At 41.3% G+C, this 242,851-nt stretch overlaps 1 protein-coding gene, 1 long non-coding RNA gene and 1 pseudogene across 4 annotated transcripts; 2 read left to right on the forward strand and 1 right to left on the reverse strand.

Moving 5' to 3' along the window:
* The first annotated feature begins 48,362 nt into the window (after positions 1-48,362).
* LOC140905673 (U2 spliceosomal RNA) lies at positions 48,363-48,409 on the forward strand (annotated as a pseudogene).
* A 16,830-nt stretch (positions 48,410-65,239) lies between these two features.
* On the reverse strand, positions 65,240-220,153 carry LOC140905009 (uncharacterized). 3 transcript variants are annotated; one of them, XR_012156710.1, is made up of 4 exons: positions 219,782-220,153; positions 72,404-72,495; positions 68,942-69,101; positions 65,240-65,379 (listed from the first exon to the last, which is right to left on the reverse strand). It is a non-coding gene; the product is annotated as an uncharacterized lncRNA (long non-coding RNA). The 3 variants fall into 3 exon arrangements; XR_012156709.1 differs by having other exon boundaries at positions 68,942-69,174; XR_012156708.1 differs by lacking the exon at positions 68,942-69,101.
* LOC140907205 (uncharacterized) lies at positions 118,338-143,098 on the forward strand. The gene is made up of 3 exons (XM_073332603.1): positions 118,338-118,920; positions 119,510-119,634; positions 142,823-143,098. The coding sequence occupies exons 1-3, from the start codon at positions 118,338-118,340 to the stop codon at positions 143,096-143,098; spliced, it is 984 nt and encodes a 327-aa protein (XP_073188704.1).
* Positions 220,154-242,851: the final 22,698 nt, after the last annotated feature.

A 242,851-nucleotide genomic window follows, 5' to 3' on the forward strand; every position in this document is an offset into this window, starting at 1 on the left:
GCAGAAATGCACTAATGTGTTTTCAGTCTTTATGTGCAATTATGTTTCTTTCACTTATTGTTCTGCATTAATGCTGAGTCTCCACCCCTGTCAACTAAGGAAAAATTAGATGCTTCTTTGCCTGAGTTAGCCATGTCTTTCTCAGTGATCCTACAAGGGATCTCCTGTTGGGCAGTTTCATTGGTCATATCAAAAGCAACAGTAAAGGTGATAACTTTCTAATCTAATTCATAATTTGGCAAACTCCATACAACTTGGAGAACAAATAAGAGGAACGTAGCTAAAGGGCTACGGAAAAATTAAGTTCTGGTTCTAGCAGGCCTGTGACGGGTTGGATTCCCCATCTGGGGTGCCACTTGATGTGCTGGGGTCCCACTGAGCCTGCCCAGTCCACCAGCCTGGGCTTCCTCACCCTGTCCTTGCTATGGCTGTGCTGTCCCTGAGCCTTCAAGCCTTCTCTGCAACCCATAGAGGTAAGGCCACACCTTGCTGCAGACACAGACTGAAATCAGCTCTGTGTGGGAGGATTCCGCTTGGGGATTTACCCAGCACTCACATGCACATCTCCTTTGGGGTGTAAACCCAAAATATTGTCTTGCGCTATATAGAGAGATCTGTACAGTGTAAGCTCATAAAAATCCCCCCCTCCCTCAATGTGGAAGGAGGTATGCACAGCTTTTTGCCCCTCCTTCCAGATCTGAATTGCACAAATGGGGTTTTGATATAAACAAAAAATAAGTTTATTAACTACAAAAAGGTAAATGTTCAGTGATTATAAGGGATAGCAAACAGAAAAAAGCAGATTACTGAGCAAACAAAACACGCAAACCAAGCTTAATACACTAAATAAACAGGTTACAAATAGTAATTTCTCACCCTCAATGTTGTTTTCGGCAGGTTGCAAAGTTACAAAAGCCTAGAGTTCCAGTTATTTCTCTTCACAGGCTAGACCCCTGTCTCAGCCTAGACTCAGCCCTTGCCTTTCCCCAGCTTAGTTCCTTTGTCTCTTTGGGTGCTTTCAGCAGTCTTCCTTCTTGGGCAGGGAGGCAATGGAGAAGAGCCCTGACTGACTCACTTCCCAGCCTTAAATAGGATTTACATAAGGCAGGAATCCTTTGTTTGCAGTGGAAAGATACCAGCAGTGTCCAAGGTGGTACTCCATACTGGGTGACATTATCACATGACCTTGCAGTGTTAAAGCCACCATGAAACAAGGTTTATTTGTAACATCCACAGGAAGGAACTCCAGGAAGATGAGAGATCAGCATCTTCAAAGACCCATTATATTGTTTTTCCTAATGGCCCATTCAGGCTGATTACCAATCTCTGGTGAGCGTTCCGCAAGTACACACACAGTTGTAATTGTTACATAGTCAATATTCCTAACTTCAGATACAGAACTGATACATGCTTCCTGCAGTTTCCATTGGCTGGGAATGGTGAACCATGGCCACTGGGAGCTGTGGAGAGCCGTGGCTACGGACGGTCAACGTAAACCAAATGTCTTGCAGCCCGCCAGCAGATTACCCTGATGGTCCACATGCCGAAGGTTCCTGACCCCTGGTCTAGCTCTTCAGTTCAAGCTATAGTAGCTCATACTTCTAATTCTGGAGGTCTCTGGTTCAGCCTCCTGTATATTGGCCAAAATGGTGATCACCACACATGCTCAGCATGTCTCCTTTCTTTTTTCCCCCCTCCATGCTTGCTTGTTTACTTTTTGGAAACAAGATACATCTACAAGATAGTGATATGTTATGTACCACTTCCTTCTATTCTGATGGTTTGATTGAAGTATTTACTATATTTTATTTATTGGGTTTGGTTTCTTGTCTACCAGGTGGGGTCAACAGCAACAATGGCTAGGTTCAATATCTAGGGTTTCATCTTGACATTGAAAAACAGAACTGGCTCAAGCCTCAACCCAGTAATCTGGGAAAACTAAACATCATTTCAGGCCTCTAAGAGGGAATAGTTTCCCATTCATAAGCACTGAGTCTGTGTATAACAAAACATTTTTTTTATTAAAAGGGAAAGGGAACTCAGCATTAATTTGAGAAAACACCACAAGAGTGATTCAAAAGCATGTGAACCATAAATAAACACCCAAACAGTACATTGGGCAGTGTCCTTTGCCTCAGTTTCCCACCTTGCAGTGGGAAAGTCCAGTGGATGAATGTCCCTTTAACACACCACTTCCCTTTCCCTCTGCTGCACCCTACTCACAGTTGGTTGTCTGAAGTCAGCAAAGTCCCATAATTAAGGGATGCATTCATGTGGGTTCACCTGAAAAGAGCGGGGAGGTCAAGCAATATCTCTGCCATTGTCTCTGTTGCCACTCACCGCATGCTACCACCTTTGCCACTGTCACTGCTTCTGCTGTTATCTCTGCTACTGCTTGCTGCTTGAACCCATGGAAAGGAACTAGGGGATACACCTGATGAGTCAGCAAGACATGTAGGGGCATGCCTATGGACAGAAGTCTAAGGCTTTTTCATGCCATGTGCTGTGAAGCTTGTGTTTGGGACACAGGAAGTACAAGCTATATGGTAAAAGCAATATAAAGGGCAGCTGCATCATCTCCATTTCATCTTCAACCCTGCTTCTTACCTCTGGAGTAACTTTTGTACAGACAAAGCTCCGCAGGACTGAATTACCCATGTGGATGTGTTCCAGAGGGACCATCCAAGCCAGCAAACTTACCAATACTGCTAAAAACCTGATATATGCACTCTGTATGTATCTGATTGCTTTATCATTTAACAACTCTCTTCTTGTTCTTTCTTTTTTCCTTATAATAAACCTTTAGTTTTAGGTGCTAAAGGATTGGCTGGCAGTGTGGTATTTTGGGTAAGATCCAAACTGATATTGGCCTGCTAACATGGCTGACCTTTGGGGGTCAGAAGAAGATTTTGTATAGTCAGAGTTTTCAAATAACTTCTCACTGTACTGGACCTAAGTGCTGACTTGGAGCCAGAGAATTGGAATGCAATAAAGGGGGCTGTGTCATTTCTTTTTTTGCTTCTTGATAACCAGTGTGAGGGATCGGGAGCACAGTCTGTGACTCATTGGTGAGTTTAACTTCAGTGTTAACTACCAGTCTTTGGGAGAATCTGCTATCCTATTTGCAGGCTGCCCTGACCTTGGCATTTTTAGCGAGTGCTACCCCAGACTTCCTGGGCCACACTGCTCATCAGTCATTTCAGCTCTAGTAATCACCAAACAGAATATAGGACTCTCACTGGAGTCCAATTGGCTCTGTGTTTATACATTAGAGAGCGGAGGGTTAAAGTTAGGGTGACCTCCTGAATCAGGACATGCTAAGTACATTTCTGCTGCCCTTTACTCATGCAACAGGGACAACAAATTTTCATTAACTCTACATAAAGTGAATATTAACCCAAAACAACCAAAATTGATCATTTTGGCAAAGCAAGTATGTTTGATGATCACCTAGGCAGAGTAGGTGTGTCTATGCAAATACAAGCTGCTCCTGAGGTATTTTACCCCAGTTCATCACTAGATTTCAGGGAAGAGCCCCTTCAAACCCTGCTAACATTGTTAATGGGGAACTGCCATCTAATGGTTGTATTTATAGTGGGGTCACACAGGGATTGGTTCTTGGTCCCTGGCTCTTTAACATTTTTATTAATGACCTAAAAGAAAACATAACATCATCACTGATAAAGTTAGCAGATGACACAAAAATTAAGGGAGTGGTAAATGATGTGTCACTGATACCAAGAGATCTGGATCACTTAATGTTAAGTGATTATAAGGGATAACAAACAGAAAAAAGCAGATTACTGAGCAAATAAAACAAAACACGCAAACCAAGCTTAATACACTAAATAAACAGGCTACAAATAGTAATTTCTCCAAAACAGCAATGTGCATTTTCATTGTTTTCATTATATCTTATGGTAAGTTTTATTTTTGTTTTTTCAGTATATCTTATTGTAAGTTCATAATTAATTTTCTGTATGTCTTCTTCATCATAACTGATTTCTTCATAAACCCATTCCATTGCATATCAGTGGCTTGGCCTGTATACATTCTTATTTATGCACTTTCATTTCAGATGAAGGAGTTCTTTTTCACATTCCCTCTTATAAACTCTTGTGGTGTCTTGTTAATGCAGAATGTCTGCCACATACCATACTTCTCCAGAAATGACTGTCTTTCACTGTGGGAGTGAATGATTCTGGTATATTGTAGATAGCATATACAGTGGTGCTTTAGGAACAATGGTGCTGTTTAAATGTATTAATATCTATTATTTACATAGCATGCTACATGCTTTAAAAAACATAGTACATACCAACCATTCAGTTTTGGAGTGTGGATGATTATATTACCTTGTTCAATTTTTCTAGTTTATTATTTAATGTTCAATGATTATTTGCTTTAAAAAAAACCTTTCCATAATACAGGTTTGGGGTGTGGTCTTATTGAAGTCAGCTGGAGTTCTGCAGTTAGACTCACTGGAGGCCAGGACTTATCACTATTTGTTTAAACTATTGAAAACAGGCCATACAAAAACCAGGTTTGATACTGGCGTGAGTAGGTAGGGTACACATACATCAGTGTGATCCTAACCAGCTACTGTTTGAATGATTGATTGGTGCAGAATTGCTTGGACCTGTTTGATATTTTTTTTAAACAAGACAACTTCTTTCTTTCTTTGTGGACCAACAGAGTCTTAATCTAAGGAATATAGAGAGCCATACGATTATGTCATTGCCTAGTCTAATTACAAATCCTTGATTCATTCTGTTATCTCTTCTGTTCACCAAGTGATATACAGATCACATGGCTATTCAGACTTGAAACTCTTTACCTTTCACTTCATGCCTTACCAATCCTTTTGCATTTTTCTGTAAAACAAATGTGCAATATGAAATTATTTTATTTTTATCTTATGAAAAGAAGATTAATAGTAAGAGAAAGATACAACCCCAATTATTTTTTCCTGTTTAAGTTTGTATGGACTGTTAGTTTAGAATGTGGGGGTAGACTCCTGGCCACAGTGAAGTCAATGGCAAAACTCCCACTGACTTCATAGGGCCAGGATCTCACCCTGTAATTATTATCCAATGACCAGCAGGCTTTGAAGCAATCTAGTACTTTCCCCTGTGGTGATGTGACACCATTTTGGAATACTTTGCAGTTTTATATTCAGTAATTCTGAATGAAATCTTCCTGTCTCAAGCAAAGGCTTCATAAAGGAGGTTAGAGAGGGCAACAGGATTCTCCTCCCTCCCCCCAATAGGGAAAGATCAGCAGCACAACCGCGTAGGAGCCACTGTTGGTGTTCATGGACAGGAATAGCATCCACACTAGCTATATGGAGGCTGTGGTCCAGAGAATCTGTATGAAGGGCATGGATGCAATAGTCATATGCATCACTCCCTGAATTCTGTGTTTCAACCGGATTGGATGACGTGTAAATCTGTACAGAACTTGGGGCTGCATTTGGTTTCATGCTAGATGAAACGTAATGCACAGACCAGTTTAAAATATTGCCGCATTGACCCATTTCATATTGACACCAAGACAGTAATGATTGCAATGTGTGGTACAGAATAATAGAGAATCTGATTAGAAAGTATGTGCTGCATCATCTACTCCATCTTCTTACATGGGTATTGGATTGTCTTCTCTGCTAAACTCACCACTTATATCTTAGGCGATGCCAAGGAAAACCAGTGGGATTGGTCAAGCTGTGTCAGAAAAGACAGAATTTAGTTCATATTTAATATAAAGGGGTGAGACACCCTGTGCTTCCCCTTTTGGTTGGGTGTGGCATTGCAGGTGAGCCCCATCTTCCCTTCCCCCAACTGGGTGTTAACCAATCTGCTTGCATAGATCAGGGCAATAAGAAGCCAAACAAACTAATCAAAAGAAGAACAGTTCCTTTAATGAAGCTACAGAGAAGAAGCACATGGAATAATAGATCAAAAGACCCTAGTTCAGTCTCCCAAACTAAAAGTCTGAAACAAAGTCTCTGTGTCTAGTCAGCCTAGCCTTCTGGGGAGAGAGAGAGCGAGAGAGCGCCATCCCTTGCAGGCTGTTCTGCTTCTAGTCTCCTTCCCCATGTTCAGGTTCCTCTTTCTGTTTAAATAGGTCACTAAGGGACAGTAAGGAGTCTTCTTAATTTCATCCAGGAGGTACAGTTTGTGAGATCAGGCTGACTCTACAAAGGGTAGTACACTCCTTCACCTCAAATTCATTTTTGATCACCTATATTGGTGGTAGTTCTCTGACCTGCCTTGGCAAATTATTTCATTATCTAACTGACCTCACTGTTAGCAAACAGTATCCAAAAGTTTAATCTAAGTTTTCCTATTTCTTATGTTCAGTTGTTGCTTTCTCATTCTTTGCCAATAACTCATCCTCCTTTTTGTGTTGTTACTTCTCAAATATTCCTTCCATTTACGTTACCTTTTCTCTGAGGTGTACTTCAGTTAATTAGCATAGCTTTAAAATATCATGAATATTTTACTAAATCTCCCATGATGCACCCCTTCCCCTCACCAGGAGGGAAGAAAGTGGAACATCATGGGAGCTGTAGTCGGGTCATAGAGTCCTGCTGTTAGAGGAGAATTGGGAGCATGAAGCATCTGAACTGAAACTTCCATGAAGCACTCTGATGGCAGTTTGAATCAATTTTTTTTTTCAGTTTCTGGCTGAAAATTGAAAAATTTTCATCCAAAATATTTCACCACCAAGTCAGAATTTTGTGCAGAAAAAATCTATTTTCTGACCAACTCTCCTTCTACTTCTAACTCAGATCAGCAATGTTGTATCTTTCTTTGAAGTTGGCTACTATGTGAAATTAGTTGAGCTCTCATTCCAGTTCAGCTGTCCATATCACAAAACTACCATCGCAGTTGGATCAGGGAAGGTTTTTGGATACTTCACTTTTCTCTAACTCTAGTTCCTCTGCAACATGGTGGAGGTGCAATAGTGAGGCAAATTACCCAGTAAGTTCTGCTTATGTTGTTAATTAAAGGACTTCAATCTCAAGAGAAGAGTTTAACAGCTTTCATGAGCATTACATTCATCTTAAAAAATAATGAAATAATTGTGTGAAGAAAAGTTAACTTATAAAATGTTTAATTTTATCTTATCCATTTTTATTTAAGGTGCAAAATTTGGATTTGGCTTTCAAACCCCTCTTTGTTCTGTATTCTGTAAAGCATCTCAATTCAGGTAAGTGCGACTAAAAACACTGGTTTATAATTAACAATATGCTTAAGTGCTTTCCTTAATCAGGTCCAACATTTGGGCATGTTCAGATCCAGGTTTTAGAGTAAGGGAATTTGAATTCAGATTCTAATCCCCTTTCCCATAGCAAGGGAGTGTTCAGATCGGGACTTTATTAGTGGTATGTATGTCTTATAGAATAATTTATTTTTCTACCTATGTCTCGTGACTGTTTCATCAGGTAATACGCGTTAGGTCTTTTAGGTACAGATCTGCACTGTTAAATGGCAACAAGTTGAAGATGACAAGGCTCATCATTCAGTGATGAGAGCATCAGAAACTAACATTATCGTAGACCTAAATGAAGTGTGCTTTCTGTCTGCAGTCCTATTTGCAGACAAACTGTCAGCACTCAAGTAACTAGGAAGTTCAAAAATACTAGTGAAAGTGATTTCCCTGTCAAAAAATCAGCAACAGTTTGTTTACTTAAAATAATGATTTTTTGTTTGTTTTTGTTTTATTTATTTAGCTATGTACCCTTATCATGATACACTTTAATATCAAACTAAATCCATACAAGCTCATGGATACCATCGAAGCTACTTTCCTCATACAATTGATTTCTGACATTCTGAAAATCCTGTATGTGTGATATCAGTCTCTCACATACCACAATGAAGGGTAGAATATATGAGCCTGAATAGAACAGAAATACTATTTGCACATTCAAAAGAAATATAACCAAAATTACGAATGATTAAGGATTACAGAAGTGATGCAAAGTAGGACCCAGAACCTTCCTGAAGTGTGTAAAGTTACAGAATCTTAAAAGAACACGTTAACATCAAGTGAATGGTACTATGGTGAGGGACAGATCAAAGATACAGCAGGAATGCTTTAAAGACAGAAAACACCATGCATGCAGGGGGGTTAACAGCACACTGCTGAGAGGAATAAAACTTCCATTAAGAGGAAAGAAGGAAAAAACAAACCCTAGAACTGCTTTTGTTAAACAAGCAAACATAGTCTCTCCCACAAACTACTGGCTGGTGAAATGATCTTGCAAACTTTGTGAGTCAGATGAGGAAATGTCACATAATATGGATTGGCATCTGCCTCTGTCAAGTTTCTGGATCTCACCCAAAGGAGAAAACTCACACTACCACGTAGGGAAACTTACCACTTGACAGAATAGAACATTTCCTGACCTGACCAACAGGGATGCAACCTAAATGAAAGCTCCCAGGAGTGGATGGTCTAAAACATTTGATTCATTAGTCTGTTTAATCTTTGTGGTTGCTAAGAGAGAGATCCTCCTTGATTTAAATTCTGACAGATTGTCATCTCAAGAGGTCCCTGATCTCCTACCCACAACCAAGCTAATAAAAAAAAGCTACTGCCCATGTTGAAGAGAATTAGCATGAGGTTCAAGTGCAGGCTGAAAATTTAAAAAAATAAAATTTTAAAAAGCATGAAGGGCTTGGATCTCCCCTACATCCTAGTTCCACCCAGTACAGGGACTCGAGGCCATTCGACAGCCAGTCACTACTCCCCAGTCTGGGAATTTGGTATGTACCTGACCTACCCTCTGTGGAAGGTGGAGGAACTTTGGGGACCCTACAAGAGTGGAAGATCAGCCTAGCATATCAGAGTTCCACCACATGCCTTCTGCCCTCCCTCTGTGCCCCCCTACTGATCCCCCACACTAGTAGGGGATGTCTGGTGCAGGAGCTGTCTCTGCTGGTTACATATAGTAGAGGAGAGTTTTCCTCCACCAGGGGAATGGAGGCCATTTGAGGCTAGAATCTGGCCCCTCTCTGTCCCCTGAGCAATGCAAAGAGTCCAGCTCATAGATGAGACTCTTCCCTGAAGTATTTATCTTGGATAAATGTGTGTGTGCACAAGTTCATTCTCTGTGCGATTTAATATTTGCATGTGACTCAGAGCAGCTCTAATAATACCACAGCGGTATTGCATGCAACACAGTATTAAGAAAAAACCAAAGGTGCAGAGCAAGTACATGAAGTTAAATTCACCCCAGAGTGGAAGGCTTATGTAAATCTCTCCACACCACTTACTCCCTATGGTAAGCCTGTTTCGGGATTCTCAGAAGCAAAGGTGGAAAAACTACACAAGTTCCTAATAAAATGGTGCACGGGGCAAATTGTAAGCAAGCGAGGGCAGGAGCCAATGTTATATTTTCATGGATCCAGTTGTCCGGTGCCCCCATGTAGGATTTGCTGGGGGAGCCTGGCTGTGGATTGATGCCCCTCCCCATGCTTAATTCCCTACCAAAAGCCCAGTTATTGTGAAACTTGGGTTTTGTGCAGGACTTGTACTCTAATGACTCCAGCTTTGAGTGGGTGAGAGTGACTTTCACCCGTAAAGCATACACCATCCCTCATGTACTCTTGTGAAAAAGTAAGTCCATATAGCTGATGATCATTTAAATCATCCTGCTCTTACATCTTGTTTGTCTCTGGTATTCATTTGTTAATATTGTTGATGCACAGTTTTGGTATTAGTGACATAAAAATCAATATTTTTCCCTATAGAAAGTCACCTAGGCACTAGTTCCCTGATGGGAATTCGTCCTTTGTTGGTACTGCTGGCCAGTTGGAGTCCGTGGCACAAAAATTCAGAAAAAAACCCAGCTATCTGAGACAGACATATGAGCCAGAAAGGGCGCAATGGGGCCCCTGGGGAAACTCCCCCAGCTTAGGAACAGTGTAGGGCTGGAGAGCAGCCTCTAGTATGGGGGAAGGGCCAGTGGTCTGAAGGGGGATATCAGGAGTAATAGAGGTAGTTGCTCTGTGTAAAGCTGCCACAAATTAGAGTAACCCTAAGGGCTTCTGTAATTTATGCTGGGAGCTGTTCTCTTCCCCAGGGCATCCCAGAATCTGGGAGATGCAAAGACCACATTATGTGTCCCCTCCTCCTGGGCTGCACCTCCTGGGTATCCTGCAGAGTTAAAAAAAAATCCTAACAAACCCTTTGGGAAAAAAGCCAAAAAACAAAGGATGTACACACACATAAAGACCAGACTCAATCACATTTTTGCATAACATTTCATGCACCTCTTTAAAAATGTAACCTATACAGTCTAAAAATGAGGGGATCTGGGTATTGCAGCGCTGATAAAAATCAAATAATGATAATCTGGACCTCAATGTTTCATTAACATTCATCATCTCCTGTTAAACCTTGGTATTTTATCTGCATTCATCCCTAACTGTATTTCTGACTCTAAGGTACTGTAGCCTACATTAACAGTCACTTTGGGTTTAACATGATAAAATGTACACTGTCAAGTCCCCACAAATCCCACATTTCCCTGGTCTCTCAGGCTTTAAAAACTCATTTAACACTGAGGGCTAATTAATTAACTGAATTTTCCTATATTTAATGGAGACTACCCTAAACCATAGAACCAAGCCCAGCTGAAATTTAGTTCACTGAAGTGGCCAATAATTACACCCATCTAGATCTAACAATTGCTCTAATTCTTATTTGTTGTTGTTAGTATTCTGGGTTTTATTGGAAATAATATTCGTAACAGTATATTATGGTTTAATTTTTTCCCTAATCTATGTCAGCAAAAAAGACTTTATAAAGCACTGAGTGCTATGGGTACTTGAACTGCTTTTCACTTTCACAACACACAAAGTTCAGGAAAAAAGACAGATTTATTATTTAACAAATTGGTAAACTTCAGGGAAAGATGTTCAACTTTTACACCAGCTGCATAAAAACTTTCATATGACTCCAGATGGTTGATTAACGTTTTGTATGTCAGCAAACTGCTTTTCTTTATTTGCATTGTTCTTGTTGGCTGTTGCAAAATTTATTTCTATTCATTGTCTTTTGTTTACAGGTGTTTGCAAAATAAATCTGTGACTTCAAGAAAGAAATCAAAGACTTGTGTAGCTGTTACTTGAAGTAGAGTACATTGGAGTAAAGAAGACTCTGTGTGAATTAACAATGAGACACAAATGAGCATGCATAAATGTGTGGTTATGAACATCTGTTTCAGGTACATCATTAGGTCACAAAAAGCCAGAATCTGCTCCTACTCAAGTCAATTTGAATTTTGCAATTGAGTTAAATAGAAGCAAATTTGAGTCCTTACAGAGGCATGTGAAAAAATGCTCATGACCAGAGAGTATTCCTTTTTGAAAAAAGAGAGTGTAATCTGAGAGTTGCTTGGACTAGAGATTTGGATATGCAACTATCTCTGACCCAATGGAATACAAATGTATTTAATGTTAAAAAAGCAACTATAGATCTGAGGCTAGGCTTATTTATCAGAAGACCTACTTTTTCAAATATAGTGTCCCCACATAGGCTAATGGTAATGGGCCTCATAAATGCTGCCTGCTGTCATAATTGTAACTTCCTTGGTGCTACATTAGCTCATATGTTTTGGGAGTGTCCCAGTATCAAGAATTTCTGATACAAGCTGGGTCAAAGGGCCAACTTGACGCTAAATTGGAGCCCTACCCCTTAAGTTTCACTCTTGGATATATTCCTGATGCCTCTAGGTTACCTGGTAACAAAGCAGTGTGGTTTCAATATACAGATTAACGAACAAATTAAACCTGCAAAAATGGAAAAGTCGATCCCCGCCAGACATTGATGACTGGCTCAGTGACATGGCAGAAAATGAATGACTGGCATTTTTCAGTAGGGGAATGCCTGAAAAATTCAAAACAATTTGGGCTGACTTTTTATGATTAAGGTAGAACTTGAAAACAGATATGTTGCTTCCCAGGTCCTCCCTTAATCCTAATCCTCTTTATTTATTTTGTGTATTATGATTAATTTGGTATAAGGGTGCATTTGTTATATTTGGAGAAAATAAAATACATATAAATAATAAGAGAGTGGCATTTTTGTGAGTTCAATAAAACATTTCTGGTCCCTGCTTTGCAATTACCCTGGAAAACTGTCTTTACTCTGTGAAAAGGTGATTTTACTGCAAAGGTGATTAATTTAAGTGTGGATTGGGGTCAAAGGGGCCTGGTTCTCAGTGGCTTGGTGAGCCAGAACATTTTTCACAATGGCATCATCTAAGTTTCCCTTCTAAAAATTAACTCTCCAGTATGTATGGTTGAGAAGATATGAATGAGAACTGAAGGTAATCAAAGCAATGATTTCTGCTGGAGTCTGCAGACAGTCTGAAACACTAGCTCTGAAAAGTATGAGTTGCCCCTGTTGATCTCTGTGGTGTGTTAACACTGAAAACTAGGATCATTTCAATGGCACTATGGTAATTATTTTACATCTGTTCAAAGTGTGCAACAGTGGAGAGGGATGATTTTTTTATGACGATCTGTGCATAATATCATGAGTAACACTGGAGTAAATCTTGTAGAGCTCCACCGAGCACAATGTGGTATGTGAGTCTTACCTAGGGTAAGCCAAGCCCAAAGCATATACATTTCACTGACTGACAGTAGATCCAGCACTGCACACATGATCATATTTTGAAAATTTGCACAGACTAATGTAAATAAATAGGAAGGGGATGTTGCAATAGGAAGTTAGCCCATACTCAGATTAAGCTAACAAGTAAGCAAAGTAATACAGAGCTGCCTGGGGGTGGGACTCCTAACACTCCCCTGTGGGACAAACAGAGCTATGGAAATGTTAATGGACTGTACTCAGCAGAGGAGAAGCCAGCGGGAAGGAAAACACTAGCTGACACCTGGCTGTGAGTTAATTGTGTCTTTACAAGTGTTGATCTGCTCCATGTCTAATAAATGCAGCTTGGGAGTCCAGAACTCAATTAAAACCACTATAAATACAACAGCAGAGTGCACAGAAAAGGAAGTAGTGTGATAAGTTCACACCACGGCGTTGTGACTGAGAAAATGTCATTGCCTAGATGCCGATAGGAGAGATTACTCTGGGTCTAAAGTAGTAATAAAGAATGTTTGGGCAGAAACCAACTGTATAGCTGAGAGAGTTTCTGATACAAGTAAAAATCTCAGATGATGAGCAGATGACTGAAGGAGGACCATAACCATTAGACGTCCCTCATGTCAAGGGACATCACCCATCTGAGTCCTAAAGTTCCCTATATTCCACATATATGTGGTGTTCCCCTCACATTTATTATTGAATATTATTTATCACAATCATGCAGAACTATGGAACTGAGTTTTCAGAAAGAATTATTTACCCTAAATGAATGGTTCCCTATCAGGAGCTGGTTGAGTGCGCTGGGCCAACTGCACCACCTAATGGTGACACGCTAGGATATAACACTTAACAGTGAGCCTTCAAGGGCTACTTTCTCTAGCAGCAATATCACAAGGTAGTGTCTCCCACCGGTGAGAGTGGGGAGGATAGGAAAACCCAGTCCCACCCTACTCCACCGCAGGGCCCTTTGAAACAGTGGACCCTGACACATGGTTCAGATCCTGATACCCCAAGAGCATTCGCTGCGTCACCTGCTACCCTTGTTCCTGTCCCTCCAGCGTCATCTCCGGAGTTGGACATGGGATCGTTCTAGTGTTCCCTCTGATTTGTCTCCAAAGTCTCCTTCACTGGCAACAGCGGGTCATCTCCATCGATTCCTGTGGTCAGCTGGCTTCCCAAAGTGTGGCTAGGAGGCTTACCCCTGGCAGCTTGGAACCCTGGCAGGAGGTAGCTGCACCCACCTGCTCTCCTCCTCAGTCAGCTCAGACTGAGTTGAGCTGCTTGCTTTTGAATGCTCCCTCCACTGGGAGCATGGCCTAGCAGGGGTGAGGACGTGTTGTCTCTTGGGACCAGAACAGTTCATTAACCCTCTCCTCTCCAGTGCAGGGTTGATATTCCCTATCACAATCCCACAGCATTTTAAATTTCCCTCAAGGGTGATTTTGTTGTTTATTTTGGGTTTTGTTACACATTGCATTCCACAGTGGGGCCTTGGCAGTTTGAGAGGTACGAAAAAGGCAGACACCTGCACTCTAGATTATAATTTTATGGCATCTTAAATCAATGTTAACGTCAAGATTTTTGTCTCTTTAGCCATTCTGTTACCCAGATCTCATAGTAGATATGATGTTATGTTGTTTGCATTTGATTTGTTATGATCTTTCTCAATTTTCTAGCAAATGTTTCTTTCTTTGAGATACTTTTGGACTTAGGCTGTTGCTGGGAATATCCCTATAGACTGTTTTTGAAGGCAAAAAAAGCTAGTTTCCAGCTTGATGAGAGGCAGAAGCAGAGACAGAGTTATCTCAGGCTAGACAACTCAGCCAAATGTGTGGGCAGAAAGATGCCTGTTCCAAAAGGTGTTGCCAAAATACTGTCTGTGATTTTTTTTTTAAAGTGCCTAATGAAAGACTGATAACTTCAAGTTTAGTGGAAGAAAGAGAGAACCTTTGAGTTACATAGGGTGACCAGATAGCAAGTGTGAAAAATCAGAATGGGGGTGGGAGGGTAATAGGACCCTATGTAAGAAAAAGCCCCAAATATTGGGACTGTCCCTATAAAATCGGGACATCTGGTCACCCTAGAGTTACACCTCATTTTGGGCTCTGAACTCCTGTCTACTATGGGAATTTTGATTGATGCAAATTGTGGGATTTGACAGAAAAGCAATTCTATCAATTCTTATATGAAAACATTTTTTTCAGTGTACTGCTGTATCAGGCAGGACAGTAGACAAATTGAACTACCAACCAATTGTGCCTCAGTACTCTTGGCAACCGGGTTATTTCTACTTTTGATTTTGATTGTTAATGCTATCACTGTTTTTAATCTCACAAGGAAGAACTGGTGAGTGTGTATTAATAAACACATGATAATGAGACGAATCTTGGGTTACTTTTACATAGACCCTCCTCTCACATGTACTTCTTTCCTTGTATTATCTATTTCTTTCCACAATCTATTACTCTGGTCTATCATAATATGAACCTCACTACTGAAAAACCTGGTGATTTGACATTGTTTAACTAACATGGGACAAATTCTGTTTGTATTTATATGACAGCTAGGGACCTCCAGAGATAAAACCATGTGTTTCTGTAGCTTGCGCTAAAGAACCAGGATCTCCAGATGGGAGTTGTAACAGACTCTTCAACAGGCACTGAGGGAGATAAGTAACACACACTGACCAATGGGTTACATTTACATTTGCAGTATGTACCTTACAACAGAAATTAGCCTTGTATCTCCTGCTGTGTTATGTGTGTCTCTGTCAACCTTGTTTTTCTCACATACTCCTTTGTTTTTTTATTAAACACAACACAGACAAAAAGCCCTTTATAATAAAAAGTACTGCAAGAAACAAAAAAAGGAAAATAATGAAATTGAGTGTGAAAAAAGATGGCCCTCCCTACAGTACATCTTTTAGGTTTGTTAAATGATTGTCTCTGGTTATGTGGCCAATACATGGGGCAGGAAACAAGCTATCTGGGTTCTCCTTTGGCTCTGAATAGATGTCGAGAAAGCTACTTTGGGCCAGATTTTCAAAATTGTCATCTAATTGTGGCTGCCTCAGGTTTTGAGTCCATGACTTTAGACAGATAGTGCCTGATTTTCAGAAGTGTTTATAGTTATTATTATTGTTGGTATTACTATTGTTATTACTGTTATTATTAATGTTGTTATTAATATTATTACCATTTGCACAGCAGTAGCATCTACGCCTTCTCTGGAAATAGCACCTTAACAGGTTTGTGTATCCCAATGACAAGGAGAGCTATGCCAGCAGGAATTTTAACCCCTGGAAGGACCACCCAAGCCAGAGAGGTCAGAGGGTAGGGACCAGTCAAAAAGCAGTCAGCTACTCCTCCACAGATGGTGGTGTTTTGTTTGTGCCCTAAGCTACATCTAACAGTGCAGGAAGGATTCAGATTCATCACAGTGGAGGCCCCAAACAGTGGTAGGCATTGTACTCATACATAATAATTAAGTACCCTGATGGTCCCTGCCCCAAAGAGCTGACAATCTCAGCAGAGCAACCATAGGTCCTATTGACCTCATCTGTAAAATGGGCCTAATAATACCTACCTAATAGCAGTGTTGTGAGACAGTCATTCATACTTTCCATTTTTAAATTAAAGTTTGAGATCCTTGGATGGAAAGCTCTATTAAAATGCATGAAAAATATTCATTATGACCTCTTCTTAGGGAAAATGCAGTTATTTCTTTTAAAATGGGTGTATCACAATCTGTAAAGCATCTTTGTAATGATGCTGCATAGCAATACTGATACATTACCACAGACCCTTGTATGTTTGTATTTTGAAATTTCATGGAATCACTTATTTGCCAAGTGGTCATTTTCTCACATTTATTATGACAACAGGATAAATGCCAGCATTTGTCAACCTCCTGTAAATGATGAGTCTTAATGAGTCAATCTAGCGTTTCACTCCTCTGAGGAATCTCATAATAGGATGAGCAAAATATCAGGTTAAAGAAATTGAGAGGGAATCCCAGAGGACAATCCTTTTCTATGTATAGTATATTCCTCAAGGTTTTGCTTGGAGTGGGTTCTAGGATGCAGGCCAATTTGGCCTAACCCCCTGTACAACATTTTAATTGTATTTTTATCAAATCCAGCAGAAATGCAGTCTGCATGCTGAATGTCAGAAAGCTGTTTTCTGCTCTTTAAAGCTATAAAAAACATCTTGACCTTTGGAGAACTTTTTACATAATACATGAACTTAAAGCTATTCACCCCTAACTTAAACAGTCTAACTAAAGTGTCTGCTTTTGACCAGTTCTAAACTCTTTTTTCTCATCAGTTTTGTAAGTTTTGCAGCCTTTCAGGTTAATTGCAAACCTGTTTCCAAAGGTTATCTGCCCAGTGCAAGGTGCATCCTTATTAGTCAAACATTTCTTGACTAAGGATCATGTCTAGAGTGTGTGTGTGTGGTTTTTTTTAATGGTCTACATTACAGCAGGAAAGGGGATTCTTGTATTGTCTGTGAACATGTTAATGTAATATACTGCTTGCTTTTAATGTATGGGATGTCCCACAAGTTGAGGTGATAGAAAAAAAATCACTAGAATAAATAGAATAAGTGAAAGTCCCCTACACTATTAACACTTATTAGAAAAGAAAAAAAGACTTATTTTTTCCGTAGTATTACTTCATTGTTCCAATATGTTCTACAAGATCATTAGAAGACATATTATTCTGACAATGAAATACGATATAAGTGTGAACCAAGTATGCTTTGAGGATTCAACATATCATTTGGCAAGTTTTCAGTCCATTGGAAATGTGTCTGGTTTTGTTTTGCTGGTGTCAAGGTTCCTTCCCCACTTTGAACTCTAGGGTACAGATGTGGGGACCTGCATGAAAACCTCCTAAGCTTACTTTTACCAGCTTAGGTTAAAACTTCCCCAAGGTACAAACTATTTTACCCTTGGGCTTCCACTGCCACCACCAAACTTTATCTGGGTTCCTGAAAAAACATAGTTTGGACACGTCTTCCCCCCAAAAATCCTCCCAACCCTTGCACCCCACTTCCTGGGGAAGGTTTGGTAAAAATCCTCACCAATGCATAGGTGACCACAGATCCAAGCTCTTGGATCTTAGAACAATGAAAAAGCATTCAGTTTTCTTACAAGAAGACTTCTAATAGAAGTAAAAAGAAATCACTTCTGTAAAAATCAGGATGGTAGATACCTTACAGGGTAATTGGATTCAAACATAGAGAATCCCTCTAGGCAAAACCTTAAGTTACAAAAAAGACACACAGACAGGAATATTCATTCTATTCAGCACAGCTATTTTCTCAGCCATTTAAAGAAATCATAATCTAACACATACCTAGCTAGATTATGTACTAAATTCTAAGACTCCATTCTTGTTCTGTCTCCGGCAAAATCATCACACAGACAGACACAGACCCTTTGTTTTTCTCCCTCCTCCCAGTTTTTGAAAGTATCTTGTCTCCTCATTGGTCATTTTGGTCAGGTGCCAGCGAGGTTACCTTTAGCTTCTTAACCCTTTACAGGTGAGAGGATTTTTCCTCTGGCCAGGAGGGATTTTAAAGGTGTTTACCCTTCCCTTTATATTTATGACAGTTGGTTTTGCAGATGGGCAGATGATTTTAAGGGAATTTTTTGTGTGTTTCTAAAAACAATCACAAGGATGTCTCAGGGTTTTTCCTGTTTGAGCCTATATTTAAAATATTGTATTTCCTCTAGAGATAGAACGGAATCCTTGGATCTGAACAGCCTTGAATTTTGGAGGTGTTCAAAATCTGTGCCAAGATCTGAATTTTGCAAGAGACCCCTGTCATTATTATGAGATAGACCAAGACCCCACCCCACAATGAGCATTCAAACTCTGGGTCTAAGATCATCACTTGACTGGAAATTAATGTTGCCAGGATAGTCTGAAGACAAAAAATACATATTTTTTTAAATGTTACCGTAAAGATGAAACAAGTTTAGGAAGACAATCAATAATAACGAAGAAAAATATATGTTAATGAAAGAAAGGGTATGCCGTCAGATACATACCACACTGGTCAAAAAGGTGCTATGGATGAAGTCCTGATGGTAATGGATAATTGGGTAGTGGGTAGGGCAGCAGTATTTGCTGTGCTACTTCAGGCTGTGGTCCTTCTCTGCCAAAGCAAGCCTCGGTTCCGACTAGATCTGGCCAGTACTATCTGATAAGGGCCCTTGCTCAGGGTTATGAGCAAAGGTGAATGATAGACAAAATGAAAAAGGAAAAATACTCCCCAAACGGTGGGGAAGGCAGATGAGTTAAAATCTCAGAACCATCTGATTCATGCAGAAAGGGTTCAGGAGAGGGGGTTGGTATCCACAAACAAAATCACCACACTACATCTCCCTGTCCTAAGGAGGTAGACTGAATCAAGGGGCATCCAGTAAAACATGATTCACACGTTAGGCCAAATTCCATAATGCCGATGGTGTCCATGACTGATCTGACAAACTCCACCAGATTTGCCACCTGGAATGTACTAATCCTAAATGCGGTTAGGTTTCATTAGTCCAAGAGTTGAAAAGATGCAACGTTGCAATTGCTGGGATAACCAAAAGACTAGTGAAAAATGATCAACATTCTGTGAAGGATGCAAGTCTACTGTACTCAAGGAAACAGCCACATAAATGGGGTAGCATTTGTCCTCTCTTCACCCTTTAATAAATCACTCTCAATGTGGCACCCGATTTCAACTGCTGTATGCCAGGTTGATGCATTGCCATGGAAAACTGTCCATCATTGTAGCCTATGCTCCCACCAAGAAAGCTACAGAGGGTAATAAAGATTGATTTTATCAGCAACATATGTAGACCTGAAGGCAGCCTTTGATTCTGTCTTTAGAGGTCCCCTGTGGAAGCCCTTATGAGGCATTGGTGTTCCTGACATCCTCGTGAGGTTAATTCAAGATATATATAATGATTCAGGGGCACAGGTGTGATAAAAGGTTTTACATTAGATCTGCGGTGAAGCTGGGATGTGTCCTGACTCCAGCCTCATTCTGCCATCCAGTGGATTGGCTTCTTGAACATATCTCCACAAATACTTGCATATCTGTTGGTTCAATTTCCTTTATCTACCTGGATTATGTGGATAAGACCATCCTCTTCAGCCAGGATACAAACAATTTTAAAGACACACTAGAGAGTTTCAAACACATGGCAGCTGCCCTTCTGCTAAGGGTGTCTTGGGCAAAACAAAAATGAGAGAGTGTCACCGCAAAAGTTGTGACACGAGAAATCTGTGCTGCCGGACAAACCAGGGAAGTAGTGAATGATTTCTTCTATCTAGGCAGTAAATTGTCATCAAATGGGTGCAGCAAGACAGAGGATCAGTTTAACACACTCAGCTATGATGGACCTGCATAGGGTCTGGAGTCAAAAGAAGGTGAAATTATATACAAAAGTATGGACTTATCAGACCTGTGTACTTCAAATCCTCTTACATGGATCTGAAATATGGACATTAGTTAAACAAGACATCAGTATGCCGAAGGTATTCATTATGTGTTGCCAGCAGTGACTACTGGGGATAAGATGGTTTGATTGTATCAGTAATAGGGATGTGCTATTGAGAACTGTCCTGGAGAGGATTGAAGTGATTATTGGTCACCACTGCCTCGCACTTTTTGGTCATATATCCCATCTTGGAGATAAAGTCACCACACATTGAACTCTGAAGATCAGCTTTGAGGTCAGGAGGGGACATTGCTTGGTCATTGGCTGAAAATGGCCACGCTGGTGTGTATGTTTAACTTGCCTGTGCCATATCAGTGATAACCCTGTGGACCTTTTAGACACTAGAATAAATCCATACAATGTGGCCATGGACATCTGACACTATGGACCCTCTCTGTGTCGGCATATTGTTGTCGTTGTTGTTGTTGATTATGGTAGTAGAAAGGACCCAATTCACACTCACTACTTATATGCAGTACAGTATATACAGTGCTGATATATCTTTGAAAGAAATAAATGGAGAATAAACTTTTACGAAAAGCTCAAGTGAAAAATAGAAATATTTGGATATCTTTTGGTGCAGATTTAATGAAGTTCTACCATAGTGGAGGTAATTTATTAAAAGGGAAGGAAATTTATCTGTTACTTTATTGTGATGCACAAACTCTGGGTGTATGCATGGGGAGATTCACATAAATACGGTAGTCATGTTCAGAAATTACTCTTTGCTTGCAGGCAATTTACAGACTGGCCCATGCAAAACTGAACATAAGTAGAGGAAGGAGGCAGAGATAGAATGGGTTCCTGAAGGATGGGAGAACAAGTAGGTTTTGTGTGGCATGGAAGGACTGAAGTAGAAGTGTATGCTGAAGTTTGTGAGAGGAGTTAATGGCAGGGACCTGTGGAAAGACGTAGTGATGGGGACCAGAGAGTTGGAGGTTGGGAGGTGTTTGCTTGGGAGTTGATAGAGATACAGGGAATCTGTGAGAGTGAGGCAAAGATGAGGGGCCTGAAATACGGAGGCAGAGAAGGGGAATCCAGGATGGGTTAGTTAGTCTCTAAGATGCCATAAAGACTCCTCGTTGTTTTTTCAGGATGGGAGAGACACTGAAAGGAGAGATTTTTACTGTGATTTTTGCATCGTTATATATGATCTCATTAATTGAAATATGTGTTCACTTAAAGACATAAACAGTGTAAGTAAACTTATGTGTAGACTTAATTTTCATAGATTGGTGCCTCATTTATGAATTTTGGGAGATGGCTTTTTTTACTGTGACAGCCATTCATCTGTACAAATTCTTGTGACTCACAGGATTGCCTTACAATTTTTGAGATCCAACTTGGAAAGTGCTCTAGCTATCGCACAATACATATCAGCCTGCACCCAGAATGAACTGATTGAACTATATGGTCAAAGAGTGAGAAATTATAGTTGTAGAGGCATCAAATGTGTCCTCAGGTTTTCCCTTTTAGCTGGTGAAATTGTAAAGATTGCCAGGGCAGAACAATGCCATCATAGGGAGTGATTTTTTGAAACAGTGACAAAGATTAAAGAGGGATTCTTGAATTTTCTCCTATTTTCAGAACTGAGTGCAAAAGCCAAAGCCAATAAGATCTCAACAGTTGTTTCAAAGTTTAGGCTTCACCTCTCCAAAATAATTGGTCAAGGATATACTGTAGCTGTTGCTCCTTATTAGCAGGAAAAGAACAGTTAGATAAAAATACCCTCAAAGCAATCTTTGAGACATTAAGGTATATTTGGTCGTTAATGACTTGAGCAGTGTGAGTGAAGTCTATATTATCAAATCTACCCAGCTGATTATCACATTTTTTTGCAAAAGTGAAAGGAGACTCATCCCATCTCACCCCAGCTGTGCATGTGTGATGGGAGAACTGCTAGAAAAAGAAATAAGAATATTCACTGTTTCACTGCAAATGTCACATCCATTTTTATGCAACTGCAAAATCTTGTCCATACAGGAAACAGGACGATTAGAGAGTTTGCATATCAAAATTTTTGTACAATATAACGATTGACTTGTCTTTTATCATAAACTTGGCTGTCTTTCCATAGTGTTTCACAAAGTGTAGGAGTCGGTGGCTGAAATACTACAGGCTATATAGTTAGATCTACTAGAAATGCAGGCTCACATTAGAAAACTAGTACTTCTGAGATCAGCTTCACAAAAAATGGATGGTGCTCAAAATCTAGGCATGGAAATCAGAGCTTCACAAATAGGTTCACAGCAGATAAATCAAACTAATCATCCAATTGAATTTACAGCAGTGAGTTACCACCACTGTCTGTATGAACCTCACTTGGACTTTCTGCTTGGGGTGTTGCAGAAAATGAGCCAGGATTCGGCTCGCTAAAGTCCCGAATGGTTCAGATGGAACTAAGTGACTTCTAAGAAACTGAAAAATATTCAGGCCACGTGAAGCAAAAGTGTTAGCACACTGTCCAATGAGGATTAAAAGAATTACTTTGTGGGTGGGAGAAGAAAGGAAAAGGAACTAACTTTGTGAATTACTAACCAAATCTCTTCACAGACTTTACAGCAGACTTTAATTAAGTAGGAATTATTAAAGGAACTCATCTAGGCCTGATCCAAAGCTCACTGAAGTCAATAGAAAGACTCGCATAGACTTCCAGGAGTTTTGGAGAAGGTCTAAATAAGCTCATGTGATAGCTGGTCAGAATTTGTTCAGTGGTACAGCTTTCCACCCCCCACACCCCTCTCTCTCCCCAGAATAAATAAATAAATAATGCTAACTCATTTAAATCAAAATATTTCATGGGAATATAGCAATTTTGTTTAAACCGCGGATGAAAAATTATCAAAGCATTTCATTTCAATAAGGTGCACACAGATTCTACTTTATCATTGTTTAATATAACATAATGAATGATAAAGTTGAAATGAAGTCCTTCAATAAGGCCTTTTCAATATATATTTTTAAATGGAAATTCAGAAATTTCATTTTGTGGTAAATTTGTAAAGTTCAACTTTTTGTTCTTGTACAGGATGAAAGGACATTTTGAAATATCAGTATTTTCCACAGAATGGAAATTCTGAGTTTTGATGAGTTCTAGTCCCCACTGTAGGTATGTAATATCCATTCATTAATTAATTTTAGTTTTCTTATTCTCTTCCCCCATCATGTTTTTTTTTTTTTCAGAAGACCTCCTTGCTCCCACAGAATGCACTCAGAACCTCACTGAACTGGGCTGGCAGTATTTGGGAAAAGGCAATAAAGTTGTATTTTCTGATTTGACCTTTTGCTGTTTAACTGCATATTGTATTTGTGGTTTGGATTGGATTGAATTGGTCATGGCCTTGCCTTGTCCTGGCAACAGAACTGATGTTGTAGTCTTTTCCTCCCAAGTGTTTGTAAAACTGTAAACTATAATGTTAATCAGAACAACTGTAACTGGCTCTGGTTTGTGTCTGTTTTGTTGCAATCAGCATTTAAATCTTAACATACAGTACATGAGAAACAAGCAGGACACTTGCATTACACTCATGCATTGCTAACAAACATCTACAACAGCACATGGTTTTCAAGCTGAAGGAATTAGCTGAAGAAATCTTGGCGCTACTGGTAATAATATTTACAAACTCATGGGTGACAGGAGAGGTCCCGGAAGACTGGAGAAGGGCTAACATAATGCCCGTCTTTAAAAGGGGAGGGGGAAAGAATAGCCAGGAAACTATAGACCAGTCAGCCTGACTTTGATACCTGGAAAACTACTAGAGCAATGTATAAAACATTCAATTTGTGAATACCTGGAAGATGAACGGGGTAATTACTAGCAGCCAGCATGGATTTACCAAAAACAAATGCCAAACCAGCTTGATTTCCTTCTTTGACAGGGTAACTGATTTGGTGGATGTGGGGAATGTGGTGGACATAATATACCTGGACTTCAGCAAATCCCATGTGACATTCTGATAAGTAGGCTGGAGACATAGGGGCTTAACAGGACTACCATTAGGTGGATACATAATTGGCTAAACAACTGCAATAGAGTGACCAGATGTCCTTATTTTTTAGGGACAGTCCCGATTTTGGGTCTATTACCCCCACCCCCTGTCCTGATTTTTCACACTTGCTGTCTAGTCACCCTAACCACAAACAAAGAGTAACTATTAATAGAATGATGTCAAAATGGATGGAGGTCTCAAATGGGGTTCCACAGGGACCTGTTCTGGTTCCAGTGTTGTTTGTTTACTAATTACCTAGATGTAGGAATAGAGAGCATACTGATCAAGTTTGCAGATGACACAAAGCTAAGTGGGGGGGGGGGTTGCTAACACTTTGGAGGATAGAGCTAAAATTCAGAGGGATCTTGAAAAATTGGAGAACTGGGCTATAGACAGCAAAATGAAATTTTTGCAATGACAAATGTAAGGTGCTACACTTAGCGAAGAAAAACAAAATGCACAAATATGGAATGGGGAAAACTGGCTTGGCAGCAGCACTGTTGAGAAGGATCTGGGAGCTGTGGCAGATCACAACCTCACCATGAGTCAGCAATGCGATGCTGTTGCAAAAAAAGCAAATGCAATTTTTGGTTGCATCACATGCAAGTCATGGGAGGTGATAATACCATTCTACTCGGTGCTGGTTAGGCATCAACTGGAATACTGTGTCTTATTTCGGTCAGCAATGTATAGAAAGGAGATTGTTTTCTATCCAATACAGAGAATGATAAGTGACTTTGGCCTGGTCTACACTGGGGGTGGGGATCGATCTAAGATACGCAACTTCAGCTACGAGAATAGCGTAGCTGAAGTCGACGTATCTTAGATCGACTTAGAATCACTCACTTCGCGTCCTCGCAGTGCGGGATCAACGGCAGCAGGTCCCCTGTCGACTCCGCTTCCTCCTCTTGCAGTGGTGGAGTTCCGGAGTCGACGGCAGAGCGATCGGGGATCAATTTATCACGTCTACACTAGACGAGATAAATCGATCCCCAATAGATCGATCACTACCAGCCGATCCGGCGGGTAGTGTAGACGTGGCCTTAGTGTGAGAGGGAAGTGAGGTAAATGGCTTGAGTACTGTGACCATGGAGAATCTGTTATTATTGTTTCTTTGTATTGTAACCCTTCTGCTCATCAGAGTTGGCAGCAACAAGGGCCGGGTTCAATATCTAGGGGTTCCATTCCAATAACACAATGCAAACCGGCTCGAGCCCCCACCCAGTGACCTGGGACAAATATATACCACCCCCGCTGGGCGCCTCCAAGAGGCAATACTTCCCCTCTCGCAAGCACATAGTCTGAGTGTAGCAAAAGTCTTTTAATAACAGAGAGAAACAATGTGGCATTATGTTGGGGAAACAACACCAACAGGATTCATAACACAACCCATGAGCAAAACAGCCCCACCCCAGGCAAATTGGGGCATGCCCTTTTCCCTTTGGTTCTTGAGTCCAGCAACCCCAAATCACCCAAAGTCCCAAAAGTCCAATGCCCCAAAAGTCTCTGTCCCTGGTCAGTGCAGCCCCAGAGTTCGAAAGTTTATCGGCGGAGCGTTACCTCCCAACCTGGGTGGAAATGGGACGGGGGTAAGAGGCACCTTACGTGATCTGAAGCTGACCGCCCCATAGCAGCGCTCCGCTCCGCCAGCCGCCCCACGAACTCCTTCGCTCAGCTGCGCTCCGCTCCGCCAGCCGCCCCACGAACTCCTTCGCTCAGCTCCACGGCCCACAAGCAGCTCCTGCCATCCACACACTGCTCCGCGTCGAACTGCTTCACCAGCCATCCCGCAAACTGCTCCACAATATATCTTCAGGCTCCCCCACTACTTAACACAACACTCAGTGATTTCAGCTCTTAGGTGAATTCAGCTTATAGTAGGGGAGCCCCAGTGCTGGTGCACTGTCAGCCCAACGTGAGCTCAGCAGCCTATAACTAGACTTCTAATGAAATCAAAATTAGCTCTGATATTCCACAGTGGAGAGAGGAGGAAGTGCAATCAGCATGTAAGGCCCTCACCAAGGGGCCCATGCCACCAAGTATTAATACTTGTCCCCAGCCTCTCTCCATTCACACAGTTTTGGAACCCATGACCCTTGCCTAGCGAGTGCTACTTAGTTGATGGTGAATCCCTCCATCATAACAAAAGGCCACGTACAGTTCCAAGCACAGTTCCCATAATCAGGGTAATAACAATTTATTCTTCCTGCCCCAATAACAGAGACACTGGGGATCCCACAGCAGCCAAAGTGACCATTTGGGCAGCTATGGTCTCATTCTAGGCGTGGTGGGTGTGCCTATGCAAATGAGATCGGCCCCTGAAGTTCTTTTCCACAACTTGCCACACCTCACCACCAGATGTCAGGGTGGAGCTCATCCTGACACTGCTTACAGTATTATTGTGAAAAATTGCCTTCTCCTTCTTAAAATGTTCTGTTCCCAAAGGCCAGGATAATTGTCATATACAAAATGAAACTTTTTACAGTCCAGAATGGCTCAGAGGATTTGTTTTGACTTATGAACAGTGCTGGTTAAAAAATGGCAAAAATATTTTGCAAAAGCTGTTGTAAAAATTTGTGCAATCTTTCATCAAATTTTGAAAATTATGATTTTTTTTATCCAGCTTCAGAGGCCAGATCCAGCTCACACTAAAGTCAAAGGGAAAAGCCCCAACTGACTTAAATGAATGTTGCATTGGATCCTAGTTTTGGAGCTCTTTATGAGTAGGTCAATAGCTCAAACTAAGCCCAGGTGATGGAAACCAACCACCAGCTGGCAGCTGTATAGTGATCAGTGTGAAATGTACAAGTGGTCTCAGTGTAGTTCCAAGTGGTCAGATATCAACATAGTAAAAGTCACCATCAGAATTGACATCACTCAAGTCTCCCTTGGTGTTGAAAGACTGCAGAGTGTCAAGAGTATGAAGGGCTGAACAAGTTATACTAGAAGTAGTTCCTCCTGAATAGAACTGAGACCCATTCCCAGAGTGCTGTGGGACAACTCATTTGTTACCACGCATGTTGTAAGTGTGGATAAAAGATTTGGCTCTCCTGTGCTATCATTCTGGATCCTATCATAATCACTATCTTTTCTTTATTAAAGGAAAATCAAACATTTCTCTACCAAATATGCAGCTGTGTGTTTGCCGCTCTTCCATCTGCAGTGCATTCTACATGCTATTTGCCTTATTTAGGTAGGATTAGAATGAAAAACTCTCAGAAAGAAAGTCCACAGAAAACAGCAGATTAAAAGCTCTTCCGACACCTATTTTTTAACCTCCTAAAGTTTCTAAGCTTTTTTTCTCTCTCTTTCTCATTAATCCGATTGCATCAGTGCTGGTTATGAATCAGCAATGCTGGAGGCAGTTCCAGGAAGTCACAGTCATGTAATTAATTCAAGTTCTGAACCAAATATTGATATATAAGTCATTGGCAGATCAGATAACAGGCAGTTACAGGTAATCTGAATGCTTATAGGTGGGAGCACTACTCAGTCTGTATTGAATTTCAACTACGTAGACAGCTAAAATTCAGTGAAACTTCTCAATCCAGAATGGCATTTTGCATTTCCATACTCAAAGGCAAATAATGTAGATGGGAGCTGCTCTAGTTATGTGTAGGAAGAGCCAGCCCAAAAATACCATTTAATTGGAAATGCTGTTCCAGATCCTCAGCTGGTTTAAATTGGAATACTTCCATTGACTTCAATGGAACTTCATTGACTCACACAAGCTAAGAATCTGTCTCAAACTCATTTTCTGCCAGTTCTTGTGCTCTTTCTGAGTCTTCTCCTTCCTTAGAATGCTTCGTCAGACATTTCCAAAGAGGGGCACTCTTATTTTAAGTGCATATGTAAAAAAACAACCCAGCACTTTAAGTGCTGCTTATGTTGTTATGTTATATTATTGTCACCAACCGTTTTTCACAAGCTGAATATAATTGACTAAGTGTTAGTAATAAATGTTTATTTCCTAGTTATAAGTGTTTATTTATAATATACACTACATTTGTATGCCAACACAGCCATAACAGAGACAGATACTTCTCACTGGCTGCCCCCTGCTAAAGCTTTGAACTTGAAAGAAGCACTGGTGGGAAACATGCTCCAATAACCTCTTCCAACCTCCCTCACAGTACCTTCTCCATGGCCATGTTCCAGCTGCTCCATTATAGCTAGCCACTGTCATGCAGACCACAAAAAACCTCTCTGAACAACTGCATCATTGCATCAGCACTCAAGGGGGCCTATCCACAGGACATCACAATAACTTTTTACATCCACATGACCTCTAGATGCACATACCTTATTTCCCAAAGTTTTGAATGCAGCATGACCTGGGTGCTTTGTACTGGGACTAGGTGACTGGATCCATTGCAAGGAGCTCAGAGCCAACCACCTGCATTTGCTTAATTTTTTTGTTTTATCTTAGTAGCAGCTATGTCAGCTATTCTGCTTCAGCTGGTTACCATTCCAGTTACACACTACAATTGGATGTGGAGGGCCAGTTTCTTAAATGGAGTCATGCCAATTTACACCAGCTAAAGATCTGGCCTGAGTATGAAATTCACACCAGTGCAGAGAGCCCATAAGCAATACTTACCACTCAAGTTCAGTCTTGAGGATTAATAAGAGACTTAAGCAATGTTTAGTGGCCTGTGTGAAATATATTTCCATGTGGGCAGATACCAACATAATAAAAAGCACCATCAGAATTGACTTCACTCAACATTCTGTCAGTGGCCTAAGTGCAGAAGGAAGGACCCAAGGAGTTGAGGTCTCATGCAGACCCGCTGGACAGGAAGAGAGGAAGGACAGTTCAGTTGCTGGGATGCTAGCCTGAGCCTTGGGAGCCAGGGTTCAATTTCCTACTCCATCGCCAACTTCCTGTGTAACCTGACCTGGGGCAAATTTTTTAATGTTTCTGTGCCTCTGTTTCCCAAACTGTAAAGTTCTTTTCTAGTTCATGGTGGTATCAGGAGAAAGATTGTGTGACACTCAGATACTATGGTAATGAGGGCCCTAGAAGTACCTTTATGAACAGCCCATAACATGAAAATGTTTGCCCTTGCCATTGTGTGAGCGCATACAAAATACAAATGCTATCACAGAAAGGGGGCTAAATTTGACAGATAATTTATTTATAAGAAATAATTTGAGCAGTGTCTGTCACTTACTCAAGAGTCTAAAATAACAGCAAGAACAAAGGCAACAAGTGCTAACGGATTCTACTTTTGTCTATTCCATACGATTAAGTGCTTTATGCTAATAAATTCTGCTATTAAAAATAAGTAAAAATGAAGATACGGTGGATGCAGTTAAGTCACTGCAAAAAGAGATGATTTTTTTTTCTCTGCATCAATAGAGAGGTCTTTCTGGGAAGGTGAGTCTTATCTTCAGTTAAGCTTGCTGGGAGGCTATAAAGCTCTGTAAGCTTACTGAGCTCATAAGAGTGAGCTTCCCTCCCCCATGAGCACACCATTTTAAAATGAGTATAGATAGAGACCCCCCTTAAACATAACTCCCACTAAAAAGTCAGACCTGGTTAATCCAAGCTTAGTTTAACCAAATGCCTGGGTGTTTGAAATATGTAAGTGGCAACTAGTCTCAAAGCATGAATGCACCTTTGATTTGTTAATCTGATTGTAGGGGTGGAAGTAATTTATCAGAAACGCAATTTGGAAACTGATTCAGATTAAGCCTTATATATTCTTAACAAAACAGATTTCTGCCACTGAATTCACCATCAGGAAGGGCTGGCACCATCCTGTCAGCTCATTTATAGATGTGTGCACTTGGCCTAGTGGTGTAATATTAAGAAGGAAGCATTTTCTAATAAAGATGTGTAAAGAATGGAAATGGACTGAACAGGCTTGTAATTATGTGGCTCCATTTAGAATAGTTTATGTCCTATTGAACAGACACTAAAAAATTACTAACTTACATGAATTTTCCACACAAGTATTAACAAATCTTTATCATAACCTTTATTAACATAAGAACATAAGAATGGCCATACTGGGTCAGACCAAAGGTCCATCCAGCCCAGTATCCTGTCTACTGACAGTGGTCAATGCCAGGTGCCCCAGAGGGAGTGAACCTAACAGGTAATGAACAAATGATCTCTCTCCTGCCATCCATCTCCACCCTCTGACAAACAGAGGCTAGGGACACCATTTCTTACCCATCCTGGCTAATAGCCATTAATGGACTTAAGCTCCATTAATTTATCCAGTTCTCTTTTAAACCCTGTTATAGTCCTAGCCTTCACAACCTCCTCAGGCAAGGAATTCCACAGATTGACTGCGCGCTGAGTGAAGAAGAACTTCCTTTTATTTGTTTAAACCTGATACCCATTAATTTAATTTGGTGGCCCCTAGTTCTTATATTATGGGAACAAGTAAATAACTTTTCCTTATTCACTTTCTCCACACCACTCATGATTTTATATACCTCTATCATATTCCCCCTTAGTCTCCTCTTTTTCAAGCTGAAAAGTCCTAGCCTCTTTAATCGCTCCTTATAGGACCCATTCCAAACCCCTAATCATTTTAGTTGCCCTTTTCTGAACCTTTTCTAATGCCAGTATATCTTTTTTGGCATGAAGGGACCACATCTGTATGCAGAATTCAAGATGTGGGTGTACCATGGATTTATATAAGGGCAATAAGATATTCTCCGTCTTATTCTCTATCACTTTTTTAATGATACCTAACATCCCGTTTGCTTTTTTGACTGCCGCTGCACACTACATGGACGTCTTCAGAGAACTATCCACAATGACTCCAAGATTTTTCTCCTGATTAGTTGTAGCTAAATTAGCCCCCATCATATTGTATGTATAATTGGGATTATTTTTCCCAATGTGCATTACTCTACATTTATCAACAATAAATTGCATTTGCCATTTTGTTGCCCAAATCACTTAGTTTTGTGAGATCTTTTTGAAGTTCTTCACAGTCTGCTTTGGTCTTAATTATCTTGAGCAGTTTAGTATTATCTGCAAACTTTGCCACCTGACTGTTTACCCCTTTCTCCAGATCATTTATGAATAAGTTGAATAGGACTGGTCCTAGGACTGACCCTTGGGGAACACCACTAGTTAGCTGTCTCCATTCTGAAAATTTACCATTTATTCCTACCCTTTGTTCCTTGTCTTTTAACCAGTTCTCAATCCATGAAACAATCTTCCCTCTTATCCCATGACCACTTAATTTATGTAAGAGCCTTTGCTGAGGGACCTTGTCAAAGGCTTTCTGAAAATCTAAGTACACTGTGTCCACTGGATCCCCCTTGTCCACATGTTTGTTGACCCCCTCAAAGAACTCTAATAGATTAGTAAGACATGCTCTCCTTTTACAAAAGCCATGCTGACTTTTGCACAACAATTGATGTTTTTCTATGTGTCTGACAGTTTCATTCTTTACTATTGTTTCAACTAATTTGCCCGGTACTGATGTTAGACTTACCAGTCTGTAGTTGCTAGGATCACCTCTAGAGCCCTTCTTAAATATTGGCGTTACATTAGCTATCTTCCAGTCATTGGGTACAGAAGCTGATTTAAAGGACAGGTTACAAACCATAGTTAATAGTTCTGCAATTTCACATTTGCCTTCTTGTCCTGTGTAATGTCTGTGTTGTTGATACATTCTGACTTCTGAGGAATCGCACAGTAGTTCTCTCTGTCTTTCTTTGTATCACTCCCATGCTCCCATTTATCAATTGAAATTAAATAGTCTCAAGAAAAAAGCAGCTCACATTATGAAGTACATGCTCATTAATTAGTGTTCCAAAAGTCCCTTCATGTCCTTCCCCTCCGAGTCCTTCCCCCCCCCCTCCAAATCTCCAGCCGCAACTGGAATGCTCCTTCCTCGTGGCCTTTCCCCTTCTTTTCTCAGGAAGACGGGGCACCATTCTAGGATCATCTTCTGTCTGAAGAAGAAAAAGAAAAAACTGCATGTGTTATGTGCAAACATCCCTTTTCAGGTACACTGGCCTCATCAGTAGCATCCCATGACTGGACACACAAATAAAGCCTCTCACTGCACCATTACTAGACAATTTGACCAAAACCACTTCTGTTTCTGATGGTAGAAAAAGAAAATCAATTTTTAGAGTTATCCTGCCCCCTAATTTTATTATATCTATATTTTTTCTAGTAGTGACATTTTAGGTAAGGCCAGACTCAGCTGGCCCTGAAAGGAACATTTGCAAACCTCAGCCTGCCTAGGACACCCCATACTAGGAAAGCAGAACTTCCACCACAGAAGTGGGGACCCAGACCTGGCGAGGAGCTCAATTCCCACTGAGCAGCCCCTGCTGCCTGTAAGGGCACCACTTGGAGCATAGATAAGAGAGAACTTCCCATTGCACCCTACGGGAAAGATGCCTTCTGGTTACACTCTGTCTGCAGGGGGAGGGTTACTCTGGTCCTGTTGGCTGAAGGCTCTGCAGACTCCAGTTAAACTGTCCCTTCTCCCTGAGCAGTTCACTGCGGATTTTAGTTTGAAAAATCAGTTCAGTTGGTTTGATTAAAGTTTGTGCCTTCATCCTTATTTCTGCCAGTGGCACTTATTTGCTAGGAGTGAATTTTCACCTTGCTACGCACAACAAGGGAATCTGTGCAAAGTGTGTGTGTGCATTGCAAACCCCTGGTGGGCTGCAGCCTCAGCTAGTGTAAACTGTCATGGCTCCCATGAAGTCAGTGGAGCTATGGACGATTTACACCAGCTGGAATCTGGACTCATTTATTCCAGTGTGTTACATCTGATTTACACCTGCTGGGGATCTGGCCCTGTTGAAGCGATGCTAATTTAAGCCAGGTGTGGCACTGTCTTGAAAATATTGTATAAACGGCCTATAAAAATTGGTACTAACTGGTTTTGGGTTCCTTCGGGGTCAGCAATGCCAAACAACGGGAATAAAAATGAACCCACAAATGGGAAAGGTCTGTTCACTCAAGATAAAATCCATGCAAGGCCTTGTCTGAACTAAGATATCAGAAAGAGATTCTGCTGTGTTTGTACAGCATCTAGTATAATACCATCCTGATGTATGACAGAGGCTTCTAAGTGCTGCATTTTTAGGCACCTACTTTTGAAAACTGGGCCCAAAAAATGCAGGCCAAACCTTCAGAATGGGGGACTGTACGCTGGAAAGCTGCGACTTTGAAAAGGATTTAGGGGTCATGACAGGCAAAGAATGTGATGCAGTGGCAAAGAGGGCTAAGGTGATCCTTGGACACATAAGCAGGGGAACAGGAGGAAGGAGGTGATTTTACCTCTGTACGTGACACTACTTCTGTGTTAGGTTCACTGCCTCTGGAGCACCTGGCATTGGCCACTGTTGGTAGACAGGATACTGGGCTGGATGGACCTTTGGTCTGACCAAGGATGGCCATTCTTATGTTCTTATGTGGCATTTGGAAGGACTCTTTAATCAAGTGGAGAAAGGCATAACCAGAACGAATAGCTGGACATTAAAGCCGGACAAATTAGAAACATGGTACATTTTTAACAGGGAGAATGATTAACCATTGGAGCAAACTACCAAGGGAAGGGGTGGGTTCTTCATTTCTTGATGTCTTCTAAAGAGACTGGAGGCCTTTCTGGCCACTATGCTTTAGCCAACACAAGTTATTGGGCATGGAGTGGGCATCTGGATGAAATTCTTTGGCCTGTGTTGTAGATTTTATACATCAGACTATACGATCTAATGGCCCCTGTGACAGTAGCCTGTAATATCTTGGAACAAACCTTAGTGCATTGGGTTAAACTTTATTGAACTGAGGTTAATACCTTTGGAGTCCGTTGTACTGAAAATGCAATTGTCTGTGTGTCTGAGGGATTATGTGTGTTTCCATGGGAAGGGTAAATAGGAGAACAGCAGGGGGTGATTAGGCAACTTCACTCAGGTGGTCACATCTCCAGAGAAACACCACCTGCTGGAGAGAGGGTCACCTAGACTAGTTGAAACTGGATTCTCCAGGCACCAAAAGACAAAAGATTTTTGGATAAATTGCCTGGCTTTAAATTGGCTCAGGCCCTCCCTTCTGATCCAGCCAACGGACAGGACCTCTGGTCCAAGATGGGCCCCGATCCTTAGGGGAGGGTTGGAAGGACTTTGGCTGACTGAGGCCCCATAAAATGGCTGCTAATTCTCAACTGAAGCTTATGACTACAGGGAATGGCCCTGTGTGGAAGCTGAAGGATTAATCACCAACCAGAGCTCCTGTTGAAGTGAGGGGGTGATCTCTGGTAAGTTTATTAGCATGTATGTAGGTTCTTTTAATGTTTTTTGTATGTTTTCTTTGTCATGCTTTTTAAATCTGCTTGCTTCGAAACAACTCTGCAGTAAGTTGTAACTGGCAGTCCTGCTGCATATCATCTCTGAGGGGAGATGCTTAGGCAGTCTGTCTTTTGCTGAGAAAATCACAGTATAGTCAGGGGACTGTGCAACCTGGAAATATCCCGGTCAGGAAGGATCGAGATGTGGGTCTCCACCCAAGAAAGGCAAAACCTGCAAATGGGGCCCCTTGCTGGATCACGGAGGAGAAACACAGGTGAAGTTGTCCCGGCAGTCACAATGCCATTACTCTTGAACAGCTGCTTCTTTAGCATTGAGGACAGTGTTTCTTTAACTAGATGGGTAAGCCGCTGCAGTGGTGGTTACAAGAGTGGGGAGGCATCAGTGAATAGTGAAAATCAGCTGCTGAAAGAGGAAGTGGTGGTAGAGTCCTTTGAAAGCCACATGGGTTGATGCAGGGATATTGAACACATTCTATAGAGAGGGAATTAATTCCCTTTGTAGATTTTTTGGAGTGTGCTATAAATTTAAGACTCTCTACTCCCATGGGTGGGTAAGGTTTTGTAGTCTGCAACATGCAGAAGGTCAGACTAGATGGTCATGATGGTCCCTTCTGACCGAAAGTGTATGAGCCTATGAGTCCTAAAAACCCACCATCATGCCAGCCTAGCTACTCCTGACTTCACAGATTGCACCTTCCCTCTCTTTGAGAGAATCCAAAGATGCAGTGAGATGATTGTTGTTTCCTCCTGTGTTTCAGCTACACTCTCCCAATCAGGGGACAGAAATAATGCTGTCACGTGACTAAGATGACCCATCAGATAGTAGTAATAATGACTACTCAGTGAGGAACTCAAGGAGTGAACACAATTCATAAGCTATCTGTAGGTTGAGATTTTCTTGAATTAATCATTTGTTGAATAATGAACAAACTAACAATCTGTGAACAAGTTACAAGCAGAAAAAAGGAGTGAGATTCAGCTAAAGAGAATACATTATTTGCGACAAAGAGTTTCCCCACCTATAATAAGCATGGTGGGGAGAGGTCCCCTACACGTTCAAACTGAAAGCAAATGCAAAGCTCTCTTTGTTTTAACAGTTTTGTTTTTTTTAATTTGTCTGCTGTTATTTCTAAACTTTTCTTTTTGCTCTGTAGTCCTCTGATACACTCCAGTATCATTTGATTGTATATGCAATACTAAAATTTGGGTCTACTATTTCATGACAAGAGAGTTGATTATTTATTGGAGTCAGCTGACGTCAGTGGTATGGTTTGTTTGTTTTTTTTCAGAATATGGTCAAATTGGCCAATAGGAATTATATATAATGAGGGCTTAGTAGGTTACCACTTCAACTACTGGACAACAAGCCATATATATGGGTTGTTGTCCAGGGGTTGAAGAGGTAACCTGCGAAGCCTTCATTATATCCCTATTGTATCAATTTCCGTTATGGTTTTTAGTGGCTAACCTAGTGCTTCATGTGCCAGGTTATATTTTTATTGTTTTCCCTAAAATGTTCTTCTATTATGCAGCCAGGAGGGTCTTCTCTACCTTCCCTTTCACATTTCCTACTTGCCTTGGTGAGAGGGAATTTGTTGACATTTGCTGCATGCCCTGTTGCTATTATAAATCAGAAGCTATATGTCAAGCTTCAGCAGACTCAAGGTTAAGTTGCACTGAAAAAAAAAGACAATGAAAAATATTAATGGAAGAAATTTAGTCTCGGAAAGGAAAAGGTTGTTTTTTTTTAAAAAAAAAATTCTTAAAAACTCTTAGTGCACATATCAAAGCAGTAACAGAGTTGGGAAGCATTATTTACTCGGCTAGCTAATACATGCTCACCCAAATTTTCAAAAATGAATTAGGCTTCTCAATTGATCTTTAGGCATCTGAACATGTGTCTAGTAGAGCCAGCTGGAATTTTCCAATGGAATATTTTTCTGGCAGAAAATATCAATTCATTGAAAGTGAAACATTTTGCAGAAACCTTAGATGAGAATTCATTTTGAAACAAAAAATTGAAAGAAAAAAAAAAGCATTTTGATAAGGTCAAAGCATTCCAATTTGACCTCTTTGGAATAGAATGTTTTGATTTCCTGTTTCAGAATGACTTTTAATTTCATTTGTAAAAAAAAAAATATAAAATATAATATAAATGTTTGAAAAGGTCAAAATCAGAAAGGAAAAAAATAATTTCAATTTTGTTGAAACATTTTGATCTACCAGAATGGAAGAAATTTCAAAATCACGAAACTCCTCACAAAATGAAAACAAATACAGTTTTTGCACAGATCTAGTGGCCAGGTTTTCCAAACTGCTAAGCCTCCTGCAGCTCTGGCTGACTTCAACATGACATACTGGCAGCCAACCACTTTGTAAAATTAGGCTATTTATTTAAGGTGCCTAAATATTGATTGTTAGAAACTTAATTTAAGGTGTCCATTTTTGCAGATCTTCTCCCCTGTTCAGTACCATGGCCCTTTGAAGACATAATACATTTTTATTAATAAAATAAAATAATAAAGAAGGCATATCATTTCAAAAATATTTTTCACATCCTATTATAACTCAGGCCACAATGAATGCTGATGTCATGTTTCTGAATTTTGTTTGTTTGTTTTTGTTTTTTGTTATTTTTTAAGTTAATGTGCAGCTGAAAAAGATGTTAAAACTGATTTGCGGAGGTATGAGAGGGGGGCTCTTGGTTCTTTTGTTTGTTTGTTTGTTTCTTTACCTATTAGGTTGTGTTTTCAAGTCTCATACTTGTAGAAAGCTGGATGGTTTAAAAGGAAGCTTGTAATTTTGCATCAGGCCTGGGTTTTACATACACTGTAGGTAGGCAGCAGATAGACAGATATTTAGATAGATTAGACAGAAAACACAGAGAGTGGCCTGTATGATGCAGAGTCAGATTAGATCATCATAACAGTCCCTTTTCAGGCTTTGGAATCTATAGATGAGTGAAGTTCCTGTAGAGAGAGAGAGAGAGAGAGTGTGTGTGTGTGTTTTCTCCCCTGAATGGTTGTTCAGCTGCCCTTAAGTTTAGTGAAGTTCCTGTATATTTTGTGTGTGTGTGTGTGTGTGTGTGTTCAGCTGCCCTTACCTTTAAGGCTATTTTCTGACTTATCCAAACATTTGATTTTTGTCATTATTGTTAGGACTTTTTTTTTTTTATCTTGCTCTACATGGGAAATAAAATTGTGATTTAGATATTTCGTCCCAGCGGCCCTGTCTCTGCTCGGCAAATGGTTCCATGTCACTCGCTGCATCACAATATCGAAGCCACGAAGCTCTGTGGCAGCTAATCCTCTGAGCCTGTTAATAAGCTTAGGAGCACGTTCATTGAAGACTGACGCGTTAGTCACAAACAGGGAGAAAATATCTACTGGGGGAAGCTGAATTGGTTTTAATCATCTGCTAATCACCAGTAATGAGACCTACTCTGGGGAAGAAAAGAAAAACAGATAGTCAGAGGGAGGTTTTGTTCTTCACAGCGGAGTAACAGGGAATGAGAGGGCAGCTGTTATTAGGAGAGAAAAGATGGAAAGAAAGGAGGGATTTGGCCAGACCAGATGAAGCTTCTTCTGTGGTGCACTGTTTTGTTAGCTGAGTGTTTCTTTCATTCAGCCTCCAAAACTTCAGATCTTTCAGCTTCTCTGAAAGCCTCAATCCACCTCTACACCACGGCTGCTGGAGAAAGGGACCCCTCCCCAACCACCCCCCTTTGGTTTTTCAAGTTTAAACATCTCACCACTGCACTTTTCAGAGGATTGGGGTTTATTTTGTTTTTTTTCCCCTGAGCTGGAGAGATGAAGCAAAGTACATTGCAAAGGGGAACACTGGATACAGGGCACTGGTGAGGAGAGTATGTACAGAAGGGCTCAGAAGAGCTAGGGGGCATAATCCGCCTGTGGTCTGGGCTTTAAGGGGACCCCACCAAAGAAAACAGAGGGCTTGGATGGACTGGAATGGGTTTGGAAAGGGAGAAGGGTGGATGGATGCCTGGGCTTAGGTGGAATATTTCAGCTCTGGGAGCTGTAACAGCCTACAGCTTTGCTGGCACCTTGAATGACGCCAGTCTCGGAAGTGCCTGCCCCCACAGGCTGTAGCTCAGGAAAGCTTATGCTCAAATAAATTTGTGAGTCTCTAAGGTGCCACAAGTCCTCCTGTTCTTTTTGCGGATACAGACTAACACGGCTGCTACTCTGAAACCTGCCCTCACACTGTTCTGCTGTTCAGAAGATCTGGCTTTAAACTTGTTATTTCAAACAAACAAACAGCCCAGGCATTTCAGGGATACACAGACACTGGGGTAGGGATGCATCAACCTTGCCTAGTTGAGGGGGCAAATTCCTTTCCCTGGGGAGTATCACTTCAATAGAAATGCTGTTTCAAAATCAGATGGAGTGCTTCGCAGGTGGATTTTGAGACTACCATTCTGAAGGAAAGCCAGACGATAATCACACTCAGCGCACTGTGCAAATCGATATCCCAAATCCTAACGTGTTGATATAAGGGCTATGGCAGTCTATGCATGTATGAGGTCATTCTGTAACCACTTCGCCCCTCCCTGTGCTACAGCATGTTTGCATATTTTAACTGTTGTTTAAAATTAGGTATTTAAATGTGCATCTGGTTGAGAGAGAGAGAGAGAGAGAGTCTTTGCTTTCCAGTCATCATATGGAAGCTGGAGTGAGCTTTTTAAGCGATTATAAAGTTGACTCAGTGTAAGTGTGTGTAAAGTGTGGTGATTTCAGAGTGAAGCTCATTTATGCTTGAGAGTTTTCAGGGGCAGCATGGGAAGCGGGGGGCTCACTGGGAGGGAAAGCTTTTTCTTTAAAATAATAAAATCAATCTGCACACCAACTGGTAGAAAGCTTGCGTGGAAAAACCAAGTCTCAAATGCCTTGCACTGGCTATAAATAAGAGAAACTGATTTATAACAAGCAAACGTTATTTAGAACAACTCCTTCCCCAGCAATTTATGGAAGTGAGTTAACATGAGTCCCTCATCAATCCAAGGAAAGGCTACGTCCCCCATAGCCTCAACTCTTTGTTTTAGCGCCCCTCGAGGCACGGCTTCAAAAGAGAAAACCACAAAATGCCCTTCTTCCCCTTTCATACCTAGAGTCATCCTAACTTATCTCTGCAGTTTCCACCATTTTTATCTCCAATTCTGAGCTGAGGATGAGGGGTGGGGAGAGCTGTGCTTAGTCCAGGGCAAGATTTTGACCTCTACTCTATCCTATGTATTAGGAGGGGGTTGTTTCAGAGTAGCAGCTGTGTTAGTCTGTATCCACAAAAAGAAAAGGAGGACTTGTGGCACCTTAGAGACTAACAAATTTATTTGAGCATAAGCTTTTGTGGGCTAAAACCCACTTCATCAGATGCATGCAGTGGAAAATACAGTAGGAAGATATACATATACACAGAGAACATGAAACAATGGGTGTTACCATACACACTGTAAGGAGAGTGATCAGGTAAGGTGAGCTATTACCAGCAAGAGAGGGAGAAAAAAAAAAAAAACCTTTTGTAGTGATAATCAAGATGGGCCATTTCTGGAAATGGTCCATCTTGATTATCACTACACAGGCTTTTTTGTTTGTTTGTTTTTTGTTTTGTTTTTTTCTCTCCTACTGGTAATAGCTCACCTTACCTGATCACTCTCCTTATAATGTATATAACACCCATTGTTTTATGTTCTTTGTGTATATATATATGTCTTCCTAATGCATTTTCCACTGCATGCATCTGATGAAGTGAGTTTTAGCCCATGAAAGCTTATGCTCAGATAAATGTTAGTCTCTAAGGTGCCACAAGTCCTCCTTTTCTTTTTGAGGGGGTTGTGGTTTTACATTAGGAATGTCAGATTCAGACACTTTTCTTCATCATGGGGGACTTTTTGGAGGTCTAGGGTGGGGTGGTATCATCACAGGAAGCTGAAACCTGATCTGTGGTTTTCCCAGGCCCGAAATATATGGGGGCAGATGTTGAGCTTTTCACGTGAGAGCTGAGAATGCTCCAGTTCAGGTTCCTACCTACAGTTATGTCACTGAGGCACTCCAGTCCCACTAAGAATCCTCCAGGTATCCAAGGGATGTCAGAATTTGATATATCGGAAGTATGGGAGGGTGGGGGAAAGGAACCAGAAATCTGAGGACCTCTTTAAATGTCCTAAATGAATAGAGTGACACCCCTTTTTGCCCCACCCCCCAGCTCATCTTTAAAGAATAATAGGCTGAGCTTTTCAAAAGTAACTAGTGATTGTTACCAAGGATCAGGTGTAGCCCTGTTAGTCTGTATCCATAAAAACAATGAGTCTGGTGGCACCTTAAAAACTAACAGATTGAATTGACATGAAAGGATGGGTGTTACCATACACACTGTAAGGAGAGTGATCAGGTAAGGTGAGCTATTCCCAGCAGGAGAGCCGGGGGGGTGGGGGTGGAACCTTTCGTAATGAGTGGATGGGTCATTACTCAAAGTAAAACTATTTCCCCATGTTTACCCCTTCTCCCCCCCCCCCCCACAGACGTTCTTGTCAACTGCTGGAAATGGCCCAGCTTGATTATCACTACAAAAGGTTTTTTTTTCTCTCCTGCTGGTAATAGCTCACCTTACCTGATCACTCTCCTTACAGTGTGTATGGTAACACCCATTGTTTCATATTCTCTGTGTATATAAATCTCCCCACTGTATTTTCCACCGAATGCATCCGATGAAGTGAGCTGTCGCTCACAAAAGCTTATGCTCAAATAAATTTGCTAGTCTCTAAGGTGCCACAAGTCCTCCTTTTCTTTTTGCAGATACAGACTAACACAGCTGCTACTCTGAAACCTAGCATCCCAAAGTAAATGCTGAACACCCTCTTTAAAAATGAGGCCTCTTGAAGGCGCCTCCAGTTGGGCAGTCAAAATCCCTAGTCGATTCTAAAATGTTTAGCCATAATCAATAACTTGTGCCTGCAGAATGGTCAGTAATCCCCAGCTGGGAAGTCAGCATTTCAGTATGTCAGACTAAAATTTAAGAGTGAAAATTAAAAAAAACATTCTCCTGATTCCAGGTAGAATCATCAAAGATCCCAGGCTCTGCCACAGTGACCTGATGTGTATACTCCTCCTGCTAGACTGAAAAACAACTCTGCTCTGGTAGCGAGCATGTCATCAAAGCCTAGAGGTAACAGTGAATTGCACTGTTTTTCATTTCTTTTTCCACAAGTATATTCAGTATTAAACTGAGGTCTTCTCAGCTAGTTCGTCTGTCTCTGCATTTTATCTCTCTGTCTGTCAAGCTCATTAGCATACTTTGACAGATTAGAAGGCTAAGGTCAAACAAACAAATCCCCAAAGAAATACTACAAATTATTGTCACATGTTTTTTAAATACTTTGCTTCTTCAAAGAATTTAATAAGGAACAAAATTGAACTCTGCAGCCCAAATGTTTCTTTTATGGTGGACCCACTTTCCATCCCACCTCCATGTTTTTTTAAAGCAATTAGCTTCTTACAAGTGTATCAATAGTGATAGGCTACCCATCAGACAAGTTGAATTCTATAAATGGGTACCGGAAATAGCTATCAAAGTCTAGAGATGCTGTACAGCATAGCTCAACAAAGAACGTACTTGGGATGAGATGATTCTTCCAGCTAACTTCATGTGGAAACATGAAAAGAAAACAAAAATGTAAACTTTCTCATCAGTAGCCTGATTTATTTGTTGTTGTTGTTGTTTTATTATTATTACTTCTATTATGGTAATGCTTAGAGGTCTATCTCAGCAATCCAGGCCTCATAGTGCAAGGCACTGTACACACTTTTAATAAAAAGAGAGTTCATACTCCAAAGAGCGCACAGACTATATATATATTTTGCAGTAGCACTTAAAGGCACATTGTGCTAGGTGCTGTATATACTTATACCTGCCCCAAGGAGCTTACAGTGTAAAAGGCAAGACATAAGAGGTAGGGGAGACAAGCAAGTGACCCACAGTCAGAGAGATGACCAGTTGCCTAGCTGTGGTCAGATTCCAGCCTTCCATGTGCATTATGGCAGTGGTGAGTTTTGAGGAGGGACCTGACTGGATGAGGATAAGGTGGTGACTTTATGGATTGATGAGACAACAGGTGGCTAAAATGAATAAACAGAATTGGGGAGCAGTCGGGGAAAAGTTAAACAATCCTGATTAATTTAATGAGTAGAAGTGTATTTGTATTTTTTTTCTTCACATTTCTATTAATTTCCAGACACTTTCATGCTTCAGGACAATATATCTATTTTTTAAGGAATTAATTGTCTGACAGGTATGCAAAGGTACTGTTGCCAAACATTGTTCATTGCAGGTAAATCATTACATGGCCTAAGACAGTGTTCATTAGCAGCATTGTCAATCAAGTAGGAGTCCTGCCAGAGAACTGCTGATGGTACGACAGGGTCACAGACGAAGATGTTCAGTCTCTATTCATCCATCAGATTTTTTTTTAAATCAATTTACAGCATGATAATTGAGTCAAGTTTATTGTGCAGCCCCTCAAACAATGCAGGATTTCGGTGATTATAAATTGCTTGATACTGAAGTGGCTCCACAACAGACAAAAAGAGAGAGAGAGAGATTGGAGGAGTGGGGGAAGGGGTGAACAACAAAAACTAGTTGTTAAGAGAAATATTTTAAAGGCAGAATGCCACTGGAGTAGGCCTGCTTCTGGGGAAGAATGGCTGGGAGATAGCCTTCAGTTAAAGAGGTTGTTCACTAGAGGTGAAGGGCTAAATTGCCAATTCAAGTGGCGGTATCATCTGAAACGATTCCATTGATAAAACTGATGATTCCTTCCTAGGGGAATAATACTGCCATCAAAAGTATTGTTTCTTCTTGCTGTTTTGAAAAACCAAACGATAACCTTTTTCTTTTCATACCTGTAACCATGTGTGGGGTGTGTGTCTACGTGCGGGTACTCATGCAGGGTGGGGGGTTGGGGTCCAGCCCTCTGTGGCATGGGGTTGAGAAGAATTCTTTTCATACTGAAATGAGAAATGAAAAGTCAATTTTGGGGGCAGCAGTACAGGAACCTCCTATGGAAAGAAAAGCCCTTTCCTATCACTCTGACTGTGCCTGGTTTTTCCAGACCAAACATTTTAACACGATATTTCCAGCCTACAAAACTATTTATTTATCACTAATTATTATTATTATTGTTGTTATTTTATGCTAGGAGACTCAGTCACAGTCCAAGATCCCCTTTTTCTAGGTGCTGTACAAATACAGAATTAAAAAAAAAAAAATTCACTGCCCGAAAGAATTAGGTTTATAGGTGGTGCTCCAATGGCATCATACCCATACTTAGGCTAAGGGGTTAAAATGATTCCCTTGCCTTATCTACAGGGTTTCTGTAAAGTAACATTATGCATAAACTTGTGGTTATTTATCTACTTTCCTGAGTTCTCTGTTTGGTTGATTTCAAATGCATGGTAAATAGACACATTTTAAATTTTTGGCATAATTACATTTAAATGTAATTTTGAGAGATTAAAAATGAATGAAATCGGAAGGTGTTTATATTGATGAAATTCACCTAAAAAATGAACCACTGAAAACATCTATATAGCAAATCCCAAGGTGTGTTCTTAAACTCACCCTCATATGGGCAATGGTGCGCTCTGGCTTTTCCCTCAGATTCTGACTCCTTTCTGGAACTCATCGGGATGATGCTGAACATATTTAAATCTTTCCCATAAAAGGTTTAGTCTAAGTTGCTTCTCCAGTACTTGTTTGAACATTAAATATGCAAATAATCATCATTACACTTCCAACAATTACACATGTTTGCGAGCACCATGTCAAGTACTGGCAGCAGTGCAATCATTTGTAAAGACAAATATTCCATTCCAAGAGATGTCATGCTGCTTAGAAGATTTCTTTTTGTATTAGTAGCCACACTGCTGCTTCATAAAGTGTGCAAATGAACGTGACAGTGCTGCCAATAGCTGCCAGTTCCTTCCTCTCGGCAGAGCAGATGTCAATCAACCATCCCAAACAGACAAGGCCTCGGTACTGCTGCAGACATTAAACATGTAGGATGTAGAGGGGAGGGCACAAACAAAACAGGCATCTCACAGACTCAGTGTACTCCCTCATTCCCCCCCCCACGAGGAGGCCTGAGGCCTTTAGAATATTTTAATTTCTGATTTCTGACTATATTATCATGTGTTTGTAACAGAGGAATTGTAATTTGTAGCTCTGAGGTGATATGAAAAGATGCCTGAAACCACATGCAGCTGCAGGAGTGTGTGGCAGGTTTCTCTGCTTTCCTCTCTTTCTCTTTTCTCTCTCTCCCTCCCTCTCCTCTTGCTCTTTATGTAGTTATGGATAATTGTCACCATTCACTTTTATCACATCCAAAGTAGCAGCTTAGAGAAGCTGCGACTTTAGTCAGGACTAATCTTTCCTCCTCCTGAAGTGGGAAAATCCCAAGTATTTCAGGGTCCTATTGATAACCCTTGTGCTCTTTTTCCATAAAAGACAGATGACTCTGGCAAGCTTGGGAGACTGCAGATAATGGGATTGACTTGGTACTTAAATCTCAGTGAACCAAGACAGCATAAGTAATTAGTGAATTGGATCCATACTGGGGTGCTAATGATGGCTAATACTGCCCCACACCATTCTAAAAACCACAAGATGCACATCCATCTCACTCAGATAAAACCAAAGGGACATTGCTTTGCAGGCATCATTTATTTCTTCCTCAGTACAGAATTTATGCCCCTTAAAAAAAAATCTAATTTTCCAGAAGTGACATGCAGAAAAACAAGTGACCATCCTGTCAGCAGAGTTCATTATGATCACATATACCTCTGGTGTTTTTAATTAAGAAAGGCTAATTAAGAGAAACTATGCATTTATCTTCTTATCTAGTTGTCAGGGGAAAAAGTCACAAACACTAACTATACATTGTTTGGAGGGGAGAGGAAGGTTTGTTCCTTTGGGGATTTTTTTTTGTTTGTTGGGGTTTTTTTTAGCTTTAAACAAACTAAACCCACTCAAAGAGGCAGGTAATCACCTGTTTTTGTAAAATAAAGTATTATTTTTTTTCCAGGACTGCTGTTTCTAACTTTGAAGAAAGCATAGTTTCACTTAATGCCTTGGTTTTCCCCCTCGACTCAAATAATTGCAGAGTTTTGGTGTACAAACTTGCCTTCTGACTCATTTTTCTTTCCCCACAGAGTGATAGCATTTTATCAGGATAATTTAGATAAATGCCTTTCCACAGAGTTTGCTTATCCTTCCAGGAGCTATGATCGACAAAAAGCCACATAAGATGAATGGCGTCGTGTTTTGGTCAAACGTATTCTCGTCTGAGAGTAGAAGGGGTTTGAAGGTGGGGAGAATGTCTGTTTTCCTAAGATTTGATCGTCAGAGAATACAACCTTCTATGCCCTCCAACTTGTTACAACGGGTGTGTTTGTACATATAGATAGATAGATAGATAGATAGATAGATAGATAGATAGATAGATAGATAGATAGATAGATAGATAGATAAGGTCTCGTTCATATTATATATAAAACCAGGGAGCTCTTATTGGAAGATGCATAGAACTAATCAGACCATGCTAGCAACATGATTGTATGGAGATAAGGAGAGAGAGGGAGAGAAAGAAATGTGTCATAATGAAGGAGACTGAGAACCCAGACACCCTTTAGTCTTTGTGCTGCCAGCTGAGCTTTAAAGACAGACAACTGACTCCTGCCTCTTTCGGTCAGTTTCTTATATGTAATTTTTCCTGGCATTATGGGATTTAGAAAAGGTGAGGCCCAGGGCATGCCTGAGGTTTGACATGCAAAGGGTTAAGATGCACTATCATTGGTGAGCAACAGCAAAGCAGCCTCCACCAGACCTTTTCTTTTCTTTATTACTATATGGCTGAAATCTCTCTTTTCCTGAGTATCAGAGGAATCTTTATTCTGCTCTGAGTTGTTTCTGTGAGTGTCTTGGAAGGTGCCTTTGACAATAGTAGAAGTGCCTTTTTAAAGAGACCTTTCTTCATATTTAAAATTTGAGGAGAAAAGCTATTTAATATGAGAGCCCTCAGTTTCCCCTTCTCAATCTGTAACTGATTAGGAGGCATTCAGAGGTAATGTAGGGTGAAAAGATGGGCACATGCTCAGCTGGGGAGGCGGAAGGGGGGCTGGTACGGGTAAAGATCTGAATTGGATTAGCACCAAAGAAAATTTAGAGTTTGGATGGGGAGCTAGACTATGAGCCTGGAGGCAGGCTGCCCTTCATCAGCACAAACACTATCACCTCAACAGCTCTGCTTTATTAAAAACCAGGAGAGTCTTCACGGAGATAGTGCGCTGAAAATTGTAATTTTAATGACATCCTTTATAGCAGCACTGGAGATGTTTTTTAAAGAGGTTTTCATTTATTTGTAAAAAGAAAATGTATGTTTTTAAAGTAAGACTGAAGTTTAATAAAACTCAAATCAAATCTGGTCCTTCTGGGCTCTAAGTGATGCTCTCTGAACAGTACCACGCTGCCCTTTTGCTCTCCCATCTCTTCCATGACCTTTAGGCCTTTGTATTGTCCTCACAAAAGTACTTCTTCATTGTATGTCTGCCATGAACACAGAACCCTGAAAGACATCAGTCATTACATGGGGAACCTAGATCCCAGTTTTCAATGCCTAGAGAGGGATATCATTGTTAAGTAGGGGTCCACCTTCTAACAAATGAGAATATCTATTGCTAAGGAAGGTGCTTCTTTCTAGGGTTCTTATTAGAACTGTTCCCCTTCCCTGACATTAGCTTTGGAAGATCTTATTTGCTGTTCTCCTTTAACGAGGTTACAGAACTGTCTGTCACTAGCATGGTGAGGCTGTTTGACTTTAAAGAGTTTTCTAGCAGAGAGAGGGATTGCTCCTTCCTTATACCTTTTTCCATCTATTTATTTGTTACTCCCACAGCTGCTTTTCCAACTAGAAATACTACAAAAATTTGCTGACATTGCTGGAAATAGTTGTAACACTAAACAAATTGCAGCAAAAATACTACAGTACATAATTTTACTTCTGAGATATTATTACCCATTTTGCCAAGAAAAAAAGGAGGCTTTACGAGAAATCAGAAGAAATTAAGCCAGAACAGACATCAAAGCTATCCAGTTCCACCTTAGACTTACACACACTCTTAGCAGAATTACAGCGCTTGTAGTACCCAGAAAAAGATCATCCTCGTCGACATCACGGTCCCTTTCGAGAACAGGACCCCGGCCTTCCGAGAAGCTCGAGCTCGGAAACTGGAAAAATACGCCCCCCCCGGCCGACACCCTGAGAGTGAAGGGCTACGAGGTGCAGCTGGACGCCCTGATCGTCGGAGCCCTGGGCGCTTGGGACCCCTGCAACGAGCGTGTGCTGCGGACCTGCGGGATCGGTAGACGCTACGCACGGCTCATGTGGCGCCTCATGGTCTCGGACACCATCCGATGGTCCAGGGACATCTATATCGAGCACATCACCGGCCACCGACAGTACCAGGAGGAGTGAGCCGGTACGACATTGTGCACACACTGTGGGAAAGAGACGGAGAGGCCTTCCCCATAGGACCGTATGAACTGGAACCATAAACCCACTGAACATTAAACCCCACCAAATGAGGGTAGACTCATCCCCACCCCCGTATTCACTCACTATACCCAGCATACTGAACATAGCCGTTGTGTGGATAACTTACCCCATATCTCGATGTCTGTACTCTGACCGGTTAAACTTTTCCCCAGGTCGGGGATATTGCAGATTATTATGTGATCCTTGCTCCACCAGCTCCTAAATCGGATTTTGCACCCCTTGATAATCTGTACCTTATCCCCTGACAACCAGAAACTTCTATGCTCGAACTCTGTACCGTTCCTTATTTCAACATTATCTTAATAAAATTATTAAATCTGTTCTTATCAGTTTAATATCTGATACGTCCTCTATCTGAGGACTATATATTAAATGGTATTCCATCTTTTACCGTTGGCTAAAATCAGGCCCATAGCTATCATGAAAAGGAAGAGGTCATTTTTAGGAAGATGTTGACTGTCCACTTAGCATTCTACCAAACATTCCTTTTCTTAAAGTTTGCGATTTCTAAATCCTTTCTAACAAGAATTGGAAAGTTACATTAAAAGAAAGGTATTGCACATGAGCTTGATGTTCTAAACCATAATGTTTGCGGGATAAAGTAGAATGGACTATACTGACTGACAGAGGTTCTTTTGGATATCCTGGGGAGAAATCAAGATAATTTCCCGCCCACCCATCAGAAACATATGAGGGAGGGGGGGAGTTTACAGGAGCAGTTATTTTAAAAGTATTTTCAACAAGGAAAATAGTGTATAAGGATGAATTCGGAATGACTCTGCTCTACTAGCAAATGACTATGGAATGACTGCTGTAGAAAAGTTTGTAGTGCACACAGATATGTAGAAAAGTTTATGTGAAAGAAAGTGGAAGCTAAAGCCAAAACAAACAAATGCTTCATTTGACATTATGATTTCCCCACTACTTGATTAGGCACACATGGCTGACAAAATATAGGACAAGAAGTAACTGCTTCTGTTTTAAAAAACAACTAGGAATACTGTACTCTGCTTTCTAAAATCAACATTCTAGGTAATGCTGATGAGGTACTATAATTAAAAACAATTCCCTAAATTTAGCAAATAATCCTGAAATCTGCCGGTTGCTGGCACATTTCCACTGGTGAAGTTTTGAAAGCAGGGTTTAAAAAATTTAGGAATAGTTTTTGTTTGTTTGTTCCTGACCACTGATAGCATGAGCTAGCAGCTGGTGTGAGAATAAAGGAAAATGTGTGTGTATTGGCAGCAGACAATTTATAACATGAAGCGATTATTCTCTCAGAGTCTTAAACATCAGAACTTGTGTCTTAAAAAATAATAATTTGCTTGGACAATTTTACAACCAACCATTTAGTTTTTTTCCCATTTTTCCTCCTTCAAAGATGTGTTGGAATTTGTAACCAACAAGATACATAATTTATCAATCTTTTTCTTTTTTTTTCTTTTTCTTTTTTTTTTTTGAAAATGGGATTTTTCAATCTTGTACCTTTTAAAGCTCTTTTATGGGGTGGCTTGGTAAACCTACATCTCCACCTAGTGGTTTCATGGAACAGTTGAGCAATTATTTTTGCTGCAATATTAGCACCAAGATAGTTTTTACATTGTAACACCAGTGTGAAGAAATTAGATCACTGATTTTCTTTTTAAAATAGAACTATTTTAGGAACATAGGTAAAAATTGAACGTTGGCTTTCCATTGTTCTATAAACCACAACAATGATTCTTTCTTTCTTCCTTAATGTTTGTTAACATTTTGATCTTTTGACAAAACGACCATTTTTTGGTAGAGCATGGGAGCACCCCACTCATCAGTTACAATGGCAGTTTTGAGGGGCATAATTCCCAACTGGCCTAGTCCCAAATGTTAGACACCTGTCTAACAGCCCAAAAAGGGGACACAAAATATTGTTCAAGGAAGTAACTGAAAATGCTGTGAAGATTCTTGTCCTTAGTGTAAATAATTCTCTCTATAACCTCACTTTCAGGATTATTTATTTCTGATGTACACAATTTTTAGAAATAGCAGTGAGGGGGACCAGGGTGGAATGTATGTGACTATGAGATGAAATGAGGGATGGCCCTCAAAATGAGGGGCATTTGAGGGGTATGATTTCGCTTGCGGATAAGGCTAGCTGTATCTTGTGCCAAAGCTCCTGAAGGCTTTTCTTCAGTTGACCAGAAAACAGTGATAGAAAGTACCACCAGATGCTCCTCCCCTGGGGTGTAAAGAATTGACTGTATCTGTGATAGTCCCATTCCCTGCAAACCTCGAAGTGGCTGTATATTGTTCCACCAATTCACCACCAGGTCAGCCCCTGTTTTAAGTACACTAATGTATCTGTTTATTACCTAAATATTCACTACACAATCAAAGCAATTGTGCTTCTTGAATACAAATAAAAACATTACATTTTAACAATAAAAAATAAGGTTAAGAGAGGCATGGTATCCTATTCCCCCCAACCCCCAAATATTTTATCCTTATCAGGTATCACTCTGGTTCCTCTTTCTTGCCTCAGGATTGCCAGTTGGCTACATATCAGTGAAGAGCTGGGTTTTGTTCAGATTATACACCTCTTTTTTGCTACAGAGTGAGTAGGAGATTACACACAGTGCATACAGTTAAGCACATGTATAAGTCCTGGCAGGATCGGAGCCTTATCTAAGATAGGAGATGTATTATAAATTAAATGCTACTTGTAATAAAATATATTAAACTGATTGAAGGTGTTGTAGCTGCTAATGGCCTAGAATGTACAATAATCCTTCACTGTAATGTAGAATCCACATGTCAGAAACATGTACTAACTCAGAGTTTAATTAATGCACATTAACATATATACGCAGAGGGAGAATATATGAAGAGCGTGCCCTGGGACACAGTTAAAATTTTCGCAACTTCAAACTTAGGGAAATTTGGAAACTCTCCAATTCAGCAATTTAAAATGATTAAATATTATCTATCATAAAATTGTCTTAAAATTGAGTAAATGGGAAAAAGATAGTAGAAATATGGCTTTGTTGTGCTAATGAGTTAATCCAACCTTAAATGTTATTTTCCACAAATAAAATAAATATTGTTTTCTTGCATGGCTTGGATTGTGAGATGACCCGCAAATAATCAAATCAAAACATCAGCCCCAAACTACCTAGCAACCACTGGATTCTTTATCTCAGGGATGATTGAGGCTACCGGGCCAAAGGTCAGTACTGGATTAAAACAGAGGGCTACCTGTATAGCGAAAGGAGGACACGTTTGGCAGGGTGGGGTTACATTGGGGTTTTGGTAGGTGGGAAGTGCTGTGATACGAGATCACTTTTTGGAAGCTGGAGGGAAGGTTGGGACAATTGTCAATGTAGAGTTGTTGGCTCTTCCCGCGTCCTCCTTATTGTGCTTTTGGTTGTCCACAGCTTTACCTACTGGGACCCCCAACTTCTCTGGCAACACACTCCCATCCCCACAACTAGAGTTGAATTTGAACAGCATTTGGGCTGAGTCCTCGTGGGTTGCTGAGTTCCTTTTGAATTGCCAAGTACTCTGGCTTACAAGTACTTCAGGGCAAGCCAAATCAAAGAGCATGTTAAGCTAAGTAAGAACTGAATGGGGAAGACCCAGACTCCTTTGCTGCATTCAATATAAAAGGGAATGGGGAAAGGGAACACTGTGCAAGCTCTTCCCTTACACAAATGCTGCAGAACCCAAAGTCACCTTTTAAGGTAAAAAATGGAGGGGAATAAATGTGAAAATGTGGTCATTCTTCCCCACCCCGTTCCCGTTTTTTTAGTTGAAATTTGCAATTTCAATGACATTTTTATCAACATTTCAGAGTTGGGGGAAAAAACTGCCATCTCTAAAGCTGGCTTGGAAAAAAGGAAACAAAATGAAAATGTCATTGAAATGATTTTTCCTGTTTATGACGGTGTTTGGAAAATAAAAATTTGGAGGCTATAGAGGGGAAGAACCATTCTGGGGTAAATATCCCAGAATTCCTGCATGTCACCCAATAGTGGTGGCAATCATCTGTCCTATTGTGTTAATCCCAGCGAACAGTCTGAATTCTTTAACTAACCCAAGCAGCTAAGAGAGCGTAGAGCAAATGACACTCTTCACTGACTGCTAAGAAAACAAAGGGTGTGTCTACATGGGGATAGAAGACCTGCAGCACTGCTGTGGCTAGTCCGGGTCAGCTGACTTGGGTTCACAGGGCTTGGGTTGCAGGGCTAAAAACTGCTGTGTATGCATTCAGGCTCAGGTTGGAGCTTATGATCTGGCACCCTCCACCCTCACAGGGCCATACCTGTTGATGATTGACTTATATAAGGGGTTGAAGTAACCAGAGCTACTCAACAGACATTTTTTTTTGTTTTTCCTGGTTGTAAAAAGCACAATCCTACACTAGAGGTAGCTCTAAAAAGAATCTAGAAAACTACTTACCTAGCTGGGAAAAATCCACACATAAAAAACCCCCCAAAACCCACGATGCTTTATGAAAACCTTGTGCCTGAAATTTTTCAGGTATAAATAGAGAATTTGTGTTCGTGAAAGGAGAGAAATTTCATGTCTGCATTCAAACAATTCCTTTACCTTTAAAAGAATTGCATGAAACATAAAAAGCAAGCAAAACTTACTGCTGAGCTGAAGCCCTTCAGCACATCTCTGAGGGTATCTCTGCTCAAAAAAGAGAGGATGGTGACTGGTCTGCATTAGCTACCTTCATCTGCTACATGCTAATACATTAGCTCACTAATTTAGCTACTCAGGACAATTACTGAAATCTTCCAGTAAGTTTGGAAGTTAATGTTTGTACCATGAAGCATTTAGTGAAAAATCTGTACAACAACGATCCAGATCATGAAACTCGGGTTCTCGTACCCAATACATTTGTTTCAATATGATGAAATTCAAAACAAACCCAGAAAAGTTAGGAGTCCTCTCTATACCTAAGACTATCCCATAGTACTTACCATACAGATGTAAACGCCACCGTCAATCTACAGGGACTGTCTGGTTCTCTGAATGGGTCTTGTCATTGTTCAGGGCCTGGTTTGCAGAAATGATGAACTCCAATTGAAGTCAATGAAGCTGTGGGTACTCAGAGATTATCTCACTGACCAAATGCTCTTGATTTCACAGGCATCTGTGATGAATTCAGGGTAGCAATTCCTTATTGAAGGGTATAAGTCAATTCCATTAGAAAATATATTTTGATCCCTTCCCTTCAAAAACTTTTCAGCACAATATTTCTCATTGGTTGTCTCTTCTTGACGTTTTTGTTTTCGTTTCTGAGTTGAGGCGTTGAAAATGTGGAGTTTGTTTTAAGCAATTGCTCTACATTTTGGTCTAACTCATGCTCAGCAGAGAGCATGTGTTACTGTGCTTCTCTTCCAATAGCACAATTTCCAACCCACCCTTTGCAAGGAGACATGTGGACATTAGACTCTTTGGCCAACTGCATGCTGGAGACAGAAAACTGCAGAATCTACATGGCCAGTCACCAGTATGGAGAAGTGACTCTACCTCCCCGCCCAGGGCCGTCCCTAGGGGAGGTGTGGGGCTTGGGACAAATCAGTGTGTTTGGGCCCCCCCCTTAACATTTTTTATACAGGTGAAATCTGGTGTGGGGAGGGGACAGCAGTGCTGGGCGAAGGGCAATGGAGATTCACAGGGTGGCACATGTGCTAGGGGCAAGGGGGGTCCCAGAAAAGGGAGGGGTCTGGGGCGGAAGGGCAATAGATGGGGTCAGCCTGGTCCTGGTATGTTCTGGTAGTGCTAGACACTGGCGGCCAGTGCGGTGGCAGGCAAGCAAGAAAAATAAATACAATGTGTGCTTCCCATCGGTAGGTGCGGGCCCGACCCCCACCTCTGGCATCAGGCCCCCTGCTAACTCCCCGGGCCGGCCTGGCCGCCCGAACCCCTATCCCCACCTTTCCAAAACAATTAACACATTTGGAAATAGAGCCCTCCCTACCCTCATCCTCCAGCAGCAGCTCCTGTCCCATGGGGCTGAGCCCACCTCCTTGCTCCAGGCATTGCAACCTGGCACATGGGTTGCAGTGCCAATCAGGTTTGGCCTGGCCGCCCATCTGTCATGACAGATGGGCGGCCAGGCCAAACTTGAGTGGTGCTGCAACCCCACACACCAGGTTGCAACACCATTCAAATTTTTTCCAGGCCAAACCTGAGTGGCATTGTGACTCCATGCACCAGGTCACAATGCCATTCAACTGGGGCCCCTCTCAAATGTGGGGCACAGGGAAAACTGCCCCTTTCCCCACCTGACCCACTTCCCCCAGGCAGCCCTGCCTGTGGCTGCTGCAGTCCCTCGGACCTGACAGGGTGAAACACATTATGGACTCAAAAAAAAGAACAGGTCCCCCCTCCCTCCCCCCACACACACAAATGGCACCTTCTGTGAGCACCATAACGAAATTACTGCTCTCCTTCTCCCTCCAAACTGGGGCACTTCTTAGGAGTGGAGGTGGATGGAAAGGTAACCGCTGTTTGCAGCAGCTCTTCAGCAGAACACAGCAGATGCAGTTAGGCTCCAGTTTCCTTTAAGGCCATTGGGGCCATGGTTGGACTTCATTGCTCTTGAGCCAGGCCTGCCATATCACTTAGAATTTGACAATAAAAAATTGGTCAAGAAATACTTAGAATCCATGTTCCTTTTCACTCTGAGATCATTATTTTTGTGTACTAGAATCCCAAAATATTAAATCTCTGTTTTTGCCCAACTGAAAACCCATTTATTTGAGCAATATTTCAAACAACCTCTAGAAATAGAATGCATTTCTGATTTTCATTAGAGTTTCTCAAAACCCAGTGAAGTACAGAATTTCTGTTTGCGAGGTAAGAGAAGAGGAATAGAGGTGTCAGATTTTGAGACAAAAAGAAGCGTGTCATCCATGTTTAACATCATATGTTTTAGTTGAGCAAGCTAAATCACAGAAATATGAAGCTAAAATTAATGGCTCCAAGGCCATACTGAATTGAAGAGGGCAACCTTAATGCATCCCTTGATTCAGATAAAATGGTTGAGATATAAACCTGTTTGTAATTATCAGAGCCAGAGTTAAGAAGCTTGAACCAGGATTCAAAGTTTGCACTGAAACTGTATTTAGACACTGCAGAGAAGAGAATGTCCTAATTCACTCTATCAAATGTTTCCCTCATGTTGAGTGGAATTATCGGCGAAGGATTTAAGGAGTCCTGACAAAAGGCTGTGCTAACCACCAGTTGACATCAGTTGCTGGCCCCATTTCTCACATATTAGGATCACTTTTACCAGAAAGAATAATTTCTAATCTAAATCTTTTACAGTACCTAGATTTTGCAACCCAAATTAGTTTGAAATCTAGGGCTGTAACTAGAACAGATTTCAGCAGGATCAAGGCCCTAATTCCCATTATAACTGTCTAAATTAAAGTGAATTCAATTAATGCTGGGTGGAATTTGTGTACCTTATATCCAATAGGTAGGCCCTGTCATGAGCTGGAAGAGCAAAAGAGAGAAGAAGTATTCCAAATTTGAGATAATTTTGTGAGTTTAGAATGGCATTTTATTTTTATTGCATACGAGATCAATGATTTTGCTTCTAAAGCAGACCTTTATAGCTTATCAATCCATATCTTCAGAAGGAGTTACTGAGATCTTGGTTGCCAAATATAAGTTAATTTAATTTCTATGCCTTGATCCAAATCCCACTGAAATCAATGGGAGCTTCGAAATCTACTGATGAAAAGCAGAATATAAATCCCAAATATTATTATATTGTGGTGGCTCCCACAACTATGGGGAAATGAAAACTGGGGCATGATCAGACATCTCAGTTGTCTTGACCTCAACATCAAATGTTGCATGAGAGATATATGGGATGTGTGATCAAGAAACATGAATAGGCTCTTCTTGTACCAATTACTAATCTCTATATGTCATCTAGTCCTACCTGTGTAAGTAAAGCATTTATAGCTATTCTGGAGGAACAGCCCCACCGGGTAAGTGTATCTGTTGAATGTCAAATAGTGTTGAATACTGTGTTGAAGTTGCCAACTAATATTATGCCGCTACTCTCCTTATCCATTAGTAGTACAATTAGTTTGTGAAAGATGTTAGAATCTTCTTTGTTTGAGACATTGACATTGTTCAGTGCCATAATGGGATCATTTATATCTCGCTAGGAATATATGACCCTCTTCATATTTTGCTGTGTCTAAAAGTTAAACTTTAAGGCTGAGATGTTTCAGAGCCACTTAAGGGATCTATCTAGACTTTGAAGAAAAGTTTTTTAATATTGCTATCACCACTTAGTCTTTTCTTTAATATCTTGAGACTTCAGATTCTAATTTTTTTATTTTATTTATTTATTTATTTATTTTTGGTTCAGGGTTGGTTTGTTTGTTTTCAAAGAGCCACTATTTTAAATTAAATGGGACTACTTAGCCCTTTTACATTCCAAGACAGCAATTTAAATTATTTATCCATGACTGGCAGAGGGATTAATACATCCTAAAGGACATTTCCCTGCAGGTTTATTAGGGGGAGACATGCGTGACAAAAGATAACAAACAGTCTGCCCTTTAAACCACTACTTAGAAACAGGGTGCATTTTTCAAAAGCATTCAAGCGATTTAGGAGTCTAACTCCTATTGATTTTCAGTAAGATTTGGTCTCCTAAGTCACTTTTGAAAATGTAATTTAGGCACTTTTGTAAATTTTTCCCAGATTCAACATCTAGATCCCAATTCATCCCAGAAAACAGAAAGCCTTGGTCATCTGCTCCATGTGGCTACAAGCTTTGAATCATTAATACCAACAAGCTGAAACAGAAATGAGAACTATTAGGCAAAGAGAAGAGAAAATACTTTGCTGGCTAACCGTGTAGCTCTGAACTATAATCTTGCAATAGCACAATCTGATTGGGGGAGGAGATTTTGTTCTATCTTGCTGTTAGCTTTTGCACAAGTCTGTAAAGACTTTGATCCCTGAAATGGCTTGAACATCCTTTTCATTGGGATGAGTACCTGTTTGCTCTGACACAGTGGTAGCCAGATCCCATCTGTCTATTTCACTTATTTTTGAAGGTCTCTCAGCAAGCTTTGGCTTTTAACTTTTACTCTGGTATTCTAGAAAAGTCACAGGCTGAGATGTCATCTTCCCAGAGGTCTACACACACAATTATTTAGACTAAAAGAAAGAATCACTCAGATCTGACAGCAACAAGAACTGCTCTGCTGAAGGTCACTCCCATACTTCTGTGATCCCTCCATTGGCTTCAGAGACCTTTGAGTCTTTTAAAATCCAGCTCTCAGCTGGAAAGCTAGAATCACCCTGAACAATATGCCAGCAGAGCATGTGAATACCACAAGCCTTGCTGGACTTTCTGCTGGAGCTTATAATATTAGTGATTCCTGAAATGTGTGGCTCCCAGCAGTTATAAATTTCACAGGTTATGTTAGCAAGGCTCTGTGAGACCTTACTCATTGTTCTGCTAACACAAGATATCAGCGTGCAATAATCTGGAGGACCACATCGGAGGTTTCAAAAGAGTTATAAACTCCTCCACCATCCTGTAGCATTTGTTATTCTTGTGATGACCATGTAATGGAAAATGTGTCAATAAAGTCACAAGCAAAATTTGCTCAGTCATTTAATTTCTGAGCTTCAAAATTTTATGTTTTTCAACTTTAAGGATACTTTAGGAATTTCTCAGACAAAAATATCATTATGATGGAGTTAAATACATTCACTTTCAAGATGCATTAATAAAATATTATAGTTTAAATAAAAAATAAACTAGCTGGAAATTCAGGTTAATGTTCTAATACCAACCTTAATTCTACCCCTTTATTCCAACCCACCCTTGATGTACAGATTCCAGAGACTAAAAGGAAGGACTATAATCTGTATGTTGGATCCTGTGTGCCATTTAACTATAATTTTACAATTCACTGACACACTTTTTATGGACAGACAGAATTGTACAGCAATTACCAATATGTAGCAATAGGCTGTAATTTATAACGTGACAGTATCACAAATACCACAATGCTGTTCCTGAATGTCCCAGGAGATGGTGAAGCTGGCAGCCATGATGGTGAAGCTCGCTCCTTCCCCGTCTCTCATCATTCACTCATTATTTTGTCCACCAATTAGGCCTAGTTTCTGACACACCAATTTTGATTCACTGATTTCCGGTTTCATACACTTCTTGTTTACTAGATATGACCTTAACACAGTCCTTCAGTTATATCAGTAGGCCTTTTCATTTGGACTAATTCAATCTTTCTGTCGCTTTTTTGCACCTTTTCCCATCAACATTTATTATTATAAGTCATTGTGACATTTTATGAACTTTCGCTCACTTTTTACAGTTCAGCTCACAATTAGGGTACATTTGTAGGCCCAGTTATCACAACGGTGCCTACTTAATGCTTGACTGATAGTATTTGCATTGTGGCCTCTCCAATAGCAAGTATAAAGATGTACAGCGGTAATGATTAAAAAATCAGTATTTACCAACAGCTACCACACCATGATGTCTAAGTTCCCTTTATTTAGACAACAAGACTGTTTTATGTACTGTGATCTGGTAACTCTTTAATAAGTGTTTCCCATAATGATTACCACCATATTTGGTACAGGTATTTCCACTATTTCCCAAGTGTTTCTCCCTCTGTAGTCACTATTGTGAACTAGTTCAAGTTTTTTTTTTTTGCCATGCAATCCTCCTTTTCCAAAAATGTTTGCCCCAGCATAAATGTACTATGCAAACGCCTATCTATGGGTGAAACACTTGGAGAGGAACTGAGATAAGGCACCTTTCTGCCATGCATGTCACAGGAGGATTTCTTTCTTGGTAAGGAAGCTTGTATAGTGCCTGTCCACACAATCTAGATCCCTCTTGTGTTATTTGCCCTGCCTTTGATGATCATTAGAAATAATCAAATGTTCAAGAGATGAGAAATTACATAGACTGTGATTATTGATGTGGAACTTAATTTTCATTTAGTGCTTGATATCTCTTTCACTCTTTCTGAAGGTGACGGTAGTTAGTAGAAGTTTAAAAAAAACAACAACAGAGTGACAGTAGTTATGCTTTAAGAGTCAGTGTACATTTATACTGTACATACCTGTCATTTTTAGGTACACCACTTAATGGAGAGATTGTAGTATTTTTTTAAAACCAAACTGGAGTCCTTTCAGTATAATTCAGCTTATTTTAATAATGAACACATGTTTACCATCTATCCGGCCTGTTCTTTTGCAGCTTTGGAAAGAAGGAAAGGAAGGAGAAGAAAGGAAGGCAACAGTCCTTTCCCTGATTCCCCAAATAAATTCCTTTGCTCCTTATTTCTCTAAGACAGAAGTTATTTCAGCCACAAATGGTGTGGAGTAGGGGAGGTTAGGTTAAGGCATTTGGGATGGGAGGTGTTAGGAAAAATACAGAAATTAATTGATGCAGTTCATTAGTTTTACAAATATTGCATGAGTTTATCACATGATTCTGGAAAGAGAATGCAAAAATAGTTTCTAGCTGCTAAAACAACTCAGGTTATAAATGTCTTATTATCTGTTTGTTGTCCATCTATAATTAGGATGTTGCTGGGATTTTTAAATTTCAAAATTGTTGTCATTCTGTATTAAATCTTGTTCTAAGAAAGTATCATAGATTATATGTTAAGAAGAAGGACAATCAGCTTGTCAAGCAGTTATGGCAATAGGCAAGAAAAGCTGGACTGCAGTCCTCGAGCTTTGCACCTGTCCTGCAGAAAGAGAATGCCTTCAGGAAAGGTGTAACTTGATAGTTTGGGGACTTTAGGTGCAGGTCTCTAATCAGCAGACTTCCAGAGCAGCGGTGAGTAGAGCTGGGTAAATCCAATTTGTTTTCAGGAAAACCCTTTCGGAGGCTTCTACTTCACCCCCCACATTGTATTTGAATTTGAAGGCTGTGCAATATCAACATCAAAGCTATAAGTGAATGTTTATGATAGTTTAGTGGAAGCTTAAACCATTAGTACATGTTTGCCTTTTTTTTTTTTAATTTTTTGCATTTTATATATGAGGAATGGCAGTCTTTTTTAAGTGAAACTGCCTTTCACTTTAGCAAATGTCCCACATTTATTTTGTCCCATCTAAAAAACTCTGATATACTGGTGGCAAATATGGTTCAGTCCATAAGAGAAGGCTTCCAAATTAAAAATCACGTACACACACAAGACCGATGTGAAATTTCATGCTATCTAAACTGTGACAGGGTCGGGCCAGATGGCTACCGGAGAGTAATAGAAGGCAGATATATTAGCCTCAGGTTAAGTAGGTCCCTTTTCCCTGGGTAAGGTAACAAGGAAGGTTCCAGAACAATCAGGAACCTTCTGGAGACAATTAAGACAAACAGGCTGATTAGAACACCTGTAGCCAATCAAGAAGCTGCTAGAATCAATTAAGGCAGGCTAATCAGGGTACCTGGGTTTAAAAAGGAGCTCACTTCAGTTTGTGGTGTGCGTGTGAGGAGCTGGGAGCAAGAGGCACTAGGAGTTGAGAGTGAGAACGCGTACAGTTGGAGGACTGAGGAGTACAAGCATTATCAGACACCAGGAGGAAGGTCCTATGGTGAGAATAAAGAAGGGGTTGAGAGGAGGCCATGGGGATGTAGCCCAGGGAGTTGTAGCTGTCACACAGCTGTTCCAGGAGGCACTCTAGACAGCTGCATTCCACAGGGCCCTGGGCTGGAACCCGGAGTAGAGGGCGGACCTGGGTTCCCCCCAAACCTCCCAACTCCAGGTCAGACACAGGCGGAGATGACCTGGACTGTGAGTTCACAAAAACAGCCAAACTGCGGGCTGCCGTGAAGCTCCAAGGCGAGCAAATCCACCAATAAGCGCAAGACCCACCAAGGTAGAGGAGGAACTTTGTCACAAAACATTCATGAATATTTCAGCTTTCACGAAGCCAAATTCCCAGAATGAAAAAAGGCAGCATTGCCCAACTCTTATTTTAGATTTAAATGAATTTTGTAACCTAGACCCTGCACCATTACTTCAGTGGAGCTCTGTCAGTGCATGGGTCTTCCTGGATGAATCATATTTCAGGATGAGGACTCTAGACCGTATATTTCCATATACACATGGATTTCTGTGCAGTACTGTAATATGGCTGTACAGTGGCAGCCTCACACTTCAGGACAAAGGTTTGTTTCTTAGGAAGGATGGCCGCATGGTTATGGTGTTAGCCCAAGACTCAAGAGCTAGCAGTTCAATTCCTTATTATGCTACAGACTTCCCATATGAGGTTGGGCAAGTCATGTCATCTTTCTGCTGTGCCATCTGTACCTCACAGCACTGTTGTGAGGAGAAATGTATATGACTGGGAGGTGCTCAGATACTACAGTCATGGAGGCTGTTTATTAATGTCTCAAATACCCAAATCTGCTGGGACTCCATATGAGCTCATTTTGAAGAAGTGGCTTGCTTTTCATTTGTTGCGTTGTGCAAAAATCAGTTGTATATTTTGCCCTGGGAAATGGGATCAATTTGTATTTACTTAGCCCTAAGACTCTTACACAGAAAGCATGTTTGTCAGATATCTGTCATGCCATTATCTAGATAATTCCTTTTGATAAGTAGTAACATTTTTCTGAAGCAGTGCTAAAGAGGACTTTGCCCTGGAGTGAACGAAGAGCAGCTGATATGGTTGGAAAAACTCTTTACTTTCTGCTGATATCAGGTACCTGCACTGTGTATGAGAAAGGAGCCATTTTCACATGGGTGAAAATGTCAAAATTACCTAACAAATGATTCTCCAGCTTTGCTGTTTCAAACACCATCTTTTTCTAAGTCTGTCCACTAAAAAGTGCGGGGAAAAAAGGCGTTCCCGTTAACGCACACCTCTGTACCCAGGGAACACCGAAGCATCCTCCTTTTTCAAAATAAAACTATGCAGAATACTAGTCTCTAAAACGGTGAGCTAGACCAGGGGTTCTCAGAAGCAATGGCTTTGGTGGCCTTAGAGTGCGGCCACCAACTCTTGCTCGTGGCCACTCTGACAATTTTTCCTCAAATACTTAATTACCTTTAGGAAAAATAAATAAATATGCACATACACACGTCTAAATCCTTGTAATTTATTTATGCCGGGTTTTTGCAGCCTCAATAATAAAAATAATGTACAGTGGTCTTTATTCTTTACTGAATAGAAACAAAATAAGATACTTTGCACATTCTTGTCTTTTTTTGTTGTTGTTTCTCTTGCTTTTTGGCTGCCCTTTTTTTTTATTTTTTAGACTTGCTGGCTAGTAAGGCTGCTGCTGTGAAAACTGATATTTGTATATTTGTATATATCACTTTTCATAGCAGACTTACTAGCTAGTTTGGAGGCAGTGAAAAGTGATATTAACAAACATACAAATATCGCTTTTCACAGCAGACTTACGCAGTCCCGGCAGGCCAGGGGACAAATTAAGCCATGGATGGAGAGGTGGATAGAGAGACTGTGGATCAGGGGTGATAGAGGGGGTGAGCCCGGGGCTAGAGCCCGAAGCACCCCAGCCAGGGAGGGTGACTGAAGCCCTGTGGCCAGACCCTGGCACCTGCTACCCCACGGCTAAAGCTGGAAGCCCAAGCCCCACCACCCCTGGGGAGGTGGGGAACTCACACCAGCTGCCTGTTCCTCTGGCATTTGTGGATGCAAAGGAGGGCAAGGCCTAGCCCCTGCTGGCAGCCCCAGGGGAGGAGCCACTGCTCTCCTCTCCTCCCCCCATCACTGCCCAGTAGGCTGTGGCCACAAGAAAAGCCTCTGGGCCATGGTGGCTGCATTTTAGAAACACCAGGCTAGACATTCGGACCTCGATCCTACAATTGATAGCACATGGACAGATTGCTATGCCCATGCAGAGCCCCAGTGACTTCAGCAAAGAGCACAGTAACTGCAGGACTGGGACCATACGTTTTTTTTCTCAAAAAAAGTTACAACAGCAAAATGATAAATATTACAAAACTAATCAACTCCTGCATGTTAACACTTATGTCGTGTGCTGAAACATTTTCCTGAATGATTCTTAATTATTTGCTTATTTGTATTGCAGTAGTGCCCAGAGGCAAAGAGTAGATCTAGATTACACAGTGCCTAGGCCTTATTCCCATCCATACTAGCCCTCCCGGTATGGTGTCCACCAGTGGAAATGTAACCATACTAGTGCAATGGTGGGGGGGTTTCTCCTAAAAAGCTCAGAGATGAGTTGGAGAAGAAGGGTACCAATGGAATTAAACTGATGCAGAGAGGGGATTTTATTGTTTACTCCTGACTTGTTTCCTTTCCTACCAGTAACTTTGAGGACTTCTGACATTACAAACCTTCCTTTTAACTTCTTCGCTGTTGGACTTAGGTTCCCATGGACTTTGCTGTTTCTTTAAATGAATTTTTCAGCTGAAATCAGAGTAATGACGGCTATTGAATGAAGGTTGCCATCTCTTGGGGTTTTATTACGAGTCTCAAGGCATTTTGAATGGCCCAGGTCATGGAGTCAAATGAATACATGAGAATCTTAGCTTTCAGGTGTTTAAATGTGTACACTTCTAGGCCTCACAGTTGCAGAGGAAAGCTTGAAATTGTGGCCTGACTGTACTCAAGAGTCTCAAAAAACAGAATGCAAAGAAAAAGAACCAAATATTTCCTATTATTTAAAAAATCTTTTCAGCAAGACTCATTATTTTTGAACATTTGGGGTTAGCAATAACCCATATTCAGCAGCACTGGGGGGGATGTGGGCGTGAGTCATTTGCTCAACCTACTGAATGTGGCATATTTTATGGTTACAAGGCTGTCAGCTGATTCACCCTTTTATTCCTGCTCCCATTTCCCTTCAAAAGCTTAGATTTTTTTTTCTTCCGTGTATGCTTCTCCCCCAACACTCACTTCAACTCCACGAAGAAAACAGATCCTTGGGTAGCTAATGTGCAGTACATGGGGGTAGAAGGCAGGCAAACTCTGAGAGGAACTGACAGGCCCGTTTTCATCTTTTTCAAACATCACCTTTTTTTTTCTCCCTGTGCCCATCCTCTCTGTGGTGACACTGACCTTTGGCAATCACATGAGTAACACTCACGTTGAAGTGTGCTAGCAAGCTGCATTTCTGGATCAGCCTCTTTTGCTTTGCTTCATTGGGTGACAGACATTTCAGTTTTGCTGGAAAAGCTATTTCCCATAATGAAAAATACATTTTGCAATCCATTTTTGCAGTAGTTGCAAAACACATGTGCATTTCCCTAAGCTTGCTGTAGGTGTGGTTTTGTGTGTTATTCATTGTCCTTCTGTTGGTCTAATAAGTATGATGGGAAAATGCCTCAAAAATATATTTTTTACACAATACATGTGATGTCCTTATTTGAAAGATTTCTCATGTGCTATGCTTATCAAAACAGGTACATGGGAAATTAAGTAATTAAAAACTGAGACAAGGTGGGTGAAGTAATATCTTTTATTGGACCAACTTCTGCTGGAAGAGGAGACAACCTTTGGAGCACTTCTTCAGGTCTGGGCTGATGGAACTCAAAATCTTGTCTCTTTCACAAACAGAAGTTGGTCCAATAAAAAATATTACCTCACCTTGTCTCTCTCCTATCCTGGGATCAACATAGGTAAAACAACCCTGCAAACACAAAATTAAAAACTAATCCAGAATAAAATTATGGCCATTCAGTACGCTACTACTGATCTTCACAGACCTCCCATGACCATCCTTGGGATTTCCGTATGCAGATCCTAAATAGCATGTGGATCTTTGGTGTAACTCCACTGAAGTAAATGGCAACTGGATTTATCCCCAGGATGAATTTGGTCAGATATTTAAAGTAAGACCAGAAAAGCAAATAAATTAAGAAGTAAGGCTGCAACTCTAGCTTGCTTGTTTCATATTTGTCCTGTTATCAAATCAGAGGGACCTCAGTACACTGATGTTACAGTATGAAATATGTGCTACGGTATTTGGTGTAAGTGTGTAGTGCTTTAAAGAAAGGTGTTTCAGCTTGAAATGGCTCTGTGTTTTGTCATTTTAATTCTGCTTTGATTTATTCTTTGGACATTTTAGAGCTAGATCCCATGCAGATGGAGTGAAAGAAAATGTTGTGGTGTTTATTAATCATTAGTGAGTCTCTGAGATTCAGTGATGGGGTAACGACACAAGGTATTTGAGTACACACTTTGAATGAACTTTAATTAAAAAATATAAGGGACTGATGGTACCCTCATTATACAAGCATTGCTTTTTGAACATCATCCTGAACTGCTAATGTTGCGGTAGCTCAGTAGGTAGGAACAGTCCTTGATCTCCTTAGGAAAGCTTAAAATGCAAGGAAAAGAGAGAAGGATTAATTAAGAGAAGGCTGTTTAAGTAAGTAAAAATTGTTTCCCACAAAAAAGACATAGCAAGGTGTCAGGTTAGATGAAACATACAGACAGCTAGATAATAATCCCCTTGACTGTGTGTTTAACGTTTCTCTCATTGATAGGTTTGCCCTAGTAGTATTAAAACATTTCATTAATCTGTTTAAAACACTGCCTTTCTGTGGCAAAAGAAAATGAATGCATAATGGTGTGCTACAGGCTTTAACAAAACACATTTCATTCACTCAAGGGTCTCTGATCATTTGCCCAAAATTAAAGATCAGTTATTGAATAATTGACATCTCATTTATAAACAAATCAATAGACCCACTTAAGTGTTTGTGTAATGATAGTAATATAACCTTTCCTCGTCTGAACAGCAAATGAACAGACCAAACAGTAAAGGCATATTCTCCACCTGAAATAATTATGAGAGCTACTTAAAAATCATTTGCCTCAGCAGAAATATAAAGTATTTTTTGTGCAGTACTTACCTCCAAAATGTGTGTGTTTGGTTTCCACTTTACAAAATGAAACCTGTGTCAGTGGATTTATTTCTCTAATATCCTTCAAATGAGAGAGTAGGGGTAGAGGTTGTGTTTATAAAAGCACTGCAAGGCACCCACAATCACAACGTCCAATAGCATACGACGTGTGGAGGAGGATATTAATCATCCCTTATGCAGTGCACTGTACGAGGGGGATCACACAACTCAAACTGATGGGATTGCTCAAGATGGTGCTAAGTGGAAAATGTAAAAGCCAGCTTGCTGTTGCTTTTTAATCTCTTTCTTTCCATTGTGCACTGCTTTCTCTCCCACCACCCCCATATCTCCCCAAGACCGTCAAACGTGGTCCAATAATTTGGGCTCTAAATCCAGAGGAAGAATTTTTAATATCATCATAATTTGTTGTCAGTGTGTGTTAGTGTGTGAACAAAACTGTTGCAAAACGCTGTGTGTGTGTACATATGAACCCATCATTGCATCCTAGAAAATACCCTGGAGTGCCAAATACAGCACTTGTGTCAATTAACTCTTTAAGGCAAATTTAAATGTAGACAAAATACATACAGTACGTGAGCTGATTGGTGAGTTAGACCAACGTACTAACTAAGTATTTATAACTATTATAAGTATTTTATTATTATAAGTATTATAAGTATTATAATATAAGTATTTTATAACTATTTGCACCATGAATTAATTTTTAAAATGTAATAGAATTCAATCAGAGCTCTCTAGATATATAACCATTACTAATCCTTCAGCTGATAAGACGATCAATGCTTGAAGCAGAATTAAATATCAATGGTAGAAAAAGATTATACCTATATATATATATTGAGTTTTTAGAAGGAGCTTTGTGAATTTAATAAATTCCACAATCAGAAATGTTTTGCACTAGTATTTTAATTAATATTATATTATTTATTTTAAAACTTTTTTTTTACAACAGTGAGGGAAAACAACTTGGTATGCTGCTTTATTTTAAAAAGCAATAGTTATATTAATAAATTAATCGCAACATCTACTCATTTTTGCTGGCAACAAATGTATCAGCTTTTCCTTCATGTTCCTATAAACTCGTGCTTAAACAGTTCTATTCTCGAACAGCACTCTGAATATTTCCCAAGAATACTGAGATATTCTCTGATTTATCTAGCCAGTTTTACTAAGCTAAATTACTTCTTTATAGTGTATTTGGTGGTTTTTAAGGGGGCGTAAGGAGGACTATAGGATTAAAGGCACATAGTTTCTTCCTATTCTAGTACAGTTTATATGCTCTGTGTCCTTTTCACCTCTCTCCCTTGTTTGCTCCACTGGAGTAAGTGTTTCCTTATATTCTCCTTCTGGTTTAGATCAGCCAACATGTAAAAATAGTTTATTTTAAAATATTTGCAAAACATTTATTTTATGTAATTTAAAAAAAGTCAATTTTAATAGGTCTTCACAAATCTTCCAACAACATGAATGTATCTCAGCCCTATGCCAGCATATTTGGAAACAACATATGAGGAAATGAGACCAATAGCAATATTCACTGATAGTTGATAACATTTATAGCTATGGGGTAAGCTTTGGGGGTTTGCTTGTTACAAGGACTTGTTTTTCCTAGGGTGACCTGCTGTTGTAGAGCTGATCTTTTCAATCAGTGACTACACATGATTCCTTTTTGTGCTGATTCCATGTGAGGAAAGTTCAGGCTCAAGAGAGCTGATATTTCAGTCATATGTTAATTGTGAAATACTAGCACTTAATAATGTGCACTTTTGCTTTGCATTATCTCTCTGTGTATGAAACGTTGTTAGCTGTGTGTGTGTGTGTGTGTGTGTGTGAAAGAGTTTACATTAAAAACACATAATCACAGAGAGAAGGAGAATGCATAATAGCTTAGTGTTAGCTATGGCATTTACTGTATGTTCACAAACATAAACCATCCCCTCACCAAATAAAGACCAGTGCTCTCAAAAACTAAACCATTATATGTGCACCTTTCAGACCTGTAACATAAGAAATTGAGAAAAGGAGGGCTGTCAGTCAACATGCTGATGATGTACAGCCTAGAAACAAATGGGGGATGCATCATCTGTTGAAACAAACCCATTTTTTCAGCATTTTGTGAACACAGCTACTTATGTCTGTATCTTATAGCTATGTTGGGAAAGTAAGAGCTTTTATTAGGGACAAATGATGAATTACTCTGGTTGAAAATATTTATAAAATGTATACCTATTTTAAAGTGGTAATGATGAAAGTAGTTAAGGCAATTTCTGTTTGTGAGTATACTCTGCCTCCATTTTTAAACTCCATTGCATTTGAATTAAAGGAATTACCATTTTTATTATGTGTACATTAAACATTTCATAGCTGTCAATAAGAAGTGATCTAATAACCACCAACTTTTACTCAGAACTACAATATTCAATATTTTCAATAAATAAATACGGCCACAGGAAATTTTGCTCGTTAGCAGGTTTAAAGTAACTGAACCATTATATGAAAATGTCCTTTTGCAGCCATATGTCTGGATCAGTTGGTAATTGTATTTCTTGTTCAGTCTGTAATAATAAATAAATAAAGGTTGGATTCCTCTTATTTCACTTTAATAGATGGTATGTTCTACAGTCTGTCTAATGACTACCAATGTAACAAAAGCATATGAAGCATACCCTTTCAAAACCCATTGTCTAGTTTTCTAATTTGAATATATACAAGTTATTTTTAGAGTTAAAGGGACATTATCCATTCTAATTTGACTCTCAATTTTTTAAAAGCTTTTTGTAATATCAAAGGCCAATATAAATGTTTCCATATTGTTGGATTTTTTTAAAATCCAATTGAAACAGTTATTTTTAAGAAATTCCCTTTTAATGTTGGCAATTCAAATGCAGCAGCACTGAGAACCCCAAACTGAAACTAATTACAAACAAAAGTAAAATGTACATCATTGTCCAAGCTGAGAGAAATGGGAAAGTAAACAAACACTAAGGCTTTTGAAAAATAAATTGGACTTACTTTAGTTCTAATTCCATAAGGTATTATTAGTAACATAGGTAAAAGGCATGTGATGGTTTACAATATCAGATTTTTAAGTTGACAGTGTTCCTTTAAATTTTCAAGTTTCAGATGTTGTTTTATTGCTTCCTCTTGACACTCCGAATTTTCTTTAGCAAGCCTGAAATGGATATGTTGCAATCTGACTGAGTTCTGGCTTTGAAACGTAACCTGTTTTTGATTGTCATCTGATACTGTACATTTTTGATGGGGTGGGGAAAAAAGAAACGGAATTAAAAGAAATTGGTTCCAGCATTTGTTGAATTTATATTCAGAACATACGCTTACCTGATATGAAGATTTTGAAACTTTTAAGGAACACACAACTATTTCCTATCAAATTTAATAATAAATTGTAGTCACACCCACATGACAAAGTTAACAACCAGTTTCAAGTTTAACTAGTAGAGGAAACTGGTAAGGCAAATTTTTTCAGGCTATTGTTACCAGCGCAGTATATTTATAGGAAACGCAACAAAGAATTAAATCAAAAGACTGATTAAAAATGCATAACATTAATGTCACAACAGTGTTTTTGTCATCTAATGATAACCTCAAAACACCTCTCTTAGTTTACAAGGATGACTGCAGCTAAAGGCAGTGCTAGACTTTTGTACATTTAAGAAACATTTTATCATAGCTTGGAAAATCATTATTTTTTGAAAGCAAAATTTATTTTGTTTACTCAAATCAGATAAATGTTACTGGTATTTTATTCATCATTTTTCTATTTATGTATATTGACATTTTTCACCAGATTCTTCCAGCGCTCCAAGTTGGGATGTCAAAAACTGTGCTTGCAGAAATGAAAGTATCCTCATTATGCAAATTTAGGTTCCACTGATAGGCATGTTCTGTTTTATAAATTACATCCTCTTGTCAGAAGTCAAATTGTATTTGAATAACTTCACGGAAATTGTCACCAAGATTTTAAATTGTGTGCCTTGTATGCCATTGTTGATTTAGTCAGTGAGTAAAAAACGGACATATGTTGATTTTTAAATGTGTGCATGATTGTTTTGTCATAAATGTTATTTAAATGAAGCCTAGATGCATATGTAATTTTTCATGTATATTTTTGTAAAGTTTTGCATTATATAAATATATTTTAATGTTTATATGTAATAAATTATGTTAACCTGTATTAGTTGCTGTATATTTTAGTCTTAACAAGTTTGTTTCCTACAAACATACTTGAAAAATTTCCTGTAGGGTAAAATAAATATACATGTTCTGATAAAAATATTAAAGTACAAAAGTTAAAATGAAAAGTGAACTTCAATTATGAAAATCATTTTTGTCTTCTATAAAAAGGCTGCCTTTCCTATTTGCATTTTGCATAAAATTTACCAAAAAACAAACACAACTGCACTTTTACTCATATTGTTGAGGGTATTTAGTTAATTCTCAAATATAAGTGGATTTCTTATTGTAAGCTAAACCAACTTAATTAAAAATACAATTTAAACTCATTACAAAGACAAAACTGATTTCAGAAAAGGATATATTTAAACAACTTACAGTACATTCTGACATGCTTATTTTAATTTAGAAAGTATGTACTCCCTTCCTTTCAAAGAAAAACCGGAAAGATGTGTTACCAGTAAAAATGTGTCCTTTATAGAAGCCCAGAGTTCTGTTGATTTTAGTTTTCAAAATGACCAATATTGCAGTTGGAGTAATCTTTGATGTTAAGAAAAGTGGAAAAATCAAAGTGAAGTGCTAAATCTGTTCATTTTTCAAACATATTAATCTTGTCAAGATAATACATAAAATCAGTCTCTGCATTTTTTTCCAGAGCCTTTTATTCTCTTTTATCCAAAATATGAAAGCACTTAGGAGGACACAGAAATGTGGGTGACTTTGGAAAAATGATCTGAAAATCTATTTTGTCTGTTTGTATTAAACAATGACACAAGTGATGGGAACAGTGTATGCCCAAAACATGAACTACTTGTTTAACTATTGGTATTCATCATATTTGTTCAGCTCATAATACGAATATACAGCAAATTTCTGGTACAGCTTTCTTAACAATTTGACTGAGTTTCAAACCCTTGACAGTAACAAATACAAATTGCACCAGCCCAAAAAAATTGTTGGGGCTAATTTTAATATTAATGAATTCTTTACAACCTCAGTTCAGCAGTTTCGATTAAGCTTTAATTAGTAGCCAGAGGGGAATCCAAAACAAAAATAAGGAGTTGAATTGCTAATTAAGTTAGTTTGATGAGGTGGAGTTTTAGTAAAAGACTGGTTGTTGTTGGCTTTGCAGGTTCTGACAAGCTAAAAATACTAAAGATTATCATTATTGTAACTAACATTCTACATTACCACCAGATTTCTGCAAGGAGCAGACAGTTCATTAGAGTACAACACTTTTGTCTGTCAGTATTAGAATTAAAGTCTTGTTAATAAGATAGCAGTGCATGGGAACCAGAGACCAAGGCAAGCAAACATGGTGTTAAATTTGACTGGTGATAAATTATCTAGTTATTTGATACCTTGTATACATCAGAATTTAATGTACATTTATCTGTTAGTAGCTACTTGTCACTCATTTAATTTCCCCAACAGAATTTTGTTTACTGGAAATTGATGGTTAGTGATCTTACCTTTGATATGCCCATCACAATTACATTTTTTTCTATTTGATTTTTTAAAATAGCTTATTTGATATGCTACTTACATTCTAATGTGGAATATTTAATACGATATATGTAGAAGCAAAGACTCATGGTATTAAATACACTACCCCCAAAAAAATCAACATAGTATATGAAGAGGTAATTTAAGAAACCAAAGCTATGGCATCACACTTAACTGCCAATCTACATGGTAAAATTATATTGCCATATCATATACCTGTTTTACTCTAACACCTTTGATAATAGGTCAGATTCTTGGCAGCTTTGCATTATTATCAAATGTATTTGTAAATCTGGAAATTAACTATTGCATTCAATTAAATACTTTTGACATAATAAGTGTGCTACAGTAACTCCCCAAAGATTACTAATTATAACCACTAAAGCTCTCCAGTGATAGCAATTTGACCAAACTACACATCAGAAATACGTGATGTATCTTTGTAAGGATTGTATGGCATGTAATTTGATTTCTCTATACTTTGATGTTTTCTATAATTTGTACTTTATCCTTTTGCTTAAGGTTTCAAAGCCTACAAACCCAATAACTAAGGGATAAGAGAAGACAGGAAAATAAATGATATTGTTTCTGGGGTATTAAATATAAGCCTGGCTATCAGAGCTACATAGCACTAGCGAATTGTAATCAGGTACTTTGACTTAACACTGTTTTGTTTTATAATAAGAGTGGTTGCCATATGTTGGAAGCCCTATCTGCCTGTGTCTTAGGGGTTTCATACCTCTGTAACAAATCCAAAAACTCATTTTATAATACCTTAAATCTACCCATTGTAATGTAGCTCCACTAGTGTAAATCCACATCAAACTTTCCTCATGAATGTTGCTAGAAGATTACGTATATTATCACTGAAAGCAAAAGGAGAAGCATTGAATTAGAATGCAGTAGATACAGCAAAATAACTGTCTCTAAATCTTCTTTTAATGCATAGTTTACAATTTTCTTTCACTCAGCATGAAACTGATTAAAAGCACATGGATGCCCCTCATAAAGAATGCTTTGTGCAAATAGATGCATTGTTTAATATATTTACATCCCTGAATACTTGAAAATCTGAACTGTAATACAGCAATGTGATGGCTGTTGAAAAGAAGCATACAGTATCCATAATATAGCTATCTAAATATACAGTAAATTCCTCTGTTGTTTTAGTACATTCTATCTGCAAACATATTGGTAGATCAAAGCCTGTTATAATAAGCATATTACATTTTGGCATAAGCTGTTGATGGCACTATTTTTGATGTAGTAGCTATGTGACACCATCCAGCAAGTAAACAAACAATATGGCCATTGTCGAGGTGTGGTATAGCCTACACTGTGGATACATGTGTATATATAATCTCCAATCACTATTTTTTAAAATATAAAACCAAATCTTTATTCAAATCTTTACTGCAGCCGTAATTATTCCGCATTATCTATTAAAGGCCTATCACAAGGTCAAGGCCAAAACAGAATGCCACTGCAATTTCTTAGTATCAGACTTTACTGTACAATTACCCTTTCCCAACGGTACCACAGAGGAAATGTTTTTTCAAGCACCAGGCTTACATTTTCCCACACATTTTACTCATAGCTGTCCATTTTATCTGAAACAGACAATTAATAAAATAACTATGAGTTTGATTTAAACAGGCATATAGGAAACTGAGTAAGCTCAGATCTCTGGTTCATGAAATAAAATACTAAATAATTAAAAATACAAAGAACATTTTCTAAATTACAAAACCTGAAAAGCAATGGCATTCTGTAAACCAATGCTACCTTTTAATGACTGTGCTCCTGATTCTCCTCTGACTCATGCTAGTTTTATAACAGTTTCACTCCCATGACTTCGATGGAATTACTCCTAATTATTGTTGATGACAGTGACAGGAAAATCAGACCTTTTGTATCATGTTAAGATTCTATGTTACATCTAAATACATCTAACAGAGTAAACAGCACACTAATAATGTTAATATTTGGCAGATGCTTTGAGGTAGCTACTTCTCCATGTATTGTTTTCCATTCTCTAAGTCTTGTTTCAACATCAGTGGAACCAGCTATAGAATATGCTAGACATCATAAAATTTATCTTGAGTGGTTTTTTTATATAACAAAAAATCAAAATCTTGATGATGACAGTGTATACACTCAATTTCATTAGTGGAAAGAGTATAGTCCTGGCCATCATTTTATGTTCTTAAATATACAGTAAGAAATAAATATTCAAAGAGTACAGTATTTGTTTTAACTGATGTACTTTTAGAATGAAATCTTGGCTAATTTTGAAATGGCACGAGGCTCAGTGAATGAGTTAAATCAAAATGAAAACTGCACTGAGGTTGTGTTTGCTGAGCTTCTAGTAAAACATGTCTTTTGATGCCTGTCTTTTGTGCCTCTTCACCCACCCTCCAAAATCATCATTTGGATAATGAACTCCTGACCCTGACCTGACTTGAGCGTGTGTATGTATGTGTTGGGGGGGGGGAGAGGGGGAAGGCTGAGCTGATAGTTGCGTGTATATTTTTAATAAATCTAGTTTTACTTTAAAATGTACTTTTTTTTCATTTTTAAAAAGGATGGGGAGAATTATTTAGGGTGACCTAATGGAGGAGAAATCAGATGACATTAGCAAAAGAAAATTAAGGCTGTATAGAAGGAAACAACTGTAATGGTGAGGTCCGTTCGACTGGAATAGTCTCCTATGGGAACTGGAGAAAGAACCATCACATGCGTCATTAAAAATTAGGCAGGATGAAAATATTCAAGAATATTTACTCGTGGGAATCTTGAAGTAGCATAGGGGTGGAAAATGATCATTCTATATTTTATGCCTATGAATATTTTGGGGGTTGATGCCTTATGTTGTAAGACATCACCCTAGCAAATATCTGCCACAGGGCTATATGTGGCATGAAAATGATGGGGCTAGTCAACTTAACATACAAGAAAAAATGAGTGCCTGAAAACTTTAGAAATAGACATTAAATAAGTTGATGATTCTCAGAAACAAACTACTTTAGAAAATTAACCACTGTCCAGGAAAAAATTAAGTAAAAAACAAATCGGTATCCAAGATTCCAATTTTAACCATAATGGGTAAATAAAATACCCCTGGAAGGAAAAGATACTTTATTTCATTTGTACACAGAAATGGGCAACTCATTCTGTTTCGGTATAACTGTCTATTTTAACTGGGGTAATCCTGTCACTTTTATTACATTTGTATATTTCTGTGGTATTTTACCAGACTAGGTAAAGCACAGAATTGCTATCTGTTCAACCTGTGTCATGCTTGATCAAGATTCAAATATCACAGTAACATAGCTCAGCACAGAAGGTAATTTAAAATTACGTTACTTAAAGGAAGACGTGTTGAGAAGCCAGCACTCTGAACACAATAGAGGAACCCAGAAGCACTAACATCTCCATCTATCATCACCTAACTCAGTGGAAACTTATACAGTATTTCTTTCTTACATTAAGCATTGCACACCTTTAACTAGTATTATATTCAGCAAATCTCTCTTTAAAAGAGATCTTCAATGAGTATCTTTTGTTTTCCACACAGTATTGTGTCTATTATTGCATTGCAAAGCAAACAAAAATCAGCTTTCATATAATTTAGATTCAATAAGGTTTGCCAGGCTTCCTTAACTAATCAACAGGATGATTTTGTTAAACTTGGAGCAAAATTCAGACAAACTTGCACGTAGGATTTGGCCTTGAAAGGTACACATTTCTGGTTAGAGTCAGTTCTCAATGGCTTGGAAAGGACATGCTAAGGCAGAGAAGCAATGTGTTGCAACAGTATCCACTGCAAAGTTTATGTCTCTTCCTATGTAGATAGAAAGATGGACAGGCTGGCAGACAGGACTATTCTGGTTTGGGGGAGCAGACAAAAATAATGTGATCATATTTCATCTCATTGTTCCTGGTTAATGAGTTCTGCCAGCACTTCCGAGCTAGGAGGGTAGTGTTTAGAAAAGACAAAGGAATTCTTCTTTTGTCTTTCTTCACGAACTATCAGACCCCATTACTGAAAATTAAGGTTCAATAAAATTCTTATTCAGAGATAATTAGCGGACAGCTTTGTGGTGCAGAGGATAATATGACCAAAGTGCTGGTTCACAGCAGTGTGTGCTGAAGTATGAAAGGGCCAGTTCTCGATCCCCGCTTCTGAGGTCATACCCCCTCATCCTGCATACAATGTGGCAGTCAAAATGCAGCATTCTTACCTGCTGTGATCAAAAAACAGCAAAGCAAATAAATTATTTCAACCCCCCTCTCACAGTTTCTTTTTTAAACAAAGCTAGATCATTAGTAATAAACTATGACTTCATTAGAATGTTCCACACAACAGGATTACAGAAGAATGTGTCAATAATTGGCAAAGGTTTGTCTTTCATTAATTAACACCTTTGTATGAATACAAACTTGTTATCCTCACATTTTATAGGTGAAATATTACCATTAAAATTAGACCTCCAGTTTAAAAAAAAAAGGTTGCTTGCGTTAATTTGTACAACTGAACATTTTCCAAATATTGTTTATATTTGGAAAGGAACCAGTATTGAAAGCAGCCAGCATTTTACACAAAACATTTTGTCTGAGTAAAAGGTGAAGGATGCATCGAGATCCATTACTAAAAATCCAGGAGCAATATTCAAGGCAATACCTGACTGAATATTTTTTTTAAGTGCACTAACTTTACATTTGCTTTTTCTTTTCTCACCTGTCACTGTGGAAACAACTCATAAACTTAAAGGCAAACTATACTATTGGGCTATTTATTTTCAACCACAGATGCTCTTGTTGATAGTGAACAAAGAGACACCCTTTGTCAGCACGTTCAGGCCTGTTGGAAAGTTATCATACGTTTTAATTAAAAAATCAATCAGTTACATTTGCACCATTTTATGTGTTTGTAAATGCTTGTTACTCTAAGGCCTGTAAACACTGTCAGCCAGACGGGGAAACTTTTGTGAGTAGTTCTGCTGACAGCAATGGGGCTACTCGTGACCAAAGGATTTGCAGAATGGAGCCTGTAAAGTGTGATCTCTGAGCCTGGTTTTTAGAAATGGTGAGCACTCAGAGCTCCCTTTGACTTCAGGAATAAGCTCTCATTCTTGAGGAAGATTGTGACAGGGAGAGCTTTGTTAATGGTTTGTCATGTCTGCCCTGTTGTCCGGCCATTCCAGAAGAAGGACAGGAGACACTGGATGGGTTTTAATTAGACTGCAACTTTGTTATTAACTGTCTGGGAGTACCTGGAAGATAAAAGTTTTCAGTACAGGTAAATCCATGATCATTTCAAAATCTACCTTGTGGGCTGGCTTCCATCCAGCCCACCCCCCTTTTCCATCCTGGTCCCCAGCCAACCCACTGCTGGGACACTCCCCCTAGAATGAACATTAAGGTGGGCTATAAAAGAGGGAGGGGAGTTGGCTGCCTGCCCTGCCAGTCATGGGAGTCCCAAATTCCTGCTCTCCCTCCTCCCGATTTCCACTTCTTTAACAAACACCTCCTTTAAATCCTTTAACAATCCATTTATCTGATCACTGTAATCCTTTCCTATGGATTACCAGCACTGGACATCCACGCCATGCTTACAGAAGTTGTGTCATCATAGCCTATCTCCCGTTCCATGCTTGCCTCAGCTACATCCCCTTGAACCCACTGTGAGGAAGGCACACACAAAAAAATGCCACTTTGCTTTGGCCAATCTGGCAGTGAAGGAAAAATTCCTTCCCAGCCTTCCAAGAAAGGAGCAGCTAGTGCAAGTACCCCCAGCAGATCCTGACCAAACCTGGTGTTTTGCCACGTCCAAGGGTGGGAGGTGGATGCTGTTCTGCTTGGGCTGAGTGAGAGAGGCTTTTTCCCACTTGGCTTGCTCCTATATATTCTCCCCTCCCTTCCGGTCAGGTCACCTGGGGGATGAGTCAGCTGACCTGCTCTGTGGCTGCACTAGTCATTGCTTCTCTACCTCTTAAAGAGGTATAGCTCTTCCCGCCGCCACAACAAGCCAGACAACAGCCCCCTTTCCCACACTTAAGGTGCGGTGTAGTCATTCTGGTCAACTGCAGCATGTAGCACTGTGTAAGGTATATAAATGGAAATAGCTTAAATATATTGTTAGGTTTGTTCTCTGAATTATATATGCCTGCAGATTAATACTGTGAGCTTCTTTGCATCGAACACAAGTTGCAGTTTAAGGTTTCAGTGTATTTAAATTTTAAATTGGTTTCAAACAATAGTCAATGTGCAACTGGTAAAAACAAGAGATATATATTTTTTCTTCTGTTTCCAGATTGCTTCTTTAAAAAGAAAGCCCTGATCTAATAAAGATGGAAAACATCCTTATAACATTTTTTTTGTATTTTTTTACAAAAAGTTAGAACGTCTAGATTTTTCAGATTGCTTGAAATATTTATAAACAAAACAGATCAATAAAGTGTATTGTTAGCTAGATGTGGGGTGAATCATGACATCATACAAGTCAGTGGCCAAACTCACATAGACTTCTGTGGGGCCAGGATTTCACCCATTATGCACAGTAGCACTTTTGCACACATTTTATGGTGTGTGGTAAACTATGTATGTGATTAGAAAGGGAAAACTGAGAATGCTGCAGAGGTGGAGGTGTGCAGGGAATGTACCAAGGACTAGTTTAGGAATCCAAAAGCAATTGCAATAGAGTGTATGCAAATCAGAAATATAGTGGTCTCCTGCAAGCCTCTTCTGCTGTCTATTTTAAACATTGATTATTTATGGATAGAATTAATGGGCCAATCCTGACTTCAATGGAAGTATTGTCTAGCCAAAAGCTGCTGGATTAGGCGTCTTCATTCTATGCATCTCTGTAATATAAAATAGGATTTGTAGCCTTCTTCTATAAATATTATCCATAATTTAAAATACAATATATTCCAACTTCTATTTGTTATCAGTTGTCCATGAATATGTTCCATTAATAAACACTTGCCAATTTTCAAAAGTAGAAAACATAATAAAGAGACCAATATTAGGGTTCAGTCAAACCCCATTGTAGTTGATAGGCATGTTTGCACTGACTTCAATGAGCCTGGGACCCAGCCCTGAGTTATTTAGAATGAAATTGTTTGTTTTTTTTTTGTTTTTGAAACAAAATGCTGCAAAATCATTTTGGTAAGTTTAATTTTAAAAAGACATGGGAGCGTTTCTTTAGGAAACTACTGCCCTGTGATTCTGAAGTGTAGCGAAGGGTGGTTTGTTTATATACAATACAGTTTATATACAATATATATACAGTACAGTATATAGGCCCAGAAAGCCTGAGTTGATGGTTCGTTGTGTGAAAGTTCTGGAGTTCAGCAGCTTTTGCTGCCACACTTTCATTACCCCATTGCCTGCCAAGTTGCTGATTCTGGGTGAGTTCATGACAGTCTGTGCCGTGTAAGGGCAGGGCAAAAATGCATTGTCCTTGGAGCAGCCTGGGAGAGAGATTGCGAGCCAGCATGTCACTGTGCTGCATCTGTACCTGGTGCCATGTACGCTCCCTGATGTACAGTGCAGCTATTCCACTAGGCATGTTACAGATGCAGAACCAAAACGATGCCTCTTCCTGCCTACCTGCACAAGGAAGGGTATAGCAGCTCTTGCCCCCACACACTGCTACCTATTATGTGAGTAGGTGGTATAAGGCCCTTTGTTCTATTACATTCCTGCAGCACTGCAGCACCCAAGCCAGGATTTGGCCCTGTACATCTAGGAACTGTGTATGTGTGTTTTCATCAGAGACAGCCTTCACATTAGAAAGGTTAAATTCTTTAGACCTATTCTGATCTCATTCACACCAGAGTAAATCTGAAGCCAGTCCATCAAAGTCACTAGTTACAAAGTAAGATCCACCACTACCACTGTACAGAGTTCCACTCAAGTCTGGGATTCTATATGGTCTAAGGCCACAGTCTTGCAACTTGTTCCACCCAGGAAGATCACTTTCCCTGTGTGGGGCCCCATTGACCGGCCTAAGGATTTGAACCACGAATCAAGGCCTGAGTGAGAACACAAACAGGCCATATGGGAGGGCCTGTAATTTAGAACCAGTCACTCATGCAAAAGGGAAAAATGTTAAATCCCCATAGATTACTTAGGAAAAATTTTAGTGAGCATTTTAAAAAAATAAAATGAGTTAAAATACTCTACAGAAAATGAATTAACGAATAGTACTTGTTAAAGAGTAGGGGACCTAATTTTTTTTTACTTACTTTTTTCCAAGTGAATTTGTACAATAATTCAAGCTGCAACGATTTTCTGATTCCAATTTTTGCTTTTCTTTCTTTCTTTCTTTCTTTCTTTCTTTCTTTCTTTCTTTCTTTCTTTCTTTCTTTCTTTCTTTCTTTCTTTTATGTTTAACACTAGGTTTGTCACTTTTTCAGTAATATGAGGAGTAACTTAAAAATAATGCCAAGTAATTAATAAATAATGTCTATCTTCTGCAGTTACAATGCACTTTTCACCATGTTGTTTAGATGCTAGCTATTTGAGGAAGTTTTCAGATGTGTCGCCCACCCGGGGATGTTTTAAGGCATCTCTTCTATGGAATGTAGGAGTTATTTCAGTCTTTGTGGAAAGTATCACTTTAGTAATAGCTTTGAAGCTGTAACGAAATTACCCTCTGAAATCTTTAAAAAGGTAGGAACAAAATAGTTGGGGAACTACATTTTTAAATTACTACGCATTAATGACTGATTAAGTATGGTTTGACCTCTCTCAAAATCTTTAATAGCATTCAAGTATTCAGTAATTCTGAGTGCTTTCATTGCCTTACACCTATTTCTTTTTCAAAACAAATGCAAAGGCAACCTGATTTGTAATCAAGATTGTATGAGCGATAATATAAAATAAATTCCCAATCAGATTTTCAGTTTACCTAGTTGAAACAGAAAGTTTCTTGGGAAATTTACTTGGGGTTAAACTATTCACTTTTAAAATAAATCAAATAATTGATTATATACCTCTAACAGGCTTATCTCCGCATCTGTGCGTCTTACTTTATATTGATAGTCAGTAAACATAAATATAGACAATGCAAAGAGCCCAGTTTTGTTCACCTTATGCTGGGAAACTCTGACAGACTTCATGCATGACTGGATTCCAAGAATCAGACCTTTCCCCTCAAAATTAGAGATATGGTACCTGTAGGTAAGAAGGGATTTGTGTTCCAGCATTTAAAAGTTTGCAAAGTATATATAAAACAAAATACAGTTTTCTCATTCTGATTATTATGTGAAATGCAGGGTTCCCAAATATTTGGATGAATCCCTGTTTAAAAAGCACTCTAAACAGTATGGTAGTGATCTGATGGTAATGAAATGGGAATCTGTTACCAGAAGGTTCAAGCTTTTCCTAGATTTTTTTTTTTCAGTCTCCAAAAGCAGACCCACAATATGATAGATTTAACGCATTCCTTTAGAGAAAACACAGTATATATTTTTAAACAAAGATGTTCAAAATTCTCTTTGTAATATATACATATTGTACAGTTGTAGGCATCTTTTTAGACAGCATTTGCTTTAAAAGAGAAAGAAGTAATACTCTATACTGTAATATTGTCTTCAACTGTTAGTTTAGAAGTTTTTGATACTGATGCTCAATTTATCAATTATTAACAAGACGAAAGCCAAAATTTGGTTGTCTAAAGTTAGGCATGGAACTCCATTTTCAGGTATCCAAATAAAAGTGGCCTAATTTTCCAGAGTGCGGAGCACCCACAGCTCACATTGACTTACCGGAGAGCAGCAGGTGCTCAGCAATTCTAAAAAACAGGCCATTTTTCTGTTGGTGTCTACATATGGATTTAAGTGCTAACTTTAGGATCTCGCCTTTGAAGGTTTTGGCCCAAGTCCATTAAAGTGTATAAATTGTTGCACGTACCATTAAGAATGGCTAATTGTCACCTTCATTAAATCTCCCCAAAACTTCCTTTATGTGGTTGCACCACTGCATAGGATGGTCAAAAGAATCTAACAGACCAGTGTTCCCTTTTTGTTACTCTATATAAAATAAATCTGATAAGGAGTTAAATAGTCTGGTGCACTACATTAGGCATACCTCTTCCTATGCCTAACAAATAGACCAAGTCTATAAAATACAGAGAAAGAAAATCAGTGGTGAAAAGTTACCCTCACATGCCCTTTTAGGGCTGAGGATGACTAATTTTTAGCATAAACATAACCACTATCTTTGATACTTAGTGATATTATGCCTTTACTTCATGGAATGTCATTCCAATTTAGAAATGAAAGACTTTCTTTTGCAATAGTTATTGAAAGTTTTAAATAATGGATTGCTGGATTGGGTTGCAGTGCACAAACAAGGCTATAAATTGCTTTGATCTCCGTTCCATAATATTGCATAGTAACTTACTTTTTGTGTAGGGAAACCTTTCTTTCAAGAGCTTTAACATGTCTCCTCTCTGAGATTTATCATGAGCCAATATCAATGGCTGTTCAATATAGTAAGTTCCATCAAACTCTTCAGGATTGATTTGTAGAGCTTAATATCTAGCTATGGCCACTTGGTTGCTGAGCTCTCTTGTAATCTCCTTAAGGCCTATATTTGTTTTTGTTGTTGTTGTTGTCTTTCTCTCTATGCTAATACATGAAGACTGGTACTGATACTCACAACTCTGCGGAACGTAGATGCTACTATTTTGAAACTGAGGCCTGGTGGATTTTCAAGGAGTAAAGTTAAAAACAGGGTACCCCCAATCTCTCCAAACACTTGAAAAGTTGCACAAAGGAAGTACAGCTAGTTAATAAGAAAGCTTTAACTAAACAAAAAAAAACATGACAGGTATCTGCAGAAACCTGAATTCATTCTTCTCTTTCAGAGTATATACATCCAGTTCTTTTGCCATTTACAAAAACTCTGTTCAAACTTAGTGGCTATTAAAAAAATCTCATCTAATTAAAACAGTTAACTAGTTAAGAAACATCTATGGGAGGAGCAGCAAATGAATTGGGTTTAGTCCTTTTTTGTAGTCTTTTCTTCAGTGGGCAAAACAGAGAATTTGCTGTTCCTACATAAAGGTCATTATTAGCCTGAAGGTCTATGCAAATCCTTAACACCAAACACTAATAATATTAGAATGGAGTAAGTAATAAAAGAAATAAAGAAATGGAGAGTACAAGATAGTCTATGGAAAAGGATTTAACAACCTGCCAATAGAATGCTTTCTTTGTAAATGCTTTATACGTGACGTTTGCTTTCACAGGCAAGTTCCCAGTTATCATTAGGACAAGCAAAATCCTTCAAGTTGATCAATAAAGAACTATCTTTATGTTTAGTTTGATTTTTACAATGTTCCCTTACTTATGTGTTCCTGTGTCATTCTTTTGTGAAGACATTGACCATATGATGATATTCAAATGGCCAAGCATTTACAATTTTCAGATCTGCCAAATAGCGAATCAACCTTTATAATTAAAGGTGACAAGCTGACAAGGAAAATGAATGTAAAATTGTATACGTATATGAATTTTTGTGTCAGATCGCCGTCTGTGCACTTGTTTTCTCTTTGTCAATAGCCGAAGGCTCATTTCTCTGCACTAGAAGCGCATTTTATATCGAGGCCTTCAGACAGCTCCCCTTCGCCCTAGTGAATTTGCTGATTAATTTTGGATGCTCCTCTTAATTAACACCCCAAAGGAAGTCTAGATTTTCTAGCCTATATTCCATGTAAAACAAGTGAATCTGAAGAACAATGACCTAAGGAGACAGGCGCACTGTGTCCGAATGACATTACAAGAACATTGAATATCTCACAAGTCAGGACCTGGTCAGGCAATGCCTAGGGAAAATGTAGGCCTTTAATCAGGGCAGAAATGAGATTCATATTAGTCCAGTTTCATTTTCTTTATTGCTGACAAAGAGAGGCTGGGATGGATGCCACCTGACAGTTGAAACATGGTGTCCCTATGCAGGAGCGGGTGCCACTGGCCTTGATTAATAATTGGTACCATTTTGACTTTGAGGCAGATAAGTAGATGATGGATGAGAGAAAAATGGTGAAGTGATTTATTAGAACATTAGGATAAAATAACGAACTGGCTAATTGCACATGAGCCTCAAAAACATAACTGTGGAGTCAGAAATACAGTGCCAGGTAGCAATAATTTCCACATCAGTTTTCATTATCAGCTATTTTTATAGAATTTTTATATTTAGAGTTTCTGAGTATAAAGCTTTAACAGTTCTTGTATGTCAAGCAAATGAAATATTGAGTTTTCAATTTACATACTACTTATCACTGCCCAAGAGAAGAAACCACTATAACTAAGCTGTGCACACTAAACCAACTGTTGCTTCCCTGTCAAAGCTAATAAAACCTCCCTATCCTTATATTTCCTAGCAGACATTAACAGGGTAAAATATTTTAAGGCATTCTGAGATGCATGTGTGTCTAGCCCAAAACCCAACATAAGGAAATATCTGTGACCTATATTAGATCCTATAAAAGTTTACAGTCCCTTTGGTAGACATCTCTTTTCTAATTCACTTTTGGGTGCTTTGAGCTTCCAGATCTGTGCTTTGATAGTTATTTTAGAGGCTGAGCCATCTACTGCTTGCTATTTTATACTGCATATGTTCAGCATAGTACAATTACAGATTAGAAAAGCATGTGGTGACCTATCTATTCCTTGTCTGGTAAAAACCTTCATCTTGTTGTTATGATTCCATTTTTATTTTCTTTTTTTTAATGGCAAAATGCTCAACCAATCTCACTTGGAAATTTTAAACTTCTAACCTGCACAATCTGTTTAATTATTTTACTACTCAACTGCCAACACAAAATGTGACTGAATTGTCGTGTAGTTCTGATTGTTAAACCAAATGAAATTAAATAAGACCAACAACTATATTGTCAGTATGTGATAGATCTCAAATTAACATTAAAAAAGGGACTAAGGAGCTAATATGTGACCCATGTGTAATCTATTATCATACTATTGGCAGTACAGAAATGCCACATTTCATAGTTACTCTAGATGAAGTTTAAAAGGCAGAAGATTCCATGCAGGTAAGCAAAGAGAATTTTCAAACAATGAAATGCAAGCAGTTTGTTATAGTACAGGGGTAAAATTATACTGCTCAGAAACACTAAAATCAGAAACAATTCAACTCTGTCTCCTCTCCCCTTTCTTCTTTAACAGGGATAAAAAAAGGGATCCACTGGATTAAAAGATATGTGACACCAATTTCTGATCCAGTTTTGAACTGCAAAATGCCAATAATGGTTTATTTTTGTTAAGAGAGTCAACTAAATTACATATTGATTTGTTAAGAATTTATCTGGATAAAATGTTAATAGAACAAAATGTGAAAAGTTTATTTTAAAGCAAAATTAGAAATGACCAAATACAATTTTGGACTGATTTGAAAATTTAAAAAATCCATTGTCAACTTTGTTGAAAATGGTGGGCTAAATTCGAGCCTGAGAACTGCTGTGCATGTCTGAGGGAAGTATAGGATCCCAGGCATCTGCAGAACAGACAGTGGTCTCTGTGCCTCAGAGTTCTACCTCATTCCAATTAACATGGATTTCATTCTGGTGGTCAGTATGAGTGTCTGTTAAAACTCCAAAGGGGCAGAGCATAATTTAGGGGGACAGGAGGGTGTTTTAAGCCAGATACTTTCAAGACTGTATTTGGTAGAGCAACTTACAAATGACATTGCAAAGCGTAGCTTGGGCTCCACAGCTCCACAGCGTACTCAAGGGGGAGCCACATGGCTATCTGTGAAAAGGACACCTTTCCCTCATCCACTTATAAGGATGGGTATGTGATGGGTTTTAACCCCAATGTAGGCCTTGCTAGAGTCCTAGGCATGATTAATAGTATGAACCAAAGTAAGCCTGGCCTTGGCAGAAGAGTAACACACCAGCTACTGGCTAACCAAGTAAGCACATTCCTGACCAGAGAGGAGGGTATAAGAACACACCAACCTCCCCAGTAACTATGTAAATAAATTCCTAAGAGATGGTGACAGAACACACAGACCCCTCGCAAGTTAAGAATGGAATGACAGGCTAATGGATGAGGAAGTTTTCTTTGACCTGCAGGTAATAATGAAAAGCATGTGGAAGGTACTATGTAACTCGTTTGCATCCATATATAAAAGGAGAGGCATCTTTGTACTGGCCTAGAGGACAGCATCATGTTATGTTGATTGAGCTGGTACTTTGTCACAGGCTTACCCTTGCTGGTGTACCTGTAGCTCCTATGAGGCACTAGTACCGTGCTTTGTCGACAATAAACCTGGACGAGCAATTTCGCCACTGATCCAAGCCTGTGGTTTTTCTGTATGAGTAACGAGGTCTGCTGAATCAACATGGTGCACTTTCTGCTGGTGCAGAATATACAGGAGCTCCAGACATAGGAGAGCAGCAGCAGAATAGCAGCCCTTAGCAAACTGAGAGAGGTTATAATGGAGAAAGAAGATAATGTTATTAGCTCTGAGAGGGGAGTGGGGTTCTCTGAGTTAGAGCAGAGGATCGGGAACCAGGACCTCTGGTTTTTAGCCTGGCTCAGGGAGGAGAGTGGGGGTTACTACCTTCTCTGGCAAAATCTGAATGTGTTCCCCCAGCATCTGTTGCTTTTGTCTGTATGCCAAATGGATTGCAGGAGTGCCCTTCCCTGCTGCAGTTAACTGTTTCTGGGCAACTCCATGCATTAATGCATCAATTTTAGGTGTTAAACCACTCTCTCGTGGTTTAGTATTTCTATACGGTCATTCATCCAGTTCTCGCAAACAAATCACAGCCTCTGTCTCTTAAGGTGCTCTGTTAACCGTATTGTTTCCCCATCCATCTTATCTACCTATCCAGTCAAATCATTTGATAATTCTTCTCCCTCTGCACTTACTTCTCCCATTCTAGGTTTTGGTTTCAGTTTTGCCAGAACCTGGTTCTCATCACCTGGTGGTGGTTGCAGTGCAATGGCTCCTGCCCAGGGTCTGCCTGGTGACTACTGGTCTGGGTCATTCCACGTGTTCCCATTCCAACACCCATTCCAAACATCCCATGTTCTGTCTTTTAGTTTTGCTAGGGCCACCTTTTTCCATTTCTGTCCCAATCCTTCAGGCACTGTATAAGTCCCCGAAGCTTGTTGTTGCTCACCAAGGTTTATAACAGGGGACAGCACTTCTCTTCTTTGCAGTCTCTACAGTGGTCTCCAATTTTCTACTCTGTTCTTGTGCTTGCTGTGACATATCCTGTGTCTGGACTGCTTTCTGCCCTGCTAGCAGACCTTGCACTTTCTATGCTCTGTTGCTTCTGTTGATTCTTCTAACTCTTTTTTGTTTGTTTGTTTCTGCTACCTGCCTCGCCCATTTTGTGGTGTGTTATCGTAGCCCTCTAACAGCCCCAGCCTTAGTTTGTAATATTCTACATTTCTTACTCTTATTATTTTTGGTCAAGGCTAGTCTCTGCCATTGCCTTACAAATTCTAGTCTCTGTTTACCAACTTTTTTTTTTACCTCATATTGACTGCACTTTACTTGTTTGCCAGCATATCCATACCCTATCAAACTCTGTGGGGATTTGTAAGGGGGGCGGGGGGGATGAGGGGATTCCCTAGCTCCACATATTTTGTGCCAGTATAGGTTGAAAACCCTAGAGCAAGCAGAGAAAGTACCTAATTAGTTATGCTGTACACCTGAGAGGTGATTGATTAATTGCCTCCTGGCCAGAGGAGGGAGAGCTAGGTTATATAAGTAGCTAAGGAAAAGCCAGAGCCTGCCTCTAGGAGAGAGGAGATGAGAAGAGTTCCCTTTCCCTGGGAAGGGCATGGAGGAAGGTCCAGTAGTTTGGGATTGGCTGTGACTAAGAAGCAGAGCTTCAGGGGCAGGGTTAGCTCCTCTGGTTGGGCTCTAGAGTGGAGAGGAACCCCAAGCTAGAGTCTGGAGGACCAAGAAATGCGAGAGAAGACCATGAGGGGAAAAAAGTGAGTTTAATCAGGACTTAGACTCCCAGCAGGAAAAAGCCTAGGTGGGGAGCAGCAGTGACCTATCAAGGGGGAAGAATTGAAGTCAAGCACCAGGAGTGGCAGAGGACTTATTGTTCAGAGTTGAGCCCAGGAAAGGACCCAATTGTAATTGACTTGGCCCAAGAATTGAGCCACAGAGGACCCTCATGAGGCAAGTCAGACAAGGGACCAGCCAGGAATGATCCTTGAGGCTGAGAAAGTAGCCATTAGAGGGTGCATGAGAGACAAAGTCTGCTTGCAATGCTGCATCCGGGCATGAGGGGGCATCGTAAATGTAAGGATGTACACCTGCAGGGTGTGCTTTGGTAAAGGGCATGTGAATGGTGCTATGACTTGGGTTATTTTGATGTCCAAGCATGAGTGGCTCTCCTGAGTCTGGTAAAGCCGGTGGGCAGTCACTACAGATAGCTGGCAGTGCAAGGGGAGGCCATGCTCTGCGGGGCTTGGGAAAAGCTGAAAGGAATCAGATGGCTCTTCCCTGCCTGGTCCACAGTGAGGCTGTGTTTTGTCTTGTCCCCTACCCCTCCCCACCGCCCCGGAGGCCTGAGCGCAGAGAATAGGAAATGGGAGGAGAGACTGCACTGTGGGTTCCTCAGGCCCACAGCACAGTGCAAATGAGATGGCTGGCTTCCACCAGGCACATCAGCACTAAAGAGTGGTGCACTATTGCTAGACCAGAGCGCAGCGAGGCAGCGTGAGCTGCTCTTTGCTTCAGCCAACTGGCCTTAAAGAATCCAACTGACAGCTCTTCATTATGCTCCAGATCTGGGGAACACTGAGTGAAGCGAAGCGTATACTACAGCACCAAGGAACAATCAAGAGTTTTGGTTAACTAGGCTTCCATCAGCTGGCTTTGTACTTTTACTGGCTTTGTACATTTGTCACTTCTCAGACTCAGGTTTCCGTATCTTTCCTGCATTCACTTGCAGAACAGGTTCCTAGTCTTCAGAACACATCCCAAAATCAGAACTCAATAGAACAACTGCATATTACGACAGGGTGCACCTTTCTCTGGTACATAACCATGACTTGAATATAGCTAGTAGAAGGGAGACAAGTTTTATATGACTGTCTTAAAGAGCAGTGACTGGATACAATGACAGAATTATTACATCATGCCACAATGGAGCAGTTTAGGCAGCATGTTATAAGCAAAAAGCTGGTGTATGATATGGCTCTCTCACTTCACAAATACATGTGTGCCAGAGTGTGACTGCACCACTACTGTCCTTCAGATATCCAATATGCTGTGCAATGACTGGTCGAAAAGCCCTGTAACTGGGATTACCATGGCCATGTTATTAACCAGTGCACATCTGGTAACCTCGCTCAGTTACAAAACCATTACTGTGTCATTGACTGGGTAGAATGCAGGTGATCCACACAGTTTACTAAACCACGAGATTTACCACGATTGTGTATTTTAGGCAAACTTGACGGGACAGGGAGTGTGGTTCAATGAACTGAGCACAACTCCAGAAACCAAAACCTGCTAAATTCAAATCCCAGGTTAACAATTAATTTGCTGGGTGGTTTTAGGCAAGTCACTTAGCCTCTCTGGGCCTCAGATTCCCTACCTTTAAAATGTGGGTGGGGGATTGGGGAGGGGAGGAGAATAAGCAATTATTGCAATACTGCTTCAAATAGGAACTCTCTGGCCCTATGTCTCGCCTGCTCTCTCTCCCTCAGCTCCTTTCTTTTCCCTAGTCGCTGCTTTTGGATTCTGAGAACAGCGTTTTACCTTTCCTCCCAACTGACTGCTGAGAAGAAGAAAAGGAATGAGCTCTCTCTCTTCTCTCTCTCTCTCATATTACTTCCCCTCACCATTTAGATATTGAGTAAAAGGAAGAGGAGGAACTGTTAGTCTTCTGCCCTACATTCTACCAACAAAATAAAAACATGTGGGAAATCTCTGGTATTACACTCTTTTCAATAAAAAGAAAAGGAGGACTTGTGGCACCTTAGAGACTAACAAATTTATTTGAGCATAAGCTTTTGTGAGCTACAGCTCACTTCATCAGATGCATTCAGTGGAAAATACAGTGGGGAGATTTATATACACAGAGAACATGAAACAATGGGTGTTACCATACACACTGTAACGAGAGTGATCACTTAAGATGAGCTAATACCAGCAGGAGAGGGGGAGAGGAGGGGGGGAAACTTTTGTAGTGATAATCAAGGTGGGCCATTTCTAGCAGTTGACAAGAACGTTTGAGGAACAGTGGGGAGCAGGGGGGGGATAAACAGGGGGAAATAGTTTTACTTTGTGTAATGACCCATCCACTCCCAGTCTCTATTCAAGCCTAAGTTAATTGTATCCAGTTTGCAAATTAATTCCAATTCAGCAGTCTCTCGTTGGAGTCTGTTTTTGAAGTTTTTTTGTTGAAGTATTGCCACTTTTCAATGCAAGTACAGTGTCACCTCATTTTACAAGGAGTATTAATCAAAATAGTGATTAATCATGTTCAATAAAACACAGAATTACTGTGTCAGCTGTTTGTTGGTCTCTTTTCTCATTTTTCCCCTCAATTTTCCTCATTTTTTCCCTAAAACCTTTCTGTACATTCGCAGTTCATTGCTATCAAACTCCAGCCTTCTCATTGTTTTTTCTTCTTCATTGTCCTGGTGTGTTTTCCTTTGAATTATTTTTTTTTTAAATTTCTCCCCATTGGCTCTTTCCATCGCACAGGATTTACTTTCTCTTTTTAACTTGCATCCCTTTTCTTTAATGCTGACTTTTATTACTTTACCCTCTTTCCACTAGTCTCTCTTCCCCTTCACTAATCCAAAGGAGAGACTAGTTAGGGCCCATACTTCACTAATTTTCTCTCTCCATTAGTTCTTCTGGTGCTCTGTGCTCCTCATATGGTGTTTCCTTCCCCAAATCTCTCCTTGCCTTGTACCAAAATTTTCCCCAACGCATCTCCTGGAGTGTCCTCTCTGTGCCTCCTATCTCTTCACCAAGCTCCCCCTACAGGATTCCATCTTTATCCTTAATGCTGCCATCCACCCAATTTCCTATCTCCAGTCCTTCCTTTCTCCCCAGTCCTCTTACTCCAAGCATTACGTCCCATCCTGTTCCTTCTATTTCTAGCTCAGCTACTGGCCAGGTGGGTGACTTTGGGCAAGTCATTTCACCTTTTTGTGCTGCAGTTTTCCCACCTGTAAAATGGAGATTATAAACGTAATATAATTGTGACTGCGAGGAGAGATGGTACTTCAGACAATTTCTCTATTAAAATGATCTGCTATGGTATAGTCTCATAATCATCCCCTACCATAGAATTGCTTCAGTGTGTGCTGTGGGAAGAAGAAGTGTTGTGGGAATCTCATAAGAATCACCTGTCAGAAATTTCCCCGGATCTTCCCGGAGAGGATTTAAGGTCTGGTTCTGAAATGCATGTTTGGAGCTGATGACCTTCCATTTTGGTGTACTGTTAATAACTTCCTGACCCTCTGCTAATGTAGTTATTGTGGGTGACAGAATAGTTTTTCTATTTTTCTAGCATAGTGGCTCCAGCATTGGTTTTCCTTTGTTTTGTTAACCATTGCTAAGGTGGATCTAAAGGCCACCCCTACCACAGCAACAACTGGAATGAAGATTTAGCCTTCTAAATCCTTAATCATCCTAGTACACCCTCAGTTCAGAGGGTTTATTTCTCTCTTTTATTCTGAGCTACCTTTTCCTCTTTATAATCCTTCTAGCATCACAGAACTGGGCAGATTCCCATAAGTAGCTGCTAGTAGGTGCTGCTGAAGTATGCTACATAGTGGCCCTTCCTAAATATGTGAGGCTGTGTCTACACTATGAGCTCATGTACACATGCTCGCATACACTGCAAGCGTACATACGTATGCTAACCCTAGCTCTCATCGAGCTAGTGTTACTATACATAGCAGTGGCGATATCACTGAGCCATGGAGGTTTGGCTGAGCCGTGCTAAATACAAACCCACCTGAAACCGCTGGGTATGTACCCCTCACAACTCAGTTATGCCTTCACTGCTTCTTCCCATGCTACTGTGGCTACACTATACTCATGCTGGCTCAAAGAGAGTAGTGTGGGCATGCGCATGAGAAAGGGAATCATACCCATAGATCGTAGTCTAGAAAGCCTGAGAGTGTCACAGCTGCAGTGCTCCCCGCCATTGCTTTCATAATGCTTCTGTTACCATCCTTCTGAAGTTGCCATGGAACTGGAGTCTCCTGCATGATACTGCACATGACTATCTTCTAGGCCTTCAGATCAACCTAAGATTCATTTTACTGCATCGTAACAAAAGAACCTTTTACAACTTCAGGCCTGACTCTCTCTCATTCTCTCTCTCAGAAAACTATAACATGGGCTGTCCTCGGTCTTGGCAGGAGCATTTGAACCGTGTTTTGTGTCAATGTGGTATAAAGAAACAAGAGACCCGCATGTAATTTGGATTTTTCCAGGTATCTTATTTCAATCTAATGTACTGTTGTGTAATTAAGCCAGTAAATCTATATGACCAGTCCATTCAGGGACTTGTTCTGCTATCTTTATTCAGTGACAAATTCTGGTTTCCATTGCTTGTTCGGAGATGATAACAGTGCGATTTACAGGTATAAGTAACAAATGAGATCAATTAAAAAGTCTAAGAGTGGCACCTGTCTAAGTGTAGGGTTGCACTAAATGATTCCCACATCTTTGCTTCCTGTAGAGCCTACCATTTGTAAACCCCCACAAGTAAAGTAAACAATGGGAGAGTTGTTTCTTAATGGTCATGAACCCAGAAAGCAGGCCTTATCCTGTGGCCCAGGTATAGGATTATTATCGCTGAGTGAAAACAGGCGTATTTTTTCAGCTCCATTTGCACAAATGATCCTTGTGTTTCCTACAGTTCTGGACTACAGCATCTTGGATTGCCCAATTTGTTACAAATTTGTGCTGTCAGCTGCCTTTGTAGTTCAATTGAATTTACGATCAAATCTGTGTTCCCCTTCATTTGTGTACAATGCTACGTATTTTTGATTGTTAAAGACATATTTGAAAAAATTAAGAAAATGTTAAGTTCCCATGAAAAGTTTAGTCAGTGAGAACATTAAAAAAGTGGCAGGGAAAGAATAAAAAATTATAACTATCTGAACCCATTTTGTGTTATTTCCATTACTTCTAGCTCTGTTATTGTCTAATGAAACTTAACCATCGTTTTATGACAAGTCATATTAATACAGAAACATTAAACATTTTGTGCTTAACATGAATTATGAATAGTTTTTTTTTATTATAGGTAAGTGATTATGAAATTATGAAATGTACATCAGCGCTTTATTACAGCATATACCCGGCACACCGGGACCATAATCCAATTGGCTGACAAGCTGTCCATTTGTGAATTTAAAATAAAATCATTCAGGAACACTGCCTCTGCACCTGTGACCTCCCAAAAGCAAACCATGGATGGCCCACAAGAAAGCAGGCTTTTCATGGCCTCCCTGGGAAAGAGCATCAGAGCTACTCAGGAATGGACCACTGGCATCCTTCCAAAAAGATCAGTCTACCCAAAGTCCCTAGTGGATCTCTGGCACATGGCTCCCTGGGGCTTCTTGGAGAGAAGGTCTTACTGTGTCACCATTGCACCATAGTGTCAGTCGTGTCACTGCATGTTGGGGGTCCATAATTAAAAGAAAAGATAGGTCATGGTGAGTTAACCCTCGAGTCTGGTTACTTGGAGAGAAGATATAGCATAGAGAGATTATGGCTTTCAGCACAGCCCTGAGCAAGCACCTCCTCAAAAGTAGTCCCAGGAGGCAATGTGGATTACAATTCCCTCCAAGGCATAATTCCATTCCCACTTGCGCCAATAGGGTAGTAATTTGCAGCTGCCTATACCAGCAGCAAATCAGAACACATTGTAAGGGAGCTGTTCTTCCTCCTTTTCACGGATGTATAGCCCAAGTCACAATCTAGCCTTTAATGAGCATTCAGTTCAGATTGAGTCTGCTCTAGTTCGCTTAGGACATGCTCAGAAGTTTAACACTGCTATTAGCATAACCACTCCCATTCTTGTTCCTGAAAATTATTACCATCTAATGGCAGTTCAGATGCCTGTGTTAATTGAACTGGTGGTCTCAGTCTAGTTTCCATTGAACCAAGTATCCAGGTCATGTCCCTACTAAGCAACACCCTCAAAAACCCAAAGGTTGTTATCCTGATTGAATGGGTCAATGGAAAACCTGGGACTCAGTGGAGTGAATTACCGGTTTTCACTCTGAGTGCTGGTCCCCCAGTTTGTTGGCAGGGAAGCCTGGAGTGCAACTGCTCAAGCTGTACCTATTTCTTGAATAAACAGAGAACTTCAGTCTCCAGTTCTGTGTGCTAGTAACTTACCCATGTCATTATTTTTTTTTTCAAATCACTGATTCATTATCTAACTTTGCATTAGTGTGGTCTGTTGAAATCACATGCTTGCTGCACTCTGTGAATTCATCTGTAGAATACATGTTCCCAAAGCTTTGGTTTTCCCTATACAGCCATAAAACAGCTTTGCCTGCCTTAGCCATGTAAACCACTACAAATATGTGATCAGAAGCAACCAATTAAATGTAATCATCAGGACCCTTCCTAGAATGTGGTCAGCTGTAGGTGTCTGCTATTCTCTTGAAGTTCTTTCATGAGCTCAATGGCAGACACTGCACATATTTTTCCCTGATAGATGCTTGAAATACAAAGGCAGTAAAGTCGAATGGCAGGATTCCTACATAAACATGTCACCAGGAATATGACATACGATTATGGTGAACTGTCTTGTCCATGACCAAATCAGTTCCACTGATGGTATATTTACACTAACAATTTTTGAACCAAAGCATAAAATGCATCAAGTGTGTGAAAGGGAAAACTAACGTCCCCATGTCTGCTAAGCACAGCCATTCGTGTGCCTTCTTCAAAAAGCCGATTTTTAACAAAAGAATACAAAGACAACAGCTGAGCTCCACAGAACAACCAGCTGATGCTCCTCTAGCTCTGTCTGACCTTAGGAAATCAGAGATTATAGAGCACATATCTATATTGCCTATCCTACCCCGCTCTACTGTGCCAGACCTGCTGTCTTTAGTGCTCCTTGTCCTCTGGGTCAGAAGGAAGGGGACAAAACTGCCTCCAACTCCCCCTCCTTCTTTCGGCATGAAGGGAAAAAGAATCCTTGGCTAAGCCCATTCTCTTTTGGGAGCAGGCAGAGCTGTCCTTGAAGCCTGTCACGGTTCCTCCCCCACTCTGAACTCTAGGGTACAGATGTGGGGACCTGCATGAAAAACCCCCTAAGCTTATCTTTACCAGCTTAGGTCAAAACTTCCCCAAGGTACAAAATATTACACCTTGGACTGGCCGCTACCACCACCAAACTAATACTGGTTACTGGGGAAGAGCTGTTTGGACGCGTCCTTCCCCCCAAAATACTTCCCAAAACCTTGCACCCCACTTCCTGGACAAGGTTTGGTAAAAAGCCTCACCAATTTGCCTAGGTGACTACAGATCCAGACCCTTGGATCTTACGAACCATGAACAATCCTCCCAACACTTGCACCCCCCCTTTCCTGGGAAATGTTGGATAAAAAGCCTCACCAATTTGCATAGGTGACCACAGACCCAAACCCTTGGATCTGAGAACAATGAAAAAGCATTCAGTGTTTTACAAGAAGACTTTTAATAAAAAATAGAAGTAAATAGAAATAAAGAAATCCCCCCTGTAAAATCAGGATGGTAGATATCTTACAGGGTAATTAGATTCAAAAACATAGAGAACCCCTCTAGGCAAAACCTTAAGTTACAAAAAAGATACACAGACAGAAATAGTTATTCTATTCAGCACAATTCTTTTCTCAGCCATTTAAAGAAATCATAATCTAACACATACCTAGCTAGATTACTTACTAAAAGTTCTAAGACTCCATTCCTGGTCTATCCCCGGCCAAGACGACTACAGACAGACACAGACCCTTTGTTTCTCTCCCTCCTCCCAGCTTTTGAAAGTATCTTGTCTCCTCATTGGTCATTTTGGTCAGGTGCCAGCGAGGTTACCTTTAGCTTCTTAACCCTTTACAGGTGAGAGGAGCTTTCCCCTGGCCAGGAGGGATTTCAAAGGGGTTTACCCTTCCCTTTATATTTATGACACGCCCCCCAAATCTCAGCTAGGGTGAAACACTGGCTGGGATTTCTTCCTGGAGCTCTAGGAAAACAGAGTTAATAAGACACATGCATCTCTAAATATACTACCAAGTACATAAAGACTAACAATATTTTCCACATCTCAAGGACGATTTTCACCAGTTGATTCTGGGAAACTTTCACGGGAGAGTGCATCAGCCACTTTGTTAGAAGCTCCTGAGATGTGTTGGATGTCGAAATCAAAATCTTGGAGAGCTAAACTCCACCGAAGAAGTTTTTTGTTAGTTTCTTTGACGGTGTGAAGCCACTTTAGTGCAGCATGGTCGGTTTGCAGGTGGAAACGCCGTCCCCAAACATATGGGCGTAGCTTTTCCAGAGCGTAGACAATGGCATAACATTCTTTTTCAGTGACTGACCAGTTGCTTTCCCTCTCAGACAGTTTTTTGCTGAGAAACACTACAGGGTGGAATTCTTGATCAGGTCTTTTCTGCATTAAAACTGCTCCCACACCACGCTCGGATGCATCTGTGGTTACTAGGAACGGTTTGTCAAAGTCTGGGGCCCTTAGTACAGGGTCAGACATGAGTGTCGCTTTAAGCTTGTTAAAGGCCTTCTGACACTTTCCGGTCCACTGAACAGCATTTGGCTGTTTCTTTTTGGTTAGGTCTGTCAGTGGGGCAGCGATTTGGCTGTAGTGCGGTACAAATCGTCTGTAATAACCGGCCAAGCCTAAGAAGGATTGAACCTGTTTCTTTGACTTTGGGACAGGCCACTTTTGGATAGCATCCACTTTGGCCTGTAGGGGGCTGATAGTTCCTTGACCCACCTGGTGTCCAAGGTAAGTCACTCTGTTTAGGCCTATTTGACACTTCTTAGCCTTAACAGTTAGTCCTGCCTCCCTTATGCGCTCAAGGACTTTTTGTAGATGTTCCAGGTGGTCTGCCCAGGAATCCGAAAATATGGCCACATCGTCAAGGTAGGCGACTGCATATTCTCCTAATCCCGCTAGGAGACCATCTACAAGTCTTTGGAAAGTGGCGGGTGCATTTCGCAGCCCGAAAGGGAGTACATTAAATTCATACAGCCCGAGATGTGTGATGAAGGCTGACCTTTCCTTGGCAGATTCATCTAGCGGTACCTGCCAGTACCCCTTGGTTAAGTCCAAGGTAGAGATGAACTGGGCCCGTCCCAGTTTCTCTAATAGTTCATCAGTGCGTGGCATTGGATAGTTGTCTGGGCGAGTTACAGCATTTAGCTTACGGTAGTCCACGCAAAAACGTATTTCCCCATCTGGTTTGGGAACTAGAACCACTGGAGATGCCCATGCACTTTCAGAGGGGCGGATTACACCCATCTGTAACATATCCTGGATCTCCCGTTCTATAGCAGTTTTAGCTTGAGGAGACACCCGGTAAGGGTGGACCCTAATTGGGTGAGCATTACCTGTGTCAATGGAGTGGTATGCCCGTTCAGTCAGTCCTGGGGTGGCTGAGAACGTTGGCGCGTAGCTAGTGCACAGCTCCTGGATCTGCTGTCGCTGCATACGCCCAAGGGTCATGGAGAGGTTCACCTCTTCCACACCACCAGCACATTTCCCTTCGTAATAGACACCTTCAGGCCACTCAGCGTCGTCTCCTCCCTGGGCTGTAAACTGACAAACCTTTAATTCTCTGGAATAAAAGGGCTTTAGAGAATTAATATGATACACCTTAGGCTTTCGGTTGGAGGTGGGGAATGCTATGAGATAATTAACAGCTCCCAGGCGCTCCTGGACCACGAATGGCCCTTCCCACGATGCTTCCATTTTATGGGCCTGGAGCGCCTTTAAGACCATGACCTGGTCTCCTACTTTGAAGGAACGCTCTCTGGCATGTTTATCATACCAGGCTTTTTGCTCTTTTTGAGCATCCTGTAAGTTTTCTCTAGCAAGGGCTAAAGAGGTTCGGAGGGTGTTTTGTAGGTTGGTTACAAAGTCCAGAATGTTAGTTCCTGGAGAAGGTGTAAATCCCTCCCATTGCTGCTTCACCAACTGCAATGGCCCCTTAACCTCACGGCCATATACAAGTTCAACTGGGGAAAACCCTAAACTGGGATGTGGTACAGCTCTGTAGGCAAAGAGCAACTGCTGCAATACTAGGTCCCAATCATTGGAGTGCTCATTTACGAATTTACATATCATGGCCCCCAAAGTTCCATTAAACTTCTCCACCATGCCATTTGTTTGATGATGGTAAGGAGTGGCAACCAAGTGATTTACCCCATGAGCTTCCCAAAGGTTTTTCATAGTTCCTGCCAGGAAATTAGTCCCTGCATCTGTGAGGATGTCGGAGGGCCAACCTACCCTGGCAAAAATGTCTGCTAGTGCCTGGCACACACTTTTAGCCCTGGTGTTGCTTAGAGCTACTGCTTCCGGCCATCGGGTGGCAAAATCCATGAAAGTCAGTATGTACTGCTTTCCTCTGGGTGTCTTTTTCGGAAAAGGACCCAGAATATCCACAGCTACTCGCTGAAATGGAACTTCAATGATGGGGAGTGGCTGGAGAGGAGCTTTGACCTGGTCTTGGGGTTTTCCCACTCTTTGGCACACCTCACAAGACTGGACATAGGTAGAAACATCCTTGCCCATTCCCTCCCAGTGGAATGACCCCCCCAAACGGTCTTTGGTCCTGTTCACCCCAGCATGGCCACTAGGGTGATCATGGGCTAAGCTCAAGAGCTTGGCCCAGTATTTAGTTGGAACTACCAACTGTCTCTGAGGATGCCAGTCTTCCTGGTGTCCCCCAGAAAGAGTTTCCTTGTATAAAAGTCCTCTTTCTACAACAAACCTGGATCGATTAGAAGAGCTGAGAGGCGGTGGGTTGCTCCGTGCCGCCGTCCACGCTCTCTGGAGGCTTTCATCTGCTTCCTGTTCGGTCTGGAACTGTTCCCTTGATGCTGGAGACATCAGTTCCTCATTGGATTGGGGACATAGGCTTGGTCCCTCTGGAAGCGATATAGGGGATGGAGCTGTTTCTGTTGACTGTGAACCGCTCTCCGCTGGTGCACTATGTTGGGATTCAGGCTCCGGCTGAGCCTCTTGTGTAGGGTTATCGGCTGCTGCCAGTTCAGGTTCGGTGGGGCCCTCTGGTGTTGAGGTTGCAAGTACTGGATTCAGTGCTGGCACGGGGTCTGGTGTTGGTTGTTTGGCTGGTTCCGGTTCTGGGACTGGTTCCGTCTGGGTCTCTGGGACTGGATCCACTACTGCTGTTGCAGACATTGGCCTGGGGTCCGGGTCCATCACCTCTGACCGGGTCCTGATAGAAGTTTCCGGAACAGAGCTAGGCCCCACGGATTGTTTAGCCTGGCTGTGGGTGACCGTTCCCACCCTCTTGGCCTGCTTCACGTGATTGGCCAAGTCTTCCCCCAACAGCATGGGGATGGGATAATCATCATAGACTGCAAAAGTCCACATTCCTGACCAGCCCTTGTACTGGACAGGCAACTTGGCTGTAGGCAAATTAAAAGAGTTGGACTTGAAGGGTTGAATCGTCACTTGGATCTCTGGGTTGATTAAATTGGGGTCCACTAAGGAAGCATGGATAGCTGACACTTGTGCTCCGGTGTCCCTCCACGCGGTGACCTTCTTCCCGCCCACACTCACAGTTTCCCTCCGCTCCAAGGGTATCTGGGAGGTATCTGGGCCTGTGGACCTCTGGTGTGATTCCGGTGCAATGAACTGTAATCTGTTGGGGTTCTTGGGGCAGTTGGCCTTTACATGCCCCAGCTCGTTACATTTAAAACATCGTCCAGCTGACGGGTCACCGGGGCGAGGTGGGTTGCTGGAGAACGGGGTGGTGGGACGATAAGGGGTCTGGAGGGTTCTTTGGGAGGTAGGTGGGGCTTTGGGCGGCCCCCGGTAATAGGGTGTGGTCTGGGGTGGTCCCTTCTGGTCTCCGCTCCAACTGCGACCAGTTTTCTTCTTCTCTGCCACCTCCACCCATCTGGCTCCAATCTCTCCTGCCTCAATTACAGTTTTGGGTTTCCCATCTAGGATGTATCTTTCTATTTCCTCAGGAACACCCTCTAAGAATTGTTCCATTTGCATTAGGAAGGGCAAATTTACTGGAGATTCAACACTTGCTCCTGATATCCAGGCATCCCAATGTTTCACAATGTGGTAGGCATGTCGGGTAAATGACATGTCTGGTTTCCACCTTAGGGCTCTGAACCTCCGACGAGACTGCTCGGGTGTTATCCCCATTCTGACTCTCGCCTTGGATTTAAACAGTTCATACTTGTTCATATGTTCTTTAGGCATTTCAGCTGCCACCTCAGCTAAGGGTCCACTGAGCTGCGGCCTCAGCTCTACCATGTATTGGTCAGTAGAGATGTTGTACCCAAGGCAGGCCCTTTCGAAGTTTTCTAAGAAGGCCTCAGTATCATCACCTGCCTTGTAGGTGGGGAACTTTCTGGGATGGGAAGTGGTACCTGGAGAAGGATTGCTAGGGTTTGTTGGTATATTCTGCTGGGCCTTTATCCTCTCCATCTCCTCCACATGCTTCCTTGCCTCCATTTCCCTCTTGTGGGCAGCCTCCTGTACCTCCTTCTCCAGCCGCATGAGTTCTATCTGTCTTTCATGTTCCCTTTGTTTTTCCTCAGCCTGAAATTTGGCTAATTCCAGCTGTAGTCGAGCCGAGGATTTGGCCATTCTAACCTCTCTGTTTTTAACTAACTTTACACCCAAGGTTTAGAACTAAACAAACAAAACTTGGCTGTAAAATTTTGCTGTGCTGGAATAGAATACCTATTCTCTGATAGTGATTGTCAGCCTACAGAAAAAGACAATTCCCTTGTCTCTGCTCTGGGCCCAAATTAAAGCAAAAAACCTCCAACTACTTGGAAACCTGCTTACCCAGCCCAAAGAAAAAAAAAATTCTTTTCAAACCTGTGCTCCTTGTAAAACAAAAAAAAAATCAAAATCCTAAAAAAAACCCTGCCACTTTTGTCTCCAGGCAAATGGGTAGAGCACACACCCCCTATTTACTTTTAGGAAGAAAAGAAAAAAAAAACCTCTGGGTTGGAAGACTGTGAATTTCCCTGCAGGAGTTAAGTACCCTGCCTCCAGGCAAAGAAAACCTGCAATTCACAAGATAATCCCCTTTTGTCTCTGCTTGGCCACAAAGCAGAGAGAAACCAAGCTGCTTTCAGTTTCAAAGCTGCTTCCTGGACTTCCTAAAAATTCCTTTTTAAAATCTGTATTTCTAGTTCAAAAAATCTCAACTGGATCTCAAAATGATTTCAGGTTAATCCCACCACTGTGCCACCATGTCACGGTTCCTCCCCCACTCTGAACTCTAGGGTACAGATGTGGGGACCTGCATGAAAAACCCCCTAAGCTTATCTTTACCAGCTTAGGTCAAAACTTCCCCAAGGTACAAAATATTACACCTTGGACTGGCCGCTACCACCACCAAACTAATACTGGTTACTGGGGAAGAGCTGTTTGGACGCGTCCTTCCCCCCAAAATACTTCCCAAAACCTTGCACCCCACTTCCTGGACAAGGTTTGGTAAAAAGCCTCACCAATTTGCCTAGGTGACTACAGATCCAGACCCTTGGATCTTACGAACCATGAACAATCCTCCCAACACTTGCACCCCTCCTTTCCTGGGAAATGTTGGATAAAAAGCCTCACCAATTTGCATAGGTGACCACAGACCCAAACCCTTGGATCTGAGAACAATGAAAAAGCATTCAGTGTTTTACAAGAAGACTTTTAATAAAAAATAGAAGTAAATAGAAATAAAGAAATCCCCCCTGTAAAATCAGGATGGTAGATATCTTACAGGGTAATTAGATTCAAAAACAGAGAACCCCTCTAGGCAAAACCTTAAGTTACAAAAAAGATACACAGACAGAAATAGTTATTCTATTCAGCACAATTCTTTTCTCAGCCATTTAAAGAAATCATAATCTAACACATACCTAGCTAGATTACTTACTAAAAGTTCTAAGACTCCATTCCTGGTCTATCCCCGGCCAAGACGACTACAGACAGACACAGACCCTTTGTTTCTCTCCCTCCTCCCAGCTTTTGAAAGTATCTTGTCTCCTCATTGGTCATTTTGGTCAGGTGCCAGCGAGGTTACCTTTAGCTTCTTAACCCTTTACAGGTGAGAGGAGCTTTCCCCTGGCCAGGAGGGATTTCAAAGGGGTTTACCCTTCCCTTTATATTTATGACAAAGCCTTTCTCCTGGAATAGAGGCCAGCTACTCCACTAAGTTGCCTTACCCTCATTTCCAGAAGTGGATACTCTAGAAGAAGGTTAATTCATTCTTCCTGCCCATTCAATCTTCTGAGGCCTCCAAAAGGACACCAGTAGTGGTGGTGAGGTTTTGTTCATGTGGACACATGTTCATTGGGAAATGGACAGAGAAATTAACAACCCATTTTGTACAGGCCATCCAACTTCCAGCAGGTGGTGGTAACCTTCTATTACCCCAACCTGGGTTGGATTTTAACCAGCAGCCTAGGGACGAATGACACCACGATCCATTCATGCTTCCCTGCTCCATCCAGGGCCCTAGGATTCAAACTTGGATAAGTGGGAACATTTTGAAATACCAATTCTGACCACTCTGTAAAACTCCTACATTCACATGTTCTCTTTTTAAATAATGAAGTGAGTCATCAGCAGATGTTCCTTTAAAGGAAATGCAGTTGAAAATTAAAAATGTACAAAATAAATAGAATGACTGACTGTGGCCCTGGTGTATGATTACATGTAGCTAGGCTTTCATGGAATTGCTATATGCTAGTGAGAGTCAGGAATTCTGCTATCATTCAGGATAAGTGAAGACTGCATTATTTAAAGCTGTCTTGAGGCAGACTTAAATTACTCTATTTATTTTTTAAATGGAAGCTATTTATTGTACCTTGCTCTTTCCTGCAGCTTTTCCACTTTTCAGTGTTGCACCACTTGCCTTCTGAAAAAGGCACCCCCTCACCACCCATCACTGAGCAACTTTTTTTAAACATTCCCCATATTTTAGAGCCTATTTACTAATGTTGCGTACTGTAAATGCAAGAAGCACACAAGATGATTTTTAAACAAGTTTGAATAGTGTAATGAACGAAGATAGGATGAGTTTTAATAGGGGGCAAAATGTGACCCTTTAAAATAAAAAGTGAGGAAAGATACACGTTATTTATTATTATTTTCCAACATGGTAGGGCTCAGGGACCCATTATCAGGGATCACTGTATGATTCTCCAGGCAAACAAACAAAACAGAGGCAGTCCATGCCCCAGAAAGCCCACAATCTAAGATGATGAAAAATAGTACAGGCATCAAAATACAACATTTCCTAAACCTGTTCTTAATTCAAATTATAGGAATGAGCACACAGTCTTAATGTTTGTTTGCTTGTTTGTTTGTTTGTTTGTTTATTGCAGGGATTGCAATTAGGATTTCACACAAGTTAATGCTGATTATGAAGGGATGGTAAATAGTGGTATAACACGTGAGCCCTGCACTTTGGCCACTTGCTGTGTGAGTTAAAGCAAACCGGGGCAGGCCAACAACTTCCCCTTGTGATTCTGTTTGAATTCAGTTGATTAATGTTGTGTGTGCACTTCTATTCAGGCACTGCATTTAAAAGGATTGTTTACCATAGCCTTGTAATCAACCTGCCTTTGGCAGCACCCTATTACCCATGATAACAGGGCTGCTGCAATTTGGGCCTGAAAGAAAACTGCCTCAGATGGGCTCTCCGATGCTTTAGTGCTTGTGTGCTGCCCTGTTATCTTCATTTGTAATTTGTTTTCAAGAACAGTGATTTACATTTCAGTTGGATGACACCTTTTAATGTATCACAAACATAAAGTGGCTGCAGTAAAAACTCACATCTCTGCTAGATTTCAAATGATGCATTTGAGGCTTCAGTGGAGAGGATTACAATTACAATTAAAATCAAAAGCTTGCTCATTCTTTTAATGATGTGTGCTAACCCTTTGTATACTAAAAAAGCATATCATGCTGCAATACAATCATAATTTTTTAGTGATATGAAATGGCTGCATGCCTTTCACCTTATCTGTTACATGCAAATGTTATACTGCCATAAAAGAACAAATTCTACGTAGAGTTCACAGGGACAAATTACCTTGAAAAATTATTAAAGATAGTGTTAAAGATGTCCAGAAAGCTACACCGATATCTTATATATGTAGCATATTTTAAGAGCAGACTTTATCTTCCTAAAGTCGATGTGGTTGTTTCCAAGGTTACTCCCATATATAGTTGTGGAGACTTCTCTTTGGAGTATAGTGTTACTAGTGGGTAAAATGCAAAAATTAATCAGTCTGGTATCACTGTTCCACAGAACATTCCATGGGCAAAAGAAGCTTGTGGTTTTGTTTTGGGGTTTTCTCGTTTATTAGTTGTTGTTTTTTGTTTTAAATGCAACAATGTTTTCACAAAGGTAAATTTTCACAATATTGTACTTAATATTTTTTAACTGCTTCCAAGAAGCTCCCATCAAAGGATTCTGATACTGTAAAAGGGTTTATAAGAAACCAGAGACTTAATTAATTACCTTTCTTTTACTGAATTATCACTGGTCTACAAATCAATTGAAAACCTCATGAGGGCAGTCCTTCTCATGAGAGAGGTGGAACTTCCTGATATCATCCAAGACACACATGTCCAGAGAACAGCCTTTACTGTGACACTCCAGAACCTTTGCTGCTGGCCAGATTAAAGCAATCCAGGACTCCAGGGACAACCTCCTGTGGGCCCACTGGCACACTCCATTGGCAGGATAGGCTTCCACCATCCTCAGATCAAGACTTTCAGAGGAAAACGGGCTCAGCTTCTACCCAAATGAGCAGAGGACTCTGTATCAGGGCTCCTGCTGGCACCACCACAGAGGAGCCATCAGGAGATGGTGGCAGTGTGGACCCCAGTTGTGTTGGTTTTGGTGAGGCTCCAAAGCAGGACGTTTCAAAGTTAAGAACCCAGTGAGAAGAATAGGGAACGTCACATCTCTGGTGTTTGTTTTTCAGGATGTCTGCAGGCTCATACAGATGTCACTGAATTGCTTACACTCAGGTCACCTTTTGTACATTCTGACACACAGGTTTCCTATTTCCGTTGACTAATTATTATTAAACATTGTAATATATAACTATCAGTTTTCATCTGTCATTCTGAAACAATTTACAAAGACAGATGAATCAATTAGCTCTAAGCAATCTGAAAAACTGACAAGTGATTTAGGAGATTCTGACAATGATTTCTTGATTCAGCAAAGCTTCCAGGTATTGTTAATTATTTTTACACCTGAAGAAATAATATGAATCTAGCTAAGCATTTTTCCAAAGATTTTCTAGAGCTCTGAATTTTTCATTATTAGTTTAAGCTACACCTCCAAAAGCTCTTTCTCCACAAAGTGTAATATCCATTACTGACATTGAGTTATTTTGCTAACGTAGAGAAGGCTTTTAAATAACAAAAAGACATAGGATTTGCCATATCAGGTTTCCTAGAGATCCAACACAACCCCTAGCTTGCAAACATTTGAAGGTGAGCACACATGTTCAAATAAATGATATTTTCTGGTTGTATCCTCATCCTACAAGAATCTTATTTTGATTGAACTTCAACCATCCTGCTCTCAGTCATGGCACAAGCTTCCAAGCACACTGGGCCAGGCATTCAACGGCACTAGCCAGGGAGGCTCAGACTATAGAATTCAGCGCATCATCATACCCCTATGAGGTAGCATGACAGCATTTTCGAATTATTTTGTTCTGGGTTTTTGCTGGCATTTTTGCTTTTTGACCAGAACTCAAACACTTTTCGGTTTTCATGGGGTTTGTTTTGTTTTGTGCTATTTTAGTTTGTGTTTGTCAAAAAAAAAAAAAGTAATACCATAAAAAAAACACATGAAAACTCTTTCCATAGATAATTTTAAATCAAAAGAACCAATTTTCAATCAAAAACAGTTTTAACAGTATTTTTGATCAGCCCTTTGATTAACCTTCACAGTGCCTCATGTACAAAATGTTAAACATGCTGGAGCCCTGTGGAACCCCACATGATATCTCCAAAGGAGAAGCAACCTCCCCACACAATCCCTGGGAATGCTCCTAAAGGAAAGAATGGAGCCTCCCAAGGCTAAGCCCATCCACTCTTACTGTAGTCTGTTGTTGAATCAACAGCACCTCATGTATTGAAGGAAGCTGACAGATCTAACAATGTCAACCTAGACACTTTAACTTAATTCATTTACATATGATCCATCAATGCTACCAGTTCAGTTTCTGTCCCATAACCAGTATATGTATCCAGATTGAAATGTCAAGGAGATCTGAGGCATCTAGGTATCTTACGTCACATAAATGGGAATGTCCACGCAGTTCAGTAGGTCGGGGGACAAAATGTTGTGCAAATAGAAAGTAGTTCTGATATCTTAGATTCAAAATTAATCATTTCAGTAAGCAATTTGCTTGTGGTTTAAAGGTAATTGGTGTATCTGGTTTATATTGCATATTAGAAAATGCAATAATGCTACTGTTTTCCTCTAATGTACAGGATAAATAAGATAGTTATGTGCTAAAGTAAAGTATGGAGCCATGAGATGAATTGCACTTATCATGCAGCTTTGACCTCACCATCTGCCCTTTGCACATAAATCCCTCTCCTCTAGGAAGTATTCCAAGTTTCTAAGCCTTTGAGCAGTTTAAGGGAAGAGGAAGCCTGCCAGAGAAATGTTCTCACCAGATCTCCTCACACTCAAATGTGGAATTTCTATCCCAAAATCACACTGCTCTGAGTTGCAGGTCAAGCAAAATTCAGCCCCATCTCTTGGGAGATTCGAGGTCTGATATCTGGCAACGCCGACACATGTACTTTGGACAGGAGAGATTCCTGGCTTTGCATTGAGATGGGGCACTTGCATCTAGCACTTAAAGAAAAGGAAATGTAGATCTTTTATTGAGGTTTCCAAAATTGTACATAACTCAGAGAAAATAAATTAAGTACTGTTTTGCTCTAGCATACTTCTGAATGGGTTTTTGTCCATGTAAACAAGAAAATACCCTTTTTAAACAAGGTTGCAGCCAAAACATGATATAATTATACTTTTTATAGGGTAGATAGAGCCTATGCTATGAAAATTAGTGAGTTGCACCTAATTAAGAGAACTTTGAGGCTACTGTAGCTAATGCAGTTGGCTTTAAAGTAGAGGTATCTGAAAAGTACTACAATTTTTTAAAAAAATATTGAAAACATTTGTAAAATAACTTTTCAGGAGACATGTGGTATATGCTGGGTGTGTGCTGGTGCCCTGTGACAATGGTACATGGCAAAGAATCACAAAGAGGGAAAGCATCACTGTCTTCTAACACTGAACAAGGAACTTCATTAGAGTAAGGAATATGGCATTATCCCAAAAGCCATTCTGTGTCTCTGCTTCAATGGCGAGTCTATTTCTAGGGCCTTCTCCTTCCTGGCTTTCTGCTATAGATTTAAAGAAACAACACACACCTTTGCAGTGAGGTTTAAAGATTTCTTTCTCACCCATTTGAGCTGACCTACGTAACTCATTCAAGTTTCTCAAGTAGTGAGTAATACAGCCACCTAAATTCATGCCAATAAATTTTTTGTCACACCACCATCACACCAGCTTGTATTCTCTATACAGTCATCTATTTGATATATATCTATTTGACAAATATAATAGAATATACGGCTGACACCACCCAGCCAGTGGGGAAGGATATGTGTCAAGACAAGGCATGCCTCCTCAGTCTGACATTCTGCCCTCACAGACTTGGTCTATATTAATACAATTACTACTGTGGATTGACTGCATATTTTGTTTAATTTTAAGGTCACTAATGTATTTTGACTTTCTTTTTTTCTAAAGCATAACTTGTTAAAACTTTCCATCAGTTACAACCTAAAAAGTTTCAGAGTAGCAGCTGTGTTAGTCTGTATTCGCAAAAAGAAAAGGAGTACTGGTGGCACCTTAGAGACTAACCAATTTATTTGAGCATAAGCTGCAAATGCATCTGATGAAGTGAGCTGTAGCTCACGAAAGCTTATGCTCAAATAAAATCATTAGTCTCTAAGGTGCCATTAGTACTCCTTTTCTTTTAACCTAAAAAGTGTGTCTCAGGAAGGAATGGACAAAAATAATAAAAAGCAAACACACGGCGATTCAGTTCAGCACTGGTTTGAGTATCTATATGGAAGTTTTGCCATTGACTGCAGAGGATCCAAGATTGCCCTTTCAACTGGTGAAATTGTGCTGGTTAGAGTTTTCTTTTCCAAAGTAAAAAGCTCCAAAGGAGAAAATGTCTATGAATCCCTTTGCACAGTTCTTCCCCAATTGTTCTTTTTGGGCTGTGAGGCAGAATTTTCTCCCCCTCTCTCAAAATTTGAAGGGGCTACCTCAAACCCTGCAGAATCCAAGTGATCAATAGTATGTTAAGGGCATCCACACAGGACCTTGTGCTTCTGAAGCAGCTCCAGTCTCCATTCCAGTTCCTCACAGTGTGGCTCTATTTGGAGCCCCCTGGCCACAGCTTTCTCCACAACCTTCAGGGCAGGGGCAGTCCTAAGGGCAGCTGTATCCAGGGAATATTATGGAAAGGATAATATAGCCCCAGCTGCTACTTATAACAGGGAATCTCCATGGACCACCTGGTCCACTCACTCTTGTCCTTACTCATGTACTCTCTAGTAGAGCTGGGAAGGAAATGGTTGGGTTTTTTTTTCCTATTCTATAAAAATGTTTCTGATATTGAAAAAAAATTCCTATCCTGAATCAGGACAAAAACTCAGAATCCAGACAATTTTCTTGAACCAAAAATCCCCCTAAAAACTGATCAACTGAAATATTTCATTTCAATAATTTCAAAACATTTCATTTTGATTTCAACCTTTTTTCTTATTTAAACTTTTTCTTAATCTGAATTTACTAAAATTTCTAAGCAGAAAGTCATTTATACTCAAAAACCCATTTTTTCCCAATGTCAAACTGTGACTAATTGACAACTTTAAAAAAAATTCCACTAACTTTTTGACTTGGGAAATTGATCAAAAGTCGTCCTGTTTTGCAAAGAGTTTCCATTTCAACAAATTGGCAGTTTCAGTGAAAAAAAACAGATCTCTGAAAAATTCCTGACCAGCTTTAATCTCTATCCCTTTCCCCTCCATGCAGCCTTTGGATGCAGAGCACCCTTTGTGGTGCTTGAAGGGTAGGGGATGCCAAAGAGTCACCTCTTCTTCCTTCCTTTGCATAGTTTCGTCTCCACTGATGCATCTGGCATGGACTATGTCAGATGAAATGAAGGATAATTAGCATTTCTCCCTCTTTTCATTTCTGGAGTATGTTTTTTGTGCCTCTGCTTTGAGATGTTGCCTTGTTTTATGCAGGCAATGATACTCGCATAGCTCCAAGTAAAATAGGTTGAGATCCTCATGGTGCTGAATAAAAATTCGGTATGGCTTTCCTCTTACCGGTATTTATTGCACTGTGACTCATTGTCACATTCAACAGTGAATGTACCCTTCTTACACATGACATCGTTAGTTATAGTTCTACAGCAAGAGCACTAATACACTGTATATTGTGACATAGTTCTTTCTCAAATCCACCTAATTTTTGAAGCTAGACAGAACTGGGCTCCTTCCTCTCCTAAAATATCTATCATCTTTTTATTTATATGGGCTCTTCTCTTTCCTTTAAGCTAAGGCTGCAGAGCTGATGAATATTTCATAGCTAGAATCACATCTAGAGTACAAGATTTTACCTGACAAATCTTTGGGGAAAGGGAGAGGGTGGGAGGAGAGTGCTAGAAAGAGAGGTCTTTTAAGAAGTCTCTGGAAAAAGTGGGTCTATTTCAGTTTCCACTTCAGTACATCCCCATTCACCTCTTAATGCCTTCTTCCTTCTCATTTTGTAACAGTGCTCTGTCAATTTTGTACTTTTTCTTTGTATTAAAGAGTGTCTCCTGCACAGGCTAAACTATTTCAAAACTGAAAATATAAATAGGAAATTCTGAACTCGGAAAAAGATAGCTGAATATAGGGGCTGTTAATTTATGTCAGCCAATTACACAGGAACAAGAATCAAATGTTCATTTAAAAAGATTCTCTCCCTCTGTGCCATAGGAATGGAACATATTCTTGGATTTTTCATACTGTACTGAACCTCGGGGAAGTGGGGGGCAGGGATGAGAGAAAGCCCCTTACTTTACCGGACAATTAGCACTCTGGCCATTTAAGAAGCGTTTAAATAGGCTCCCACAACACTGACACCACCTTCTGCCCAACTAACCCTACCATCACCAATACCAATGAAAAGAGGAAATTAATTTTTAAAAAATCAAAAAGATAAACCTTACCCCCACCAGAATTTTTACCCTGCTTAGAGAGGAGAAGCAGGGTCCCCACAAAGTCCACTAGGAATTTGTTTCTGCTTTTGATTTTACATGGAAGACGCTGAAGCTACTCTGGTGATGGCGGACAGTATAAAATCTTAAGATAGATAAATAGATGGATCTAAAGAAAGTTCCACACAATGTTCTTTAGCCATGTGCTTTGTAGTAGTGAGCCCCCAAAATTGTCTGTTGTTGTAGTGATAGTTTCTAAAAAAATGTTTTAAACTATTTGTAGTGCAGAATACCTCCTACATATGCTGCATTTATACCCCAATTCAGAAAATCATTTAAATGGTTGCTTAAGTCCCACTGAAGTCAAACTATAATTAAGCAGTTACTTATATGCTTTGTTAAATATGCACCTAGGTTGATGGATATGTGACCCCTATAAACACAGGCTCAAATCCTTAGCTCCTTATTCAGTTCTTGCCCCAGAATCTTCTGACCAGTCATATAATTGAAAACTGATACCTAATGCCCATGTACAAGAAGTCAGAGCTACGATTGCTCTGGCATCTATCTCCTGATTTGTGTGCTTAGATGTGCAGCCTTAATGAATGAATATTGTTTTTTTGCATTCAATATTTGATTATTTTATTTTTTTACAACTTGTATAGTTGAGGTCCATAGATTTTAAAGGCCAGAAAAGTGACCATTGTGATCAACCAGTCTGCCCTGCTTAACACAAGCCATAGCATTTCACTAAGGGCATGACTACACAAACACTTACTGCACAGCAAGCTGGGGTATAAATCGACTGCGCTCCACAATGCTACACACTAATTGTCTGTGTTGACCCTGCTGAAGTTCACTAGACATTCCTGAATGCACACTAATATACAGTACACCAGGTACATCAGTGTGCATTAGAGAACTTCCATTGAGCTGCAGCAGGGTCCACAAGGACAGTTAGCGAGTGGCACGCAGGAGCGCTGTAGATTTACAGCCCAACTTGCTGAGCAGTAAGAGTTCATGTAGTCATGCCTTCAGTGGTTCCTGCACCAAGCCCATAATATCTGTTTGAGCTAGAGCACATCTTTTACAAAGACCTCAAACCTTGATTTAAAAACTTCAACTGATGGAGAATCCACCATACCCCTAGGTAAGGTGTCCCTATGATTCATTTATTTGCTTACTTTTGAGTGTTTGAGATTTCCACCTTCCTATCACATTATATTTCTGTATTCAGTTATACTTGATCAGTTCATCTCCCTTCCTGTGTTCATCTGGGTGCAGTCTACAGGCTGGGTACAGTAATATTTGGTTATGCATTAGGGTAAACCTGTTTAAGGCCAGAGACAGGTGTTTATCTCTACTTTTGTTGTTGCTGTTCTGTGCCAGCACCTGTGTCTATACTTTCCCATCTAATGTCTACCTGTTCTTCTGAGCTTGTTGGTGGTTTGTTTGATGATTAGTAAATACCATCCATGGCATCCTCAGTGCTGCCCCCTGCACTAGCAATATCCTCTGAAGTAATCTATAAGACCATTGCCCTGTCCTCCTTCCAGTCCATCCTCAAAGCCCACTTTGTCTACAAGAAATCAGCCAGTTAGCAATGGCTAGGGTAAGTGGCATTCAGAGATAATTTATTTAAGCTTTCAAATGGTTTGGAACATCAAGCTGAACAGCTCCAATGCAACTCACCCCTGAGAATAGCTCCAGCCCAAGGCCGATACACTACTTACGGCCTATTTAGAAGATTTAAGCCCTAGTCAGAGGACTTAAGTGAGAAGTAAATGAAGAATAGGCTTTGTTCTGGCCCTCCACACAGGGTGAATTTCCCCCAGTGTGACCTTACACAACCATGTGATCCTAAATTATTACCATTATCTCATTCTCCCTCTCTTTTTCCCCCCATTGTTTATTACTCACTTGCTGTTTCTTCTTTTAAATTAGGCCTCAGTCTTACAAAATATTTTCCCATAAGAGCATAAGAACAGCCATACTGGGTCAGAACAAAGGTCCATCTAGCCCAGTATCCTCTCTGACGATAGTGGCCAATGCCAGGTGCCCCAGAGGGAATGAACAGAACAGGTAACCATCAAGTGATCCATCTCCTGTCCCATTCCCAGCTTCTGGCAAACAGAGGCTAGGCACACCATCCCTGCCCATCCTGGCTAAGAGGCATTGATGGAACTTATCTAGTCCTTTCTGAGCCCTATGTTTCCCCTGCTTCGTCTTCCATACAGAAGTAGTACCACTAGCTTCACTGGGATCATTCACAAGTGAATCTTGAGCACACGCTTACAATTTTTGGAGGATTGAGGCTAGCCTTAGACTGAAAGCTCTTTAGGTCAGACATTGCATCTTCCTTTGTGCTGGTACACTGTCTAACGGGATGGAGCCCTGATCCTGATTGTGATATTTAGGTATTAATACAATATCAATGATAGTCAGTCATAATAAATGATGATCCTTTTGTTTTTCATGCTAACCCTAAATTCCTTCATGTCCATTCCATAGCCCTCTCTCTTCATTCCAAGATGGCAAAAATCCTGACAATTGATTTACTTTCAGAGAAACTTGACAGCCACTCAGTTAACCCCCTGCTTTGGGATTCAGTGGATTGTTTTCTTGGATTACTGTACTTAAAAGAGACTGACCAGATGCCAAAGGTCTGGGGCCTCAATGAATACTGATAAATGCATAGCTGCAAACTAGTCTAGCTTACCTATTTAGTATAGTCGGAAAAATATTAGTATTATAAGGCTGTGTTTAGAGTTTAGATTTTATGGAATGCTTGTAGGATGCTGCATGTAATGATCTCACTTACAACCTGTGTAGCCCATGGCAATAAGTTATACTGAGTGTGTGCATTGTAAACCTCTGTAACAGTGTAACTTGCCAAACAGGAAAAGAAGCATTTATTCAGGTAAAGTGCTTGTACAGCACACAAGATGGCGCATTGAAGGCAAATCAGGCATTGTGTGTCAACGAAGGACAGACACCTAGTTGACAGCATTCCTCAATCCCTCCAGGAAGGAGAGGCCTGCACATGAATTTATCCCATCCACCTGGATTCTGGGGTGAGGAAGGGAAAAAAATCCCTGACAAGGAGAAACTGGGTCTCTTTATGCTGTCTGGACACTGATGGGGCAAGGATTCCTAAATGTAAGCAAGAGATCCCTATGCTGCTTGCCCTAAAGGACACACAGAGCTGCTTGTTATAGAAGCTTATGTTACCTTTTTAAATCTAAGACTACCTTATTTGTGTGTGTGTTTCCTGTTTTTACTTTGTAAATAACTCTCATTTTTTTTCTTAGTTACTAAATCTTTAGTTAGTTTATTACAGGATTGTCTACAAGCGTTGTCTTTGGTTTGAGATCTGAGTACAAATGACCTTGGGTAAGTGACTGATTCTTTGGGATTGGGGGTGACCTGAATATTGTAGTGATTTTTTATGTAAAGTGACCATCTATCACATATAGGGTGACCATATGTCCCGATTTTATAGGGACAGTCCTGATATTTGGAGCTTTTTCTTATATAGGTTCCTATTACCCTCCACCCCATCCTGATTTTTCACACTTGCTATCTGGTCACCCTAATCACATAGTTTATCTTGCCTAAGTGTCAAGATAGACTGGAATGCCCAAGTGAACTGGCTGTGACTCTGTGGTAAGACTGTTTTATGCTTTAGGACTTCACACTTGTTACTGGGTTGGTGAAATCTTAATTATAGAACATACCACACGTTTGGAGTCTCTGCTCTGCTTTTTGACAGTCTACCCTGCGACTGGCACTCATGGTCGTTGAGCCACTCCAGACAGCGTGACAATACGTTTGAAGAAGAACAACAAGATTGTTCCCTAGATGTTAGTCTATTACATGTGGAGGTGTGAGATCAAAATTAGATTAGATCAAAAGTGAAGTGAGTCTGTTGGTCTCGTTCTCTTCCTCAATAGACATTTTTATACATATCACAAAACAACTGGACAGCCTAAAAATCACTTCAGCATATTTAAGTATTGAGAACCAATACAGACATCTTAACTGTAATAAGAGGTTAATTTGCAGCTTAGGCCTGAGATAATCATGAACACCTGGCCACACAGTTGTTGGTTCTCTCCAGAGCTGCCAATTTCACAAACACTTAAAATGCTGCTTTGGTCATACAAATGATTATCTAGAAAATCGAAATGTCATTCTCTTACTCATCAGAGAATGTCATTTCCCTGGGTGTTGTACTCTACCAACCACACCAGGTTTTTAGTGCTTTTTGGATTGCAGACATCATACAACTGAGAATGAAACAGCTGGATTATTTCTGCTTAACGCATCAGCAAAATTTGAAAGCTAAATTCTGATTACAGAGTATTACTGAAAATGATGTAAGAAGCAGAAAAGCTTGAATTTCAGATCCCAGGTGGTGCTTGTAGAAGTTAGCGAAAGTACCTTTTGAGCAATAAACTGAGCAAACTAAATATCACTTATTTGAGGGGTCATTAATATGCCATCTCTACAGTCACTCTTCTGACAACAAAAGCCACTTGAAAAATGCCCCAAAAGTCTAAAAGTACAAAGAAATGATTTTCTATAGTTATGTTTTTAAAATCTACAATATTTTCATCTGTTTTCTTTGCTCTTTTTAAATATAGCTACATTTCAGGTTTTATTCACCTATTCATTTTAATTGTTTACACTTTATTTCTATTCTTTTAGCCCATGAGCACACTGTTGCAATTTATATAGGAATGTAGTTAATAAACATAAAAGATTTTATTTTGAACACTAGCTTTTGAAATATTAATTATTAACCTGCTGGCTAATTCTGTTCCTTTTTATATTGTATAATTTTAAAAGTTTTGTTTCTCATAATTAATATGTATCTCAAATTATTTATTAATAATATTTCATCTCCAGCTTGCCATTTCTTTACTTCCTAGTGAAGAATATTTTTTTCATTTTTTGTTTCTTTTACTTTACCTAATATTTTGTTCTAATTCTTGAAAAAGTTTTGGGCCTAGTTTTGCTATTCTCTCTCAAGGTCTGTCAGAGTCCCCAGTTCGTAGCCATTTCAGCACTAAAGAAGATGCATTTTGAATAGCTGAAGTGAGGACCTCAGTTTGATATTTCATAAGAAGATGCTACTTACTGCAGCACTGTCAATCTTCATTCCATGTTTCAACATTATCAACACTTCCACAGAGAGAAAAATGCCGCCAAGTGAATCACTAATGCCATTTATTTCAATATCAAAGTAGTTCTATGGTCCAATAACTGATCCAGATTTAAGAAGTTCAGTCGATTCAGATTGTCAAGAGAAGAGACATGATCATAATCTATAGGTGCTTATTTGGGGACAAGGTATCTGGTGCTAGAAGGTTCTTTGATTAAAAACATGTGCCTTATTTCCAGTTTGAATTTGCCTGGTTTCCACTTCCAGTGATTGGATCTAACATACAAAGGCATAGCAAGATAGCAAGATCCAATCACTGGAAGTGGACACCAGGCAAATTCAAACTGGAAATAAGACACATGTTTTTAATAATAAGGACAATTAACCACTGGAACAATTTACCACGGTATCTGATGGCTTCTCCATCACTCAAAGTCTTTCATTCAAGACTGAGATCTTCCTAAAAGTTATGCTCTGATTCAACCACAAGTTATATGACTCAGTGCAAGAACTACTGGGTGAAATTCTATGGCCTGTGTTACGTCAGAGGTCAAACTAGATACACACAATATCCTTTTTGGACTTAAAATCTATGAATTCTATGTCCTGTGGCCACAGAAGTTTAGTAACAAGTGTTTTAGCATCCCAATAACTACAGCTGCTGTAAGCCAGCACCACTATTATAATCAATACAGAACAGATGTTATAGTGAGATTGGGTTTCTCTGTTTTTATAAGAACAAGTGGTAATATTCCTCTTGCAAGTCTCACTGTGATGGCCATAAACATTCCAACACTGAGAAGCTCTCACTTCCATCAATGATTCATGAATAGTGTTGCATCTATCACTATTCATTACAAATCTTTTTTAAACTCTTCCAGTCCAGAATGTCTTAATGATGTATCGGTGACCACATCAGCCCCATCACTGAGGTACGTTTGTTGGCCTCCTTAGTTTAGATTGATGCCAGATCCATACAGAACCCATATCTGCAGAATATCTTATACCTTTTTCACCTTCCCAAGACATGTCATGGGGACAGAAAGTTCTGATCAAAATACCTCAAAATTTCCAACAAACCATTCTAAATGCAATTACAGCAAAGTTAACCATTGATTGTCATCTTGCCTAACATTTTGACCTTTATTTCACATTTTGATTCAAACCGTCCAGCTAACTGAACAGTTAATTCTCCCTGCCACATCCTTTTCTAGATGTCCATTTCACAGCACAATACCTGAGCAGAAACTTATGAATAATTTCCCTAAGGACCATTTACAGGTATCTGATGCTATGAATATGCCACCTATCCTTAACTGACCTCCCTTCAAGTATTCCCTTCCAGTTAGATTTACAATAAAGCCAAACCAGGGGATTCAGATGAAACACTCTCTTTTTGCTCAGATGTTTGACCTTCTGAGATATAAACATCTCAGATGGGAAGAAACAAATAATAACATAGCATAATGACCAATTCATTATCATTAACAAAAATATTATCGTGGAATTCTCTTGTTCCTAAAGGAAATACAATGTTTATAAGTATGTCCTTTGTCAAAAATATATATTCTTTTAAGAAAGAAATTGGTCTCAAAGTCTGTAGAAAAGCTCAGAAAAATAGCGCTTTTCTAGGTCTTTAGGCAATTAGCTCAATACCAACCACCAGTATTCAACTGTAAAGTTCCTCAGTTAGGAAATCAGTTTTAAAAGAAGCCTCATAAATGATTTGTGGCCATCTAAATTTTGTTTGTTTGTTTACTGGTTTTCTGGAATTTGGGGGAAGGGCACTATTGCTTACCATAAGTGATGTAGAGATTAATATTATATTCAGTTTGAATGAAACTAAGTATAGAAACATTTAAAATATGCAAGATTATTTGTGCATATTAAATTAATGCAAAGAGCTAAACATCAGCAGTAAAATGGCAACAGTTGCATAACATTGTCAGAGTAATGAGAACTGTGCTAAATATTAATAAATATGTGACCTTTTATCTTATTTAAAAATCATGTTATTTTAAAAATGAATAAACACACATTGGTTCCATCTTTACATAAAGCTGTAGTGTCACTTGAAAGAATACACTGAATGATTTTTATATTGATAAAGAAGACTACAACTTTGCCAGGCCATTGTAAAAAATATCAAGTGCTATACCAATTTGTTTTGTCATTATTTTAGAATACTACAGATCATGACAATGGTCTTTTAAACAAGAGCCTACAGTGAAACAAGGATTTGTAAGTGTATTCCTTTATATATAAAGACATTTTAAATTCCTAAAAGGCAAATATAATTAAAATGAAAAAAGCCCTACAAGTAAAAGATTGCATTTAAGATTGTTATACACTGTAATGAGACACAATTCCATATTTAAAGTTGTAAAGATTTGATTAATGTTTTATTATCCCTATCATTAATAACTCTAACTGCAACTTCACAGGAAAAATTTAAAAAAATACCAGGCACTACTTGAAATAGCTGGAATAAAAATGCCATCTACAACTTCATCTTTCAATTTCTGTTCTATTAATTATTTATTGGAAACTAAAAAGCCTCGTTTCAGAATGGTAGCCGTGTTAGTCTGTATCAGCAAAAACAATGAGGAGTCCTTGTGGCACCTTAGCCCTGGTCTACACTAGGACTTTAGGTCGAATTTAGCAGCGTTAAATCAATGTAAACCTGCACCCGTCCACACAATGAAGCCCTTTATTTCGACTTAAAGGACTCTTAAAATCGATTTCCTTACTCCACCCCTGACAAGTGGATTAGCGCTTAAATCGACGTTGCCGGCTCGAATTTGGGGTACTGTGGACACAATTCGATGGTATTGGCCTCCGGGAGCTATCCCAGAGTGCTCCATTGTGACCGCTCTGGACAGCACTCTCAACTCAGATGCACTGGCCAGGTAGACAGGAAAAGCACCGCGAACTTTTGAATCTCATTTCCTGTTTGGCCAGCGTGGCAAGCTGCAGGTGACCATGCAGAGCTCATCAGCACAGGTGACCATGATGGAGTCCCAGAATCGCAAAAGAGCTCCAGCATGGACCGAACGGGAGGTACGGGATCTGATCGCTGTTTGGGGAGAGGAATCCGTGCTATCAGAACTCCGTTCCAGTTTTCAAAATGCCAAAACCTTTGTCAAAATCTCCCAGGGCATGAAGGACAGAGGCCATAACAGGGACCCGAAGCAGTGCCGCGTGAAACTGAAGGAGCTGAGGCAAGCCTACCAGAAAACCAGAGAGGCGAACGGCCGCTCCGGGTCAGAGCCCCAAACATGCCGCTTCTATGATGAGCTGCATGCCATTTTAGGGGGTTCAGCCACCACTACCCCAGCCATGTTGTTTGACTCCTTCAATGGAGATGGAGGCAATACGGAAGCAGGTTTTGGGGACGAAGAAGATGATGAGGAGGAGGAGGTTGTAGATAGCTCACAGCAAGCAAGCGGAGAAACCGGTTTTCCCGACAGCCAGGAACTGTTTCTCACCCTGGACCTGGAGCCAGTACCCCCCGAACCCACCCAAGGCTGCTTCCTGGACCCAGCAGGCGGAGAAGGGACCTCTGGTGAGTGTACCTTTTTAAAATACTATACATGGTTTAAAAGCAAGCATGTGAAAGGATTACTTTGCCCTGGCATTCGCAGTTCTCCTAGATGTAGTCCTAAAGCCTTTGCAAAAGGTTTCTGGGGAGGGCAGCCTTATTGCGTCCTTCATGGTAGGACACTTTACCACTCCAGGCCAGTAACACGTACTCGGGAATCATTGTAGAACAAAGCATTGCAGTGTATGTTTGCTGGCATTCAAACAACATCCGTTCTTTATCTCTCTGTGTTATCCTCAGGAGAGTGAGATATAATTCATGGTCACCTGGTTGAAATAGAGTGCTTTTCTTCAGGGGACACTCAGAGGAGCCCATTCCTGCTGGGCTGTTTGCCTGTGGCTAAACAGAAATGTTCCCCGCTGTTAGCCACAGGGAGGGGGGAAGGTTGAGGGGGTAGTCACGCGGTGGGGGGAGGCAAAATGCGACCTTGTAATGAAAGCACATGTGCTATGTATGTAATGTTAACAGCAAGGTTTACCCTCAAAGAGTGTAGCCACTGTTTTATAAAATGTGTCTTTTTAAATACCGCTGTCCCTTTTTTTTTCTCCACCAGCTGCATGTGTTTCAATGATCACAGGATCTTCTCCTTCCCAGAGGCTAGTGAAGCTTAGAAAGAAAAAAAAATGCACTCGCAATGAAATGTTCTCCGAGCTCATGCTGTCCTCCCACACTGACAGAGTACAGACGAATGCGTGGAGGCAAATAATGTCAGAGTGCAGGAAAGCACAAAATGACCGGGAGGAGAGGTGGCGGGCTGAAGAGAGTAAGTGGCGGGCTGAAGACAGGGCTGAAGCTCAAATGTGGCGGCAGCGTGATGAGAGGAGGCAGGATTCAATGCTGAGGCTGCTGCAGGACCAAACCAGTATGCTCCAGCATATGGTTGAGCTGCAGCAAAGGCAGCTGGAGCACAGACTGCCACTGCAGCCCCTCTGTAACCAACTGCCCTCCTCCCCAAGTTCCATAGCCTCCACACCCAGACGCCCAAGAACGCGGTGGGGGGGCCTCCAGCCAACCAGCCACTCCACCACAGAGGATTGCCCCAAAAAAAGAAGGCTGTCATTCAATAAATTTTAAAGTTGTAAACTTTTAAAGTGCTGTGCTTAAAGTGCTGTGTGGCATTTTCCTTCCCTCCTCCACCACCCCTCCTGGGATACCTTGGTAGTCATCTCCCTATTTGTGTGATGAATGAATAACGAATGCATGACTGTGAAGCAGCAATGACTTTATTGCCTCTGCAAGCGGTGATTAAAGGGAGGAGGGGAGGGTGGTTAGCTTACAGGGAAGTAGAGTGAACCAAGGGGCGGGGGGTTTCATCAAGGAGAAACAAACAGAACTTTCACACTGTAGCCTGGCCAGTCATGAAACTGGTTTTCAAAGCTTCTCTGATGCGTACCGCGCCCTCCTGTGCTCTTCTAACCGCCCTGGTGTCTGGCTGCGCGTAACCAGCAGCCAGGCGATTTGCCTCAGCCTCCCACCCCGCCATAAACGTGTCCCCCCCCCACCATAAACGTCTCTCCCCCCCCCGCCGCCATAAATGTCCAAATGCACATTCTACCACCATTCTGCACTTGCTCAGCCTGTAGTTGAACAGCTCCTGACCACTGTCCAGGCTGCCTGTGTACGGCTTCATGAGCCATGGCATTAAGGGGTAGGCTGGGTCCCCAAGGATACATATAGGCATTTCAACATCCCCAACAGTTATTTTCTGGTCTGGGAAGAAAGTCCCTTCCTGCAGCTTTTGAAACAGACCAGAGTTCCTGAAGATGCGAGCGTCATGCACCTTTCCCAGCCATCCCACGTTGATGTTGGTGAAACGTCCCTTGTGATCCACCAGAGCTTGCAGCACTATCGAAAAGTACCCCTTGCGGTTTATGTACTCGGCGGCTTGGTGCTCCGGTGCCAAGATAGGGATAGGAGTTCCGTCTATGGCCCCACCACAGTTAGGGAATCCCATTGCAGCAAAGCCATCCACTATGACCTGCACATTTCCCAGGGTCACTACCCTTGATATCAGCAGATCTTTGATTGCGTGGGCTACTTGTATCACAGCAGCCCCCACAGTAGATTTGCCCACTCCAAATTGATTCCCAACTGACCGGTAGCTGTCTGGCGTTGCAAGCTTCCACAGGGCTATCGCCACTCGCTTCTCAACTGTGAGGGCTGCTCTCATCCTGGTATTCATGCGCTTCAGGGCAGGGGAAAGCAAGTCACAAAGTTCCATGAAAGTGCCCTTACGCATGCGAAAGTTTCGCAGCCACTGGGAATCGTCCCAGACCTGCAACACTATGCGGTCCCACCAGTCTGTGCTTGTTTCCCGAGCCCAGAATCGGCGTTCCACAGCATGAACCTGCCCCATTAGCACCATGATGCCCACATTGCCGGGGCCCGTGCTTTCAGAGAAATCTGTGTCCATGTCCTGATCACTCACGTGACCGCGCTGACGTCGCCTCCTCGCCCGGTATCGCTTTGCCAGGTTCTGGTGCTGCATATACTGCTGGATAATGCGTGTGGTGTTTAATGTGCTCCTAATTGCCAAAGTGAGCTGAGCAGCCTCCGTGCTTGCCTTGGTATGGCGTCCGCACAGAAAAAAGGCGCGGAATGATTGTCTGCCGTTGCTCTGACGGAGGGAGGGGCGACTGACGACAGGGCTTACAGGGTTGGCTTCAGGGAGCTAAAATCAACAAAGGGGGTGTCTTTACATCAAGGAGTATTTCAGGCAGGACTTCACGGAGGGTTCCAATAAGAAATGGTGCACCTAAGTTATTGTTCTTATTGGAACAAGGAGGTTAGCCTGGCCTCTGATTGATACATGGCTAGATTTACCTCGCTGCACCTTCTCTGTGAGTGACTGCAGTGTGACTTAGAGGAATGAGTCCCCTAGACAGGGGAGGAGGCAAATGAGTACAAAACAAATCTGGTCTATTTCTTGTTTTGACCCACTCCATCTATCTTTTACATTTTTGGCTGGCAGCAGACGGTGCAGAAGGACTGCATGCCATCCACATCTCATGGCTGCTCGGCAGAAGATGGTACAGTACGACTGCTAGCCATCCTCATCTCTTGCCTGCCTGGCAGAAGATGGTACAATACGACTACTAGCAATCCTCATCTCTTGCCTGCCTGGCAGAAGATGGTACAGTACGACTGCTAGCAATCCGTATCGCCTGCCTGCTCACTATAAGACGGTTCAATAGGACTGACTGCAGGACTAAAGAGAATGACCTGGTCAAGTCACTCCAAATTTAGTCCCTGCACCCATGTCTGTCCAGGCGCTCCCAGCCAATGTGGCCAGGAGCACTTCGGACACGACGAGGACGACTAACAGTCGTATTGCACCGTCTGCTGCCAGAAGGCAATGGGTTGCTGCTACTGTGTAGCAAAGCCGTACCGCGTCTGCCAGCACCCAGGAGACATAGGGTGACGGTTACCTGAGCGGGCTCCATGCTTGCCGTGGTATGGCGTCTGCACAGGTAACTCAGGAAAAAAGGCACGAAACGATTGTCTGCCCTTGCTTTCACAGAGGGAGGGAGGGAACGGGGGCCTGACGATACGTACCCAGAACCACCCGCGACAATGTTTTAGCCCCATCAGAGTGCTCCATTATGACTGCTCTGGACAGCACTCTCAGATGCCCGATTGTTTGCCATTGCTCTGATGCAGGGAGGGGCGACTGAGGACACGGCTTACAGGGTTGGCTTCAGGGAGCTAAAATCAACAAAGGGGGTGTCTTTGCATCAAGGAGTATTTCAGGCAGGACTTCACGAAGGGTTCCAATAGGAAATGGTGCACCTAAGTTATCGTTCTTATTGGAACAGGAAGGTTAGCCTGGCCTCTGATTGATACATGTCTAGATTTATCTCGCTGCACCGTCTCTGTGAGTGACTGCAGTGTGACCTAGAAGAATGAGTCCCCTAGACAGGTAACTCAGGAAAAAAGGCGTGAAACGATTGTCTGCCCTTGCTTTCACGGAGGGAGGGAGGGAACGGGGGCCTGACGATATGTACCCAGAACCACCCGCGACAATGTTTTAGCCCCATCAGGCATTGGGATCTCAACCCAGAATTCCAATGCGCAGCGGAGACTGCAGGAACTGTGGGATAGCTACCCACAGTGCAACGCTCCGGAAGTCGACTCTAGCCTCGGTACTGTGGAAGCGCTCCGCCAAGTTAATGCACTTAATGCACTTAGAGCATTTTCTGTGGGGACACATACACTCGAATATATAAAACCGATTTCTAAAAAAATGACTTCTATAAATTCGACCTTATTCCGTAGTGTAGACATACCCTTAGAGACTAACAATAGGTGCCAATTCAATAGAAGTAATGTATCTTGTAGGATAAATGATGCTGGTCAGTTAACCTAGCATGTCCTAAGTGAGTCAGCTTAGGAGACAGCTTGGTAACTTTCCAGCAGTAGCTGGATTCTCCCAGAAATTCTGGATGACATGGTCCAGAGTACAAATCTGAGAGAATCATGCTGTGACCTCTCGGGACTTAACTAAACATTGTATAGTACTGAAGTTGCCTTTACAAAGCTTTTCTGTTATGGTGCCAGATGTTTCCTGAGAGGAACAGGTCAGGTCCCCACTTTAAAAAAAAAACCCATGAGAATAATAATGAATGGGGATGGAGGAACAAAGGCAGTAGGGGGCAGTCACAGAGAACCTCAAAATTCTCTCTGGCCAGCCTGTTAATCAACTTGGCTAAGTAACCTAAAACCTTTGGCCAACTGACTTTATTGCAAACACTCCAGCCTCATAAAGAAGGCTAGAGTAACCCTAGGCCAACACTCCCTCCCCACAGCAATCTGTATAGTGAGTTTCACTGTTCTAAAATGTCAAATACCCCAATCTCCCAATATAGCCAAATGCCACCTCTCCCCTGTTGCAAATTTCCCCTCCAAGAACTATGCTGCAAACCCTCAAAGTGGCTAGCCTCAATAAATAATATAATTTACTCAACCACCATATCAGGTACAAAAAGGGAAAGCGCTGTATATTATTAAGCACACAAGAATTAACACGAGGCCCTTAAATAGCTATTAAAACTGACCAAACCAACTCATCCCGTCTCTCCCTCGTGTGGGTGGGAGGCGGGCAGGGAGAAGAGGGGAGGGAAAATAGCTTCCACATCCTCTTAACCCTCCTTCAACAAGATGGGCAAGCAACCAGATGTCTCAGTGCAAAGTCAGACCAAGGTTGTCCAAGAGCATTCCGGCATGCATCACACAATAATGAAGCTGAGCACAGATGGAATGGATAACAGATAGGGATAAATATATTTATACCGAACTTATGCTAGTGGCATCATTTTATTATTACTACTTGCATTACAGTAATTTCCTGTGGACCCAATTGAAATTGAGGCCCCATTGCGGTGGGCACACTACACACACATAGTAAGACACTTCCTGCCCTGAAGAGCTTGAAGTCTAAATAGATGAGAGAAGCAAAAAGTGAGAGAAAGGAACTAAATATGGTTAGTATTCCCATTTCACAAAGGGGTAGCTGAGGCACTGAAAGATTAAGTGATTTACCCAATGTCTGTGGCAGAGTGAATAATTCAACATAGATCTCTTCAGCTGCAGTCCAATAGACTTAACCATAAGACCACCCTTCTCTTCTGGCACTTTTGTCTGTTTTTTCAAGGACGAGAGCTAGTTTGTATGAGAGTTTAGTACCACATGGGGACTTGAATGTGGTATCTATCATGAGTCTGATATAAAAAAATATCTGATATATTTAAATATTTATTTAAAATATTTAAATATTTTTAAAAGAAAAAAACTTGTGTCAAGGTTTAATGTTCAGTGATTTCCTCAGTAGCCTACCAGGCATAAGAGGTTACTGAAAGCCAAACAAGTTTAAAAAAAGATATTTTTCAAAAATTCAGACCGGTTTGTAAGAGATTACTGTGCCAATCTAGTTCTCTATTGGTAGTGACATAAGCATTAAATTTCTTAATTTCACTGCTAATGAAGCTGGCAAAACTTGCATACAAAATATATACTGCTGTTTAACAGCACATGAAGAAATTTGACTGAGCTATTATCTGAAAGGACACCTTTCCTGACTGAAATAATAATCTGCCATTGTAAATCATAGCATATTACTATTTTAGTTTTTTACGGAAGGCCATCTGCAAATGATGAAGGCCACCATTCCATGTACTGGACCCTTGGGGTTTGGGTTTTAACAAATAGGGCCACCTTAACACTTATCTTTGGTTTATATCTTGAATTTTATTTCTGTATTTGAGTTCATTTTCTTTGGAATGTATTCAAATGATACACAATACATCATTCTTAAACCAACCCATTCATAGGCCACCGTATTAAAAAGGCATTGTGTACTCTGAAAGGATTGATTGGTTGGTAGCTTAATCTAAGTGGGAGGCTACAGAACACAATAGGTATTTTTTAGTAGTGGTATTATACACTGAACCATTTCATTCAGTTGTGTGTGGGTTTTTTTTTTAATTTCAGAATGCTATTGTGTTTTGTGCTTATTTGCATGGGTTTCTGTGAGAGTATTAATATGAACTTATTAAAGTGCAATATGCTGGACTGCTTACTAAATGTTGCCTGGGTTTTTTTCTACCAAAAGCTCTTCTGTGTGCAACTCAGAGTTTGGTTTTTCATAAGATTATCAAGGCAGTAATGAAAACCTGTAGGATTGTTCTCTTAGCAAGTTTTCTGGGTGATTATGAACTAAATATCTTTTTCTATAGGGCTAAATTCTGCTTTCAGCGACACCAGTATAAACCCAGAGTAGCGCCATGGATGCCAATGGATTTACAGTGCTGTAACTGAAAGGACAATTTGTCTTCATGTGTGTCTACAGACTTCTTTAAGGATAGTGGAAGGTTTGTGGATCACTTTTCAGGACAAATAATGCACTATGTGGCTGTAAAAATTCATACAGTCATTAGCCTACATGAAAGAAACTGGATATTCCCTTATTTAACCAGAGAACACAAAAGGGATTCTATGATGCATTATGCCTGACTTGTTTCCATACATGACATGGAATGAAGAATCAGGGCTTCATTTTGTCACTCTTATTTACGCTGACTCGTACCTTACTCCATAAGGAATGCCATTCAAATCCATTAGCCTGCTTGCTGAGTAAGGTATTAACCGATATGAGTCCAAGTGGCAGAATTATGCAGTCTGTGAAAGCGCACTAACGGGACAAAAATAATAAAGGAGAGCATGAGTGGAGTCATTGACTTTAGATGGTGGAGAGAAGGTCATTGCTTGAAGTGATTTGTCCCTATTAAACTAAACAAACCCATTGCATTGTAATTGATCTAAAGCAGGGGGGACACATTTACCACACTTTACCACCTATGCATAAACAAATGTTTACTAGTTTCAAGTATGGGATTTCGGCAGTCAGATAAATTAATCTCTCATATCTACAACATATACAGCACAGATTTAATAATATAAATATTACATCCCCAATACGTTGTCTGTCACCACTGATCAAACAAAATTGGTTTACATAACCATGCACCAACTGCCCAACGTTCCAAACCCAGGGCTAAATTGTGAACCATGCTATGTCCCTGTACAAGCACATAAGGGGAATAAGCCGACATCCTCCATTGCCCGGAAGTGTTTTTCCTGACCCCAGGGCTGTGTATAGGGGGCGCTGTACAGACAAATGGGTGGGGAAGTGGGTGATGACTCATCTGTCTCCAACACATTGTGCAGAGCAGATAAACTGACACAAGGGGGAGTAGTAATCTACTTCTGCCCATAGCAGATTAATACACCTGATCAAGGGGGTGGAAAGGGGCCAGGAAAGGCACCATGCCTCAAAGAGCACAGATCCTTTCCTGTGCTGTTCCTGGGGTGATACAGCTATGCTCAACATAGGGCAGCTTGCGGCAGCACAATCTAGACCAAATCATTTTTCGATATTAAAAACTGACTGACTTCCTTTTAGGTCCATTAGAAGAGCTGGCTACTGAGAAATGACAAGTATCAGTTATGCAACCAACAGACTTCTTTAGCCCACTGCATTTTCTTATTACATTTTTGTCCAAAAATGCGTTTTCTTTCATTTTCTGTAAGGGACCAAGGTGGTAAAGCCCTTCCTACTGCCTCCAACTCTGACGTACCGTTGGGTACTTTACAGAGGAACATCAAATAGAACAGTCCTTATAATCAACAAGGTTATGGTTTTTCCTTCTACATCTCATTTTTCTTTTGCCATATGTGGAGACAGGAGGATTAGCAACACACTTCTTTTTAGCATACACTCTGACTCGGGGACTTGATTAGCACATTTTTGCCAATAAAACAGGCTGCAATTAGCTTTTAATAATCAGTGAGGTTTAGCTACATCAGCATGTGATTTAGATACTCGAGATATCTGAAAAATCTCCAAAGCACAGAATACCACATATTAACTGTGGGGCAAATAAAGCTTTAGAATAATGTTTTGAAAAGCAGCACCCTGTAAATATAAGGTGGTGATGCACCATATGGCTGTCTGACATATGGCTCGAATTAACAAGTTTAAAACTGTTAGGATCAGTTTTTCTTTCACTGAAAGCAAAAAACCACAAGATACAACAAGAAGTTAAATCAGCTTCAGTAACTTACATACTCATCAAGAGGCGTAACTATCTGGCTCCTTGGTTTGTTGCAGGGAGGGTGGCTTATCAATAGTAAGACAGTAATAACAAGATGATTCATCAAATCTGTGCCATCATGTGCATATTCGCTTAAAATACTAGTCATATAGTTCTAGTCCGTGTTTTTGAGCAAAGGACATTGCCAGCTAGAAATATGTATTATTATTATTATTATTATTATTATTATTATTGTTGTTCTTATTTTATTTTATTATTTTAATCAAAACAAATGGTTGGCCCTAGGTTTACATGAAAGATATTTGAAAAGACAACCCTGAGGGACTGATGAAAACAATGGCTGGCAGCAGGTCTTCTGATCTCCCCTAATAGAATCTTTGTAGGATGAATTGAATGGAAAAAAGTTCAAAGACCTGGGCTCCATATTACACAAACATTGTTTCATTTAATCAAAACAGTCTTTGAAGTGCAACACTTGTAGACCACCTGTAGCTTTGAAATCTAAAGCCATATGAAAGCTTCAGTGATACTGAAGAGGATGATGCACAGTTATGATAGGCCAATGGAAAAAAAAGTAGAGAAGGTAAGATGTTCATGAAAGCATATTTCATATCAATATTTCTTTTAACCACCCTTTTATTCATCTGTGAGCAAAGCTTTCCAAAGTTGTCAGCAAAACATTACTGCATTCAGCATTGTATAAAAATTGTTTTCTCTCATTTAAAATGTGCTTTCAGTACAGCCTCACAACTTTAATTGTTTCTATTTTGAAAGATTTTCTATGGATTTTGTTTTAATCTACATGCTCAGCTCAGGTTCCACTTTGGGAAGGTTGCATTTAAAGGCAATTTCAAAGACAAAATGGCATAAAGTCATTGATGGTTTCCAATAAATGAGGCAATACTATAGGTGTTCTTCTTAGAATTTGGCATGTATCTTGGGAAATTTGCCAGATATGGGGGAGCAAAAAGGGCATGAGTAACTTATGCATATATTAAAAGTGTGGCAGCAAAATAGAGAAAGGGGAAAGAATTGATCCAACTGAACAGTTTAGACACATGGGTCCAGATTCTTATCTGCAATTACAATTTACGAGTACAAAGGAGATGTGACTCTAATCCTTCCCCACTAAAGTTAATGAAATCTTTGCCATTGACTTCAATACTATTATTCTCTGATGTGACAGACCTGACTGGAAAATATTACAGTTGTAATATTATTTTCAGATATTTTTTTTTAGTAAATCCCCATTTTTCTCTTATTGAATAAGTTTCACCCTTTTACAAAACCAGTGAGAAACTCTCATGCTTCCCCCACACCCCCAGTTTCCTTCACAATTAAAAAGAAAGGAGTTGATGTTTCCAAAGCTGTGCAGAGCATTTAGCCACGCATCTTCCATTCAACCTAATCCCCTCATTCCTTTGAAAAATCTCAGCTGTGGTGGTTGCACCAGGAATATTATGCTGTGTTGCTCAATTGCCTGGTGGGGGGAAAAAAACAATAAGGCTTAGGTCTGGTCAATAAAATTAGGGGAAAAAAACAGTTCCTGTGAAAAACGTGAGAGATCTTGGATTTTGTTGCAGCTTTTTTTGATTTGGGGGGACAAGGGGTTACTTGGGGCGGTTGTTTTGTATTTTGTGGGGTTTGGCTTTTTGTGGAACTTGCAAATATCAGAATCCGCTCCTTTTACTTTAAGTGCAAAATTGTCAAAATCATGTGTTTATAATAAAAAAAAGAACCCATACGTTCTCCCTTTTCAGATGTGCCTTTCGTGATCGTGTATTCCACAGGTTTGTATGCGCTCAAAACTCTAGAAACCTCAGGGAGAGCAACATTCCACACTAGCGTGAATATGAAAGTGAACAGTGAGTGGTCCAATGATTAATTACGTCTGTCACAACACAATTAGCCATTTTAATGTAAAAGATTGACACCTTATCTCACTCTTAAACAAAAGGTACTGTAACAGAAAAGAGACTCACCCCTGTACGGCAAAAGATGGGAATAAGGATAAAAAACAGACAATTCATTTTCTAAATGGATCAATAGGATTTAAATTTAAACTTTTTTAAAATTAATTTCAGAATGTCTTAGGGACAGTATGTTCCTTTTAGCTGTGGTCTTATGCTGATGTTGTTTTAATCTCTTTAATAACGTAGGGCAAAGTTTTCAAACACAATGAGCCCACAAGTTTTGTACACAAATGCACAATGACTTCATACAACATGACATATTACCCTACATGAGGAGCCACCCCTGTGTGTCTGTCTAAATTACACATGGAAATAGTTGAATGTGTAACTTCAGAGAATATGTGGTCCTTAAGCTCTTGTATTAGAATGTGTATAAGACACTTTGATCAAGTCATCCATGTGAATGAACAACAGACTCAGGGGATTGATTTTAAGTTGCAGAACACATCCTTATTTAATCTGGGGGGAGGGAGGAGGTATGTGCACCACCTCTTGTACTTCCATACCAGGCATATTACTAGGTCCAGTGTAGCATTCAGTACACCCACCGCCAATAACTTGGGTAAGCCTGCCTAAATAAAATCCTATGATCTGCTCACTTTTAAATCCCCTCCACCTCCCTGCGGGGGAGGAGGGGAGAGGGGGACAGGTTCCCAAGGGAGGACATCAGTCTGTGAAGACTTCAAGTCTACCCTTTTCCCATAGGCACAATCCTGGGTCTCATCAGCTTCTGAGAGCTGTTCCTTTTTTATCTTTCTCCACGCTGGACACCAAACACAAGTCACAACAAACTAAAACTCTTACTTTTCCTAACATTAAGTCTTAATGATATAACCTAACTGAGCCTTCACAGTGCTGTGAGGAAGGTGAAAAAAACATCAGGCCTCTCATCAATGAAACTCCAACAATTCCTTCCTGATCACAGAATGGGCAATCAGTCAGACCTGCAGCATCGTAAATAACTAGGGCCCTACCAAATTCACAGCCAGGTAAAATGCGCCACAACCATGAAATCTGGTCTCCGACCATGAAATCTGATCTTTTCTGTGCTTTTAAAATTTCACAGGGGAGACCAGTGTTTCCCAAATTGGGAATTCTGACCCAAAAGGAAGTTGCAGAGGGGTCACAAGGTTATTTAAGTGGAGTCACAGTATTGCCACCCTTACTTCTGCACTGCTTTCAGAAATGGGTGGCCGGAGAGCAGCGGCTGCTGAGTGAGGGCCCAGGTCTGCAGCCAGCAGCGCAGGAGTCAGGGTGACAATACTGTATTATGTCATCCTTACTTCTGCGCTGCTGCTGGCGGCGGCGCTGCCTTCAGAGCTGGAATCCCAGCCAGCAGCGGCTGCTCTCCAGCTGCCCGGTTCCGAAGGCAGCACCTCTGACAGCAGCAGCGCAGGAGTAAGGGTAGTGAACCGTAACCGCACCTACAATAACCTTGCAACCCTGAAACCCCCCTTTTGGGTCATGACCCTACAATGACAACACTGGGAAATTTCAGATTTAAATAGCTGAAATCATGAAATGTATGATTTTTTAAATCCTATGACTGTGAAATTGACCAGAATGGACTGTGAATTTGGTAAGGCCCTATAAATAACACAGTACCAACCCTATGCTAAGAGGAAGGAGTGTGAGGTAGCTGGCCACAGCACTGGAAAAGCTTACATAAGAAAGGGGAAAGGGCCATGCGAGCCCAACAGCTAGCCCATTGCCCCACCTCCTGCCAATGGGAAGGCAGAAGACCTGAAAAAAGGACAGCAGCCCCACCCCTCCTCCTAGCCACACACACGCTCTCACTTCAGCCCCCACAATCACCTCAGTGCTGCATCCTTCCCCTGTAGTTACCCAAAATTCCTCCCCCATTGATTGCGGAGGAGGCACATTTGTAACTGGGTAGGAAATATGTACTAAGGGCAGAAATTTGCCCTCAATTACTCATGTGTCACAGCCGACTGAGGTGTTCTGAGCTGTTCTAGAAAAGTCTTTAGATACACAAGCATCAGGTTTTCTTCTAACAAAGAAAGATATCTCTAGCTTTGACCAGTTAAATCCTCTTCCCTGACTGATAACTCATCTACAAGCATTTTGTGTGACAGACATTTGCCACTCTCTTCATCAAGACCTGATAGGCAGGAAAAAGACAACATCCACATTAACATATGTATTTCCCTGTTTCCCCTCTACAGGTGCTAAATAATTAGAACTGGTTGAACTATTCATTGCAAATAATATTCATTGTAAATTTAGCCTTTTTTTCCCTCACAAATCATTCATGAAGCAATCCTGATTTCTTAAAATGTGTTCAATACTCTCAAGCATTTGGTGATTACTTATGGTAAGCCAATTTCAGCTTCGGGAATGGTTTATGAACTGATGCCTTCAACAGTTCATGATGTGTGACTAGTCACCTTGGTCACATATTGCTCCCATGTCCTAATTGGATGACTGCATTTTTTTGTTAAAGCAAATAAACAATTACTAATAGCAAATAACACTTCTGGTACAAGTTTTCAGGATAATCATTTGTAAAACTTTTGGGACCAGTGAATAGACAGAGTAGTGGAGAAGCAGAGATATTTGTCAATATATTTGGCAAATCCTTTTTTTCCATTTTGCAGTTTTACTACTCTACAGTTCAAAGTTAACCAAGCACAAATGGAAAAGAGTAAGTCCTCTCTATGTTTGTACATCTTCCAATACAGCTGGGCCTCAGTCCTGAATGTAGCCCTGGAGCACAATTGTAGTATAAGTTAAAAAAAAAACAAAAAAACTGATATAAAACAAAAGGCAAAGCAGTTTGGTAACTTTGTCATGTTTCAGAGTGGTAGCTGCATTAGTTTGTACCAGCAACAAGAATGAGGAGGACTTGTGGCACCTTAGAGACTAACAAATGTATCTGAGCATAAGCTTTTGTGGGCTAAAACCCACTTCATCGGATGCATGCAGTGGAAAATACAGGAGGAAGATATATATATATACACACACAGAGAACATGAAAAAATGGGTGTTGACATACACACTATAATGAGAGTGATCAGGTAAGGTGAGCTATTATCAGCAGGAGAAAAAAACCTTTTGTAGTCATAATCAGGATGGCCCATTTCCAGCAGTTGTCAAGAAGGTGAGAGTAACAGTGTGTGTGTGTGTGGGGGGGGGGGATATAAGCATGGGGAAATAGCTTTACTTTGTGTAATGACCCTAACTCTATCATGTTACAGTAAATTAAGAAAGGTTTCAGAGTAGCAGCCGTGTTAGTCTGTATCCGCAAAAAGAAAAGGAGTACTTGTGGCACCTTAGAGACTAACACATTTATTTGAGCATAAGCTTTTGTGAAGTGAGCTGTAGCTCACGAAACCTTATGCTCAAATACATTTGTTAGTCTCTAAGGTACCACAAGTACTCCTTTTCTTTTTAAATTAAGAAAGTGGTGGCTACTTCCAGGAATTAGGTCCTGAATTCTGAATAGCAGCTTCCTGCTCAACTTCAAAGCTGAATATTTTTAAATTGTTAAATACAACAATCTATACATAAGCTTTTCACATGCAAAAGGAAAATCACCTGGAGGCAGAGAGTAAGCATGGAAAAATTTAGCCCAAATGGTTAATGTTTGGCTACTGAACAGGGGCTTATAATGGGGAGTTTTCGTTAAACTAATGAGGTTAGGTACTACCCCCACCCTTAAATGACATATCCTTAACATCTTTCTAGCGTATGCATTCCAAGCTGATACCTGACCCAGCATTCCAAAGCAGGCAGCAGACTTCCAAGGAAGTGTATGCCCAGTTCTTATGTCTTTTAATCAAGAAATAGGAAAAGTGGGCAGGTAAAACATCTGTCAATTGCTCAGTATCACCATTAATTTGTCAGGGGGAGAGTTTAAAATAAACTCTATAGCACTCCTGTCCCTTCTAGCCTTATGTATTTTTAAAGGGTATGCACTTTCCCTTACATATGAAAAGAGGGAATGTCTGTTGCTTCTTTAAAGGATGGGAAATTCTGTTCTGCTATGGACATCCTGCTGGCTAGCCCCTGCTGAGTCTATTTGTTGAGCCTTGAGAGAGTTACTGTAGCATAGGGATCACCTACACTACTCTATCAGAGCGATGACAAGGCTGAAAAAGGCTAACATTACAGGATACAGAATACTGAATTCTATGTGCAGACTTGAAATAGCAACCTTCCAACCACTTAATTTACAAATGTGCCATGAAAGAGCATATGATCAGCTGGCCACGTATCAATAGTCTTCCAAGTGAAACTCACTTTTCAAGAAAAATGATATTTTAATTATGCAGTTTTGAACACACTATTATTACTTTATTTTTGACTTTTTCCAGTTAGACCTGTTTTATTTTGAGGGGATATTTTTTAACCCTGCCTAACATAAAGAAATCAGGCTTACTTCTTAAGAATGAACCTTGGCAGTAATACTAGTTCTAAGTGTTTGCTTGTGCCTTTTGCCATCTGTTTTGAAAGAAATTGAGAAATAAGGGCTCAGCTCAGTGTTGCAAACATTCTCCCTTTGAACTCATGTGCTCGATTGTTCGCCATGTTGAGGTCTATGTTACACTCTAGAAATCCAAACACTGAAACAAAGGAGTGTGTATTTTAAATCATAAAACCTATCAGAACAAATGCTTAGAGTGGAAAAGAGCTGACCAATGCATAACCAAAGAACAATCATCTCCACTGGTGACAGAACAGGCGCCAGCTGGCAGAGGGAATGTCTGAACTGATCATAGTAGAAAAATGACATCTTCTAGCCAAATTCTACACTACTAAATCCAAGAGCACCATAGCAAGGTCTTCATGCCCCATAGCCTATATGAAAATGATAACAGAAAGACTGCCAATGACCTGTTCTGCATTTCACAAGTCTTAGCACAGCACCTGAAAACTCTCAATGGAAGATACTTAATGTTAGTGATTTGAGAAATTTGTAACAGTCTTCCTATAAGTAAAACCAGAACCCTACACATTACATTATACACCAAACATTTACAGGTAGCTACGAGATGAGTTTGGTGCTGCAGAGCCCAAGCCCATTGCTGCACCACTTCAGCCAACAAGCCCTGTCTCATTGCAGACTGATTCATCCTTTATGTATGAGCTTGTAGTGTTTGCTTACACTTCTGTTTTGAAGCACGCCACATTTTGCAAACAGAGGTGCGAATACAGGGTCAGATTTTGAGCGGCCCCTGAATGGCTGCCGAGGCATGGAGTACGCAACTGCGTCCCCTAGCAATTTGCCTGGTTGTGCACCTTCTCACAACAGCAGCCCCTGCACTCTCTCTCTCTGCTACGAAGAACACAAAAAGCACTCATTTTTGTTTCCTTGGGGAATACGACAGCAGAAAGAGATCAGGGGGTGGCAGGGTCACAACTTCCCTCTCCACCACACACCAGCCAGTGCAGTGGAGCCTGTGTGCCGCAGTATGATCTGCCCCAGTACACTACCTATTATTAGGGACAAGTAGCAGCACCAGGAGAGATGGTGCAGTACCTCTGATGCTCCTTTTGAGGTAGGGAACCTCCATACCAACCTCAGTGGTGCTTAAACATCACAGATCAGCCCAGGGTTGGGGGGTCATTCCAAATCAACATAGTTTTTCCAACTACTTGATCTCTCAGGATCCTATCAAATACTAAGTCTTATATGGTACATTTTGCTGTAGGTTCCCTTATACATGGAACATTTTTTCCCCTTCAAAATCTGCTACCTAAAAACATTGTCTTTTGCTTCTGTATGGTTAATTACTGAGATGCTGGAGATTAAACTTGTGTTCGTTGCATTGAGACAGGTTTTTTTAATCCAATTTCTGTTGAGCTGGGGCCAGAATAAAACTTTTGTATGCTTCCCCTGTGATAATTTTACACTGTGATACTGTGTGCAGTCTTGCTCATACTTGCATGGGCTCAGCTATATTATACTTTCCTGAAAGCTCAATGTGCTACTGTATTCAGTGCTATCCTCTGTGAGGGGACTTGGAGGCCAATATGTCTGCAATGGTGTCATTTACACTAGCCAGAGCTCTGGGTTTAACCTATCCCAAGGCATGCCATCTGTCAAGCAGAGACGAAGTTCTGTGCCACAGTAGAGCCATTTAACATTCCCAAAAATTACATATGGATTTCTAATCTTGTACACGTATTTTTAAGTGCTTTTCCTTTTCCCCAGAAAAATGGCCATAGTAAAATCTCCTCTACACATGAGAGATTTCATACTCTATATTTCTTAGTACCTCTGGGCATTTTATACAATTATTTTCTTTTTCTGTGTTGTGTCTTAATGATCACGAGCCCTCCTCTGCAAGGAAAAAACATGTTTTCTTCCACTTTTAGCTTTAAATATGCACTGTTACAAATGGCAATTGGATCCCAAGTCCAGTGCTTAATGCTTGAGTTCAAGTGCCCTCCATTAGTATTTGTGATGTGTCCTTGCTGTTACCCTGACATACACGACTGTTCTAATGATTCTTGTGCTGGCTGTACTTCTTTTGGGATTTACCATTCATTTGCACATATCTGTATTGTCTGTATCTACTCACAAGTTGCCAACCCCATATAATGGAATAATACCTAAATCCATTGAGTTTGGCAGAAAAGGCTGCCTTTGATTGCCATACTTGTTCATATTGGCCTTAGGCCTTTTGACACAGGCTGTTAGGAGCCATCTGGGAATTTCTGGAATCATGACCAGTGGTTTGGAGGTGAAACATAAGGCCTTTTTATTACACAGATGAGCTCCTCCTACTGTTGACAAGCCCAGTCTGATTTGATTTAACAGAATATGGGGGTTTAGAAAATAAATTGGTGGAATAAATAAAGTCCTGCTTTTGTTCCAATTCTGGAGTAATTGGATTCTAATTTGTTCCAGTTCTGGAGTAATTCTTTTGGTTATCAAAGGTGTGTGAGAGAGAGGAAAGTCCTTTAACTCATTCATTGTTTTCATAATATGGTTATACCATATTGTCAAAATGACAACAGCTCCACTATTGAATTACCACTTAAAATTCCACTCAATTATTTTATTTTTATTTCACTAAATTCGTAGTCCCAAACTCCTTCCATGTCACAAGGAAATGTCCATAAGGTTTTTCCCCTGAGTGGGAAGACCTAAGCCATATACCTTCCTTACATTGCCACTAGCCTAATGAAAATAGTTATGTCCCTTGGATCTGATTAAAACCTTCCCATGTGGCTTCTTTTAGAAGTTGCAGAAATGGCACATTATCCCCCTTGAACCTGCTTAGTTGGCCCAGTGAAACCCATTTTTAAATTGTAACTTTATATACAGGTGCCAAAATGAAAATGACTGAAGTGAAGTACCCCATGTAGTGAGGTGGAGTGGCTTCCCTCTGATACAGACAGGGAGGAACCACTCCCCACCCTCTGGTGGGCTGGGCCCTGACTTTGTGCCTGAAAGAGCTCTTCCCTGACATTTATTGATTAACTGGAGAGAAAACAGGAAGTATAAGAGGCGGGGCCTCCAGCTCAGTTGTGGGAGAGCAAGGGAGGGAGTCAAATGGTGTTGCCGGCCCCAGAACCAGGGACTGAGCTCTATCAACCCTTGCCTCTGTAGGAATATCTGGGGGAGATACTGGAACTGCCAGCTACCAAGTACCCTGAAGAGCTTGATGGCCCATGAGCGACGAAGCCCTTTGAACAGGTAGGTGTAGGAAGTAGCCCAGGGAAACCAGACATTAGTCCAATTGTGTTTGCTGAAGCCATGGTCCGAGTGTTTTGGAAGAATCCCCGTTGACCCAGTGGTGGGATTCCCTGCCACTGTTAGGATCCTGGGCTGTGACCCAGTGGAGCAGGGTAGGCCCAGGTCCCCCTACTGCCAAACTCACCCCTGGGGTGGCAGCCTATTCACCTTAGGCCAGTTGGCCTCCATTTGTTTGCTGTTTGCCCCAGTTAGGGAGCTGGGCCATAGACTGCACTAATTTTTCCTTCAGTGTTTTCCAGATATTAATTGATTCTGAAAGAGCTCTTCCCTGACATTTATTGATTAACTGGAGAGAAAAGACTTCAGGAGCAAACCACATTTGAATGGACACACCCACTCTACTAAGGTAATCAGCAGATAGTGCTGCTTTGCCAACGTGATCAATTGTGGCCGTTTTGAGTTAAATTTTCTCACAGAAAAGTGCCAGAGAACCCATAATTAGATTACAACAGTCCACAATTATACAATGAGTTTACTGGACCCTTCCACACTTATTTAAATGTGGTTTAGTAGGCAAAGATGTATACTGGAGATTTGAAAACCGTGGTGACAATTTAATGCCAATTATATGGCAATGTTCATTATTAAATCTGTGGGCAAACTTGATATGTGGCATGGATGCAACATGGAAATATACATTTCAGCCAAGCAGACACCATAGCCTAGATTCTCAAAGGTACTTAGGTTTCTAACATAATTGAAATCAGTGTTTGCAGTGTTGTTGTAGTCGTGTTGGTCCGAGGATATTAAAGAGACAAGATGGTGAGGTCTTTCATAAATCAACTTTTGTTGCTGAAAGAGACAAGCTTTTATGCTTACACAGAGCTCAACTTCAGGTCCTGAAATGAGATCCTTTGGAGCTAGACCTCTAAACAAGAGATCCAATTGCAGAACCTAGGACTAAGTTTGCTACATAACAAATCGTGAAACTAGAAAATCTTGTTACAACTATCATTTCCCTTGTCTAAGGTGGCACAAAAATATTAATCTTAAGAAAATGGAAACGTTTATGTGTCTCATTGTTTAAGGATTGTTATATTGAATGGAACTTTTGTAACATATGTATAGTAGGAAGAAAGTCTAAGACATAAGCCCTTCTATTAGAGGCCTAGTATGAAGAAGGACTTGTTCACAAAATCGGACAAGAACAGGGCTGTTATTGCAAATATACACACTCCTAAGAAGTGCTAGTCACAGAATACTCACGCAAACACATCCTGATATCAAGTGGTACCAGAACATCCCGATATCAAGGATGGTACAAAAACATTCCCCAAGAATAACAGGAACACACTGAACCCTCCTAAAAGATAAGGTCAGGATGACAGTACATAATAAAAATGTTTTAATTGAACCAACATGTACATGGTAACAACTAGCCACGTCAGGGGGCAGTAACTAATTCTGGCAGGGGCAGTACTAACTTGTTTGTATCTGTGTATAAAGATGTATGTCAGAGGGAGTGTCTTTGTCCAGCCAAGTTGGGAATGGAAAGTCCCACCATTCACTGAGCAGCATCCATTGTCACGGGCATACATGTCTTAGTATCCTCGTAGAGTCTACCAGGTGCTATTACCATACTTTGTCAACAATAAATCTGGCCTGGTGCCTTCGTACCTTAACGAATTTTGTGGTCATTGGGTAGTTTGCTTGAGGTCTGCTGTGTTGGCTGTCTGCGCAGAGCTGGGGCAGCACACAGGGAGAACACACACATGCAGCCAAACATCCAACCACACTGGCTTATGTCTAAAACTCTCTTCCAACTACAAATGGACATCTCATCTATTTGATAATGAGCCTTTCTTTGTCTTTTTTTATTAGAAGAATTACCTCTGACACCGAGGAAAATGTCAAGACGTTAAGTCTGTGATGGCTGCATATAATAATCTAGGTTTTTGTTTTGCTTGTTACAACTGTATTCTCTTATTTCCTAGCCTTCTACGGCCAGATCAGCACCTTCAAGTGTGGCCTGAGCAAGGGGCTGCGTGTAGTTGTGCTGCCACAAGAGTACAGGAAGGCCCCAATTGTGACACAGGCCATGTCTCCACTGAAGAGTTAATTTGAGATATCTACCCTTTAGTTAACTCCTCTCCAGTTACCCTAGCTTGAGAGAGAGTGGCCACACTGTGAAATAACACTTGAGACACACACTATCTGAGCCGCACAGAGTGAGTGTCTGAGCAGCTAACAAGTTGAAAACTATTCTCCCTGACAGGGCAGCCAACTTAAGTTAAAAACTCTACCATGCTTGAGGTAAGAGGTGCGTGTGGATTAGATTCCAGTTAGGGGCGATGCTCAATTTATAACTCAAGTTAACTCTGCAGTGAAGACAAGGCCTCATTGAATCACAATTTAGTGCCTGCTTCCTCTTTGCTCAAGGAGGAAAATAATCTGCCAGCTCTTTTCTGGAACAATTTACTTCATTCTCTAGGCCAGATCCGCTGCACTGGCTGGCATGCCGGGAGAGCACAGCCAAGGCTCTGCTCACACCCTGTTCCTGCCCACCCACCTGTATAGCAGGGTAATAGCATCAGCTCAGCAGCCACATTTGCCTCTTCATTGTGAACCATGATTAAGGCTTCGTGTTTGTCATGGAGGTTACGGAAGTCATGGATTCTATGACTTTTCATGACCTCTGTGAGTTCTGCAGCAGCCCATGCGACTGGCTCAGGGGTTGCCTGAGCAGCTCGGGCAACCCACGGGCCAGGCGTACCAGCTGCTGCTGGGGCAGTCTCGTGCCCCCCAGCAGCAGGAGTTTGGGTGTGGGAGGACTCAGGACTGGGGGTTTGGGTCTGGGGCGGTGCTTACCTGGTGGGGGGCTCCCCAAAAGGGTGACACAGACTCCCTCCCTCAGCTTCTAGCTCCATGTGCTGCCTCCGCCTGCAGGCACCGCCCCCACAGCTCCCATTGGCCGCAGTTCCCAGCCAATGGGATCTGCAGAACCAGGGCTTGGGGCAGACTGGAGGCAGCACATGAAGCTAGGAGCTGGCGGTCTCTGCTTCCCAGGTGCCGAGTAGGGAGCCTGCCCTCGAACCACCAACCACCCCCTGCATCCTGAGCACCCACGGTGCCCCCTGGGCCACCACCCCCCTGAGCACCCGCGGTGTCCCCCAGGTCACCCTCCCACAAGCACCCATGGTGCCCCCAGGGCTGCCCGCCGAGCTGCGCCCCCACCCAAGTTTTAGTCAGAGGTGTATAGTAACCGTCATGGACAGATCCCGGGCCATGATTTTTTGTTTACTGCCTGTGATCTGTCCATGACTTTTACTAAAAATACATGTGACTAAAATGTAGCCTTAACCATGATGCACATAGCACATGCAGGGGAGTAAGGGAGCACATAGCAACCCCTTAATCCCTTGTGCAGATGTGTAGGCTGGCTCGTGATTGAGCCCGTCACAATGCTGGGCCTGGTGTTCAGCTACAGAATTCCACAGCTCCCATTGACATTAATTGGCATGGTGCGTGCTCAGAATTCTGGAAATTCAGACCGGTGGTTTTCTCTCTTTGCATAGCATTGTATTGCTTCCTCAAGGACAAACTACAAAATATATGTCTGGCTCTTTTTTATCCTTTTTCCTTGGTGGAGATAATACTGCAGTAACGACTCTTGCTTATGAGAGAGCTGTATGCTGTAGAGTAAGTTCTCCGGGAAGTCCTTCTATGCTTCTTGTATTCTCTAAATACAATTTCTGGCTTCTCAGTGAGATTTCCTGCTGGGGCAGAAACAAAGAATCCCAGGACAGGGCAGCGCTGGGTGCAACTACACAGAGTAATAGGAAGTTTGTTACCTTATTTCTATATGCAGTTCTGTTCATAATAGGTTCAGCTTGACTGTGCTCTGATTGGCAGTGCCAGGCAAGGGAGGTACAGCTTCCTAGCAGACCCAGTGAGAGGTAACTGGCAAGGGCTGCTACAGAGCCTATGTGACTGCATGTAACAGCCCCACCAGCTCTGAGATTCAGGGGAAATGCTAAAGATGCCTGAAAATGGTTCAAACAGCAATTTTAGCTGTATAGGAAAGCCACTGGGGCAAATAAACTGGAGAATGAGCAAAAGATTGTTCTGCTCTGAACAGGGTCAGGCATAGAAGCCCTTGATGACTACAATACATTCTATACAAATGGAGGTGGCAAGAAAGAGGAAAGCTTTGCAGAAATAATAAAAATCTTTGAGGATCATTGTACCGCTAGAAAAAATGTTATTTAGGAGAGACCTATGTTGGGAAGAGAACTCAGAATGAAAGAGAAACAATAGATGAGTTGGTCACAAACTTAAAACTGAAAAAGTCTGTCCTGTGAATATGCCATAATGAAAGACTCTCTCATTAAAGACCAGAACTGTCTTAGAGTGTAACAATAAAAAAGTCCATGAATGGTTACAAATGGAAGATGTATGTACATGTCAAACAGCAGAACAAACAGAAACACAAATAAAAAGCCTAAAGAAAGGCACAGAGCACATGCCTGTGAGTGCTATAGCAAGAGAAAAGTTTGCAGAAATTAAATTGGCCAAGGATAGAAACACATGAAGCAGGAAACAATGCCAGTGATGTGGTAATCAGCAGGAATATAGGAAATGCCCAGCATTCTGGGAAATATGGAGAAACTGTAAGAAACCTAACCATTATGCTAAAATGTGCAGAGAAAACATGTATTAAGTGTCAGAGTAACAGCCGTGTTAGTCTGTATTCGCAAAAAGAAAAGGAGTACTTGTGGCACCTTAGAGACTAACCAATTTATTAGAGCATAAGCTTTCGTGAGCTACAGCTCACTTCATCAGATGCATATCGTGGAAACTGCAGCAGACTTTATATATACACAGAGAATATGAAACAATACCTCCTCCCACCCCACTGTCCTGCTGGCAATAGCTTATCTAAAGTGATCATCAGGTGGGCCATTTCCAGCACAAATCCAGGTTTTCTCACCCTCCACCCCCCCACACAAATTCACTCTCCTGCTGGTGATAGCCCATCCAAAGTGACAACTCTTTACACAATGTGGAGCTATTACCAGCAGGAGAGTGAGTTTGTGTGTGTATGGGGGAGGGATGTGAGAACCTGGATTTGTGCAGGAAATAGCCCAACTTGATTGTCATGCACATTGTGTAAAGAGTTGTCACTTTGGATGGGCTATCACCAGCAGGAGAGTGAATTTGTGTGAATTTGAGTGAATTTGTGTGAATTTATATGGGGGGGTGGAGGGTGAGAAAACCTGGATTTGTGCTGGAAATGGCCCACCTGATGATCACTTTAGGTAAGCTATTGTTTCATATTCTCTGTGTATATATAAAGTCTGCTGCAGTTTCCACGATATGCATCTGATGAAGTGAGCTGTAGCTCACGAAAGCTTATGCTCTAATAAATTGGTTAGTCTCTAAGGTGCCACAAGTACTCCTTTTCTTTTTATGTATTAAGTGTATGTATTAAGTGCAGAAGGGGACTCCTCAGGTGAAGAGGAGAAGCTGTTCTTAAGTACAATAATGGAAGAATCTGAAAACTCAAAAGACTGGCTAATTAAATGTACACAAATGGCACTCATATTACATACAAGATAGACACTGGGGCACAAGTAAATTTAATATCAGAAACTGAAATAGGAAAATGTAAGGAGCACATAAAAGTGGAAAAGTCAAAAGTGTCTGTGAAAGACCTTAATGGAGGAACAATTCTAGTGTTGGGAGAGTGTTCACTGACACTTAAATACTACTACAGAGGAGATGATAAAACAAGAGTTTGTAGTGGTACACAAAGGCAAGCAATCATTCTCGGGCCTACACAGTCTGAGGTGCTTGATCTCGTTAAGAGGATGTATACCATAGAGAGATAGACAGGCAGCATAGAACCAGATATGAAAGTGTTAATATCATTATATGAAGATGTATTTATAGAAAATGGGTGCCACCAAGTAACATATAAGATCTGGCTAAGAGAAAATGCAGAATCTGTGCTACATCCAAAGCAAAAAGTTGTATATGCTTTAAGAAAGACACTAGAAAGAAAAACTGCAAAATGAGACAGCAAGTGAGAATAGCAGAACCAACAGACTGAGTTCACGCCTTAATAACTGTAGAAAAGGAGGGGGGCGACAGCTGTGTATGGACCCTATGGAGCTGACCAAAAACATAAAAAAGAACACCTCCACTTGCCCACAAAAAGTGAGCCATTGTCTGAGATGGCAGGATCTGAATTCTTTAGCAAATTAGATGCATTGTGTGGATTTTGGCAGATCCCCTTGGACAATGAGCATTCCAAGATCTGCACTTTCCACACTCCACTTCCTGCTTCCTAAGACTGCCTTTCAGAATATGTTCAGCTCCAGAAGTATTTCATTGTACAACAAGCCATATGCTTCAGGGTCTAGCATGCATGAAGTGTATATTGATGACCCAATAATTTGGGGCAGCATTACCATTGATTATCAGGAATGACAAGGAGAGTACAGAAATGGTGAGCACTAATAACCTTAAATTGATAAAGTCAAGTGACAGCTTTAAATAATGGAAATAACATACTTGAGAGACAGACTGACTACAAAGGGAATCTTACCTGGGGAATCAAAGATCCAGGCAATACTGAGCATGCCAAGACTTAAAGATAAAAAGGAAATTCAAATGCTGCTAGACATGCTGAATTAGGTCAACACATTCATCTCTAACTATGCAGATTGCAAAATTTACCTAAGACATCTTTTCCACAAGGTCACCAAATGGGCATGGATGCCAGAGCATGAAAGAGTTCAGTGATTTACATTCTGACATCAACTACAGTACTGCATTTTTTTTTTGACGCATTAAAGACATCAAACTCTCCACAAATGCCTCAAAAGGAGGGCTGGGAGCAGCACTGTTACAGTGTCATGGAACTTACTGGTTGCCAGTCTCATATGCATCTTGGACTGTGACAGCTGTAGAGAAGATGTATGCACAAACTGAAAAAAAGACACTAGGTCTGGTTTATGGATGTACAGTATTTCATGATTTTCTCTATGGTTTTAGCTTCAAAGCAGAAACTGATCACAAACCTCTGATTGCAGTACACAAAAAGGGACTTAGAGAAGCACAACCAATGATACAGTGACTACTTTGGGGAAAAAACCAGATGTTGTGACCTGAGATCTCCAACCTGAACACCACTTACAGACACAATTTCGGGTCATATGCCCCATCTGACAATACACAGCCTGATAATCAGGAACAAGCAGTAAATATACATGTGACCATGATAAAAGTATGATAAGCTGTATATCCAAGGATATAGAATGAATTGGAGACAGAAACAGCTAATGATGAAAAGATACAAGCAGTGATACAAGCAATAAGTAAAAGAGGATAAAATCAACTGCATAGTCCCAGTATAGAAATGAACTTTCAGTGATTTCAGTAGTGCTCTTGAAGGGAATAAAAACTGTGGCTCCAACCGTGCACAGAAGGAAAATATAGGAACAAATACACAAAGGGAACCCGGTAATGACCAAATCAAAACTGAGAGCTAGAGAAGTTTGTATTCTGGCCACAGATGAATAGTGACGTTTAAGAAAGAGTGAGCAGGTGTGGAATGTGTCAAGTATAGAGATTTCCAGCAGAAAGAACCATTGACACTACATGAACAACTTGCAATTCCTTGGGACAACGTTGGAATTGACATGTTCAACTTGGGAAGACATGATCAGCCGGGTGTAGTGTGCTACTTTATCTCTTTTCCAGAAGCAGACATACTTGAAGCTACCACAGCAGCAACAATTGTTAGGCAATAATGCACATCATGGAATTCCAAGAAAGCCAATAAATGACAACGGACTACAGATCAAGAGTAGGAAATTCCTGCACTTTGCTAAAATGTGTAACTGTCATTATGAGGCACCTAGTCCTAGATATCCTCAAGCAAATGAATGATCTGAATGTAGAGTACGTGTAGCAAAAAACTTGTTCAAAAGAGCAATGGATGCAACAGAAGATCCATACTTAGCACTACTCAACTATAGAACTATACTACAGCAATCTGGAAAGTCACCTGCTGAACTCTTCCTGTACAGTCTAGCGGCCTTCTTTGGTTGCCAGGATACACTTCCGGCTGGAGCAGAAAAAGAGGAGCCCAAGCCAGCAGTGGGAGGCTGCAGCTACACAGAATTGTAGAAAGTTTTGTCACCTCATTTCTGTACATAGTTCCTGCTCATAATAAAGAGTTATCTTGAAATTGGGCTGCTTGTCAGTAAGAGCCTATATAGGCTGTAACAAGGCTAAAATGCTGATTTTCATTCTGGGCAATAAAAGGATCAGACATCCAAGGAAGCTGCCACATACCAGTTGTGCAATTTAAAGGCTAAAATTGTTTTGTTCTCTGGAGTACATATCTCCAAAAGATGCTCACTGGCAAGGCTTCCCCCCTGCCCCTGGGATCTGATGGTACAGTTTGGCCCTTAGGATGCACAATGGGTTTTGAGAGTAGTTAATGATACTTAGTACTTGATACTCTTTCAAAGAACTGTACAAGCATTAATAGTTAACATTAACTACTTGTTCTTGCAAGCTACATGTGGGTGTAAGATTCCATGCAATTTACCTTCCATGTAACTATGAGTTTTGGAGACTTGTTACAGATGTGTGTTTTGGTTTCTCAGCTGGCTCCACCCTGACCTTGGAATAAATATACTCAGCTGGTATATCTTGGCATAGCTCCATGGACTTCGATGGAGCTACACTCATTTACACCAGCTGAGAATTTTGCCTATAGTCTCATAATGCATCCATTGTTTTCCCAGAGCCATGGCCAGACAGTGAAAAGCATTGGCTGACTTCCTATTAGATATTTTACCCAGAGTGCTCTTTTCTACTGATCAGCTTAGCTGATTATGTAGCCTAAGTAGCTCTAATATATCTGTTTCACTGGGGTAGAATAGTGAGAGAAGCATGAGAGAAAGTGTGGTGAAAGACAGAATGTGAGTATGATAGAGGAGGAGAATGATAATGAAACAGAGGAGGGAGGAAGAGAAAGAAATCAGGGAAGGAAAAGAGGAGAGAAAGAAGATAAAAGGAAATAAAAGGGTGTGATGCCACATCTCAGGGTGTCTACCTCAAGGGAGCTACATTTGATATAAATCAGTGTGAGATGAGATTCAAGCCCCAGATATCTAAAAATGATTCAATGCGAGAAAAGCTGATTCCCTAGTAATTAAGCATTGTTTCTTTGTAAAAAAAAAAAAGGGGGGGGGCAGCTGCAGGTAAATGCAGTTAGAAATATGTACATACTGAAATATTTAAATTTGGAGGGTCAGAAATAATTGGCACAAAAGGACTCCTTAGAGCAAATGATGAGATAAACTCTATATAGGTTGAGAGAAATTTGGTATGGATAAGCATCTTAAGATTCAGATGCTTACCCAAATCTCGTGATTCTAATGAACTGGGCAGTAAAATTATATGAGAAGGTTTTCTTGCAGTATTCTGGCCTTACAATTCAGATGCTGGCTGGAAGAAGGATATACAGAGGGGCACCAAACTGAAACGTTATTTAGAATAAAAGTGAACCAAGCTTTTTCAGACTTCAGAAAGATTTGGGTTCAGTTTGAATTTAAGTAAAAGTCTGGGTTGCTTTTGATTTTAATGGAACAGATTCATCCATTTATTTTCTTAACTATGTTGTCTGGCAAGGAATCTACATTTTATGTTGACTAGGTCACTTTAAATCTACTCAGTTTAAAAGAAGAGTTTAAAGTAATTTCAGGTAGTACTACACCTGATCTGGAGTCCTTCTGCCCATATTTTTGGGGGTTACAATGACATTCTCTCTTTTAAAAGTATTTCCTTCTCTGCTGGTGCTGTGCAAAGGAGCCACATTAATAGAGGAAATGGTGAACTTGGTTATACACAAAGTACTGTCAAATGCAAAAAGTAAACAAAATGGAAGGAAAGAAAGAAAGAAAGAAAGAAAGAAAGAAAGAAAGAAAGAAAGAAAGAAAGAAAGAAAGAAAGAAAGAAAGAAAGAAAGAAAGAAAGAAAGAAAGAAAGAAAGAAAGAAAGAAAGAAAGAAAGAAAGAAAATCTCTAATCTGTCTCAGTTACAGTACATTTAGGAGTTACTTCTCACAATAGTAGGTAAAATATTTTCAGACAGAAGTGTGATTTTTTTGGGTTGCCAATATCCCTTTCATTTCAGTCGAGGTCTCATTCAAAAAGATATGCTCTGCATGTCCAGACAGAAAGAGGTTTCATTAGGACAGTACCGTATGTGACTAAAGGATTTGTTAACCTCAAAGCTTCAAAGCACATTCGAAAATAAGATTCAAATGGGCTATTTCTTTTGTGGTTCTGTAGTGACTAACGAGTTCTCCATGCCATTGTGAGTGATTTCTAGCTCATCAAAGGAGTGACCCAAAGCAACACTGGATCAAGGTAGGTGATGTCCAACAAGTTTAATCCATTCTATCATTGGGGCTTAGCTCCATATGCCTCCCCTCCACCACCTCCTGTCCCGCCCCCAGCCTTACTTAGGGGAAGAGGAAGAACAGTCATTCTGGTTACAGCCTCATTTGTCGTCAGTCTTTGGACACTCCAGATAACTTGCCAAAGTTCTCTAGCAATGTAATGACCTGCTATTTTAAAATTGAAAATAAATAAAACCATGAAAAATAGCTTTTTGGAAAAAAATATGGGTGTCTCCCTAAACTTCAAAGAACAACAAAGGGTTAAAAACAAAAATTGATGTGCTTTAGATTCACATTTAAGATGAACATTAGACCCCTGTGATTTGACTGGTCAAAGTGGCTAGCGTAATGATCAGTTTGTGAACATATAGTGTAATCCATGCCTTAGGGCTAGATCCTGTAAATGTGCAGATGAGTAACATCACTCACATGGCTAGTTCCAGTGAAGTCAAGGAGACTATTCACATGAGTAATCTTACCCTTATGCATACATGGTTTGGAGATCCCTCAGTGGAGACATGGAACATCAGCTCGAGTTCAGATGAAATAAAATGCCACCCTGGCACTGAAACCCTTTGAAAAAGTTACCTTTACTATTAATTATTTTTAGGGTTCTTCTGATGGCAACAACAACAAAACTGACATAGGTGTATCTAACCATCCTTTTTTTCTTTTCACAGCTACAAGAAAGACTTCTAATAAACTACTTTTCCCTGAGAGTGCTCATCTTCCATGAGAGAACTGGGGCATCTCTTTCTCAGAGTTTGCAGTAGCAGTTACTTTGCATCTTCTCTGTAGTTGGTGGCTGCTACCCAAATGGCTCATTGCTCATTAGGGCTCTGAAATTTAATGCCTTCCCCATCCTCATTAATGGCTGGAATGTGCTCCTATTAAAACCAATGTTCTTTAGGTCCCTGTCCTACTGTTACCCATTACTAATGGTTTTGCTGTATCTACTTTATGTGGTGTCTTTACTCCCCACTGGTTATTTTCTATGGTTTCTCTCTCTCTCTCTCTCTCTCTCTCTCTCTCTCTCATTGTAAGGTTCCTATAACCATAATACCTAAGGGCGTGTCTAGTCTACAAGAATTCCCCATTTCTGACCCTCAGGTGTAGCTCTCTGTCCTTGGCTATGCTCATAGCTGTTAAGCACCAGTTCAGGTGCACGTTACTGATACCCATATCAGCAATGGGTAGTCTCTCTAGTATAGACAAGGCTTAAGTACATATGAGGAGAACTGGGAAATATCTGTATTATGTTTTATAAATATCATATGCACTTCAGTTTATCTGGATTATATTATCCAGCTTGAATGGAGTTAATACAAGGGAAGCTGTCATAGGGAAACCCACAGGAAATGAAACAGTGGCAAAGATAAGACTCCTGAGGTAAACAGCTTCAAAGGACTTAAGATAGCAATGGCTTGGCCATGGGGGGAAAATTAGAATGGTCTACTCTTTCTGGTTATTTGTGTAATCCATACATACAACCTATGAATTCTGTTTGATATTGGGGGCTCTTTAAGTGTATCTGTGTTGGACTGCAGACTCCATTTTGGATGTGGGGCTCTTTACCTTCTCTGTTGTCCTGTTACATCCATGTTGGACTGGAATTCCAGAGGCTGATGGCAAAGGGATGACAATAGAGAGTTATTGACTTCAGTACTCTCCCACTGAAATGGAATAGCTCTAAACAATAGGCTGGTTCCCACCCAGGAGAACTGGTTTATTAGGGAAGAGGTCACCTAGCAACAATGTCACCTGGTCACAGTCTGGAAACATCTGAGGAGTCTGATATGGGAGTCACCTGACAGAGAGACTGCGATTATTCAGGGGCTTCGGCCATTTTCACCAGCTCAAGCAGACAGAAGCTGCTGCAGAAGCCTAATGAGGCAAGGGAGAACTTTGCCTACCTGAACTCAGTTGGTCCCCCCAAGGATTCCCAAGGAAAGGGTGAACTGGAGAGAGAGGCATTGGGTTCAGGATGTTTGTTGTTTTCTATATGGTCTGTATTCTCCATGCTTTATATGTTAAGTAAAGCACAATGGTATTAGAATTCTGTGAAAAGTGTCTGTGTACATTATGTGTTGCACCTACCATGTGGCCCCATGCAAAGGTAAGTCAAAAGGCTCACACCTTTGGGTGGAGTTCTGGGAGAAGTCTGAGGGGCCAGCACTATTCCAAGGGGCTGGTCAGTGGACCATGTGGTCTAAGCTCTCAGGACATGGTGCTACACAGTTGGTCTGCACCCTGAAAAGTGTGCCTAGGGACTCCAAGACAGAGGTAATGCCTGGATTCTGTTGAGAGGCTTTATTTTCCAACCGGAATGAATCAGAGGTTTAAAACATCTGGGGATTCACTGACTGGATCCCATTTAGCAGTCTGGTGAGTGGCCAAGAGTTGGCACTTGACTTGACCTCTGACACACTTCTCAAGGGATCAAAGGGGATTTTTAAAAAATCCTCAAACTCACTAGGAAAGGGAAAGAAATTGAGTGAACCAGAGAGATGGCCCAGAGTATCAGTGAAAGATGACAGACTTTCTAAAACACAGAGAGACACAGATATTGTGAGCAAGCGTGATCTGTTTCTCCTTGCCAGAGGCGGGGTTAGTTGAGCTGAGGGGAACTAACAAATGAATAAGGAATACCCATTGTTTAGTCTCTTTCTTGTTCTTACCATTTGCTCTACATGTTGTGTATCTTTTGAGGAATGAATAAATATAGCTTTGGTTTGAAGACACTGCAAATGTCTGCTGGCACAGGGTCCCAAAGGGAAACTCACAGAGGTGCCAAAACCAAGTTGGACCTGTTTTTTAATACATTTGGAAACCAGAAGGGCGGCAGCCCAGATGTTCAGTCTAACAGTGTTCGGGCAACATGGTTCCACCCACAGTGAGGTGCAGGAGTCCAGGCTTGTCACCTGGGGGGTGCACTTGAGAGGCACTAAAAAGAGTCTGAGGTGCAGTTTGCCCTATAGCCATGACAACATAACTTACTACCAGTATTATTTATTATTTGTATAGTAATACCTACAAGTCCCAACTGAGATTGAGGCCCCATTGTGCTAGGCACTGAACAAACTTGTAGTAGGAGTTGGTCCCTGCCTCAAAGAGCTGACAAGATAAATAATCAAGACTGATTCTCGGTGGGAAGGGAAACAAGAACACAGAAAAGTGAAAAGGTCAGAGTCAAACAACAGACTATGTCAGAGCTGGGAACAGAACCCTGGTCTTCTGGATCACATCCTATCTATTAGATCACTACCTCCTCAGTGCCTAGCAGATGAATCCTACATTTCTCTCAAATCTTCACCCTAGCTCTCTGTGCTAGCACTATATACCAGCCTAGTATGAGCTCTTTCAGATATCAGTAAAAAGGACAATAGGTTGTCCCTTCTGCTTAGTCAGTTGTACCAGCTGAAGAATAGTCTCTCCTGGTCCTGGGTGTGTAGCCTGTGACCAACTCAGTAATTTTCATGATGTTTCAATGGGCACGTTTTATTGTAGCAGTGCCCATTGCCTCTCCAGGACAGATGGGTAACTGAGGGACAATGAGGCTTAGTGACTTGCCCAAGGTCATACAGGAATCCTGTGCTAAATCAGGAAATTGAAGCCAGATTGCCCAGATCCCAAACCACTGCCCTAATCACTGGGCCATGCTTCCCCCCACTCTTCCTGTCCTCCTGCAGAAAAATCCACAGCCTGAGTTGATTTTGGACTCACCGATCTTTACTCCCACATGGTGTCTTTAATCGACAGCTTCTTTGCAGAAGCTCTAGACTGCAAGGTGGGTTTTAACTTTAAATTATATTTAAAAGCACAAGATTACAGAAGGAGTGATTGACTGAAAAAGCAGCTCTGATAAAGCCCTCCTGACTGAGATGGAAAGCATCAGCGTGGAAATAACATTAGGAATAACGGCTTTGCAAACAGAGGGATCATTCACTGAGCACTGCAGCCACTGCTGGGGTGGAGGAAAGCAGATATTTCTCCACCAGCAACACTGCATAATTTTTTTAATGTAGGGAAGTAAGAAATAATATTCACAGTTGGAACTATAGGGAGAATTACACTGTGGGTAGGTGGACGGTAATTCAGTTGACCTTGAATTGAAACACCAGATTAAGGCATAAATCTCAGTTAATTTCTTTGCTATATGCCACATGGAGACATAATTTGGGACGCTCTAGAGCCAGTAAGGTGATCCAGGGCTCTCATGCAGGTGGCTGAGCTCTTGAGTGGAACCTTCTGAGATCAGTGAGTTTTAGAGGTTAACCCCACATTGCTCACTCCTCAGGATAAGACTGGAAACTCCCCATCTTCCCTTTCCCCATCCCGATGGAACAACCTCATTGAAACTCTGTGAGGGGAGTCGTCCATATCTTCCCACCCTCTGGGGCCCATTCCAGAGGATTTTCCCTAGGAAGATGGCCTTCAGTTTTTACTCAGTCCATAATTACATAAACTGCCATTGACTTCAGTGGGATTTGCCTGAATTAGGACACAATAAAGACTGAAGTAGGACCTCAGGATTTGGCTTTTAGTTCGTATCAGAAAAATTTTGGAAGGAATTGACTTAAAGCCTAACTTTCAAGTTGGGGAACTTTAAAGCCACAAAGCCCAAATCTCATTGTGGTTGTTTCAGTCTTTATCCTTCTCAAATGGATATATTTGGTTCATTGCACATCATATGGGGGACTCTTTTGGATGAGATCTTTAAAAAAATGAGGCTCCATCTTCTGTATGTAGACATTAAAGATCACATAATACTTTTCATGAGAGTACGGGTTTGCTCCTGCCTCTTTTTCACAAAGTTTCCCCTTTACATTAACAAGTTTTCCCCTTGTCATTCTCTATTTGGTTGCATATCTGTGGCATTCTATGGAGAGTGTTTATGAAGCACTTTAGGATGCTTTCGAATGAAAGGCTGCATAAAAATGTAAATTATTATTATCATGAAAACATGCAAACCCACTGTGCTGTACAGCTCTTTCTCAGGAGCAGCATTCCTTCAAACTGGGGTTTATAATCTAAAAGAGAAATTATCCTGAAAATTTGCATTAAACTACATTATATTTTTATAGAGGCAAGTCAATGGCAGCTTGTGGAAACACATTACAGGTACTCATTTGGGGGTACCTGTTTGATCAGGAATTCTCTTTGTCCTTGCCTTTTATTTCCCTTCACTTCTCAAGACTTTTTTGACAGTCATCCGTTCATAAGAACATAAGAATGGCCATACTGGGCCAGACCAAAGGTCCATCTAGCCTAGTATCCTGTCTTACAACAGTGGACAATTGCCAGGTGCCCCAGAGGAAATGAATAGAATAGATAATCATCAAGTGATCCATCCCCTGTCACCCATTCCCAGCTTCTGGCAAAGAGAGGCTAGGGACACTATCCCTCCCCACCCTGGCTAATAGCCATTGATGGACCTATCCTCCATAAATTTATCTAGTTCTTTTTTGAACCCTGTTATAGTCTTGGCCTTCACAACATCCTCTGGCAAAGAGTTCCACAGGTTGACTGTGTTTTGAGTGAAGAAATAAATTCAACTGGATGTGGCTCCCTTCTTAGCCAATTAGCTACATTCCATGAACCAGCTAGTATAAGGTATTTGACCCCTAGTGTCCGAGCACCCAGTCGAAGCAAGTAGCTCTCACAGCCTGAGGAGTTGAGGACTGCATTGGATCTGAATTTGTCTCCACTCAGTGGCAGTGTTTTGGTCTGCCAGGCCAGACAGTGGTTTGTTTCTTTTTCTTTCCTTTTTTTTTAAAACCAAGTTTCAGGTAAATTTAGTGCTCATGAAAGGTGCCAGACTGGCACCTCCCAACCAAAGCAGAAGTTCTCTGCTGATCCACAGCCCAGGGAGTGGAAGTGTAAACTTCCCCATATTACTTATTATTGGTGGGAGTTCCAAAAATATTTAGCAATTGGCCTAACTCTGCTCCCATTGAAGTCAGTGGGAGTTTTACAATCAATTTCAATGACAACAAAGTTAGGCCAGCACTGGGCACTTCTGAAAAATCCTACCCATATAATTTAGCTTTATAGCAATTTGTCCTATCAACATATCACAGTGCACCGGTTTACATGTTTCCATCCACAAAGAGCACCTCTATGCATTGAGTAAAGCTACCATGATGGTGAGGCATCAACACCACAGTAGACTGAGCACACCTAATGTGATCTAATTAGACAGGTAATACACAGCAAAGTAACAAAAGCCTAGAGCAAGGTTTTAAAATAAAAACTAAGGCTGTCATTCAGCAAAGCACTTAAACACTTTGCTGAGCAGTGATGAGCTTAAGCACATGATTAAAGTTAATCACATGCATAAGTGCATTGCTAAATCAGGGCCCAAAGAACCCCTTCAAAGTGCGTCATAAAGGACTTTGGTTTTGAGTGGTTGAAAGTGGATTTTTTTATGTAGTAGATTTAAATCTCCTAGTGTTTCTGCTTCCCCAGATAATTTTCTGAAACTAGGTAAAAGTTTACTTTTTTTCTGCAAGGTGAAGCACATTTTTTTTAAAACCCTGAAGTGTTGGTTTAGAGACAAACTAAAAATTCCATAAGTGAGGACCACTGTGCAGAGGGGTTGGTACTGGTGATAAGAATTACATCTTTAAAAAACAGGAGCTGTTATAGGATACACCATCACTGTCGGAACTTAGAGTCAGGCGGCACAAATGAGCTTTCAGAAAAGAGCCTTCTCTGTTTCTTGTTGAATAGTAATTGTGCATTACATTTATTATTAAATTATTATTATTTATTATTATTTTTATTTTATAGACAAGAATTGAGACATTTTTCTCAATTTATTATTACCTGGGTCCAAAATATTGTGGATTGGCATCTCATCCATTTCTGGAGCACTCAGGCTTTTTCAAAATTCCATCCCACATGCATTCTCAAAATGATTACACAGAAACATTTTAAGAGTATGTAGAAAGGGACGAAACTGAACCTTTAGCCACATGCAGGGTATTATTTTTTGTTGTTTCTGATACAAAAGCTGTAATTGGCCTAGTGAGATCTGATAAATGTTTTATTATAAACTTGAACATCAACTGATGGTGAAAAAAAATGATGGAACTTGCAACTGAAAGAAAAGTAAAAGGGTATAAATGACTGGCAGTTCCTATTTCTTTACAAGTGTTACATTTCAGTCCCCTGCCACTACCACATGTTTCCTGTTCACAGATAATTTGTACAACATATTTTATCATTCAGTTTTAGACACAGTTGAAAGGCTTTTGCCTAAGGCTTGGAACACTTTGAAAATTGTATACCATTTGCAAGGCTTTCTTCTGCTTCACTGTGCAATTAGGTGACTGTCTTTCTGCAGACACTGGATTTATCATTTATGGAATTGGGTTTTTTCACCAAGGTGAACTGGGAACAAAAATGCAAGTAGTTTTCAGTAACCCACAGATGAGGGATTAGTGTGCAAAACATAAAGCTTGAAGACTGGCTGTCAACCTTGAAGTGGACAACTGTTCTCTCACTGATGGACTTTTGTGAACCCCAGACTTATATACAAAAAAAAAAAGTTGAAAACTTTCTATACAGGTGATAAAGACATTTAAAACACAGCAAAGGCATTTAATTGGACTGTATTCTTATTAACTGCCAATACAGCTATTACATCGCCGTTTGCTTTTTCATTGATTTTTTTTTCTGCCTTTGCCCGGTCTTGACTAAACTTTGCTGTCTCTTAAAGAAGTGTGGAGACACTGACGTGCTAAGAGCTTCCCCTGCTGGAAGTTCCTAGGAAAGGGTGTTGTAACCAAGTAAGGGTGTATCTGGGACAATGTCCCAGTTCAGCTAATTTATTTGCTCACTTCCTGTAGTACATAATGTGACTTGAGATACTGATTAAATTTCATGTGCATTTTTGCGTTCTAAATAAACCGAATTTTAAAGTCAGATTTGGGGGGTCATTACAGCATTTTGTATTTTTCCACTGAATAATGTGAACAAAAAGCAAACAAATTCAACCATTTTACATAACATATTTCTACAAGGTTGAATTTTCTTTCAATAGAAATATTGAGTAGTTCTTTATAGTTAAATAAGGCTCCTTTATACATTTGAAAGCCAAATAAAATTGAAGATTAAATTATAAGGTAATATTTTTCCCTTCTAGTCGGAGATATCCCAGTCCTACAGATAGCAGGGTTAGGCATGTAAGTGTAAGTAAGGTGCAGGGGAAGTTGGTGCTTGAATCTAAAATCCGGTTTTTAAAAAATAAGGGTATTGTTTCATCAGTCTACAGAGAACATCACGCATTTGTTTACAAAGATATATCAATTAACATCCCTGGAGACTGAGAAAAAGCCGTACGGTTGGAGGCAAAACTAACAGGATTTTAATCTAATTGTGTAGTTATCTATTTTGTAAATACTTGGCTGCAAATTGTTAACAATATTGGAGGCTGTGCATAATGAAATTATTAAGTTATATAAATAGTATTGACTGAATAATATATTTCTAGAAATTGGTGTTTGAAATATAGCTACTAGCTCTTCACAGACAAACAGAGTGATCTAGTGGACAGGCCACTGGACTGGGAATTGAGAGAGCTAGGGTTCTCTTTCTGGCTTTGCTGCTGTGTGACCTTGGGCAAGTCACTTCAGCTCTCTGTTTTCATTCCCACCCTCTCTGTCTGGCTTAGACTGCTATTTACACTGCAGACACTGTCCCTTATCATGTGCTTGTAAACTGCCTAGGACAGGGATCGGCAATGTTCGGCACGTGGCCCACCAGGGTAAGCCCCCTGGCGGGCCGGGCCGGTTTGTTTATCTGCCGCGTCTGCAGGTTCGGCCGATCGCGGCTCCCACTGGCCACGGTTGGCCACTCCAGGCCAATGGGGGCTGCAGGAAGTGGCAGCCAGCACATCCCTCGGCCCGCGCCGCTTCCTGCAGCCCCCATTGGCCTGGAGCGGTGAACCGCGGTCAGTGAAAGCCACGATCGGTCGAACCTACAGATGCGGCAGGTAAACAAACTGGCCCGGCCCACCAGGGAGCTTACCCTGGCAGGCCGCATGCCAAACGTTGCCAATCCCTGGCCTAGGACAATACGGTCATGATCTTGCCTGCAGCAGAGACCATGCCTCCCAGCCTAGGTAGTTAGACTCGCACTAGCTCTGCTCAAGCTAGTGTGTTCTAAAAATAGCAGTACGCACATTGTGGCATGGGTGGCAGCTCGAGCTAGCCACCCAAGCTCGGGCCCAGCAGGTAGGCACATTTGCAGTCAGGGAGCTAACCCAAGCCACTGCTCATGCCTGAACAGCCATGCTGCTATTTTTAATGCACTAGCTTGAGCAAAGCAACCTAGACCGGGAGGCTTACTCCCAGCCTGCAGTATAGACATGCAGTAAGTGCTGCCATAATGACACAATATGGATGTTACTTTACAGGTACCCAGATGTTAAGTTGCAGACACTCTGATATATGCAAAAAGAAAAGGAGTACTTGTGGCACCTTAGAGACTAACAAATTTATTGAGCATAAGCTTTCGTGAGCTACAGCTGAAAGCATCTGATGAAGTGAGCTGTAGCTCACGAAAGCTTATGCTCAAATAAATTTGTTAGTCTCTAAGGTGCCACAAGTCCTCCTTTTTTTTTTGCAAATACAGACTAACACGTCTGCTACTCTGAAATCTGATATATGGAGAGCTTTTGAGGGAGAATTTCTTTCCACCCCTGCAGAAACCCCTATACCAAGCCTGGCAGGTCTTGCTTGGTGCAGGAGGAATGGAGGATTTGCCTTCAGTTGGCTCCCTGGATTCGTTTAATTTTCTGTTTTACAAAAACATCCAAAGAGCTTGCAAAATAAAACCGTGGGTAAGTGTCTGCTCAGTCACAGTGAGGTAAATCCAGGATAACTCCTTCACTCCAGTCATGTCAGTCCTGCTTTACCCTGCTGTAACTGAAAGGACAATCTGGCCCAGCCCATCAAAACTGTGCACACTGTAAACAATTACAGGGACAAGCTAAAGCTGTTTGGACATCACACAAATTCATTTCATGTTCAGACAAACTCAAGAGCAAACATTTGTAGTCAGTATTAATATTAAGGGGAAAGTATCACTGAAGAGCTGCATTATATTTGAAATCCTTACCCTCAGTGGTTACAACTTTTATAAACATAAAATGAGATTTACTTTTCTATATTGTAAACCAGTGCCTTTAACTAGCCTCTTTATTAAATGTAAAAACCCTTTGGTACAAAAAGCTGCATGATGAAAACATGACATTTCATTGAGTAGCTTCTCAGGATAGTCCACTAATTGTTCACTCTAGGTTTCCAGAATGCACTGGCCCAATTACTCAGTATGTGCCTGTACACCTTGCACTTGTTCAATCATCTCGTCTACAATGGGTTTCAGTCCAGTTTTAGACTGACTGGGTTAAGCCACTCTTCTGTTCCATTTTATGGCATTTAGAAGGCTGCTTTGTTGCACGGACTCTAGCCTCGTAGGAAAAAATCAGCCTAACCATCCCCCCTGTGCACAGCGCCTTCAATTTTGTGCAAATTCTTAACTGTGTCATTTTAAAAGTATCTCTCAAATCATTCTGCGCCCACCTGCATGCTTAGCTGTTGAGAGTATACGTTGCAGACGCTTTTATGTTCTATGCCACCAAATAGATGTCTGCCCTGAAGAGCAAACCCATAGGCCTGTGATCTTGATATAACAATATGGATTTGTTTTTAGTCTCCCATATATATTTTGTACTATCTTATTTGTATTTTATTCTGACAGAACAACATACAATATAATACTTCTAGTTTTGACAGAACATTGTTCTTGAGAATTTTCCTGATATGTTTTTCATCCGGCAGTGTATGAAATACAGTTCTCCATTCAGCACCTGGCATTTGTTGTCCTCTGCCCTTTGTGTTTGCTAAGCAGCATACAGTGTAGTTGGAAATATTTCCCATACTAGGGTGGGACATGCATACTCATAAGACTGGTTGATTTAAAATATTGGGAATATTCACAGTGCAGCATATGTCTGGATTCTTCATGAATTTACACTGAGTACTCTTTTTACCATAAATACATATATGTGTGGATATGTGTATTTGTATAATTACTTGTATTTGCTTGAAATAGCCACCTGCTAGTTCTGAAGTGAGTTGCTGCATATTCATGAATGTATATTTCATTTCCAAATACAAAGTATTATAGCTTATTGTTATTGTTATTAGTTATTTTCTGCCAGTCTAGAGATCAGGGCCCCACTGCTCTCGGTACCTCTATGTATACAGCAAAAAGACAGTTGTTGACAAAAACAGCTTACAATCTATACAGATGATACAAAAAGAACAGGTGGGTGAAATAAACAAAGGTGTGGGGAGGACAAGGCAAGCATGCCCCCTATTAACTTAAGTAGGCATATAAGCAGAGGTGAAAGTAAGCCTGTACGCCCCGGTACAGCATACCGGTAAGAGCCAGTGCGCCAGACCGAGACTGGCTTTCCCAGACGCCAATTTAAAGCCCTGGGGTAGTGGCGGCAGGGCTGCGGCGGGGATTTAGAGGGCCCTGGAGCTCCAGCTGCCGTTCCCGCCCCGGCCCTTTAAATCCCTGCATGAGCCCTGCTAGCGGGGGTGAAAGTAAGTTAGAGGACTTACGGGTATGCCTGAGTCCTGCTGCCCAAGCCCTGGGGTAGCAGCGGCGGGGCTCTGGCGGGAATTTAAAGGGCTCCAGAGCTCCAGCCGCCGCTACCGCCCCAGCCCTTTAAATCCCCACGTGAGTCCTGCTGCCCGAGCCCTGGGGTAGCAGTGGCAGTCGGGAGCCCCCAGGGCTCCTCAATGATTTAAAGGGCCCGGGGCTCCACTGCGGTAGCAGCAGCTGGAGCCCTGGGCCCTTTAAATCATCCCCAAGCCCCCAGCCGCCTCTGCAGCTGGTAGCTCGGGGGTGATTTAAAGGGCACCAGGCTCCCAGCCACCACTACCACAGCTGGAGCCCCAGGCCCTTTAAATCAAGATTTAAAGGGCCCAGGGATTTAAGGCCCTGCCTCTTCCAGTTGAGGCCATGCCCCCTGCTCAGGACTCCGGCGTACCAGTAAGTCCTCTAACCTACTTTCACGCCTGCATATATGCACAGCAACTGCCTCCTCATTGTTACTATCTGTATTATCCACTGGGCTGTTACAGCCAGAATCCAACAGTGGATATGGGTATCTTGAAAATCTGTAGAAAACCAGCAAAAGGTAATCCATAAATTAACTGAAGACTTTTCTTCTCTGTTTGTTGCCTCCAATACTTGGGATTCTGGCATACTGGTTGTCGTCAGAAGCAGCAGCAGGCCACAGTTTTAAAAAGTTGTAAACCTTCAGGAGCAGGATATTCCTTATTCTAGATAGTACAAGGATGGATAGGAAAGTTATTCTAAAGTGGGTTTTACATTGGCGCCTGACAGAGACCACTACAGTTAAAGATGTGTAAGAGTTTCTATGTCACCTCCCATTCAGTACTTGCTGAAATGTTCAAGCTTTGAGATGAAATTTTCCAGCCTTGGGTCCAACTTCTGGTTTCTGTTCTGCCCCATTCATGCCATTCAGGCAGTGAAAAGCACTTGGATTCTGGCCATAACAGCCCAGTGGATAATTTATCTGGTGGAGGGGAATTTTCCAGTGCTGTCAATCTGGCAGAACCAGCCTTCCAACCCCTTTCCAGTGCAGAGGGCATGATGAAAGTGGGACGGGGCGTGACACAGCATTGTTTTTAAGGACCATGTACCACTAGTGCAAGTTAAATCAGCCTCTAGGCTGCTCTAAGTCACTCCAGGGCTGGACCAGTGCAGATTAGCCCACAGGGCTCTCTCCTCCACCTCTTCTTGCCATGCCAAATGGGTTTTTCATGCAGGTGAGAATTTGGCCCTCAGTGTCTCCACAAAGGTGATTTAAAAAAATTGTGCATACATGATTTTGCCTCTTTTCAAGGGTGAAAAAATACACTTTTCCCTATAGAAAAATATCTTTCTGAGCTTTATGAATAACCCTACAGCTGAAACACCTGAAAATAACCTCACTGAGGAGTTGTGCATGGCCTGTCTTATTCCAGAGTACATTGATTTTATTTGAAGAAATTGTGAGCCTTAAAAAGTTGCTGATTGAGAAAGTGCCGTAGATTCCAACCCCCCTCCCTCCCTTCAACTTAAGTGTATCCTTAAGGAAGGGTATGCTGTGCCTGCATGTACAGCTAGCTAATTTAACTTAGGCAGTGAACTGCTCCAAATTATTAGGCACAACTGGGGCTGAGACAATGGCTCCTATTTGCGAATGCCCCAGTGCACCTTAGGAGCTGCATACCACAGATAGATGCCTTGTTAGAAGCATTTCAGAGGTTTGCCAGGACCGTAAGAGCTCCACCAGCCAGGTGTCAGGCTGCTAAGGAGTTCAGAGGGGCTCTTAAAGAACTCCATCACAGTAATGTCCAAGCAGGCTGACGGGGGATACTTGTGCTGGTAAATTAAGTGCACACAAAACTTCTTTGATTGGATTATGTTGAATGTGCACTGACTCCGTTAATCTGCTTAGAGTTTAAATCACTGCATGCAGGAGAAGTTTTGAAGTCCTCTTATGGCCAGACGGGTCACCTAAACAGTTCCGTTTCTAACTGTTTGTGCCTTCCCTAGCCGCTCAGGAGTCTGCAGATCTCCTAAACTGTATGGGAGAGCAGTCTTCTGCTGGCGTCTAGCCACATAGTTCCATGCTACGGAGTTTACACATACTGTTTGCAATAGAAGAGGTGAGGACAAATTCTTCTACAGTCTTAGATACACATGTAGCATCTTTTAATAGTAATGTGTACTACTGAGTGTGCCAGAGGCGTCCATGAAAATAACATATTAAAACACTCTATTTGCAATATACCTTCTACAGATTTTATATACAAAATACAGAGTAAATGAGAACATTTGTTGGCATGTATAGGGTAGTTATATTTGCAGTTAAATTAACTTGATAATTAATTGGCTTGTCCCATCAATTTTTGTACCTAAGTCTTTGCTGTGCAGATGTACACAGCTAGGTTAATTTTCATGTTAAATGCCTCATGCCCAGAATTGCATCTAAGGAAGGGCATTCTGCTGGTTGAAAAGAAACTATACAATACATGAATTCTGAGAAAATTATTAAAATATATACTGTAGGGAGAAGGGAATGTATTACATAAACAGATTAACAGACTATCCAAATATACCAGTAACCAGACCATTGTGACAGGGTCAGGAAATTAATTTATGTCCCACTAGCCATTGGTGTCAGTGGATAAGGGAAAATATTGCATTATTTCAGGAGAATCCACCCACAAACTGAAGCTGGTGCAGAATGTGATGTCTAGCTTATCTCATTGGGGTCATGGGATACTAGTGCTATATGATCTGGGCTAGTTGCTGATTGGCTTCTGGGTGGAGTTTAATGTCTTCTTTATGACTTATAAATCCCTACATAGTTTTGACTCTGCCTATTTGAGAGATTATATGTCTCCCCATGCAATATTGCAACAGGTGCAGCCACTAGGAGTGCTTAAGTTGGAGCCCCACTGAAGAGGGGTATTATTTCTTTTAAATCTTTTTTACAGTGTAAATATTTGCAATAAAAATATAAAGTGAGCACTATACACTTTGTATTCCATGTTGTAATTGAAATCAATATATTTTAAAATGTAGAAAAACATCCACAATAGTTATAATAAATTTAAATTCGTATCTATTATTGTTAAAACTGCAATTAATCGTGACTATTTTTTAATCTAGTTAATTTGTTTTGCATTAATCACATGCATTAACTGTGATTAATTGATAGCCTTAGCTGAAAGTTTCTCAATCAAACACAAGAAAGAACAAGAAATTAAAACAAGCATTTGCAGTAAAACTTGAAATTGACAAACGGTCAAAATCTTTAAAGTCTCTCTTTTCTGGAGATAAAATATCAGAGCAACCAGCAACCTTTCTTTGATTAAAAGGACGGGGTTAATTTTACTTTCAGTCCTGATGTGTAAAGCATATTTATTTCTCCTGTTTCTAACAAACAGACCAACACAAGGTGAAGGGGAGATAGGATAGAAAAGGTGGGGAACATATGGCTTTTGTTGATGTCTTTAGAAAACTGGATGGATGGATGGATGGTCATGAACAGATACTTTGGATGGCCAGTCAACCATGGCACCAGTTTCTTGGACCCTGGTACACATGCCGGTCAGGGACATCATCTGGTTGAGTCTTTTTTCCTTAGACAGCACAGGATTGTGGTCATCTCATCTCACTGTGCTGATGCTATGCCATTGATTTCAGGATTTGATAAAAAGCCCAGAGAATAAAAGAGAGGAGAGGAGGAAGAAAGTGTGGGGAAAGCAACACAAAAGGAAGGGAACAGAACAGGATCGTACATACCTTCGCAGTGCTAGCAATTAGTGGGGATACTAGTGGGTATCCCCACTGATGGGCTGAGGACTGGCTGTCATGATGCTATTATTTTCAGGACTCACAAGTGAAAAAAAAGTTCTTTGAACAGAGCAAGACATAGTGACCTTCCTCTGAGGAAAAAAGTCTTTCAGTTTGTGTTGCTCCTTCTATCATGGGTCAGGGAAGATAAGATGAAAAAGATGAGCTGGAATTCAAGGTGGGACGGGAGAACAGAACTTTTTTTTTTTCAAACTTTTTAAAAAACCCAGAAAGGGAAGAAACTGGTAGCATAGTTCATCTTCATTATTTTGTCCAACAGGTAGGCCTAATATCTGCCACACCAATTTTGATTCATTAACTTCTAGCTCCACATCTCCTATTTTTAACAAGCAAATTTTAACACAATCCTTGAATCGTATCAGTAGGTCCTTTTTTGTTTGAACTAATCTAGTTTCTCTGTGTGGTTTTCTTGCACCTGTTTTATAACATTTAATTACTGAAAACAACTTGACCTATGTTCCCTGGTTAATTTCTAAGCAAGCAGAAAATTACAGGTTATTGTGGGAAGATGGGTGAGGTAATATCTTTTATTGGACCAACTTTTGTTGGTGAGAAAGACACGCTTGTGAGCTACAACACTGCATATGTTATTGTGACATTGTATGAACTTGCACTTACTTTTTACATTTGAACAAAGAATTGGGGTAATTTTTTAGATCCAATAATCACAACAGTCCTCACTATCCCTTTCCCACTTCACTTATTTTTTAATATTTACTATTACAGCTCTGAATAGTCTATCCATATAAATATCCAATACAGGTTAGACTTCTGTGAAGCTCTTGGCCTCAGTGATATGTTGTGGCAATGAGTTCCAATGACTAATTGTGCATTGCACAAAAAATTATTTCCTTTCATCAGCTGTAAATTTCCTACTTTTCTAGATTCAGTTCATGGCTGCTTGTTCTTGTATAATGTGGCAGAATGAACAGAGGTTCCTAGTCTACCTTCACTATACTATTCATTATTTTGTCCACGCCTCTTCAGATTTAATGTTATGTCATCTGCAAATTTTGCCAATGCCTTTCTCAGATCATTAATAAATATATTAAACAACACTGGTCCTAGAATGGAACCTTGTGGCACCCCGTTGTTAACATTTTGCCATGATGAAAAATGTCCATTTATTCCTACTCTTTATTTTCTGTTTCTTACCATTACAGTACTTTACCCATCACTCCATGACTATTTAGGGCTCTTTGACTTAGAAAAAAGGCTTTTTGAAAGTCCAAATAAATTATATCAACCAGTTTCCCTTTATACGCTATTTTATTGACATATCCAGAAAAATAGATAAGTAAGCAACTTCATTATCCTTTACAGAATCCAGGCTGGTTAGGGAGGGAGTGGATTCAGAGATGAAACTCATCTTCTGGGGAGGCTAGCAGTGCTGTTGACAGTGACAGAAAATGGGAGTAGAGAAGAGAATTTTGGAAGGAAAATTTGAAGTTCATTTTTGGTCAAGTTACATTGAAGCTAATTGCAAAACAGCAGGAGGACATGTCAGAAAGACAAGCCAAGATGTAGAATTGGATGGCTGAAGACATGCCAGGAGTGGAAGAGGTCTTAGTTACTCAGGAATTGAGAATAAATAGTGTGTGTGTGTGTGTGCACGTGAGCAGGTGTGCACCTCCAAAATGCAAATACAGAAATATGTTTGCATTAATTTTGCTGTGTTTCTGCTTGCTGGTTGAACAAATTACAATGTTGGGGACACTGGGGCATGGCCACTATGTAACTCGAGGGGATGGAAGACCACGAGTGTCGATGAAGCCCCCTCGCACTAGGCCCAAGTGTCCTTGGCCCCCCCGCCTGGAGGCACACACAGCAGTTATGCTGAGGATCTGCAACAATATGCTGCAGAGTCAGACTGCCTGAACCTAAGCAAGGCCAAACAGGGCAGATATGGAAGAACAATGCTGAATAAAGCAGCTTTATGTATAGTTTAACAAATGATACAGAGAACCACGGAACTAGCTGGGAACTGGATTGGCTGGCTATATGGATACTTGGGGCAGCTTGCTATTGGATAAGTATGCTGGGAAAAAGGAAGTATAAAAGCCTGTGTAACTTCCTGCTCTGTGTACAGGACTTGAGATTCAAATCTCCCTGTACCTATTTGAAGCTTCAAATAAACTTTTCTGCTTCTCCACCCCGTTGTGATTATTGGGTGTAGCACACCGGGTAGCGAACCAACTCAAGCTGTTGTTCAGCCTCTCGGCACTGGGTGCCGGCAACAACAATGTTTTTACATCTGTTTGAAAGCTAGTATGTCCAGTAATACAGTGGCTTATAGCATCGTGCTGGGGCATAGATGCATTAATGACTGAAGGGGAAGAGTGCCTTATACTACGTCAGCAACACCACTTCTTACGTTTCCCCATGTGTCTCAAATCTGAGTAGAGAGGTGGCTGAACCTCACTTGGCTTGTGAGATCTGACTGGCTCCAAGAGGTTAGCATTACTGCAGGCTTCACATACAAATGAGGGCTGTCAAGCGATTAAAAAAATTGATTAATCGTGTGATTAATCGCATTGTTAAACAAAAATAGAATACTATTTATTCAAATATTTTTCGATGTTTTCTACATTTTCAAATATAGTGATTTCAATTACAACACAGAATTCAAAGTGTACAGTGCTCACTTGATATTTATGTTTGATTACAAATATTTGCACTGTAAAAAAAATTGTATTTTTCAATTCACCTAATACAAGTACTGTAGTGCAATCTCTTTATCATGAAAGTTGAACTTACAAATGCAGAATTATGTACAAAAAAAACTGCATTCAAAAATAAAACAATGTTAAATGTTAGAGCCTGCAAGTCCACTCAGTCCTACTTCAGCCAATTGCTCAGACAAACAAGTTTGGTTACAATTTGCAGGAGATAATGCTGCTCACTTCTTGTTTACAATGTCATCTGAAAGTGAGAACAGGTGTTCACATGGCACTGTTGTAGCTGGTGCCGCAAGATATTTATGTGCCAGATGCGCTAAAGATTCATATGTCCCTTCATGCTTCAACCACCATTCCAGGGGACATGCGTCCATGCTGATGATGGGCTCTCCTCAATAACGATCCAAAGCAGAATGGACTGACGCATGTTCATTTTCATCATCTGAGTCAGATGTTACCAGCAGACGTTGATTTTCTTTTTTGGTGGTTTGGGTTCTGTAATTTCCATATCTGAGTGTTGCTCTTTTAAGACTTCTGAAAGTGTGCTCCGCACCTTGTCCCTCTCAGATTTTGGAAGGCACTTTAGATTCTTAAACCTTGGTTCAAGTGCAGTAGCTATTTTTAGAAATCTCACATTGGTACCTTCTTTACATTTTGTCAAATCTGCTGTGAAAGTGTTCTTAAAATGAACATGTGCTGGGTCATCATCTGAGACTGCTATGACATGACGTATATGGCAGAAAGCAGGTAAAATAGAACAGGAGCCGTACAATTCTCCCCCAAAGAGTTCAGTCACAAATGTAATTAACGCATTTTTTTTAACGAGCATCATCATGGAAGCATGTTCTCTGAAATGGTGGCTGAAAAATGAAGGTGCATATGAATATTTAGCATATCTGACATGTAAATACCTTTCAACGATGGCTACAAAAGTGCCATGCAAATGCCTGTTCTCACTTTCTGGTGACATTGTAAACGAGAAGCAGGCAGCATTATCTCATGTAAATTTTAACCAAACTTGATTGTCTGAGCAATTGGCTGAACTGGATTGAGTAGACTTGTAGGCTCTTAAGTTTTACAGTGTTTTATTTTTGAATGCAGTTTTTTTCTATACATAACTCTACATTTGTAAGTTCAACTTCCATGATAAAGAGATTGCACTACAGTACTTGTATGAGGTGAATTGAAAAATACTATTTCTTTTGTTTTTTACAGTGCAAATGTTTGTTATCAAAAATAAATATAAAGTGAGCACTGTACACTTTGTATTCTGTGTTGTAATTGAAATCAATATATTTGAAAATGTAGAAAACATCCAAAAATATTTAATAATTTTCAATTGTCATTCTATTGTTAACACTACGATCAATCACGATTAATTTTTTTTAGTTAATCGCATGAGTTAACTGTGATTAATTGTTAGCCCTAATACATACGTTACAAATCAAATTTTAAATATATTCAGAAAATTTGGAATTGACACATACTTCTTTATGATCTCTAAACCAAATTGAAGTTGCAAACTTAATTATTTAGTTACCAAAATTCTGCAGTTGTTATTGAGCCTTTTAATCTGAAGGTCTCACATCTAGCTATCAGGTTTTATAAAGAATATTGTGGCAAGAACAGAATACTGTACAGGATTGTTGTCAACATGTATTAGTGTGTTGTATGTTTGCCATATCAATGTGTCTGTGTTCAGTGTTTTTTTCTGCCCCTGGACGTGCTGGAATATAGAATGTTTCACCTCCGTAGTTTTTCAGGGGCAATAGTTTAGTAAATCTGAGAAGGTTTGAAATCAAAGCACCAGTTGTGCTGATTGTACTGTACAGTAAATCAGTTACTTGGCACTGGACTGGAACCCAAGACATCTGGGTTCCATTCTTAGCTCTGCCACATACTTCCTATGTGACCTTGGGCAAGGCATTTAACCTTTCTGTGCCTCAGTTCCCTATATCTAAGTGGGGATGACTGTACTTGATTTTTTCAGTCGTTTGTCATGTCTATGTAGATGATACATGATATGGAAATGTCTTGTACTATGTGTTTGAACAGTGTCTAGCACTGTCTGTACAGTGTAAGCAGGGGCCACTAGGTGCTATTGTGTATGTGTAGCTGCCAATGCTGGATTTTGATTAGACACGTTTTTTTCTCTTGTTTAACTTAAGAAGTCCTGTTCTGGAGTAACAGCCGTGTTAGCCTGTATTGGCAAAAAGAAAAGGAGTACTTGTGGCATCTTACAGACTAACAAATTTATTTGAGCATAAGCTTTCGTGAGCTACAGTTTATGCTCATGCTCAAATAAATTTGTTAGTCTCTAAGGTGCCACAAGTCCTCCTTTTCTTTTTAAGAAGTCCTGACTCAACTAGGTTATAAAATATTTGGGTTTTCTGTTCTTGGGGTTAAACCTGTGCTATCTATTACATCATGGGCATGAATGCCCCCCCTGATTTCAGTAGAGCTAGAGGGGTAGCCGAATTTTCAGAGTTCATTGAGGGCACAGTTTGTCCTAGAGCACAGCTGTTGTGCAGGAAAGGTATGAATTTGAGAATGGGTGGTGTGGGCTTCTGGAGTAACAGGAGCTGGGCTTAGGGATCCCCTGCCAGTCAGAGTAGGGGTGTGGGTGCCAACCTGGGAAACTGATAAGTGTTGTGTTCACGGAAACATTTTTCCATTAAGGAATTGGTAGTGCTACACTTTGCTGCCCCTCACAGAATACCTTATTGCCCATAAAGGGCAGGTGAGTGTTACATCTTATGAGTATTAAAGGTCGGACTTGACCAGAGCTCCGGGGCTGCTGCTCAGCTATGGAGGATTCTTCACAAGCAGCAGATTACTTTTTATGAGACAGATACTTTAATTATCCTGTGGGGATTCATTTCAGGTTACAGAATTTTTATTGTAAACCATTTAATTTTCAGTACCTGTCAGTCGAGGTGGACAAAGTACAGGAGCATATGAGAATTTCTAAGCACAGGTCCAGAGTCTTCATCATTTGCGTACCTGCATACAGTATAACGTTTATCTTCCCTTCACATAGAAGTGCAGTGAAATTGCAGATAACATATATGGACTATAGTGTGTTGCTAGTGGCAAGCTGTTAATAATAGTGTGAAAAATATAATTTACAATATAGCCGTAGTCATTTAAGAATAACTTATTTTATGGGGAAAGAAGTATATTAATAATATCCTTCATATTTTGTCTTTTTCACTCTTATTATTCTGCAAGATGTTAAAATAAAGAACGAATGTGACTGTGTACTGGTGCAGAATATTATACTGGAATATTGTACTTACTGGACATTTATATGGATAACAAAAATATCCAGAGTAAGGATTAAAAAATCCAACAGTTGTGGAAGGGATGTAAATCCACAGACATAAAGCAGCCTTTCTAATTTTCCTTGTGGGCAGGTTAGCCCATAACTGCCTTCTGCAGGGTTTCTTGAATCTGCCTCTGAGGAAGCAGCTGCAAAAGCTGCTCACTTTCAAATACAGGCTACTGAACTAGATGGATCACTGGTCTGATCCAGCATGGCAATGCCTATGTCCTGACTATCCTTATGTGTAATATCCAATATTCTGTTTCTTATGCCATCATGCAGAGGGAAGAAGAAAGTTGGAAGTTACAACAAAATGGAACCAACCGCAATCATAACGTGTGGTTAAGTGCCGGTTAATTCAGCCAAAGATACACGATGGTCAGGCCAGTGTACGCATAGTCACAGCTAGCTCACACACTGAGGAAAGGACCTGATCATATGGACATTAGGAGGAATCAGGACCCAACGTGCAAGCTCCATATATTACCCTTCAATATTATTAGGAGCAGACAAAACAGCACCACAGATAATCTTGTTCCTAGCAGCATTAACTTGAGAGGTGCAAGAAAGGGACCACCACCACAGAGGTGGTTGAATGACAAGGGGTCAAACTGAGGTGATAGTGATATAAGTTTTACAATTGTAAGTCAGTGTGAGGGAGTGTAAATTGTAGAGTATGTAGCAAGAAGATAGAAGGTAGGGAGTGCAGGGGAAAAGTAAATAAACAGTTGGTGTCAGGCGATGTAACATGTAATGGGTAGGGTGACCAGGTTTTCAATGGGAACACCCAGTCAGAAAGGGATCGTGGAGGCTCCGGTCAGCACCTCTGGCCGAGCCGTTGACTGTGTAGTTGGAGGCGCCATGCGGAGGGCCTGGGGGGCTCCCTGCTAGCCTCTGCACCACGTGGTTCCCAAGCCGACATGTTCCCCCTCTGGCTCCTATGCCTAGGGACAGCCAGGGGGCTCCACACGCTGCCCCTGCCCCAAGCGCTGCCCCTGCAGCTCCCATTGTCTGGGAACCGTGGCCAATGGGAGCTGTGGGTGCCACACCTGCAGACGGAACAGCACGTAGAGCCGCCTGGCTGAGCCTCAGCATTGGAGCCGGAGGGGGGACATGCCGCTGCTTCTGGGAGCCACCCATAGCCTGAACCCCTGAGCCCCTGCACCCCAACCCTCTGCTTCAGACCTGATCCCCCTTCCACCCTCCGAACCCTTCGATCCCAGACTGGAGCACCCTGCTGCAACCCAAACCCCTCATTCCCTGCCCCCATCAGAGCCCACACCTCCATCCAGAGCCCTCACCCGCTCTGCATCCCAACTCCCTGCCCCAGCCCAGAGGCCCCTCCAGCACCCTCAAAGCTTCATTCCTGGTCCCACCCTGGAACCCACACCCCCAGCCCAGAGCCCGTACATCCTCCCACACCCCAACCCCCTGCCTCAACCTGGAGCCCCCTTCCATACTCCTAACCCCTGGACTCCACCCCCCAGCCCAGAGCCTGCTCCTGCACCCCAAACCCCTCACCCATGGCCCCACCCCAGAGCCCTCACCCCCTCTGACACCCCAGCCCCCTGAGCCAGCCCAGTGAAAATGAGAGAATGAGTGAGTGTGGGGAGAGAGAGCAACAGAGAGAGGTGGGATGGAGTGAGCGGCGGGCGGAGAAGGGCGGGGCCTCAGATGAGAGGCAGGGCAGGGGGCAGGGCTGCTCAGGGTGTTCAGTTTTGTGTGAATAGAAACTTGGCAACCCTACCCACACCCCAATCCCCTGCCTCAACCCGCAGCCCCCTCCTACACTCCGAATCCCTCATCCACAGCCCCAACCCAGATCCCTCACCCACAGCTGGAGCTCTCACCCCCTCCTGCACCCCAACCACCTACCCCATCCCAGTGATAGTGAGTGAGGATGGGGGAGAGTGAGCCACCGAATGAAAGGGACTGTAGCAAGCAAGGGGTAGGGCATTGGGGAAGGGGTGGAACTAGGGTGTTTGGTTTTGTGCAATTAGAAAGTTGGCAACCCTGTGGACAACTGACCCAATGGGACTTTGATACCCTGAAAGAGGAAGACTATAGTGATGATGGCCAAGCCATGAAGAGGGAGAACCTTGAATTAGGAAGAGAGAGCTCCGCAAGTCCCAGAGAGTGAGGAGAGATGTGATGTAAGCAACTGTTAGAAGGGAGGCATCTGACTTGAATGGAGCTAATCCCCAGACACGGCCACAAGCCAACACCCAACGATGAGTGAACCGTTAACAGAACCACTGTATCGGCACTGGCCCTGGGTGTTCTAATTATGTTTCTTCCCCAGCCAGCATCTCCTATTTCTGGAGTTGCAGTGGCTGGCTACAGGCCCCCCAGGGGAAAGGAAATTGTGGTTCTCTTGACATCGCACAATCCCTTCTGCAAGGACTTTCTGCTGATGGAGCCATATACCAAGGTTTGCACCAGCAGAAGTTACCACAGATCCTGAGTGAATTTGGTCAATTTACACTCACTTATGCTGACTAACACTACTTTAAACTGATGTGCATAGGTGCTGGACCTAGGGGTGCTGGAAGAGCTGCTGCACCCCCTGGCTTGAAGTGGTTTCCATCATATACAGGGTTTACACTTCAGTTCAATGGCTCTGAGCACCCCAGCTATACAAATTGTTCCAGCACCCCTGCTGATGTGTAATTTACACTTCCATTTTATTAACTTCTGACATTGGACCCCGAATATGCAGCCCCTGAAAGTTGCCATGGTGGCAATGGTGATGGAGTTACAACATGTGGGTTTCCAGAATCCCAATAAAAAGAAAAGGAGGACTTGTGCACCTTAGAGACTAACAAATTTATTTGAGCATAAGCTTTCATGAGCTGCAGCTCACTTCATCGGATGCATTCAGTGGAAAATACAGTGGGGGGATTTATATACACAGAGAACATGAAACAATGGGTGTTAGCATACACACTGTAAGGAGAGTGATCACTTAAGATGAGCTAATATCACCAGGAGAGCGGGGGGAGGGGGGGAGAAAACCTTTTGTACTGATAATCAAGGTGGGCCATTTCCACAGTTGACAAGAACGTCTGAGGAACAATGGGGGGGGAATAAACATGGGAGAATAGTTTTACTTTCTGTAATGACCCATCCACTCCCAATCTCTATTCAAGCCTAAGTTAATTGTATCCAGTTTGTAAATTAATTCCAAATCAGCAGTCTCTCGTTGGAGTCTGTTTTTTTGAGTTGAAGTTTTTTTGTTGAAGAATTGCCACTTTTCGGTCTGTAATCCAGTGACCAAAGAGCGGATGGGTCATTACACAAAGTAAAACTATTTCCCCATGTTTATCTCCCCCCTTTCCCCCCCTGCACTGTTCCTCAGACATTCTTGTCAACTGCTGGAAATGGCCCACCTTGATTATCACTACAAAAGGTTCCCCGCCGCCCCCCCCCCCCACTCTCCTGCTGGTAATAGTTCACCTTACCTGATCACTCTCGTTACAGTGTGTATGGTAACACCCATTGTTTCATGTTCTCTGGGTATATAAATCTCCCCACTGTATTTTCCATTGAATGCATCCGATGAAGTGAGCTATAGCTCACGAAAGCTTATGCTCAAATAAATTGGTTAGTCTCTAAGGTGCCACAAGTCCTCCTTTTCTTTTTGTGGATACAGACTAACACGGCTGCTACTCTGAAACAGAATCCCAGTGTTAAGCATGTCCACTAGGACAATAGTGCCGTCTCCTCTTAAGGGATGAGTGGATTCTGGGCCATGTTGTGTGTGATTAATGCTGCCTTTCATAGGCAATGTATCTTCTCAGCCGCTTTTTTTTTTGCTTTTAGCCATATCACTTGCGCCTTCTGATAATTTTTAAAGTGCTGCTGCTTTTTGTCAGTGTGAGATGCAGCGTTTTCTTCCCTGTGTTTCACTGTTGTCACATCTCAGATCCTTCTGAGTTTAGTTACGTGGAGGGGTTGTAAATGGCCCATAGAACTTCATTGTCTTTGCAAACTGTCACATAAGGAACTTTGAGAAAAAAAGAAAGCAAAGGAAAAACTCAGGCCAAAATTGCCCAAAAATACCTCTAGTGTTTTGGGTGTCTCAGTTTCTGGGCCTCAAGTTAGTGGGGTCTCTGAGAGCTCAGCACTCCTGATAGTCATCCCCAAGGTGTTTCAAATTGGCCACCAAAGTCAGAAGCCACTTTTGATAATGTTGGCCCCAGTTTTTGTATGATTTATTAAATGGACACATATTGCCCATTAATCTTAAAGCTGTAATCTGGTTCTAAAAGATTTAGCATTCTTTATACAATGGGTAAAATGCAAAATTGCAATTAGGTTGATGGAAAATATTTTGTATACTCAGATATCTTCCAAATACTCACTGGTACTCTATTCAAATGCTCCTTTTGCAAGACACTACATCTGTGAAAAATATCACCATCAACATCTCAGGATTTCCACTGAGGCAAAGTTATTCCATGAAGTGCTGCTTATCAAGGGAGTTAGTGCTGGCCAATGTATTTTTCTGACATTGCCAGGTCATTCCAGGAAGTACTCTTTCCCAGAGGATGTATCCATGACTGACAAAAATACATCTTGGAGCTTCTGACAGAGGTGAGTGTACCAAACTACCTGATATATTTTCAGGGTGTTCCATCCATACTCCCCTATTCTTTTTGGTGGTGTCCAAAGTTTGCTGAATCTGTTATTAGGTATACATTAACTCATATAGTGATTAGGACTTTCTTTTGCTTTCTGCATAATTTCTTCCCTATTGTTTGTAGGACTTTATAACATGAGTTTTCAAAACTGCTGAAGTTATTATGCACCAGCAAAACAGGACAGTAGCAAAATGGAAACCAGAGTATCTAACAAAGAAGCCATGCATCTGTTATCACATTGCACCCCCACACACTCCTAATGAGTTCAGTGGAACTCTGTGAATATAAGGGTCCTCCCGTGTGGATCAAGTTGCAGGATCAGGGCCTTTGTATGTAACAGCCTCTTCCCTCACTTTTCATCTGTCTTTGTCTTTTTAGACTGTGAGCAATTTGGAGCAGAGACTGTCTTCGAGTGTATTTGGAAAGGGCATCTCATTCTGTGGGCTCTTCCGCTGTCTAAATAACAATAATACAACAGAAATTGACTGAACATTGACTGAAACCCAGTAAGATTTTTATTAAATTGTTCCCTTACCACACGGCTGCCTATTAGGTTACCTTAGATAATAAGCGTACTGAGGGCTTCATGTTGCCACTGAGTTCTGCTAAACAAAGATTGGCAAAAGGCCCTGGGTCAAATGCATCCCTGACATACCTCCATTGTCTTCAGTGTTATTACACCAGTCAGTTTCTGTAACATACTTTACCATAGTTTTTAGGCTCCCAAGAATGGCTTTATGGAGAGGAAGCAGTGGGGTGTGCAAAAGAGGATTTTGGTAAAGTAAGCTGAAGAAAACCCATTGTCAAAAATTCCATATTGATACTTTGATCACAAGCAGCATGGGACTGAAAGTTTAAACCATTTGAGAGTGTGTAACATGCTTGTGAAAATATTCATGGCATAATTAGATAAATAACAGATCCAGTGTCTATTTTTACTTTCCCTTGATGAGAAGCTTTGCAGGAGAGACTGCTGGTAGTTAATTCTCCCTAACAACAATCTGTGTAATCACAAACCCCAATTAGCCGTGCCTGTTCTATGCTATACAAACTATTTCCTTAGCGCTTCACATCACTACTTTGTAATTAGCTTTCATCTACACGAGCTTTGACTAAAAAAATATAAAAGAGTGTAAGTGATTGTACTGCCACTCAGTATTCTGCGAAATAATCGCTAGCGATTTCAATCAGATTAATTTTATCACCCGTATTAAGGAAAATTACCTCCCTCTTCACTCTCTACAGCTGAGGGCTATTTCATTTCCTGAGATGTTCATAAAAGCATAATATAAAGCAATCTGTAATTGTAAATATCCTTCCCTAATAACTTTGAGATATTTCCTTAATACATCTTTACATTTGGAGTTTCCGTTCCATAAAATACAGTAACAAGTGCTCTATTATGTTTTAAGTGTGTGCTGTTAAGCTGGACAACTTAGCACTGTCCTTCCTGTTTTTACATAGGGTTATATTTAACTTGCAGATAATGGGAACAAGGTTTAAAAGTGATGGAGCGGAATAATGGCGTTACAGCAATAATATATCTTGCCTTTGTGAGGAATAGAACTTTACGGCCCTATTTCAGGTCAGCCAACACCGATTCCATTTTTCACAGCCTGACAACTTTCACCTTCATCCACACTCCAAATGGGTATTAAAAACTACTTTCCCATCAAGACTGAGGACTAGTGCTCTTAACATGTGAACCCCCCTCCAACATTTTTTTTAAAAGACTTTCCGGATATCACCAGTCTTTTAGCAAATTCAGATGTTGAGGATCTTCCAGATGTGTAAGTACAAGTTTAATTGTACAGATCTAGTGGGGGTTACCTTGCAACTGCAGAGTGTTTGACTTTTCAGACTGGGTGCCGCATTAGCGCAGAGCTGTACATCAGGCAGACAGAAAGGAACCCGGTTTTCACCTGATTTAGAGGAAGTATGCAGTGCGTGCCATAATGAACACTGCCGCAGAGTGCATCATCGGCAACTGGATTTATTAAGGTTTTTGTTCCATCAGAACTTTGCATGAATGTGATTCTATGAGATTGTAATTCCGAACGGGAAAACATGTTCAGGAAGCTCTCTTCCAGGGCAGCCGGGGATGCTGCCTGAATACAGTCTGACTTTATTTGAGTATCATTTTCCTCCCCCAGCACTGATACTCTGTGCACCTGTATATTCATAAACATCCATTGTTGGATAAAGAGTACAAAGGAACTGAATATATCCGTCCTGGTGGATACAGATTACTTAAATTTGATGAAGCCCGAGGTGGGGAGGGGAACGACAATATTTCGTGGAAGTGAAGTTACTCTCCCTGGGGCAGTGGAGTTTGAATTGCTCTCAAATAGTTGGGCCCCACAGGGAAATGTGGTGTTTAGACAACTTTAATCTGCTCCCTCACCACAAAGCATAGCAGTTTTCCCAGCTCATCTTGAAAGTGCCGTTCCTTGCTGAACATCACTCAGCCCTCTGTGATTCCCAAGGAGTTTGTACTGTGTTTTTTGCAATGAAGAACAATAGAACATAGCCTGCAACTTTATGGGGGAAAACAAGCTTTGTGTGTGAGTCTGTGTGTGTCTGTATGTGTTTGTACATGCACTGTTTTATAATATTCCAATATAATATTATATAAAAGGTTACTGGTATCTGCTTACCTCATTGGAGCTCTGCATGCATGACTACTTATATAGTCTCTCCCTGTTATACTTACCAGTCCCTATGGAGAGGAGTAGGACAGACATTCAACCTGCTGGATGTATGAGAGAGTTGATTCTTTAGAGAAAGACCTCTATAGAAGTATATCAGTGACATCTCACTACCTCCTAGTGGGTGTGCACTCTGGCAAATCTAACTAGCTGCCCTGGTTTTATTTCCCTTGCTGTCTGACTGCATAGCAAAAAGGAGAGGTGCTTAACATACATTTTTACCCAGTATGAAGTATATGTTTTCATGATGGAAGACACTGAAAGCCAGATTCTCTGCTGTGCTCAAGCATAGCAGTGAGTATTTGGGAGTTGTCAGGGAACCAATTACAACTCCCTGAGTCTCTGTCACAGCTCCTTCCCAGGTTAGAAGAATCTGCAGACCGCTCTACCTTGCACCAGCTGGTAATAGTACCTAAGGGACCATCCACCAGCTGAGAATAGCCATTGTGCTCTCACAACCCCCACATCCCTGATCCTTTCCACACTCTGCACTGGGGCTTTTGAAGGAGGTATTAGAGCCGGTGTAATCCCCAAACTGGACAAAAAGCCCAGGTTTATCTTAAATAGGCAAGGGGGGGGGCACACAGCAGCCAATCAGCTGGACCCAACCACCTCTGCCTAGCCAATGGGTAAGCAGAGGATCAAAGGGGGACTTCTAAGCAATCAAAGGGTCATTTCCTGAGAAACTAAACTTCCCAACCAGACTTGGTGAATATTCTTGGTGAATATTTCACATGCATAAGTATCCAGTTTCTTAAGTAGCTGAATAATGAGCAGAGGCCTACATAAATGAATGAGTCCAGCATAACTGCAGTTATCCATATTTAAATTTCTGAAACTTCTATTACATGAAACAGGAACATAGCTAGAGCTGGTTGAAAATTGGAATTTCTGCCCCACGGAAAATTCTGATATTTTGATATTTGTTTTCGTTCCAAATTTGGATTAAAATATCAAAATATTGAAATATTTCATTGAACAGAAAATCCCTGAAAAATTTCAATTGATACATGGAACTAGATGATCGCAGTGGTCCCTTCTGGCCTTAGAATCCATAAATCAATGTCTAAATGTTTTGTTTCAATATTTCCGATCTAAATTAAATGTTTCACTATTTCTAAATTGGAATGTTTTGGTTTGTAAAACCAAACTGAAATGTTGTGTTTTGGCTTGGTTCAGTATCAATCTGTGTCCCCTTGAGTTGACTATAGTCCCTCATAGGAGATGTAGTTCAGGTGACTTATATCTCCATTTTCCTCTGGGCCAGGCTTCCCAGCTAGACTACCTCACTGCTGATGCACTGTACTCGTGTGACTCCCATAATGGAATATATGAACCAGATGAGGGACCATGGTGCATCATGGGAGATACAGTCCAGCCAGGAACCCTGGTCCATAGACGCCCGAGGCATATGAACAGCAACTCCCAAGAGCCAGTGGTGGTGGACACAGATTAATATTGTACTGATCTGAAATAAAGTTGTGATTTGGTTCAACAAACCAGAATGTTTTGGTCTCAGTTGACCTCACCCTAAACAAAATATTTATTTTCAATTTTTTAAATTATGGGAAAAATTAAATTTTGTGCAAACTGCATTTTCCACACAAAAAAATTGGTGGAATATGCCTGACAAGCTCTAGTCAAGGCCGTCAATACTGACATTTGTTAAGCAGTTGGTTTGCTACAACCACTGTTCGTCATGCTGTCCCCCAGCATAATATTACTGTTCCCTTGCATTCCCCGTCTGTTTTTATCCACTTATTGTCTATAGTCTTACACTTAGATTGTGAGCTTTTTGGGTCAGGAACTATACCTTTGTTATATGTTTGTACAGTACATAGCCCAGTGGGACTCTGGCCACTAGGCCTACTGTAATACACATAAATAATAATCTCTTCTGTCACAAACTAAAAAGTATCTATTTCACATTAACACAGTCCTCTTCAGAGAGGACTATGTTAATGCAAACTAGATACCTTTTAGTTCACACCAGCAGAACCCACACAGGGCAGTTACAGCCCTGCACTTTGGTATGTGCAATTCACCCCTCCTCCCCCCCCATAATCTGTACCATGGCACAGTGCAGACATAGACTTAGTTATTTAAGGCTATGGGCAAGATTTTATGTTTGACTACTGTGAATCTGTATCGCTGTCATAGTTGGATTAGTAGATAATTAATGCAGCACCAGAACTGGTAATATGATAGCAGCTACTACTAATCTAGTAAGAAATTTTTAATACATGACTAACAGAACTATTAATAGTGTACAGCAGTAGTAGCTGATGATATTGTACAGCAACAGGAATTGCTGCGCACTCTTCTTTGAACCATACATGGTGTTTTCTTCAGGCAGAAAACTGAGCTTACAATTCTGTTTTTTATTGACCTGCTTATTATTGAGGGGTTTTTTTTGTCAACCACTGACAACAAGCCTGATGGTATACAAGACATAAATAAAGTCAGTCCTTGCCCTGAGCAGCCTACCGTCCAAAAGCCAGCTTTTGCCATGCACCCTGAGTTATTGATGTCTATCGTTAATGTTGTTTGTTTTGCAACAGAACTTTAGAAGCCCCAACCAAGTATCGGGCCCCTTTATGCTAAGTACTGTGCAGACATATAGTAAGAGAGAGTCCTTTCCCTGAAAAACTTATAGTCTAAGTAACCTAGAACTAGAGGAGGCTTTAGCTGATAGTCTTAATTTTTTCCTAATAAACCTCTGTTCTTGCTATCTTTCACTCCCATTTCAGTGGTACTGCAGTGGGGCGGGCATTTGGAGCCTGACCAAAAACCTGTTGAACTCAAAGGGTGTTCTTTCATTTATGTCACAGGGCTTTGGGTCAAGTCCTTAAACAGTGAGATCCAATTTCTGGGATGTCTGAGGAATATCTGAGATAAATTAAAGGAAGGCATTAATTTTTAATTCACTTATCCTTACAATAAAGCTAACTGAAAATGAGAGAGGCTCTGATCACTAGAGTTGGAAATTGGTATTCCAGCGGTTTCATAACAGAGATAGGTTTGCCTCCATTTTACTAAATTATACTGTTCACTAGTTAGAAACTCATTTTATGCACAGATACATACTTGCCTATTTTTTAAGTCTCTGACCCGCTGCTCGTCTTAATGGCTTATAACTAAGAGTGTTCCAACTGGTTGGTACCATCTGTTTGAATCTAGTAGACAGAAAGGTAGCTGACTAGATCTGTGGCTCTAGCTCATTTAGTTTATATTCAAGAAACTGTGACATAAAAGTCTTCAATATGGAACACTGTTGAAATATTATGAAAGCAGAATGATTGTTTTTCTTTAGCAGAAAAAGCCAGCAAGTAATTAAACAGGAATAAAGAGAATGTGACACGGCAGCTGCGGACTGTTTTATTCTCTCGTCCCCATGTTGCTGTATAAAGATGGATATTGAAACACCCAGTCCTGCTGCTGTGCAGTAAAGAGAGAGAAAGAATGAATAAGGATTAAGGTGCTGAATACCCAAAGTTAATATTGCCTTACCAAAATGAAGACAGGGAAGAGGGGAAGCAGTAAGCTACTGTAAATTGTGGAATGGCTTGGGGCAGAAGCTCTTTGGGGTTGGATATTTCAGTTATGGCTGAGGCCTGCTATTTCCATGTAAACTCAGGGAATAGATCACATCCAATAAGCGGAAAAGATTACAGGTGATAGAAGTTAAAGCCTTTTCTGCCTAAGGAGTAGCTGACAGCGTACAAAGACCATTCAGTGCAAGCATGCTGACATCCCTCAGGCCTAAGCACAAGGCAAGTTATGTCAGTGACCAAAATAGCGTCTGACATGTGGTGGCCATGACACTGAATATTAAGGGTAAGAGAGATCAATGCCTTGTTTTATAGTACTCAAGATCTACATTTTGAGAGTGTTTAGAGCATGTTCTTCACTCAAAGAGTTAAATACTGACTAAAACCTTTTAAACACAAAGGGGCCAATTTACTAATGATTTGTGTCCATGCACAAATCAACTTAATAGCACTATTTCTGGAAATATTACAAGCACAGAGATAAATTTCACATTCATCAAAGCTGTTTAAACCCATTTGGAGCCTTTTTTGAGAGACATAAAAAAGATTTAGCAGTTTAAGGGGAGATCAAGGCTATTTGCACACAATTATTTAAAATTATTAAAAATTGCCTCTGCTTTCCCCTAAATTGCACATTGTGATCCCATTAGGGGCAGCTCTGACAGGATTGTAGGCTGTAGGGTTTTTTCTCTTTTTCTTTTGACATTTGTTTTAGTTATTTTAGGGAACCTACTGGCCATTTTAGATTCATAGCTCTCTTGCTCTATTAAGAAATAAATATTATTAATATCTAACAGGTAAAAAAAATAAGAGAATCATCTGCCATTTGACACTGATGGCTGTACTTACATTCCAAAATGTTAACAGACCAAAATGCTGCATTTAAAAACATTAGGTGCTAGAAATGTTTTCTTCTCATCTGGAGTCATGCACTCAATGTTCATGGTGCAGTCTAACAATTTCCCTGTTTTTGTAATTAATTAAACATATCTACAGTTCTCTGCAGAATATGCCCCCCACCCATTTTCTAGGGTCTTCTGGTCCCCATGGAGGTCCTAAGGAGCAACTCAGTATCAACATAAATGGATAAACCTTTTAAATAATTTCTCCAAACCTCAGGTGCCAGCATAGTTAAACATATAGGAGCAAAGATTCAGTGTAATGCGCTGTGATTTAGCCCTGTGACTTCCATTAAAATTAAAATTCCCATTTAATCTAATTTAATTAAAATTAATTGGAGTCACACAGTTAAAACCCCACTAGCCACACTGAAAACCTACCCAATTTGTCCTATTTTGGTTTTGCATTAGAGGAAAGCTGGATCAGCTCGCTAAATGTATATAACTTCCTGGCCAGATCCTGCTTACCTTGCTCCCCTTTGAATTGCATTGGACTACTCACAGAGGTTAGATGAGCAGGGTTTTTCTCAGTCAGCCCAGTGGCTAGCCTGTGTGGAGCTGGGGGTGATAACTTTAGGCCTTTCTTACTCCCTGCACCGAAGCTACTTCACCAAGATGCACATCTGAGATAGGGTGACCAGATAGCAAGTGTGAAAAATCGGGATGGGGTTGGGGGGTAATAGGCACTTATATAAGATAAAGTCCCAAATATTGGGACCGTCCCTATAAAACCGGGACATCTGGTCACCCTAATCTGAGAGGTGGAGAGAGGCTTCTGCCAGCCAACTAGTCCATAAGGTGAAGCTGAAATTGGCTTATGAGGGGCTGCTTACTTTTTCCTCTTGTCTGGAGGGAAAAAAAGATATATAACCAGAACAATTTAAGAAAGAGGGTTCATGAGTGAGAGGGTGAGGAAGATGGGTCCCTAAAATGAAGAATGCATGGCTGGAAATGTTTAACTTGCACAAATAGATAAACAACCTATATCTAATGGCATCATAAATCATGAGAGTGAATCTCCTTTCCTCTCCACCCACCGCCCCCCTGAGAAACTGAAAACAAATATTACAGGGTAGTGACCTTATCTAATACATGGCTGCTTATTCAGTGACATGAGAGTGTTAAAAAACTGAGAAATGTCCACCTGGTATTTAAAAAAATGGAGACATAGTCTCTTCTCCTCCTGTATTCCCTTTTCCTCCCTACTTGCCCATCAGCTCCTTCTGTTGACTATTGGAAACACACAGAGTGGCAGGTAATATTTTAAGTCTGGTATTTGTTTGAAAGGTGTCTGCACAAAATCTTTTGGACTCTTTACATGCATTCCATAATTCACATAAAACTAGATCTGGGACAGGTTGCCACTTCTGTAGGACAATTCTCTCATTCCCAGAAGCTATTCAAAATGTTGGAGGAGGGGGTAAATCACACACATCAAAAAACCAAGGGAGAGACACACTTGGCACCGCCGGCTATAAAAGAAGTAACGTGTAGATTAGGGACAATTTCTCACCAGACTACATCTCTTTCCTTCTGTTTGTTTGTTGTAAAGATGAGTCTTCATCAAAGATTAATCATCTTCATCCTCCTCTTCCTGGTGTAAGTGAAAATCAGTAGCACTTTCCTCTAAAAGGACTTTACCAACGTTAATTACATAAGCTCCTCGACACCTCTGTGAGTCACCCCCATTTTGAAGCTAGGCAAACTGAGGCCCACAGGTGAAGGGCCTGATTTTCTGAGTTGTTCACCACCTACACAGCAGCACCTCTAAAAATCAGCCCTTTGTAAAAATGCCTAAGGTCACATAAAGAAAAGGAGGACTTGTGGCACCTTAGAGACTAACAAATTTATTTGAGCATAAGCTTTCATGAGCTACAGCTCACTTCATCGGATGCATTCAGTGGAAAATACAGTGGGGAGATTTATATACATAGAGAACATGAAACAATGGGTGTTACCATACACACTGTAAGGAGAGTGATCAGGTAAGGTGAGCTATTACCAGCAGGAGAGTGGGGGGGAAGCGGACTACTTGGACTACTCACAGAGGTTAGGTGAGCAGGGTTTTTCTCAGTCAACCCAGTGGCTAGCCAGTGTGGAGCAGGAGGTAGTCACATAGAAAGTCAAGTGCAGGGCCAGGATGCAATCCTTGAATCCTCTCTCATACTCCCTAGACTGAAACTTCTTAAGTAGCAGGCCACAGCCTAGAAGTGGACCCACTGAGAACCATATAAACAAACCATTAAAGTTCTGCAGTCACTAGGACACAGCAAGAGGCAGAGCAAGGCTGAGAAGGTGCAACTTCTCCTTCCCTCCTCTTCCTGGGACCTTGGCCCAGCCTCTGCTCTGCCCCCTTTGGTCATGACACAATCCAGCCACACTGCTCCGTTTCAGCCCCTTCCTCTTGCTCCTCAACTGCAAAGTGCCAGCTCCAGGGAGGGGGAAGTGCCACTTCCTGGGCGTTCTGTACTAACTCTATGCCTCTTTGACCACTGTTGCGTCTGAGGCCAAATGCTGTGTGGGAGAGAAGGGAATAGGCACAAGCTTTCCACCCCCTGCAAGCAGCCCCCATTTTGAAAGTCGCCGTATATATAGATATAGATATAGAGAGAGATATAGTTTTTTATTAAAAAGGTTATCAAGATGTGGTCATGGATCAGCTTGACCACTCAGCTTACATGGTGTTCCCATTTCTCCCACCTTTTTGTCTCTTGTTTGTCTTTTTAGAATACAAACTCTTTAGTGCGGAGTCCAGGCCTTCTTCTAGCGGTGTGCAGAACTGAGCACATTCTGGGATTTATTCCTAAGAAATAAAAACTTAAATTTTCCAGGCTTGATTCCCAATTCCCCTTCTTCTCAGTATGAAATTATCCAAGGCTTTTTCCAGCCAAGTACAAAAAGATAAGCAATCACATTCTCAGACTCGGTTACCATGTGGTACACCCTACCTACGTTCCTCTGCCAACTGGGTGTACCTGCACTGCAGCCGGTTCCTACACTTCCGTTGCCTGTTCCCTGCAGCCTAAGAGTTGTGCTGAGGGTATGGAGGGGGAATGGGGAAGCTCCATTACACCCAGTCTTCCACTGGTTTAGAGCCCATTAAAGACCCTAGTGGCATGGCTTAAAGCTGTTGTAGTTGTGCTTTATTGTAGTTCTGCTGATTCATGCCAGCTGAGGATTTGGCTCTATAAATGAGGCAGGTGAAATAAGCATATATAAGTGCTGATGAAAGTGTGGGAACGATGAGACTGGTTAGTGCTAGATATCCTGTGCTAGTGGCATGGCTTAAAGCTGCCTTGGATTTAAGTTGGTTCTCGGCTGTGGTAATCAGGGAACCAGATCCCTGGTTGCCTCTCCTCTCCTGTGCCAGAAACAGAAAGAAACCTGCATATATAAGTGCTCTTGTCTGAAAGATTTTTACAAGTTTACTGTATTTTGCTATTCAGAATGTACTATTTAATGTTATTAATGGGTTTTTAATCACTTTAAGAAGTATCTGCTGCAATCATGAAAGCTTTTTAAGACAAACTTCAAGAAATCATTTACATTTATAGCCTAAGACACACTAAAAGTAGTAAATCTGCATTGTTCATTGTCACTTTAACAAGATGGGTTTTTTTCCCCCTCTCCCTAAACTGAATGCCAAAAGACATATGATCCACTTTCTGAGCACAGGTCACCTTTAAGAGCACAGCATCACGCTATGGAATTATTCTCCCGTCCTCACCAGAGATGTCTGCAAGTGCAAAGCCTGTGACAAAGGACTGAAATGACAGCACTTTGACTCACTTGTACATTGTGTTTGTTTAGGAAGGTCCTAGAAATTGTATTTCACCAACCACATTCGCTATCAACACACAATTATCTGGCTTAATCATGTGGAACAGTGGCAAATTCACCTGGGGCTTAAGAACTAATGACATTCTCGTCTGAGCTGCTTTAGTGAAATGGCCTAGCACCTGAAGCAGGGAACAGCAAGATTGCTCAAGAAAATTTGGTTTTCTTTTTTCATTTCACAGCATAGGGGCTCTGCTCAAATCAACAGACGCTCCTGATTAAATAGCTGTGGTAGTTGACTTATTTGCACTTGTGTGTATGGCTCTGAATGTACATCGAGAATCCCTGCCCTTTACAGGAAAAGAATTGTCTGTGACTTGTTTTTAATACATCATCCTTTTGATATAGGAAATGGCCAAATAAATTGCCATTGAATAATTTTGGTATGATTACAGCTATTAGAATGGATGACCCCAAATATGTCACCGCTAGCATGGAGACAATAGACAAAAAAGTCTCACTAATTCACATGGATATATTTTTATGTATTTATTTATATATTTCTGCCATCTGTGGGAGGCCCATTAAAATTCTGCTTGCTCTAGTAAAATTCAGACCCTGGCCTTGGCCTTACACCAATAATGTGGAGGTGATCGTCAGAGTCACTGCTGACTGTGCTGCTTAATCTCAGTAGAGGTTACAGGCTGGCAATGATCAGAAATTGAGTGTTCAGACTCCTGAGTATTTCAGAGAAGGGGGTCACCCACTTCTCTTATTTTGACTTTTGAAATGAAACTGGCCCCATTTCCCTGAATAAAGTTTGAAATCTCATTCGGGGAGGGGTAATGGTTCAGAATTCCACACAGTGACCCTGTGCTGTTCGCTGCTCTGTGAGCAGAACTCCTATTGGCTTCACTGGGATTACTTTAAACAGGGCAGCCCAGAATCAGGCTTGGCGTGACCATGTCCTTTCCTGTGAAAATTAATTGTTATTCAAGAAAAAAAATGTTGGTATTGACTCAGATGAATATGGGGCCACATTCTAGCTTGGTTGGAAAAGCAGAACAGCTACCCATAAAATAGGGCACATGCATTCTGCTAATCCTTGTGAAACCACGTTCCCAGCAGCAGAGCCATGCACAGCTCTCATACGTAGATGGTTCCTGCTAGTAGGAAGAACCATGGGCATGTGATCATGCACATCGTGGTTATAGCCACATTGAACTATACAGACTGCAGTGTCCCACCACTGACTGCTCATCCCATTACAACAGATCCTCTATAGCAGAATCCGCAGTGGTTTTGGGGGGAGTTAACGGTTCTGATGGAGTCAGTTGTTTCTGCGGCAGTATAGCAACAGCACAGGAAAGCATGGTTTTTTGCTGGCAAATGACGAGACACAGTTTTGGCCCGTGGAATTGAAGACTCGCTGAAGGATATTGTGTATAAATCTAAATTTGTAATTATGCAGTAGGAACAATAATAATAGATAAGCCTATGACGAAGTGGATTCCCATCTGATTTAGGTCACAGATAAAATGAGTTTGGCTTTAGGTTAGTCTCTAGTGGAAATGGCTGTTCACATTGAACTCCACTTCACTGAGAATAATTGAAAGTCTGTACCAGACAGACCCAGGGCAAGGCTAGCAGAGGCTTATTTAGGTCATCATGAGGGTAAAGTGACAACCTTTATCTTGGTCATTTAATGGCTTGACTCTCCTTTCATTTGCTGTGGTGCTGTTTGAATTACACCTGACTCAAACTGGTATAAGGGTGGGATGAATCAAGTCCCCAAAGAGGAAGTTAGTGCTGCATTGTAGCCAGTTTGCACTGGCATAGCAGGACAGCCTTCCTGGCAGGTGCGGAGTTAGCTCTGTGTCCCCACACCACAGAAGATGCCATGGACATGTGTGGGGATATTCTGGGGCAGATCAGCGGGAACATGTCTTAAGTGTTTCCGTACCTCAACTATTAACTGACTGCTCAGGCATTATGGGGACCATGCCAGCTGGGAGCCACTTGGGATGGTCCTGAGGGCTGCCCTTACCAGCATTGGGGGCTGCACCGTCTCTGACAGCCTCAGCAGCAGGGAGGTACAGATTGCCTTCCCTTGGTCCCTGCAGCCTGCACTAGGCTGTGCACAGGCCCAGTGATTCATTCAGCCCTGAATGTCTGGCTCTAACCAGTCTCATCGTTCTCACACTTTCATCAGCACTTATATGTGTTCATTTCACCTGCCTCATTTATAGAGCCAAATCCTCAGCTGGTATGAATCAGCAGAACTACAACAAAGTCAACAGAGATACCAGTTTACAACAACTGAGAATCTGACCCATAAATGCAAACCCATGAAATCAAAGTATTGTGGAAGGCCTAATGGAAATCCTGGTCATTCAGATAGTTTGCTAAAATCCTGTAAAAATCCTTTAAAAAATAAAGGGACTGGGCCAAGTTCTGTATCTGGATTAATTGCTCTTGGTTTACGTCAATGTGACTGGGAGTAGAATTGGACCTGTAGTTCATTAGCCACTTACCTCCGGTGAAACCAATGTATACCATAAAGGTCCGTCAAATATCTAAACATATCTTTTATTTACTTGAATTGCTGCTGCTCCAAACATCAGATGTTGTTCTTCTATGAAGAAGTTGATACACTACTTCAATAACTGTGCTGGAAAGGTTTACTACTTCAGTAAGGTGAGAACAGTTGCCAAATGGACTTAACTTTGATGACATTTAAGGAAGAAAATTCAGTTAGCACACAATTGCACTAGGCCTCCATTACATCTGTACAGACTGGCATCCAGAGCATTTTATTAGCCTAGTGCAACAATGAGGGAAAACCATATATACATTGTATACTACCAGGCAAGAGTCACTGTGATATTGAGGAAATGTTACTACTATATGGTCTTATCTTAAGGTCATAGGGATATACTTCTGTTACTACTGCAGTAATGGTAAAATGATGGAGGAGCAAACAACAGGCAACTAGATACATTAATGCAGGTATATCTGATCATTAAAGCGGTAAGTGCCAGTCCCTATACAGAAGCTACTGTATATACATCCACTTATCACTGATACTAGGTTTCATCAGGCATATCTGACTCAGGAAATAATATGGTAATTTTCACAGTCACCAAGTGGAAAATATTTATGGTGCAGCAGTTTAATATATCTGTATCTTATATTTCAAAGATTGTACCTGATGACATAATAAGAGTCTGAATTTAAATGACAGCTGGATGAGCTCAAGAAAAGATCTGCCTTGGTAGAAAGCTTGCTCCTTTATAAAAACATTCTCTACGTTCATTAGGATTGCCAGCCTGGGGCAAGCTTAATTAAACTAAAAAAAAAACTGAATCCTTAAAAGTGCTATTTGGGGCTCACAAACCTTGAATGAATCAAAATATGAAATATTCAATTACCAATCATTGTGGGGTTTTGTTTGGTGAATATGTTGTCGCTCACTCCATGATCCACCTGCTTTCTCTTTCTTCTCTGGCTTTGGGGTTACAAAAAAACCTTAATGGTGCCAATTCCAGGATTTGGGGACTGTCTGCATTTGTCCAACATGCTTCTGACTCTTTCAGTTTCTCTCGTTGATACTGGCCTTAGGCTTCAGTTTCTCTGAAACACACACACTCCCTTTCTCTCATCTGTTCAGAATGTCATCATGATTCATGAGGCAACGATTTTGTTTTGAATGTGACCTTACATTTAGCAGCTCTGTTGACTTCCATGATTGCAAGAGTTTGAATTTTGTACAGTCTTGGGTGTAAAATGGATTTCTAATGGCAGTTGGGGGGAAGTTATGACTGGACTTACTTTTCCATCACAAGCTCAATAGATAAATTCAGACTTGCAAAGCAGAAATCTGCTGGACAAACAGAATGAACCTCTAAGTGCTTTTATTTACCAGCGTATATTATTCAAGGAGGTGAGTTCACAGCCAGATGAATTTAAACACATGCCCTGCATGAAGACCGGTCCCATTCTAAATATTGACTTTCATAGCATACTGGACACAATTCATTAGGATTCACATTTCTAATGAAAGAACAATCGTGGTTCTACAGGGGATCATGCAGTTTCCCTACTCTGGAATTGGAAACAAAGAACTGGTTAGATCAAGAGATTAAAGTGAGACAATAAAGACGCAAAGTCAACCCACTAGGCCAGTTTTAAGTGTTTTGCGCCTGTATTTCCAATACTTCCAAAACACTGTCAACAAAGGTCCAGTGTTTCATTATATTCAAAACCCTAAGAACCATTTAATCTTTGCTGGAGCTACACAGAGGTTTCCACTAGAAGAGCAAAGAATGAGGTTCATTAAGTGACTGATGAGGACAGTCAGATTTGAGAAGGATTTTTTTTTCATATTTATCTTTCTTGCAATAAAAGAAAATGCTAACCTGGAGAAATTGCAATTAATTAACATATTCTCCACTACTTAATGACACCTCAATAGACGGTAACTCTTAAAATGTGAAACCCTTGACATTGCCAGTATAGAAAAATAAAGTACATGTCTCTCAGTGGGTACCAGGGACCTATATTATATCCTTCTGTTGGTTACAGAATTTTCAATATTTTCTTATCCTTTTTCACTCATATGAACTGCAGCTTATAGCAGTGGTAATCATTTCCTGTGTTTGAAAAAGAGATGAAAGCATTCATGGATGAAAGCAAGTTGGATTTAATCTCCTTCTCTCTCATCCAGTGCACTGTACTGATCATTTTCCAAAAAAACAAGACTTAAGCTCATTTTTGTCATGACAAAACTAGTTTCATAATAATCAGATGGCAATTCCTAGTGTACACAATTCTAATATAATTACCAGGAGGAAATGTAGAGGGAGTTGCAGGTCTGAGATAAAGAAAAGCCTGTGAATTTTGTATTAATGTCTCAGACTCTCTTATTTGTGCAAGTAATCAATCTTTCGGGGAGTAGAATAGTAATTCTTTGTGAAAAAATGACAAGAGTCTGAGGAAGAAAGTAGATAATCTGAGTTTCATTCTGTACACAGCAGGTCAGCTGTGATTGACAAAGCTCATCACAAAACTATAGCTCCCAGAATAATCCCAATAGCAGAGTTTCATTTGCAGCCGAAGCAGTGTTAATGACATGTTTAACAGCTGCTTGTTGAAGTTTGGAATCTGCATTAACCTGCAGAGCAGTGAACAGAGAAATGAGGGAAAGTATTGAAATCAAGCCTTCATTATGCTGACAGTCGGGGTTAAAGGGCAGAGAGGGGTTCATGGAGAGGGAGGAAAGGCATGTCAGTGAGTGGAGGGTTCAATTGCAGATAAGGACAGTCAAGATGATGACAGTGCCTGATATAAGCACAAAAGGCGGCACAGGGACCTGAGGTGCTTTAACTCAAGGTTTTGATGAAGGGAAGAGTTAGACACCCTGGGAGAGGTGGCAAATACAGGGCTGATATAGTGACCATCGCCCAGGATCAGCAGCAGAACTCGATCAGGGCTATCACACTAGAATGCCCACTTGATATGATACCAGCTTCCTCTTCTCCCCACATTATGTTATTAATGGCCATCTTTTCTCAGAGGCCTCCCCCATGCCTCCTTAAAATGGGCCCATTTTAGAGTATCTGGTGTCCTAACTGAGAATAGATAACAATGCCATTTTCAGAGTACAAGGCCATTCCACGGTGAAGAAAGACTGCCAGGATACCAGTATCCTTTCCATTCCACAGCAGTATTAACAACTTATGGAAGACATTTTTATACCTGACATGCAAGCAAAGGAAACAAGAGTAATTCAGCTCTGCCTCTATGGGTTGAAAAATGTAGGCAGTACCAGTGGCCTGCCTTTATTTTAAATTGATGGGGAAGAGTAAATAGAGACAAACACACACACTAGCTTCTTCTTTTTAAGCTAAATGTCCCATGCAACAGCCTGTTTCAACTAAACATAAGAGTTATTTTAAAAGACTTATTTTAAGAGTCTGTACTGGAAACCACCAGCCACTGGGCTGCCGATGATCTTGCTAGTATGAGTGCTATAGTGTTACTCCTCTTCATCATTTCTGGTCTAGTCAATGCCTGGAAACACAGATTATGTAACAGTATTGTTCACTACCTCAAGGTATACAGGGTAGGGGAGGAGTTTGTACTAGGTTTGCCACTAAAGCTGGACAGGAATTTTTCGATAAAACTGTATTTGTTAGAAAATGCCAATTTGCCAAAACTGAAACTTTTCACAGGAACACATCACTTTTTATGACACTTTCATAGGAAAGGTTTCTCAGTTCCAGGATGGAATTTCTGGTCAAAACAAGACAGAGAGAGTTGAATAACCTGGTGGTTAGGGCAATCACCTGGAATTGGGGACACTCATGTGCAAGTCAATGCTCCCACTTAAGGATTTGAACCTGGGGCTAATGGATCCCAGGAGTGCCTTACCCCCCTCTCTCTGGTTCTTCATCAAAAAACTTCAAAGGGTCTCAGTTTCATCCTGATGTAGAATGGGAACATTTGGTGAAATCTCAAAAATGTTGACAGTGCGGTAAACCACTTTTCACCCTGCCCTACTTGCCACTATTGTGAGAGTAAATGGAAGATCGTTTCTGGAAATCTGGAAGACATTACTACTGCACAAGAATACTCAGTGTTCAAAATAAGGGAAGTGAGCTCTTAAAGATAAGTTCAAGCCACAGAATTTGGATCCAGATTTCAAACATCCTTATGTTGGGCTTGAAGGAGTGTTCAGGTCCAAGGTTTGCAGTTGGCCTACTATAAAAATGGGGCCTATTAGCAAAATGTTATTCTATATGCAAATATTGTCCATCCTTATGGCCTCCCAGGTGTGTTCAAATTCAGAGATTTCATTTGGACCCATTTTTGTTGTCACTGTATTGACATTTGTCTCCAGTGAGGGGCCAAAACATTGCTCTGAACCAAAAATGTCTGGGAATCAAGCCAAATACAGTTTATGCTCTCTGGAAACAACAGGAGAACAGAGAACACAGAGGCAGCATGGTCCAGTGGATAAGGTACTGGACTGGAAGTCAGGAAGCCTGCACTCTATTAATAGTTCTGCAATAACTCTCCGTGTGATCTTGGGTGAAAAATTGAAATGAGAATAATAATCCCACCTTTGTAGAGCATTGGGATTATTAACCATCTCTCCAAACTGAATCCACAAACACAATTAAACTGATTTTGCCATTTTAGACTTTGTCATCAAAAGAAGATACTCTTCATGGGGAAAATTTTAATTTTTCCCCAGTCTTTTGTCCTGTAGCCATAGGAGTGAGGCATCTAAAATCAGCAAAACTTTGGGATAGTTTTCATATGTTTAAACAGCCATTTGCTGTCAACAAATAGGATCAAATTTTGCCGTTAGTCTTCTTTACACCTACCTGCTGGCTATTGTATTATCAAAAGGCTAAGATACTGTTGTCAATTTGTCCCCTAAAACATATGCACTGGATTTACATGACTTCTGATCTTTATGACAGTAAAATCTACTCCTTGGACAGTCTTCTTAATCCATATTCCAAAACGAAACCTGAGGACAAAGATTAAATGATAGCAAACTACTGAATGTGAAAATAAACAACGAACAAAAGAAAATGAAAGATACCTATGGACCTTTTTGGCAGTGTGTTTAAAAGCTTTTGTTTGGTTTTGATAGCTGATTTTGCTTGTTTTTGTTATAAGATAACTATGCTAGATTTAGAGTAGCTCACGAAAGCTTATGCTCAAATAAATTTGTTAGTCACTAAAGTGCCACAAGTACTCCTTTTCTTTTTGCGAATACACACTAACATGGCTGCTACTCTGAAACCTATGCTAGATTTAGAATTTCCTCAGTGAGAGTATAAGGATCATATTTTTAACCAAGCTTCTAATATTATGGTGGCAATTGATGATGAGTGCAAAGTCAGAGGCTATTGCTGAGGGAGACTTTATCCCTAAAAATGCAATTGTGTACAAGTCATTGAAACTAAAGTTCAGGTCAGTCCATTTCCCAACTCCTCCCACTCTCAAGTACCAGGTGGGTTATGGCTCTTACTGAACTCTAACATAATATTATTCTTTCTATTTATATTCTGCTGTACAATATAATAAGCAAGTGAGAGGCTTGTAACATCCCACATCCCACAGGTGGGTCTCTGTATCTGAATGTGCCCAAGTACTCTATATCCATCTAATGGCTTCTGTACTGTAAACATAACTAATACATGCTAATGTTCCATTTATATCAAGAAAAGCACAGTTTAACTTGGCAGTAGAGAAATAAGAGGGAAGGAAGGTGGGGCTGGGGGGGAGATGCCAACAGCAAAAACCTTAGGAAGTGTTTTCTTGATTAAAAAAAAAATATCTAGCAGGAGGGGTTTAAACCAAAACAGCAGTCAGGAAAATTGTATTTAAGATATACTGAATTCCTAGAAAGATAAATTAGATTACCTATAAGTATGTATCCACCATCTCTAATTACTATGATTTTACAAACTGGAATAACAGAAAAGATTTAGGAATACCTTATTGTTAATACAGAATATTTTTGGCCCAAATAAAGTAGTTCTCCAGGTATAAAGATGTCTTCCATATCCATTTAGCACCTTCTCACAAGCACTGACATATTTTTAAGGTTTGATTGATGAAAAACATTGCTAGCTTTAGGCTAGTAAATCATTATATCTATTCATATAAAAATGGCCTTCATACTACTCAACTTCCCGTCAAACTCTGCTGCATCATCAGGGGTTGTGTAACTGCAAATTCACAAGCTCTAGCGCTCAATTCACTTTGATTCACAGAAATTTTATTTAGAAAATTCACAGAAATTTTATTTAGAAAAATGTTCAGTCAATGAGGACATATAAATAAGTGTGGTAATGGCTTCGCTGAACATAGTGCCTTTTCCCTATAATCCCGACACAATTTAGAGCATCTTTCAGCTGTCCACCCTGATACTTACTCTTCAGTTAGTCCCTTGGAAATCAATAGGATCAACTAATGGCACAGTAAGGTACTGCCAAACCGAGTAAAGGTGGCAGAAGTGGACCGTTAGTACATCCAATGCTGTAAGCTTGAAGTAGATTCTTAGGAGACTTCATGGCAACTGGAAAAAAATGGATACAATCTTGTAGGGTACACATCCTCACCTGAGAATCTAGCCAATGAGCCTTTCCAAAAAAGAGAGAAAATAAAGTAACAAGATGAGCTGGGACATATTTATGATTTCAGGTTCAGTCCTGTTTAAAAAAAAAAAAAAGAGTAGAAATCCTGACATGACATTTTACAATTGTTTTGTTTTTATCAAGTAAGATTGAAAGGTATGAGTAGAGATCCAATATCTGACATGATTAAAATAATAGATCTGATTCTTATTTGCACTAAGGCCTGTTTTGGCACTGTAAAGTTGTCCTACAGTGGGAGTAAATTATATTTACACTCACTTTCAGGTCCCTTTTCATGGATAGAGTGTGAAAAGCATTAGCATAAAATGAGAATTGCTTAATACTTTGTCAGAACTAATCTATTATGCTTAGGCCCACATCCTCAAAGGTGTTTAATCTCCTAATTTCCATTGATTTCTGTAGAATGTCGGAGCCCTAAATACCTTTGAGGATCTGACCCTAAGTGATTAAATTGCAGGCATGTTCTTGTCTCCACAAATGTATATTTATTTTTACCCATGATATGTGTTATGGTAATGTGGGGTACCGTTATTATTACTACTGTATCTCCTCTCTCTTACCTCCTCTTTTCAACCCTCCATTACATTGTCCTTATTGTGACCAAAACATCCTCTTTTACTGGTTTCAGAGTAGCAGCCGTGTTAGTCTGTATTCGCAAAAAGAAAAGGAGTACTTGTGGCACCTTAGAGACTAACATATTTATTTGAGCATAAGCTTTCGTGAGCTACAGTTCACTTCATCAGATGCATTCAGTGGAAAATACAGTGGGGACATTTATATACACAGAGAAAATGAAACAATGGGTGTTACCATACACACTGTAAGGAGAGTGATCACTTAAGATGAGCTAATACCAGCAGAAGAGCGGGGTGGGGGGGCAACCTTTTGTAGTGATAATCAAGGTGGGCCATTTCCACAGTTGACAAGAACGTCTGAGGAACAATGGGGGGGGGAATAAACATGGGGGAATAGTTTTACTTTCTTGTAATGACACATCCACTCCCAGTTTTTATTCAAGCCTAATGTAATGGTGTCCAGTTTGCAAATTAATTCCAATTCAGCAATCTCTCGTTGGAGTCTGTTTTTGAAGGTTTTTTGTTGAAGAATTCTCACTTTTAGGTATCTAATCCAGTGACCAGAGAGACTGAAGTGTTCTCCGACTGGTTTTTGTTATAATTCTTGATGTCTGATTTGTGTCCATTTATTCTTTTATGTAGAGACTGTCCAGTTTGACCAATGTACATGGCAGAGGGGCATTGCTGGCACATGATAGCATATATCACGTTGGTATATGTGCAGGTGAACGAGCCTCTGATAGTGTGGCTGATGTGATTAGGACCTATGATGGTGTCCCCTGAATAGATATGTGGACACAGTTGGCAACGGGCTTTGTTGCAAGGATAGGTTCCTGGGTTAGTGGTTCTGTTGTGTGGTGTGTGGTTACTGGTGAGTATTTGCCTCAGGTTGGGGGGCTGTCTGTAAGCAAGGACTGGCCTGTCTCCCAAGATCTGTGACAGTGATGGGTCGTCCTTCAGGATAGGTTGTAGATCCTTGATGATGCGCTGGAGAGGTTTTAGTTGGGGGCTGATGGTGATGGCTAGTGGCGTTCTGTTATTTTCTTTGTTGGGCCTGTCCTGTAGTAGGTAACTTCTGGGTACTCTTCTGGCTCTGTCAATCTGTTTCTTCACTTCAGCAGGTGGGTACTGCAGTTGTAAGAATTCTTGATAGAGATCTTGTAGGTGTTTGTCTCTGTCTGAGGGGTTGGAGCAAATGAGGTTATATCGTAGAGCTTGGCTGTAGACAATGGATCGTGTGGTGTGATCTGGGTGAAAGCTGAAAGCATGTAGGTAGGAATAGCGGTCTGTAGGTTTCCAGTATAGGGTGGTGTTTATGTGACCATCGCTTATTAGCACCATAGTGTCCAGGAAGTGGATCTCTTGTGTGGACTAGTCCAAGCTGAGGTTAATGGTGGGATGGAAATTGTTGAAATCATGGTGGAATTCCTCAAGGGCTTGTTTTCCCTGGGTCCAGATGATGAAGATGTCATCAATGTAGCGCAAGTAGAGTAGGGGCATTAGGGGATGAGAGCTGAGGAAGCGTTGTTCTAAGTCAGCCATAAAAATGTTGGCATACTGTGGGGCCATGCAGGTACCCATAGCAGTGCTGCTGATTTGAAGGTATACATTGTCCCCAAATGTGAAATAGTTATGAGTGAGGACAAAGTCACAAAGTTCAGCCACAGGTTTGCCAGTATTATCAGGGATACTGTTCCTGATGGCTTGTAGTCCATCTTTGTGTGGAATGTTGGTGTAGAGGGCTTCTACATCTCTTTTTGCATAAAGTTTAAATCTTCACCCTTCATGCTTCAGGTTCTGCAGAACCCAGCTCCTACCTACATCTCATCTCTCATCTCTCATCACCACCTGCCTTGCCCCATCTAAATGTGTTGCCTGATAAAGTAGGTAGAGTTGACATACTGGAGAGGTGGCTCTCTGCCACTTTTGCAATAACTTTATGAGAGACTGAGAGATCAGAGAAGGTGCAGTAATTGGTCAGCTAGTTAATGTCACAGATCACACTGTAAGTGAATTTCAGGGTAGGTAGCAGTATGCAAAGACAGTCATTTCTATGAAAAACTGCCATCCCCTAAATGCACAAGTGAACAAAGACCTATTCACATGGATATTAATCAATAAAAAGGGGCTTTTGGACTTTGAGGAATGTTCATCTCATTCGCTGCAGTAGTTGACCAGATTTCCAGTATATTCAGCTTTTAAGTAGGAATGGAACCCTGCAAGCAGGCAAGTATGTTGAAGTGGAGGTCAATTTTCAAAGGATAGTAAAAAGAAAGTCTTGAGGAGGAATGTGAAGGGGTGAAGTGCAGTGCAAAGGACAGGGAAGATACTCCTGGCACAGGAGGTGTCATGAGAGAAGGCATGGAGTCATGCAGGGAAAGAGAGTGCAACAAAGTGTTCGGAGTGGACAGAGCACGGGGCAAAAGCAAAGGATAAGAGACCAGATGTAAGCAGAAGCAGACCTGTGCAGACCCTTGAACAAGAGGCAGTGCGGTCCAATGGCTAGCCCAATGGACTGACAGAAGATCAGGTTCTATATCCTGCTCTGGCCTTGACCTTGGGTAAGTCACTTCCCTAATTACGGGCTTGATGCAGGAATCACTGGTGAAATTCTATGGTCTGAGTTATACAGAAGGTCAGACTAGATTATTATAGTCGTCCCTCTGGTCTTTAAATCTATGGAGATTCGGGTGTGGAAGATCAGAAGTTAAGAACATAAGATTTGCTATACTGGGTAAGACCAATGGTCCAGCTAGCCCATATTCTGTCTTCCAATAGTGGCTGGTTCTGTTCATTCAGTGGGAATGAACAGAACAAGGCAGTTATCGACAGCTCCATCCCTTCTTGTCTAGTCACAGCAACTGGAAGTCAGATGTTTAGGAACACCCAGAACATGGGGTTGCATCTATGATCATCTTGGCTAAAAGCCATTAATGGACCTGCCCACCTAGAACTTATCTAATTCTTTTTTCAATCCAGTTATACTTTTGTCCTTCACAACATCACCTGGCAACGAGTTTCACATGTTGACTGTGTGTTGTGTGAAGAAGTACTGCCTTGTGTTTTTTTTTAAACCTGCTGCCTATTAATTTTATTGGGTAACCACAGGTTCTTGTGTTATGTGAAGGGGAAAATACCACTTCCTTATTCACTTTCACCACACCATCTGTGATTTTTATAGACCTTCTAAGTCATCTCTTTTCTAAGATGAACTGTCCCACTCTTTTTAATCTCTCCTCATATGGAAGCTGTTCCATACCAATAATCATATTGGTTGCCTTTTTCTGTACTTTTTCCAATTTTAATATATCTTTATTGAGATGGAGTGACTAGAACTGCATTCAGTATTCAAGCTGTGTTTTCAGAGAACTATCCACAGTTACACCAAGATCTCTTTCTTGAGTGGTAAAAAATAATTTAGGCTTGATTATTTTGTATGTATAGTTGGGATTATGTTTTCCAATGTGCATTAGTTTGCATTTATCAATGTTGAATTTCAGCTGATGTTTTGATGCCTAGTCACCCAGTTTTGTGACACTTTGTAACACTTTACAGTCAGCTTTGGACTTAACTTGCTTGAGTAACTTTTTGTCATCTGCAAACTTTGCCACCTGTTTACCCCCTTTTCCAAATCATTTATGAATGTGTTGAACAGCACTGTTCCAAGTACAGATCCTTGGAGGACTCCGCTATTTACCTCTCTCCACTGTGAAAATTGGCCATTTATTCCTACCCTTTATTTCTTATCTTTTAACCAATTACTGATCCATGAGAGGACCTTCCCACAGATCCCTCCACCGCTTACTTTGATTAAGAGCCTTTGTGAGAGACCTAGTCAAAGGTTTTCTGAAAGTCCACTATATCAACTGGATCACCCTTAGCCATGTGTGTTGACACCCTCAAAAAATTCTTATAGAATTCTAGTTGTCCTCAAATTCTGTAGAAAATATGGTTACAACTGAATATTCCATATGAGACACATGTTAACGATATCTTGTGCACAGATTCATTAAGACAAGTTGTAAGAAAGAAAATCCCCAAAAGGTAATTGGAGAAGTTGGATTAATAATATTAGCGCATAACAATAATAAGAGCAATACTAACCCGAGCTCAGGGATCATTTAGGGACTAATAACACCTTACGGCAGGGATGGGCAAACTACGGTTTTAAGCCGGCCCGCTTGGGAGTGGGGGTCTGTGGCTTGCCCCGCTCTGGTGCTCCAGCTGGGGCGCTGGGTCGGGGGCCACACCACATGGCTCAGCCCCACTCCAGCACTCCAGCACTCCAGAATGGGCGCTGGGTTGGGGGCCGCTCTGGCGCTCCAGCCTGGGTGTTGGGTCGGGTGCCACACCACCCAGCTCCTGGAAGCCACAGCATGGCCCCGCTCCAGCTCCTACGCACTCCAATGGCTCCCTCCGGCTCTCCAATTGCTCCTTGTTCTGTCATCTGCCACTTCTGAGAACAGCCTAGCTCCATCCTCTTTGGAACCCCCCTTCAGGTAGTTGAAGGCTGCTGTCAAATCTCCCCTTACTCATTTCTTCTGCAGATAAATGAGCCCAGTTCCCTCAGCCTCTCCTCATAAGTCATGTGCCCCAGCCCTCTAATCATTTTTGTTGCCATCATTTCTGTTGGACTCTCCCAAATTTGTCCACATCCTTTCTGTCATGCAGGAAACCAAAATTAGACACAATACTCTAGATGTTGCCTCTCCACTGCCCAATAGAGGGGAATAATCACTTCCCTTGATCTGCTGGCAATGTTCCAACTAAAGCAGCCCAATATGCCATTAGCCTTCTTGGCAACAAGGGCACATTGTTGACTCATATCCAGCTTCTCATCCACTGTAATCCCCAGGTCCTTTTCTGCAGAACTGCTTCTTAGCCAGTCGGTCCCCAGCCTATATTGGTGCATGGGATTCTTCTGTCCTAAGTGCAGGACTCTGCACTTTTCCTTGCTGAACCTCATCAGATTTCTTTTGGCTCAATCCTCCAATTTGTCTAGGTCACTCTGGATCCTATCCCTACCCTCCAGCTTTTCTACCTCTCCCCCCATTTAGTGTAATCCACGAACTTGATGAGGGCTCAATCTATCCCATCACCCACATCACTGAAGATGTTGAACAAAACCAGCCCCAGGACTGACCCCTGGGGCACTCTGCTTGATACCAGCTGCCAACTAGACATCAAGCCATTGATCACTACCCATTGAGCCCGAAGATCTAGCCAGCTTTCTATCCACCTTATAGTCCATTCATCCAATCCATACTTCTTTAACTTGCTGTCAAGAATACTGTGGGAGACCATATCAAAAGCTTTGCTAAAGTCAAGCTCAGTGGATGTCACATCCACTGCTCAGTTGCTCTGCACTAGGAACCCAGGGACGCCCAAAAGCAAGTGGCATGCTCCATGTAGACATCTCACAGTGAGTGCCTTGATCCTTGAGTCTTCTTCTCACTCGCATGTAGAAACTCCATGGAGCCACATGTGTGGTGTGTGAGGCAATTAGCCATGGAGCTCAATGTGAACCCCTGCATCACCACCAAACAGCACTTGGTGTGGTACTGCAGGAGTTACAGGGGGCAAACAAGGGAGCATTGCAGTACCCTCCCACACTCCTACTGATTGGCTATGGGGGCAGCACTTTGGCCATGATGGACTTCTTCCACGGCTCTACCTTTCCCCAGCATGGAGAGCAGAGTTTGAAAGGAATTCAGGTGGCCTGGATCTCCTTTATTTTCATGCTCGGGCAGATGGGCAGGGTGGCCACTGAGCAGGCCAGCAGACCAGAACATGAATAAATAACAAAGAAATAGTAAGCAAAGAATAAAAATACATTCGGGAAAAACCCCAAATTAATACCAGATAGTCTCAGTGTGTGATGGTGCCTCAGTTCTTCTCATTTCCATCTGAATGACACAATGGTACTACTGCTTTGCCAAATCCCTTGACTGGTGGGCAGGAGTGTTATTGCTTGCTGCTTGCTTTAGCTTCCCACAGTTAGATAACCCATGACATTCAGGAGTTCAGGTTTCAACCTGCAGTGTTGTTATAAAAACAGATGGACCAGGACTTCCACAGTGTTTGGAGGTCAAGTATATGGTTAATTATTACAATTTTCTCACCCTCTCAGAATGTATGAGCTCAGTCTCAAGGTCAGTACGTGATTTTCCTGTACTTTTAAAAGGTCAATTAACATTTTTTTTAAGCTAGAAGTATATGGCATGCCAATAAGGCCCAATCCTGCAAAGTACCAAGCACCTCTTGTGATGCACTGAGCACCGTTTACTCACACTGATCTTTACCTTAAGCAGTTTATAGGATTGGGCCCTAAAAAGCTATTGCAAAACTTGTGGACTCTACTGAAGGGGAGAAGGGCTGGCTGCAGGTACACTTATTGTTAGAGATGAGTTTCATTTAAATACATCTTGGATCAAATTTTTCCCCTGAGTTACACCAAGAGTTGCACTTGGTGGAGACATCAGTTTTCTCCCCTGGCTCCCAGCAGAAAAGATGATGAAAATGTAAAGCGGGAAAGAAGATGGTGTCCCCAAAGTCTGGGTATTAATATCTTGATTTTGTTAAATTTCTCATAAAACTTCAAATGATTCCAACAGGAGGTGCAGATTTCACTAAGTTGAAGGCGTCTTGGATTTTCCCAAGATGTAGAAGATCCTACTCTGGGGAGGGCAGGCAATGTTTGCACTGCAGTCCCCCTGCTGGCAGAGGATGCCCAAAAGATGTACTCTAACAGCCATCTGCTCTGACCACACTTCTCTCCAAGCAGCACCACCCACTTTGGAGGCTACAGGTGCCGCTTGCCTTGCCCTCAAGACATCAGAACAAATAGGATATTTTACTTTCCCCTCTCTGCTTCCTGTCTCATGGTCTCTACTGTAGGATGTAGACACTATAACCTTTGAGTTTGAGTCGATCTTGCAAACCCCTTATATTTGAGCAAGTCCAGAATTAGGCAAAGTGAATTTCCCCATTCCTACTAATCAGGAAGCGGAGTAGCCTGCCACACCCCAAGTTGCTACCACTGTACTGAAGTCCAAGAGGATCCATCTTTCCTGTTAAAGAATAGCTACTGTTTTTATCTGCAAGGAGAACAATAGTTCTGTCAACTGAGTCAGATTCCCATCTGGTAAGTCAGAATATCTCCATGAGCTCAACAGATCTATGCAGCTATACATCAGACGAAAATTGGGCCCACTGTTTATATCAACATTGATCTGGAAAAAGACACATCAAGTAAGAAACAAAGGCCCATTCCTTAAAACAAATGGTGCCCAGCGATCTTCCCATCTCCACCATGTTAGAAAATGTTTCGGTAAATGTCTTTAAAAGGTACATATACTCCAAAACCAAACAATAGGAATTTTGTGCTTATGAAAGGTGCTGGATTGACAGCCCCAGCCACTGTGCAGTTAAGGTCAGAAAGTGACTATGAAAATGGCACCTTCTTAGGGTATGTCTGTATGGCAATCACAGGATATGATTGCAGCTACAAGCTAGCCCAGAATCCTAGGCTAACCCACACTAAAGGGTTTCACTGCTCCAGGGTCTGAGCTAGCTAGCACAAGTGTGCCTACTCAAGCTGCACTCGCACCCTGTCACTGCAGTATAGACATTGCCTTAGTTAACAAAATGAAAGAGTGAGGTGGATATTTTTCTGGTGCCCACAACATCAACAGAATTTTTAACAAGAACAAGTTCCATTGGCAGAATCCTTATTGTGGTTGGTATATGAGCCAAAAAAGATACCGCTTTCCTCTGAAATCCCAGACTGAACTCGTTTCAGTGACAATTAGGAAAAATATCTTCTTACTCAGAGACTGAGTAGATTTGTTCTAGCATTACTAATAACCCATAAAGATGGAATCCCGCATAGTCATTTTACACAGCCACTTTTTAGATTTGGTCTGCACTTGAAGTGCCCTATTTACAGACAGGCGCAGAATAGACAGTGGAAGTATGAACTAAGCTTCTCCAAACTGGTCCACCAATATGTCTCAACTCTACCTGGAGCAACCAGCTCTGGTGATGCTATGGTATTCCAATCTCCATGCTCATTCAGTAACTGGACTCTCTGAGGCTGCCGACACAGCACCAACTATTGCCAGTTGTGATGGTGAAGTTTGATGGATTGGACATCTATCTTCTAGAAACTGGGCTCAGATCATAAATTCATTTCACACTGGCCAATGAACAACCATGCGATGGAAATGACTTTTCTCACTATGGTCCTACACTGGATTAGAATCCCATGATGCTCTGTGGCTAGGGACTCCCATGATGCAGCACAGAAGCTCAGCAAGAGGGAAGAGACCTTAATGCACCATGGGATGGTTGTATTGTCAGGGAGTCCAGGCTTTAAGGAGAACGAGGACACGAGACACCCAAACTACAACTCACAAGAAGCACTGCAACAGTATTTCCAAGTCAAAATTTTTGATTCTTACCCAAAAGTTTTGGGGGGTTAGATTTTTTGCTGAAAAATAGATGTTTTTCTTTGGGGGGAAAAAGGGCATTTTCCAACCTGTCCTAGAACATGGTACTGTTCTGGACTGCAATCTGAACTCTGCCATAGCCAAGTTTTATGTAAGTGAATGTACTATGGTTTGTTGAATGTTACGTCTAATATAGCCACTTTCTCCATGTCTCTAAATTGTGTGCAAAGACGGTGGCATAATAATCCCCAAAGGTTTTTGATTAGTATCTGGGTAAAGGCTCCAAAGCTGTGGAGTCCACATCATCCTTTATTTTAAAGCATATAGACCCAGCCGTTTAAAAACAAAATAACATGCCAGTAAAAAGCAGCAGGTACTGAGACTAGAGTGAGTGAGTAATTTACAACAAATATTTTACCTGACAAGTTTAGCCTCCTTTTCCTCTAATACATTTATTATTTAAAATTATTTTACCTTTTTTAAATCTAAGGACTGATTTGAAGCAGTTCTCTGCAAATATTTGCTAGATAGTATACACTATACATATTCAGGGATTTCTCAACTTGGGGGTTGCACAGATGCAAGTAATCACCAATCTGCCCTTACCATATGGCTAATTCAAAGGGGGATCCTGCCTATATAGGAATGGGGGTACCAGTATGAAAAAAGTTAAGAATCACTGCACTGCGCCATGATGATCTGTGATCTATGTGTTTGGATGACACAGATAAGTCATCTGGTGTTGCTTTTGCTTCTTGAATGGAAGAGTGTGCAGAGACTTCCAGTAAACATGTGAACTACACATTCATTTTCTGCAAATATTCATGTGGGTAAGTTTTAAATTCACTTTCCATGGACATTTGTGCCGGTAAACCTTAATTACACAAACATCACAGAAAGCTCTAGTTTAAGAAATAATAAAACAAAGCTCACCCAGAGAAACACACTGACATATGCTGGGTTTGCCCACCTCTAGGAACAATTATGCCAGAAGTGGGTGATAACAAAATATTTCCCCCACTCTGTGCAATATTATCAAATAAAAAACAATCCTCCTGAAGCATGATCAGCCAATGCTCAGCACTGAAGCCTTAGTTTTACTTGCAGTTCAGTTATTAGACCAGTGGAAACTTTGATTCTCTAAGTCGCAAGTAAATGAACGCACATCATAGCGATGTTATGACCATTTAATCGTTTTTCCATAAGAAAATATTAAAATGCCTTAGTTATGCTAGATTAAATGCTCATTCGATAATTGCAATGGACAGTATGCTTTCAGAGTAGGCGAATTAAATTAAAAGAAAGACAACTACAGAAAATGTACTAGTGGTAGAATTAGAGAATGTTTCATCAGTTCCCGATGTCTCTACAGTAATGAATCTGTCAAAAGATAATAATATTTTCGTGAAAGGTGTGATTGGATAAGTCACGTTATTTATTAACTGTTACCCTAAAATATCACTTTTGTCTTATTATTAAAGAATGGTTAGAGAGCAGCAGGGATGCCTGACACAAAGCATTAAAAAATGGATTACGGCTATAACAGGCCTTGGAGTGTATACGCTGTGCTGTAAACTCTGTAGTAGAACTTGCTAATACTGTAAACCAGCAGAGACTGGATCCAAGTTCCATAGATTGATACAGCAATTCGCCCAGTGTATTTAGATAGTTCCCTGGAGCTATTTTTGTCACAACAGTTTAACCATCCACATCCTTAGCTTCTAAACCTGATTTTCAAAGCATTGCAATTAAATACACTCTTTTTTTTAAAGATGGCTGTGGGGAGGGGTTGTGTTGTGGAAGGGAGAGTATTATAGCAGCAAACACAAGTGAAAAATCTCTCAAAGATTGCAGCAAGGTCCCTGTTATTGCTCTGGCATATATTTTTCATTATGAGCTTGAATTGAGCGAGCAAAGTGTCTGGTGAAGAATGGTTCTTTAAAGACCCATATTGACGCCGACAAGGAGAGAGGAAATACACGCCACTCCAAGTGTGGCAGACAGTAAAGATCCTGTGATGAAAGGTAAAGAATGCAGATAGTATAGTTCTGAGCATTATACTAAACCCTAAGATAGACACTGTACATAAAGCATCACCCACTCCAAATTTTACTGTCTTTGTTTCTGTAAAAGCATTGGAAGGTAACGGGGAGGGGGTGGATTTTAACGGTTCAGTCTTCAATGACATTGTTACAAAACAAAGTTTGGCAAAAACAACTTCATATATTTTGAATTTGTGTTTTCTGAGCCCAAGATTAGCAATTACAAGTGGGGTTTTGCCAAGCTACGTTGTACTGTAGCAATTACCAGATACTTATGATAGTCATTCTTTACTGTGGCAGTAAGATCACATCACACTGATAAAGTGCACAATATGGAGCTGTATACAGAAGGAGCTTTTACGCCAGAGAATATAACAGCCTTTATCTAACTATGTGAGACTGGCTAAAACCATTCCTTGACTTCATTCACAAATGAAATGTAACTGGCATTTGCAGAAGTCATTTCTGATTAAGGAAAGATGTGAGGTTTCCAATTATATCAGGAACAGGAACAACTCTTGTAAAATGAAGAATACCTTTTTAAAGTGGACCCATTCATTGATAAAAGCACTACTACTTGCTTCAGATGTGAATTGAAATGATCCAAAGTACTAGACTAAGTGTGGATCCTTCACGCATTTACAATGCCACAATACTTCTTAATAGCAGGGCTACAGTAAGTCTGAATTCAGAGGGCACTAGCCAGTTGCTGGTTGTTGTTTTTTTTCCCATCGCTGCCAGAAGAACTGCCATTAAAATCATTATTTTGGGGAACTATTTCACATTTGGGGACACTGTGAGAATCAGCGGCGTTGCAATGTGTACCCGCATGGCCCCACAGTATGCCAACATTTTTATGGCTGACTTAGAACAACGCTTCCTCAGCTCTCGACCCCTAATGCCCCTACTCTACTTGCGCTACATTGATGACATCTTCATCATCTGGACCCCTGGAAAAGAAACCCTTGAGGAATTCCACCATGATTTCAACAATTTCCATCCCACCATCAACCTCAGCCTGGACCAGTCCACACAAGAGATCCACTTCCTGGACACTACAGTGCTAATAAGCGATGGTCACATAAATACCACCCTATACAGGAAACCTACTGACCACTATACTTACCTACATGCCTTCAGCTTTCATCCAGACCACACCACACGATCCATTGTCTACAGTCAAGCTCTACGATACAACCGCATTTGCTCCAACCCCTCAGACAGAGACAAACACCTACAAGATCTCTATCAAGCATTCTTACAACTACAATACCCACCTGCTGAAGTGAAGAAACAGATTGACAGAGCCAGAAGAGTACCCAGAAGTTACCTACTACAGGACAGGCCCAACAAAGAAAATAACAGAACGCCACTAGCCATCACCATCAGCCCCCAACTAAAACCTCTCCAGCGCATCATCAAGGATCTACAACCTATCCTGAAGGACGACCCATCACTGTCACAGATCTTGGGAGACAGGCCAGTCCTTGCTTACAGACAGCCCCTCAACCTGAAGCAAATACTCACCAGCAACCACACACCACACAACAGAACCACTAACCCAGGAACCTACCCTTGCAACAAAGCCCGTTGCCAACTGCGTCCACATATCTATTCAGGGGACACCATCATAGGTCCTAATCACATCAGCCACACTATCAGAGGCTCATTCACCTGCACGTCTATCAATGTGATATATGCCATCATGTGCCAGCAGTGCCCCTCTGCCATGTACATTGGCTAACCAAACAGTCTCTACATAAAAGAATAAATGGACACAAATCAGACATCAAGAATTATAACATTCAAAAACCAGTCGGAGAACACTTCAGTCTCTCTGGTCACTCGATTAGAGACCTAAAAGTTGCAATTCTTCAACAAAAAAAGTTCAAAAACAGACTCCAGTGAGAGACTGCTGAACTGGAATTAATTTGCAAACTGGACACCATTACATTAGGCTTGAATAAAAACTGGGAGTGGATGCGTCATTACACAAAGTAAAACTATTTCCCCATGTTTATTTCCACCCCATACTGTTCCTCACGCGTTCTTGTCAACTGCTGGAAATGGTCCACCTTGATTATCACTACAAAAGGTTTTTTTTCTCTCTCCTGCTGGTAATAGCTCACCTAACCTGACCACTCTTTTTACAGTGTGTATGGTAACACCCATTGTTTCATGTTCTCTGTGTATATAAATCTCCCCACTGTATTTTCCACTGAATGTATCCAATGAAGTGAGCTGTAGCTCATGAAAGCTTATGCTCAGATAAATTTGTTAGTCTCTAAGGTGCCACAATGACTCCCGTTCTTTTTGCAGATACAGACTAACATGGCTGCTACTCTGAAAAGTGTAACACTGGAGAATGCTGACTGGCAGCATCCCAGAAATGCATTTAAACATATGACGCTTTAGCCAGTCTGGAAGACTTGCAGACAAATCAAGCACCATATGGTAGGATACCTAAAGTAATGACTCCTAGGGATACAGGGAATTTGCACGCCACCTCAGCTTCATCTGTGACATTGGCTCCCTGGCCTGTTCTGTTGTTTTTATGATCCAAGGGATCAAGTATTCAAGGTTGCCTATGAGACACACACACTCACATGCACACTCACCAAATAAGATGTGTGTACATAACTCTCTGGGTCTGCTCTAAGTATTTATTTCAGTTTCATATGACAGTGGTATTTTTGGAATAAACTAACTTTACCAAACATGAGGGATGCTGCAGCTCTAGGCACCTCAGGTAGGGTTTTCAAAAATACTCCTTTTTGGCCTAACTCTGCTCCCATTGAAATCAATGGGAATTTTACCATAGACTTCAGTGGGAGCAGAGGCAAGCCAACACTGCAAAACCCAGCCATAAATCTTAAACAATATTTTGAGTATTTAGGCTAAACTTCTCTAGCAGTCACATCCCCTGATGTCATGTCAGTTTCCCAATGCCTTTTATAAAAATCTGAAAGCCAGCTTCGGTTAGGCTTCAGTAAAGACATTACAGTATATTCAGAATTCAGCCAGCAGACTTCATCCACATTCAAATGTTCTTCCACAGAGCAAAGGGACTCTTTTGCCTAAATAGAGCTTTGGCTCTACAATTTTTCATTTAAAAAACAAATTGAAAAAATCCTGGCCAATATTTTTGTGCTGTTTGATTCCTTGGGAGATGATTAGCACCTAGAAAAAAATGTCAATGAGTGCATTAGAAGAAGGCAGTTTAGATGGATTTATGCAAGCATGATCCTGCTCAGATTTCCACGTGATTTAAATGAGAAGACATGCTGCCACAGGCCTCTGCCATTTAAATGATGTCAGTATGGTAATGCCATCGGGGTAATCATTGGGACATTGCACCTTGAATGACACAGAACTTCCTCCAAGATGAGGACAGGCAGGCAGAAGGTGCTGAAACAAGCCAAGTGTTTTGCTTGCTTTCTTCTGCTCCAGAGCTGAATTCTGGCTGAGCTCTGTGCCTTTGAGTGAACCAGAACACCAGCAAGAAGTGTGGGAGCATGTAGGTTAGTGTTTCTTGCCTAATTCTGGCTTCCTCCAATCACCACACAGGCCATCCACGACAGGAATCAGAGAGGTGAATTCCTTTGTCAGCTTGAGGAGTAGAGACAGTGATTTGCACAGGTATACCTGCCAATCCAGCAATGGAAATTACACACAAACACACACACACATGCACACACTTATGAAGATAATTCTTGCTCCAGGCCAGGTGCAAGGGGGTTACAATAGCACTGCGCACCCATTTGATGGGCCAGAATTTAGCCCCTACTGTTCTGAAACAGAAGCCAAAGAATAGAGAAAATAAATAGGATGTTTTAAAATACTTCCGATTACATAATAAGATGAACACTATATGCACATCAGCAAAGCTAGAGTTAGTATAATGCCATAAATGCTTCCTACAAAATAATATAGCAGTTCTTGAAAGGGCCTCCTTTACACAGCCATGGCTGACTATACCAGGGGCAAGGCAGTGGCGAATCAGGCCCATTTAACTGTATTTATACTGAATAAAATATGTATTTGTGCATTAGTAGGCACAATAGTGCATAAATCCATCATGAAATTGTTGGGAACACTGGGGCATGGCCACTAGGTAACTCGAGGGGATGGAAGACCACGAGTGTCGATGAAGCCCCAAAATGACTGGAGTAAGGCACCAGAAACTCCAGCTGCCAAAAAACATTTCCTCCCCATATACTCAGCAGCAGCAGCAGCAACATATTCTTTCAGAGAGAGAAGAGTAACTGTCTTCAAAAGGAGACTTGTCTTTCAGGTCGGGTGGTCAGTACTGAGTAGGTTTCAGACTTGGTAACTTCCAGCTTATCTGTATGTATATATTATATATCTATCTATCTTACTATACGTTCCATTTTATGCATCCAATGAAGTGAGCTGTAGCTCACGAAAGCTTATGCTCCAATAAATTGGTTAGTCTCTGAGGTGCCACAAGTACTCCTGTTCTTTTAGTACTGAGTAGGTATTTCTGTTCTCCTTGGCTTCCTAGACACATGTAGAGGATGTAGAATAAGGGTCAGTAACGCTGTAACTTTTTCTGTACCTTCTGGAATGTAATTTGGTGAGAAGGAGAAAAGGATGTGTTTGCCCTCGATTGCAAAAAAAACACACTGATCTTCATGTACGTACCAACACACATATGAACAATTTCAGTGCGAAAAGGTCAGAACGCACTGGACGACAGAAGTGCTCATTCAAGATCCATAGAAAACCAAAGGATATGCAAGCATCAATACCAAAGATCAGAATAGGGTTGTTCTCGGTCTTTGTTATTTACTACTGAAATTTTTAGCACTGGTAACAACACTGTACTATAATCTGCTAAACAGTACAATTTTTTTCTTTCAAGGTCAGTTTCAAGAAACCCTTGCGAGATTCAGCTAATTAATTTTTGGCCTCTTTAACTACAGGGTATTTGAAGCCACATGTTATGAATTATTTTCAGTTGAGATATTAAAATCAGATTACAAGAGAAAAGCCTTGTAAATATTTGCCTTCAAATGAGTCTAAGAATAAATATATATTCAGTAATTCATCCATATTTAGCAGATATTAAAGAGACAAAGCATAGCTTTAAATTCACTTATCATTTTGTACAAAGAAGGGGAATATGAAACTTGGCTTGATTAGCTTGTTTCTTCCTATGCTTTGTTATACCTTATTAAAATTTGAACTTTGAAATGGATATTATCAGTCAAATAATGTCAGCAGAAATATTTAATCTGTGGTTAGAGCTTTAGTTAATAGAACTTTTATTTGAAGTATTTTATGTCCAAAGGGAAAAATAATATAAAGAAAGCCCCGAATTGACTTGGAAGGTTGATTTTCCTTCTGTGATTTCATTTAAAATCCCTACATAACTTGCTGCTCAGAAAAACCCTCTGAATCTATCCCAAATTAGATTTATAAGATTATTGTACTTTCATTAGGGGAAATGTTCCATTTTAGCGTGGGAGGTATTTGGGTCTTGATGCTTTGTACAGTTCAAATGGCCCACTGAGTTAAGCAGACAAAGACTATACTGTTGTGTTCAGCTGAGAGAAACTCAAAAGAGCTGGTTCCCCCATCCCCCACTGATAACATTTTAACAATTAAGGAAACCCTGTATCCTCTAGAAATTGAATAGGATTCTGATTCTGACCTTGCCCTTAACAAATCCGTGGAATTAATTAATTTAAGGCAAGTTTTTAGAGTTCTGAGAGATCTTATGCCCAAAATTAAATTCAATATATAATTGGCAACAATATTATTATTATTTTAAAAGAATAAGGATGGATTAGTATAGCCTTCAAAAGGACATCACAAACAAAAATCACTTTTGTGTTTTGGCAACACAAGAGCTGCATTTATGAAAACCCGGGTGACTGTCATTCATAGCATTCCGTTTTGTGGCATAGTAATGCCATTAGAAATCGACTCCAATCCCTGTAAAGTATCTTTTCATCTCCAAAGACAAATGCACCAAATACTGCAGAGTGTACCTGTAAAAAAGATAAGTATGAGAGAGAGAGAAAATCATGAACTCTTGCTGTGCATTGTTGTTTTTCCACTAAAATATACAAGTGGCATCTGTCATTTCTGAATTCGCATGGATAGATTTCCCCTTGATAAGAGCATTTTAAGCCAGCAACTTGAAAGAAAGAAAGAAAGAAAGAAAGAAAGAAAGAAAGAAAGAAAGAAAGAAAGAAAGAAAGAAAGAAAGAAAGAAAGAAAGAAAGAAAGAAAGAAAGAAACTTCTTGAAGGACACAGTTTAATGAGAACCCCAGTTTCTCAGTGTGAGTTTGTAAAGCAGGTAAAATGTAACTGTTGATTTCACAGGGAATCTGATTTCACAAACACTCAATATTTTTTAAAAGGGTTTTAAAAAATTGAATGGCTCCATTCATCAAAGTGCTCCTTAAAGCAATCTTTATGTGTGGGACAACAGAGAGATACTTCACGTAGGCTCAAAAATACTGATGTGCCAGAGCAGCTCAGTTTTTCTATCCATCTGCTTGCCTATGTGTGTGTCTCTCTCACAGATTTTGCATATTTTATATTAAAGAAATTGCAACTCACAACTGTAAAGGCCAAATGGGAAGGTGTAATATGCCACACAGAGATGTTATTTCACTTATTTTCAAGATCTGGAAACCATAATGTAATGTCTAGAACAGAAAATTCACTCCTGGAAGAAAAGATCAAGTCCAGAGTTCAAAGTCCCTAAGTAAGGGTCAAATTCTTTCCTCCTGTTAGCCTCTGTCTTGGTAAATTGGTCAAACTGGATATTGCCTTTGTTATCCCGGATATATGACTGTCAAACCCAAGCATTCACAGATCATGTCAGGCTCTAAAATGAAGGAATTGGCTTAAAACTATATGATTGAAAAAAAAATCATAACTTCTGGATCTATTATAGGTCTCCAGGGTTTTGAGCCTTCAGGGGTCACACAGTTTCAGGCTTTCCTCCATAACCATGAAGGCTAGAAACTCACTTTAAAAAAAAAAAAAAAAAGGAGGTTCTCACATAAGTTCATGGCTCCAGGACCTGGGGTGAGGGGTGAGGTTAAGAAATACACTAAATATTGCAAGGGACTCATGATAAAATCACAAGAGTTGGCAACACAGAAAGGTTTCTCTTGCTGCTTGTACTGTTTTATCAGCTAACCATTAGGTCAAGACACTGAAAATGAATGTTCTCTAATGCCACGGGTAAAAGCATGTCACGTGCTTTCCTGCCTTCAAAATCCATGGAGAGCCCCTTGCAGTAACTCTGAACGTTGGGAACATCCCAGGATAGGAGAGGCCACATGAGCACATGCCATCTATGGTCTGCTTCCCTGGCGGACTTGGAGGATATCCAAGTAGATATTTATTTAGGATGCATTGCTGTTTCAAGCAGCCTTAACTGTCACACCCTACTTAACCTTTTCCCTCAGTGATGGGGTCTTTTTACAGGTGGAGACAAGGAAACCAGTGGGAGCACTGCTTCTGTCAAGGGAGCACTATGCATGTGGTGAGCTCCATGGGAGCAAAGGCTGTGGGTCCTTGGGAATCTCGGGTGTCACTGGGTTTACAGAGCTTGCTCTGCAAGCCAAATAGCAAAAATCAGGAAAGTCAAAAGTTAAGGCTCCTGTAGCGTTAACTCAGCCAAAAAGGCATATGTTTTCTTGTTAGGTTGTAGCTTAATAGGTTACTCATTATGTGTAATGCATTCTATACCCTTCAACATACAGAATACCACAATTTACTTGGCTGCTGGAACATTAACTTTTGCATTTCCTTACTTCTGCTCCTTTAACTGTGCACTATTATTGTTGCATGGAACAAGTTGTCACTTTTTGTAATGCCCTTGGTGTATACAAGAGGGAAGTCGTCATAATGACTGTGCTGTTTGATCAAGACGATGAGAAAAATCACACTGGTGTGGCAATGGATTAATTTTAACTTCAAAAAATATCACAAAGCAGCCATTGTCAGTTAGACTATCAAATTTATCAAAACCGATCCAAGTATAACCCTAGTGACCTAGTGAGGAACTGCAATTTATCATATAATATAATATGCACCATTGTTGCCTTTATTGCAGGAATGCCTTAAAGACCATAAAGAAATTACAGGAAGAGATTTTAAAAGGAGATTTAGGAGCTCAAATCCCACTACATTTCAATGGGACTTGTGTTCCTATAGCCCAAAGGTGCTTTACAAAATCCCCAAAACGATGCTAAAGGAAAGAGTGGCATTATATTCGTATTTATTGAATTTCCTTTCCAACCCTCATTCATTCTACATTCATTTCTTGCTTACACTGCAGTACACAATAAACAACATGGAAAACTGCAAAATAATACACTAGCCTTTTTAAAGATTTTTTTTTAATAAAGAATCCTTTTTATAGCTTCCTCTAATGCATTGCATTCTTGTTAGGATCTAAAAGAAGCAGAGGGCTAAATATTCTGGTGCCATTTGTGTATGTCCTTGTGGGCATGCTCAAGGACATAAGCATCCAAGTAGGACTTTCAAGCTGGGCAGGGGCATCCCAAGGTAGATATTAGACACTTAAAAGTCAGGTGTGGTCAGAACACATCTAATTAATTAGGTGCAGGTGGAAACTGATTCAGAATCCGCTCCCCATTGGCTGAGGAGCATGCAGCACAAGCACAAAAAGGACGTGCTGGAATAGGAACCACTCTGGTTCCCCTTCCTTCCTTTCTTTCTTTCCTTCTGTGACTGAGTCAGTGACAACCAGACAGACTGACTAGCTTCGGGGAGGTGGTGTCAGGAGCTACAGATAGCTCTCAGAGAGTGTTAGGGTGGGAGACATTAGAGGGGTACAAGGGAGAGAGCTGATGGGGTTGAGTGAGGGCTGCAGGATAGGATGGTTTGGTAGGAAGGAAATCAAGTAACAACCCACAATTCATCCTGAGGAGGAAGAGGAGGGGGAGGAGGTCACATACGTATCCCCCCAGAAGGGTATCATCTGCTGCTGTTAGAGAAAATAGGTTAAGTGAATAAACATACACGCGACAATTCTATGTAACGTCAAGTAGAAATGTGTTGTAAGTAATGAGGATAGCTGGGGAACTTAATGGGAATTCCGTGTTGGAAAGTGGAGGAAATAGGAAGGCTGGCCAAGGTGTCATGGCAAATGATGCACAGCCACTACTGCACACCCACGCCTGCGCTTCAGCTTAGCTCTTTGCTGCTGCACAGGCCACAGGTCTGCCTTTTCAGAAAGCCGGCCACAGAGTCAGCCCCAGGGACTATGGTATTGAAAACCCTGCATGTAGGTCTCAAACAGCTCCCCGTAAAGCTCAAAGGGAAAATAGCTCACAACTATTTAGTATACAAACCCCACAACCAATTAAACCCTGCAAATGGTTCTTGAAATGCTTTTTAAACAAAGCCACTTCGCTAGTGAAACTATTCACCTCTTCCACACAGAGCAGTTTGGCCAAAGGAAACAGACCAGCATTTTCTCTTTTGCATATAGTCAACTTCTAGTTACTTCCACATCCCAGCAATGTCCTACAACGTTTGGATGGCAAACACTACCGAGAAATGCTTCACCTCCAAACTCTTGAAAGTGACTTTTTTTGATTGCTTCCAAACACTTCTTTTGGTACAAACTTCTGCAGCTTTTTCTTTCTTAATTAACAAAACCTAAGTTTAAAGGCCTAAAATATGCTGACAGTCTCCCCATGAGGAAGATTAGTTCAGTCTTGGCTTTCACTGCCACCCACCTCCCAGTGGATGGACTTCATATCCTGCTTTGTTGGAGGCATAGCCGAAAGCAAAAATGAAACTCAGACATTTGTACCAGTTGAGGTGCTGGGCTGCCAGTTGCTGTGAATCCAGAAGCTGTGAGTGACACAGCTATTCTTCAAGACACTCCTTACCTTTTGCCCCCTACTGTGGTTGGCACAGCATTAGAAGGCACAACCAAAAGCAGCAATTGTGGCATTTGGGGAGATGAAAATACATGATAGGCTGGGTGGGTGTAAAAAGTTTTATTGGAAAAACTGACTATGAAAGAAGGTTCTATATCAACATAGACTTGGGCGCAGGGATTGTGGGAACAGGTTTTACCCCACATTGTAGCTACAAGGGCTGTCAAGAGATTAAAAAAATTAATCGTGATTAAGTGTGAAATTAATCATGCTGTTAAACAATAATAGAATACCATTTATTTAAATATTTTTGGATGTCTTCGACATTTTCAAATACATTGATTTCAATTACAAGCACTGTGCACTTTATATTCTGTGTTGTAATTGAAATCAATGTCTTTAAAAATGTAGAAAAACATCCAAAATATTTAATAAATTTCAATTGGTATGCCATTGTGTAACCGTGCAATTAATCGCGATTAATGTTTTTTAGTTAATCGTGTGAGTTAACTGTCATTAATCGACAGCCCTAGTAGTTACCATTTCTATCAACCTGTTTTACCTGTGAGACTGACGTGTTATCTTACACGTGCACCTCTTCTGTCACATCATGTTAAGTAAGGTATAATTGTAGTCTATTAGACTGCTAGAACCAAAAGATAGTGCATGACAGCAGCTGTCAGCACGTCACACAGAAAAGCATCAAATGTTGAATTATACTAGTTTCATATCACATTAATGTGGCAACTCTTTATGCCCAGTCGCAAGGGGACAGCCAGTGCTTAATTTGCGCCGGGGCTCAGTTTGTGCCTCTAGCTTGGCAGGTTGTAGCCCCAGCACCTCTGTCCCATGTCAGTTACCGGTACTGGGGTACAGCAGGAGACTCATTCTGGCCACAGAGCACCCTTTCTGCGCTGGGGCTGCAGCCGCTTTGCCCACAAGTTCCAGGGCCACCGCCTCGCCTGCACCCCTGTGCGAGGCCAGCAGCGCGCTAAGCCTGCCCAATGCCCAGTGGCTGTGGCTGTGGCTAAATCGGCACAAGCTGAGCTCCCACATCCTGGGCAGAGAGTCTTCTGGGGCCGGGGACATCACCCCCCAGCAGCGCTTCCGCCAGCGCCCCCTTGCCTTACTGGGGGGGGGGCTCCTGCCAGGAGGCCGCTGCCCCCTGAGGGGCCCAGGAGAGGCAGAGACTCCCCAGTGCTGTCAGTGAGGAAACAGGCGAGCTGCCAGAGAATGGGGAGGTGACCAAGCAGCCAGGGCACAGTGTGGGGCAGGGGAAATGGACACCAGGGCAGGGAAGCTCCAGGAGGCAGCCTGGCGCTGTGGGCATGGCCACGCTGGGGGACGCAGAGCAGGCTCATGGAACAGTCAGAGAGGGGTCCACAACATGCACTCTGGCTGAGAGGCGCTGGCCAGTGCCTAATTTGTGCCGGGCTGAGCTCCAGGACCTCCAAGCTTAGCAGTTCATAGCCCCAGCGCTTCTGGGCTTGCCCCAATGGTTATGAACATAAAAAAATTGCTTGAGATCGACACCTAATTGCTTGAGTCCTGGCACCTCTTTCATTACAAATTAAGCACTGGGGACAGCTTCAGATTTTCTCACTCACAATTAGTAGCACCTTACTTTGCAAATAGTCCCACTGAAATCAATGGCACTGCTCATGTTATAATGTGAGTTTCAGCTAAGGTATCAGAATGTGGCCCTGGATATATTCTTTTATTTATTTACACTTGCCTATAACAGAATTGCAGGCATTCTATTATGAATATATTCCCTTTTTTTTCTACACAGTATGGTCTTTGTCGTGGGGAAACATGAGTCTCTCTCCCAAATCCTTAAACAAAACTAGTTCGTCATCTTATTGCAGCATTGGTACACAGGGGGTGACTAATGTGGACAAAATTTTGAACCCATTAAAAATCAAGAGGAGTTTTGTCATTGACTTCCGTGGGACGCAGACTACACAGGTTTAGTACCCTGCAAATCATCCAGAGAGAGAGAGATTACCAGCTGAACCAAAAGAAAAGAAAATCTAACAAAGCAGGTGTCACGGTAGCCAGCTTCTTCCCATCCAGAGCTGACAGCACTAGGTAGTTTTAATTTTGGCTGGAAGTTTAGACCTCAAATTTGCAGATAGCTCCACAAGTGCAAACCCTTACTCCTGTGCTGGATCCTAGTAAAGCCAACAGACGATGAGAAAAAGTAAGTGTCCATGCTTGTAGAGCTCTTAGCTGGATAGAAGTCTTAATGAACCCAGATCCCCAAAAGTATTTAGTCTCCTTGTAGGTTACTACCAAACACCCTCAGTCTTGTTATTCAGTGTTCTGGCTTAAAGATTGGCTCCATATTCAATAATAGGGTCCCTTCCTGCCAGGATGTGATAGCTGTGTATTGTGATGATGGTCATGTTAGACTATTTCCTTCCCTCCTTTATGATGGGTATAAACAACTGAGATAGTATGAGAAAAAATAATTCATTCTGTAAATTTCTAAGTATAAGATAAAGCAGTATGTGCAAAATACTGCCCCCCCCCCCCCCGGTTTATAAAGTTTAAGTATATTTATAAGAGAAGAAAATCCTTTTGATATACTGGAAAAATATGCGTTATGGATGATAGGGAATATCTGATACTAACCAAAAATGCTCACTAAATCCTCAGCTAAATCTATGTCTAGAAGAAGTCTTGTCAACTAGCACAGACCACAGTCTGAGGTCATCTTTGAGACATCCTTTTGGTGCTTTGTCAGACTCTTGTGGGAATTCACAGTGCTCCTCCTCTAATCGTTCAGGTATCACAGGAAGAAGAGACATAGCTTGAAACCCCAACCTGTTCAGGATGTATCAGTTTTCCCTACTGATCTCTTCCTTCACTTACTGAGTAAAATCTAATTAGCTAGTCTGCGTGGCTTCCAGCTCCAAGCTACACCCTACAGTCAAGCCAGCCAGACACCACCTCAGTGTTGTGTCTAGCTCCAAAGAAAACCAGGGAGTAGCACATAACTCTAGGAATGTCCATTCCTAGGTTGCTGCAGAAGTGATGACCATCCTACCTGCGTGCATATTACTTGGGCTCCAGGGCATCTGCCAGACCCCTGATAGCACATACATATTTATATTTTGTTGCACGTCTCAATATTGTTAATGGCTGAGATTCAGAATAATATTCACCAAGAGTGTTTTTGATGCATTTTGGGGAATAACCACTTTCATTATTGGGCTAGTTCTGTACATAGTTAAATACATTCATACAATAAATTAGTCGGGACTTTTTCCTAATCCTCAAATTTTATTCCAATGCACCAGATAAATGGGGATAGAATTAGGCCCTATATGTGCAAGGTGGGTGAGTCATGGTTCCCATAATAACATTAACGTTTCCTTAGCTTGACTTTCCTCCTTCAAATCCCTCCTCAAGTCCCACATCTTCAATGATTCCTACAAGAAATGGATGAACCAGTGATGGGTAGGTTCAGAGACAGTCAAGGCTAGTTTGGGGGCAGTTGGGGATAGCTTATTTATTCATGAGGAAAACCCTTTAAAATTAATTGGAGCCATCAAACCCTGCACACAGATAGCCTTTTCCCATGTAATGGCATTATTTTCTTCAGTGAAGTTATACCTCACTTACACTGGTGTACCTGAGAGATCTCTGTGGGCCAGGTTCAAAGAATTATGCCCTAAATAACAGTATCTATGCTGTGCTGTAACAGTGGCTTTTTGCCACTAAACCAAATAGTCATTTCACCTTGTCCAGGAAAAAAGCAGATCTACTGCCAAAATCCCCGTCTAGCAATCAGAAATAAAGGACAACAATAGTCCCTAAATTACACTTCATTAGCCAAATATGGATAGTTTGGTTCTTCTAATGGTTTATAATGTTCTTATGAAGATTTTATTGCTTCCACTCCATCCTCCACATTTCAATGCCCTCGTCACAAATGTCTTCAAATAATATCATGCGCAGGCTAAACAGCAGACATCCCCCCTATGAAAGAAAACCCAATGGCAGCAATCACAGCAACCCCTCTTCAGTTTGGGAAGTGTCTGCATTGTATAGTGTACAAATTTAGTACAGTCTTATGACTCTGTATGCAGACAAGGCAGAACCTCTAAGCCAGGCTATTGCACATTATTTCTTGTACTGAAACACCGAGAGTTGTTTCAGAGTAACAGCCGTGTTAGTCTGTATTCGCAAAAAGAAAAGGAGTACTTGTGGCACCTTAGAGACTAACCAATTTATTTGAGCATAAGCTTTCGTGAGCTACAGCTCGACACTAACTAGCTGCGGTAGCATCCCCAAAGCCCATGTACTGAAACAAGTTATTCTGATAATGCAGGGCACAAAAAAAAGAATATGCCAGTCTGGAAAATTGGTGTTTCCTCTCTTGCACTCCTTCCCTTCCTCCCTCTAGCTTTCCATCCTGTGTCATCCTACAAGTGCATGTTGTTGTCTAGGACCATTATTCAAAGCTTTCTGCTGCAGTAACAGGACTTGTGAAGCAAGTAATGGCAGGAGTCCCCAAAGGAGGCTATGGCAAGGCCAGATTAGGAGGCTCAGGCCCAGATCCTCTATGGTATTTAGAAGATCAATGCTTTTTGTCTGTTCAGTTTTACTTCAAAGGTTAACATTTAACCGAAATGGCACAAACTTGGCCTGGGTCTCTGGCTCCGTTCCTTTCATGCAAGATCATAGGCAGTAAGCTCCAATAAACACACAAGCAAAATCTGTAAACCACACAGGTAACTCTTGTGTTTCCCCAGAGCCTCCTGCTCTGGTTTCTAATCAGCTCAATGCCCCAGCATCTCTTTGCTTCCAGAGAATAACCTAGTCTAAATTGACTCAACTGCACCCACTACGTTCCCAGCTGTGCATTCTTACCTGAGCTGCCTCTGCCTGAATTCTGGCAGGAAATTAACCTCCCAGCTCCAGGTTGCCGGATGACTTTGTGGGGCTTCCTTCTATGGCACCTCTGGGGTGGAGTGCTGCAAGGTTGCATGGTTCACCCTGGAGTATCAAATGACCTGAATACCCAATCACAATGATGCTGTATAGTCTATCCACCGGTATCCATACCCCCTTGGCACATCGCACGGTGAACAAGGGCCTGTGGAAAGATATACTGTCCCAATCAAATGATTCCTTCCACAGCTACTGTGCAGTGGATATGTACAGCTTTTCCCAGTACTCTGATCAGCTGCCATCGTGCAATGTGCATGTATTGCAGTTCTACACTAGTAGTTGCAGAGTGTCTGTCTGTGCACTCTGACCAGGAGCAACTGCTTGCTCAGTGTGTACTTATTAATTTACTAACAGCAAATGACCAACTGGCGACTGGATTCTTTTTGTATCACATGCAGCTGAACTCTGATGACCCAAGCCCTCCCACGCTGTGTAAAGCAGCAGCATTGGTTTCTTGGACTTTTCTACTGAATATAGAATATGACTTACTCCTTTCCTCTAAAAAAAAGGAGTACTTGTGGCACCTTGGAGACTAACCAATTTATTTGAGCATGAGCTTCCGTGAGCTACAGCTCACTTCATCGGATGCTTATGCTCAAATAAATTTTGTTAGTCTCTAAGGTGCCACAAGTCCTCCTTTTCTTTTTGCGGATGCAGACTAACACGGCAGAAATCACCTACTACAGGAGAGGCCCAACAAGGAAAATAACAGAAAACCACTACCCATCACGTACAGCCCCCAGCTAAAACCTCTCCAGGACATTATCAATGATCTACAACCTATCCTGGAAAATGATCCCTCACTCTCACAGACCTGGGGAGACAGGCCAGTCCTCGCTTATAAACAGCCCCCCAACCTGAAGCAAATACTCACCAGCAACTGCACACCACACCACAGAAACACTAACCCAGGAACCAATCCCTGTAGCAAACCTCGTTGCCTACTCCGTCCCCATATCTACTCTAGCAACACCATCAGAGGACCCAACCACATCAGCCCACCATCGGGGGCTCATTCACCTGCACGTCTACCAATGTGATATATGCCATCATGTGCCAGCAATGCCCCTCTGCTACGTACATTGGCCAGACCGGACAGTCCCTACGTAAAAGAATAAATGGACACAAATTGGATATCAGGAATAGTAACATACAAAAGCCAGTAGGAGAACACTTCAATCTCCCTGGACATTCTATAACAGATTTAAAAGTAGCCATCCTTCCACAAAAAAACTTCAGAAACAGACTTCAAAGAGAAACAGCTGAACTAAAATTCATTTTCAAATTTAACACCATTAATTTGGGCTTGAATAGGGACTTGGAGTGGCTGGCTCATTACAAAATCAGCTTTGCCTTTCCTGGAATTGACACCTCCTAATCTGTTATTGGGAGTGGACCACATCCACCCTGATCGAATTAGCCCTGTCAGCACTGGTTCTCCACTTGTGAGGCAACTCCCTTCTCTTCATATGTCATTATATAATGCCTGCATCTGTAATTTTCACTCCATTCATCTGAAGAAATGTTTTTTTACCCATGAAAACTTATGCCCAAATAAATCTGTTAGTCTTTAAGGTGCCACCGGCCTCCTTGTTGTTTTTGTGGATACAGACTAACACAGCTACCCTCTGATACTTCCCTGAGGCTGAATCTCTAAAGCAATCTTTACATAAGTTCTTTAAAGCAAGATACCACTCAGATTTGCCAGTTGACACATTCAGCCAAAGTGTGCTCTCAGTTCTGCTAACGTCCATGGGATTGATCTTAGCCCTTTACTTCCCGTTCCCTGTACTAGAGCAGCTTATGAGCTCACTAGAAAGCATGAGGGAAATGACGTAGGCTTGTGTAATGCTTGATGTGGATTCCAACTACATTTGAGCTCACTATAGAAGAGCTTCACAATTCAATTAGAATAGCTCACATCCAGCAATTACAAGATAAACAGAAAATTACCATTTAGAGATGCATTTCTCCTAACACTAGCTCCAGGAGGGGTGTAACAGAGATCAATTACAGTACCAGAAAACTGCACGTGAAACGACTGAATTTCTTAATATATTTTCTTTACCTTCACGTACCCTCCTCCATGTGCACAGAGGAGCCTGGATAAAATGGAACCCCTATGGCTTCTCTGCACGGGCAGGATTCTGGAAGCCTGTGCGGGGGCCCACATATCCTGGAATGGTACACAACTCTATCGGGACTCTTTGTGCCACAGTGCACAGATGAGATGTAGTTGGGGGGTGGGTTGGCGAGTCAATCTGCCAAACATCACCTACATGCATGGACCCTACATTTAAAAATAGCTGTGTTCCTTCCTGACTAAGGGAGGGTGCAAGATATATGCCAGATTTATTGTCTGCTTGGCATATTTGAGTCTTTCTCGGCATATCATAGGAAGTAATATGGCCTCCCTTCCTCCCTAATTGGAGCTACTGATTGCTGGCCCTCTTTTTGCCTGGATGATGGCAGCAGAGCTGATGGGCCTCCTCCTTGTCAACAGCCTTCCCAGCATTGTAGCAGCAGGTCACTGTCAAGGCTTGTGACCATATATACAGCCCTCTGCCATGTGCAGAGATGGCTCCACAGGGCAGTTTTCTTGGGGTGCTGATTTTCCCTCCCCATCACTTTGCTAGGTGTTCTCACTGAAGGCACATTGCTACATGTTCTGGGCCTGAAACACATGCAAAATATTTCCAGACAAGTGTCCTTTCTGTTCCTCAAACATCCCCCCTCCTTAGCTCCTGTTTTCCCCCTCTTCTCCCTACTGCTGCTCTCCCTGATATTGTTTGAGAGAGCCAATGATTTAAAACTCTCCCCTTGCCTCCTAACATCCTCACAGCTGAGCACACAAAGCCAGTATATGGAAGGGAGAGTGTACCAGCACTGCTGACAAAGGGGCCCATAACCATGGGTGAGTTCTGGTATTTGCACAAATTAAAACTCCTCCTCCAAACATAGGTGCCAACAAAAACTGGCCATCCAAATGTTTGTGCAAAGGGAATAAAAAGGGCAGAAACGTGACCAGATGGAATCACTAGCCAGCTTTAGCAAACACGCTTGCTAATTAATTTTTCCATTGTTTGCCCAGCTTTGTATGTAACTGAGACCAGAACTGGTTTATCAGTAATTACCAAAAATTCTGAAATTTTACCTGTCAGCATACTGTGTTACTACCCAGTGTACTGATCTGTGAACTGTGTATCTCTTAGTCATTTATCAGAAATATTTTAAAACTCAGCACTCGTATTTACTGTTGTTGTCTTTGTAAAAGGGGGTGAAAATTACTTATGTATCAGATCTCATTATGAAAGTTTTTCAAATCTAATGGCCTGTTATCTTCATGGCTCTGTCAGTGTACTCTCTGGCTGCAGTTAGGGCTCATAATCTGTGGTTTGGAAATCAGTTCACTAGAACTCGAAACACATTTCCCCATTCCACAGTGACACCTGCTGGGAAGAACTGAGCTGATCAGAGACAGGATCCCCTGCTGCTTAGCTTGGCAAGGGGCTGTGGAGTGCAAAATGAAGAGTCTATGGCAATCAGGCAGATTGATTCTCCTCCTTTTCTTCCAGATTTAGCTCTTCTCTTATCACAAGGAAAACGGATCTATGCCAGCATGATTAATACCCAGAAACTCTTTGCACAACTCCACAGTCCTGAGAAACAGCGCTAGTTTTTCAACCAGAGACCTGAAGGAGAAAAAAGAGTCTAATAGATCAGATGGATTGTTCAAACTCATGAGCCAAATTCATCCCAGGTGTCAATGTGATTAAAGCAGGGATGAATTTGCCCCACTGTGCCCAAACTCATGACATTGTGTTTTGTGTTATGTCCCCTTCTCCTTATGTGCCTTTAGCCACTGCTCTTATTCAGTCTTTGGCTCCCTGATACCAGCATGTCTGGCCCTGGAAATGTTTTCTGCATAAAGGACTGCAATAGTATAATGTACATAATGACAAGGGAAATTGAAAAATCCCCCCATAACTGAGGGAAATGATAACTTTAGAAGAAAAGTGCCAAAATGTTATAGAAATAAATGACAAACACCAGAACATTAGGCAGGATAGTGAGCTATGTAATGTATCTTTAACAGTGTGGAGTTCATACAATGTCATATCTAGAAAAAATTTGGAAAAATTGAGGGATTATGAAGAGGAGAGAATTTCTAAAATTAGAAGCCTCTTATTAGAGCTTTAACTCCCCCTGTTGCTGGGAATATTCTTCTCGGCTGAAGGACAGAAATCCCTTTTGATTGCTGTGAAAGATCTTTGTGCTGTACGCGATCTAGGAAATGTTCAGTTCCTTTAATTGGTAGTTTGGCTTTTTGCTGCTCCTCCTCATTTTAGCTTTTCAGTGATCCCAAAACAGCTTAACTATAGCAGGGTAGTTTCCAAACCCCTCCAGTATATTTCCTTTTTCTCTTCAGAGCAGTACCAGCTTCCATGCCATGTCCCTTGTTTGACCTGGATGCTTCCTGCTGTTTGTTTTGGTTCCAGTGCCAGCCTGAAGGTGCTAGAAACTGGACCACAGGCCATTCGATGAACAATGGGAGCCTTTATACCAAGAAAGTCTTAAAACGTTCCACAGTGGTGGCTCTTGGGGCCCATATTCTTTAATCCTCCAACTTCTGATGGCTCCAATGAGATTTCACCAACTGGGAGAAATCTCAACCAAAGATAAGGACATTTGAAAAGAAAATAGAGCATATTTTAATCAAAAAAAGCTCTAGCTTTCTTTTTCTTGTTAAGTAGCTCATCAGTGAGATTTTGTCACAGACCTATTAGGATTTTCAGCAAAAAGCTTCTTTTACAGATGAAATGATGCCCTCTGGTGACAGATAGCAGCATTGCAGCACACATTTTTATTCCTTTTTTGAGCCCTGATAGAAAAAACAACACACGTCTTTCTTTCTCTCCAAACTAAGGCAGCTGAATTTGGATTTCACTGTAAATCAGGCTAAATTGCATTTCCCTCTTTGCTTCTATTCCATAGACCAATTATGTGCTCATTTCCCTATACATTTGCAAAAACCCTACTACTTCTGCTTTATCACGGACTGCATTTTGGTTCGTCATAAAACTAGCTTCAAGAGAATTGGTCTCAAATACTCCACCTCTCTACAGAGAAATTTCTGCCTCCATTTAATGAGTCAGAGTAGTGTCTCACTGACAGTTGCACATATAGACTGACAATATTTCTATCTTGCTTACAGAGTGTGATATATTTTATATAGATTTCTCATGTATGTTATACATATCAAATATGAGTGTAGATGTATGAAATAGATACTGTAGTTCATCTTACACAAATAAAGTCGCATGTGTGTAGATTTATACATAGGACAGAAAGTTTAGTTTCCAAAGCCTCATGTTCTAAGGATCAAAAGTTCAGGAATTCATGTGGTATAAGTGCTCCTTGTAGATTTTAACTATATCTCTCAAATTGCTTGCCAGTAATATCTTGGTGCAGAGACTTTTAGGATGAAAAAGTCAGCATGGGTTAAATCCTCTTGTTAAATCGCCGCCTTATTTTTCCTTCACTGCTCTGTTTGACACACCCTTGTGTGCAGCTGTTTGGATGATAAACGTAATATCTCTATGCACTCGGTACTACACTAGTAACAGAGCCAATGAACCTGCAACATGACTGGTCAGAGAGCATGTGTTCAAAAGACATATATGCCAGGATCTGGAGAATTCGTGTTTTATCTGTGGCTCCTGTTTGGTTTAACTCATGAACTAAATTCCCCCTCTTTCTGAATGTATGCAACTCCCTGTAAAATTAATGATTACACTCTAATAACTTTAGTGTGGGTTATAAATCCAGAGCAAGAAGAGAATATATACCATACTCCCCGAAGCACTAAATGATGAGTAGTGAATGGCTGTAACTGGGGGCAGAATTATCTTACTTGGTGGCTGTCCCACTAATCTGATAGCCTCAATTCCAAGGCAGATTTTCATTTAGCTGACGTAACAGAGGTCTATAGTTCTTGAGTTCAGGTGCTCAAGCAGCAGTAATATGCGCTGTCTAGCTGATGGCCATAATGTATGTGTTGGTACATGGGCATGGACTTGTAACACTGTTTTCTAACAAACTTAGGGGTTGCATAAATGTCATGGAACTACTTTGTTTTTCGCTGTGTGGTTAATTTATGGGGATGCTGATTTTCTTATGCTTTGTGTCATGCATTTTGGGACAAAAGGGGTGTATCTTTTTTGCTCCACTTGTTAGCAGTGGGCCACAGAGCAAATAGTCTAAAGCTCTTTGGATCAAGTCAGGCAAGTTAACTTGAATGGGTTTTACTGAAAGAAAAATGTATTATGTATTATTTGTATTACTGTAGCAGCTAGAAGCCCTGAACATGGACAAGAATCCCTTTGTGCTAGGACCTTTACAAACACAGAACAAAAAGACAGCCCCTGATGCAAGAAGCTTACAATCTATGTATTAGACAAAAGATGAGATGGATACAGATACACAGGGAGCAAGGAAACAATGAGACACTATTGGCTGGCCTGATAGGCAGCAGACTCAGTACACCAGCAACCTAACCATTCTCAAAAACTTGTCCCATTGTGTTTAATTTGAGAATGGAGGCCAAAACTAACAGGGAAGTACTATCTTTAAGACCAGCATCCATGTGCAAAGCCAGCTCTGGAGGAAAAAAGATGAGTTTAAACATAGATGAAAGTGGTGTAAGAGATCTGAAAAGTGTCATTCTACCATGCAACAGTTTCAGCATGGTTCTCCAAAGATACCACTCTGGATGTGCCTGTATTGCATATCAATTACATTTGCTTATTAACTCTTAAGTTGCTTAATCAGTGTATAACATAAGGACTTGTCTACACTTGAAACGCTGTAGCACTTAAGTGTAGACAATCACTTTAGTCTGGTGATAGGAGGGGTTCTCCCATTGCTACAGTTAATCCACATCCCCAAGGGGTGGTAGGTAGGTCAACAGAAGAATTCTTCCATTGACCTAGCGCTGTTCACACCAGGGGTGAGGTCAGCTGAACTACCTCGCTCAGGAGTGTGGATTTTTCACACCTCTGAGCAACATAGCTGTATCGACTTAACTTTTGAGTGTAGACCTAGTCTAAAAAAATGAGAAAAAAGACTTTCTGGCATAACTGATTCTTCAAGTTTGTTTGTCAGATCCTCTATCTTGCTATATGTTTCTCAAAAAAAAAAAACTATTAAGAAGTTGAAATATGTGTAGCAATACTTATTTTGTTTTCAGGCACTTTTCTGTTCAAAAGAAGCCAGACACAACTTTTGCATAATAACTAAGAAATATTCTAATAAAGCCAGATTGTGAACCACTTACTCACAATAGTAAGTAGTTACCCAAATAGTCTAATTGATTTTTCTGGGACTACACGGTTGAGTAATTGCTTAATATGTTGAGTAAGGGGTTCACAGTCTGGCCCTTATGAATTTAGAGCCTGTTTCTGCTACCCTTACTCATACTGAGTAAGACTTAGCAAGTAGCCCCATTGGTTTCAATGGGATTATTCATAGAATAAGGTACCACCCAATGTGATTAAGACTGGCGAAATCTGGCAAGCAAGAGTACATCGAGTCAAGTTTTCTTTCTGTGACAGTGGCCAGAGCCAGGTGCTTCAGATGAAGTGTGAAAATTATGAAATAATCTATTGGAATTTCTTTCTCTGAATCATGAGGGTTTATAGCCCTTCTGAAAAAAAAAGAAAAAAAAAGATTCTATCTAATGTAACTGTTGATGAACATATCCTTACAAATATCTCATCCTTTTTTGAATGTCACCATGCTCTTGGCCCTAACAATATCTAGTGATAAGGAATTCCACTGGCTGTGTTGTGATTAAATACATTTATTTTATTCAAAGGTGGAACTAGAATAACAGGTCTCTGCTCTACAACTTATGTTACTTGTTATTTCTCTCTCTGCATCTGATCCATTAGAGGGAGAGACTGAATCCCACAACGCCAATCCTTGCCGCACCTCAGCCATAACTGTTTATTTCTCCAGTGGTCTTAGCTTCTCTTGGAAAACTCTGTAGCACTGAACTGTTTAACCACAGTCAGTGTTTCTAAGCTGCCTTTCTGCCTAGACACGATGGCTGAGATTCTGTGCTGTGTGTCTTAGATGTGCGAGTAGCATAGAACTCGCAGCACAGGAGGACAGGGGCTACGTTGGCTTTAAGCCACCTTTACCCACTCCTGCGCAAAGGAGCCCTCAGAAGGCCTTACATGGTTGTCTTCCAGGGTGCCTGCACAGGGAGAATTTTCCTATAGTTGGAACTGGAACTTTTAGGGCCAAATTTATGCTGCTCTGACTCTCATATGTGGCATAAAGAGCCACAGTAGGAGTGAGGATCTCACCTAAGCAACTTAAGGTAAACTTTATCATTTGTTCAGGAATATTCCAGAAAAAGGACATTGCTGAAACCACCCAGTGGTTGTTCCAAACCACCCATGGCCAAAGCCTTACAACCTGCAAAGATTTCCGAGTTAACTGCTCTCCTTTTCATGACTATTGCTTGCCTCACATTTAAAAAAAAAAAAGAAAAAAGGAGAACTGCATCCAAAAATATAGTGTCCTTACCAATACCTACCATTCCTCTGATGCTTCAGCATACAACATTACCACATATTTTCTGAGATAGGTTAAATGTAACTTGATCACCCAAACTCCTCAGTTCAATTTATTCATTGGGGTTAACAGCTGCATAAAGCCAAGATTGGTCACTTTACTCCACATAGAAAATCCTCCTATCCTCCGCGAATAAAACCTCCAAATCCCCTTCTGTACGAAGTGCTTATTGGTTAATCCTTTTGGGGAGTTGCTTGTCTTGACTTTGTTGAATGTTTTGTAAAATTCAAGATCAGACTCATTTTATTAAGAGCAGGATTCAAATCTATTTCCCATTTAAGCATCCTTGCCCTCTACTGCTACAAAAACCAGGTCTCGGACTTAATTTGGGAAGACAAAAAGGGTCCTTTTCAAGAAGCAACCATCAAAGATCAATGACCATCAAAACCCTTTACTTAGGAGAAAAAAAGAAAAAGGCCAAGTTTCAAGATAACATAGACACTGAGTCAGATTGGAGTGCCTGAAGCTGGTTCATTTTTTTAAGTCATTCACAAATACTATATCTGTCCTTGACAGGTCATTTCATTCTATTTAGCACTTTTTATTCTCTGTGGTTTATAAGCTCTTAAGCAAATGTAAGAGGGAGGAAAAGCTAATGTATCTGATAATACAGTATATCAGACTGACAACCCAACTGAATTTCCCCTGTGGTGCTAGCACAACACTGTTCTAAAAAGTAATAATGCAAAAAAAAAAAAGAAAGAAAGAAAACAAAAAAAAGGATCACAGAGATCATGCCATCACATTTAATTTTAGAGAACAAAACCCAAAGCTGATTTCTGTTTAGATCAGTTGTATACCAGTTGGAACATGGGTTCCTAGCATTGCAACAAAGCAATATGATATGAACTTTAAATAGCTGCCAAATAAGCATGTGGTGGCTGGCAGCATTAAACGTGTTGCAGTGAGACTGATCTGTTTCAAAGTAAAGCCGCATAACAGAGGATAAGTCAATTTGAGAGGAAACATTTTTCATTCTGTTTCTGGGTTTCTGTCTTATTTACTTTTGTTTCCATCTTAAAGGGACACTAATTCAGAGATTTTTCTTGCCCAGTCTGATGTCTCAATCCTACCTAAGTTATTTTAGAGGGAAATGTCCTTGTGTGGTCCCCTCCCTGCTTTACTGATGATGCCCATGCCATCCTTCTCTGCTTTCCTTCAGGGCATTGTATGGGAAAGAATAGTTTGCTGTATGTAGAAGTGACATCACAGAGACCATCCCTTTCTATTTATCCAGTTTTACATCACAGCCTATTCTGCAAGTCACCTGTAGCGGGTTTCACTTAGGAGCCAGCAGACCTAGTAGTCAGGCCACAGCCAAACAGTCTCTCCAAACCTTGAGGCTGCTCTCCTGGGAAGTCCAGTGGCCCAGCAGCCAAGCCACAGTTCCTCGGCCCCCTCCCCTTTCCCGAGTCCGGAGGATCTCTCAGGAGGTTGGGGGGAAGGGTGAAGGATAGGGGAATCCGAGTCCCACTCTCCAGCAGGTCCTGGCCCAGGGCCCAAAGAGAGAGAGGCACGGGGTGACTCAGTCCCTTCTGACTGCCAGTCATCAGCAGCCTCCCCTAGGGAGCTTCCTACTTTCCATTTCTCCTTCAGTTTGGGTGTGACCCCAGCCTTCTGCCTACACACTCAGGGTACTCCAGAGCTTCAGCTGGAGGTGGAGGGTGGGGATGGTTCCCAGCTCAGCCTCAGAATTCAGTTGTCCCTCCATAGTCAGGGGGAAGCGAGATCCGGGCCAAGTCTTACTCACAGTCCCAGTCCTTCCCCTGCAGCTTGCTCTGCCTCAGCCTTCTTGCAGCCAGTCTCTCTTCCACACTCCCTCTTGCCAGACTGCAAGAACTCCCTTTTAAGCAGATCCTCCACAGGGAGCATGCCTGACAGCTGCTGAGGGGCAAGGCCTTCTTGGCCCAGTACTGTTCCACCACTCCTTTTACCTTAGTGCAGGGTCTGTAAACCCCATCACTCACCTAACCCCACACACTGAGCATCACAAGATCAGTCTGTGCAGACAGGTCTCCTCTATCCTGAGAAAAGAAGTCTGTGTTCTTGTGGTCACATCCCACTTAGAGCAGGACCTCAAACTTCTATGGCTGTAGTGAGCGTTACAGCACATAATCCACAGGTTATGGTTTTTCACAATGTCCAGCCACAGGAGGGGTGCATGAGCTGTCATGAGATGGAGTGGCTGTTCCCACAAGTAATAGAAGAGCGTTTCAGTGGTCCATTTTAGTGCTAAGGCCTGCTTCTCTATCACTAAGTATGCCATTTCCCAGGGGAACAATTTCTGACTAAGGTAAACGATTTGTTGTTCTTCTCTCTCCACTTCTTGGGACAACATAGCCCCCAGGCTAATGTTGGAGGCATCCATTTGCAGGATGAAAGGTTTTGAAAAATCAAGATGGAACAGAACAGGCTCCCAAGTCTGTTGATCTTTTAATTTCTTGAAGGCTATGGCACAGTCCTAAGACCACCGCTCCATCTTGGGGGCTATGTCTTTCACTAGGTCCATCAGTGGGGCTGCAATCATGGCAAAATCTAGGATAAACCACTTATAATAACCCAGCAGTCCAGGAATTGTTGTACCTGACTCTTTGTGGTGGGTTTCAGGCATTCTGGCTAGGCCGGGACCTTTCCTACCAAAGGGTGCAGGCATCAGCTCCCCATTATATACCCCAGGTACGTCACCTCTCAATTAACTGGGTGGCACTTGGTGGGGTTAGCTGTAAGTCCAGCACTTCTGAGTGCCTACAAGACCACTGCAACATGTTTTAAATGCTCATTCCAGGACTTGCTATAGATGGTGATGTCATCTATGTATGCAGTTGCATACTGATCATGAGGCCAAATCACCTTGTCCATCAGCCTTTGGAACGTGGCACCATGCCATGTAGGCCCAATGGCATAATCTTTAATTGGTACAGGCCAAACATGTAGAAGATCATCTTTTCTCAGGACTCCAGGGTCAAAGGAATCTACCAGTAAACGCTGATTATGTCAAGGATGAGGATATATCTGATGGCTCTTAACTTTTCTAACAATTTGTCAACCCTCGGCATCAGGTAGGTGTCAAGTTTGGACACACTGACCTTCCAGAAGTCTATGCAGAATCTGGTCAACCCCTCCTGTTCAGATATCAACACTATAGGGCTTCGCCACTTGCTATGTGACTCTGCGACCACCCTAAGGTCTAATGTAGCTTGCAGTTCCTTCTGTACCACTTCCCACGTGTGCCTCGGCAATGGCTAAAAATTCTCTCTTACATTTTTCCCTGTTTCAGTCTCTATGTGATGAAACGCTAGGTGAGTCTGTCCTGGAACTGTGGCAAAGACTAACAAGAAGAACTGAGTGAGGTTTTGAATCTGCTGCTTATGCTCCATATGCAGATCTTCTCCCACTGGGACTTGGGTGGAGCTGCAGGAGTCTGGGGCCCGAGTTCCAATTTTGGGGGAAACGGCACTACCAGGAGCCTTTAGCAGGTTGACATGGTACACGTTAGTGTCTTTCCTCTTGTACGGTTGACAAATCTCACAGTTTACTGCCCCCGTTCATCTCATCACTTCAAAGGGGCCTTATCATCTAGCCAACAGTTTGGATTTTGAGGTGGAAAGGAGTAACACCCAGTCCCCCAATTGGAACTCCTGGACATGGGTTCCCTTGTTGTATGCTTGTGCTTGCCCCTGTTGTGCTTTGGTTAGATTTTCTCTTGCAGACTCTTCTAAGGACATTAACATCTCTCTCGGTCATAGAACATACTGTACCAAGTTCATGGCATGGAACTTCAATCCTCCCACATCTCCCAAAGGAGGTCTAGTATTCTCCTTGGCAGTCTCCCATACAGTAATTTGAATGGGGAGAACCCTGTTGACTCTTGAGGGATTTGGCAGATGGTGAACAGGAGTAGCAGAAATAATTGGTCCCAGTGGAGAGGCTCCAAGACTACAAACTTCCGCAGTATACTTTTCAAAGTCTTATTTAATCTCTCTACCAGCCCATCGGAGTGGGGGTTGTGCTCTTAAAGATTTTATCTTGACCAGGCTATACAGTTCCCTCATAAATTGGTACATAAAGTTGGTGCCTTGATCTGTGATTATTTCCTGAGGGATAATCATCTGGATGAACACTTTCATGAGCTCTGGAGCAATGGCTGTCGCTTTCGTGGAGCAGAGTGGAATTGCCTCAGGATACCATGTGGTATTATCTAATATGACTAGTATGTGCTGGAAGCTGGCTGCACTCTTTTCCAATGGGCTCACCAGGTCCATGTCAATCCTCTCAAATGGAGTCCCTACCACAGGTATGTATATCAGCAAGCCCCAGGGAATCACACTGGCATTCCAGGCAGGAGGCACACTACTCTTGTACCTCATGTCCAGCCAACAGAAATAAAACTTCACTCAGTAGAGAGTTTTCTCCTGAGCAACATGTCCCCCACAGGGTATGTCATGTGCCAGGCCTAGTATTTCCTGTAGGTACTTAATTGAGACAAGCGAGTGCATTCTAATCTCCCTCATCTGATGGTCCTTCACTGTTCTATTTTCTCTCCAGCTTGCTCAAAGTATGGCCATTGTTTCAGGAATCAAGGTTCAGCCACCTCACCATTCACCCCGACAAGTAGTTCATAGGCTTGTCCCAATGTTGAGTTGTTTCTTTGTTCTTCAACTAAATCCACATTGTCCAAAAATATTTCAGTCAGCGCCAGCTCACTTAATTTCTCCTATCATTTATCCCCTTGGGGGAAAGTCTGTCCCGCCCAGCTGAGGCATCGTCCACAGGGGCCAGTGTTCCTTCTCCCGGGGGGTCTTCCTTCCTGCCTTCACCTGCTAAGGCTTGAAGCTCTGCCATTTCCCTTTCTCCAGTGTTGCTGTTGGTCCCTCACAGGGCCTCCCCATTCTCAGACCTCATCAGATCTCTAAAAGCCCTCTAATCTCACCCAGTTATCACCAGATATGCCAGGTTCAGGGCTGTCCCCACACAGATCTCCTCATTGTGATTCTGCATCCTCAGCTGTACATTCTTCGTGGGGTAAGGATGCATATCTCCATGAATGCACTGCGAAGAGACAGTCCCTGTGGGAACTGTTTCAGGCCACTCCAGATTCTCTCTTACCAGACTCTGGCAGCAACTCGAGTCAGTCAATCCTCGCACTTCCATGCCATTGACCTGTATGGGCTCTAACAGTTTTCCCGTCCCCCTTTTATGGGCCTTAATTCAGCCAACCACACTTGGCTGTAGAGGCGGTCCACGTATGGGCAGGCACAGCAAAAGTGTTCTGGCTCCCCACACATGAAACAAGCCCCTGTCCCCAAGGAGGGCCCCATCTTGTCTCCTGACACTTTTATGGAGGGGCTGGCTCCCAGGTCCCTCACCTGTCTTATGTCCTGGTTCTGGTAGAGGAAGCGTGTCCCAACCTTCTACTCTTGATCTGCCCCCCACCCTTGCTGGGCCCAGGTAGCCCTGTTCTTCTGGGCCACACCCCCACTCTCCCTTTCTGTCGCCTGGGTCAGTTGAGGTGGGACTGGACCAACCCGAGGGGTTCCACCCTGGGCCTTGTGGAGAAATGGTAATCCTTCACCAAGGTAATCCTTGGAGAGGGTTTCAGGATGTTGGCACATCACCCATTCCCATCCTCCAGCCAGGAGAATCTGTGTGAACTGTTCTAGGACAATTCTTTTGGCTATTTTCATAGGACTGGAGCCACTGCCAGCAATGTTCTCTCAGGTCCTGGGTCACTATCCATAGTTGTGCCCCAGGTAGCCCCTGAAATCACTGGCAGTATGTCTCTGCAGAAATATCAAAGGTGCCTCGGTTGGCTGTCTTAAGCAAGTCTTGTTCAGCCCTCGTGTTGAGACCCCAGTTCAGAGCCTGGGCTGCCTCTGTGGAAAGGGATGCTAGCAGAGTGGTCCAGCTCTTTGCAGGCCAGCTAGCCACCAGGGCCATCCTTTCAAAGGTTACCAGGAATGCCTCTGGGTCATCCCACCTCTCTATTTTTGTTTCTTTCAATGGATGACTTGAGGCCAGGTCCAGGCTGGTGTTGCCTGCTGGGGAACTCCCTGACATGCCCTGGGGATGAAACAGTGTGGCCATCTGCTGCACCAGTTGTTGCTGTTGGTCTCTTTGCTGGGCCACTAATTCCCTGATGAGTTGTTGCTGCTGCAAGGCTTGCTGCTGTTGTTGGGTGGCCAACTGCTAGATTAATTCATAGAATTGTAGGACTGGAAGGGACCTCAAGAGGAGTCCCCTGCACTCCTAGCAGGACTAAGTCCCTGAGAGGTATTTGTCTAACCAGCTCTTAAAAACCTCCAGTGATGGAGATTCCACAACCACCCTGGGCAATTTATTCTAGTGCTTAACCACCCTGACTGTTAGGAAGTTTTTCCTAATGTCCAACTTAAATCACCCTTGCTGCAATTTAAGCCCATTGCTGCTTGTCCTATCCTCAGAGACTATGGAGAACAACTTGTCTCCCTCCTCATTGTAACAACCTTTTATACACTTGAAAACTGTTATCATGTCCCTGCTCAGTCTTCTCTTCTCCAAACTACACAAACCCAGTTTTTTTCAATCTCCCCTCATAGGTCATGTTTTCTAGACCTTTAATCATTTTTGTTGCTCTTGTCTGGAGTTTCTTCCACATCTTTTGTCCACATCTTTCCTGAAATGTGGCACCCAGAACTGGGCACAATATTACAGTTGAGGCCTAATCGGCGTGGAGTAGAGTGGAAGAACTACTTCTCATGTCCCGCTTATAACACTCTTGCTAATACATCCCAGAATGATATTTGCTTTTTTTTGCAACAGTGTTACACTGTTGAATCACAACCCAGATCCCTTTCCGCAGTACTCCTTCCTGGGCAGTCATTTCCCATTTTGTATGACTGATTGTTCCTTCCTAAATGGAGTACTTTGCATTTGTCCTTATTTAATTTCATCCTATATATTTCGGATTATTTCTCCAGTTTGTCCAGATCATTTTGAATTTTAATCATTTTGAATTTTAATGCAAAGCATTTGCAACCCCTCCCAACTTGGTATCATCCACAAACTTTATAAGTGTACTCTCTATGCCATTATCTAAATCATTGATGAAGATATTGAATGGAACCAGACCTAGAACTTATCCAGCTACTGAAGTTATGCTGACTGGTCTGTAATTCCCCAGGTTGTCCTTATTTCCCATTTCATAGGGAAATAATATAATTGGGGCTGCTGTTGTTGTTGCTGCTGGCCTATAACACATTTCAATGGGTTGTCAAAATCCATCTTTTGCTTGTTCCTCTTCCTCTCTAGTGTGCCCGCATTCTCCACCAGTTTGTAGCGGGCTTCGCTTGGGGACAGCAGGCCTCGTAGTCAAGCCACAGCCAAACAGTCTCTCTCAGCCTTGAGGCAGCTCTTCCAGACAGTCCAGGGGCCCAGAAACCAAGCCACAGTTTGTTGTCCCCCACCCCAGACTCTGCAGGATCTCCCAGGAGGCTGGGGGAAGGATAGGGCGACCCAGGCCCTCCCTCTCCACTGAGTCCAAGTCCAGGGCCCAAGGGGAGAGAGGCGAGGGGTGGCTCAGTTCCTTCTGACTGTCACTCATAATCAGCCTCCCCTGGGCCACTTCCTATATTCCCTGTTTTCCCTTCCATGTGGGGCATGGCCCCAGCCTTCTGCTTTCACAGTCTCAGTAGTTCAGGGATTCAGCTGCTGGGAGAAGGTGGATGCTTCCCATCTCATCCTCACAGTTCAGTTGTACCCCCAACCCCCACCGTTAGTCAGTGGTAAGGGGGATCCCAGTCGAGTCTTACTCACAGTCACAGTCCTTGACCTATAGCTTGCTCTACCTCAATGGCTACAGCCTGTCTGCCTTCTTTCAGCCAGTCTCTCCTCCAACCTCCCTCTTGCCAGACTGGCAGAGCTCCCTTTTAAGCAGGCCCTCCATAGGAAGCATGCCTGACAGCAGCTGAGAGGAAGGGCCTTCTTGGCCCAATACTGATGTGCCACTCCTTTTGCCTTCATGTGGGGTCTGTAATCCCATCACAGCACCCTATGCTTTATTTATTTGTTTTGATTTGTACAAACTACAATACAAGAACACCCAGCCAGAGCTCTGCCCACCCTTGAGCACCTTTTAGATATGTATAAATAATAAATGACCTGTAAATTACCCCAGTTCTAATAACCAATGAGAGCAACAAACTAATCAACCTCCCCACATATCCCACATCACCACTACTCAGTTCTGCACAACACGCATCTCCTCACAGCCAAGGGAGAAAAGATGGGCCTGGCAGTATGCCCCAAGGCCCAAGACTAACCACCTGAAGTTGTTACAGACCTGGGTAAAAAACAAGATCCAAAGCTGAGGAGCACTAATGGAAAACATCTTGCCAGCCCCCCACTATCTCTTAGAACAGTGGGGCTCCAGCTCAGGTGCCTTCACTAAACACTATTTGGCAGCATGGGGGAGAGAGGCATGGGGGAGAGAGGCAGTCTCTTAGGTAGGTCCTATGATCCAGTTTCAAGCTGACGAGGAGAGGGAAATTATCCCCCACTTAAACTGGATATAATGGAAAGGGGAGGGCTGAAGGACAATATGATACAGTTATATTTGCATTTTTCATCTCTTCCGACACCATTAATCAATAAGTACCAACTTCTGTTCTGTCATAACTCCTTTGCCTCCAATTGAACTACACTAGATTTACTCCAGTGTACCTGAGAGTATATTTTGATTCTAATAAAGTGAATTTCAGCAGTCAGGACTTTCCCACTTGGACCCTGAAATTCTGGTTTGGGATTTCACCAAATGTAAGGTCATCAATCTAGGACTAAAGAATGTAGGCCACACTTCCAGGATGGAGGACTGTATTCTGGGAAGTAGTGACTCTGAAAAAGACTTGGGGGTCATGGCAGATAATCAGCGACTGTGAGCTCCTAGTGCAATTCTACAGTCGAAAGGGCTAATGCACTCCTTGGACGTATAAATAGGAATCTCAGGTAGGAGTAGGAAGATTATATTACCTCTGTAAGTGGCACAAATACAACCACTAGATCCAGTTCTGGTGTCCACACTTCAAAGAGGGTGTTGATAAACTGGAGATGGCTCAGAGAAGACCGATAAGAATGATTAAAGGTTTGGAAAATATACCTTATCGTGATAGACTTAATCTACCTAATTTATCAAAGAGAAAGTTAAAGGGTAAGATGACAGTCTATAAATACCTAAATGAGAAATTGAAATTGGATAATAGAGGGCTCTTCAATCTAGCAGACAAAAGTATAACAAGAACCAGTGGCTAGAAGTTGAAGCTAGGCAAATTCAGACTAGAAATAAAGTGTAAATGTTTTAAAACTGAGGGTAATTCATCATTGGAACAACGTACCAAGGGCTGTGGTGATTCTCCATCACTGGTAATTTTTAAATCAAGACTGTGTGTCTACAAGCTATGCTCTATTTCAACTACAGCTATTGATCATGAAGCAGGAATTAAAACAGGGAAATACTATGGTCTTTGATATACAGGAGGTCAGACAAGCTGATTACAGTGGTCCCTTCTGGTCTTAAAATCTATGACTCTATGAATAAGTTAGTGTTCTAATTAGTATACTGAGGCAGGGTTTTGCTCTCTCTTGAACACATATAAACAGTCCATTTTTTGAACAGTGCAAGCAAGCCAGTTTGTGGAAGTCTGCATCCCAACATGGTATGTACCTTGTTTCAATTTGAAAGAATTCTTAATTGTACCCGCAGAATGGTACATTTGATTCAAGCTATTCAGTAGCTAGCATGCTCTAGACATTACAATCCTCTATGGCAAGACTGTGGCATAGTGTCTGATTCATAAATCACTGGACTTTAGTGCCTCAGCCTTCTGAATTCAGCTGTTACTAGCTCAAATTCCAGCCTTGGGGTGGGGCTAAGTAAAGTTATTCCCATTTAAGAGGACAGTGAATTTCAGCTTTGTGCAGTGAGAATATTTTGACAGGTTTCAGAGTAGCAGCCGTGTTAGTCTGTTTCCATAAAAAGAAAAGGAGGACTTGTGGCACCTTAGAGACTAACAAATTTATTAGAGTTTATGCTTATATATATATATCTTATGTAAATTTGTTAGTCTCTAAGGTGCCACAAGTCCTCTTTTTCCTTTTGAGAATATTTTGTAGTCCTTTAGGTCCAGATTGTGAACCCCTTATTCTTACTGGTGAGCAGTTACTCACAGGGGCTAGGATTGTAACTTTACAGTCTGTCCTGAGTAAGGAGCAGCACACAGCTGCACTGCCTCAGGAACAGACTAGGGACTGAATTATGACTCAAATGATCACGGTTCCCCCTTGCTATGGGGAAGAGTTCATTACTTCATCCTTTTAATGGAGCAGTTTACACTCCCTGTGCACCTGGCCAGCTACTCTGGTTGACAAGTGGGGAGAGGTGGGGCACAGAAGCAGGGCTTTTTCCACTCTGCCTCCTTTAAGGTTTTATGCCGCTGCCCATCAGTGCAGTATCTTTCCTGTAAAATCAATTAGAAATATCAAAGATCCTGGTGGACTTCATGGAGACTCTGGCTCCATCCCCCCTGCCCCCCTGCCCACCTACAGAGGAGAGTGCTGCATACATAGCTCTTTTTCTTCCCTACTCCTCAGCTGGGGACACAATCTGAGCAGGACCATGCAGGGGAGTAAGGGTGGGGGGCAGCTTACTGGTTCTTGCTTAGAATCATAGAACTGTATGACTGGCCGGCACCCCAAGAGGTCATGTATTCCAAACCTCCTAGACCAGTGGTCACCAACCCGTTGATCGTGATCGACTGTTCGATCCTGGGCACTCTCTCAGTCGATCGCGCTCTCCAGTGGTGTAGCAGGGCTGCCACTAAGGCAGGCTCCCTGCCTGCCACGGCCCCACACCACTCCCAGAAGTGGTCAGCACTCTCCCTCAACCCCCGGGGGAGGGGGGGCTGGCAGGGGTCTCCACGTGCTGCTTCTGCCTGTAAGCACTGCCCCCGCAGCTCCCACTGGCCAGGAATGGGGAACTGTGGCCAATGGAAGCTTTGGGGGTGGTGCCTGCAGAGAGCGGTAGTGTGCAGAGCCACGTGCCCCCCCCCGCTCCTCCTCCCAGAGGCTGCAGAGATGCATTGGCCCCTTCCGGGAGTGGCGTGGGGCTGGGACAGGCAGGGAGCCTGCCTTGGCCTTGCTGTGCCACCCGATGGGAGCCGCCTGCAGTAAGTGCCACCCAGTGGCAGGCTGCACCCCAACCCCCAGCCCTGAGCCCCCTCCCAGAGCCAGCAGCCCAAATCCCCTCCTGCACCCCAACCCCTTGCCCCAGCCATGACCCCCCTCCCAGAGTCAGCACTGCATACCCCCTCCTGCACTCCCAAACCCCTTCCTGCACCCCAAACCCCAGCCCTGTCCCCCCTCCCAAAGTCAGCACCTCACACCCCCTTCTGCACCCCAACACTCTGCCCCAGCCCAGAGCCCCCTCCTGGACCCAAACACCCTCCCAGAGCTTGCACCCATCACCTCCTCCTGCACCCCAACCCCCAAGCTCAGCCCAGAGCCTCCTCCCACCCTGCAAACCCCTTGGCCCCAGCCCAGAGCCTGCACCCCCCTTAAAAACCCCAACCCCTTGCCCCAGCCCGGTGAAAGTGAGTGAGGGTGGGGGAGAGTGAGTGACGGGGGGGGGGGGTGGAGTGAGGTGGGTGGGGCTTTGGGAAGGAGCAGGGCCTCATGGAAGGGGAGGGGTAGGTCCTGGTTTGCCCTTAAATTCAAAAAGTGATCTTGGGCGTAAAAAGTTTGGAGACCACCCCTGATAGGTGTTTGACCAACCTGTTCTTAAAAACCTCCAGTGATGGAGATTCCACAACTTCCTTTGGAAGCCTGTTCTAGAACTTAACTATCTGTATAGTTAGAAAGTTTTTCCTAATATCTAACCTAAATCTCCGTAGCTGCTGATTAAGTCCATTATTTCTTCCCCTACCTTCAGTGGACATGGAGAACAACTGATCATGATACTCTTTATAACATATTTGTAGACTGTTATCTGGTCCCTGCTCAGTATTTTTTTCTCAAGCATGCCCAGCTTTTTAACTTTGCCTCACTTCTTTGCATGACTGAGTAAGGGTTGTGACAACCTATCACCTAACACCTGTAACTTGGGATCACCTATTCAAAGAGAATAAGCAGCTGTTCAAGGATGTGGAAAGCAGCACAGCTATTACTCACATGTTCTGTTATTAACAGTTTGCTAACACATCGTGGGGCTTTTTTGGAGTTTGTGACTAATAGCTGAACACCCTGCAGAGTAATAAAACCAGATTCTTTCTTTGTTTCCACAAAGGAGATAATTCCTTTGTCTCACTAATTTAAATATTAATAAATTACCAGGAACCTAATGAAGTTCATGCTCAGCCGGAACTCCAGCAACCTGCCTAGAAACTAGAATAAACTAGGGAGAATCTTTCATTGTAATCTCAGCTACAGCAGCATTTGCCATTTTGTGTCAGTCCCTTCTTCTGGACCCAATAACAGCTGCATCAAATGGCTGGCAGAGCCACTGCTCCACAGTGTCGCCTCTGCGTTGTTCTCCACAAAGTGAATGCCCCTTGCAGCCTCCTTTTCACTGGAGACCAAGATTCCTAGTAACACCTCCAGCCTCCAACATAGTCCTGTGATAAGATCTGGTAACAAAATATTTGTTATTATTTATTCGTCCCCTTTCACAATCTTTTTCCAGATAAATTAGTTGATAAACATTTTTTTTCTCACTATTTCCCACAGACTGGTCAGCTGAGAGGTCAATTAAAATACAGATACGGTTGGGAAAAATTCATTTGACGAATTTCACCAGATATTTAGATTAAGGCATTTAACCTTTTTAAAAAATCTTTTACTGTGCTCTAATCACAAAAATACTGGTGTCTCCACCAGCGTTTCCAGATAAACATTAAATCTGAAGAATACCACAGACCAAGACTCTCTAGCTAGCTTGCCCTTCCTGGAGTCCTTAAAAGGATGTTGCTCTGTAATTAAATTTATTGAAAACCAAAGTACCAAAGGCTTTTAGGCACAGCCCTGAGAAAAAGGCAGTGTTCTTAGCTTGACGCGTCAGGAAACAGCACCTCTGAGCACCATTCCCTCCCTTTTTCCCCCACTTTACTGCTGGTCTACAACAGCAGCATATCATAACATTCTGCTCAGTGGCTCAGACCCTCCGACTGCTGTATTGGGAGTGTGTGCAAACAAAGCCCCTCTCAACCCAACTAGCCCAAGTAGCATGCATGACAGGTGTAAGGTGGGGTCTTACTCTCTCTTTAGTCCTTGTATGGGCTTGTAGTGACAGTCTGGCCCCAATGTTTTTTTATGGAAATTGGAGAGACTACTCAACCGGCAGTAGAACCAAACAACCAAATCAGATCCTCAGGTGGTGTAAATCAGCAGAGTTTCACTGTCCTTAATAGAGCTACCCTGTTTTACACCAGATGAGGATCTGGCCCATGATGTCTCAACAAAATATCTGACTACTGTAATTTGAATAAATGAGAAAAATGGGTTTCAACCAAAAAAAGCCACCGTTCTTCCCCTTGCCACCTGAGTTCTGCCATAAGAGCAGAAAAGATTATGGAAATTGAAGTAATTGCTACATCACAATGGTAAAATAATTCCAAAGTGTGAATCTGAGTGAAAATGTCCTGAAACTCAGCCATTTAGTACACGCACAAAGGTGCTAGAAAGTGAGGGTAACCAGCTAAATGGAATATTCAAGCCTTTACTAAAAATGATCATGCTGCTGAGACATGAGCAACATAATCCATTCAAAGAAAGGCAAGATTCCAAAGTTCAGTAAAAAGGCAGCACTGAATTTTCAAGTGAAAGGTATGGGAATGACATATTGTACATCTCTCCTTTATCCTCCTATTTAGATTATGTCACAGTCTGGCCCAGAGTGCACCATTAAGGAAAGCTGAATTGCATGTAGGTAGCTAGCCAATTTAGCTACATAATAGAAAGAGTTCTGAAAATGCTCATAGGCTGAATTAAGGGCTCCACAGGAGCCTTTGGCTCATTCCTTGAAGAATCTATTAGTTGCTCTTGCATACATTGGAAGGTTTACAGGAAGGAGCCCCGCTCTGAGGCTTCTCAGCACTCCACAACTTCTAAGGGTTGCAGAGAAGTGTGTCACCCCTGCGGACCTCCTAAGGGGTTGTGGAGAAGGATTCCTTCCTGGGGAGCATTGGACAGGGCTTGCCAATGTTTTCTAGTCAAATAGCTCTTGATCATCAAATTGACTCGCACAATTGCCATTGAATATCTAAGGTTATAGAGAAAAAAAGAGGACATACTGTATTATTTGAGAAACAGCATATGATCATGTAA

The sequence above is a fragment of the Lepidochelys kempii genome, chromosome 1 (assembly GCF_965140265.1).
Source record: "Lepidochelys kempii isolate rLepKem1 chromosome 1, rLepKem1.hap2, whole genome shotgun sequence".
In the NCBI taxonomy this organism is placed as follows: domain Eukaryota; kingdom Metazoa; phylum Chordata; order Testudines; family Cheloniidae; genus Lepidochelys; species Lepidochelys kempii.

Bases quoted from the DNA above. Each gene is read 5' to 3' on its own strand.
- LOC140907205 (XM_073332603.1), top strand. From the start codon at position 118,338: ATGCAGAGCTCATCAGCACAGGTGACCATGATGGAGTCCCAGAATCGC. The intron at 118,921-119,509 runs GTGAGTGTACCT...TTTCTCCACCAG, and splicing joins AGGCGGAGAAGGGACCTCTG to CTGCATGTGTTTCAATGATC. The intron at 119,635-142,822 runs GTACAGACGAAT...ATTACATACAAG, and splicing joins TGTCCTCCCACACTGACAGA to ATAGACACTGGGGCACAAGT.